Source organism: Microtus pennsylvanicus, chromosome 8, assembly GCF_037038515.1.
Source record: "Microtus pennsylvanicus isolate mMicPen1 chromosome 8, mMicPen1.hap1, whole genome shotgun sequence".
Taxonomy (NCBI): domain Eukaryota; kingdom Metazoa; phylum Chordata; class Mammalia; order Rodentia; family Cricetidae; genus Microtus; species Microtus pennsylvanicus.
The window spans coordinates 15,566,798-15,855,155 of NC_134586.1; the positions used below are offsets into that span (position 1 = coordinate 15,566,798).

The following is a 288,358-nucleotide window of genomic DNA, read 5'->3' on the forward strand; positions in this document are numbered from 1 at the left end:
AAATGCATGTACAGTAAGAGTAGGTTCTAACAAAAATGACCTTAACTTTGTATCAATATAAAAAACATCTTAATAAGTGTGCAAACACATATACCATCTGACAAAAATAACCTCAGATTTGTATCAGTATACCAAAATCCATACCAATGTAAAACATTTAAGACTAGTAGCTGTTATTTTGGTTTAAAAGTAGATTCAATAATCTGCATTTTTATTCTATCATTTCTATATCCCCTTTATGTTTTCACAACAAGATCCCTAAATCCAATATCCTTTATTCAGTTTTTTTTCCTGACTACTACCAATAACAATGTTGTAACAAACCCCTCTAAATGATGACAAACATTCCTAACCTACTGGGTGACCAAAAACACCCTGCCTTTTGGGAATGTGACTTCATGTTCTTAAAACTCCTTCTTGCTGTCTGGGGGTGACAGCATCTTTACAGGACCCTGAAAAAAAATGGGATATTTGTCAAGTCCTAGGAGAGCTAGCTGTATCATTTGTTGTCCCGTCTCTGTGTAATGGGAAAGTGCAGTTTTTTTTCTTTTGTCTCAATCTTGGCTAGAGTAGTTTGTGAGGCTGGACCATCTCAGCTAGCCACCTCGTAGTTCTAAGTCCATCATTGGGTGGTGTTTGTCAACTTAGTGGCATTATTACAATCTTGGTGGGATTGATGTGGGCCCCATTCTCCTTTTGGAGACTTCAAAGGTCACTGTTATGCATGGTTGTGGTTCAGTGCAGAAAACTTAAATATTTTAATCTTGCAGATCTCGAAGAGACTAAAAGGACCGTAATTTGCTATGTATATCCAGAGTACACAAACTTAATTCTTATTTTCCTGATAGAGATTCAAACTGAAATCATGTACAAGAAGATAGGTGAAACCTTTTTCTAGAAATAACTAGTACTCTATATGACCACTAATATTATGACAAAAAGTTTAAAATATACATATTGTTTTTTATACATTTTGAGATATTTATACCTTAAGAAATGTTTTAAAGAGTCAAAATATAACCAAAGAATTATGAGATTAGTGGCAATAGAATAGTCTCTTAATTTTGGTTTTTCTTCTGTCCCATATCAGGTGGCTCTTCTGACATGAGACAGAGATTTGGATTTTGTTTTAACAAGCATGCTTGGGCTTAAAGAAGGAAAGAACCATGCTCCAACTCCAGCGCCAGGTTTAATTTTTAATTGGACAGGGACTACAGAAAGACCATTTATATTATATGTCTGTAGAGAACAGCAGAAACAAACATTTGGGAAGATTTATGAAATTTTATTCTATTGGAAATGTGATATACCAATAGGCCAATTTACTTTTTTCTTGGAACTTTTTTTTTTTTGAACGATTCTTCCTTTTTCTTCAGATGTCTCATTTGTTCAGTGCTCTTCAGATTCCTTAGTTGGATGTCTTTATTCTCCTGGAAAGATAAAAACAAAGCCCTTCCGTAACCCTAATTTTAGAGAGTTTCCATTATGGTAAGTTATGTTTGATCAAATGAAAAACATATTTTAATCTTATAAGTTAGTTTAGGTTGAAATGTCGGTAATGCTGTTTGGTAAACTATCACTTCTTCTAATCAAGAAGTCTCTCTTGTTTAAATCTAATCTCCATCAATCTTGACGGTATCCATAACTTTTCTTCTCCTGTGGAAACAAAAGTAAAACCTCTTCCCTAACATAGCACATATTCTGTTTTGCATTCTGAAGTCAACACATGTTTAAATTACTCAGGCTGATTTATTTCAGCAGTTTTTTCTACTAGCCAATGCCTCTCCACAGCTGTCATTTCTTTCTCATTAGTATTTAGAAAACTTAAAGCTAATAAAGTGTTGCACAATCTTTCTTTATTACCCTTTTCTGTTTATTAAGAATATCTTTTGGAGTTCGGTTAGATCTTCCTATAACTTCTGGCCCCGTAGGATTTTGTGGTACACTTGTAATATGCTTTATGTTGTAATGTGCAAAAAAAAATTTTCATTTTACTAGAGACTTATGCTGGAGCATTGTCTGTCTTAATTTGTACAGGTATCCACATGATGGCCATAACTTCTAATAGATATGTAATTACAGTATCAGTCTTTTCAGAACTCAAAGCAGTTGCCCATTGAAATCCTGAAAATGGATCTACGGTATGGTATACATATTTTAATTTCTCAAACTCCTCAAAATGAAACACATCCATTTGCCAAATTTCATTTCTTTGGGTTATTTCCTGCAGGTAGTGAAGTTTGATTACACAAAGAACAAGTATGATATTTCCTTATAATTCCCTTGCCTTGTTGCCAAGTGATAGAAAAATCTTTTTTCAAACCCTTGTTATTAACATGGTGTTTCTTATGAAACTCTGAGGCTTCTAGTACATTTCTTACCAATAGTTGATCTATTTAATCATTGCTTTGTGCTGGAGGGCCTGGTAGACCTGAATGGGATCTGGTAAGTGTTATATATAAGGGATCATTTCTATTTATGATTATTTCTTGTAATTGAATAAACAAAGTCAATTCTGAATCATCACGAATAAAACAACTCTTTCTTCAAATTGAGTGTAAGTAACTATATTAAGAGGTTCTGGAAAATCTAATAATACTATGAGAATAGAATATAATTCTGACTTTTGAACAGATTATTTAGGGCTTTAAGCCACTTTATTTCAATTTCCCGACTTACAACTTGCCTTTTCTGATTTCTTTGTGTTAGTATAGAATGTAGGGGCTCTAGAAATTGGTGTTCCCTATACAACATGAGGAACAATCCAGTTAGTTCTCTTTTATAAACTGAATTCTCTTGCTTTTGGGATATTTGTTGCTAATCTCTCCCAAAAACATTACTGCAAGCTCTTTGCCAATGTTCATTTTTCTGCCTATAAAGAGGAAATTTCAGCATTAGTAAAAGGTACCACAATTATCACACAACACATCCTCATTATCAACAGGTTGTAAGCCAAACTCAGTTTACAAAGGTTTGCACTAAACAGGCAAAGTGACATAGCCCTGTCAACCTAACAGTTGGAAGCAGGAGCATCAGGAGTTCAAGGTCATAATTTAGCTTTATGAGGAGTTGGAGGCCATCCTTGGTTACATGAAACCCTGTCTCAAAAACCTCAAATGATTTTTTTTTTGAGACAAGGTTTCTCTGTAGCTTTGGTGCCTGTCCTGGAAATAGCTCTTTTTCTTTTCTTTTCTTTTCTTTTTTCTTTTTTGATTTTTCGAGATAGGGTTTCTCCGTAGTTTTTGGTTCCTGTCCTGGAACTAGCTCTTGTAGAACTCACAGAGATCCGCCTGCCTCTGCCTCCCGAGTGCTGGGATTAAAGGTGTGCACCACCACCGCCCAGCCTTGGAACTAGCTCTTATAGTCCCAGCACTTGGAAGGAAGAGGAGGAAGAGGCAGGTCAGTCTCTGAGCTTGAGCTCAGCCTGGTCTAAAGAGCGAATTCTAGGACAGTCAGGGCTACACAGAGAAACCCTGTCTCCAGAAACCAAATACCAAACATAACAAAAAAAAAAAAAACCCTCAAAAACCAAAACCAAAAACCACAAAAAAAATCCCCCAAACCGTCAAACGAATGAATGAATGAACGAACACATTGCTAAATAAATATATAACCCAATTCCTATGTACTGGTTATGCCTCATTTCTTGACATACCTTAAAAGCTCCAATAGGTTAGCAAGGTGGAGCTACTTTCAAATCCCCAGCATGCCACGTGCTCCTGTTAGTCTGTGCCTTTGCACCTGTTCTGTTTCTGCTTGGGATGCTTGGCCAGCTTGTTCAGCTGAGCAGACTCTTAAGTGACATTTCAGGCCAGGGTTCTGTTTTTTTCTCCTTTTTTGAACTACCTAGGCAGACTTAGGAGTTTCCACATTCAACAGGTATACCACTTTAACTCATTTGTGTCTACAAATCAGGTTGCTAGCTTGAGTGTGGGGACTGTTGCTTATTCTCATTGTTAAATCACCAAGACTTATGCCAGGGACCGTGTCTAACGTGCATGAAAATGACTGAGTGACAGATTAGTCCTATAAGAAGAATAGCATCCTTGGTACAGCTTACATTACAGAAGTTTACTTGGGTATCTTGAGAAAATCGGTAGTAAAAATACAATCTATTAAAGGAAAGGGAAGAAATATGCATGCATCTCTAGCCTCATATTTACTTTGTGTTATCATTTTTGGTCTTTTTTCAAATATGTGGTATGAGCGTGTGTACACATACGCACAAATGTATAGACTATATGTAGTTATATTTTACATAAGTGTAACTGAAGTTTTTACTTTCTTCCCCCAGTACACAAGACCGAAGCCTAGGGTCTTTTTTTTAAAAATTTATTTTATTTTATTTTGAGACAGGGTTTCTCTGTAGCTTTGGAGCCTGTCCTGGAACTTTCTCGGTAGACCAGGCTGGCCTTGAACTCACACACATTCACCTGTCTCTGCCTCTCGAGTGCTGGGATTAAAGGTGTGCACCACTGCCTGCCTAAGTCTACCACTAAGCCATACTCTTTTTCCTTCTCCACTTTAACCATTTTAAACTTAACTATATGTAAACTTTTTTTGTTGTTGTTTACAAAAGTGTGTGTGTGTGTGTGTGTGTGTGTGTGTGTGTGTGTGTACTGGAAAGTGTGAGGGCCAAGACATATATGTGGAGCTCAGAGGACAGTTTGAAGGAATTAGATCTCTCCTTCCACCACGTGGGTCCTAGGGATTGAGCTCAGGCTGTCAGGCTTGGCCCAGGTGCCTGGCCTACTGGGCCACCTCACCAGCATCCTTACAAATGTTTGCCAGAACTCGCGTACAACCCTCCAACCTGGGGGGTTCAGGTCCTGCTCCGGGGACTTGAGTGGCCTCAGATAAGTCCCCGAATTTCTCAAAGTCTCATTTTTCTCCTGTGTGCAAAGGAAAACAAGGTCCCATCTGATAACGGTGCCTGCAAGCCCTGGGTGAGCCCTTTTCCGGTTTGGCTGCAGATAAGGGCGTGTGATGGTTGGACACACCTGCTGATTCTTTTATGGTTAACTCTGGGAGCACCCAGCCGAGGTTGAAGCTGGTCAGGTGGTTGCAGAGGACACCTGGGCCATTACTTAGGGACACCCACTGCACACGTAGTGGTAGAAGTTGTTTTGAGGGTTTCGTTCTTTCTGAAGCAGAGAAACACTCATTCAATGCAACTTTAAAGCTCCAGACCAGCCCAGTCTTATTGCCTCTTTGCTGTTAGGTATCGATGCCCCTCTCTAAGTCCTTGTCATCTTAGTTTGCAAAAAAGTCTGTATTTCTGGAAAGGCACGAAAAATGTATGGAAAGGAAAAGAATTCTGTTTTCCTTTATTTTTTTTCTTGGTTTATATTCATTATACATAACGAGGGATACGATTCAAACATGTAATTTTCTTTCAACGTATTAACCCCTATGCGCACCCCTTTCTCCCCCCTTACTAGCTCTCTTCTTTTCCCCAGATAGTCATACGTTTCTTATCATGTATGTGTAAACCTATCTATCCATCCATCCATCATCGTCTATCTTGACACACACACACACACACACACACACACACACACACACACACACACACACACTCTAGATCCACATATGAGAGATACTCGTCTGAGTGTATAAAGCCGAAGACCCACAATCTTTGTCTTTTCAAGTTTGGTCTTTCTCGCATATATGTGACTACATATATATGTGTATGTAAAAAAGACTGCACACTGAGAGAAAACATACTTGTTTTTACTTAAATCTGATCTGGCTTATTTCACTTCATATGACGATTCTCAATTCAGCCTACTAGAAATCTTCGCGTTGGCTTCTGTACATGGTCCACCCGGTTCACCGCTCCCAGCGAGTGCAAGTCCAGCGTGTGCAAGCCGCACTCGCACTTTTTATGTCCCTATGCACCGCGCAGCCCGGGCACCGCAGCTCCACCTGGCTCCGCGACCGGGCGCACAAAGAGCGGCGCGGGCGGCGACGGGCCGGGACGCAGAAAGTAGTCCCGACCACGCCGGCCCCAGTGTCGGCCGACGTCGCCTCACGCCCTCCGCCGCCCGGGGAAAGAATCCCATTGGAATGCGCCCCGGGAAGGCCTTTCCCCGTCCGCCTGCCGGGGCTCGCGAGGCCCATCTGGAAGGGACACTCCGCGGGGAGTGGGCGCGCGCAGTGGCGGTGGCTCCCGGGCTCCGGCGGCCGCGCGCTGAGGAGGGGTCGGGCGCGCAGGGAGACGGCAGCGGCCCCGCGGCGAATCCCTGCGCCGCAGCGAGAGGAAGAGGCTGAATGAGGCGCCGCGCGGGGGACGTGGGGCGCCGCGGGAGGAGGCGGCGGCATGGGGGCAGGCGCTGGCGTCGCGCGAGCCCGGGCCGGAGCGGCGCGCTAGAGCCCTGACGTGCGCCCTTTTCTTTCTTCTTCTCGGTCTTCTCCCGGCCGCGGAAAGCATGAGCGTGCAGACCCGCCGCTGCGGCGGCCGCCCCGGCTCCTCGCTCGCGCGTCCCCTGGCCGCCGGTCGCCGGTGAGGGCCGCGAGCGCGCGCCGAGCGGGGAAGATGGGGGCCGTGCTGAGGAGCCTCCTGGCCTGCAGCTTCTGCGTGCTGCTGAGAGGTGAGGCGAGGCCGGGGCAAAGTTGCCGGGGTCGGGGAGAGGGGGAGGGGAGGTGGTGGGGACAGCGGTCGGGAAAGAGGCCTGGTGCCCGGGTGCCGCGCGAGAAAGGGGCCCGCGATCGGGGGCCGCGCCCGGCCACGGTGCACACCCCTGCCCGGCCCCGCGGAGCGCCCGGACAAAGCTGCGGGCCTCGGGGGTGACCCCGGCCCCCCGCACTCCGTCCAAATGACCGACTGTGCCTCGCTCTGCCTGCACTCCGGGCAGAAAGGGTCTTTTGTAGTTCGGCTTTCAGCACCATTGGTGTTGACCTCCTCCCTCGAAGCCCCCACCTTTCCCGTGTCTCTTAGGTGAACTTTTTTTTTCTTCTTCTTCAAACCTCACTATTTTTCCTCTCCCCTCCAGGCCTTGTTACAACTAATAATTGGCTTCCGTTTGGGATAGAATGATCCTGGGTGAGAGCACAGTTGGAAATTGACTCTAGGGTTATAGGTCGCGCTTTTCAGCATTGGCGACTCTTCTGAGCCCATAATAAAAACACAAACGTTGTCCTCGCAACCCCTGGCATTCAGGACTCGCCCCCTGTTTTCGGAGTGTGCAAGTGTACAGTTGGCACCAAGTAAGGAAGTCATCCTCGTGTGGCGAGGAGCCTATCCTGGGAACTAAATTATCATTTGCTGGGCACCCCTGGGAACTGCTTGGCACTTTAGTAAATAACAGAATGCCCCGGGTAATTTACTATGGGAATCGCTTAAATTGAGTGGCTCCGTGGTGTTTGGAATTGGACTGAGGAGCTGACACCTACGTCCTGGCTTTTTGCTGTGTGACAGTTTGCCAAGCGGAAAGCTTGTCGACGGTCTTCTCCAGTTGATGAGAGATTGGGCTGATGCTGTTGAGTGTGTGACCTGTGCAGGAATGTAGGTGGTGGTTGGCGCTGTGGCTTGCAGTTCTGCTTTTCTTAATTTCACTGTGCCAGTTAATGGGACCTCTCTGGAATTCTTAGTTATTAGCTTAACCAGCTAAACTTGTAAGTCCTCCAGAAGTAAGGAAGTCGACCAAGCAGAATAGTAACTAACAATCAATCTTACAAGCGGGACAGGTGTGTCATCTCCGTATATGTGTGGATTTGAGTAAGAGTAGTTGCCTTTAAAAAGAAGTAAAGTAAGCATTTTCTAAAAATAAGCATATCCCAAATTGTCTAGTCTTACTTGTAAACTCCGGAAAAGATAATTGCTGTTTAATTTCCATGGCAGAGGACTTCATATCATTACATACTCTAGAGATTTAATAAGTATGTGTTTATTTTGTTATAGTAAACTCTACTATGAAAGGAGATTTCGCTATAGCTGTGAGGAAGTTGTAATTGCGAATTTAATTGACAGGTTCCTAAGAGTTAAATGTAAGAGCCAGTGGATTGATTGGAGTTGTGAAAGCCCAAATCCATAACCTAGGCTGGATTTGGCTTCTGATAGTGTAGTTGCAGTTCTCAGCAGAGCATGGTGTGGTGCAAATGCTGTTTATTGTGATACCAGGTTTGAGTCTAGAGTAGATTCGTGACTTGGGTGTATTTGCGGTAAAGTTCAGAAGCATGATGCTATGTAACAAGTCCCAGAAGAAGTAACTGTCCAAAGTGGAGCTTCCTTTAAATGTAGCATAATAAGGCGATCTTTCTTCTGTTTAGCACTGATTGTGAGTACATATCATTTCAGTAAAACTGTCTTTTGATATAAAAGATTCTTGTTCCTAGTTTGAATTCTCTTTACTCCTTGATAATGTTAGCTTCTGTTATGACAGTTGCCCTGAGTTTTCCAGGAGCAAATTGTGATTTAATTCCTTGTAGTTCACAGAGCAGGTGGCGCTTCACACTGGGTGTGAGTCTGGGACTTTGGGCCATGAGGCCTTGTTTATCAGCAGTTGAGAATCATTTAGTACTGCCATGGTCGGGCAGCACCACTATCCCTGTTACCAGGTGATGAGGTTTATTGGAAAAACATTTGAAACTTGGGGATTTCAACCCAGAAGTCTTGAGTTTAAAGCCAGATCTTCATCTCCCAGCCTCCCAGGTTCTCCCAGCCTCAGTTTATCTATAAACCATGGGTAATGATACCTGTCTGTCTGATTTGCAGGGCTATTAGGTGTGTTTAATGAAGGAACATATAAAGTGCTTTCCAAATATTAATTAAAAAATGTTTTTAAGACAGGATTTTTCTGAGTTGCCCAGGCTGACCTCTAAATGCGACTATTCTCCTTCCCCAGCCTCCTGAAGCTCATAAGTGTGGTTTTGTGTGTGAAACTTTTTTGATTATGGATGTGTCCTCGATTGTTGGTGATTACAAATTTAATTTTCAGGAATGTTTAAAGTAGATGGTATTGTGGTCATTTGCAAGGAGCGGGGCCAGCTAGTTTCTCTGGGCAGGAGTGCCCAGAGTAGCTCCCCGTGGTAGCTGTGCATCAGGCAGACAGGGCTGTGCTCTGTTAGACTTCACAGCTTAGGTTAGGTCTAATCTACCTAGGTACCAATAGAAAAAAAAACAGTATCTCTGTTTCTAGATGAAATATTTTTGGAAAGAATTATAGTTCTATGCTGGGTGGTGGCGCACGCTTTTAATTCCAGCACTTGGGTTTAAGGCCAGTCTGGTCTACAGAGCGAGTTCTAGCACTAGATCCATAGCTACTGAGAAATGCTGTCTTGAAAAGGCAAACAAAAATTACAATTTCATAAAAGATTTATTTTTTTTAATTTTAAAAGATTATGTGTGTCTGTATTTATGAATGTAGAGGCCAGAAGCATGGATTCCCTGGAGCTAGAGTTACATGTGGTTGTGAGCCAGCACTGTGGATGCTGGGAATTGAACTCAGGTCCTCTTGAAGACAGTGTCAAGAATTACAGTACTTGAAGGCAAGCATGGAAGCATATGCCTGTAATTCCAGCTCATAAGGCCAGTCTAGACTACATAGTAAGTCAAACTTTATCAGTAACAACAACCATCACCCCCAATACACAAAATACAAACTTTGAAATGATGTCAAAATATGTACGTAGTAAATACATGCTTGGTTTTCTTTGAGGGGGCTTTTTAAACTTCTAATTATATTCTGTATAATATTTTTGGGGGAATTTTATACACATATACAATGTATTTTGGTTATATTCATCCCCCCACATTCCTTCACCTAGCTCCTCCCCCTAACTTTTCCTAAATCTGCCCTCACTCTAGAGTTCTTTCTCAAAATAACCCACCAAGTGCAATTTGTGTTGCCCTGTATACTCCTGAGTTTGGAGCCATTTACTGGAATGTAGTAAACCTAACGGGGGCCATACAACTGACTTTTCCTCTCCCAGAAGCCATCAGCTGTCCATAGCTCCTCAGGTAGCAGTGGGGCTCATGAGCCGCTCCCCACCTCCATGTTGGAATGCTGACAGACTTGATCTTGTGCGGGTCTTGTGCAGGTAACCCCAGCTGCTGTGAGTTCCTGAGTGCTGTGGTCCTGTCGTGTATAGACATTATTTTGCTCTGACCTCCATGACTTTTGGCTCTCTTAGGAGTTCCTGATCCTTGTGGTGAAGGGAGTGTGATGTAGATCTGCAGATGTCCCACTTGTGGCTGGCCTTGTTATGTGACAGCTCTTTGCTACCTGCCTTCCTACCCCTTCTCCCCCTTTGTGGACTGGTGAATGGGATCAGAGCAACCTAAAGTGTTTCTAATTTACATTCGTAGAAAATGGAGTCTTTCAAAATGGATTTTCCTTTAAATCAGGTATTACAAAGTTTTGGGGCCGTCAAATAGTCTTTGGCATGGGAATCAGGAGATCTAGGTCATAGTTCTAAGTTTGGTGTTCTGTGCTTGGGTTGGTCACTAAGTCTCCTTATACCTTATTGTCTTCATCAATGCAAGGGACCCTTTTGGAGATTTCTGCCCATTTAAGGGTTTTGAGAAGTCTTGAAGGTACAGGGGTCAGTTGTAGCTTTCCTTGCAGAGTAGCACTCAGACTTGACAGTGGTATGTTTTTTTTGTTTTGTTTTCCCTTTTTGAGACAGGTCTCCTTATAGACTAGCTGTTCCTGCCTCTGCCTCCTAGGTTCTGGCATTACAGGCATGTCCCACCATGCTTGACTCCTGACAGTGTATTTGTTATGTGCCTTCATGCTTGTGCACCTGTGTAGGGGCATGCGCTCCGTGTGTCCTCAATTGCTCTCCATCTTATATTTTGAAAAAGGTTCTTTCACTGGATGTGGGTTTCAGTGATTGGCTGATCTCAAGCCCCTGGGGTATTCCACTTCTGTCTTTACTTCCCCATGCTGAGGTTACAGATATTGCTGTGTGGGTTTTTACATGGGTGCTAGAAATATGAACTCAGGTCCTCCTGTTTGCATAGCAAGCATTTTGCCCACTGAACCATCTTTTTTTTTTTTAATGGTGAAAAAGTGTATATTTAGAATTAGCCGGCTGGGCTCAGTTTAGATGATTCCAATCTTGTTGGCAACATCCAGAGTATCATAATCAGGAGCCAACCGAACATATGCCTTCTTCTCTCTGTCGGGCCTTGTGAGGGTGTTGACTTTGGCTACATCGATGTCAGAGTTTCTTCACAGCCTGTTTGTCTGGTGCTTGTTGGTCTTGACTTCTCCAATGAACACAAGTGTGTTGTCTTCTATCTTCTTCATGGCTGACTCGGTGGTCAGGGGGAATTTGATGATGGCATAGTGGTCAAGCTTGTTCCTCCTGGGCGCGCTCTTCCGGGGGTATTTAGGCTGCCTTCGTAGCCGCAGGGTCTTGGGACGCCGAAAGGTGGGTGATGTGCGGATCTTCTTTTTGTGTCTGTGGACGCCTTTCAGCACTGCCTTCTTGGCTTTCAAAGCCTTCGCTTTAGCTTCGGCTTTGGGAGGGGCAGGAGCTTTCTTCTTCGCTTTTGGCGCCATCTTGACGAAAAGGCCTGAACCATCTTTTTAAAACATTTTTTTTTTTAAAAAAAAAAACATTTTAGGTAACTTTTGCTGTAAGAAACACACTGGAGAAGATAAGGTGATCTTTTGAGTTTTAGGCAGACTCAGGTGAATTGGTGATGTTGATGACAAGTTGGTTTTGTTTGATCTGGTGCTTTCGTCCTAGCTTACTTGTCCTAGGTTTGCTCATTTGGCTAGAGAATAATTTGTAAGCCTTTTAAGTTTCAGTTTACTGTTATCAGAAGTGCTAACAATGTTTACCCATCCATCTGTTTTTTAGGGATTTTTTTTTCTTTAATTAGAGCTGTTCCCATTTGCTAAGCTGACCTGTGTCCTTAACCACACTTTGACCATCAAAAAGCACTTATCTTTTTTCAGTATCAGGCAATTCTGTGAAGAGATACATTGATGGTAATTATTTTCTTAGAACAAAATTTGTCTGAATAATTTAGATGTATTGGAAAAACAAGTAAAAAATTTGGTACTAACTACTCTGGGAAACTGGTTTTCACTGTGGGAATTTTAGTGAAAGTTTATCTTTGGAGATGATTATAAAGAGACTCTGTTAGAAAGGTGGGTTTTTATCATCCTGTTTTCTGTCACTCTCTCTCTTCTGACAAGCAAGTTACATAGCCTGCTTTGCTTTCTGTTCAATCATAACCAGCACGATATTAGCGAGAAAAGGTTTGTGAAGGAGTACTGCCACTGGTAGGCGTTGACTAGGTGGCTGCTCCTGGTTAAGTCAGGCTTGGTGGCTGTAATCCCAACATTTACAAGGAAGTGGCAGGAAGATCAAGAGCTGAGCTTGAGGCCATCCCGTGCTACATGAAATCTTGTCTTAGAAAGTCCTATCAAAATGTATCCAACTTTAAACATTTAAATGCACACTATGCTTCAGTTACCACTTGCCTGTTGATAGTTTCAGGACTGTGTTTTTGAAAGTTTTAAATCTGTTACTGAAGCATTCTACTTCTGATGTTTGTGTCTTGCTTTATATGAAATAGGGTGATTGCTGGCTACTTTATATTTATTTTACATTATTGGCAGTCCCACTGTAGCCCAGGTTGGCCTTAAACTTGCTGCCCTTGTGCTGCCTCAGCCTCCCTTCATGCTGGGACTGCAAGGTGAACAGCCCCTCTCGGCTTTCTTTTCACCTTCTGTTTTCATGTGCAAATACGTCGTGTGTGTGTGTGTGTGTGTGTGTGTGTGTGTGTGTGTGTGTGTGTGTGTATAGGGGCGTGGGGGGGGAGGAGTGTTGGGGGGGGTGTTAGAAACCGGCATTTACCGTATTTTGAGGCAGGGTTTCTCACTGGTCTGGGACTTAATAGCAAGTGAGTCCCAGTGATTTGTTCATCCCTGCCTCCCTGTTTCTGGGTTACAGGCCCACTGCTTCTGGCTGTGGGTTTACTTTTATTTTTTAATAAAACATGGGTTATAGGGATTAAACTCAGGTCCTCTTGCTTGAAAGACATTTTAAAAATAGTACGTTATGGACTGGCCCATTCCCCTAGCCCCCTTTTACTTTCTGAAGGGTTATAGCTTTAACGCTGATTTAAGTGATGTTGACTATAAATAAGCTAAAGAGTGGAGAAGTCAAACTCAATTGATTGATACTTTTTCACCTAGTAAATGAGTTAAGTAAGATGGGTGTGGGTGGTACAGGCCTTTAATCTTTAATCTTTGGGAAGATCTCTGTGAGGAGTTCTGTGAGTTCAAGGCCAGTCTGGCCTACACAGTGAGCTCCAGGACAGCCAGGGCTGTTACATGGAGAAACCCTGTCTTGAAAAATTAAACAAAGAAAAAAGGAAAAAACAAAAGAGTTAAGTACAAGTAATAAATTTTATCAAAGTGATTAGAAGTATCCGGTTGGTGAGTTTTTTCCTGAAGACTGAGTAGATGCTATCTGTACTAAGTTCTTAAGCGTTCTTAGCCTTAGCATGTGTTCCTGTGTCTTCTGTAATAAGTTCCACTTTAATGACTCAAGCACTGCTCTTTAGGGATGACTGTGAAAGGCAAATACATAAAGAAGAATCAGTTTGCCCTTAACATGATTTATTTTGCTGGGTATGGCAGTGCAAGCCTTTAATTCCAGTTAGTTGAAGGCTATGACGGGAATATTGAAGTTTGGAGGCTCTAAATAAATAAAAAGTCTGTCTATTCATAAGTACAGAGAAAACGGTGTTGTTCGAAATTAGTACAGTTTTGTTTCTTACGGCGTGTTAGTTCTGGCAGTGATGATACTCAGGAAAGGGTCAAGCTGCTCAGGCATGAGATTAGAAAACAAGAAAAATTGCTTGGGTTCTTCTTGTTGAGTGATTGCACTTGGATGCAGTGGGTCTGTTGTCTATTTTCTGTTGTTTAGTTTGCTTAGAAGGGCCATGTATAAGTGCTTTGACCATTTGGAACTAATTTCAGGAGATTGGAGATGCAAGATGACGTTGAAGTATGTAAGTGACTAATTGATACCAGGTTCTTAGTGTGAAGAGAAAATGCAGAGGTCACCCTGATCATAGTTGCCATCCCCCCACAAGAAAAAAGGTCACTCAGATAATACAGTTTTTACCTTACCAAATACTTGACTAGGAGGTATTTTCTGCATTGGCCTTGGTTACTTTATCACTGTAAGACCCAGGTCACACGGTGTAGATTATTAGAGTAAGAATCTTTATTATTTATCGGCCAACTTTATTAGAAAGTGAAGATTAAGAATATTCCCATATTTTGGGAGGCAGAGGCAGGCGGATTTCTGTAAGTTTGAGGTCAACCTGGTCCACAGAGAGTTCCAGGACAGCCAGGGCTGCACAGAGAAACCCTGTCTCAAAAAACCCTGAAAGAAACTTGTATCTGTGCTTAAATACACAGATTTTTCCCTTCTTCTCTTTACTCCCTAAACAACAGTGTAACATGTTTTACAAAGTGCTTATGTGAGGCGCTATATTCTTGAGAGGATTAAAGAATTCAGGGTGGAATGTCTGTCTGTGTGTGTGTTAAATGTGCACACCATGCATGTGTGTTAAATGCTCATACTACACATTTTATATAAAATTTTTACATCTACAGGTTTTGGTAGGTGGCCTGAGTTAGGTGTGGGGTAGGAGGAAGAGTGGAAAGTGACTGTACTGTGCTCCTCTCTACCCCCATGTTAGGTGTGGAACCAGGGCCTGTGCATAAAGGCAAGCACGCTCCACTGAACTGCATTCAGTCCTTACTTTTTGGAGAGAGCTCAAATCTTGTGGTCCTTTTGCCTTTACCTCCTGAATGCTGGATTATTGATATGTTCTACCATTTCTGGCTCTGACTAGTCTTTTAAACCCATTTTTAAAAAGGCATAATTCACATAATGTAAAAATGTAAAAGTGTTCACATAGCATACAAATCTCCATTTTTAAGTGTCCAGTGGTTTTTAGTATATTGACAAAGTTGTAGATATCACTATGATCTTATTCCGGAACATTTTTAGTATTTGCCAGTAGTCTTCAAACCCCTTAGCAGTCCTTTGTATCTTCTCTGTCCCAGTCTCTGGTAATTGTGTATCCTCTGTGTCCTCTGTGGATTGCCCTTTATGAGACATTGTGTGGCTTTTTGTGTCTAGCCTCTTTCATTTTGCATAATTTTTGTAATATTTATCGTAAACATGAATCTGTATTTAGTCCCTCTTTATAGCTGACTAATTGCATTGTTTAAGATATGTGAAGTGAATATGGGCTTGATTGTTGGATTCTTTACCTTAAGTCATTTTTTAAAACTTTACCCTCCCCCATTTGTTTTGAGAAAGGGATTTACTGTGTAGTACAAGCTGGCCAGGAACTTGGAATCTTCCTGCTTCAGCTTCCTGAGTCCTGGGATTATATGCATGTGTCACTACACACAGCAGAAACCTCAACAACTGTTTGAGGTTACTGAATAGATTACAGAGTAGTATTTCTGTTGAGCTGCTGAGATTTACCTAGATGCTTACTAGCATTTCTTGTTTTTCTCTTTGACTTATAAATAGCTGTGTCTTAGATAAACCAGTTGTGTGTGTATGTACACGTGTGTGTACGTGTGTGTGTACACACGCATGTGGTGGCCAAAGGTTGATGCTGGGTATTTTCTTCAGATACCCGCCCTATGTATTGAGACTTGGAGCACATTAATTTGGCTAGATTTGCTGGCCATGAGCTTCAGGGATTGCTTGTCTCTCCTAGGTGTTTTTTAAACCTGAGTTCTGGGTATTGAACTTTGGGGTCTCATGCTTGCGCAGCAAGGCACTTTACTGTGTCATCCTCCTAACTCTTCCTTAATAAACTATTTTACTTTTGATACTCACATCTACCGAGTCCATATCTACTAAACTCATATTTAGAATAATAAGAAAAGACTTAGAATTCTGTGTTGTTTGATTTTACACCTTAGGTAGGTGGGCGGCTGACTTAAGGTTGCCTTGCTAGTGCTCTGCTCTGCAGCTGCACCTTCAGTGTTTCCACCTTTTAACCTAAGACAGGGTGTCACCATGAGCCCAGGGTGGTCTGTAATTGATAATTCTCCCATCTCAGCTGGGATTATGTGAGTGTACCACTGTGTTTATTATGGTTTTTGGAATGATCCTGAAAAATGATTTATTGATCTTTGAGACTGGGGCTTGGTATGTTGCCCAGGTTGGCCATGAACTCCTGGTCCCAAGTGATTTTTCTTCCTCATCTTTTTAAGTAGCTGGGCAAGCAAATGTCACCACACCCAGCTAATCACTTTTTATAAAAGATAAAATGATTTTGGAGTTTGCAAGTAGATGGTTTGTTACAGGATTGCAGATAAAAACCAGTCTGTACTTAGGTAGAAGAGAGGTTCATCTTAGCAAAAGCTCTTTCCTTAGCCCACCACCTAGTTCAGCACCAAATACAGGGACACTTGGTTTCTAGGGAAGGGCCAGAAAGCCAGCAGGAACTCCGTGGGAGTTGAGCCAAGTGGAGAGGGTAAGCAGATTGCATGATCAGAACGTCTAACTGGAAAATTATGTTTTTGTCTGCTCAGCTGATACTTGGAATGAGGGAGCAAGTTGTGCATCTGCTTTCTTAAACTTAGGGTGAGCCAAAGTTTAAGGGCTTGGAGGAACGAAGTCTGGCTGAAGTTTGGTCAAGCCTAGTCAGCAGGGACTGTGATGTGCATTTGTCAGATCCCTGTTGTCTAGAACAGAACTTGTCTCCCTTGGAGATGGAACAGAATGTGAGGTTGTGAGGCTAGCCTCTTTAGAGTTGGCCTGATTGCTCTCGTGGGTGTGACAAGAGTAGTACTTTGCCACACATCGAATGGGTCTTTTAATGACTTTGCACAGAATTTTGAAAGGACTTTCAGATTAGATTTTTTAAAAGCCTTTTGAGGCTAGAAATATAAGTATTAAAGAACTCACCATCAGGTTTCAATTCCGGATAAGATTTGGATTAATTCCTGTATTTCAGATGTTTTCCAAATACTCTGGGATTTTGGGGCTTGCCAGGAAGTCACCATCCTTTATGTACCTGTGAAACTGGGAACTCTATAAGCCAGAAAGCAGGGCAGGTTTCCAAGGAAGCTCTGAACATAGCCAGTACACTCTGCTACGTGGAGCTCCTTTAAAGTCTGTGATCCCATGAGACTGAAGCTTCAGCCCATCTGGTGCTTCCAGTTTGGAGACAGACTGAGTGAACTTAGGGAGTAACTGTATTCAGGAGGAACTTTGGAACTGAGGAGATAGGCAAGAAGAAAAGGTAACGCTTAGATTACAAAGGATTAGACTGTTACTAGCAATGGAGAATTTAAGAAAAGAGAGAGAGGTATTACTTACATCCAGGAAGTAGGGCATTAAAGCATCAGCAATATTTTAAACAAAACCCACAATCATCCTTTAACAGGTCATTCAGCTCTGTGTAATTAATTCTTGTTCTGCTGGGTCTGTGTGTTAGTTTCATGAACCCATCTATTTGTCTACCTGCTTTTTGGAAATCCTGACTCAGTCTTTTTGTGTCATCTAAAGAGATGCCATTGGACACCTGTGCACAAGAGTCACCTGGCACAGTGGCCTTTTTTTCAGTGTCAATTTTTTCTTTTGAAGATGAATATTTGCTGATTTGCAAGTGTGTCCCAGGAAGCATCAGAGTAAAATCACATGGTATGACTTTAACTCTAACGAGTGGTTGCAACAAAAATAATGCAGTTGTATTGTGTGTAGTGGTTTTTGAAGCATGCACACCAAATTGGGTCCATCCAAAAAAGTTTTATTTAAGATGCCTGTAAGCAGACTGATAAACTTTATTTTAAAAGGGGAGTGGCTAGTATATCCAATAAGTGAATATAGAAGAATATAACATTTCCAGAGAAAAGGCTAAAGATATAATCCGCAGACATAGTGTTCTCAAAATACCAAGCAAACATAGAGTATGTCAAGAGCAAATAAACATTATCAATTAAAAGACTTAGTAAGTTTGGAATGAACACTTCTTGTCCATACAGTAAAATATCTTAAGTTAATGATATGAGTTTTCAACTAAGAACCCTAGTCTACTTGGAAGTTACTGCATTCAAATTAAAGAAGTTAATTGCGACCAAGTTAACACTGAACCAAAAGTATAATAGGAATGGACTGCACTGTATTGTATTCTTGGAGACCAGAGCTCTGATAATAGAAACTCATCATTAATTTCTAGCAGTTTTATACTTGTGTACATCTTTTGAAATAATTCAGATAAATGTCTCCCCTATACTCCTATAATATATACTTCTATAACATAGGGAGGATAAACTTTCTTTTGATAGTGTCTACCAATAGAATTTTTAATGTTTGATCAGATAAACAAAATTATTGTTAACTTTGAACTTTTACATTTTAACAAAAAAAGATCTCGGGTCCTCTGAGAGTTTTAAAGGCAATACCTTCGACACTTCATTTAGGATTTGAGTTTGAAAGGGCAGAATGTTATTTGTTGTTAAGAGGACTGAATGTTTGGTAATATAGGTAGGATTATGGATCACATAGGAGGTGATACAATGGTAAAAAATAGTTATTAAATTAGGCTTTTGTTTGTTTTGTTTTTGTTTTTAAATAATCCAGAGCATAATAAAATCAACATTAAGCTGATAGGATAGAGAACCTATGCTTTCCAGAGGGATTATTGTAGTTATTTAGAAGGCAAAGCAAACCTTTTAGATCTGTTAATCTCATACCTTTAACTTAAGAATATTTATTAATTTTAATAGGGAACACCAAAATTTATTTTTATAAAGATTCCAAAGAAACTTGTATATAAACTTATTGGAGCCTAGCTAATTTTGACTTGAACAACATTTTTTTCTATGAATAAATTAAAAACTTTTATAGCCATTTAGATTTTGTTATTATGTCGTACATTTCATTTCATAACAATGATCATTTGACTTTAGCACAAAACTGTTGTCTTTTCCCTTCACAAAAACATAACCCTTTGTATCTTGCATACAAAGTTGTTCCTGTGTGTCATTTTGAATAGTCTCATTTACATATAAAATTATAGTTCATGTAATTGCAGCAACTGATGTTTTAAGAGAAAGCTACTTGGTAGATAATTGTGAAACTTGGACATCAGCTTTTCATAGTAGACGAATAGAACTTATGAATACACCTCTTTCACCTTTTTATAGCTGAATGTTTTTTGACAGCGCAACTCTCTCTCTCTCTCTCTCTCTCTCTCTCTCTCTCTCTCTCTCTCGTTATAACTCTTTTTTTAGTGGTGTTGAGAGTCAAACTTGGGGCCTTACACATGCTCACTGAGCTGTATCCTGGCCCAGTACAGCGTTTCAGTGTGGCAAATTGAGTGTGGTGGCACAGTCCTTTAATCCCATCACCTGGGAGGCAGAGGCAGGTAGATTTCTAAGTTCCAGGCCAGACTGGTCTACAGAGTTCTAGGACATCCAGAGTGACACGGAAAAACCTTGTCTCAAACAGACAAACAAGCAAATACACCCAACCCCCCTTACATATTTAGCTTTTCTGGTATAAAAGTAAGAGGCAAGAAACTACATAATTAAAAAATATGTTCAGTATTATAGTTTACTTAAAATAACCTTAGGTAATAAACATCCGTGAACTAATGTAGCACAACTCTGAAGTTTAATAGTACTAAAGATTTTGGACGCTATCTTTACGTTGGGTTAGTGTATGATGCATGCGTGCATATGTGAGCACATGCAGTGTGCACATTTGGAGGCCAGATGTCAAAACGTTGTTTTTTGAGACAGGGTTTTGCACCGAACTTGGAGCTCATTGATTTAGCCATGCTGCATTGCTAGAGTTCCAGGGATCCACCTGCTTCTGCCTCCAGCACTGGGATTAGGTTGTACTACAATTCCCCTGTGTTTGTATGGGCTCTGGAGATGAGCACTCAGGTCTCATGCTTGTACAGCAAGCTCTTCACCAACTGACCTTTTTCCTGGCCTACATTGGCTTGTTACAATATATAATTTTTGTTAAAGTAGAGTTTGTCAGATTAATGACTCCTTTCAACTAAATGCAAATGCAGGTATAATGTTTGTTGATTTGGTCAACTAAACTTTATAAAAGTTTAGCAAAATATATCTAAAGAAAATAAAGATTTATGCTAGTATATATATGATGAGTAGCTTAGAAGACATAGAATACATTAATTACCACTTGCAATGTTTTATTTTTCATCTCTTTCATGCTGGAAATTGAACCCAGAACCTTGTGGATATTGATGGGTATTGTGCTGAACCACATGCTTGTGTAAATTTTAGTAAACTAACAATATTTAATTCGTCTCTCGTTAGATGAACCAAATTCACTTTAACTTCCCCCTTTTGAGACTGTGTAATCTAGATTTCCTTAGATTTGATTTGGAATCTAGGCTGGCCTAGAAATTTTTCTGTTTTAGCTTCCTGAGTGCTGGGATTACAGGTGATTTAAAACATTTGGGTTAGTTTCTATAAAAAATACTTTTGAAAGGCACATTTTGGATATCTCAGGAATGATGGACTGATGGGAGATCAGCTGTCTTATTGGCTGTCTCCAAATCTCATCTGAGTGTATAAGAACCCGCTTCTAGCTCAATTTCTGACTTCTGCATGAATCCCTGGGGGAGGATGGGCAGCCTCAGGTTTATGCAGGCCTATGGTGTTTGGGAGTTTGGAGATGAGGGGGAAGAATCTGTTAACATACAGGTCATTGAGCTTAAGGAGCTTGGGGTATTGAAGAAAGGTACATGAAAGGATTTCAAGGAGGTTGAATGCAGAAGTAAGGAAGAGTGTGTTGGGGGGGGGGTGATGGAGGCCGTGCACCTAGGTGAGCCAGTAGGAGAAGATTGCAGGTTTTTAAGGACATTGAAGTTCTTCTCAATTATCTTTAGTAGAATTTTGCCATTTGTGAGGCATTGAGCTGGTTTGGTGTCTTGAGAGTACAGCATGTGGTCAGAGAAGAGGGAAGGCATCTGTTAAAGTTCCTTGTGAGGGTTTAAAGGGTCTAGAAAAGGGTGCTCCTTTGTGAAGAGCCAAGGAAATACCTTTGTGTTACCGCCTGTAGGAGGAAAGGGAAAGTGGAAGAAAGACCCTAGAATACTTCTGTTAGTGTCAGAGACCATAGGCAGAGGAACTGATTTCTTTGAAAGATCCGAAGCAGTTCCTTACGCTACTCCAGCAGTTAAGAGGTGTGGAAAGAACTAGTTTAAGAGGTTTTGCTCAGGATGCTGTCTCGGTTGTCGGGGTTAAGAGCATTTGTTGCTTTTGTAGAGGACCTAGTTTCAATTCCCGAAACCACACAACAGCTCATGTCCATCTGTGACACCAGTTCCAAGGGTCTGATGCCCTCTTCTGACCTCCTTGGGCACCAGGCATACACATGACATACAGTCTTGCATACAGACACATTTTAAAAAAAGTTGATCTCAGGAACACAGCCTAGCCACATCTCTAAACAGGAGAGACATTCAAATTATTCTCAGAGCACTGTCTTTGGGCTGGGGTTGTCACACACCCATAGATGAAGTTTTCTTCCCTTACAGGTGATGTCACCATCCAGATATTGAATGGAAGTAAATTTTAGGCAGGCCTAAGTAGAAAAATGCCTAACAAAAGGTCATGTTTTGATAGTAGGACCTTTAGGAATCTCACAAATATACGGAAAGACTCTTTAACAGGTAATGGTGACAGTGCTGTAGGGTTTTTGCTGGGGAGGTGTTTAGGTTAGTTGAGGTTAGCAGGTGTCAGAACTAGGTCAGTTTAGCAAATAACTTTTGGTGTGGTCTGCTGACTGCTGAATGATGATTAAGAGAGGATTTTCAGGGGCTAGGCTGTGGTCGGTGGTAAACCCTTACCTAGAATCTAGAATGTATAACGCTTTTGTTCTGTCCTCAAAATTGCAGAGAGAGAGAGAGAGAGAGAGAGAGAGAGAGAGAGAGAGAGAGAGAGAGAGAGAGAAGAAAGAAAGAAGGGTACAGAAGGGAAGGGGAGAGGAATCACATCTGTTGAAGCTGAGGGTGCTTAAGCCAAAGTTTAAGGGATGATAGAAGCCTGACTACATTTAAAGCCATTCCAGTGGGTAGCTTCATGGATGTTTATGACTCTTGGTTAGAACTTAAAGTTTTTTAGTAGATAAGTTTGTTTTTCTGGGCTGGGGATGTCTTCTAATGGCTTTTCACATGCTAGATAAGCACTCTACCCTAGAGCCTATTTACCTTGCAAGGTAGATTTTTCCCTCCCCTTCTTTCCCCTCCCTTCCATTCCCTTCCCCTTCCTTTCCCTTCCCTCCCCTATTCATTTATTTATCCATCTGTTTATTTATTTTGTGCGTGCACTTGTGAAATTCAGAGGAAACTTGGGAGGAATAAGTTTTCTTCTGCCACTATGGGGATTCTGGGAATTGAACTCAAGTCATCAGCCTTGTTGGCAGGCATCTTACCTGCTGAGCTAGCTTTCCAGTCTCTAAATGAAGTTTAGATTAGCTTTGAAATGTGGAAGATTGCTTTTTGTTTTTGTTTTTGGCAAGACTGGGGTCTAGCCATGACTTTGTTCATGCCATTTAAGTGCTCTGTCACTGAAATATATCCCTAGTCCTGGAAAATTGCCTTTAAATATTAGTAAACATATCTACCATATTACTGTGTGTAGTGAACTCAGCTAGGCACCAGGAATAAAGTACTTATAAGGCATATATATAGCTCTTATTTCCAAGGAGCTGAGATCCTAGTTGAGGTAGAAAATATACCTCAAAAAAGGTTAGTGTGGAGCTGGTGGGATTACTCACTGAGTAAAGGCACTTGTCCCCAAGCACGAAGACCTGCGTTTCATTTCCAGAACTTATGCAGTAGGAAGAGCTGACTTCTGAAACTTGTCATATGGCATTAAAGTAGTGATATGTGCATGCACACACAGACACACACACACACACACACACTCAAAAATAAAATAATAACAAAAAAGCTGGGTGTACTAGTATGTATCTATAGTCCAGCCCCCTCTCCCCCAAATGACCATGTTTAAACAAGCAAACAAAAGCTAATACTAAGTGATAAAAGACTGTGGGCTCTACATTGTGGAGATTCAAAGAGGAAAGATGTAGATAAGATTTGAATCTAGCCTTGAAGGATTTAGATTTGCTCACTGGGAGAGAGGCATGAGCGAGTGGGAAAGTGGGTACACTGGTGATGGATTATATGTGATGTGCTCCCAGTCTGTATGTTAAACTCTGTTTTTATGTGCAGAAGTGGTAAAAAATGAATTTGGAGTTCAGGGAGGAAGTTGAATAGTGGAAAACTGAGCTGTTGAGTCTTCATGTCTTATGCAAAGGGAATGAGAAAGCTTTTGAGTTGGGTGAAGCACAACCATATATTCCAATGTCGAGATCATTCATTGTTAGAGTAGTGTAGATGTGAGCTGATGAAGCCTAGGGCAACAGAGTGGTTCTAGAAATGAGAGGGCACATTTACAGAAATGGTAAAAAAGAGTTAATTACACGGTAATTGGCAGGGGAAAAAAGGAGGCATGCTCTTAGTAAGGTTAGGAGACCTGGGCTGGGGAGATGTCTCTATGTAAAAGTGCCTCTGTGCCAGTGTGAGCACCTGAGTGTGGATCCCAGGCACCTGTAAAGCCAGGTGTGCTGTGACCCCAGCACTGGGGCCAACCAGTCTGGGCTTAACGAGAGATCCTGTCTCAGAAAGACTTGTGATGTCCACCTTTGGTGTCCACGTGTCTGCATGCCTGGGCTTGCGCAGTCATCCACACTTGCACACACTGACCTGTACCATCCCCACCCCACAAAGAGTTGGAGCATCTTTGAAGAGTTTTATTTAGGGAAAAGTAATGAGTTTTAAGTCAATGATAGGAAGATTGCAGCCCCCCTCCCCCACCCAAGAAAGGCCGGGGGGGGGGGCTGGACAGAAGATGATGTTAAGTTAGGTTGAAGAGGATGGCTTAGAAAGTTGTGTAGAGTTTCGTGATGATCAGGAGAATCTGGGAAGTTGTTTCATTTTCTTATTTGGGGACTAGAGGTCTCGGAATACTATGTATAAGAAGTAGGAGAATTGAAACAGACAGAATAATAGGTAGTATGGTTTGGAGAGAACATTCTACTGGTAGGACTATAGCGATTGCTGTAGAGAAGTAAAGAATAAGAACCAAGAAAAGGTTGTTAGTTAGGTTTTATTTAAGCCTTGAAGATTGCAGGTTTAGTTGAGTAGACAGAGTGGATGGTGGTGTGAGGTGTAGTTAGGAGAGAGAAGTATTTTCTTGATAGTAAGCAAGGTTAGTGTTGGATACCTGAGCTTGCCACGGGCCTTTGAAGAGGTGGAGCAGCTGATGGAGCTAAGTTGCAGAAAGAGTGAACCTGAAATGTTGCTTGATCCCACAAAGGGAGGGCATTCTCCACCTTCTTCTGAGAACAGGGGAAATAGGTATGTAGCCCTAGCTGGCCTACAGATGCTTATGCAGATCAGGCTGGCCTTAAACTTTCAGAGATCCATCTACTTCCTGTGCTGGGATTGATGGTGTGTGTGTCACACCAGGGCCCAGATAACTTTTTGAGAAGTATAAGTAAGATGTTGAAGATGTGACCCCTGCTTATATCCTATAACCCAGGGAGAATTTTGACTGTTTGAGACCATTCTGGTTTACAGAGCAAGACCTTGTTTCCATCAAAGTGGGGGTGGGGGGATGTCTGGCATTTAATCCTTCTTCCTGAGACACTGTGTTTACACGTTGATTTGAGAATGAAATTAAGTGGACCTTGAGAGCTTGTTTGGAGATTCTAGCAGGGGAGTGCAGCTACTCCTGTACCTTTGACTGAAGACTGGTCCTTCTTTATTTTGTGAATAAAAGTATTTTGTGCACTCTTTGACCGAGTGCACAGTTTTGGGAGGGATGCACATGGAAGCAGTGAGCAAGGAAGGCAACACTCGCCTAGCCAGCCAGATCAGCCAAACCCACCCTGAAGATTAGTCGGGTAACAGATACCCTCACATCCATTGGAGGGTTAATGTGTGGGAATCTGTAGTGCAGAGGAGGTTCAGGAAGGAGTTTGGTAGGGATTTGATGAAGGAGAACAGATTCTTGAGCTCCTGCAAGTGTTTGCTAAAGAAATGTGACTGCTGTTTGAATTCTGTTTGAATGAAGTCAGGTAAACATTGTGGAGTGAGCACACGGTGTGTGTTGTGCATGCTGACAGGAAACGAGTGTGTGGAGTCTGTTGCATTTAGTAGATATAAACGGCATTACAGTTTTGTCTACTACTCAGCAGATATGGGTAGCGATGTTGTAGACCCTATTCATGCATCAGAAGAGTAACTGTACAGATGGACTTTTTGTTAATGTTCAGGTTAGTGTACAGTCCTTAGAAACCTGCAATCACAGGTAGAGCTGTTAACAGGTTAATGTCCAGTCCCCAGAATGCTCAACCATAACTAGCACTACAGAATTAAAACTATTAGTTGGCTTCTGTTCTCCTCCAACTCCAGTGACACCCATAAAACTCATGAGACTTTAAATTACCAGAAAAGTTCTTTAAATTTTTGTAGAGAAAACTGTTCAGTGGAAATATTAAAATTTGACAAGTCTCTTGTCACTTAATGCCATAAACACGTTTAGTGTATATTTCCTTCGTGAATGATAGAGCCATAAAGAAGGTATCTGTTAACTATTACATTGTTTTTACTCTTGAATTGTAAGGGTTAAGTGTCCTGGGAAATTTTTTTTTTTTAGTTTTCTGCAGCCTTTGGCATTGAACCCTTCACTAATAGGAATGTTTTTTTCTGATGTTTCTTTTTGGCTTATACTATAAAAAGCTGAATATAAAACTATTCAATAGTGACTATTGGGACTGGTTCATTAGTGTGATGTGTGCAAGTCTGCCATGAGTTCAGGGGAATCTAAAGTCTGTAGTAGTTGCACAGTAAGACGAAAGGACTCAGTTTATTTCTCAAGTGAAGTGGTTGCCCACAGATGTTTGACGGAGAACCCTGGGTTTCAGTATGGTTGGATCAGAAATTCATGTTATCTAACAGATGAATAGAACACTTGTTTGACCAGTGCGGTTCTAAACATGGGCTTAACCATTATATTTTTTTGTAGTTTTATGAGCCACTTATTTTTTCAAATTAGTTGTAATTTATAAAAGAGGGGTTACTTTTAGGGGTGGATAGTCAAGCTCAATTGATATTCTTGCACATGGACCCTGGTTCTGATTACTAATATTCACAGCCATCTGTAAGTCCAGTTCCAGGGGATATGCCACCCTTTTCTGGCCTCTGTGGACACCAGGCATGCATGTGGTGAACAGATGTGTAGGCAGAGAGTGCACACACACACACACACACACACACACACACACAGAGAGAAGCTTATTTTCAGATCATATAAATCTTTTCCTATTTACTGAAAACAAAACACTCATAAAATAAGAATAAATAGGTTTTTTTTAATTTGTTTTTTTTCGAGACAGGGTTTCTCTAACAGTTCTGGCTGTCCTGGAACTCAGCTTTGTAGACCAAGCTGGCTTTGAATTCACATAAATATACACCTGCCTCTGCTTTCTGAGTGTTGGTGTGAGCCACCCCTGCCCGGCCAATAAATACTTTTGAAAAGAAAATGGTTAGTGTCGATAGTTTTTGGGTTGGGCTTTGAACAGTTTTAGACCTTATGTAACTATGAAAGAATATCATGGATTTTGTGTTATATTATCATTCTTGTTGCCTTGTTTGTGGCCTTTGTTCTAGCTTCTAGATCATCACTTTCCTTTGCTGACACTACCCATATTTGTTCATTAAGTTTAAATGAACTAATGTTTATAAAGTGAAAAATTAGTATCGTATTAGCTGTATTTTACGTGCTCTGTGATCATATATGGCTGATGGTACTCATTGTGCAGTGATGACTTCCCATTAACACAGGAAGCTCTGTAGGACAGTGGCACTCAGTGTTTAATTGCTGCTTGATACTAGGAAAGTAAATCAGAAACTTGGGATATATATTTAATAGAAAAACCCCAGAATTTATACTATTACGGTCCTAGCAGCTCAACTTTATCAAAGTTAAATGTTATTTCTCTCTGATAGGGTTTATGTTTAATTGTGATATTAGATCTAGTTAGAGATTATTAATATTGAACAGCATAAAAAGCTATAGTATTAGGTTCTGCTAGGCTGCTTATTTAAGTTGTATTAAGATACTGATATTGTATGTCAATAGATGTTGCTTTTTTAAAGCGTAAAATATGGGAAGGTCTGATATGTACATACAGCTGTGAAGCTGTCTTCATAATCGAAATAAGTTTCCTTATACCCGTGTGGGAAATGCGGCTCAGTGCTGAGTGCTTGCCTGGCATATTCACGTTCTGGGCTCAGTTCCTAGCACTGCAGAAAAACAATGGGAACTTAAGTCTTGTTTCCTGTTCTTTTCCACAGCTCACCTCAAGAAGATCATCCTTTTGTCAGATTAGATTAGTTGACATTTTCTATATGATTTCGTAGATGAGCATCATGAAATAGTTTTCTTTTTACTTTAGCATCTTTCTCCATGTTTTACTTAGAAATTAATTCATTTTTCATGTATAAATGATTCATTACTTCTTAGAAATGGTGGTTGACTTTGATTTTTGGAGACAGCTTCTTTTAGCTCATATTGACCTAAAAATCCCTAGGTAGTCAAGGAAAACTGAGCTCTGATTTTTCTGTCTCTTCATTTCTAGTGCTGGGACAGCAAATATGTACTACTACTTCTTATTCTATTAATATATCACTGTTGTTGATTACATTTGGGGTGATTCTAATTTATGATATTACAAACAAATTTATTTGAACATTTATTTGTCAGTGTTTATATTGATATGTATTTATTTCTCCTTAGCAAATACTTAAGTGTGTAGTAGCTGGATCATATGGCCAGTTGTACATCTAGCCATTAATAAACTGTCAGCTGGGACTGAGGCAGTAGTTCATGGTGAAGTGCTTGCATGGCATACTGGAGGACCCTGGGTTTGATCACCAGCTCTGTAACCGGACAGCTAACCGAACACTTGCCAACTCTTTTCCTACTAGTAGAGCATGAGTGTTTTAGTTACTCTTTTTTAGTATGTGTAAGTTTTTAAATTGTGTCTGACAGACTCAATAAGAAAAGACACCTGGGTGGAACTTATTTCAATTCTCATTATGTTCTTTTTTAAAGTGCTAGAAAAACATTTTAAATGTGAAAAGATTTTAGCCAGTTCGCTATTGATTTACTTCCCATTTAAAGAAAAGTATGTTTTATTTATGTGTGTGGATGTGTGACTGTGTGAGTTTATGTGTACCACATGTGTAGCGTCTGTAGACCCAGTGGTTGTGAAACACTTGATGTGGGTGCTGGGAACGAAACCCAGGTCCTTTGCCAGAACAGCAGGCCTTCTACCTGCTGAACCACTCTCTAGCCTTTTTATTTCCCACTTTAATTTTGATAGTATTTGGTCACAGATGCTAATTTGAAACCCAATTCATAAGATTTGATATGTTTTCTTCTTTCTTGCTTATGTATTTTTCTTTTTGTTTCAGCGGCCCCTTTGTTGCTTTATGCAAACAGACGGGACTTGAGATTGGTTGATGCTACAAATGGCAAAGAGAATGCAACGATTGTAGTTGGAGGCTTGGAGGATGCAGCTGCGGTGGACTTTGTGTTTGGTCATGGCTTGATATACTGGAGTGATGTCAGCGAAGAAGCCATTAAGCGAACAGAATTTAACAAAACTGAGAGTGTACAGAATGTTGTCGTTTCTGGATTATTGTCCCCGGATGGGCTGGCATGTGATTGGCTTGGAGAAAAATTGTACTGGACAGATTCTGAAACTAATCGTATTGAAGTTTCTAATTTAGATGGATCTTTACGAAAAGTTTTATTTTGGCAAGAGTTGGATCAACCCAGAGCTATTGCCTTAGACCCTTCAAACGGGTAAGTGTCTGTGTAATGTACAGAAGGCTCCAGTTTCTTTGTCTAGTCTTCTCCATTGGTAAGCACTTCTCACTGCTAAAGGGTGGGGGAGCAGGAGAAATGGGACTCCTGGTTTTGTTTTCAAGTATACTTGACTATGGAAAGTTGGGTTTATTCTTAAATGACAATGTTTATCCACAGTTGGTGGGGGTGCAAATTAAGAGAACCTTTGTGAAAATCAGTTTGGAGATCCCTCAAAAAATTTAAAATAGAATTACTGTGTAACCTCATGATTTCATTCCTGGGCACATGTCCAGAGAACTATATACCCTAACATAGAGATATTTGCATGTCCATGGTTATTGCTGCTTTATTCACTACAGCAAAGTATTGGAATCAACCTCGTGTCAGTCAACAGATGAATGGATAATATTATGGACACTGTTCAGCTCTAAATAAAAGTAAAATTTAAAATTTCCAGGAGAAGATATAGTGGGGAGGGCCTTGGACCTTCCCCCAAAGCAATGTGCCTTACCCTCTCTGAGGATTGGAAGGGGTGGGGTGGGAGGGTATGTGGAGGGAATGGGAGGAGGGGAGGGAGTGGGAACTTGGATTGGTATGTATAATGGAAAAAGATAGTTTGTTTTCTTTCTTTTAATATACTTTAATATATACATACATACATACAACACAAACACACACAAAAATTTCCAGAATTGGCCCTGCCCATTGCTCATCACTGTAAGGGGATGAACTAGCCAGGGCAGTTCTGGAGAGCCCACCATAGTGGCAAAGACGGGGGAGCTGGCAGGCCAACAAACGCTGAAAGGACCCAGGCCCAGAACCAGAATTATATATTGTCCAACCCCAACATCCAGCCCATCTGTGACCTGCTGGAACATGGGGGTAGGGAGTTGGGTGAGGGTGGGGTCAGCCCTGTAGACCCAGGACTATAGGGCCTCCATGACACAGGGCACAACCTGTTGTCTAGGAAGAGTCCCAGTGAGGGCTCCTTGTCGATGGTGCAGCAGAGACCACAGGCCTCGAACCTGAACAGTGATTCTTTTCAATAAACACCTGCATGTAAATTTATGTGCATAAAGGGGTTTACTGAGCAACTCACTGTTACACTGTGGCTTCCATGATGAGATTTTTCCTATTTTTGTCCGTCCATCCTTCTTTTCTTCCTTCCTTCTCTTAAATCTTATTTTGTTTATTTTGGTGTGGAGAGGGAGATGGGTGGGACCGGGAGGAATGATGTGAATGACACAAAGAATAATAAAAAAAATTTCAGGAAAATGGATGGACTTAGAATGTAAAATATTCAATGAAGGCTCATAATTTCAGAAAGAAAAAAACCTAGATGTTTTCTAACATATGGGGAATCTACTCAAACACACACACACACACACACACACACACACACACACACACACACACACACACACTTATAAAGATACAGTATAACAGTAGGAAAGGGTAAATATTAGGGGATTAGGGAAGACTGTACATGATGGACATGAGATATGAAAAAGGCTGTAAAGCTAATTGTTTTTCTAGTTCTAATGCGGTTGTGGATTTTTTTTTTGTTTTTAATGGTGAATAAATCCATTAAGTGAATGTGTAAAATCTAATGTGAAGCTTATGGCTTCAGAATTGATATTAAAACTGTACAGAAGTTCACTGAGATGTATAGACTTTGAGCCTGCTTGGTTTTGGTGTGTGAGTTTTATTTGCATTTTTTTATAATAAAGCTTATAAAATTAAGAAATACAAAAAACAACAATATAGTTTTGTTTTTTACAGAAGATATAGAACAGCCATGTTTATAGTTCTTGTGGATTTTCTTTTTAAGGCATTAAGGGAGAAGGAAGACAGTATCTAATCACTTAAAATGAGATTTCAAAAAATAATCTTGATCATAGATTATCATATAACCAATTGTTTTGCAATAGTATCTTTTATATTAAGCTGTGAAATACTGCTTAATGTATCTGTGCTGAATAGAAAGAATAAATAATAACATTTCTACTTAGCTAAACATGCATTTCATGTACTTGCAGTGATGGTGTTACTTCTGTTTTTTTCCCCTGTGCTAGACAAACCCAAGGCCTCACTGAGGCAAGGCAAGTGCTCTCTTCTTGAGCTACATCCCTGGAGTTGCAAAGGGTTATTTCCTAAAGAGAAACATAGCTCAAAACTGAAAATTCCATTTCGCAGAACATGCACTCTGGGTCTGCACTGCTCTTCACGCACCATCTCAGTCCTGCTGTTCACTGTTGTACGTTTTATTCCGTGTGTTGTTGTGGCTGAGCGTAGGTACCTGTGTGAACATGAATCTGAAGTGAATGGACTAAGATTTTGTTAAAATCCCAAGATAACTTCTGAATACTTTGAGTATTTTAATGTGTTTCTTTGATTTTTTTTTAAAAATGATATTAGAATGCTTTAGATATCTTTGTAGATAGGAATAAATTTTTTTATAATAAAGTAGAAGTTGGAGTAATCAGATAAAAGTTTGTATGGATTTTTTTTTGATATCAGGCCTGATTCTCAGGCATAGAATAAAGGTAGTTCCATGTTGTAAACAAATGGAAAGTTTGTTTAACTGTAAAAGATGACAATACAATGAAATTTTAGGTTTGACTGTTCTCCATATATATATATATATATACATATATATATATGTATATATATATATTTGTATTATATATAAAATATATATGATCTATAATTAAGGTATCATGGGTCTGGGGTTGCTCAGAGATTCGCCATGACCACAAATAAGTTTTAATAAGAGACTTTCTATTTAGGTACAGCACCCAAACCTGGCACCATGTTTACATACCTGAGAGTGCTTCCAAGACGCAGCCCCTTACCATATCAGTCCAGGGCTTATAAAGACAAAACCCTAGAAGTTATAATTTTGGGGCTTGTGATTGTCTTTTTGATCAGAGTAAGCAAATTTGATTACAAAAGCAGAAATATCAGGCTTAGGACCTTTTGTTTTGTAAGAACAGCAAATTTTACAAGGTCAGTCAACTTAAGAACAGTCTTCAACATCCAGGAAAATAGGGAACTGGATTGGCAGGGTATTCAGTATCTGGGGACAAAAGCGAAGTAGGATGATAGGGGCACCGCCTGTATGAACTAGGGTTTACATGCTAGAGGCACTTTCTTTTTCTTTTTGGTCTCAAATGTAATAATGCTAACCATCACAAAGGAGCAACTGTGAAAGTGAGATGGCCCTTTAAAATGCACACATTAGGGTGTGCAAAAGTGGAAGGGAGGGCTGTGTTCAGGAGGTCAGTTCACCCAGCCACATGGATCAAGCTGGTGGGCGGGCTTGGTGCAAGTGCCATTAAGTGACACCATTACTCTAAGCTGGCTCCCTGGCTCTTAATGAAGCATCAGGAAGTGTGGATGTAGGAAAGGGTTGGGAATCAGAAGAGCTGTGTTTAAATGAATACAGTTTGTGTGTTGTTATTTTCGGGTGTAAAGCTAGCCAGGCGGCCGGGAGCCGGGCAGTGGGAACGCAGCCCGCAGCTCCTCACTACACTTTGTAGCTTTGGAACCTGTCCTGGAACTAGCTCTTGTGGACCAGGCAGGCCTCAAACTCACAGAGGCCTGCCTCTGCCTCTCCAGTGCTGGGATTAAAGGTGTGCACCACCACTGCCCGCCTAATTCATGGTGTTACAGCTTAAATACTATAATTCTGGTATCACCCTTGTTCATGTTCACATGGGGTTGTAATTGTGTGGTAATACACTATGCATACACACAAACACACATGCTCAGCTCTTAAACGATTACGAGCTAATGATTTAGTGAGTGGAAATTATTATTTTCATTTCATTCCTTAAAGCAAATGAGCTTTTCTCCTGCTATAATAGGCTTGCTATATTACTAAAAAGTACACTAGAGGTTTTTGTTATCTTGCCTTTTCTGCATTAAATGTGAGCATTTGCCAATGACTCAACTTATACATCATTGTAAGAATCAATAATAATGTACTTTGAAGGTAGAGATAGTTGTCATTTAGCTTCTAAATGTAATTTGGTGAAAATATACACATTCTTTTCCTTCAGCCCAAACACCTAGTGAAATTTTTTCATTATTTCTGATGTTTGTGGTTAATGGGGTGGGGGTGTAAGTTTACCTTTTCCTCTCCAACAGTTCTAAAAAGAAAAATCCCTTTACTTTTGGGAAATTACTTTGACTCACGTGGCTATTTAAAATGTAATTTATGGCTGATGAGATGGCTTATTGGTTAAAGGTACTTGTCACCAAACCTGATAACCTGAGTTTGAGTTCTAGGAGTCACACGGTACAAGGAGAACCAACTTCCACAAGCTGTCTCCTGACCCTACATATTTATGCACTCATTTACATGTACACACAATAGCAGTAAATATAATTAACATGCAATTGAGGCCAAATACAATTTAGCCAAATAGCATATATTTGATAATTAATATGATAGGGAAATATTTACAAATTATAGTTTAAACTTATGAATTAAAAATATATCATGGGGCTGGAGAGATGGCTCAGAGTTTAAGAGTATTGACTACTCTTGCAGAGGTTGTGAGTTCAATTCCCAGGAACCACGTGGTGGCTCACTACCATCTGTAATGAGATCTGGCTCCCTCTTCTGGCATGATAGCAGAACATGGTATACACTATAAACAAACAACAAAAGAGCCCCCCTGAAACACCCCCCAGAACAGGATTTAAAAAACCTTTTAGTATCTTTCTTTATCTTAGATATGTGTCATGGGTTGTGCTTTTAGTGCAAAAGTAGTCACAAGTTGAGTTTACCCCTTGTCAAACAGAAGAGTTGATTTCCAGATTTATATTCTGGGGAAATATAAAGTTTACTTTTCAGATAAAGTGCATGAAAATGGTTCTGAGGAAAAAAAAGTAGACTTTTTCAGAGTCCAGAATCCTGGGTTTCGAGATTCAAGAGTCAACTGTGCTCTCTGACATCACCATGTAAAAGGAAGGCAGTTGAATTACTGGTATTGTGGACACTGGGAACCAGTGCAGACATCTGTGTGCTTTGGGATGTATGCAGTTCTTTGTATTACCAGTTCACTTAGCCTAGACTGAAGGAAGATTTTTCTAAATTGGGCCTCTATTAGTCTGCCCCCCCCCCCCATTAATACTGACTGGTAGTGTAGAATTCAATTCAAGGAGTAAGAAAATATGTGTCTTATGAAAATGTTTCACAAAGCAATGTTGTCTTTTATTTTGGGTAGAGGATTCCTGTACCACCCCTGTTCAGTTCCTCATTCTCATTCCCACGTTGCTATACTGACCTTCATGATGCTGAGAACCTATGCTGAGAATTACTATGGTCAAGTCCCATAGTAATTCTAAGATCTTTTTTTCCCTTGATTTCAAAGCACTAAATATTACTTGCAAGTAAAATGTTAGTGATTCAGCTTGAATCTATCCCGTGTGTGGGGAGCAAACTTGTGACCCCAATGGCACAGATTTTAAAGATATATTTTTAATATTCACCGTTAATATTTATATATTAATAACACTAAACGGTCAGGAGGTGGAGGTAGGAGGAACAGGAATTAAAGGAATGCCTGGGCGACATAGCAAGTTTAAGGCCATACCTGAGCTACATTTAGAAAGGCATATTGTATCTTAAAAGGTCTGAGGGGCAGGGACAGAAAATAAGAGTGAATTAATGTATATACCTGATACTTAGAATTGTGGGGTTCTGCCCCTTTTTAAAACCTAAATGATTTTTTCATTTATGTATTTTAAAATTTATTCATTCTTTCACAATTTCATACCTGTCCATATCATACTTTTATTATATCTTCTCCACCGTGCTTTCTTTCCTCTGTATCCCTGTCTCTCAAGCTCATCCCACTTTCCTACACTGTTTTCCTCCTTAAGCTCACTGTGTAGCTCAGGCTTGAGAGCCGCAGAGTAGTTGAGAAGGCTCTGGGCTATCAATGCCAAGTTTAGAACTGTTCCACAGAACAGATCTTTTAAACAATGATCCAACTGTTCTTATTGTATATCTTACACTGGGCCTTGCTTTTTCAGAGCTGTTTTGACTTTAAACCTATTCAAGTCTCCTTACAGTTTCACTCTATATAAAATCAAAAGTACTTTAAAATGTAAAAGGAATTTTTTTATTTACAAAATGGAAAATGTAGCCAAGGGGTTTGTATTTATGGCTTCTGTTTTCTATTTTTTTAATTAAATTATTATTTATTTGGAAGTGAGTTAACATTTTTATTAGAATATATGTAAAATAAGGGGTTATTATGATATCCTTATACATGCATAACATTTTGAAATCTTCTTATTGCCTGTAAAACAACCCTTCCTTCTCCCCACTGCAACATACACACACACTGTTATCATCTACAAATTAAAAGTAGTATATTAGAAAAAATAGTCTAGTCAGGAAATACTATTATAAGTTGTGAGTGCTCAGCTCCTGGGATATGAATCCAGGCCCTTGGGGGACAGTGTGTGAGTATGTATAGATGTTCTCAAATATTAAAATAGAGCATTTTCCCCCTGAAAATATCATACCCCTCATCCAGTTTTTCCTTATATAAACTCCACAATTTTACCTTAAGTTAATGAATTTTAATTGTCTTTTTGTTTGTTGTCCTAGCTATGTAGCTCTGGCAGGCCTAGAACTCACTGTGAAGGCCAGTCTGGCCTCCAGCTCAGAGTTCTACTTGCCTCTGCCTCCCAGGTGAATTGTCTAATTTTTTTTTTCTTTCCTTTTTTCGCCCACATATATTAAGCTTACTTTTATTAAGGGAATATTGAAAGGAAACATTTGTGATACTAAATAACTTAATATAGCGTAATATTTTTTTGGAACTTTGTTTTTTAGTAAAAGCTTTCTTTGTAGTATGACCTTTTGTTTTTTGTTTGCTTTTTTTGCTGCCAGTTTGTCAAATTGAAACTGGGGCTCCTGGAGTGCTAGGTAGGCACTCTACTCCGAGCTGCATTCCCATCCCATAGCTTATGCTTTAAATTTGCATTTCTAGTACAAAGAAGGACATTTTCTGATGGTACAGAATAAGACATTTAATTCGGTTTGTTTGAGACAAGGTCTCTCATTCTGTGGTCCAGACTATCTTCAGCTTCATGGTCCTGCTGGGAATACAGGGACTCATACTGTAGCACACATTGTTCTCTCTTTTTTTAATATTATTATTTTTTTTGTTTATTTTTTTTAGTTGTTGCAAAAAAAGTTTCCCATTTCCCTCACCCTCCTCGCACACATCGCCCCCTCCCCCACTCCCCTCACCCTCCCCCCCCCACTCCATTTTCCCTCCCTCTCGAGAATGAAGAGCAGTCCAGATTCCCTGCCCTGCGGGAAGTCCAAGGTCCTCCCACTTCTATCCAGGACCAGGAAGGTGAGCATCCAAACAGGCTAGGCTCCCACAAAGCCAGTTCATGTATTAGGATTGAAACCTAGTGCCATTGTCCTTGGCTTCTCATCAACCTTCATTGTCTGCCACGTTCAGAAAGTCCAGTTTCATCCCATGCTTATTCAGTCCCAGTCCCGCTGGCCTTGGTGAGCTCCCAATAGATCAGTTCCACTGTCACAGTGAGTGGGTGCTCCCCTTGTGGTTCTGACTTCCTTGCTCATGTTCTCCCTCCTTCTGCTCCTCATTTGGATCTTAAGAGCTCAGTCCGGTGGTCCACTTTGGGTCTCTGTCTCTATCTCCATCCATCGCCAGATGAAGGTTCTAAGGTGATATGCAAGATATTCATCAGTATGGCTATAGGATAGGGTCATTTCAGGTTCCTTCTCCTCAGTTGCTCAAGGTACTAGCTGGGGACATCTCCCTGGACACCTGCGAGCCCCTCTAGAGTCAAGTGTCTTGCCAACCCTAAGATGGCTCCCTTAATTAGGCTATATATTTCTCTGCTCCTGTGTCCACCCTTCCTTTATCCCAGCCATCCCATTCCCCCAAGCTCCCCCCATTCTCCCCTTCTCACGTTTCTCACCCCATTTCCCCTTAGCCCCATGCCACCTCATCCCCAAGTTCCCAGGTTTTGCCCTGCAATCTTGTCTACTTCCCATATCCAGGCGGATGACTATATGTTTTTCTTTGGGTTTACCTTCTTATTTAGCTTTTCTAGGATCACAACTTATATGCTCAATGTCCTTTATTTATGGCTAGAAACCAATTATGAGTGAGTACATCCCATGTTCATCTTTTTGGGACTGGGATACCTCACTCAGGATGGTGTTTTCTATTTCCATCCATTTGCATGCAAAATTCGCGAAGTCATTGTTTTTTACCACTGAGTAGTACTCTAATATGTATATATTCCACACTTTCTTCATCCATTCTTCCATTGAAGGGCATCTAGGTTGTTTCCAGGTTCTGGCTATTACAAATAATGGTGCTATGAACATAGTTGAACAAATGCTTTTGTCATATGATAGGGCATCTCTTGGGTATATTCCCAAGAGTGGTATTACTGGATCTTGGGGTAGGTTGATCCCGAATTTCCTGAGAAATCGCCACACTGATTTCCAAAGTGGTTGCACAAGTTTGCATTCCCACCAGCAATGGATGAGTGTGCCCCTTCCTCCACAACCTCTCCAGCAAAGGCTATCATTGGTGTTTTTGATTTTAGCCATTCTAACAGGTGTAAGATGGTATCTCAAAGTTGTTTTAATTTGCATTTCCCTGATCACCAAGGAGGATGAGCATGACCTTAAGTGTCTTTTGGCCATTTGAATTTCTTCTGTTGAGAATTCTTTGTTCAGATCAGTGCCCCATTTTTTAATTGGGTTAATTAGCCTTTTAAAGTCTAGTTTCTTGAGTTCTCTATATATTTTGGAGATCAGACCTTTGTCTGTTGCGGGGTCGGTGAAGATCTTCTCCCAGTCAGTAGGTTGCCTTTTTGTCTTGGTGACAGTGTCCTTTGCTTTACAGAAGCTTCTCAGTTTCAGGAGGTCCCATTTATTCAAGGTTGTCCTTAATGTCTGTGCTGCTGGGGATATGTGTAGGAAGTGGTCTCCTGTGCCCATATGTTATAGAGTACTTCCCACTTTCTCTTCTATCGGGTTCAGTGTGTTCAGCCTGATATTGAGGTCTTTAATCCATTTGGACTTGATTTTTGTGCATGGCGATAGATATGGATCTGTTTTCATTCTTCTACAGGTTGACAACCAGTTCTGCCAGCACCATTTGTTGAAGATGCTATCTTTCTTCCATTGAATACTTTTAGCTCCTTTATCAAAAATCAGGTGTTCACAGGTTTGTGGGATAAAATCTGGGTCTTCTACTCGATTCCATTGATCGACTTCTCTGTTTTTATGCCAATACCAAGCTGTTTTCAATACCGAAGCTCTGCAATAGAGTTTGAAGTCAGGGATGGTAATGCCTCCAGAAGTTCCTTTATTGTATAAGATTGTTTTGGCTATCCTGGGTTTTTTGTTTTTCCATATAAAGTTGATTAATATCCTCTCAAGATCTGTGAAGAATTTCAATGGGATTTTAATGGGGATTGCATTGAATCTATAAATTGCCCTTGGTAGAATTGCCATTTTTACTATGTTGATCCTCCCAATCCAAGAGCAAGGGAGATCCTTCCATTTTCTGGTATCCTCCTCAATTTCTTTCTTCAAGGACTTAAAGTTCTTGTCAAAAAGATCCTTCACATCCTTAGTTAGAGTTACCCCAAGATATTTTATGCTATTTGTGGCTATCGTGAAAGGTGATGCTTCTCTGATTTCCCTCTCTGCTTCCTTATCCTTTGTGTATAGGAGGGCAACTGATTTTTTGGAATTGATCTTGTATCCTGCCACGCTACTAATGGTGTTTATCAGCTGTAGGAGTTCTTTGGTAGAGTTTTTGGGGTCGCCCATGTACACTATCATATCATCTGCAAATAAGGAAAGTTTAACTTCTTCCTTTCCAATTCGAATCCCTTTGATCCCTTTATGTTGTCTTATTGCTATTGCTAGAACTTCAAGCACTATATTGAAAAGGTATGGAGAGAGTGAAGAGCCTTGTCGTGTTCCTGATTTTAGTGGAATGGCTTTGAGTTTCTCTCCATTTAATTTGATGTTAGCTGTCGGCTTGCTATAAATGGCTTTTATTATAGTTAGGTATGACCCTTGTATCCCTACTCTCTCTAAGACCTTTATCATAAAGGGATGTTGAATTTTGTCAAATGCTTTTTCAGCATCTAATGAAATGATCATATTTTTTTTTCTTTCAGTTTATTTATATGATGGATTACATTGATAGATTTTCGTATGTTGAACCAGCCCTGCATCCCTGGGATGAAGTCTACTTGATCATAATGGATAATTTTTCTAATGTGTTCTTGGATTCGGTTTGCCAGTATTTTATTGAGGATTTTCGCATCTATGTTCATGAGTGAGATGGGCCTGTAATTCTCTTTCTTGGTTGAGTCTTTGTGTGGTTTTGGTATCAGGGTAACTGTAGCTTCATAAAAGGAATTTGGCAATGACTTTTCTGTTTCTATATTGTGAAATACATTAAGGAGTATAGGTCTTCTTGGAAGTTCTGGTAGAATTCCGCATTGAAACCATCTGGTCCTGGGCTTTTTTTGGTAGGGAGGTTTTTTATAACAACTTCTAATTCTTTGCGACTAACAGGTCTATTTAGATTGTTCACCTGGTCCTGGTCTAACTTTGGTATAGGGTACTTATCAAAAAAGGTGTCCATTTCTTTAACATTTTCCAATTTTGTGGCATATAGGCTTTTTTAGTAAGATCTAATGATTTTCTGAATTTCCTCTGTGTCTGTGGTTATGTTTCCCTTTTCATTTCTGATCTTGTTAATTTGTGTATTCTCTCTCCGCCGTTTGATTAGTTTGGATAGGGGTTTATCAATCTTGTTGATTTTCTCCAAGAACCAGCTTTTTGTTTCATTGATTCTTTGGATTGTTTTCTGTATTTCTATTTTGTTGATTTCAGCCCTTAGTTTGATTATTTCCAGTCTTCTACTTCTCCTAGGTGAGTCTGCTTCTTTTTTTTTCTAGAGCTTTCAGGTGGGCAGTTAAGTCTCCAATGTGTGCTTTCTCCGTTTTCTTTAAGTGGGCACTTAGTGCTATGAACTTTCCTCTTAGCACTGCTTTCATAGTGTCCCACAGGTTTGAGTATGTTGAGTCTTTATTTTCATTGAATTCAAGAAAGACTTTAATTTCTTTCTTTATTTCTTCCTTGATCCAGGTGTGGTTCAGTAGTTGACTGTTCATTTTCCATGAGTTCATAGGCTTTCTAGGGGTAGCATTGTTGTTGAATTCTAACTTTAATCCATGGTGATCTGATAAGACACAGGTGGTTACTAATATTTTTTTGTAACTGTGTAAGTTAGCTTTGTTACTGACTATGTGGTCAATTTTCGAGAAGGTTCCATGAGCTGCAGAGAAGAAGGTATATTCTTTCCTGTTTGGGTGGAATGATCTATAGATGTCTGTTAAGTCCATTTGATTAATTACCTCCCTTAATCCTCTTATTTCTCTGTTAGGTTTCTGTCTGATTGACCTGTCCTTTGGTGAGAGAGGAGCGTTGAAATCTCCTACTATTAGTGTGTGGGGTTTGATGACTGCCTTGAGTTTTAGTAATGTTTCTTTTACGTAAGTGGGTGCTTTTATATTAGGGGCATAGATATTCAGGATTGAGACTTTGTCCTGATGAATTGTTCCTGTTATGAGTAAAAAATGTCCCTCTCCATCTCTTTTGATTGATTTTAGTTTGAAGTCAACTTTGTTAGAAATTAGTATGGCCACACCTGCTTGTTTTTTAGGACCATTTGCTTGATAAACCTTTTCCCAGCCCTTTACTTTGAGTAGATGTCTGTCTTTGTGGTTGAGGTGTGTTTCTTGTAAACAGCAGAATGTTGGATCCTGTTTTTGTATCCAATCTCTTAGCCTGTGCCTCTTTATAGGTGAGTTGAGTCCATTGATATTAAGTGATATTAATGACCAGTGGTTGTTAACTCTGGTCATTTTTTCTTTTTTTTTTGGTAATATAGTTTGTGTGTTTCCCTTCTTCGAGTTGTGCTGGTGAAGGGTCATTAGATATCTGAGTTATTGTGGGCATTGTTGGATTACTTGGGTTGTGATTTTCCTTCTATTACTTTCTGTAAGGCTGGATTTGTGGCTACGTATTGTTTAAATTTGTTTTTATCCTGGAAAATTTTGTTTTCTCCATTTATAGTGAATGAAAGCTTGGCTGGGTATAGTAGTCTGGTCTTGCATCCATGGTCTCTTAGTCTCTGCAGTACATCTATCCAGGACCTTCTGGCTTTCATGGTTTCCATAGAGAAGTCAGGTGTAAGTCTGGTAGGTTTACCTTTATAAGTAACTTGGCCTTTTTCCTTTGCAGCTCTTAATATTCTTTCTTTATTCTGTATGTTTTGTGTTTTGATTATTATATGGCGAGGAGATTTTTTTCTTTTTTGGTCCAGTCTATTCGGTGTTCTGTATGCTTCTTGAACCTTCAAAGGTGTATCTTTCTTTAGGTTGGGAAAGTTTTCTTCTATAATTAAATATATTTTCTGGACCGTTGAGCTGTACTTCTCCTTCTTCTACCCCTATAATCCTTAGGTTTGGTCTTTTTATTGTGTCCCAGATTTCCTGAATGTTTTGTGATGAGAATTTGTTGGTTTTGCTGTTTTCTTTGATCAGTGTGTTTATTTTCTCTATGGTATCTTCAGTGTCTGACATTCTTTCTTCTATCTCTTGTAATCTGTTGGTAGTACTTGTCTCTGTAGTTCCTGTTCGTTTACCCAAATTTTCCATCTCCATCCTTCCCTCGGTTTGTGTTTTCTTCATTACTTCCATTTCATTCTTCAAGTCTTGAACCGCTTCCCTTACCTGTTTGATTGCTTTTTCTTGTTTCTCTTGGTTACACGTTGTTCTCTTAACTGTGACCATCCTTCTGCCTCAACCGCCTAAGTCCAAGCATTGTCATGCCTAGTTCTGTATTTAATTTTGGAGTTGGGAATTCCTATACTATATATGATAAATTCAAACCCTAAACCTACACAGTATTTGGTAAGTTTTTCATTTACCACATTTTCAGTGGGTTAAGCTTCTTTGCTTTCTCTGCTGGTGGACAAATTATTATTATTTTTTATTTGTTCCTAGAGTGCTCTGTGCAGAAATCCTAACACAGGCTTGTTTGTATCCTAAGATTTGTCTTCTTGTTATGTTTGCACTAACGTAGAAGCCCTTTAGATTCTGAGACCAGAGACCCTCTAGGGTTGGTGTTCACTCAGTCTTGCAAGTTCTTCCTTTTCATTCTGTTCTGTTGTCTCTGCAGATCACTCTTTCTTGATGCCCTAGCTCTTTGCTGACAGAAGTGTTTATATATTTTATTTTGTGTATCTGTACAAACCAAGTAAAAAGTTGTAGTTTTAGGTGTTTTGTAAAAGGGAGTTTTCCTGGTTAACTAGTTACCAAATTTCTAGGACTAGAAATTCTGACTATATTTTGTGTATTGGAAGGCAGCTGTGCTCATCACTAAACCACCAACTCACTGTTTGCATATTGCCTGCTAAGGTACTTGGACTTGATGCATTCTTATGAACAGTAAAAATATATAAAGCTTGAGTGTGTAGTTTGAGTTCTAACAAATGGAAGATGGATGTACCAGCAGTATCATTATAACAGATTACTCTATATATTTTAAGATTTTTTTACTAATATGTATGTTAATAGCTTTTATAGGTAGGGTTAGATAAGTAACTTAAGAGTTATGAAGTGAATTATAACTTAGTATAGATCTGGTTCACTTGTTTTTTATAGCACAATTTTGATGTTACCTTTTTGTGTAATTATATCTTGCAAAGGGCAAATATTGTCGCATCAGTTTAGATTTATTGCAACCAAAAATTTCTGAATATTTTTATTTTGGAAAGTTGGATTCAGATCAAATGTATATACCAAAGTAAGGATCTTAGCGTGTGTCTAATTTGTCAGTTTGACATATTTTTACTTTCTTGGTATAACAGTTTTTGATGTCTTAAAAACTGAATATGAGCCAGGCAGTGGTGGCACATGCCTTTAATCTCAGCACTTGGGAGACAGAGACAGGTGCATCTCCGTGAGTTCAAGGCCAGCCTGGTCTACAGAGCAAGTTCTAGGACAGCCAGGGCTACACAGAGAAACCCTGTTTTGAAAACCCAAAAACCTAAACAAAACTCAGTTTGTATTTACTCTAATCCCCTCTCAGTTGAAATGAAGTCTCTCTTCTGTCCTTTACTCCATTTAAATATCAGGCCAGACACAGCAATGAAATTATTTTCATGTGGACACTAATCAACAGCTTATAATAACCTGTTACTGGTTTTGTGATTATTGGGGGATAGCAGATGTGCATACTGTTTGACAGTAGGACTGTAACCACACACCCTTAATTTTTTCATATCAAATATGTTTACACTTTTAATTCAAAGCTAGAGTAGAAGCCATTGAGGCCAAAATAAATTAGGAGACAAGTAGGCTACATAACTCAAAAGAGTTAATAACTGCTGATGGAAAGAGATTTTTCCTGTACAAGACTGTGACCAGACTTCTAAGAAGCCTGGGAGATGATTTATAAAACCTACTGAGTGTTTCCCTAATCTTCCTTTTGAATGAGTTGGTAAAAATTACAGAGCATATTCTTTATTAATACTTTATTAGTACTTCTAGATAGCCATAGTCCCCAAAGAAGGCTCAGTGCAATAAAAGACGAACAAAGCCTACTCCTTAGTCCATTCTCACCAATTAGTTTCACTTCTGAGTTCAAAACAAGATAAGTGGCAGCCGAGGTAAGCTTTAGATGGCTGGGTGAGGGCGACATTTGATCTTGAGACTGTTTCTGTTCTCCCAAGAGTTTCTTCTGCACACTCAGGTCTTGTAGCTCTCAATGCTTTTCAACCCAGAAGCCCATCTCTAGAGGGCTCACATTCCTCACACTGCCTGTTTCCTTGTTTTCTATGGAATAAAAAAGAAAAAAAGAACAGGAAAAAAGATTTACCCCTTAAAAAAAATTATTATTATGAGTGCTATGTTTGCATCTATTTATGTGCACCATGTGGGTCTCTGGTCTGGGGGCTTCTGATTTCCTGGAACTTAAGTTTTTGAGCCACTATGTGGGTGTTGGGAATGGAACTCAGTTCTTCTGCAAGAGCAGTAAGTGCTCTTAGCATTTAGTTTATTTAGGAAGATTATACCATTTACACATTATTTGATTAATCTCAAAGCCTTTACCTTGGTATTAAAACACATTGAACAGAATTAAGATTGGAATAGAAAAATATATTATCAGTAATTTGAGTATTTCATTTAAGACAGTGGTTCTCAACCAGTGGGTTGTGACTCATAACAGTAACAAAATTACAGTTATAAAGTAGCAATGAAAATAATTTTATGGTTGGGGGTCACTACAACACATTAAAGGTCTCAGCATTAGGAAGGATGAGAACCATTGATTTAGGAAACACTGTAGAATTTGTCAGACTTCAGGAACAAGGGCTGAGGGGTTGGGGGAAGTGGAAGATCCTAGGCTCAGGTATTTTGTGTTCTTATCTATATTGCTGAATGCTTTTTAGCATGCAAGAGATTTGTGCTGATGAAAACCTCATAATCACAGACTGACTTTAATATTTTGTGGTATTTATTTATAGTATTGTTAAATATAAATGTAAAGCTCCTTCCTTTTTCATTATTCTTAGAAAAGTATTCTAGAATGTCTACATAGTTAGCATATGTGCCTGCTTTTTAATTAAACACTTGTTTTCACAAGCTGTTCTGAGAGGCACTGATAAAAAGGCTTGTGATGTGAAAATTCAAGGTCCCCCCCACCTTGGCAAAGTGTGGGCTTGCTGGAAATGAACACTTCTGAAGAAAATCTTGAGTGTTTTATCATTGTTTTACTTTGCTGTTGGCATGTAAGATTACCAAGATTGTCTGGGAGGATGATTTTAAATACTTTATTTTGGTGTTGAACTCTCATGTAATTTTGGGTTCATAAAGTAGTGTCACATATAGAGATTTAATTAGTGTTTTTCTGAATTGTTGATGAGCAAATTGCCAATTGCTTTATAGGTATCTGGAAATATTCCTTAGTGTTTTTTAGAGTTTCATATAATTTTTTTCAAATTATATACCTACTGTGCGGTTTCTGATAGATCATTGTGAGCAAAGATAACACTTTGGTTTTTTCCTGTTCTTGTAACAGTTTTTTACTCAGGTGAAGTTTGAGAGTTTCCTAAACACGGTGGCTCAAGGACCACACTTGAGTAAGAAGGGTTAGCGAGGGATAGCAGATGTTTTCTATCAAGGCACAAATAGTAAATAACGTACGGTTTGGCAGGCCACATACGGTTCTTGTTATAATGCCTTTCTTTTTTCTTTCTGGAGCTTGTTTTTCAACTCTTAAAATATGTAAGGATCATGTTAGCTTATAGAGCCATACAAAAACACAGTGTGGTCAGATTGCTGGTAATCACTTGTCTCTGAGAAAGGTGTATGCATTTAGTCGTTCCCAGAAACAAAAATTCTGAAAGAGTTCTCTTGACTTTTCAGCATTTTAGATGATCATGTGACTCGTGTGACTTCTTTGACCTAACTTATTGATAAGGTGAATCACTATTGCTGCTTTGAATGCTATTTTGTTTTCTGCAGATTTAAAAAAGTTTAATGGAGTCATAATTTATATACAGTAAAATTCACCCTTTAGTTCCAATATTATAAACAGCTGCATACAATTACATTCTGTCAAAGGTAGAGCCACACATTAAAGGTGTAAGCAGATTTTAATCAGTAATATATTGCAGTGGGAAAAAGATTAGCATGAACTGGACTTGTACAAGGATGTTCATCCTACAAAGAAACTAAGGGAGGAAGAGGAGACAAAGGGAAGAGGTCTAGTTTGGGAAAACTTGGCTTTATTTGTAAGCATATTATATATTAAACTACAGGGTGGAGAGGTGGGTCCGTGGTTGAGAACCTCTGCTGCTCATGCAGAGAATCAGAACTCCTTTTTCAGCATCCATGTTGGGTGACTCACTTACCTGTAACTCCAGTTCCAAGGGATCTGATATCTTCTGGACTCCTTGAACACTTGTGCCACCTGCACGTAGACACAGACACATAAATAAAAACAAACCTTAAAAGAACTCTACAAGTGGTTACTAGAACTAATAAGTGATTTGAGAAAGACCCCAGGTTGTAAGAGTGTATGCACCTGCTGCACAAATCTGCTTACCAGATTTTGACCCCTGGAGCTCATGTAAGGCTGAAGAGAGAAGCAGCTCAACAAAGTTGTCCTATGACCTACTCTGTGCACTTGTGCTGTGGCACATGTGCAGCCATCCCTCATGTATGCACACATACAGTAGCAAGGAACAATTGGAAATTAAAATGTTAAACTGCATAACTTACAATAAAACATGGAATGCTTAAGTGTAAAAGGAACTATGAAACCTGCAGCTCTCTGCTGGAAACTGCAGAGGAGGAACTTAAGACTTCAAAGACCTAAATAAACTAAGAAATAAACTGTAATGGTGGATTGGAAGATGCAGTATTTGATATGCTAATTCACCCATGCTGAGTAACACTTTCAGTCATAAACAGACACTCATCATAATTTAATTTAGAAATTGGCAAGCTATTCTAATACTGATTAAGAAAATCAGAGATTTGTTAGAAACAAATACTACTTGTTAGAAACAAAGAATAGTTTCATTGTTGCACAAAGGAACACAGGAGAAAGGGAAAAGTAGCTCAGCAAGGCAATTTTTACAAAAAGGAATTCCAAAACAGACTAGCTCTTGCCTTCTAGGAGAGAAAGTTCAGTTAGTTTTTGTTCTAACTTAGTTGATGACTGTGCTCCCACCCCCCTCCATTGCCTGAGGAAATCGCCTCACAGATGATGGAGTATAATGATAGGTCATTAGGGGTTAGTTTAATACTGTGTCCATTTAGCTGGATAATAATTGTAGATTTTCTTCTAGGGTCTATGATCTGTCTAGCCACAGCTTCTTGGGCTGATCATGGTACTAGGTGTGGATTTCATTTTGTGGAGTGGACTGTAAAACCTAGTAGAAAGTGGTCGGTTACTCCCCATAACTTGTGTGTCACTGTGCACCAGTCATCATGTCTTGTCAGGCACAAGTTGTTTATTGTGGCTTACAGGATTTATGCCTGGGTAAGAGGGATGGTTTGTTTCTCCTCTGGGAGCATTTGTAGTACCTTCCTACACTAGGAAAGCTAGCCAGTAGGGGTGACGTTTCCAGGTGAGTACCAGTTTGGTTTCTTCATGTTTTATCATTCAAGTATGTAGTGTCTTAAGCAATAGGGTCGTATCATCAAGTTCTGGAGGGTAGCCAGGAACTGGCAATAGCCTATAACGTTTGGAGGTCTTCAGGGACTTCACTGGTCAATAATTCCAGAAGTAATTAATTCCTGGAACTGGGTCTTTTTTGTGTTCGCCTTTTTTGTTTGTTGGTTGTTTTGTTTTTTGAGATAGGGTTTCTCTTTATCTTTGGAGCCTGTCCTGGAACTAGCTCTGTAGACCAGGCTGGTCTCGAACTCACAGAGATCCACCTACCTCTGTCTCCCGAGTACTGGGATTAAAGACGTGCCCTACCACTGCCTGGCCCATTTTTACTTTTCTAAGTGTTTGTTTAGATATATGTTAAGAACTTCTACAGTAATAGATTTCCATATAACTTTTAGAAGAAAAGTTTTTAGTGTTGTTTATCCTTCCCATTTTCCCTCTTCTTCCTTCCTCTCCCTCACCACTTATCCTTTCTTGATCATATGTCCCCTTTAAAATTTTACTTATTTATTTTTATGTATATGAATGCTTTGCCTTGGTGTCAGATTCCTGGGATTGACTTAGAGATGGTTGTGAGCTGCTATGGCTGTGCTGAGAATTGAACCCTGGTCCTCTGCAGAGCAGGCAGCTAGTGCTCAACCTGTGAGCCATCCTTCCAGTCCCTATAATTCCCTTCTTTTTAAACTTTTATGCAGTGTATTCTATTTCCCCTCTCTTGAGAACATGGGCCCTTAACTTCCTGACTGCTATGAATATTCCTAGTGAAACACATATCTAAACATTCAAACTTGCTTTTCCTTTTTTTTTTCTTTTTTAAGAATAGGGTCTCTATATAGTACAGGTTGTCCTCAAACTTATTCTCTGCTTGGGGTTACTGAGTGCTAGGATTATAGGTTGGTATTAGCATACCTACTTCAGTTTCTTTCTTGAGTAATGCAGTTTTGTTTAGGTTGTTAATGACTTGTAAGAATTGGTTTCAAAAGATTATTTTTAATTTTTTGTTTGTCGGGTGTTTTGCCTTCGAGTATGCAACACATGCTTGTGTCAGATGCCTGGTTTCTAGAGCCTGGTGCCCAGTGCCCTGGGACTGGAGCTACAGAGAGTTATGAGCCACCAGGTAAATGTTGGGGATTGAACCCAGGTCTTCTGGAAGGGCAGCCAAGTGCTCTTAGCTGGTAGGCCACCTCTCCAGGTCCAAGATTTAGTCTCTTCCTCTATTTGAAAAATCTTTTAAAAGAATATTTATTACACTAATCTTATACAATATATTGGGTGGATTAGCAAAATTAAATAATTATAAAAAATTAGGTACTAAAAGTCTTGAAAGGTTATTGGGGAAATTTGAGATCCATTTGTTTTAATCCCAAATATTTTTAGTTACATTTTAAGCAGTAATTGTGAAATTTTAAAATTCCCATTCTCAGATATTTTAAAGAAATAGAAAGTTGTTGTGTGGGGAAGGGTTTATTTTGTTTTTTGCTGCCATATATGGGCTTGGAGAGCTTTTGGGCCACCTGAGCTAATGTTTTGAGTCAACTGGTTAATGAGTGGAACACATTGACATCATGTATAAGAACCAAGCGTGATGACTAAACAGGTGTTGAGCAGACAGTCCACCTCACGTCTCTAAGTCCTGTCTGGATTTTATTTCGAGACAGTCTTGCTTGTAAATATATGTGTGCACCACCATATTTGTCTGTCGTCTGTCTGTCTCTGTGTACATGTGTGCACTTGTGCACCTGTGTCAGTTCTCACCTGTGTATTGAGACTGGGTCTCTTGTACACAGCTGCATGTACCTGGCCTCTCAAGCAGCTAGTGATTTTTCCTGTCTCTTCCTCCCATCTCTTGATAGGATGTGCTGGGATTACTATGTGTGCCCTGCTGCATCCTGCTTTTTATGTGGGATCTAAACCAAGGTGGTTACATGCAAGTGCTCTGCCCACTGAGTAGTCTCCAGCCCCTGTTTGAAACTTAATGGAATTTTATTCACCCTTAAAGGAAAATGAAGTTATGAAATTTGCAGGAAAATAAATGTATCTGGAAGTTATTTTGTGAGGAAACCCAGACTTAAAAGACAAGAACCGCATGTTCTCCTATATGGGGATTTTAGCTTTTAATGTATGTATGTGCATATATGTGGGTATGAATGTGGCTATAGGCCATGAAATAACAGGGAGAAAAGAGGTTTTGAGGAAGGTGGGGTAATGAAACATGTAACGTGGAGACAGTGGAGAACTACTAGGGACGTAAGGGTTCAAAGGGGGGACCAGGGGATTGGGGTAGGGGAAGAGGATCAACAAAAATGTAAACTATGCATGATAATGCCAAAATGAAGCATAGTTCATTGTACTCTAACAAACAGTGACAAAAATACATTGATTGCTGGGTCCACCTCAAACCAATTAAATCAGAGTATCTGGTGGGTTACTTATATAATTTCCTAAGCAACAAAACTTGGCTTGGATGTCTATATAGCTGTTCTGTGTAGTCAGTACTGTTCGCCGTGTGCTCATCACTGTTAGTGCGCTGATGTGAGATGACACATGCCCCTAAAACTACTGTAGACTCCCTTTTGAAATTGGCTTAAAGAAGGATTAATGAATGCAAGTGGCCTACAGCCTCTGGAATGAATTGCTTATGATGTTTTCTGCTGCTTCCTCCTCCTCTGCCTCTGCCACCACCTTTTCACACTTCATTTTTCTTTGGCTTTTTGCGGCAAGGTCTGTTTGGCCCTGGCTGATAAGGAATTTGCTATTTGTTCCAGGCTCACCGTTCTTGAGCTTCTACCCAAATTCTAGAGTTCCAGGTGCTTGCTGTCATAACCAGAAGTTGAGGTCGATCTGTCTGATTGGCAACACTGGGGCTTATGCACATGTTCTGATTGCAGGGGAGGACTGGAGAACAAATATCTGCGATTCTGTTTCTGCACCTTTTTTTTTTTTTTTTTTTTTTTTGATTTTCGAGACAGGGTTTCTCCGTAGCTTTTGGTTCCTGTCCTGAAACTAGCTCTTCTAGACCAGGCCGGCCTCTGCCTCCCGAGTGCTGGGATTAAAGGCGTGCGCCACCACCGCCTGGCCTGTTTCTGCATTTTTAAGATGGGGCCCTATCTTATAAAATGAAGGATTCTTTAAGTACACAGGGAAGTAGTTTAAATGCTGGGTACCCCCCACACCCCATTCTCCAGTACCAAGTTTCTGACAGCATTTTCTGAGTGGAAATGAATCCCAGTTTGTGGATATCTTTGCTACAGCTTCAATCTTGCTTGTGTTTCTCCCCTTTCTAATGTTGGACTAATGATTGAGATATGATTGATAATCAATATAAAAGGAGATGGTGCAAAATTTTACAGTGTATATAAATCAGGTCCTAGGAACGATCTACTTGGTCCCTTTGTTTTATTAAAATATTAAGGAAAAATCTGGCTTCTACTTTATGCAGATTACAAAATCAAAGCTTGGATACTTTAAAAAGGCTTTCCAAAGTTAGACTAGCAGCAGATCTACCACATGGATTAGGTCATGGATTACCACTGTTCATATGAGTTTAAGATAGGGACAGTTGGAAAGATTGTGAGAGCCAGAGATGGTGGATGACTTAAAGAAAACTTTTCTGGACACACCAAGGCAGTTACACATAGGAGCATGCACGGGTTGTGTTAGCATGCACAGAGGATACATGCTCCCCACCCCCCCAAAAGCTCATTTCAGACAGAAATATCAGTATCTTCTGTAAGCTTATGCCTCCTGTTTCTACAATAGCTGCCTCATGTATTCTGTTTTAAATTGTCATTATTTACTGTGGAGTGACTAGCATGGTAGAAGTTACTATTATAACTGCAAGTCTTGAATTATTAAGCGTGCTAGCTAGCATTTTATTCGTTTGTCCATCCATCCATCCATCCATCCATCCATCCATCCATCCATCCATCCATTTCTCTGTCTAATCTAGTTTTTAAAGACAGGGTTTCTCTGTGTAGCAGTCTTGGCTGTTGGAACTAGCTTTGTAGACCAGGATGGCCTCAAACACTGAGATCTGCCTACCTCTACTCTCCTAAGTGCTGGCATTAAAGGTGTGCACCCCCACCACTTGGCACTTGCTAGCATTTTAAATTAGAATGGGATAAGATTGCATATGCTAAAATACAGACATAAGAAGGTGTATGATGTCTTTTGGGAAGAATGTTTTACTCACTGTGTTTGGAGTAGAGGCAGGGCTGGTAGGACTCCTGCATTTTTAACTGAGTTATGCTTCAGTCTGTGAATGGTGCAAGAAGCCACCAGTGAGAGAGAAACATTTGTTACTCTTCTCAAGAGGATGTAAGGTAGGAAACATTAAAGGATGGATCTGGAAAGGCAGGCTTTGTATAAATGACTCTTTCTGTTGTTCAGCTACCATTGTTTCATTACTCTCTCATCATTTTTATTCTTCTGTATAGAATTGAGAGATACACATAAAATGCAAGTTCTGGGGACAGACCAATCAAATTCATTAATGGTTTCCTAATGCCTTAATGAGACAAGTTGGGGCTGGAGAGATGTCTCAGTGGGTAAAATGCTTGCCAGGCAAGCATAACCTGAGTTTGGATTCCCAGAAGCTAAACTGGTAGCCCAGCTGTAAGATACTGTGGAAGGCAGACACAGGAAGCTCCCAGGCTAACAAGCCTAGCCTAGCCTATGCAGCAATGAAAAAGAGATCCTACTTCAAATCACATGGACACCCCTCTTTCCACGTATTTTTTTTTTAATCAAATTTAAGCATCTGATTTCTCACATAAGAAATTTGACCACTCTGTGTCTTTATCTCAGCCCTCATGTTTTGTGCTACACTGATAATAGAATCTGTGCTCTGGAGTTTCTTATTACATATACTTGTGCCTTAAGGTGGTCCCTTTTCCTTGAATGTTTCTTCTTCCGAGGCTCAACTCAAGTGTCTTTATGTCTGGTGGGATTAACCATCTTTCTGAGATATATAAAGGCGAAGAGATGCAGAATAGCATTAAAATCTTTACTGATGTGTGGGTTTTGAATGGTGAACACTCAGATTGTAAATTAGCATGTCACACTAATGAAATCCTGCCACAACGCCCCCCCCCAATTTATTGTGAATTCTTGCTCACCTCTCTGCCAACTCATTCTTTAAATGCTACTTGTTTTGCTAAATCTTTCAGAAACTATTATATACTCAGCAGATTATTAAGAATCAGCATGTAGAGGAGGGCTGGGGAGATGTCTCAGTGGTTAAGAGCACATACCATTCTTGCAGAGGGGCCAAGTTTGGTTCCCAGCACCCATCATGTCACGTGGGTCACAGTTTCCTGTAATTCCAGCTCCTGGGGATTAGATGCCTCTGGCTGCCATGGGTACCTTCACAAACATGCACATGCCCACACACAGATGTATTCACACATACCCCTAAAAATAAGATCTTAAAAGAATCACTGTGTGGGAAGTCATGAACCTTTACAAAAGCAATACTTTTACTACTTCAAGAAATGAAAAAAAAAATCATTTTTTACCTTTTCTTATTCAGAAAAATATATAAAACTTAAATGTGTCAGAGGCAATAAATCTTAAACATTAATTAACAAATTTTATGTGTGTCAAATACTCAGGTTGATAAAGGAGCATTAATCACATTTGGGGAGGAAGTATTGCACTATTGGAGATAAACTGTGAGAATGCTGTTGTGTGGAGAGAAGTGGCCAGGTCGTGATAAAGACTCTGGTAGAGACTCAGCAGGTCAGAGCTAGATTATGCTAATACCCTGCCCTCTGCTCCTGAAGTGAGAAACCTGCTGAGTGCAAGGAGGGTCTTTGAGCTTTGTGAGCTAAGTCTGATTTTACTCCTCCTGTAGAGGAAGAACATGGGGGACCAAGAGGTAAATAATTTATTAAGGTTCCTGTAGGAAGTGGCCAAGATTATGTTCTCTGAGGCCTGTGCCTCACTGTCTCTCTTCTAAGTGCTTCACGATCAGAGGACTTGTAACTGAAGAGTAACAGAACAGAACACAAACCCAGCATGGCAGCTCAGGCTAGTAATCCCAGCATTTGGGGGGTGGAAACAAGAGAATTAGGTGTTCAAGGTCATCCTCAACTACAAAGTTAGATTGAGGCCTGCCTACATGAGTCAATCTCAAAGCAAAATAAAAGTAGACAGAAACAGCCTGGTGTAGTGGTACCTGCCTGCCTGTAATGTCAGCAGGAATTATAACATGAGTTTGAGTATAGTCTGTGCTGTAGTGAGTTCAAGACAAGCATAGTTATGCTTGAGACTATATCCATATCATTTAAACACTCTATAAAAATAAAATCAACCACAACTTAAGTATAAAAGTGAAAACACCTACAAGCAGCTTGATTTTAGGTATAGATTCCTGAGATAATTTTTACTGAAAATGCTGTCCATAGATGAAAACACTGGCAAAGTAGACAGACCAGGGAGCAGTGTAAAGAAAGTGAAATGAGTCATGTCAAGACGTACTGCTCTCTCCATTCCTTTTCACCCTCCTCAGTCTTTCTCCTCACTGCCACCAGTTTTCAGTTTCCCCCTGCTTTCCCTGAAACATAAAGCCAGCCATTTGATTCAGCTTAAAACTCTCCATGTTGCTCTTAGAATAAAAACCTTAAGGGAAACATGGCCTGCCTGTCTTCCTGTATAAAACTTTATCCGGTATGGTATGAGCTAGTCCTTCTCTTACTCAGTGTAGACAGTGTCCAATCATCACCCTTCATTTAGGAAGAATCTGCTTTCTTTTTATTTCTTTAAACACCAAGACTATAGCATGAACATTGGAGAATCAGATTTTTGTTTGAATTTCTTGTCTCCATTTGCTAGCTGTGCAACTGAGCAAAAGTTTCCTTTATATTATGAACCTCAGCAAAAACAATACTTTTACTACTTCAAGAAATGAAAAAAAATCATTTTTTTAACCTTTTCCTATTCAGAAAAATGTCCCTCAATTTGAGCCTATTTTTATACAGTTTCCTTGAGACTAGGCGTTCTGTGGGGACTGGCAGGAGTAGGATCTTACAGACAGTGCCTTGTTTTCAGTACCCCACAGTGAGAGGTTTATCATGTCAGTTCTGTCTCTATTGATGATGTTAACATAGCTTGTTTTTGGTATAATCATCCAGACTTTCTTTGTAGTTGCTATCTTCTCTTTGGTAATAAGTAATCTGTAGGATGTACAATGAGATAATGTAAATGTTCTTTTTTTATTTTTTTAAATTGTTTTTATTGAATTACATATTTTTCTCTCCCCTTCCCTTCTACCCTCTCTCATGATTTCCATGCCACCAAATATACTTAGGAGGTCTTGTCCTTTTCTTCCCTCCTCGCTAGATCCTTGTATGTCTCTTAGAGTCTTCTTTGTTGTCTAGGTTCTCTGGGATTGTGGATTGTGGCTGGTTTTTCTTTGCTTTATGTTTACAAGCCACTTATAAGTGAGTACATATTATATTTGTCTTTCTGGGTCTGGGTTACCTCACTCGATATGGTGTTTTCTAGGTCTATCCATTTGCCCACAGATTTCAAGATGTTATTATTTTTTTCTGCTGTGTAGTACTCCATTGTGTAAATGTACCACAGTTTCCTTATCCATTCCTCAGTTGAGGGACATATAGGTTGCTTCCAGGTTCTAACTATGACAAACAGTGCTGCTATGAACACAGTTGAGTACATGCTCTTGTGGTACGATTGAGCATCCTTTAGGTATATACCCAAAAGTAGTATTGCTGGGTCTTGAGGTAGGTCATTTCCTAATTTTCTGAGAAATCATCATACTGATATCCAAAGGAGCTGTACCAGTTTGTACTCCCACTAGCAATGGAGCAGTGTTCCCTTTACCCCACATCCTTTCCAGCATAAGTTGTCATCAGTGTTTTTGATCTTGGCCATTCTTACGGGTGTAAAATGGAATCTCAGAGTTGTTTTGATCTTAATTTTCTTTTTGCAAATAAACCCTGACCTCTGGTTTTGCACTCCTGGTGTTCTTTGTCTGTATCAGGCATATCTGTATATTGGTTTCAAGTAGTAGATTATTAAAATGTGGAAAAAAAATGTCGGATTTTCAGTTTGTTGTTTCTGAGAGAGCTTTATGCAATAGTAGTAATTAAAAATATTTTGTGGTTATGCATGTCATGGCTGTATTTTTTTCTTTTTAATGATTTTTAGGTTCATGTACTGGACAGACTGGGGAGAAGTGCCAAAAATAGAACGTGCTGGAATGGATGGTTCAAGTCGCTCTGTTATAATAAACACTGAAATTTACTGGCCAAACGGACTGACTCTGGATTATGAGGAGCGGAAGCTTTATTGGGCAGATGCAAAACTGAATTTTATCCATAAATCAAACCTGGATGGAACAAGTCGGTAAGATTGCCTTGTTTTAAATTTTAATTTTATGTATTTGACTGCGTGAGTGTATGTGCACATAAGGGTGTGCCTGATCTCTCAGAACTGGAGTCCCAGGCATTTGTGGGGCACCTCTTTATTCTATGCGTTCTGGGATCTGAACTCCATTTAATATGACTGCTCAGTAGGTGCTCTTACTGCTGACTCATCTCTAGCCTGCCATGCCTTTTTCTTTTTAAAATTTAATAAAGCTTTATTATATCAACCAAAGAGTGATAGAGGAAGACATCCAACATTGAGCTTTGGCCTCTAAACATATGCACACATGCACATGTATGTGCTGGCATGAATCAGCAGCATATACATGTGCACAAACATGCTCAGCTTCCTCACTCCCATGTAGTTATATTTCTTATGTGATATCAACATTTTCAGCATGTAGACTTAGTGAGGCTTTGTTTAAAAACAAAGTTCTGGTTGTCTGGGTGCACACCTTTCTGTGGGTGACATCGTAGCACTCAGAATGCAGAGGGATTGAATCTGAATTTGAGGCAACAGAGAGGTAACATGGCTTCACTGTCTATGCAGGGGTGAGCAGAGGTAACATGACTTCACTGTCCATGCAGGGGTGAGCAGAGGTAACATGGCTTCACTGTCTATGCAGGGGTGAGCAGAGGTAACATGGCTTCACTGTCTATGCAGGGGTGAGCAGAGGTAACATGGCTTCACTGTATGTGCAGGGGTGAGCAGAGGTAACATGACTTCACTGTATGTGCAGGGGTGAGCAGAGGTAACATGCCATCACTGTATGTGCAGGGGTGAGCAGAGGTAACATGGAATCACTGTATGTGCAGGGGTGAGTAGAGGTAACATGGCTTCACTGTATGTGCAGGGGTGAGCAGAGGTAACATGGAATCACTGTATGTGCAGGGGTGAGCAGAGGTAACATGGAATCACTGTATGTGCAGGGGTGAGCAGAGGTAACATGGAATCACTGTATGTGCAGGGGTGAGCAGAGGTAACATGGCTTCACTGTATGTGCAGGGGTGAGCAGAGGTAACATGACATCACTGTATGTGCAGGGGTGAGCAGAGGTAACATGGAATCACTGTATGTGCAGGGGTGAGCAGAGGTAACATGGCATCACTGTATGTGCAGGGGTGAGCAGAGGTAAAATGGCTTCACTGTATTGCAGGGATGAGCAGGGAGGTAACATGGTATCACTGTCTCTATGCAGGGGTGAGCAGAGGTAACATGGCTTCACTGTATTGCAGGGATGAGCAGGGAGGTAACATGGTATCATTGTCTCTATGCAGGGGTGAGCAGGGAGGTAACACGGTATATCATAGGATTTGAAAGTAGGGAAGCTCCAAAAGAACATCCTCTGAGGGACAGTAGGATGTGGCACATACTACGTTTGGCAGGTGGATTACTGAATTCAAGGCCAGCTTGGTCTATAGAACCGAGTTACAAGGACTATCAGGGCTAAACAGAGACCTTGCTCAAACTCCTCTATACCCCCAAAAATGATTGACAGGAAATATGGAACAATGGCTACTCCTTGAAATATCTGGCAAGTGTTGTGTGTCCGTGGGAAGGACAGGTGGAGTTAGGAATTTAACCCCAGTGAACTCTTTGAAAATGGTAAGACCAGAGTTCTTACTCAGGTTAGGGCACCACATTGAAAGGAAAGAAATTGCCTGGGAGAACTGTTTCACAGTTGTACAGAAAGGCACACTGGAACAGGGAGAGATGAAGGGAGGAGAGAAGAGTTTTCAAGAAGGGGACACCTAGTGGCTCTCAGAAGCTAAACTTTGAACATCATAGGAACAAGGGGGATGTGTTTTGTGAAGCTAAAACTACCTTAAATATTGCTTTCTTTTTCAAAGTTCAGAGAAAATATTTTGATAAAGGAGAATCAGAAAAGAATCAGATGAAGTGCCGTTTAAAGTTACTGCAAAGGAAGAAAGAATAAGGAACAGAATGCGCGCACGCACACACACACACACACACACAGCATTCCAGAAAACTTCAACACAGAAGAGAGGGCAAACCTTTGTTTAAATATGACCAAAAGTTAATGTGAAATCAATATAACATGTAAAGGAAAATGACACAAAAAAAGTTCTGAAATTAGATTACTAAAACTTAGAAAAATTTGTAAGTGGAAGAAAAATCATTTTAGGTAAAGGAAAAACAAACAACTGAAGAACAAAAAAAATCTACCTTAAATGATCAGTGATGTAAGAAAGTTTGATAGAAATTAAAAGGAGGAAAAATGTAATTTTATAGATCTTGATAGGACATCTAATAGAGACTTTCCAAGTGTCTCAATAACACTGAAAGACTTTCAGGAAGATGTTGAAAAAAATTGAAATAAAAGCAGAAAGAAATTTCTGTATCTGAAATGAACAATTCTTGAAGTGAAAAAATCACTAGGGAATTTAAAGGCAGCTGCCTTTAAATTTGAACAAAAACAACAAAACAAAACAGAAACAAAACAAACAGGAAACTTGAGGTGATAGGGCAAGGAACAGCATCAAGTGGAGGACTAGAAAAAACAAAACTGAGAGGGAATGGCGGTGTGGGAGCTCATTGGGTGGACTAGTGTGTTCAACGTCTAGATTCCAGAGGAAAAGAGGAGAAATCTCTGAAGAAACCATTGCTGGAAACCATCAGATCTGAAGAAAGACAGGAGTGCCAGTGTTTGAGAAGCTGTTGAACTTCATGCAAGAGGAACATAGCATGAGACAAATTATAAGCACATTTAGAAAAGCCAAAGATACATAATTTTAAAAGTAAAAAGAGAGGTGACTTGCTATGTACAAGGGAACTTGATTAGAGAATAGGCAGAATTCTTAAAGAAACAATGTTGACCAAAAGACAGTTGGCCAGTTTTCAAAGGGCCAAAAGAAAAAAAAAAGTAAACTTGGAATCCTATACCCATCAAAACTTCAAAAGTGAGTAAGAAAGTGAAACATTCCCAAATAAACAAAAGCTGGAAGGATCTTTCAATATAACAATTTTTCTTTGGGCAAACAAACCATTAGGGCACAGCAGACTGGGAAACCTGCTACACTGGTCCTCCTGAAGCTTGATGACTAGGATGTAGGAATGTTCTTTGTACTTGGCTTTTGCATGGACTTTCCATAGTGCTTTGTTCATTTTTCTTGTCTGAGCCATGTCTTCTCATTCTCTGTCTGCAGCCTCCTGAGCTCTTGCTAGTTTCTCATATTTATTTAACTTTTCCTGCTGAGGTCTCTGATTTAGTGTTACCTGGTTTCACCAGATTATTTTTTCCAGATCTTATTGGTTTATTTATTACCCTATTATGTCTTAACCTATTTTGAAAACAAAATCATCGATAATTGAGATTGCTTCTTGTATTGGTATATATTTACAAATTTATGTTATATATATATATACACACACGTATATAATACAGGATTGGAAAAATAACCTTTATATTTTTATGTTTCTAAATCTTTATAAAGAATGCATATTCCTTTTATAATCAGGAGAAAAATAATAACTGGGGAAAAAGAATTCAGGTATCAGAATTTGCTGTGGTTTTGGTTCCTTTGTGTGTTTCCTCTCATTTCTAATACTAACTTTCTTTCTGGCCAATCTATAATCTTTTGGGGCCCAGTTTTTAGCTTAGATTTTCCTCATGAGACCCAGTTAGATATTATTTTGGAATATTCTGTCAATCAAAAATTTATGTGGGGGAGGCACATGCCATGGTTGGCATTTAGACGTCAGAGGATAACTTAAGAGTCAATTCCTAGGTGGTGGTGGAACACGCCTTTATTCCCAGGTGGATCTCTGTGAGTTCAAGGCCAGCATGGTCTCTAAGAACCAGCTCCAGGACAGCTAGGGCTGTTACACGGAGAAATCCTGTCTCGAAAAACATACAAACAAAAACCAAGCAATAGTCAATTCCTTCTTACTACCAAGCGGGCCCTTCTCATCAGGACTTGGCAGCAAGTGCCCTTACCTGTTGAGCCATCATGATGGTCCCCATTCTGTCAGTTTTAATAATAGTTTATTCATTAGTTCTGTTACTGAATTCTTAATATAGATAAGATTTCATCATTGGACATATGATTTAATAATGTTTCTGTCATTACAGCTTGTGTCTCCATTTTCTTGATGGCATGTTTTGAAACAAATAGTAAAGTTTTTATTATAAGCAATTTATCAGTGCCTTTTCTTTTTGTGTTTTATTTTTGTTTTTCAAGACAGAGTTTCTGTGTGTATCTTTGGAACTCACTCTGTAGACCAGGCTGGCCTTGAACTCAAAGAGATCTACCTGTTTCTGCCCCCAAGTGCAGGGATTAAAGCACCTGGCCAATTGCTTTGCTCTTGTTAAATTGCTTTTGGTGCTCCTAGTAACCTTTGTCTGACAAGAAGTGATAAATATTTTCTTCTATCATAAATATTTTCTTCTATGAGAGAAACTCCCAAGAGTTTTATTATTATAATGCTTACGTTTAAATCAGATGTATGATCCATTTTGATTTGCTTGTGTAGGTTAGCTCTTGAATTCCTTTATAAAATATATCCCTGATAGTATTTTAAATGGATAACTTGAAAAGGAATTCAGTGTTATATATTTATGTATTATAGTATAAGTATTTTACTCATAGTGTTGGAGATTGAGTCCAGGGCCTCACTACACACTATGGGCTGGGGTTTTTAATCTAGGCCCTCATGCCTGCTGGGCAATGCAGTACCCCTGAACTGCATATCCTTTGCCCTTTAGCCTATTATTTGTTTTTAAAGAAATACATTAATTTTTAAAGAATGTTATTATTTATGTGTGTGGGGAGATCAGAGGACAACTTTTGGGAATCAGTTCTCCCCTTTTATTTTTATGTGAGCTGTGGGACCAAACTCAGGCTGCCAGGCTTGCCTAGGAAGGACCCTTACCCATTGAGCCATCTTGTCAGCCCTTCTTTATTTTTGTGGTGCTCAGTATTGAAACAAGAACCTTATACGTGTCAGGCAAATACATTTATTCCTAGTCATTATTTTTAGTAGCAAAATTAGAACAGTTATTTTTCATTACTTAGCATATAGAAGTACAAAATATTTTTGTTGATGAATCATTTAATTTTACAATCTTGTTGAATTCACTAGGTTTGGGGAGATTGGTTTTAAAAAAACTACATATTCTGTATACATAGTTATTTCATCTGGGTGGGGTGTTCTTTTGCTTGGCATATTAGCTACATCCTCTGATACAATGTAGAGTAGAGACATCTTTTGCTCCTCCAGGATAGGCATTTATTGCCAGATTAGCAGAATGTTAGGCCAGATTTTTTTTGTAAAGTGCTTTCTTCAGGTGAAGGAAGTTTTCTTTTATTCTTAGTTTATTGACTTCATTTGAAATCATGAATGATTATGGATCTTGCCTATTTATTTTATATCTATAGAAATGGTTGTGTTTTTTTTTAAAAAATAAGCATTGTAAATGGCTCTTTTAATTGTTAAACCAAGCTTGTATTTCTTGGATGAATTCACCTTAGTGATTTATAATTCTTTTTATATGTTCTGTTGAGGATTTTTATGTCCTTATTCATGAAGGATATTAGTATATATTTGTTTTTTTCTGGTATCTTTGTGATATTGTTACTTTAGAACCAGCCTCTAAGAATGAGTTGGGAAATGTCTTCTTTACCTTTATTTCTCCAAGAGTGTGTTACCAAATATTTCTGTCGTCTGCCCATCTATTTTTCTTATTTATTTGTTTGTTTGCTTGCTTGCTTAAGTGTCTGGTAGATTTAATCTGTGATGCTGTATGAGCCTGGCTATTTCTTAGGGATTCTGTGACTGGCTGAGTTTGTTTATGCATCTCTGTTGTCTTCCTCCATGAATTTTTATTAGTAATTGGTTTTTTTCTAAGAATGTTTCCATTTCCTGTAAGTTGACTAATTTGTTGGCACAAAGTTGTTTATAGTTGCTCCTTGTAATACATTTTTTGATTTTTTTTTAAAAAGTATGATGTTTTCCTTTCAGATATGATGTTCAGTTTTAGTTTATACCTTTGTTTTTTCTTTGCCAATATAGCTACAGGTTGCATTTTCATTAATCTTTCAAAGAATCAACTTTCTATGTTATATCTTCCCATGCTTCTTTTTGCCTTAGTGTACTCTTCCTATTCCAGTGTCTTCAGGCTGAGGCGGGTTGAAAGGACGTTAATTTGCCATCTATCTCCTAATTAAGGCATTTGTAGTCTATAAATTTACCTCCTTTGATGGATGCTCATAAATTTGTATGCATTGTACTTGTGTTTTATTTTAGCTCGGTATTTAACCAATCTTGTGATTTCTTCCTTAGCAAGTTTTTTTTTTTTTTGAGCTGGTTCTCATTCTGTATGATTGCCTACATAGGCCACAGATTTGTGGTAATATTTCTGCCTCAACCTCTGAAGTGTTAGGATTATAGCTATGAGCTGCCTGCTTCGTGACACAATGCTTATGTAGAAGAAAATGCGGAAGAATTTAGAAAATGAAAAATTGAGAAAAATTTAATTTCTCGGTTCTTTATCCATTTTTATTTCTTTTATAAAAGATTTATTTATGTGTGAGTGTTTTGCCTGAATGTGTATGTGCATTGTGTGTGCTTGGTGCCTATGGAAGTCAGAGAGGGCGATTGATCCCTAGGACTAGGATGGTTGTGAACCAACAAGGGGTTCTGGAAACTGAACCCAGGTCCTTTGTAAGAGCAGTAAGTGCTCTTAACTGGTGAGCCATCTCTTCTTTTTAGTTTCTTGATGAATTACAATTTGGACAGAAAAAAATACTTTGTATAGCTGTAGCATTTATTGATGGATGGGCCTGGAATACTGGGTTATAAACCTGTGTCACTTCACCAAGCAAAGGCATGCATTAGTATGGGTGCTTACATTTTAGTCGTGGAGAGTAAACACAGGCCCTTATGAGTGTTAGTGAGTGCTCTGTTTCTGAGCCATGTCCCCTGAGATTTAGTTTTTTAATGAGCTGGCATGTATAGTTGAAATGTAACAGTGGTAGAGAGAGCCCTTGCCTGCGTTTGCATGCCCTGAATTCAATTCCCAGGTCTACAAGAAAAATAAGGAAATGAAAGGAGAAAATTGATGATTTAGGTCAACTAGTCAGTATGATGTTCTAAATTATAAATTAGTTGCCTTCCTCTTATGCTCAGTTTTTAATTTTTAAAATAAAATATGTCTTGAATTTGCAATACTTTAAGTCAGGACTGGTTCATGTGTCTCAGATACTGTTTCCACAATCCCACAGTTGTCCTTGCCAGAGACCATGAAGTCACCCTATGAATGCAAAGTTGAACTGTTCTCTTCAGTAGCTTATGTATTCATGTCTGTCTCGCCTCCCTCCCCAAGGCTGAGTATTGGAAAACACAGTTTATGAAAATATCAAAGTATTTATTGCCTTAAATGTTTGTTTGACTGAAATCATAATTTATTCATTTTGTTGAGAGCACTTACTAATTGAACAGCTCTGACACTGCAAAGTGCTGTGTCTTGAGGGCTGGCTCTTTCTTTTTATGCAATATGTTTTGTTTGTGAAACTCTAGTTTTGTATTATGAACATATTGTGCCAATGGTTAGCTGTCTGAATTGAGAGGTTTAGTTATAGTAAAATAAAAACAAACAAAATAGCTTAGATAATAATTTTCTAGAGCTAGACTGAGTGCTGTCTGTCACTTTAGCATTGTTTGTATGTTTTCAGTTGTAGTTACTAAAATCATAATGTTGAAAAGCAGGCTCAAGCTCTTTGTTCTTACACATTAAGAGGGACAGACCTCTTGTTGTCTTAAATCTACTTCCTGGTGCCAACTGTTAACCCATGGGGTTTTCCTCGTTCTTATTTTTTTTTTCCTGCTGATGTTAATTACATGAAAGAATAGAAAATGTGAGTCTAGAGGTAGTTGCTGAGAAGGGAGACGGACAGCAACCTTAAAATTTGGGCTTCTCTGTCCTGTGATTTAGTTGGCCTACTGCCAAGCCAAGACTGACCATTCTGAATGTTTGGTTAGGGTTTTTGACAACTTGAAAACATATGTGAATTTTTTTCATAAATGGATTTAACCTACAGATATGTCTTCCTTAGTATGTGTATGTGTTGACTCTCTTTATTGCTGAGTGATGATGTCATAAAAGAAAATTTTAGAAGTTTGAGTTTTTCTTTTTGTGTTAATAGGCAGGCAGTGGTTAAAGGTTCCCTTCCACATCCTTTTGCCTTGACGTTATTTGAGGACACACTGTACTGGACTGACTGGAATACACATTCTATTTTGGCTTGCAACAAGTATACTGGCGAGGGTCTGCGTGAAATCCATTCTAACATCTTCTCTCCCATGGATATACATGCTTTCAGCCAACAGAGGCAGCCAAATGGTAAGTGATCTGGATTTTGAAATTCCAGGTTGGAAGAGCTCTGCAGCAGTCTGATGTCTGGCTTTAGTGAGGCCCTGGCGGGGAGGAGGGGCATATCCAAATGCAGTGGAGGACTGAAAGGGAAGAGCATACAAACAATTCAGGTTATTACACCAGTCCAAACCTTGTTGCGTGATACCTTTTACCACATAATGTCTTGTCTTTTATTTGGGGCTGGGATAATAGAAGTGGCAAACAGAAATGAACAAAAAATTAAGAATGCTAAGTTTATAAATAAATGCATTTCTTGTTCATATTTTTTTACTGTTCTGATGTGTTCATGTAAGTGTGCTAAAAAGAATACTGATTGAATAGGAAGCCTCTCTTAACTCAGCTAATGAATTCCAGCACCTAAGTGTGCTGAATAAACCACCTGCTTGAGCATTCATCTGCATTCCTCCTCTTCCTCTATGTGTTTCTCTTTCTAACTTTGCTTCTGGTTTTGGTTACCCTTTACAAAGACATGGGGCTGTGTCTGCTGACAGTGACCCCTTGTAGGAGAGGCATGGATTTGGATTTTATGAGAGAATGGTAAATGTTTGGGACTTGTCTGTAAATAAATGTCTGCTGTGTGTCTGAGTATATTTCAAATAGTTTTCCATAGCCAAGAAGGAAGAGTGCTTGGATTTTGAGTTGTTTGATACTATTCTTTCCAGTTAGGGGGATTTAATCAAATATTGAATGTGTTACATTGGAGTTTGATGACTGAGATCATAAAAGCATTTTAAAATAGATGTGTTAATCTATGTAAAAATAAAATGTTTATGTAGTCCTTTGTGAACTTTGTATTCTCATGATTAGTCCTCAGAAAGTCTCCAAACCTTGTTTTAAATGACATAGTTGATCCTTTGTTTTACTGGCTTGAGAATGTTAGTTATGTTTATGTCTTATGTTGTATTGCTCTCTGTCTTTTTCTTTCAAGGTCTTTCAGGATGCTCTCTATTCTATATTGATATTTCCATGAATGTTATTTGAATATATCCATTTCTACAGTGTTCATAGCTTCGCTTTTTTTGGGGGGGGGGGTCTCTGTCTCTTTCTTATTCTTGCTTTCTCTCTCTTTTTTGCAGTGCTACAGACTGACTCTAGGTTTTGTACATTCTAGACAACTACTCAGAACATTAAACTACAACTCAGACTGTTAAAAAATTAAAATAAGAATGGAAACAGGATCCCACATATCTTACACTGCCCTCCCCCCAGTCCCACTGTGACTGACCTTGAGCTCCAGTTCCCAGTGGGGGATTTGGGGTGTGTGTCATTGTGCCTGTCTTTCTGTGTTCCACGTTCCCTCCTTTAGTCTATTGAATTTGTCTTTTTCATCTTGTTCATTCCAAAGGATAGCTTTCCAAAATTCTAATTGTATTTCTTGGCTTTCATACCCTCTGCCACAGCATGTTCCCATTCTTGATGTTCTCCCAGTCTACAGAAATCTTAGCCTCTATTTAACAGTGTTCTCCTTACTGCTTCCCAGTGCCTGGTTTCTAAGTTTTTATTCTGAAGGCTTTTTACCACACCCAAAATGTTCAGAATGACCCCTCCTGTCCTTCAGGGTGCCTGCTGGGCCTCCTGCATTCTGTGAAGATTTTCCTCCCAGCTTTTTAAACACTTAGATTAATTCCTCATTGATTGTCCACCCTCTTTTAGTTGAAATGTGCAATATAATATTTAGCTTCCTTGTTTTCTTTCCATTTCCATAGTTTATTATTTTAACTCACTAATAAGTTTATAAGTTCCATTAGGGCAAGGACCTTCTGCTTTTCTTCTTAGTTACTTCTCTTTGGATTAAAAAAACCACTAAGTTTTTACTAATTAATTCCTTTCCTTACAGATGGTTGGTAGTCAAGCACCTGGAGGAAATTTGGTAGTCATTTTGGTTTATCACAGTTGCTCATGTTATGGTTGTTAACCTTTGTGTATCCAGAGTGAGTGAGGTCATCCCTAATCATTGGTATTAATCAGTGTGATTTATATTTGACAGCTACAAATCCATGTGGAATTGATAATGGTGGTTGTTCCCACTTGTGTTTGATGTCTCCAATCAAGCCTTTTTATCAGTGTGCTTGTCCAACTGGGGTCAAGCTTCTGGAGAATGGAAAAACCTGCAAAGATGGTAAGATCGTTATTCAAGTGAGAAAAAAAATCCTGAGAGCAGTTGGATTCTGTATGAACAACTTTGTATTTCTTTTGTAAACTCTAGCGTTGGCAGTGCTTTGGGAGACTAGTCACTCAGGTGGCTGCTAGCAGAGGTGGTTTATGTTTTGTGGCATCTTTTTATGTTATTTATTTAGTACTTAAGAAACATTGTGTTTTTGGAAAAAACAAATTGACAAACAGGTACTGTTTCTCTTGGCAAATTTCATAGCCACTGAAATCACAATCTCATAATACTTAGGTAACACCAGTAAATAAAAAAGAACTGAATGAAAATTATTAAACTTTTATTGATGAAGAATAAAATGGAATAGGTAAAGTTTTCTATTAAACTATTGAAAGATATTTTTGAGTGCTCTTTAATGACAAAGAAGTACCTTGAGAAAAAGTTCCTCATTGTACTATTAAAGTAACTTTATTTCTTTAACTCAGCCAGTCCTCTTGTCCTTTTCTTCTCACTCTTATTAATTCTCTATAGATAGAGGACATGTTGGAGAAGGGCTTAGGACATTGCAAGGGGCTTTTAGTTTGGGAGAACACCAGCACTTTTTGTCTTAATGAGGATGTTATTCTTCATTCTTACTCCTGGCAACAAGCAGAATCTGGTAAGAAAATTGTTATATGTGGAGCGGCTTCTTTATCTTCCTCGGAAAGCCTGGCGCCTTTCTTCCAGAGCATGTTAGAGAGCTCCTGGCAAGGAGGTCAGCGAGTCAGTGAGATGGAATTGAGTCAATTTAGTGGATGTTTATTATGAGTTGGCGTTGATAAATTATCCTCATAGTCAAAGGTGAAGCTGGCTGACTCTTGTCAGATGGTTTCCATGGTAAACAGTGATTCGGTTTCAACTTAAACAAAAGGGTTTTTGTAGCATTGCTTTTCTGTTTAAAAATGTACCTTGACGTCGAAAACGAGGATTTATTTCAGCAGTGGAAGTTTGTCTTCTCCTTCACAGTGGTGTACATGTACATGTTTAACCAGTTCTGAGTTCCAGGTGCATATTTAGCACCTAATAGTCTGAAGTTCTATATTGTTTTGATCACCTTGCTCAAATTAATAGTTCTGTGAATTCTTTGTAAGGTTTGATCTGTCTTTGTCAGTTAGCATGGGCAGTGAGTGTGCAGCATCGTTCCCGCTGTGCCTGCAGTTACTGTTTGTGTTTCATCCTCTCCGGTTTAGCATTCATGCATAGTCGGCCCTCCACTCAGACAGCTGATGCTGAAATTGGTCTCTTCTCTTCTTGCTTTTGCAGCTATGATTCCAAATTCATATTTAAATTTATATGCTAGTATTTCTTTACACACATTTTAGTTGGGATTTTTTTTTCTCCTTGCTCATTCAGTTGACAGTTTACATATTATTTTTATTAGTCCTTAGATGATTATTTTGCTGGTGTTTTACTTGAACATTAAAACAAACAAAAATATTAAGCTTAATATTTTTATTTTTAATTATGTTTTCATTGGATCCTATGTAAGAATTTCAGAAATTTGCCAGGTGGTGATGGCGCATGCACTCGGGAAGCAGAGGCAGGCCAATCGCTGAGTTCAAGGCCAGCCTGGTTTATAAGAGCTGGTTTCAGGACAGCCAGAACTATTACACAGAGAAACCCTGTCTTGAAAAACTTAAAAAAATTTTTTTTTATTTATAACTCTGTCTTTATTTTTTTTTAAAGATTTATTTATTTATTTATTATGTATACAACATTCTGCCTTGATGTATGCCCGCACGCCAGAGGAGGGCGCCAGATCTCAGTACAGATGGTTGTGAGCCACCATGTGGTTGCTGGGAATTGAACTCAGGACCTCTGGAAGAGCAGCCAGTGCTCTTAACCTCTGAGCCATCTCTCCAGCCCCCCTCTGTCTTTATTTTTAATGATATATTAGCTGATGATACTTACTGAATACTTTATGATTAGTACCTTCTGGAATATTATATTTATCCTTAATTTTTATATTTAGCTGAATCTAGGTTTACAGTGACTGTGTTTCTTCTCAGTTTGTTTCCCTACTTGAACCAGATTTTATTGGCTCAAATACTCTTAACCACTGTTGCACTTCTTAAGTTCCCTTCTCCACAGCTTCCCTTGTCCGCAGGGCTGTTGCATATTGCTCTGTGTTTCTTTAACAGAGAGACAGTTTACGTGCCGTAACATTCTTCTGTTTCAGAATTCAGTTTTTAACATTTTGTCCTAGTTTTTTTTTTATCATTGTGTGCACACATGTTACGAGCACACCTTTGCATGCCTATGTCTGTTCATGTGTACAGGTGTACACGGGCCAGAGAACAAATTCAAGTGTCACTTTCCAGGTGCCTCCCCCTTTTTTCCCTTTGGAGGTAGGTCTCTGGCATGGAATTTGGCAAGTGCCCTGTGAGACACAGGGATCTACCTATCTTTGCCTTTCCTCAGGAGTGCTCGTGCATTGCCACCATGGCTGGCTTTTGTCTGTGGGCTGAGGGGGTGAGACTTGGGTCTTTATGGTTATAAGGCAAGCAGTCCACACCCCTAACCCTTCTGGACCTCTAAAACATGCTTCTTGAAAAAAGGCTCTGGAGTCTACAAATTTCTTCCTCCGTTACTGCTTAGCTATGAGAAATGAAATGATGATTGATTACTTTTGCATACCTTTATCCAGGGGTTATCCAGTAAATCAGCAAGTGTGGATTGCAGCTTGATTTGGAGAGTTAGCCATTAAGGAGTTTGCACTGACTTCTGTTTCACAGTATCACGTTTTAGTTCTACTCTAGGGAGAGCAGAATAAACTCAGTTAATTCCAATTCCTGAGGACTTCTACGTGCTTTATATAGATTGGTTAAACTTTGCCTGTGACATTCAAATGATTGCTTGGTTTTACTTTGTTGTTTTAGGTGCCACTGAACTATTGCTCTTAGCCCGACGGACAGACTTGAGGCGCATTTCTTTGGATACACCAGATTTTACTGACATTGTCCTGCAGTTGGAAGACATCCGGCATGCCATCGCCATAGACTATGACCCTGTAGAAGGCTATATCTACTGGACTGATGATGAAGTGAGGGCCATCCGTCGTTCCTTCATAGATGGATCTGGTAGTCAGTTTGTGGTCACTGCCCAGATCGTCCATCCTGATGGTATTGCTGTTGACTGGGTTGCAAGAAACCTGTACTGGACAGACACTGGCACTGATCGGATAGAGGTGACAAGGCTCAATGGGACCATGAGGAAGATTCTGATTTCAGAGGACTTAGAGGAGCCCCGGGCTATTGTGCTAGATCCCATGGTTGGGTAAGGAGCACTTATATTAGTAATCCCTCTCCTCCCCTCCCCTCCCCTCCCCTCTCCTCCCCTCCTTCCACATTGAATTTAATGATGATAATGTAATATATGGAATGGGTTTCACTTTTAGTATTATACTTTCAGCTCATTTTTTATGTGCTTCTATAGGTACATGTATTGGACTGACTGGGGAGAAATCCCGAAAATCGAGCGAGCTGCTCTGGATGGTTCTGACCGAGTAGTTCTTGTTAACACTTCTCTTGGTTGGCCAAATGGCTTAGCTCTGGATTATGATGAAGGCACAATATACTGGGGAGATGCCAAAACAGACAAAATTGAGGTTTGTTTGTTTCTGTCATTTTAAAAAATAATTGAGACCATTGTTAAAATGGTTTCTGGGTGAGTAGAGTTTGATTCATAGTCTCTCAACAATCATCTGGGATTCCAGGATATTATTCCCAGAAGTTTTCTTCAGTTCACAGTTCTAGGGATAATGGATGTGTTCCACCTAATCCCAGCACCTCTGAGTTGTGTTGATATAGGAAATATGTGTTCCAGTGTTTCTGGTCTTAACAGCTTTTGTAAATGATTTTCTTTATTTTGGGTAAAGCAGCTACCTGAGTTTCCTAGAACCAGTTTCCATAAACCAAAATTATATAAGACCCATACAAGAAAACAATATCTATCTTATCTGTCTACCTACCTACCTATCTACCTGTATAGATATTGTGTGTGTGTGTGTGTGTGTGTATGTAACTTTTTGTTGTTTTTTGTTTGGAATTGGCAGTGGAATATTCAGTTTGTTACATAAAAACAAAAATTTTGTTTGTTTATTGAGATATGGTTTCACTGCATAGATCAGGCTAGTCTCAGACCCATGATTTCTTGTGTTAGCTTCCCAAGTGCTGGGATTGCAGGCATGTGCCAACCATAACACGTTAAAAGAAGTTTTAAATTGATTTGTGGACTGTATAGTAGAAATAGTTAACCAAATCCTGGGGGGAAAAAGATTTGCCAAGTGATAGAATAAAGTTTGTGGGAGATAGAATTATGGTGAAAATAATTAGTAATAAGTATTTTATCAGAATGTTTTGTAAATGGCACACCCTTGATACTGAGTGTGGATTGTGTGGATTAGGTTGTCCTTTTGGGGATTTGTGGCTTTTGTATAAGGAATGGCTTTGGCAAAAAAAAAATTTTATAGATAGCCCCTTGCACATACCTTACAGATATGGAGTTTGGACTGTGGGACAGTTATTTTAGAAAGGGGATTCTGAGGAGTGCCAGGGATACTCAGGGAATAATGAATTAAAGGGCCTTCCTTCCAGAATGGAAACTTGAAATTGAAGAAACCCATTAATACATCACCAGTCACAAATATTAGAAATTACATTTTTTCCCCTTACAGCTGGTTTCCATTAACAGAAAGTTTTGTATGGCCTAACTGTAATGTTTCTCCTTGGCTAGAGTTTCAGTGCTCCACCCCCCATCCCAGTCCAAATTAGTATTTGGATCTTCAGCAGCTGGAGGGGAGTGCTAGTATGCCAGAGGTGATAGATTCGTGTTTCAGACAGATTGCTAGCTTTGTTTGCTTGGCCGTCTATCACTCTCCCTACATGAAGATGTTAGGAAAACAGCTAAATGTTCATGGATCTTAGAGGAAGTCCTGAGATTTTACACAGGGGGAAAATGCTTGATTTATTATCACCTTTTAAAAGATTTTTCTATTTGGTTTTGTCTTTTTTAGTTTATTGTGATTGACATGGAAAGAAAGGTATTCTTACTGAGAATATGGTATTCTCTTTCCCACTTTCAGGTATATTATTTTAGACACATAAATTTAGTCAGAGTCACAAGTAGTTGAGGGGCCTTCAAATAGAGAAATGAAAATTTATTCATAAAGTGAGTACATCATAATTGATTAAATAGAATTTATTGTGTAGATGATGGAATTGTTTGTCCCTTTTCCTTCACTACTTCTTTGTCCCTATGGTATTATTTGTCCCCTTGCTTAACATGCACAAGGCTTTGGTTTTTAGCACAGAGATGCTAGTTGTTTGCCTTTCCCTCAAGAAGGGATGTGTGTCTGTCTGTCTGTCTGTCTGTGTAATCCATCCCCCCCACCCCCCCGACAGTGATAAATTTACTCTCAGGGAACTACAGAAAGGCTTCCTCTTTTTGCTCTGGAAATTTTGATGTGCTTTCACAAGTTAGATGTTGATGCTCTTGCCCTTTCTTTTCAGACACATCTAGAACACAACAGCTACTCCTATTTATTCTGCTGCCTTCTTCCTTCCTTTCCTTTTTGTTTTTTTTTTTTTTGATCTTGGCTGTGTTGCCCAAGCTTTGTTGTTTTGGGCTGCAGTGATAGTACTAGTACCTTAGCCTCAGAGGGTTGGGACTAAAGTGTGTCACTACATCTTCCTTCTTAATCCCCCTTAACCCCCCCTTTAATGTGTAAAGTTGTTGATGGATAGCAGACTGAGTTGTAAAAGCACAGCACTTCATCTTGTGTAATCTGAGGAGGAAAAGCATCCATTTTCTATCCTGAGACTAGCTGTCATTATGGAAGCCTATGCCCCCAGCATTTCCATCTCTGTACTTGGCAATAGGCAGATAATATTAAACTTGAAAAATTGAGGAAGGTGTGTAATTTTAAATTTAAGTGTTAGATTTTTGCTATATAGCAGAAGTTTCTGGGTGCTTTTCTGACCATAGTATGGATGATAAGATCCCTCTAATCCTTTTCTTTCAAGAAAACTTCCCAGCTTTGTCATACTGAGGGGTGGGGCTGCTCACTCCTGGGACTGTAAGGGAATATCAGACTATGGTAGCCCTGTTTGCTTCTGAAGACCAAATATTTCTGGTACACTTGAGAAGAAAAGATAGTTATCTGTTAAATCATTCTGTAGCACAATAATTTCTTGTGTTGTGAGTGGAGGACAAAGAAGTATTCAGAATGCGCAGGCCTTTGCTCCCTCAGTGGAGCTACTTCTCTTTCTGTTGAAGTGGCAGGTGCTGGTTGTGTTGAGTTGACTAAGAATTCAGAGAAATGAAGGAAAGCATGGAAACTCTAACTCAGACTAGATTCTTTCTTCCAGAGCTGTAGAAAGGTAGGCTAGATTTTCTTGTCACTTAGAATTGGCATCTATAGATAGAAGCAGGACACAATGTTGTTAATGATGTCATGACACTTAGAATTGGCGTCTATAGATAGAAGCAGGACACAATGTTGTTAATGATGTCATGACACTTAGAATTGGCGTCTACAGATACAGGCAGGACACAGTGTTGTTAATGATGTCATGACACTTAGAATTGCTGTCTACAGATAGAGGCAGGACACAATGTTGTTAATGATGTCACTTAAAGAAAACTGGCGCCATACTTCTTCCATATAAAGGTGTGTAGGTGAGGATAGTCTCCCTTAGCTCAGCAGCTGCTGTGGCTGTGTAGCTGTGGGTGGTGTTTAAAGGTGCAAGCTGGTGCTTGTCCTGCTGTTTCTGCAGTGCATGGGAATGCTGCCGTCATCTTGTGGGCAGACATTCGATAGCGTTTATGCTTTGTTCCTTAGGCTCCCAGTCTTTACTATAGTGTTTTATGGCTTCTTGTATTAGCAGAGAGAAGTTTCAGTTTTTCTGGTAAGGGAGATTTCAAAAATCTTTATTTCTCTTTTATAAGACCTTATAGTTATAGGAAAACGATTATATTTTTGACAACATTCATGTTTTTGGTCAGGTGTCACTGCCCCAAACATGATTTGTACCTAGCACCTGCAATACTGCTTACTAATAGCAAAGACCTGTCATTGATGCTTTAAAGCAATCCTTGCATAGTATAAAATTAAGAAAGTACTGTTATCCCCCACTCCTTTTTTTAGTCTGGCCTCAAACTCATTTTTCTGCCTTGGTCTCCTCCCATCCCTTGGGAGACTACGAGAGTACATCACCCTATTCAGTTATGTTGTGTGTTCTTGAGGATGCTTTCTTGTTGTATATTTATTTAATTAAAAAATTAAATTTTCATCATTCTTTTATCAAAATAATAATAATATAACTAAAATTTCTTCACAGTTTTTACTGAGCTTTTTATTTGTCCCCTCTGCTAGTTCTGAGCTTCTACTCAGAGTAACAGCACTTGGTAGTTACAGCTAAAACGATCTTGTCTTTTTGAACACATAGATTTGTTATAAATCTCTTACTGTAAGGTCCTTTACTTTGATAATACAGTAGAATCTGTAGGTTGTGTAGTCCAGATCTGATTATATGTGGCACTGTTTTAGGAGAGACAGGCGGAGATTATTAGAGCCTTCCGTACCAAGTAGTTTAGAATAAAGAGGTATTATTGTCTCTGTTGAAAACTTGGCAGTTGGTGAATGTTCTGTTTCATATTCTGAACCTGAAATTGCTGGGCTACATTTTCCTCTGATGACAACTTCCTCTGTTTTATCAATACCCTTATAAGGAAAATTCTTTTCCAAGTATTCAGATTTATTTTTAAAGGAATTTCTTTGTCTTGCATTTCTAGCCTACATAATGTGAAATTCTGTCAGAATACCCATAGTTCTGTTTATACTGCTTTTCTTTGTTGTTGATTTCTAAGATTAATAATTATAACAATATAATTATGTTTTATAAAGAGAAAGCTATTGATTTTATATGCCAAGTGTCAGCAAGTCCTTCCTTTTGAGTTTTTGCCAGTTTATAACTTCATTATTTAGAGCTCCTTAGAATTGATTATTCTTTCAGTTTGAGACATCTTTGAGATTAGTGTGTTTAAATTCCTGCATCTTTGCCTGTTTGTACTTCTTCACCACACGGTGTGTATGTTTGTGAACTTACGTTTTCCTTCATATCTTCCTGACATCTGATCACAGGAGGAGGATTGATAAACTCTGTCATTAGATTCTTCAAGCAATGTCCTTTAGGGGATATATAGGGATTTGTAAACTCCTATTGAATATTTGTTGATTTAACAGTTGAGGAAATGTTACTTAATGTGTTATAACCTACAGAAGCCAGAACATTTCGTCAACCACTCCGTTGTCTCATTGTGCACTCAGTCTGTACTCAATGGCACTCTCCTGAACTGTCACAGCAAACCTTGTATTCACAAAGTTAGCACTTTGGACAGTTTCACCTCTACAGTTTCAGAATAATCTAATGCAGCTTGGTGCACAGCGTTTTAGTAGCCTGTTGTTAGACCATTTTAAAAAAACGTTCTGCTGTCTTGATTTTTGTATTTTGTGTTTAATATAAAACCATTTAATAAGTATAGTGATGTTTTTTGTCTCATTCCTATTCTTTTTAAAGTAGTTTATTTCTGGATTGTGGGCATAGCTCAGTGGTATAGTACTTGACTAGTATGTACTAGACTCTGAGCCACTGGCCACTTTCAATTACCTAAATTATTTTATTCCTAGGGCTTTGGACTCCCAGGGGAAAAGGGTGCTGGTTTTATTATCATACTTTTTTTTTCTTTTTTAAAATACATATGAGTGCTCTGAATGCTGCATCCCAGAAAAGGCCATGTTTGTGAACCAACATGTGGTGGCTGGGAATCGAACTTTAGAAGAACAACAAGCACTCTTATATGCTGAACCATGTCTCCAGCCCCTAGGACCTCCAGAAGAACAGCCAGTGCTTTTAAACGTTGAGCCATTTCTCTAGCCCCTAACTTACTTTTTTACAAGACAGAGTGCCTTCATGTAGTGATGAGGCGAGCAGGCCTGCTTTTCGTCCTGCGCTGCTCCTGCATGGCTAGCTTTATACCCGAAATAACAACACGGAAACTGTATTCATTTAAACACTGCCTGGCCCATTAGTTTCAGCCTCTTATTGGCTAATTCTCACATCTTGCTTAACCCATTTCTAATAATCTGTGTAGCACCATGAGGTGGTGGCTTACCGGGAAAGATTCAGCCTGCATCCATCTTGGAAAGGAGAGCTATGGCGTCTGCCTCACTGCCTCCTTCCTCCCAGCATTCTGTTCTGTCTACTCTACCTATCTAAATCCTGCCCTATCAAAAAGCCAAGGCAGTTTCTTCATTAACCAATGAAAGTAACACATAGACAGATGACCCTCCTCCATCACCTTCAAGTTTACATCAGCGTTTTGCAGTGAAGACTCACAACCTCAAATCACTTTACAATACTGACCCTTATTGTCATCTTTTATCTTTATATTTAAGTGAGTGACCTTAGATAATTTACATGACCTTTAGTGTTTGTATTTTAGCCAATAAAACCCCTTGAACAAAATAACAGATAAGGTTTTTTTTTTTAGGTGTAATATTTCTGATGTTTACTGTCTTAACTGTCTCTTAGGTTAAGAAAGAGAATTTACTTTGCCTTGGGAATATTTCTAAAAGGAATTTGGAGGACAGATGGCATACACTTTAGGTTTTTATTTGCTGCATTTAATCACTGTTAACATAAAGAAGTTTGTTGGGCGCTTCAGCTCTTTAGTAACTCGGGTGTTCAGAAAGGATCTTCCAGGCTAAGCTGTCCACCTTCTCTCGGGGAGGTGTGACCAGAGGTCATTCTCTCCAGATAGTAGGCCAGGGACAGACTGAGGAAACGATTTCTTTCAAGTCTAACTTGGTGAGCCTGTGAGCTTAACCTGGGCTACTTACAGAAACATGGTTGGGGAGTCACCTATGGGAACATGGGTAGCTTATAGGCAACACCACCAAAGAAGAGTCTCTGCCAAAATGATTACCAACCACTTAACGTATTCTTGGGGTGGAATTGGGACGACTCATGTACCCCATTTCCTTGAGTGCCTTATTAACTCATGATTCCTTCCTTAATTGCCTAGTGAGAGCCCCCCATAGCCTAGCAAGCCCCTCCCACCCATGGAATGTTAATGAGGATCTCCTGTGGGTAATCATAGCTGCTCTGATTCATGACTGCAATGGCCATGTCATGCCCAGAGGAGAGAATTTTACAGCTCCTGTATATAGTCTGTTCCATTATTAACAAATAGTAGATTAAATGTTTGAAGCTGTTGTTTGTTGCTTGCCAAATACATTCATTCTTTTAAACTAATAGAGTCTGTGTAGGGGTTGAAGATTTTGTTTTTCTTTTTTTCGACATGGAAACCTACTGTAGTTTTAAAAGGTCATTGATATTTTGTTTTTACTGTCTTTACATGGATTGGAAAGGGTAGGTGAGAAAGTAATGGCAAAGGATCACTGCTTGGAAGCTTTTTGAGAACGAGTTTGCTGAAGACTGAGTAGTTAACAGATGTACGAGTTTTGACTTCTTACATCAACTTATAGTTATCAACTATTTAAAGATTTCATCTCTGTTCATTTTGAAAGTTCTCTGTGATGGGGAATAAAAAGGATTCTTCAGCTTGCCCCCTTCCCACTATTTTATTTTAAATGTGGTCTATAATACAAAAGTTTACACTTGCAGAGTGTGATAATGCAAACTTAAAGGGCTGGGAATGTAGCTCAAGGGTAGAACACTTACCCTGTGTGTGTCTCTGCTTCCAACCTCCAGGAGCACACCACCAGCATGTGCAAATCTGTCATTTATGTGTTAGATTAATTGTTGAACTAACACCGATAACTTGGCTTTGATACTCACTTGGTAAAGATCTGTATTACCACCTCTGTGTTTTAGCTACTGTGTTAGAGTTTTAAAAGTAAATCATTCTATGTTGTCTGGGTTACTTTTCTATTATGCTAATAACATACCATGAGCAAGGCAACTTATAGGAGGAAGGGGCCTTACAGTTGCAGAAATATTAGAGCCTATCACTGTCTTGAGGAGCAGGCAGACATGATGCTGGAGCAGCAACAGCTTCCAACTGTGGACCAAGTATTCAAATGTCCAGTAGGGGACATCTCATTCATGCCACCTCAAAAATTTCACTAGCTTCTAGGTAGTGAAATATGTGCTTCCTGGGTTTTCAGGGTTCTGCTTTTGAACCAAAGGAAGCTGCTTTTAGGTCTCAAAAAAATCAGCCATTACTTGTTTCTAAAAAATGTCCTTACACCAGAAATTTTGTTCTTTTTGTCCCAGTCTCCTCTCTGAAAATTCAGAAATATTAGTTGTTTTTTGTTCAGTTAGTCTTTTATTTGCTCAAGGAGAAGAATGGAACTCGCCCCCTACTCCTAGCATAGTTTTTGTTTTGTATGCTGTGCTCGACTGCCTCAGTTTTGAATAGTTTCAGACTTAAAATTTTCAAGACCGTGTTACATGATCCTAATGTAGTAATCACCACCAGGAGGTTAATCTAGTGGGGCTTTTGTAATATCTGTATTGAATTCTCCTGGAGGGAAGGACATGCTCCACTCCTACCATTTTAGCCAGCTTTTTACATGTGTGCACTCATAGATGCTGCAAGAGTCTTTTAAGACCGTTTCACTGTTTCATGAATTGTTCCCAGATTCTAGTTGACTTTTGGTCCCCTTTTACATGCCTCATTTTTTAAGTTGTAAAAGCATGGACAACAGACATTATCTTAACATTTTTTTAATTTTATTCATTTATTAAAAATTTCCACCTCCTCCCATCTCCCTCCCCCTTCCCTCACTTCCCCTCCCCCTTCTCCAGTCCAAAAAGCAGTCAGGATTCCCTGCCCTGTGGGAAGTCCAAGGTCCTCCCCCCCTCCATCCAGGTCTAGGAAGGTGAGCATCCAAACAGACTAGGCTCCCACAAAGCCAGTACATGCAGTAGGATCAAAATCTGGTGGTGACCCCCAACCATAACATTATCTTGTTGTTACTTGATAACTGTAATTTTGCTACTTGTTATGTATCATGATGTAAATATCTGATATGCAGGATATATAGACGACTTCCAATGGGGTGGCGACCCACAGGTTGGGAAGCATTGATTTAGAGCATAATTAAATGTGCAGTGTGGAACCTTGTAGCATCACTATTCTAGCTGTTCTGCTTGTCATGTGTTCCCTCAACATGTCTAGTCATGCGAAGTTACATAGGAGCAGTTTGGGCAGTTCCCTGGCAACATTCCAGGATTTCATGGGTAAGTCTGTCTTGACATTAATTAGCTGATGAAGCTGCTGAAAAACTGGACGTGATGTCTATAGGAAGTTTGCCATTACCTAGTCTTTGTGCACATTGTGTTATGGTTAGCCCACATTTATTGCCTGTTGTAGCCTATGTTCTCAGTGTGGTTAGCAGGATTTGGGAATGCCTCAGAATGTTATACCTCATACCACAGTGTGGTGGTAGACTGCCTCTAGTTCAGATTTGGAGTTAGATTTTAGAAATGACAGAAGTATAATTTCAATTTAGCTAATTAAACTGGTCTGAGGTAATGCAATAAAACACTCTTAAGAGCTGCCAGATATAATTAATGATGACTTAGTTTTTAAAGTATAAAAGTTATCTTTTGGAATCACCTAAATTTTTTTCATTTGTTCTGGATTCAGATACAAATGAGCTTTTACTGTGATTTGCTTTATTTTAAATGTGTAAAGGGCTTAAAATCATATGTAATAAATCTAATACTTCGTCCAAAGCTGTTGTTTTTTTGGCTATTAGAACTTGACAGTGTTTTCCCTGGAGACCAGCAGCTTGTCCCTCTGGCATGCTGCTTCTGCCCACCACAGGGGCAGCATGGCTGATCCGACATCATTGTTTCCTGATAGGAATGTCACCTCTGCAGAGGGAAATGGGTTAGAGTAGTCATCGGCCCTTACACAGAGAAATGGACCATTCTCTAGATTTTATTTCTTACAGTCAGGCTTGGTTTAAGCTGTTGATCTTTTAATCTCTTCAGAGGATTCTTTTAATTGCTCTCTGCATCATATTAACAACAGAAGCCATAAGCGCATTTATTCCTCACAGCAATTATCATTATTGTTATTATTCAGGAACCTTTGGACTTGTTCCTTATCTTCCTCTCTTCATTTTTCTCATAATAGAAAATTTCAGGCACAAGGAAAGCAGAATAAAGTTAGCGATGAACCAACCAGCTGTCCATACTTGGCTCATCCAGAATGTTGCACAGCTAAGGGAAGAGTTCTCTTTTAATGTTTCTCTACTGTTAAGACTATTTGGGATTAGAAGAAACAGAACAGTTAGGCCTTTTTTTTTTACTCTTACACATATCTGATAGCGTTTAGAAATGTAAACTTGTAAATGAGATTTAAGAAGAAATATTTGAAAGTGTATTTTTTTTTTTGTCAAACCCTCACTCCCAGATTGACTGGTAACAGGTACGGGAGAGGGCAGGGTCATAAATTTAAAATGGAGAAGACTGAATTCTTTGTATGCTTTATTGTCAGCTCATTGAAATTTGAATCCCACATGATCTAGTGTGTAGCCACTAGCCAGATATGTGGATATAGCATTTACAGTATGGCTTCTGAATTGACCTGTGCAAAATACAGAGTAAGAGACCTAGAATGGAAATAAAAATACCTTAAAACCTAATTAACAAGCTTAATATTTATTATATTGAGAGAAAACATTTGGCTATATCAGATTAAGTATATAATGTTTTTTTATTTACTTATTATGTATACAGTGTTCTGTCTGCATGTATGCCTGCAGGCCAGAAGACGGCACCAGACCTCATTACAGATGGTTGTGAGCCACCATGTGGTTGCTGGGAATTGAACTCAGGACCTTTGGAAGAGCAGGCAATGCTCTTAACCGCTGAGCCATCTCTCCAACCCTGTATATAGTGTTTTATCTGCTCATTTTTACTTTTTAAAATGTGGTTACCAGAAAGTTGGGAATCGGAAGATGAGCACGGTGGCATACATTTAAAATCACAGCAGTTTGAGGTAGAAAGATTTGAAGTTTGAGGCCAGGGGTGGGTGGGCTACATAGTGAGAGATTGTTCCAGAATATCAAATAAAAAATTAGAGAAGTTGAGATTGCCACTCAGTTGGCTCATGCTTGTGAATTGTTTTTCTTTTGGATAGCATTATTTTCTATCTGATTCTGTTGTTAAAAACTACAACAGATGAGAACAGGGAGACTTAAGGACTTAAGAGGGAAAATATGAACACAATTACGTTAAAATATTTAGCACATCTTAATTACCCTGACTAACTTGAAGTAAACATGACTTGTTATGTCTTGTGAGGTTCTTTCCTTTCCCTTACTTCCCCAAAATTCCTTTAGCCTTTCTTAAAATAAAAAGAACCTTTTCTTGTTCTTTGGCAATTTCATACATATGTACAGTGTATCTTGACCATATCCATGCCCAGCTTTCCCCTCTCAATCCCCTACACATATCTCAGCATGTTCTCCTCTACCTTATGTCCTCTTTTTAAAAATCCCATGAGTCCCTTAGTGCCGCCTGCTGGAGTGTTGATTGACCTTGTTGCCTTCATCTTGTACAAATAAGCATAGCTCTTAGCTTCCTAGAGTCAGAGGGGGGGGGGCGGTAGTTGGAAGGAGTGTTCCAGAGAACAAACCCATCAAAGCTAGCTGAGGCTATCCAGGAACTTGAATTTCTGACTGTTAGCCTCATAAAGATCTGAAGATTTTATTTATTATTACTGTTTCACCAGCTGTTGCTTTCTCAATATAACAAACAAATCCTCCCCCTTTTAAAGCATGTGATTTCTTGGCGTTTTTTACTCCTGAGACCTTTGCCGGTACTTAAAGCATATCTGACAGATCTGATCTGTTTTGTTGAGGATCCCTACACCAACATTTCTGATATCCATCAAACATCGAAGACTTGCATGGTGGTTTTGGTTGCTGGTTTTTGCCTGGCTTTGTGGGGGAATACTGGCTTTGTTATTGTTGTTGTTTTGGTTTCCTATTGTTGTTTTTGGGAGAAAAAAGTATGATCTGGCAATGAAGTAGAGATATCATGTGAAGTACATTGCTAAAGTTTCTAAATATAAAAAAGATGAAATAATTATAGTTTGCAGCTGGTCCCAAAGCATTTGGATAGGAGATTTTATTTTTAATTTTTATTGATCAGTGTCACAGAGATGGAACACATATTGGTAGCCATAATTCTGTATGTAAAATTAGGTAACTTTAGCATAGAGTGGACAGTGACTAAAAAGGGCTCCTAAAATATAGCTTTGCTACATTGTTCTCCTTAGTGGGCTTTCCAAGCATTGTTTCTGTAGTTGCTCTTCTCCTCGCACTTAGTGCCTGTGCAGTGAAGCCTGATGCTGTTTCTGAGTTCCTGTGTGAGTCTCTCTGTGTTAGCCAAAGCATCTCTGGAATCTATCAAATGAGAACACCAAGTTCATTCTTGACCATGTGACTTTAACACACGTTAATTCTTCTCTTCTAGAAATACCTATCTTTTGTCAAAATTCCAATATTTCAAGATGAATTCCAGCTACTGCTTGCTGAAGGTTTTCCCTCTTCTCACTGTTGTAATATGTGCGGTGGGCTGCTTCCCACCACCTGGCTAGCTTTACCCGAAATAATTACACGGAAACTGTGTTCTTTTAAACACCACTTGGCCCATTAGTTCCAGCCTCTTATTGGCTAGCTCTTACATATTGATCTAACCCATTTCTAATAATCTGTGTAGCCCACGAGGTGGCATACCAGGGAAGATCTTAAACTGCATCTGTCTGGAGTGGGAGAATCATGGTGACTCACTGACTCGGCTTCTTTCTCCCAGCATTCTGTTCTGTTCACTCCACCCACCTAAGGGTTGGCCTATCAAATGGGCCAAGGCAGTTTCTTTATTAATTAACCAATGAAAGCAACAGATTAGAAAGAAATCACTCCCACATCATTTCCCCTTTTTCTGTTTAAACAAAAAAGAAGGCCTTCATTTTAACATAGTAAAATTACATATAGCAAAACAGTTATCAAGCAAGAATTACAGTTAACAATATTTATATCTATTTTATCCTTTATCATAACTAAGGAAAACTATAACTATAATAACCATTCTTCGACTCCATCAAAGACTCCAGAAGGATATAATATTACCTAAGCAAACAAGAAGTCCAAAACTCTAGAAATGACAGAGACATCTCGCTGTCTGGACAGTCACCCAAAGTTCCTCTGTACCGTTGGGGCATCCATCTTCGGCCTTCAGGCCCATGGTATCCAGCAGACATTTTCATGAAGCAGGAAATTCCAAAGACATTTCAGTCACTTTCTGCTGTGTTCTGCAGAATGTCTCGCAGACTTTTTCATGAATCAGGAACCCCAAAAGACCATCTCACCTTTAGGCAAGTTCAGCTGTAGTAATAGGGAGCGGCGGCGGCGCTGCGTCCCCAACACCCCAGCCGCCTGCTCGGCTAGCTTTTGCCCGAAATAACAACACACAAACTGCATTCATTTAAACACTGCTTGGCTCATTTCTACCTAGCCTCTTCTAGGCTAACTCTCACACCTGGACTAGCCCATTTCTTATCATCTGTATAGCACCGGTCTTACCGGGAAGATTCTAGCCTAAGTCCATCCTGGGTCGGAGCTTCATAGCGTGCATCTTCCCTGGAGTGGGGAGCATGGCGTCTCTCTGAGGCGTCTGCTCCGGAGAGGAGAGCTGTCGAGTCTGACCTCACTTCCTCTTCCTCCCAGCATTTTGTTCTGTCTACTCCTCCCACCTATCTTCTAACCAATGAAATGGGCCAAGGAAGTTCCTTTATTAGCCAATGACCTTCCTCCATCATTCAGCAGTCCTTTCTCTGCGGGTTCTTTGTGTCCAGTTTATGCAACAGTCCAGGCAAGAGCAGTTTCTTGCCCAAATAGCTATCAAACTCCATAAGGATCCTCTTCGATGCCCATCTTCTCTTGAAGTAGATTGGTACTGCCAGGAGCAGATGTGTCTCATTGTCATGGAAAACCCTAAATTATTAAAATATTTAAAATGCCATATTCTGCAGTCTTTGAAAGATATGAAGAATGCCTTCTGAAATATATCTATGCAAATCTAGAATATCTAACTAACGTGACTACAAGCTTGATTATTGATGATTATCCATTAACAACCTATATATGTTACATTTTTAAATGAACTACACAATCACAATACCTTAATCAAGAGCAGAAATACATATACATGTAACAAAATTGACCTTAAATCCATACCAATGCAAATTATTTATATCTATATCATATCCCCCTTTAAGTGTAAAAGAACATTTATAAACAATATTTGGGAACATGGGCGCAGTTTTTTCTCTCCAAACTGCTTCATGCTGAATGGGGACGCTGTTAATCAGATCGTTTAGGGTGTAACCTGTGTGCCAGGTTCATCTCAGTCAGCAGTTGAGTGAAGTAATTTTTTGAGGGTGTTCACAGCAACCTTTCAGCAGGGCGTGGTCTATCATACCATATTGGGATAGAAGCAATCCATAGAGTCTCATCCTCTGTGGGGAAAAAAAAAGACTCTCTCCAAAGTATTATATCCTTAGACCCAAATTCTGTTTTTTTTTTTTTGTTTTTTTTTGTTTTTTTTTTGAGACAGGGTTTCTCTGTGGCTTTGGAGCCTGTCCTGGCTGAGGTCATACCCTCATGATATCTGTTCTGGTTCCACTTGGCAGCCCATATAATGAAATGTCTCTCTATACTTAGCTCCTTCACAGTCAAAAATTTTAAAGAAAACAGTGTACATAATCCAGACTCTCTGTGAATTTTCCATTTTTACGTGGCTTTATTTCTTTTAACCTATAACTATCTGTACTCTGTTTAAAGACTTTACCCTTTTAACTTTATTCTCTATATTTTTTTTTCTTCTCTCTCAAGCCTACGTACAGTCATCCAACACTGTGGTCTTTTATGTCTGAATCTGTTTTATTGTGAATCTGTAATTTTTTTTTATTATCCAGGATCATTTCTTAAAATGTTAAGCACTTCTTAAAAACCTAAGTTGCACCATGTACAGGTAATATGGTACCGCCTGTGTCTTGCCCAGTCGAAACCTTAACTGCGCTGTTATTATGGTAATTACGGTAGTTGGCAGAGCTGAGCTGCTCCTGCTTGGCCCATTAGCTTTAGCTTCTTATTGGCTAACTCTTATGTATTAATTTAACCCATTTCTATTAATCTGTGTATCACCACGTGGCTGTGGCTTACCCGCTAAAGTCCCAGCATCTGTCTCCAGCGGGGCTACATGGTGTCTTTCTCACTTCGCCCTTCTTTCTCCCATCATTCAGTTTAGTTTTCTCTGCTTAGCTCTCTTCTACCCTATCAGGCCAAGCCAGTTTCTTTATTAATCAATAAAAGCAACACATAGACAGAAAGACCTCCTACACCATCTCTCTATCCTTCAATAATTCATCACTCATTTTCTTAATTAAAAATTTTATTTTTATTTTGTGCATAGGGTAGCTGGTGTATGTGGGTATATATGGAGGCCAGGAGTCAGTCTCAGATGTCATTCTCAGGTTTATCTGCCATAGTTTTTGAGACAGGGACCCTTAGGAGCTCACTGAGTAGACTAGGCTACCCGGCAAGATAGCCCTAAGAATTGTCTTGTTCTACCTTCCCAGCACTAGGTTGGTGAGCCTGTGCCACCCTACTGAGCTTTTACCTGGTGTCTGGGCAGAGCAAGCAGGTCCTTGGGATTACGTCACTTTACTGACAGTCATCACCCCAGCCCTCAGCCATCTTGCATTTAAGCTGTTTCTTCAGTCAGTTGAACAACAGATGTGATACAGGGTTGTAGAGCTCAAAGAAAAGAATTGGTAGATCCTTTAATATTTTTGAAGTAAAAATATAAATTTTATTTTACAACATTCAGGACTAGTCATTTCATTTGTACTTTCAGACCGGCAAATTCATTTTAATAGAGTGGGTAACTTTGTAATTAGCAAATCAGTGTAATTTATTAAATGTATAAATTACAAGATAATTGATTTAAGATAGCAATAGAACTAGTCATAAAGTCAAACCAGACTTGTTTTAGTGTACCATAAGCTTATAAGAAAGTTTGATAAAAGCGAATATTTAGTTCTTTGTCGGATGCTCTCTGATGATATGATGGATTCATATATGTCTTTTAGATGAGATAGTAGTGTATTTTCCTGAAGACGTGAGTGGAAATCCTGCCATAGAAACTAACCCGAAAGCCAGGCATGCCAGCACACTTCTATAATTCTAGCACTTTGGAGGCTGAGGCAGGACGCTGGAGGCTTCCAGACCCTTTGGCTGTATTACAGGAGACTCTGACCAAACAGATGTACAAACACCCCAATCACAACTTAGACTAGAACTTACAGGTTCTCCCTCTCCGTCTGTGGGGTGTGTGTGGATGTGGGGTGGTAAGGTGTGTGTGGGGGGTGTATATGAGTACACATTTGGAAATCAGGTCAGTATCATCAGAGATGTCTTCCTCAGTCACTTTTGAGACAGTGTCTCTCATTGAGCTGGAGCCTCACTCATAGGTTAGGCTGGCCATAGAGCTCCCGGATCCTTCTGTCTCTGCCTCTCCAGCACTGGGATTATTAACCCGTTCCTGGCTTATTGTATGGGTGCTAGGGAACACCTCAGGTGTTTAAACTTGTCTGACAGGCGTTTTATTGACAGAGCCTCCTCTCTGGACCTAGCACTTAAAGACTTGTAAGTTGTGTGTGTGTGGTTTTTTTTTCTTATAAAGTTAGTAGAAGAAATTGGGTTGACTCAGGATCTTTGAAATCTATTAATCTTGAAAAATATGAAACCAGGGTGTGGAGGGGGGAGGAAGGAACCAGTGAAATAAACAGAAATGAAAAGCAACTTCACTATAAAAAGTAGAATCAGATTTTTCTGAATAAGCTTGGTGGAATTTCAGTGGTTAAGAATACTGAATATTAGTTAAAAAGAAATGTAAAGAGCAAAGGAACTGAGGAAAGCAAGAGAGGAGTTGGAGGCCATTTTTAGTAGTTCATCTGAGTTACAGTCTGGAATCCATTTCAACAAGGTAAAGTTAAGAATTAACAATAGGAGGAGGCCATTGCAGATCATAAGCAAATAATATGACAATAAAATAAGAACACCTGATTAACGGTGGATGTGCAGAATCATTTCATTTGTATACACTCTTCCTGAGATGTTCTGTTAAAACACAAGGGAAACTCCTGGGGGTGTTGGAGGAAATTCTTGAAATGTGTGATGGAACATAGGATGCATGAAACCCTGGATTCCAACTCCAACATGGGGTAGAACAAGAGTCAGATAATCTCCTTAATTAAGATAGGGACATAATGGGGCTGGATAGTTGGCTAGCAGTTAATTACATTTGCTCCTCCTCTAAAGGACCCAAGTTCGGTTCTGAGCACCCGCACCAGCAAGTTAATGCTCTGTAACTCCACCTCCAGGAGATCTGACACCTTTGTTCCCCTTGAGTACCTACACTAATGTGTACATGCCCACATGCAGACACAAACACCTACACATAATTAAAAATAATGAAAATAAATCTTAGCAAGATGAGGGCATAGTACAGAGTACTTACGTAGGACAGAGTTTTAAGTAAGGTCCCTTAAGGCACTTTTTCAGTTTAGACATCTAGTAAGGGAAAGATTCTTCACGTCAAAATTAAGAGTAGTAAAAGAATAGAGCCAAGAATTCTTTCTCTATCTCTGACTTTGGAAAGGGATTGCGTTTTGCCACGAATTTAAATTTTTAGGGATGGGGCACAGCCTTTGTGGTTTAAGTAGTAACACTGTAGGAGTGAGAGCAAGTGCGATGTGTAAATAAGCTTTCCTGTCTGTTCTTAGGGAATTGTCTTGAGAGCTCTGCACAGGTAATTTCTAGCAATCCTCACAATCCTATTTTAGTAGAATTATGGTCACAAAAAAGGTGTATTTGAGCTGGAAATGGTGCCGTGTCCCTGTCATCCCAGCACTAGAGGGCTTTGAAACAGGATCAGGATTTTGAAAAAGGAAAATCTTGATTGAGTTAGTGACCATTCTGGACCATATTGTGATATTCTATCTCAGAAAAAGAACACTAAAATAAATAAAATGTGAATTCTAACCCTTTGTGTATTACAAACTACTAAGAGCCTAGGTAAACTGTTAAGAGCTGGAGAGTGAAAAGGAAGACTTTTATAGATATGACGATAGAAGCCACAGTAGTTATTTCTTTTCCCTTTAATCACAGTTCTAGTCTTCCTACATGTGACTCCTTTATACCCTCTAGTCCTCTGATATAAGCAGTTTTTTTTTCTTTTTTAGTGAACAACACACATTTTGTAGTAGGAGAAACTAAGAGTTTAAAAATAAACACTTTTAAGCATTGAGGTGAAGAGTACACATTTTAAAAGCCAGGCATACAAACAGGGTAGTTTCTCTTGCGTTTCCTTCGTTGTGATAAAAGTGTTCATTTCATCATGTCCTCAGTTTAAAAGTCACTTCCATTTCCTGCAGTGTCTGCTAGAGCACACATCATGTGAGACACAGGAAGAAGTAGCTGGCTCCTTTACCTTCACATACCTTTTGATCTTATACCTAATGCAGAAAGGTGGCTCAGTACTTGAAAAGCACTTGTTGCTCTTGTAGAAAACCAGAGTTCAGTTCCTCACATTGGGCAGGTTCTGTTCTAGAGTATCCTACACCCTCTTCTGGTCTCCATGGTCACATGCATGCATGTGCTCAAACATACGTGCTCGCATACACACATAGACACAGACATCTGGAAAATAACACACAAATATGATCTAAGAATGATCTATTGAAAGAAAATGTAAATAATCCTAAAAGTTTAAACTTTTTTTTTTCAAATTAAATGTAACTTCAATAAGTGTTTTATGAGGGGCATGATAATGTTTAGGTTTTGATCTTCAAAAAATGTTGTTTACTGTTACATGCAATTGTCTAATAATCCCATTATATCTGATAGAGATAAGCATTAATTTCTTTCATTAGATATATATCAAATATTATTGAAAGTTGCAAGTGATAGTTCAAGGACACAGCAGAGTTTTGTTTGATCAATTTCCAAGTTCTAGACTTCTTTGATGGAAGTTCAGCAAATGTGTGTGAACTTTCAGAGAAGATAAAAAAGGCAGCATCTGGCTGCCCATGTAGACAGTTGCAGTGCTGAGTGACTTGGAATACCCTGCGCCTTTACTGTTCCTGTCTCAGATATCCTGTGTCAGCCTGAGTTGTTATGTAGTCCGAGGAGAACCTTGAATTTCTCATCCTCCTGTTTCCACCATGTCCCTCCCTCCCTCCCTCCTTCCTTCCTTCTTTCCTTCCTTCCTTCATAAGGACCTTAGGAGTGATTTACTGAGACAGCTTACTCTTTTATCAAACTTTTGCTGGTAGTTGTTATTTAAATAATAAACTTAGAAGCATTAACTTTCTTTACAAGTGATGTGACTTTAATGAATCTTAGTTTCCTTAGAAAAAAGCCAGACTCTGAAGGATGAAATAAAACATTGTAAAACAAAATAGTGTGTTATTTGCTTTATAATCTGAGAAAAATGTGGAGATATAAGTTAATGATAATTTATGTTTAATTTAGATAGTCATTCAATGCAAGAGTTTCATATAAATCTAAGCTTACCCAAAAAGTTTTAAGAGAAGAATAATAAGAAATTAGGAAAAGAGGCAAACATGAACTTAAGATGAGTGTTTGAAAATATTCTCATAGAATCACTGTGTGTTTTGTGATGCATTTTCTCAGCAGGAGCTTTCATTTTACACACATTCACAGGATAAGTACTGACCTAATCCTCCTTTCCACCATACACTGAAGGTCATGAATACCGATGGCACTGGGAGGCGAGTACTAGTGGAAGACAAAATCCCTCACATATTCGGGTTCACCCTGTTGGGCGACTATGTTTACTGGACTGACTGGCAGCGGCGGAGCATCGAAAGAGTACACAAACGAAGTGCAGAAAGGGAAGTCATCATAGACCAGCTGCCTGACCTCATGGGACTGAAGGCCACAAGTGTTCACAGAGTCATTGGTGAGTCATTCCAGAATCTCTTAGTAATGGAAACTGGATCTAGAAAAGATGAAGAGAGGCAGGCAGCAGCTTGTAAAGCATAGAGGTGAATTGTTGATGTTTGAAGTGATCATCTTTACTGTGTCTGCCTAGTCTTCTGACCTCACAGTGTGCTGTTATGTACCCACCCATAGGTTGTCATTGTGTTGGTTGTGTGAATGTGTGTGTTTTTCTGTGCCTTTTGTCACATACTTTTCTTTTAGGTTCCAACCCCTGTGCTGAGGCAAATGGAGGATGTAGCCATCTTTGCCTCTATAGGCCTCAGGGACTTCGATGTGCCTGTCCCATTGGCTTTGAGCTCATCAGTGACATGAAGACCTGCATTGTTCCCGAGGCTTTCCTTCTGTTTTCGCGGAGAGCAGATATCAGACGCATATCTTTGGAAACAAACAATAATAATGTGGCCATTCCTCTCACTGGTGTTAAAGAAGCTTCTGCTTTGGATTTTGATGTCACCGACAACAGAATTTACTGGACTGATATATCGCTGAAGGTGAGTGCTAATGCTGGGGCTGAACGGGAGAACTTGATGGCAGTGTCATTAATCAGAGTGACATGCAGCTGCAGCAGCTTACACCGGCTGACTGTGAACTGTAGCATCCGTCTGTTCTGTTTTTCCTAGAATTAATATGAGAAGCTTATTGAGCCTGGCTATGAAATCTGGAGGATAGTCTTTCTTCATTCTAGATTGTGGCTTTATTTCAGATAACTTTTGTATACTTGTAATTTGTAAAGAACATGAAATGTTGGAATGAAACAGTTGGTTTCTAATGGTATTTAAGAAAATCTAATTCAGTGAGGGGTGGGGGGAGTGACTAAACCTTGGCTTAGCTGGGTGAAGCACCGTCTTGCATGACTCTTGTATTAATGAGAATATCTGCAGATACACACCACTTATATAACACTTGGCCTAGACTTTGTCAGGAGCTAACATCTGTTATTAGCTTTTAAAACTCATAGGGTTCAAAACCTTAATGATGATACAGGAATTGGTTGTTTTATGAGCTTAGAGGTGGCAGAGATCTGAATTGACACTGACTTAGCATCCTCTCAGGTATCTTTAGAAAACTGACTACCAGTAAGCTTATAGCATTCTGGTCCCTTCTTGTTCTAGAAATTTCCTAAGAAAACTCATTTTGGGTCGATGACTCCATGGCTTAGGATGTGTGCTCTGTAAGCAGGATGGCCTGAGTTCAAATCCCTAGCCCCTGTATAAAAACCTGTGCGTGGCTTTGCGTGTCTGGAACCCCAGTGTTGATGAGTAGAGACTAGCAGATTCCCAGAGCTTGCTAGTCTAGCTCAAACAGTAAGCTTCTGGTTCAAACAGAGACCCTGTCTTAAAGGAATATAGTGAAAAGCAGTGGAAGAAGACCCCAGTGTTGTTCTGTGCCTGTGCATTCCATCGTACATAGAACACTAGATAAAAACAACCAGGTATCTCATTCATGCCTTAATAAAAGAAACAAAATTGATTCTTCACCATTTCAGAATTTTCCCCCAAAAGTGGCTATAATACAGTTGGATTTATTAAAAACTGTCACTTCTGCATCTTTGTAACACTAATTAAATCCAGATTTTTAGATACTGTTTTAACCTTAAGCCATGTGTCTTAGTTGGGTATTTGATTTTTGCAGACTATTAGCAGAGCCTTTATGAATGGCAGTGCACTGGAACATGTGGTAGAGTTTGGCTTAGATTATCCAGAAGGCATGGCAGTGGACTGGCTTGGGAAGAACTTGTACTGGGCAGACACAGGAACAAATCGCATCGAGGTATCAAAGCTGGACGGACAGCACCGGCAGGTTTTGGTGTGGAAAGACCTTGACAGTCCCCGAGCTCTGGCATTGGATCCTGCTGAAGGGTAAATAGCTTTATCACACAGTGGTTATGGACTATAGCTTTGATTTCTTAATGTTTATTAATAATCTAACAACTAAATGATAGGAAAGATTTATCTTAAAACCAGTTATTGCTGGGCACAGTGCCTCATGCCTGTAAGACTAGCAGCACCTGGCATGCTGAGGCAGAAACATTGCTGGAAGTTCAAGACTAGCCTCAGCTACATTGTGAGTTCTACACCAGCTTGGGCTATAGATTGTGACTCTCTCAAAAACAAGCAAACAAAAACCTAGGACATTCATATTTTGTTGCTTTGTAATAATTCATTGCTATAATTTACTCCATCATGACGACATTGAATGAAGAAAGTGAAATAGATTTCACAATAAAGTATTAACTGATCAATATTGATATCATCATTCTACATTTAGTTACTCTCTCCAGTTCCTCCAGTAAGTGGATTCCAGATCTCTTGGAAACACATCAAAACAGTGAGAAACAACTCATGCGGGTCCCCCACTCCCACTCTGTTTCTGCTTTCCACAGTTCTAGTTACCAGTGGTCTAGAATAGAAATACTGAATAAAACTTTCAAGACATGAGAAGATCATAAGTTTTAAATTGCTTTTATTATGCTATGTATTTTTGGTTTTTTATTAGTTGTTAATTTTTTGGAAACAAATTTATACATTAAACTTTGTATAAGTGGGTATAGAAATTAACATTGTTTATGTTACTGTAACAGGTTACTGTTGTAGTTTCAGATATATAGTATGGGGGATGTATTAGAATATATCCCTCACAGGTGGGGGTTTACTATGTATTTTTAGAAAGTACAGTTCATTTTATCTGTGTATGTCTGTGTGTGTCTGTATTTGTATAAATGTTGTTTGTAATTCAGCCCAAGTCCTTGCCCCTGAAAGTTGCATTTTAGGATACCCATTAATTTAAAGTGGGCCAGCTAGTATAATCTTTATTGTAAACTTAGAAAATCAATGACATTATGGCTAACACATTACATTTTTTCAGAGTTAGGTGGTCATTATTATTATAGGAATCAGCATGTTTTCATGTAGCAGTCAAGACATCTAAAAATTAAGAGAATTGAAACTTGTGGTATACAGAGAAGCTGTCCTTTATATTGCCTCCCAACTAGATAAACAAAGGCCTAATGGTGAACTTAATGTGGTATTTAAAATTTTTAAGTTGTTTGCATTCAGAAATACAGAAAGATATTTTTAGTGAAGTGAACCAGATTCTTAAACCAAACCATTAATCCTTTTCTTAAAACTAGTTTTATAAATGTTAATGCTGCAGCAAAGAAATGATTGACTTGTTTTCAGTTCCTACATCTGAGTGGAGCAGATTGATTGGGGGACTAAGGAGTGCTCTACATGACTTATACCTTTTGTGGAATGCGAGAAATATGTTAATTGGAAATGATTAAATACTTGAAAGAATCATAGCAATGACATTGTTTTATCCATTTTTTAAGTTACTCTATATTTTCTTCAAGTTTATTGTGTTACTATACATGAATATGACCTTTTTTCTCCAGAAAATCAAATATGAACTATTAAATTTTCATTGTTTTGAACCCAGATTTATGTATTGGACTGAATGGGGTGGAAAGCCCAAGATTGACAGAGCTGCTATGGATGGAAGTGAACGCACTACATTAGTTCCAAATGTGGGGCGAGCAAATGGTCTCACTATCGATTATGCTAAAAGGCGGCTCTACTGGACAGACCTGGACACTAACTTAATAGAGTCTTCAAATATGCTTGGTAAGTTCACGGTTTCTCCTTAGCTGCTGTATTTAAGTAGAAGGCAGTGGCTGCCACTTCATGTCAGGAGCTAGCTTCTTCTGCTGTTCTAGAATTGCAATAACAATTAATAATAATAGTCGCCTAGTGACCCGGATTTATGTTATTTGCTGTGCAAAGTGTCATTTCTGTTGGATCTGTACTGATACTTTGGAAGAGATACTCCTGAAGTGTGTGTGTGTGTGTGTGTGTGTGTGTGTGTGTGTGTGTGTGTGTGTAATTTATTTTCCCCCATCTTTTTGTGGGAGAATGAAATACGGAACTGTTAAGTTCGCATGTAGAGTAAATTAAATGAAAATCAAAATGGACCACAGGAATTGAAAAACGTTGATTTATAGCTGGGATATGATTTGAGGTAGGGAGGTCAAACTGTAGATTCATTTCAGAAGCCTGATCTGGTTTTAGAATTGCTTTTATGAATTGTCCTATTTTAAATTGCTTACAAATATAATGTTTCATGTGTTACCTTCCCCTCCCATCAGAAGACACTTGTTCCTCACATGCTTCATTTCTGTGGCTCTCCCTTGCCACTGACTTTCCCAAAACAGGACTCAACCGTGAAGTTATAGCAGATGATTTGCCTCATCCTTTTGGCTTAACTCAGTACCAAGATTACATCTACTGGACCGACTGGAGCCGACGCAGCATTGAACGAGCCAACAAAACCAGTGGCCAAAACCGCACCATCATCCAGGGCCATTTGGATTATGTGATGGACATCCTTGTCTTTCACTCCTCTCGGCAGGCAGGGTGGAATGAATGTGCCTCCAGCAACGGGCACTGCTCCCACCTCTGCTTGGCTGTACCAGTTGGAGGTTTTGTGTGTGGATGCCCTGCCCACTACTCCCTGAATGCTGACAACAGAACCTGTAGTGGTAAGCTATAGTATCTTCCAGAGGCAGCTAGAACTAGAAGAGAAAGCAGCATTTTGAGAATCGTCCAAAAGAGTAAAATGTTGGTAATTAAAAAGGAAGACTAATGGAAGACATACAAGTTTTGGTTTTTTTTTTACTTAAATTTTTAAAATTTACGTACTAACCTCAGTTCCCTCTCCCCTTCCCCCACTCCTCCCACTCCCCATTCTACTCCACCCCTCATTCAGTCCTCAGAGGGAGTAAGGCCTCCCCTGGGGAGTCAGTGAACTCTGGTATACCAAGTTGAGGCAGGACCAAGCTGAGCACCATAGAATTGACTCCAAAAAACCAGCTGATGCACCCAAGATATGTACTGATCCCACTGCCAAGCCCCCCCCCAATAGATCAAGCCACAAAACTGCCACCCACATTCAGAGGATTTAGTTCGGTCCCATGCAGGATTCCTAACTGTCAGGCCAGAGTCTTTGAGCACCTATTAGCTTGGGTCAGCTGTCTCTGGTTTTTCCAGTCATTATCTTGACCCTACCCCCTTGCTCACATGATCCCTCCTCTCTCTCTTCATCTAAGTTCCAGGAGCTCAGCCCTGTGCTTGGCTGTAGATCAATGTATGTATCTTCTTCCATCAGCTACTGGATACAGGTTCCATGATGAAGTCACTAATCTGCTTATAGGGGGAGGCCATTTCAGGCACCCTCACTGCTATTGCTAGGAGTCTTAACTGGGGTGATCCTTGTGGATTCCTGGGAATTTCCTTAGTACCTCGTCTCTCCCTAACTCCATAATGACTCCCTCTATCAAGATATATCTTTCATTGCTCCCCCCCTCTGTCCTTCCCCCAACTTGGCCATCTCGACCCTTTATATTCCCATCCCCCATCTCTTCTCTGCTACTCCCCCTCCCAGTTTACCCAGTAGATCCTAACTATTTCCCTTTCCTGGGCCCTCCACGTATGTCCTTCCATTTTACCTAGCTTCTCTGAGGTTGTGGACTGTAGCCTGGTTATCCTTTGCTTTATGTCTGTGATATCCACTTATGAGTGAGTACATACAGTGTTTGTCTTTCTGGGTCTGGGTTACCTCACTCAGGGTGGTTTATTCTAGTTCCATCCATTTGCCTGCAAATTTCAAGATGTTGTTTTTGTTTGTTTGTTGTTTTTTCCCACCGAGTAGTATTCCATTGTGTAGTAAATGTATCACATTTCTTTATCCTTTCTTCATTTGAGGGGCATCTAGGTTGTTTTCAGGTTCTGGCTATTACAAATAATGCTGCTATGAAATAGTTGGCATACAAAAGACATACAAGTTTTGTCACTTAATTCATGATAGAACTTAATTTCAAAGAAGTGTTGTCTTTTACTTTTGAGCGTTAAGTATTTAGTGAAAAATGTGTAGTGTGAGAGAAACACATGTGTTAATACATAATGCTTGTTTATCCATAAAGGAATACAAGTAGAACAAAGAGAATCCTAAAACATACTTCTTTGAAGTACATAAAACAGGACAAATATAAGCATTTTTATTGTCTATGAAGCCATACAGGAAATTCATATGAAGAAGTTTAACAGATGAGGATGGTTCCCATGCCAGCATAGTACATAGTCACTGTCTGATTCCAGATCTTCTCACCTGATGGTGATTATGGTTCAGAATTTGTAATGATAAGAGGGAGGGATGGCCCTATGTCTTAGTCAAAGTTCTATTTCTGTGAAGAGACACCATGACCATGGCAACTCTTATAAAGGAAGAACATTTAATTGGGGCAGCCTTACAGTTTCAGAGGTTGAATGCATTATCACCATGGTAGAAAGCATGGCACCACACATGCAGACATGGTGCTGGTGAGGTAGCCGAGAGTTCTACATCTAGACCCACTGGGTCCAGCTTGAGCATTTGAAACTGGAAAGCCCCCCTCTGAGTGACACAGTTTCTTCAACATGGCCACACCTACTTCACCAAGATTGCACCTCCTAATAGTGCTACTCTCTGGTGACCAAGCATTCAAATCTGTGAGCCTGTGGGGGACCATTTCTATTCATGCCAGCACAATATCTTTTTAAAAGTTAACAAAAAATTTCAACATTAAAAATGAATACACATGGTACTAACAACAAAGCATGTCACAATATTGTTGGCCACAGAAAACCTGGTATATGACTTAAGTATCTATGGAGACCCATATCTTGAAGGTTAGATAAGAAAATTAGTAAATGATTAAGAGATACATAGAGAAATTAGATCAGGCAGTCTTGGGAGCCAGGAGACTATTGGTTTGGAAGAAAGTAACAGCTTGGTGTGATTTTAGATATAATTAACTAGTGAAATTACTTTGTTGTTATCTGAAGAAATGTATCTGAATCATATAGGGAAGGATTTGATCTATTCTGAAGTAGACTTCAATTATGGAGAAAGAACATAGATTATAATTAAGAGATTATACTTTAGAGATTCCCACACATTGTTTTTTTCTTTATGCAAATCATTTTTAAGTTTCGGTTTAACTAAAGTTGCTGTGAGAATTCAATAAGATATATGACATCGGTGCATGAAAAGTGATGTAGCTCTGGGAAGACCTGGGCTGCTGGTACAGTGATGATGGGTGGTGATGGAGAGATGCTCATGGACTCTGGGTGTGCTTTGGAGTTAGACTAGATCTCGGAAGTGAGTGTGGTATAGAGAAGAAGAGAGATGCAGGAAAGCAAAGATGGTTTCCAAGTGTCAGAGGGAAGTGGTAAGGCTGAAGGCATGTGTTTCAGAGCTGCAGGTATTTACCTGAGGTTAACTGCAGGGAGAGCTGAATGCTGGGCCTAGCAGACTTGGGAAGAACTAGATAGCAAATTTTCGGCATGTAGGGCATGCATGTAGGCTCTGTTAACACCTTTTAGGTCTGTCCACTGTAGCATGACAGCAGCCAAAGACAGTATTACAGAAAGGGGCAGCAGACCAGGTTTGATCTGTGGGCCATAGTTTGAAATACCTTATAGAGAGAAAAGACGGGACGGGACCTGACAGCCAAAAGAACTGGTTTAGAAGGACAAGTTTGCAGAGAGTACTGAGAACTGGCATAGCCGGAGAACTAAGAAAAGCTGCAAGAGATAAGACTGTTTTAAACAAGAGTTGCTGACCTTGCTAAGAGGTTAGATGAGGTCTTAAAGATAGCATCCATCTTTTAAATAGTTTCTGTCTATTGTGGCCAAAGGTAGTCTTGCAGACCATGAAGAGAGTAAGCTCAGAGAAGGGATGGGGAAAGACAACTGGAGTCCACTGGACTTTACAGTGTACAAGAGCATAATTCCACAGCAGAGAATAGACATGAGGGATATGGCAAGACATCCTGAGATTAATGGGCATGTAACTGCACATGGCCTGTTGGTTGGTTGGTTGGTGAGTGAACACCATGGGGAATCAGGTTGAGTGCCCCTAATATCTGTTTGACTATCTGGTGCAGTCACTGTGTGTCAAGGCTTCTTGTGTGCTTTTTTTTTAAATGAATATTCTGTATTGTTGCATGGAGTTGTATTAGATTCCATGTATTATGAGGAACTTGATTCATAAGTTCTTGCTTTCAAAAATATTCCAACATTGTTTAATTTGCATCTTGAATGATTTTAAGAGCCAGTTAAGACCAGCTTGTCTCTGGTCTCAAATGTTCCAGTGCTCTCTATCTCATGCAGTATAAAACCCCTGACTGTTATAAGGCCTTCAAGGCTCAACATGAGCAATATCCCTCATTTCACAACAGCTTCTTTTAATCTCACTTCATAGCTGCGTCTTTATCCTACATACCCCAGTTCCTTCTCTAACCCCAGTTTCTACTAGTCTTTAATTTGCTTTCTCTGTAACAGACAAACTGGTCTCATTTCTGGGTTCAAATATTCAGATCAGTCCCATTTCATCTGCTTTGCATGTTCTTCACACCAATCTTTGCATGCCCACCCTTCATTTCTAAGTCTTTGCTTAATTAAGATGTGTGTAGCAAGACCCAGTCTGCAGCACTTACAAGGGAAAAAACTTCCACCAGGATCATTGCTGGAGTCCCACAGCTGCCTTTCCAATAGCACTTAGAACAGTTTGTGTATAATTTATACAATCGACTGTTTATATACTGTTACTTCCTTTGTTATACTTATTGTTTACTATGTATCCCACGACGCAGCAGCTTTGTTTCTGTTCTCTTCACTGAGGTATCTGAGGTGCTTCTGGTATATGGTAAACACTCAATATTACTGTTAAATAAATTAGTGAAGAAATAAGGCAGTTCTTAGAAGAAAGTTTGACCTTCCACTCGGTAGCTTTTGTGATCCTGAGAAAATGTTTAACTTTCCTGTTTGCTCACCTATAAAATGGTGGTGTAGGAATTGAATGGCATTCTGTGTGACATTTTGGAATATAGAAATTAAATGGCATTCTGTGTGATGTGATGTATTGGGATATGGAGATTAAATGATATTCTGTGTGACTGATGTGTTGATAATGTAGGGATTAAGTGACATTCTGTGTGACATGTGACATGCTGATAATATAGGCATTCTGTATGTGTGACATGTTGATAATATAGGGGTTAGATAGCATTCTATATGATGTGTTGGAGTATAGGGATTAAATTGCATTCTGTGTGATGTGTGGCATGTTGTTAAAATAGCAGTTAAATAGCATCCAGTATGATGTATGGTGTGTTGGAGTTTTTTTTAACAAATACATATTTCTTTTCTTTCCTTCCTCTAATTTTATTCTTTTACTTACAAAATCACAGCTACAGAATTGTCTTTTCAGTGTTTGTTTCTTTACATAATATTTTTATTCTTTAATGTGTATTAAACATACTCTACCTGCTGGGTCTTATTTTAACCAGTGGAAAATAATAACAATGAATTAAATAGACAGAAATGCCTGTTTTCACAAGGATTACATTTCCCTGGAACTGTTAAGGTGAACAATATCAGGGCTAGATGGTGTAAGTGTTATGCAGAAAAGGAAGAAATGTGATGGCTGAGATTGCACTGTTAATAGGGTTACCGGGAACTCCATACTAAAGTGATATTTAGTCAAGACTTGAAGGAAGTGAGGAAATGAGCTATCAGGATGTCCACATCTGACTCGATAGGTTACTCAGGAGGGCATTATGGTGAAAGAGTGGATACGGACATTGAGAGAGAAAACAAGAAGCTAGATTTTACAGACTTATCCTTGGTGCTGAAGTGGCCCTTTATATATCCCTTGTATAAATTGGGGAATGATGTTTCCTCTGGACAGATTGAGTCCCCCAGATGCATAATTTGGCTCATACAGTGAAGGTTGCATATCTGTCCTTACTCAGTGCTTTTGGTACCATGGATGACACACTCATATTTGGTAGCTTGGCCTCGAAGATTATCCTGTTCCTACCTAAAAGCAGCACCTTCCTTTAGCTTATTGGTGAATGCTGGATATCAGGAAACAGCTGAAAATGGCCTCTGGCTTACACTTCCAGCTTCTGCATGTTGTTTCATTGTGGGACTGCATACTAGGAAAGAGTAGGAGAACTCAGTGGCTTATTTTATTTTGAGAAAGGATGTCCTATGCTGGCTTAAAGCTCTTGAGCTTTTCATCCTCCTGCCTCAGCCTCTCACGTGCTCGGATTACAGGAATGTACCACTCTGCTTAGGTTTTGTTTGTTTGTTTGTTTGTTTTAATAACTTAATATAGGAGATGTGAGAGTGTGGGTGAGGATTAGAGGGTAGGTTTAGACTTTTAGAAATATTTCACCATTTATAATTGTTAATTTTTTAATTAAAACTTTTAATTACACTTCAGTTTAATTGTGTGTGTGTGCGTGTGCACACACTACACGCTTATCCCATGGCATCCATGTGGAGATCAGAAAACAACTTGAAGAACTTGACTCTCCCTTTACCATGTACATGTAGGTCCTAGACCTGGAACTTGAACCACAAAGTTTAGTGACAAGTGCCTCTGCCTTGCTGAGCCTTCTAAAGTGTGTTCTTAGAGTTGAACTCTACTGAAATTGTTCATGGTTGTTAGGTCCATGTGTGATAGAGATTTCTAGTAGACTGGGTACTTCCTGAGTCTTCTAAGCTGGGTGTGGACCTCTAGGTAATGAGGAGCTAACAGAGATGCAGTGTTTCAAGTGTCAGGTTTCTTTGTCAGTGCCAGTGAGTTCCAAGAATGTAAAGTAAGCCCCCAGCCTCAAGTAAGAGCCATGGAGATTGGGGGTCAGGCAAGGATTCAGGCATGGCCTCCTGTGTTTACATCCTTGAAAAGGGCATGTTTCTGCTGGGTTTAGGTAATAGCTGAGCACCAAGAAAATAAAGTATCATTATCAAATTTATGAATATAAACTATAAACACCCCTCCCCCACTGCTGTTTTTTCCCCCTGTGGTTTCCATTACCTGTAGTCAGCCTCCATCTGGAAATAATGTATGGAAAATTCCAGAAGTAATGCATAAGCTTTAAATTGCATGTGGTTCTGAATAGCACAGTGTAATTTATTTCAGTCCTACCCAGGATTTGAATCATTTCTTTATCTAGTGCTTCGACTCTGTATGTGCTCTCCTCCTGGTCGCTCTTAGCAGCCATCTCTGCTGTGATATCAGCTGTCACAGTATCCTGAATACTTGTATTCAGGTGATGGTAATTCTCCTTCGTACTTTTCCCAAAGTGAAAAGTAGTAAGAGTGGCATTTTTTTATTTTTTATTTTTTTTTGGGGATAGGGTTTCTCTGTAGCTTTTGGAACCTGTCCTGGAACTAACTCTTATAGACCAGGTTGGCCTCGAACTCCCAGAGATCTACCTGCCTCTGCCTCGCAAGTGCTGGGATTAAAGGCATGCACCACCACCGCCCGGCTAAAAGTGGCAATTATATTATGGCATATTATTATATTTTTTTCTTATTGCCCTGTTTGCCTGCATATATGCATGTCGATCACAGGTGTACCTGGTGCTCATGGGGATAGGAAAAGGGCATTGGATCCTCTGGAATTCAAGTTAGAGAAAGCTGTGAGCCACCATGTGGGTACTAGGTATTGAACCTGGTACTGCAGCAAGAGCAACAGTTGTAGGCAGATACTTCACTTTTATTTCCTGGATCACAACAATTGCTCTGAACCAGTGAACCATCTCTCCAGACCCTCAATTAAGTTTTATGATAGATGTATATGTATAGAGAAAAATACAGTACATAAAGGATCTGGTACTGATAAACTGTCTTTATCAATAATGGGGGTGGGCTGTATTTTAATTAGGATTTTAAAATGCTTTTAGGTTTTCCTGTTGTTGGTGATACACCCAAATGTCATGTTTGTTTGTTTTGAAGATAGGTTCTTATCATATAACTCAGGCTAGCCATGAAATCACTCAGTAGGCTCCTGCCTCTCTACTTCTCAGATGTTTTCCTGAATTGAAGATGACCACAAAATAATGAGAGGCTCATCCCTGGGAAAGGGAAGTGTTGTCTTGGTACACTTTCTAGTTTTATGAATTGAGTATTATCTTATCATGGAAATAGAACATTTTTTAGTGAAGCTATAAATAAATGCTTGCTGTTTTTTAAATTAATTAATTTTAAAAAACCACTACTTTCCTCATTTTACATACCAATCCCAGTTCCCTCCCCTTACTGTTTTTTTTTCTTTTTTTTAACTTTATTTTATATGTGTATGAATGTTTACGTGCGTGCGTGCGTGTGTGTGTGTGTGTTTTGTACCTGCCTGGTGCGCATGGAGGTCACAAAAGGATGTTAGTTCCCCTGGAATTGGGGTAACGGATACTTGTGATCTGCCTTGTGAGTTCTGGGAACTGAACTGGCATCCTTTACAAGAACAGCAGGCACTTTTAACCACTAAGCCATTTTTCCAGCTCCTGTTTTTTGTTCTTGGCTTATAGATGCCTTCTTACACTGTCCAGCCTCACATATGCAGTGACCCTTCTGACTTATTTTTTACAGCTCTCAGATTTGAGGCAAGAGCCACTACATCTGACCTTAATACTGTTTTCAATATTGTAGATGAATGTAAAAGTGTCTATCTTTTCTAACTGCATGTTGGGACTTGAACATAGGGCCTTGTGTAGGCTAGGCAAGTCTCCTCTCTTGAGCTGCATCCCACCTAAGCATTTATTGTTAGCTTTTTTGATCATTTTTATTTCCTTCCTCTGCAAATGAAATCTATAACTTCTTATGTCTTTATCAAATGATTCATTAAAAATAAGATCTGTTATTTCTGTAAGACAGGAAAATAGGCTGGATGATGCAAAAATCAATGCCCACAGAGTTCTAGCAACAAAATTTTAAAGTATTTCTCCAATTAACCATTTTAATTAATAAAAATGAGACACAAATCATTTATAGGTTTTATCTCTTTTCTGTAACTCTGGAAGTAAGCCATTTCCCGGCTAACGTTACCCTTATCTATTCAGATGCAACTGAGCATTGAACCTTTTTTTTATCAAATAAAGAGCTCTATTAAATGAAAGAATACATATTATTTACAATGGAGTCAAAGATCTAGTACGTATGTAAGGCATGAAGATCTAGTACTGTGTAACTGAAAAATAGTTAAGGGGCCAACTGGAAAGGAGTGAGCATTGCTAAAGAGACAGAGTGAGCACTGGATTCCAGAGGTAGGAGAACCCCGTCTGGGTGGGAGTGGACGAGCTCAAGGGAAGCTGCACAGAGGTGCCACAGGGAAATGGTCCTGGGGATGGGTGGGATTTAGAACTAAACCAATGCGAGAACTCTGGGCAATAAAACTAAAGAAAGCAATAAGAAATGCAGGGCCCCGTGAACAGGAAACAATTTGTAACTGGCTTTATAACCAGAGTACTGATTATTCTCACTCTGGAGGAAGTTTCAGTAGGTGTGCCAAAGGTGTCTCCACTCAGTGTTAATTTGTTGTTCTGCTGGAGATGCATGGAATAGGCTCATCAAACCTTGGGGTGGTGAAGACCAGAGTCACTGTATTTCAGACTTGCTCTTTCTCTTTTAAGCTCCTACTACCTTCCTGCTCTTCAGTCAGAAGAGTGCCATTAACCGCATGGTGATTGATGAACAGCAGAGTCCTGACATCATCCTTCCCATACACAGCCTTCGGAATGTCAGGGCCATTGATTATGACCCTTTGGACAAGCAGCTCTACTGGATTGACTCTCGACAAAACATGATCCGAAAGGCACAAGAAGACGGTGGTCAGGTAACTGAGACTTAATCTGGAGTCCATTTCTGACTAGAATTGCTCTAACCATCCACACTGCTTTATCTGTCTACAGGGGACATGGAAATCTAGGGATAGTACTTTTTTTACTATCCAAAATACCTGTATTCTACTTACATTATTATTATTTGATGATGGCATCAGGTTGGAAATTTTATCAGGAAAGTGAGGTCATTAATGACTTTTCCACCATTGGTCACGTCCATTCGTGCCATTTTTTTTTCTTCATTATCCCTTGTATGCAGAATAGTACATGTGTTAAAATCAAGTAGGCCTTTGTTCTGGTCCCAGCTCTATCACTCACTAGAAATCTTAGGAATGTTTTTGGTGAACAGAATGCAAGGCATAAAGCTCCTATGTGTTTAATGGTAGGGATTTTTATAGATAATAGTTATATCACTTACTATCTTTTATTTACCAGACTCATTGATTAAGAAACAGGATAATCTTAGTAAAATTAAAAATATCAACCATGTGTTGATATTTTTTATGATTTTATTTTTTTTATTTTCTATTTGGGGAGTTGGGGATAAGAATGACAAAACTACCAATCTTAACCGTGCCTATGTACCACCATGGATTTCAGTACTTTTAGTTGTAATTCCTTCTTCCTGGGGCCAGTAAGTATAAACTTAAGGTTACAATAGCTGTCTGTTGTATCCTTGTGGCAAAGATGTTAAATTGGATTTTGAATGTTAAAATTCAGGGGAAATATTACTCTATTTTGCTGTCTTACCTTACAGTAAAGAACAAGGAAGGTGGTAGATATAGGAGTGCTGAGGGATCATTTAACAATGAGGTCATACTTTATACTCCAGCTGTACCTTGTACTACCTAGGCCAGTACTAGTGACACATAACTGGTAGGGAGAATTATACAGCCAAAAATACAGCAAATAAATTAAGTAACTTTTAAAAACACTATACTAACTCAGAAACCTAGTAAATGAAATAAAATTTATTTGGACAAAATAGACAAATCTACTTTTGGTTGACTTTGTAAGAAAGAATTACTACTACTATTACTATTATTAATTTGTAGTCAGGCAGTAGTCCTAGCATGAAGCTTAAAAATGGAAGCTCCTGGCCTATAGAGTAAGACCCTGTGTCCAAATAGTTTCTAGGAGGGCTGCCCTAAATATGGACTTCAGGATAATAGAAACATTCTTGGTCTTCACCCAGTAGTTGGCAGTAGTAGGTTTTTCACATCTCAATACTGAAATATCTCTGGATATTCTCAGTGCCTGTGGATGCAGTGTTGCTTAGTTGAGAGCTACTGCTCTAGAGGTGTCTCCACATTGTGATTGGAGTCACAGGTGTTTATGGGGAAAAACTGTTACCCCCCTCTGGTCAAAACATTGTCAGGTTCCTGGACTATCTATGCTGTCTTCAGCATCTTCTGCTCCATAAAATAGCCCAAGGGGATATTTGAAATGTATGTTAACAGGCAGGTACATCACTCATAAAACCCTGTCTTTAAGAAATGTCCCCAAAGACCAGATACCCTTCTGAGGTGTGACCACACAAGTTAAGAGTTGTGTTCATGGCCTTGTAGTTGTCTGGTGTGGAATCTAATTTGTGTGTTTCTCTTTCTTTAGGGTTTTACTGTAGTTGTAAGCTCAGTTCCAAATCAGAACCTGGAAATACAGCCCTATGACCTCAGCATTGATATCTATAGCCGTTATATCTACTGGACCTGTGAAGCTACCAATGTCATTGATGTGACAAGATTAGATGGCCGATCAATTGGAGTGGTTCTAAAAGGCGAGCAAGACAGACCTCGAGCCATTGTGGTGAACCCCGAGAAAGGGTGCGTTACAGAAGCTGTAGGCAGAGACTCTCGCCTCTGATGCCTCTCTGTCCTCCCTGCTCCAGCTAACAACTCCACATAATGTTTCCCATGTGCTTGGCCCTGCATTTTCTTATGCTTTTTCTGATTTTACTGCCTAGAGTTCTTTAATTGGTTTAGTTCTAAATCCCACCCATACCCCAGGACCATTTTGTAACAAGAAGGAACCTGCTTGTTTGGGTTTCTGCTGTGCCCGGATTCCCCCAAAAGCCAGCAAGCCCCAAAGAAAATCACACAGAGATCCCTGTAAGTTATAAAGCTGATTGGCCCATTAGCTCAGTCTTCTTATTGGCTCTTGTAGCTTGTATTAACCCATTATTCTTATGTTAGCCATGTGGCTCAGTACCTTTTTCAGTGGGGTATGTCACATGTTGCTTCTTTGGTGTTCTGGGCAGGACTGGGGGGAATGGGCTTTCTCCTTTCCAGCATTCTCCTGTTCTCATCACCCCACCTATACTTCCTGCCTGGCCAACCAGCGTTTTATTAAAATACATGATTGGCAGAATACAGACAATTCTCCTGCACCACCTTTTCACTGCCACATCTTCTGTGTACTTAGCTTTTCTTGACCTCTTTCATACCCCAGCCAGATATGATCCTCCCACTTCTGGAATCTCAGGGTTCACTCTGTGTCTCTTTACTCATGTTTATTCCTTTCCAGTTACATAGTTATTACTAAACCTTCAGCTACGTTGTAAATAACTAATAAATATGTCTTTTATTTAATAGAATTTTGCATTTGATTAAAAAAATCCAGTGTTCAGTTGTATCTCAGTAGATGATAAAGGTATTAATAACAAGGAAATGGCTTATGTCTAGAGTTACAGAAAAGGGGTGAAACTTATAAATGATTTGTGTGTCTCACTAGTAATTAAAATGCTGAATTGGAGAAATGCTTTAAAATTTTATAACTAGATCTCTCTGGATATTGATTTTTCTTTTTTTAAATCTGTGAAATTTGACTCTGAAAACTTCTTAGTACCCTCAATTTGTCTTGATTCTTCAGTACTTTTTTTATTTTCTCCTATTACCTTCAGGTATATGTATTTTACCAATCTTCAGGAAAGATCTCCTAAAATTGAACGGGCTGCTTTGGATGGAACAGAACGGGAGGTCCTCTTTTTCAGTGGCTTAAGTAAACCAATTGCTTTGGCACTTGATAGCAGGCTGGGCAAGCTCTTCTGGGCTGATTCAGATCTTCGGCGAATTGAAAGCAGTGATCTCTCAGGTACCCCAAAACAGTTTCTGTATTTTGATTTGAGTTTTAAGATGATTTCACTACTGTGAATTTGTATTTTTCTTTTGTTATTTTTATGCATGATTATAATTTTATTCTTTATATTCTACATTATGTTAGTAGGGGAGATCTTTGATATTACTTCCCTCATTCTCTAAGTATTCAGCAGTTTTAGTGTTCTGAAAATTATGGATTTTTTTTTTCGTTTTTTACTAATTCTTCTGCTCTACTTTTACATTCTGTTCTCTCTGAACTCTAGCCTATGGTTGGTCTCTTTGCTCCTTTTTCCATGTCGTAAACTTTCAGAAACACTTTTCCATATGCAGACAGTGTTCTGAAGTGTGTTTCCTAATGTTTCTTCTTAAGTCTTCAGAGTATTCTCACTTTAGGAAAAACCTGATCACCCTTAACAAAGTCTTCACTTTAACCCTTTGCTTCTCTGTGGTCTTGTTTGTAATCATAGTCACCTCTTCTGTCATAATTCAGTGGTGTCTGGTTTATGTATGGCCTCATTAGAGACCAGGAAAATAAAACTGAAATAAATTATTTGTTTTGATCAGAGTGGTGAAAATATGTTAAGGTTTATTATGCCCAGCACTTGCCAGGATGGTAAAAATAACATACTCTCCTAAGGGTGGTAATGGAACTTAGAACCTTTGATTTGGCCATTTCTCTTCTGGATGATTGTCTCACAGAAATACTAAGAGTCACCACTGAGCATTATTTGTGATAGTCTTTCATGGAGAAAGTACATTGTAGCATGTCAGTATATGGACTGTCAATGCCACTCAAAGAAGTTGTGATTAACTGCTTATAATTTCAGCACTTGGAAACAGAAGTGGGAAGGTTCTTATTTTGAGACCTGTCTGGACTAATTTTAAGAACCTGTATCAAAAACAAAACAAAAGCCAACCAATCCCCACAGTGCTGCATGAACCTTCCTGTGGCCTAAAAGTAGTGGTGAAATTTCTATGCAATATAGACAATAAATAGCACACACACTTGTACTGATATATAGAGACAAGTGTGGATTCTCTCCAAGTAGTAAACCAGTCTAAAGAACCCATCAACATTGTATGAGAATTGTCTCTCTAGCACATGGTAGTGTTGGAGGTTTTTACAAGTCCAGTAGCTTAAAATGTACATCATATTAGCAATTCTTTACCTTATTTATTGAAATTGAACAAAACTTCTTTGCATTGATTGATAGTTTGCATTTCCCTGTTTCTTGCTGTCTCACCCGTTCTTTTAAAGAAAGCCTTGCTCTGTTGACCACACTGGCCAAAAACTTGAGCTGTCCCTTCCTGCTTGTGCCCCTGAACCCCAGAGATTGTGGTTATATACCACTGTACCCATCTTCCATTTCCACTCTGAATTTCTAAAAAAAATTTTGTGTATTCAAAATATGAATTCACTATTAAGGTGCATTTATGGTGACGGAGAATCTGCCTGTTAACCAACCTTGGCTTTGTTTAGTGGAGTTTTTGTCTGTAGTCATCTTGGACTTTGTTTACAGATTCATAGAGCCTCCGTTTGCTGATAAGACAAGAAACCTTGCAGTTTTGTCTACTTAGTCAGCATTATTGACTAGATAATCTGTCCTTTCCACTGTTTTGAGACATAAGTTAAAAAAAATAGGTTTTGCCTGAATGCATGTCTGTGTAGCACATGTGTACCTGGTACCTACGGAGGCCAAATGAGGTACTGGATACCCTGTGACTGGGGTTACAGATGAATGAGGTGCCATTTGGGTTCTAGGAATCATGTAGCTAAGTGCTAGAGCACTTGCCTAGCATAAGCAAGGCCTTGGGTTCAGTCCTCAGTGTTTCTCTCTCTCTCTCTCTCTCTCTCTCTCTCTCTCTCTCTCTCTCTCTCTCTCTCTCTCTCTCTCTCTCTCTCTCACACACACACACACACACACACACACACGGAATTCTTACACATCTCTGAGTTATATTGCATAAAACTTTTGATGTTGTAGATGGTCCTCCTTTTTCCTCAGAGGATATGTTCTGAGATCCTCTGAGAGCATGGATGACAACCAAGAATTACTGTGCATGCTTCAGTAATAGTACATCATCCAGAAGCTAATCTCCCTTTCTTTGTATCACTGTTCTTGGGCATCGAGTCCAGGATTTTATAGGATTAGTCCATAACCTGTGTGTCTGGCGGACTTTGTGTGTTCTGAGAAGCCAGGTAGAGTGAGAGTGGCGTTGTTTTTTGATGTCTCAGATGTTTTCAGAAAGCGGTAGATACGAACCACAGAACCCTGGCCTTACCTCCACTGCTTCACCCAGACAAGCATTGTTTTCATCTGCTTTATTGTGTTAGTTTTTCATAAAATGTAATTCAAAAATGGATTCTGCTAAAAACAAATTGAACCGGCTGTCCCAAGATCTTTGCTGCATTTCATAACAGGAAAATCCCTTGTGTTGGGGATTAATCCCTTGATGCACGTGTCTGGGTTAGCACCGTTTTCTGGTGCATTTAAGTCTTGTGGTGCAGCACTTGTATTTTCCATACCTTTAGGATCTACTTGGTATCCATTGGATAACTGTTGAAAGTGGGATTTGGCTACACAAATCATTGCTGTTGAATGTTTTCCTTTTCCAAGGTGCCAACAGGATAGTGCTAGAAGACTCTAATATCTTGCAGCCTGTGGGTCTGACCGTGTTTGAAAACTGGCTCTATTGGATTGATAAGCAGCAGCAAATGATTGAAAAAATTGACATGACTGGTCGAGAAGGAAGAACCAAGGTCCAGGCTCGAATCGCTCAGTTGAGTGACATTCATGCAGTAAAGGAGCTGAACCTTCACGAATACAGTAAGTGAGGTGGACAGCCAAAGAGCACTGTGTGTGTTGTAAGAACAAGACATGGTTCTGTGGCTTTTTGACATCATTTTTCTTCTTTATTGAACTTTCTAATAACATAAGCAGTATGATTTTGGTTTATCAAAATTATCATGGAGCAGGTGAAGTAGTATACTTCTGAAATCCTAGCACTCAAGGGGTGGAGGCAGGAAGATTGAGCGCTTAAAACCAGCTTGGACTATCTACCTAGACCTAGTGTCCATAAAACTAAGACCTGGGGTGTAGCTCAGTGGTAAAGCACTTGCTTAGTACCCACAGGCCCTGGGTTTGGTCTTCAGACAAGTAGATAAATGATAGCATTGTATATTTGAAAGACTGAGAACTATCTTTGTTGATACATATTCAAATCTACTTTGTAAATAGTTGACAATCTCAATATCAACACAGATTGATGTAGCACCTATATTATTGATAGAAAACAGATTATAATTGAGGGCTGTATTGCATAATGATAATGATATTGTAATAGCCAAGGTCAGGTTGTTTGTAACCCAAGCTAAATAGAAAATTCAGAGCAGTGACTTCATAAGTACAGGTTGTGAAGTAAATCTTGAAAAGTCGCCTACTGTCTTTCTGCTTCACCCAAGTGAGAGGAAATTAGATCTTTATCACACTGTCTTTGGCAGTTGAATAAGCAGGTAATTTTGTCTGTTTGAGTTCCATGTGACCATCAGGTTTTTCCTTCTACTGACTTTAATTTTCTACAAATTCTGTATTAAAATATGCTTTTAAAAGTGAAATAATTTTATCTGTTAGAAGTAAAAGTTCTCAGTTAAAATCTTTAGAAGTCTCAGTTTTAAAAATAAAACTATATAAGTGTCAACAATCACCCCTAGCAATTTTTCTAGTTCTATAAATTATTTTATTAATTATTATTTGGCTTTTTTGAAACCAGGTCTTGTTGTGTGGTTCTGGCTGGCCTGGAACTTGCTGTGTAAACAGTCCTGGACTTAACTTATGGGCTCCTCCTGCCTCTTCTTCCCAAGTACTGAAATATAGGTATACGGCATTAAGGTCAGCTAATCTTTTAGCTAAAAAGTTAACATAAGCCTATCATAGCTAAGTTTTATTCATTGTATTTCTTTCATAGTTTTATTCATCATATTATTTAGCTTTGTTGCTGTTTATGCTGAGGATTGAACCCAGGATGTCACTTATGCCAAGGACTCTTACATGGAGCATTTCTCCCAGCCCTTTATTATAATGTTTTAAGATGAAATATACATATCTACATAACATACTAGATGTTGTGCATACTTGTAATCTCAGTACTTTTAGAGGCTGAGATAAGAGGATCACTTGAACCTAAGAGTTTAAAACTAGCTCAGACAATAAAGACTCCTATCTTATTTCTCCTTTTCCATGCAGTGGTTATACATAGATTATTCTGTTATAGGTTATATAGGGATAGAGTGTGGAATTACACTATATAGAAATAAAATCAGGACTTATTTTATATTTAATATTGTTTGTGGTTCATAAGTCATTGATTTTGATAATTACATTATTTTCCAGGACAGCACCCTTGTGCCCAGGATAATGGTGGTTGTTCCCATATTTGCCTTGTAAAAGGAGATGGTACTACAAGATGCTCTTGCCCCATGCACCTAGTTCTGCTTCAGGATGAGCTGTCTTGTGGAGGTAAAGATGTTAAAATCTTTCTTGTGCAAGCCAAAATTCTACATCTTATCTAGCTATCTATGGCTAGGCAGTGAAATGGCTATTTTTCCTGACTTAATTGGCCTTTTGTACACTTGCCAGACTTGGCTTCTTTCCTCTCTGCTCCCCAGACTTGTCCCTACTACTACAGCCTCCAATGATCCATTTTAACAAACTCTATTCTGTGTGTTTGGATTTTATACATTCCACATACAAACGGAATTGTGTGATGTATACTGTTTTGTGCCTTCCTTTAACATACTTTCTCTAGGCTCGTTTCTTTGTAGCAGATGATAGGAGTTCCCTTTTTCTTTTTATAAGTCAAATAGTATTTTATTATATATGTGTTGGTGATATTTTCAGCCTATGAATTATATTTCCTAATAATACAGTAACTTCCCCACCAGAGTAAGATGAATTCACTCTGGTCTTCGCCCGTTGAATTCTAGATTTTTGTCGGTATAAGTGTCATTGTTTGGAGTGTGTCCAGTGCAAAGAATATTCTTTTGTTCAAACCCATCAGGATTTCCTGTTATTTTAAAAAAGAGCAAAAACAAAAATAAAAACTGACAATAAAAGAAAATTAAAAAGCCCTATGGTGTATATGTATGCATGTATGTTGGGTACATACATGCCTGTTAACATATGCTAGTACAGAAGACAGCTTCAGTGTTTCTCTTCATCTTCCACTTTGAGATAAAGTGTCTGTTTATCACTGCACTCCAGGCTGGCAGGCCTGTAAGCTACTGGGGATTCTCCTGCCTACTTTCTACCTTCCATAGGCAAACTGGGTTTACAGATACACACTACCACTTCCAGCCTCGTGTGGGTTCTCACCTCAGGTCCTCATGTTCACACCTCGTGTGCCCTCTCCTCAGTGTGTAGTCACTCGTGAAGCATAACAAATTGGTGTGCTCTTTTGTTAATTCACAGTGTGGCAGTGCTGGGTACCGTGATAATGTTCATACTTCTCATTAAGAAGTCCTCTTCCTGGAGATAATTCACAGTTAATTTTAATTGAAGAAAAACAATTGTGGCATGCTGTTACCTGCGAAAGTGCAATTTAAAAGAATCTAGTTTCTATTATTTGAAAAATTGTTAAATACAGCAGCTGAGTTAAAATTTTTTTAGTGCTGAGGATTGAACCTAGTAGTGTTCTACTGCTGAGCTTTATCTCCAGCCTAAGTTACTCACTTACTAAATATTATAATTATGAAACTGATATAAAAATGTATTTGGAGCCGGGCGGTAGTGGCGCATGCCTTTAATCCCAGCACTCGGGAGGCAGAGGCAGGCGGATCTCTGTGAGTTCGAGGCCAGCCTGGTCTGCAAGAGCTAGTTCCAGGACAGGAACCAAAAGCTACAGAGAAACCCTGTCTCCAAAATCCAAAAAAAAAAAAAATTGTATTTGGTGTAAGGGGAAAATGGGTTGTTATTTTGATTTGTTTGCTTGTTTCTTTGTAATACTGACTCACCACCAGCCCTTCAGTTAGTATCTTAAATGTTTCCCATTTTAAGGCCATGTATTAATAGATTGTGGAGCTGTTGAGTTGGAATCTTTGACATTTTTTGAAATAGAGTCTGACTTTGTTGTTGGCTAGTCTCCACTGCCAGGCTTAATTGGTTCTCCTGTTTCAGCCTCCTTAATGACTGGGACCACACAGTCTCTGCCACTGTACCTGGGATAAAAATCTTACTGCAGTGATGTTTTTTTTTTTCTAGGAGTGTAGTTGAGCAATACAGCACTTGCCAGTTCATGTGAGGCCTTGGGTTCTGTTCTGAGCATTGAAGTTTACTATTAGAAAGTGTTTTCTTCTTTAAAGACAGTTTTTAAAGAGATGCATATCTTTAAAGCAAGATTTAAAGAAAATATATATTCAGAATATAAAAATTAGTGATAAAACAGGATTACAAATAAATTTTATCTTTCTGACTTTTCAAAGATAGTCTCAATAGCAGTGGCAATGTATTCTGCTTACATTACAGAAACTCGAAGTTCAAGGTAGTGCATACAATTTGAGAACATGGAAGTGATTCTGATGCACACTTGACTATAATACCGAACCTCAGAATTTTTGTCACCAAAGATTTAGATACACACGAAAACATAATATTCCATGATGTTACTTCAAGAGGAGGCAGAGCTACTTTGTATGACTGAAAATCAGAATATCCTCTTCTGGAAGGAATTGACTGCTATAGGATGCTAGGGTGTTCCTCTTCAGAGACCTAATATGTACAGAAAACTTAAGCTCTAGAATTTGAAATAAAGGGAAGGAAAAAGGGAACATTGCTAGGCATGGAGTATGTGCTTGTAATTGCCTTGAAGAAGCTCTTACGAATCTGAGGCTAACTTGGACAATTCAGGGAGACATTATGTAAAAGGAAAAAGTTACTAGAAAATTAATAAATTAAGACAAAATCAAACCTTGCAGATTAATGTAGACATATTTAATATTGTTGAACTAGATACCATTGAATGGTTAAATTGGTAAAATTCTGTTTCTGTACAGAACACTAGACTTGCTTTAACAACAAATCCTGAGGAAATTTCTCACTGTGCTAACAGATAAACTGAACCATGATCTCATCTTCCAATAGATGTCTTTTAAAGGGACATAATTTTTTGCTGATAAAGTACATTTTCTATTTGTACGTAAAACAAATAGCAAGTTAGAAAAATATACAGCTGTGTTGTCACCTGACCCAAGATATGGAGTGTTGCTGTTAAGAAAGTACTCTTGGGAGATGGCGATCAGCCTGGGCAATGTGAGATCTCTTCTCAGAATAACAGCAACAGCAACAAAAACCAGTGGGAAAGAAAGGTCAGAGCAGTCACAGAAGAAAATGTGCACAGTGATACATGCCTGTGATCCAGCACTGGGCCACAGAATGAATTAGAATCTGAACTGGGCTTGTTAGTGGGAACTTGTCTCAGTTCTCCACTGCAGAGAAGAGAAGGGAAAGGAGGAGGCAGAGGGAGCGACAGAAAGAAAGGAAAGGAAAAGGAAGGCGCCTTTGTGTGCTTACCAGACAGTTCTCTAGTAAAAGTACCTGTTCTTCAGACTGTTGCTCCATACAGAGTTAGTTTCTTGAACATTATCAGTGGAATCATGGCATGTAATCTTTTGGGCTTTAGAGTCTCCTTACATAATATGTTTTTGAGATCCAATAATATATCAAATGTGTCAGCACTTTTTTGTTGCTGAGTCATAGTGGATTATGTAACACTGCAGTTACTCTCTTGTGAGGAACTGTTGATATTTAATTTTTAATAAAACTTCTGTGCATGTTGAGTTCTACACCAAATCTTGACAATCAGTAGTTTCTTGTAGGTTTGATTGTAACAATTTATATTTCTTTATTAAAATGTGTGTTGAGCTAAGAATATAGCTCAGTGATAGATGCTCATCTGGTATAAGCAAAATCCTTGAGTTCTACTCCCAGTACTACCAAAGATGTATATACGCACACACATACACACACACACACACACACACACACACACACACACGTATATACACACACATATGTTGTTTGTGTGATGGCATGTACCTGTGGTGCCAGTTTAAGCTACTTGGTTGGTTGTGATTTATTTGAGCTCAGAAGTTTAGTAGAAAAACATGAAACCTTGATTCTTAAAAAGAAAAGCAGGAGTGTGGGGGGTGCTCTGAGATGATGACTCAGTAGGTAAGAGCATTTGCGGCACAAACATGAAGATTTCCAACACCCATGTAAAAAGTAAAATATAATAAATAAGTAAAAAAATAATAAGCATGGCTGTGTGTACCTGTGACCCTAGTGTTGTGGCGAGGTAGGAGATCAGTGAGGCTTGCTGGCTACCAGTGTAGCTGCAGGCTTAGTGAGAGACTGTCATATGCAGAGAGCAATAGAGCAGGACTCTCAACATCCTCTTCTGACCAGTACCTGTATATGTAGCTGGAGGCTGCTTGTGTGTTTCCTGGCTACCCAGATGTGAATAATCACACAGAAACTATATTAATTTTAACACTGTTTGGCCAATAGCTTAGGTATATTTCTAGCTAACTCTTACATCTTAAATTAACTCATTCCTATTATTTTATATTTTTACCATGAGGCTCATGGTTTACCTGTAAGGCTCTGAGGTATCTACCTCCTTCGGTAGCTACATGGCTTTTCCCTGACTCCACCTACTCGTTCTCTGTATCTCTTCCAGCCTGACTATATTCTGCCCTGCTATATACTGAAGCAGCTTCTTTATCAACCAGTGGTAATAAAACATATTCATAGCATACAGAGGGAATCCCACATCATCTATATAAACATGGACATACACTTGTACCTACATGTGTACATACACACAACAAAAAGGAGATGGAAGGGGAGGTAATGGGGAGGAAAAGAAAAGAAGGCTGCATGTGGTAGATTGTGCCTGTAATCCCTGAATTTAGGAGGCTAAGCCAGGATTAATGTGAGTTTGAACAAGCTTGGACTACAAAATGAGACATTGCCTCAACCCCCACCCCCAACTTTGCTCTTCACCTGACGATGATTTTTATTGTTGTTATTATTGTTTGAGACAAGATCTCTTTATGTACCCCATCTGACTACTTGTAAACTTGAAATCTTCAGTCTCCCAGTTGCCAAAATTGTTTATGGACAGCACCATGCCCAGCAGTGCCCATCTAGTTATTTTCTGTAGATTTTATATGACATTTTATAGTTTCAGAACTTAGTCCTTTGTAAGTTAGAATTCCATTCAGAAGTTCCTAAAGGGGCTTGAGATGGTTTGGTACTTGCTGCTCTTTCAGAGAAGCCAGATTTGTTTTCTAGCCCCTATAGTAGTGCACTGACATCTGTAACCACAGGTCTGGCGTAGCTAATACCCTGGCTTCCATGGACTCCAGGAAACTGTACATACTTAGGTGCAGGCACCCACTCATACCTAGAAAATGATTTTGGCCTCTTTCATTGTGCAGTATCAGAAACTCACATTTGTTAGTGCTCACCCTCACAAGAAGAATCTGTGCGTGCTACTGAACTGTAGTTATTCCGTGTTACATCCAGATTTTCTAGAACTTGAATCTCTGATCCCAAGTTCCTGTTTTATGATTAGCTATAAAACCAGACATTGTTTTTATTTGGTTTGTTTGTTTGGTAATAGCCCATTCAGTTTTTTGTTAAATTCCTGCGAAACACCTGAGTGTGAGTACAGCTTCCCTATAGCTCATTTTTTTCAGATAAAAACGGTACTCCATTTTGATTTATGTTTACGTGTGAGCAGATGCTTGCCTATTAAAACCAGCCTAGTTAGATCCTGCTTAGATGTGCAGTGTGAACTTAACATATACCTCAGTTTTTCAACAATAATGAACTTGAGATTTGACTTTTTAACAATTAACATTTCACCATGAGCCCTTTTCATGTGCCTCCACAGTGCTGGGATCCCAGGGGTATGCTATCAAGACCATCAAAAGCACTCCTAAGAGAAACTGGCCTTTTTTGCTCATTAAAGTCGTGGTTTCTTGGCTGTGTGGCTTATGGGGACTCCTACTACTGTGGAACAACTGCCTTGAGTCTTCTAAGGTCCCTGCAGTTTACCCACAATTCCTTCTGTAGCATCAGTGCAGATGTGAAAAATGCAAATGCTACTTTAGAGTTATTACAAGCAGTTCTCACCTGTTTACTGCTCTGACTGGGACCTGGGGCAATGGAGCTGATAAATGAGGCAGACAAAAGTCTTATGCCGTGGCCAACTTTATTCAGAGATCAGACAATTTGTACTCCAAGGGTTAATAGGAATCGCATGGGTAAAGTGTCCAATCACAAGGACAAGGCCACAGACGACAGACAAGCCACATGTGGCCGAAACATTTTTCCACAGAGGCATTTAAACAAATAACAATAGCCAGTTCTAATGAACAATCTGAAGTAAACTCACTCCTATCCACTACACCGGGGAAGGGCACAAAAACACATTCCAAGAACAAACTGATGTTTTTGAGGAGACAGCTCACAAGACTCTTGTCTTGTTTTCTGGACGTTTTCTCACCAGTAGTTAGAGTTCCACTCAGTGGACCCAGTGAAAAGAAGTAATAGAGATCTTCAGGGGGTTGTGAGCAGGCTTAGAGCTTGGAAAAAATGTTCATTCTAGGCTAACTTTAAAATGCTTGGAAGTGAGTTCGAGACCAGCCTGGTCTACAAGAGCTAGTTCCAGGACAGGCTCCAAAGCCACAGAGAAACCCTGTCTCGAAAAACCAAAAAAAAAAAAAAAAAAAAAAACATTCTATTTAAAAAAAAAAAAAAAAAATGCTTGGAAGTTGGTAGTCATGATGATCACTCCTGGTGGTGTGTGAGGTCATTCCTGTTCGGACTGTAATTACAAGAAAATATGTCAGTGTTTTTATAGCTTATTGCCTCTGAATGACTGATTAGATGAGTGGACTACAAATCCTCTTCATTGTAAAATGCTCTGTTTATTTTTAATGAGCTCCACTTGGCTATACATATTTGTACCTATGCGTGACCACTGTTCTTGTCATTCTCTCCCCATGTTCATTTGAAGAACCTCCAACATGTTCTCCTCAGCAGTTCACTTGTTTCACTGGGGACATTGACTGTATCCCTGTGGCTTGGCGGTGTGATGGCTTTACTGAATGTGAAGACCACAGTGATGAACTCAATTGTCCTGTGTGCTCAGAGTCTCAGTTCCAGTGTGCCAGTGGGCAATGTATTGATGGCGCCCTTCGATGCAATGGTGATGCCAACTGCCAGGATAAGTCAGATGAGAAGAATTGTGAAGGTATCAAGAATTCCTTGATGCTTGCTTTATACTTTCTTTGCATCAAGTTATTTGAAAATTGTTTCTTCTCAGCAGATTTGGTTTTATATTTATGGCATGAACATTATACATGTTGCTAATTATTTGAACCATTTGATATATATAAGGTCCTGCAAATTAATGTGCTCATTTTGCTACTTTATTGAAATGCCCGGGTGGTGAATATCTTTTTTTACTTTTTGTGGCTGTGATAAAACATTATGACCAAGGGCATCTTTAAAGAATAAAGAGTTTATTTTGGCTTAAGCTTCCAGAGGGAGAGTCCATGAAGGCAGGGAAGCTGGGAGATCACTTTGTCTACTTCAAGAAACCAAGCAGAGGGAGCGAACTGGAAGTGGGTGAGAGTGTAAACTCAGAAAGTCCATCCCCAGTGATGTACTTCCTCCAGGAAAGCTGCAGCTCCCATAATCTCCCAAAACAGCTCCACCAACTAAGGACCAAGTGTTTAAATATGTGAACCTGTGATGGGGTACTGCTCATTCAAACCACCACAGTGGGCATTTTTATAAAGAAAAGAGGTCTATTTAGATCATAGTTCTCCAGTGTCAAGGGCATGTTATAGAATATTACTTTAATTACGTAAAGTTGAGTTACATTTGTTTATGTTGCAGGATATTACTTTAATTATGTAAAGGTTTGTTTGTGCTGCATTTGTTTAATGATGTAAAGATGTGTTGCTTTGCCTGCCTAAGGCACCTAATTGATCTGATATAAAACTGAACGACCAATAGCTAGGCAATAGAGGGGTAGGCGGGGCTGTTGGGCACAGAGAATAAGTAGGAGGAGGAATCTAGTCTCATGAGGGGGAGAGAGAGAGAGTCTCCCGGGGCCAGACATGGAATAGGGTATACAGAATGAAAGAAAGATAAAAGGCCCTGAGGCAAAACATAGATGAAGGGGAACAGGTAAAAGTTTAAAATTGCTAGCCAGAAGCAAGCCTAAACTAAGACTAAGCATCTATTGTTGGTAATAAGTCTCTGTGTCATGGTTTGGGGGCTGGTGGTCAGAGAAAGCCTGCTACCAGGGCATGTGATGGCTTTGGTTGGGCTCTGGTGAAAATCTCGTGGCAGGTGGCAGCACAGTAGTGGGAGCACTTGGGAGATTATACCCATGTCTCAAGAAGCCAGAGTGAGAGGAGGTGTCAAGGGTTTTTGTTCTTTTAAAAATGTGTGGGTAGGGGGCTGGAGAGATGGCTCAGCGGTTAAGAGCATTGCCTGCTCTTCCAACTGTCCTGAGTTCAATTCCCGGCAACCACATGGTGGCTTACAACCATCTGTAATGAGTTCTGGTGCCCTCTTCTGGCCTGCAGACATACACACAGACAGAACATTGTATCCATAATGAATAAGTAAATAAATATTTTAAAAAAATGTGTGGGTAGCTTGGTGGTGGTGGCGCACGCCTTTAATCCCAGCACTCGGGAGGCAGAGGCAGGCGAATCTCTGTGATTTTGAGGTCAGCCTAGTCTACAAGAGCTAATTCTAGGACAGGAACCAAAAAGCTACGGAGAAACCCTGTCTCGAAAAATCAAAAAAAAAAAAAAACAAAAAAATGTGTGGGTATTTTGCCTTCATGTTTGTCTGTGTACCTGTGACCCTAGTACTTGAGGAGGCCAGAAGAGGATGTCAGATCTTGGAGTTAGAATTATAGATGGTTATGAGCCTCCATAGCTGCCAGTGCTCTTTAACCATGGAGCCATCTCTCCAGCCCCAGGCTTGCTCATTTATAGCAACAGGTTTTCTTAAGAACTGACTCAGGGTACATGGAGAGCTCCCGAACACATTCTGTGTCTAAGCCTGATATGTTTTTAGAGTGTATTTAGAAGCATTTGAATCTTGATAGAATTTTTCTTTACACTGTGCTAAAAATAAAACTCTGCTTTTTTTTCTAGTGCTTTGTTTAATTGATCAGTTTCGCTGTGCCAATGGCCAGTGTGTCGGAAAGCACAAGAAATGTGACCACAACGTGGACTGCAGTGACAAATCTGATGAGCTGGACTGTTGTAAGTAGGAAGGGAGCTTGTAAATTGTTCTCAAGGGAGAATTTGAAAAATACCTTGTAGCACAAACTCTAACTGTTGTTAATAATAAAACCTTGGAGTCAGCTATTGGGGTGAAAGATGAGAGAAGCAGTGCAGCAGCCACGAGAGACCTTTCACCTCCATCAGTGCTCAGCCTGCAAGAGCAGCTCTGTCTCCGAGCCCTCAGACCGCATCTCCAGACGGCCCTGAGCTCCTCTCTTCACCCACGGCACTCCTGTCTCCACCTCGCTAGTGCTGGAATTAAAGAGGCGTGTGATCCCAAGTGCTTTTGACTGGATCAGTTCGTAGCCTAGGGTGGCCTTGAACTAGCAGATCTGTCTGCTGAGTCCTGAGATCAAAGGTGTGCCACCACTGCCTGGCCTCTCGATCTTCAGGCAATTCAATCTTCAGGCAAACTTTATTTGTTAAAACACAAACGAAATACCACTACATTACCCCCCCCCTTTTTGTATTTTACTTAAAATCCAGATTTCCATATGTAGAACACTTATACTAGTTATTTGTGCCAGAGATATTTTCTGTTTTGCTTTTAATAATTGTTTAAGGGCAGTAGTTTCTTTATGCAGAGAGATAGTAAAATACTAGGAAAAAACAAAAAACATTGCTCTGCCACAACTAAAGTCACAAAATTCTCAGATAATTTACATACATGGAAATTAATTGCTAACCCGAACTTCAGTCTGAACATTAGTTGTGTTTAACTGTTTTCTTGAAGTGTTTCTACCAGTTTCTCAGGCTCTAGAATTTAAATGCTTTCTTCTTCCTCCTTTCTTGCCTTCCTTTCTCCCTCATTGCCTCCGTGACTGCTTGCCTGCCTCTCTTCTTCCCTTGAGCTAGCCCCCCCCTCCCTCCACGAATGCCAAGCTGTAGCAACCACATAAGCACTAGCACAGAGGAGGAGGCAACCAACGTTTTAGGAATGAAAATGGAGTACATGAAGGAAGCTTCTTAGAAAAACGACATTTGAGATCGATGTTGATGAATGGAAGTGTGGTTTCTGCAGATAAGTAGAGAAGCTACATTCTGTTTAGAGCCAGGAAGGTGTAAAACCAATCAACTTTCTGGAACTGCTGTGAGTAAATAGGATTGCTGTGTTAGCTGTGTCTTGGGTGTGTCACCAGATACTCCACTCACAGTTCAGAATCACTGATATTTCTAAGAACAGGCTAGGGTGGGAACATGAAAGCCAAAGCTATAAAACGTGTTAGAGGTAATAGGATTGTGGGCAGGGACATCTATTAGGCTGTTTGTTTTCAAAGTTTTTTGGACCACATCAAAAGAAGTATAAAGGTGAGATGCATATGTAGAGAAACAGGTGTCCTGCGATGGCTTTTATGCACATGAAGTACACTACATCTTGATTTTTCTGTTTCCTTTATTTTAAATGCTGGTTATAACCCACTAAATTGTTTCTCCCATCTTCTAATAGTTGCAGTCTGTAATTGAAAATGCTCAGGAGGCTTTTGTGGTTCTGACTGAAGATGATCTAGATCAGGAGAAGCAGAAAGGCTGGGAAAGGAAGGCTGGGTTCCCATTATTGCAGAGACAGAAGGGTTGGCAACCACTTAGATACAGTTGGCAATTTTGAGTTGACCCACAGGTACCTCACAGTGTAACTGGGGTCATTAACCAGGATTTGCAGCAGGAACTAAACACTGAAGTACCATAACATTTGCGGTGTAGGAGAAATGCTTGGTTAATGCAGTGCTGGTTGCTGTCTCTGTTTTAAACTTAAATGGCTTTCACAGGCATACACTTTACAGCTTGCCAAGGCCATGCCAGTTTTTATTGTTCTTAATTGGTCTACCCCAGTTATTATCTGTTTTACCTCTGGATCTGGGAGAGGTGGTGATGATGGTGAGCTCAGTTTGGGATATCTTACATTAAAAGGTAATGATGGGCTGTCCCATTAATACTGTTAGGAAATTGGTTGAGTAGGTCTATGGCTCAGGAAGATATTTGGCACTCTTTAGATTATTGATGGTAATTAAAGCTATGATAATGGATGAAATCTCCTGAGAGTAGAGGAGGAAGTAAGTAAGTAGTAATAAATCAGGGAGGCATGCACAAATAACAGCAGGAATAAACAGAGCTAGTAAGTAGGGCGGAGCATGGCCATAACACTCATGATCCCAGCGCTAGGGAGTCAGGGGAGGGTCAAGACTTCAGCTATATAGCGGGATTGAAGCCAACCTGGACTAGGTGATACCCCGTATCCAAAAAATAAACCAATAGTAAAACTAGGAAAGTGGTATCTTCCATAGTGAGCAGAAACTGTTTAAAAGAAAGCGCAAGCCCAATCTGTTGACCATGCAGAGAGGTCTGTGAGATGAAGAGTCTCTTGAATATGGCAAATCGGAGAGCTCTTAGCCTTTGTGGGCCATTTCCCTGCAGTGGTGAGGGAGGAAGCCTGCCATTGGCAGTGTGTCCCGGAGACCAGCAGTGTGGGGTAGGAATGTCAAGAAAGGGTTATTCTTTCCTGAAGTTTGGCACTGGGGAGGAATATCAAGGCATAGAAGAGAAAACAGAAGTGATGGTAGCTGGCAAGGACTGAAGAGAGCATGCGCTTTAGATCCTACATGCTGAGTTTGGGGCTGATGGCCACAACAGGCAACTTAGTGCTGTCATTGATGAGTTTAGCTACATGGATGGGAGATTTAACAGAAAGCAGAAAGTGTTTTAAAGGGTCTTCATTATGAAATTATCTATGGGTGAACTAGTCAGAATGGAAGAATTCTCCCTTCTTAATAATAAAGTGGGCACTTCTTGCTCTTTCTTTTCATGTCTTCTGCTTCTTAAAGACTCAAGTAGCCAGGAATCCAGGAAGGTAGGTGTGCTGGGCAGGATCCTTCTCCAGTTCTCTGGCCTTGCTGAGTCCTCTTGTAGTCAAGTTAGAGACCTGTGTGTATGCTCTCAGGCAGCCAGGGCTCTGAGGACAGTGGAGGTTGGATCTAAGTGCTTAACTCGTCTGCAGTTCACAGACGGCTCCTCTAGACCTAAGTGGCACTAGTTCCAGCTGCCTTTGGCTTCTCCACTATTCCACAGAGAACATTTTGGTGACTTCTCGAGGCCTGTCTCTTCAGTGATACTTCTTGGTCTGTTGCTGTCATTTAACAGCAGCTTCTTTAAATTTATTTAAATTAATGATGCCATTTAATTCATATTTTTATGTGGTGTGATATATATTTATGTAAACTATATATAGTTTGATTTATCAACATTTTTATTTTTGCATTCTTTTATTACTATTTTGAATGTATAGTTGTTTTTCCATTAGATAACTAGTATTTTCCATTTTAGATCCAACTGAAGAGCCAGCACCACAGGCCACCAACACAGTCGGTTCAGTTATTGGAGTAATTGTCACCATATTTGTATCTGGAACCATATACTTTATCTGCCAAAGGATGCTGTGTCCTCGTATGAAGGGAGATGGGGAGACTATGACTAATGACTATGTGGTTCATGGCCCAGCTTCTGTGCCCCTTGGTTACGTTCCTCACCCAAGCTCTCTGTCGGGATCTCTTCCAGGTAAGTGAAGGCTAGTTTGTGAGAATTTGTTTTTGTCCAGTTTAAGATCTAAAAAAAATTACTGAATTTCCATTGTGGAAAAAGGACGTGCCTAGGATTAAAAACTAGATTACTTTGGGTTTAAGAACTTGTGAGAGTGAACTTTTTTTTTTTTAATTTCTACACTGTCTCTCTATACAGAAAGACTTAGGTATAACTTTGCCAGCTTCAGGCCTCTGACTGCGTTGTGGGGCTACACTATATTGAAAGCAAGTCAGCCAGTGCTTTGGTGAACACCTACAATTTAATTTCACCACTGGGGACCTGAGGCTATTGACTCTAAGAGTAAAGGAGTCCAAAGACAGATCAGTTTGCTTTCCACAAACAAGGATTTTGGAAATAGCTGGTTGACAAGGAAGGAATATACTCCCTCCACCTTCTCCTGATCTAATATGGTGACAGTGGTGTGAGGTTGGTTAAAACACTGAGTCTGTTGAGCAGTAAATCTTTTCCCAGTGTTTTGTGGTACCTTTGATGAAAAGAATCTTGCCTTTTAATGAATATGGAGGAGATGTCTGACCTCTGAAAATAGGAATTTACTGTGGTTGTGACTCTCAAGTAAACAGCTGCAATATTTCAGCTGGTGAATGGTGATACTCCCCTGTTGCCGTCCCTATTTCCAGTAAGTGGAAATGGAAACTTACTTGGACAAGTAGAACCTTCTCTTAGCATTAGTAGTCTGGAGTGTCTTTGTGCATCAGTTCCTGTCTTTAGAAGGCTTTGCTTTCTCTGGAGCTCATCTGTTGGTTTAATCTACCCTGGTCCACAGTCTTTATCCTCAGTCCTTTCCTTAAGTCTTCTGGGACAAACTCTCACTCTGCTGGGCCCTATTTCCTCTGACAGGCCTGGGTGGGAGCGGCTTGGCCTTATTCGAAGCCAGCTCTGAATGGGGCTTTCACTTCAACATTCGTTTCTCTTCTCATAAGCTCTTTACAGATATTATTAGGAAAAGAGGGCATAAATCATTTTAGTTGGGCTGCTTGTAACTTCCATGTTGATTAGTTATTTCATAGATCTTTGTAGATGTTACTCAGCTTTCATTTTCATCTCCTTCAGGAATGTCTCGAGGAAAATCAATGATCAGTTCCCTCAGTATCATGGGGGGGAGCAGTGGGCCTCCCTATGATCGAGCACACGTCACAGGAGCATCGTCAAGTAGTTCTTCCAGCACCAAAGGCACTTACTTCCCTGCAGTAAGTAGTCTGCTTTTGCTTTGTTTGTTTTTTACTGTTAAAATATATAGCATGTTAAATTAATTCATTTAAATATGGGTACTCAGTGATGGTAGTGTGAAAATAGTTGTTAATGTAGGGTTTAAGTACATAGGAGTCAGTGAGAATTTATACCACCACTGCCCTGTGCTTAAATCTTTTAAGTTTACTCTGTACTAATAAGCATAGTTGAAAACATTATAACAATTTCACTATGCAAATAAAAATTAAATCACTAAGGTACCAAACAGACTTTGGACTTTTCATTTGTAACCCACTAAAAGAAACATGTAGGTGGGGAGGTAGTTCAGTCTGTAAAATGCTTGTCTTGCATCCCCAACATCCCCAGCACTAAGATAAAAAGCTGGGCCTGGCTCATAATTCCAGAATTGCAGAGGTGGGGACAGGAGGATCCCTGGAGTGCACTGGCCAGCCCACCTAGACGGGTTAGTGCCCGCCAGGTTAATGAGAGCCTGCCTTAAAGGAGGTGGACAGCGTTCCTGAGAAGGACATTTATGGTTCCCTTTGGCCTTCAATTTGCATGCATGCATATATGCTCTTGTATCTACATGTATAAAAATAAAATTTAAGAGAAAGCACATTATAACTTAATAATTTTTCTACAGACATGGAAAAGTTGTGTTTAAAAGAATTAGAGTCTGTCAGTGCCAAACAAGCCAGTGATAGGGGTGACAGGTTTTGTTGGTTTTTGTTTTTCTTACCATTTGTTTGGGATAAAGAACTTGTGGCCTAGGAAAGGGGACCCACAGTCTTGAAGTGCTATTTAGGTAGTTGTTTTAAAAAGAATAATATGCTGATAGTATAATGGAAAAATGAAAAGATAGAAGATAGAAAAGACAGAAAGATGAAAAGATAGAAGATAAAGATTTTTTACATCTATATCTACGTAAAGTTATTGTTAGCTTAATATTTTAATTGTTTCCCTTTTAGATTTTGAACCCACCACCATCACCTGCTACAGAGCGATCTCATTATACCATGGAATTTGGTTATTCTTCCAACAGTCCCTCCACACATAGGTCCTACAGGTAAGGCATGCCTTCTTTTCCATATTCCATTTGTGAACGTACTAACCCTCAAATGAACAGACCATGATCACCAAAGAAAGATTAAGATTCTTGTCTTGGCAAGACTTGACATTATCCACCCCCAAATCCTTTCTTTTTTATTTTATATTTAAAAGAGAGTTACACAGCTGGCCTTTAGAGTAATGCAGTTAGGGACTGGGCAAGATAGGCCAGAGTTGTGAGAGCTCACAGGTAGCAGGAGTGTGGAGCATAGATAATTGAAAGAAATCAGAAGCAGTTTGGCCTACTGTAAACCTGGAATAAAAGATTTTCCATGTAGTTACATGAAATAAACAAGTCTCTGGTGTAGGAGGTCCTTCTGTCTATGTGTTGCTTTTATTGGTTAATGAATAAAGAAACTGCTTTGGATCTATAGCAAGGCAGAACTTAGGTAGGCAGAGAAAACTAAACTAAATGCTGGGAGGAAGAAGGCAAAGTCAGAAGCCATGGAGTCACCAGAGTCAGACATGCCAAAACTATCCGGTAAGCCACAGCCACGTGGCAATGTACAAATTAATGGAGATGGGTTGTGAAACATGAGGTCCAGCTCGTTTGTTGGGGGTTTCTGTCCTGCCAGATTCCCACAGCTGTTTAGCTCCAAAGAAAATCACACAGAGATCCCTGTAAGTTATAAAGCTGATTGGCCCATTAGGCCAGGCTACTTATTAGCTCTTGTAGCTTATATTAACCCATTATTCTGATCTATTTTTGCCATATGGCTCGGTACCTTTTTCAGCTGGCAGGTCATATCCTGCTTCCCAGAATACTCCTGTTCTCTTTGCATCATTTCTGCTTCCTGTCTGGTTTTCCCGCCTATACTTCCTGCCTGGCCAATCAGTGTTTCTTTAAAATATGATTGACAGAATATAAACAATTCTTTTGCACAATTCTCCATAGTTCATTTTTTGGGAATGTGGGCGTAGTATTCCAGGCTACTTCCAGCTGGTTGGGGATGCTGATAATCTTATGGGGACCTAAAGAAAATTTAGAGTTATGATCGCCTGAGCTAACGGGCCAATCAGTTTTATAACTTATGGAGATCTCTGTGTGATTTTCTTTGGGGCTTGCTGGCTATGGGATACCGGGCAGGACAGAAACCCCAACAAGCAGGCCCTGATCATGTTACAGGGTTAAATTAAGATCTAAGAGTTAGCCAATAAAAAGCTAGAGCTAATGGGCCAAACAGTGTTTTAAATAATATAGTTTCTGTGTGATTATTTTGGGTCTAAGCTAGCTGGGCAGCCGGGAACCAACAAGCAACCCTTCTTACTATAAGTCTCACTAAAGTGAATAAAGCATGTTTGTAAGTAGCAGCAGGAAGTGACCTCTGCTAACTGCGAGTGTATTGAGGAGGTCTGTTACTGTCATGTGCGCATCGCTGTTCATCTGTGTTCTGTCTGAAATGGCCCTGTCTGTGGTCCTCGTGCCCTTACCATTTGGATGGTGTTTCCTTTCGGTTGGTTTGGCCTGGGAGGACTTTGCAGTGATGGAAATAGAATGGAAACTGCCTGCAAAAATCGCTTAAGACTGAGACAGGGTTGCCTCCAACATGATTGTTTCTATGAATTATTCTAAGATTTCTTTTTATACCACAGTTTTGTTCTAAAATGCCAAAACAAAAACCGTCCTGAAAATTGAAAAACAAAACCAGAAACTAAAATGTCATTTAAAAAACTTACTTAATTCAGCTTGAAGAACATTAGGCAAAGTATATGACCGCTTTAAATCATTTCACGTCTAAAGTAGACTAAAATCTGTCAGACTTCTTTATCAATTGCCGTGATTTTGCTTAAGCTGAGATTTAACAGAATTTTGTTGATCAACTTTCTTTTTTTCCTTCTTCCTTTTCTTTATGAGACTAGAAGTTTTTAGCCTTTTCAGTTTTAATCCAGAAACTCTCCCAGGCTTTGGCTTCTGTTTGGACAGAAAGATGAAACAAAAAAGCAGAAGTGCTGTGATGTCCTGTTAGCAGTGATGGTGAAAGTCCCAGGAACCTGCTCAGTGGGGCCTCTGGGCAAGGCTGAGTGGCAGCAGAAGGCATGGGTGCCTGTCAGTTGTTTTGCCCCATTTTCTGCAGTCACTTTATTTTAGAGACAGTTAATGCATGGATCTTTAGGATAAGTATGAAATAAGAGAATCATGGCCATACGTAGAATAAATTGTAGGAAGTCATCCACAGACAAGCCAGTGTTTAGGTCAGCTCTCACCTCCATGAGTGTGCTTCTCTTCAGGTCGCTTTTCTTAGATATCCAGGTTACAGACTTACTAACTGGAGATTATTTTAAAGGGTATATAAACAAGTAGACAGTTGAATGGCCCTCTGGGCGTTTAAAGTTTGATACTCAGTTGAAACTGCATGTAGGGCTATATACCTGACCACATAGAAGTCAGATACCACAACTCCAAGTTAGAATAGTTTCCCTTTGCACATGGCAATCGTACCAGGGTGGATGTGGCTGGAGTTCAGCCTGGATTGTGCAGTAGTTTACTTTTAAAAGAAACAAGGTCTTCAGACATCATTAACTTACCTGACAGGCAAATTATGAAATGACCAAAGAGTGTTGAGTGAGAGTAGACTATAGAAGACCCATTTCCACATGCTCTGAAGCTTCTGGGACTGCTGAGATCTGTGAGTGTGAGGCGTGTAACAGGTCGGCCAAGGCTGGAGTTGAACAATAAACTGCTTGTTCTGTGTGAGCAAGGCCCTGGGTTCAGTCCCCAGCACCTGAGTGTGTCAATAGTAAAACTCTTGAGTTGGTTTGTTTTTATTCTATTTTTGAATATGATACTGGGGGTCAAACCCAGGGCCTTGTGTACAGCACGTGCATTTTAGTCTGCCTCAAGGGAGAAGAGCACATTTGGAGCTTGATTGAGTTCTCTGCTCTCCAACTCTATCCATGTTTTCGTCAATGTGCCATTGCTTCTTCATGTGTGCCGATTAAAAGCAGTGGCTTTCTGGTTGTGGTGGTCCTAGGGATTGAACCCATGGCCTCCCTGCACATGCCAGGCAAGGACTACCCACCCATACAGATTTTAACTGCAACAGCTCATAGCTTTCAAACTGGATTTATATCTCTTTGACTTCTGATACAGAATATTCTTCCATAAAACTAACTGTGCTTCTATTTTCTTCACATACTAGCTACAGGCCTTACAGCTACCGGCACTTTGCACCGCCCACTACACCCTGCAGCACTGATGTCTGTGACAGTGACTATGCTCCTAGCCGGAGAATGACCTCAGTGGCAACAGCCAAGGGCTACACCAGTGACTTGAACTATGACTCAGAGCCTGTGCCCCCACCACCCACACCCCGCAGCCAATACTTGTCAGCAGAAGAGAACTATGAGAGCTGCCCTCCTTCTCCGTATACCGAGAGGAGCTACTCGCATCACCTCTACCCACCGCCACCCTCCCCCTGCACAGACTCCTCCTGAGGAGGGGCCCTCCTCCTCTGACTGCCTCCGCCGGGAAATGTAAATACACATCTGGTTGAGATCTGGAGGGGGGGAGGGAGCTATAAAGCAGAGTGAGGCAGACCCTGTACAGTTAACATTATAAAGTGGGTGGGGTACTGGAGATATTTGTACAGAAGAAAAGGATATTTATATATTTTCTTAAAAGAGCAGATTTGCTGCTTGTGCCATAAAAGTTTGTATAAAATATAAATTTGTACTAAAAGTTTTATTTTTGCAAACTAAATACACAAAGCATGCCTTAAACCCAGTGAAATGACTGAGCACAAAGGAAACAGGGATAGCAGAGGCATCACTGACTGGGAGTGTCTGGGTTTCAATGATACCAAAAACTAAAGGAGGAGGAGAAAGTAATTCCATCTCAGAGTGGCAAACTTGGAAGCAGCCAAAATCGCCTTCAGACTAACTAACATTTTTGAGGGTCAACAAGTTAAGAAACCATGAAGGAAGGAAATTATAGTACTAATTTTGGACAAAGGGCTTTGTTTTCTCTAGGAATCCAACAGTTTCCTTAAGAAAAATAGATGCTTGTACAATCCATTTGAGTGTTGCTGTTGTAGGAGATGAGGTGTCTGCTGCAGGATGCTGTGGAGCTGGTGAGAGCCCTGCTGCTGGCCCAGTTCTTGGTAACACTAGCTGCTTTCACCTTGCTGCCTCCCCAGCAGCTTGTAGGCCATTCTGCCAAGAGCCATGATTTAGTCAAGCTTTTTAATCTGAGGAATTGACTAAATGGAATTTACTCAACAAGGGATTGATTCCAGTATATCTACTATCACCATTTGACTGAGCTTTTAAGTTGTAGGCTGTTTTTACATAATCAAAAGTTAGCCATATTATTGGTCTTCCATGATTGTTTTAATGTTCATTAAAGTGTCTTTTTACAACACTTATAGACAAAGCTTAAAAAATCACGAATATGTTATATTCTTGTAAATTAGTTTTGTATCCTTGCAGCATACAATATCACAGTGTGAAATCATTTAATGTATGTTTTTTGAGTAAAACATTTAAATGTGCTCTGGTTAGAAACAGTCTATTTAAAAAGAAGGGTTTTTTGTTTTGTTTTGTTTGTGTTGTTAGGTTTCCCTATATTAACTGTGTGGTGTTTTCACTTTCTGTGGACCAGCTTTCCTGAGCGACGTCTCCCGCATATCTCTGTTAGTGTGGTGGGAGGCACCTTCTTGGCAGGCACTGTGAATGTTTTCACACGGTCCGCAGTCTCTTCTTACCTGTGTTTCTGTGTTCTCTCTTGTCCCAATCTGGACTAAGATAATTTCACAAATGTAACAGTGTGGGTTAAATGAGAAGACTCACTGTGAACTTCTCAGCTGCAGGAACTTGAGTGGTGGAGACTAATGGAAGTCTCTTCTGAAACATGCCTGAGCTGCCGTCATGGTGGTCCTGAGCTGCTACCTCTGTCGCTGTCAGGGCTGTCCAGACACGAGTGTCCTGCTTTTTTGTTGTCTAGCGCTCCTCTGCTACAGTTGAGCTGTTTTTAACCTAGTGTGCTTTTACCTAAGCAGCTGTTGATTACTTATTGAATATATTTTTAAATTATATATTGATATGAGGCTTCTGGATTTTAGAGCCTAAGTGAAAACAATAGGAAGAAATGATTCCAGAATTTTGGCAGAGTTTAATTAACTTTTAAAAAACACAGGTACGTTTTTAAAGAGAAAACCAAATCTTTCAAGATAATGCTTATATTGGGGACAGCTTAGTCAGAATCAGGGGCACTTATCTTGTGTATAAGTAAATGGCAATCCATGCATGTCTTGAATTTCAGTCAGATAAGCATTAATTCTTCCTGTTACTGAAACGAAGTGCTCGGCGTCTAAGACAGAATGGGTCTTGAAATCACCTTCTGTGACGCGCGGGGCACTTGACGCTTGAGTGAAGATGGGAAGGTCATCCAAGACTGGGTGTCAGTTAGAATTTGAGAATTCTATGTTTACATTTTAATGTGCATCTTTATCTGGTGGGCTTCCCATGTAGAGACTTGCACTATAGTGAGCTAAGAAGGATGCTGCCTTGTTTCATCTCAGTCCAGGTGCTTGTGCTGCGATGGCAATGGCCTCTTCTTGCAAAATACAAATTTGTGTGCCAATTTGTTGAAATGATTTGAAGGCAGTTCAGGTTAATCTCAGTATCCTCTTTCTGGGGCAGCTGAGTTGTAGTGAGTACTTCTGAGAGTATTTTTTAGTGAGATGGTTGTTCAATTTGAGAAAGATAAGGATACTCAAGTTACATGGACAGTTAAGTTTAAGTAAACTATGTCGTAATTATTGAACAAAAAAATAAGGAAAAATAACCTTGTGAGAACACAAATTGGGGAAAAGGGAAAGTTTTAAATTAGGATATATCTAGATTATTTAAGAGGAAACATGAATACAATTTGATTAGATTCCATAGTTTCTTGGCTATTTGTTTTGAGCTTGTATCTTAAAGTATGCTTATTTACTGAGAGAACATTTTGTATACTGCAGCAAGCTTTTCTGCACTGCAATCTTCTATAACTAGGACTCAGACACAATTCCTCTGGGGTCCTAGTCTCCTAACCAAGGCCTAAGTAGTTCTCATGTAGGTCAGGTAAATGGGCACAGTCACAGAAAAGGCTTAAACTAGAGTTGGTGGGTAGAATATTACTGGTATTGTTCTTTTTTAAAAAAAATTTTACAATGCTTTCGTCAGTGCACACTAAGTTGTAAAACTAGCATCTACCTTAGGTGACAGTTGTCTAGGGGAAGCGTCTGTTGTCCCTCTGTAAAGGCCCATGAGTGACTGTCAGTTCATAGCTGTGCTTACTTATCAGGTGGTGTGATCAGGGTGGCTTTCCGCAAGTAAGCCTGCTTCTCTGTAAGCTTCAGAAACAAAAGTCGTCTTCTGTTCACCCCTGAAAATGCCCTGCTTTTAGTGACTGTGCCATGCTAATGTGTAGCCCTTGTGACTACAGAAAATTAACAAACTTACTTAGAATTGGATTGTAGAAAGGAATGTGGATATCGGTTGATTGGCAATATTTAAGAATTCACAAATGAAAGCCTTGCACAATTATGGGTGTGCACTAAGTCCTAAACACGTTTGTCATCAAGCATTAGTTAAAATGTCAGAATTCCTTTTAATTTCCTGGGGTTTCCTCATCCCAGACCTAAAGCAGGCCATGGGAAGAGATGTGATTTTAGGACATTGGGACGGCACTGCTTTATAATAGTGTCAAGATTTGGCTTTTGAAATCCTCAGGTTTTAAAGTCATGGACTTTGGGCCTCAAATACAAAATTACATATTAGTGGCTTAAGTGGTTCGCATTGTGGATCCTTATTCTCAGGATCTTTCTCTGGCTGCACGGCTCATTGAATTCAGCGTACACCTGAGGAGAGGGGAGGCGGATGCGCTGGTTTATCTCAGTGACTTAGAATCAAGTTACCGGCTCTGTCCTCACCTCAATGAAAGGGAGCTTTACCGTTGGTTCACAGGCCTTTATAGACCATTCTTTATTTTATCCCTAGGGAATTTTTAGAATTACAGATTGATTGCACTCAGAAGCAGAGTATGGGCCCAACATAACACTAATCATTGGATTCTCCATCATCACTTAGCGTTTGTCCAAAGTCAACACCAAAGAGATAGAGAACATGCTTTTGCTTAACTGTCCATTTGGGCTTTGTTTGTTTATCCACTTCATATAGGAAAGTTGAGGGGTGGTATAGCTATAGATCCGTGTGGATATGTATCTATATCAGTGCCTAAATAGAGCACTTAGAGGAAGTTAGGCAAGGAGAGTGATTCCATCCGAGTCTGGTGAGGGGAGGCCAGAGAAAGAGGATACGAGAGGCCGAACTGGACTGGCCTCGTTGCAAGTGAAGGATCTGGTGCTGCTTTCGGGTGTTTGTCCCTTAGGAGTCTAAACTTTTTCTTAAGCTTTAATCTTTGTCATTGTCTTAAGTCAGCTGGTGTTTCTTGTACATCGACTTTGGTACGATGGTGCTTTGCAAGGATGTATTTATATTATAATGGCCAACATTTGGTCAGCCCTTGTCCACTTACTCACCCCCTTTTGTAAAATAAGTGCTTTAATTATAAATTGTATAAAGGTACCTTGTATAAACTCCCTTTTGATTATTACAATAAGCTGAATTGTAACAAATGAAATGTTGATTTTTATAATAAAACCATGGAAAAATCATTGAAAAAGTGGAACTATCATTTATTTACTCCAAGAAATAATGAAAATGGTTATGCTTTGTGTGAAGAACTGAAGACTGTTGGCTAATTCAGGGCTGAACTGTGTGCCTAGAACTCTGGAGACCTCCAGGCTCTTCTGCACTGCCGTGTTCTCGCTGATTATGAATGACACCCTAAAGTGGTGTTGCTTTTCCTGGTGTGGAGCCTAGTGTGATGTTGCCTGAGAGATTTGTGGAGCTAAACCAATGAGGATGCCCGTACCAGGTCCCACTGAGTCTCACTTTGCTGTGAATGGAGAGGGGCAGGTTAAGTGGAAGCCACGTTCTAACATAAGGCCACGTCAGATGCTCTTGATCTTGAGAGGAGTCTTATCATCTCCACTTGTCCGTGATGAGGAAGGAGAAAAGGCCAGCCACATAGGTCACAGTGTTTCCAGTAAAAGGGAGGAAAGAGCCACAGCTTCCCTTGAACTTGATGTGGTCTCAAGAATGGTGAAAAATCATGTGTATCTTGGTCCTCCTTTGCCAAATCATTTATACAGTTCTCTTAATTTGAATTCATTTCCTTGGAGCTTGTGTAGTTCCTGTCAATGTAACTCAGGATGAATTGTAGCTAGTGCTCTCTCTGTTATTTACACCACTATGCAATCTACACATTGGAATCATTCTGGAAAGTTTTCTCGAGATTTGCTCTTTCAAATTCAGATAGAGTCAAAGCAGAAAATTGATCTTCCCCATACAAAGGCTAAAATGAAGGATAATTTTATTAAAATCTGGCCAGCATTGACTGTGTACCAGGCACTATGCCGAGTTGTCCCGTTACCACATACAAAAGAAATCAACTAGTTGATGAATAAACTTCATAGGAAATGTCTTTTGGAGGATGGAATTCTCCACTGTAAAATTTCAATTAAAAAGGTCAACAGGTTGTCAGTGTAGGGAAGGGTGAGACTGGGACCTAGTTCTGCTGTTGTATCATGATGGGTTGTCTTATTTTTCTATTGCTGTGCTAAGACACTGAGATCAAGGTAACTTTGAGAAGACTTTTTTGGGGGGCCCCCAGTTACAGAGGGTGAGTCCATGGTCGTCATGGTGGGTAGCACGGCATCTACAGGTAGGCGTGGTGCTGGAGCCGTAACAGCCTACAGCTGGATCCACAAGCACAAGACACTGGGAATGGCTCAGAGTTTTGAAGTCTCATAGCCTGCTTCCAGTGACACATGTCCCCCAAGACCGCCCCTAATCCTTTCCAAACAGTTTCATCAACTGGGGACCGGGTATTCAAATATCAGCCTAGGGGAGTCATTCTCACTCAAACTATCACCGTTGTTAAGCTGTGTCTGGACACGTTTGTTTTTATAGATTTTCTTCACACTGGGGAGAGTGGTTGTTCTTAGTAGACCAGGCTGACTTTTAATGCAGAGGTTCACCTGCATCTGCCTCCTGGATGCTGGGTAAAGTGTACATCATCAAGCCTGTACCCGCATGCCTGGCTCCTAAGATGCCTTAGTCTGCTTCCCATAAATGTTTCCATTCAGTTTATAACTTTCTGGTTTTGCTGTTTTTTATTCTTTGAAAATGAATCATACAAAAGTATGCTTAATTTTTAGATATTCTGGGCATTTTCCAGTGTTTTTGTTATTTTAAAATTCAGTTCCATAAAGGTCAGATTTAATCCTTTTAAACTTTTTGAGACTTGTTTTATGGGCCAGACTGATGGCAGTGGGAGGTCTTGAAGAGCGTGTGTACTGTGCTGTGGGCCTAGCTCTAAAAGTCAGTGGGATCCCTCATGTCTCCTGTATCGTGATGGGATTTCTATCTACTGTTACCGAAAAAAAGCAGCAGTCTCTAAGCTCCCCTCTGGCTCTACGTGTTTCATCTTTTCTGATAGTTTCTGCCTACACATGACAAAATAGTTAAATTCTCATAACTTTTCACCCTTCAGCATCATGCAATGCTTTTCTGCCCCTGAATTTTTTGACTTGAAAGTCTACTTGTCTGAGAGTAATATCGTAGCTTCCTTGTTAGTCCTGTAAGATTTCCTGTCCTTTCGCTTTCCACCTCTTTTGTGTATAGATTAAAAAATTAAAGATAAATAGCCATTTTTATGGCTCAGGAGGTGAAGGCACACTTGCTTTGAAGTCTAAAGACCAGAGTTTGACCAACGTGGAGAGAACCAACTCCCCTGACATACTCATTAAATAAGTGAAAATTTTAGCCACACATGTTTCAATAGGGGCTTTATTCTTTGATTTTTGTATGTTTGTTTTGAGACAGGGTCTCACTGTGTAGCCTAGGCTGCCTTGGAGCTCACTGTGTAGACCAGGCTGGCCTCAAACTCAGAAATCTGCCTGCCTCAGCCCAAGTGCTGGGACTTGTTTGTTTTGCTTTTTCAAGACAGGGTTTCTCTTCATAGCCCTGGCTGTCCTGGAACTTGCTCTGTAGAGTCTATTCTTAACTACTTGTTTCTTCCCTTTAGTGGAAATTTTTGGCCATATCTAAAGCAGATGTCATTGTGACTGCCTACCATCTCTCCTTCCTAAGCTCTCCTCACCTCTGAGACGGAGCTTCACTTTGTAATTCAGGTTATAGCTTCCTACATAGTCCAGGCTGCTCTGGAACTCAAATCTTTCTGCTTTCACTTCCTGCGTGTGGCTACAAGTATGTTGCATAATGTCCAGCCTTTAGTCCGGTGGTTCTCAACCTTCCTAATGCTGTGACCCTTTAACATGGTTCCTCGTGTTGTAGTTACCCCCAACCATAAAATTATTTTTCTTGCTGCTTAATAACTAATTTTTCTTCAGTTGTCAATAGTAATGTCAATGTGGCTTGCAGGATATCTGTGTCCATGTGTCTGTCCTTTCTTCATTCCCTCATTGCCCCAATTAGGTCAGTCCCTGACTGAAGCCATGCAGAACTCAACACTGCGCGAGCCTGAGGACCAGAGTTTGGGTCCTCAGAACCCATAAACACTGGGTGGACCTGGTGACTCCCCTGTAATTCCAGTGCTCACATCAGAGTTACCTGAGCCACGGGTTTAGCTGGGAGACCCTGTCCCTGTGAATGACAACCTCAGGCCTCCACACACATGTATGCACTTGCCTGTGCATCCACACATGCAAATACACATACACACCACACATTTGTAAAAATAAAAAAGTCTGTTCAGAGTCTAGCAAGATGGTTGAGCCTGCCCAAGCATGACAATCTGGGTTGAGAACTGACTCCTGAAATGTCCTGTCACCGCCACATACATGCTGGGACACTCACCTGCACTCATACCCACACCTAATATAATAAAAACTTTAAAGTTCTCTGTTCAAGTCTTCACCCCACTATAGATGGATGGCTCATGCCTCTGTGGTTGGCCCCATACCCATGGGTATCACTAATTGGATTCAGGGGGTTAATAATAATTAACATACACACATACATATATATATGTATGTATTATGTATGTACACACACACACACACACACACACACACATATATATATATATATATCATCACTGTATAGTCAAAGATGCCCTTGAATGTATGGTCCTGCCTCAGCATCCTACCACACGCAGCTTATACCTTCTGTTTTGTTTAAATTCAGATCTACCTGCCTTTGCCTCCCGAGTGCTGAGATTTAAGGTGTGCACCACTATGCCTTGCCTCACATTTCTTGATGTGTTGAAAATATCTTAATTTGCATGTTTATATGACGTGTGTGTGCATTCGTGTATGCATATGCATTTGTGTGTGAATTCAGATGTGCGTGTGTCATAGTGTGCATGTGGAGGTCAGACAACCTTTGGTGGTGTTCTTCATGCTCCACATTGTTGTGAGATCGGATCTCTTGGTTGTTTTCCATTGCCTGCGTCAGGCTAGCTGGTCTGCAGATGTCTGGAAACCGTTGACTGTCTTCTATCTCTCGGTAGGAGAACCGGGATTACAGATGCTCATGCTACATGTCAGGATTTTATGTGGGTTCTAGGGATTTGAACCCTGGTCCTCATGCTTGTATTGCCAAGTGCTTTTACCCAGTAACCCTTCTCTCCAGCCCAAACATTCAAATTTTATCAACATTTAAATAACTCCCTTTGCCTTTGTAACCTTCCTGTGCTTGTGTACTTTTGTGTGCATGTACATATGTGTGTGGAGACCAGATAATGAAGTAGTATCTTCCTTAGTCAATAACTTTGGCAGGGTCTCTTCCTGGACCTGGAACTTACTGACACAGCCTCATCGGCTGGTTCCTAAACCCTGCCCTTCTTCTCCAGCCCTGGGATGACTGGTATGTACCACCACACCTGTCTACCACACGGGCAATGGGGCATTGTGCAGCAAACATTTCACGGAGCAGAAATCTGAGTGTTTGGCCTATTTCTAAAATTGGCATTCCTCCTGCCTCCTTGAATTCTCTGGAGAACGCTCCTTTCAGTAGTTCGAAGGCTCTGTGAAGCCTTGGGAGATTTTCCCATGTGTACACACTGATCTGTCCTCATCTGTAGACTCTGGACTGTCTGCAGCTTGGGGTGCTACTCCCCTCCCTACCTTTGCTGTCCACTGAAGCCACATCACCCTTGCTGAGCTCCTGCTCAGACAGACTGCTGGGCTCTGGGCGTTCCCGTCTCAGTACAGCCAGAGACTGCTTTCCATGCAGTCGTGGGCTCATGTTGCCTCTCATCTGTCAGCATTACCCGCTGCTGCGTCTTAGAAATCCTTCTTTCATTTAGTCTGCAATAAAATGAAGACTCAGGCAGGAGATGAGATCTAGTTACTGTCCCATCATCCTGACTAGAAGCTGCCTATGATTTTGGAATCACTCGGAGAATTTGTTATGACTCCGTGTATCTCGGGCCACACGCCAGTCGTACTGATTTACAAGCTGTGGCAGAGGCTGGGGTACGGTCTGCAAGCATGTGCCAAGAAGTTGCCTGGTGTCAGATGTGCAAAGTCAAACGACACAAGAGAGTTCCCGTGCTGCTGAGAAAGGCTGCGTGTGCCCAGTTCATAGGGTGCAGCGCACTAAATCCATTGTCTACAGAAAGAGTGCTTTGGATCCCTCTCGAGGAAAGACATCCAGATACAACCCCAGGGCAGCCAACAGAGAGTCCGTAAATGACGCACGGGGGAAGGGGGGAAGGCGGGGGTGGAATAAAGGAGTAAATTTGGATCCAGAGAACCCTGGGGAAAGGAGGCTGGCAGGCAAGCACATTCCAAGGAGAGAGGACGTTGTTCAGGATCCGAGGTGTGGGAATGCAGGACACATTTGGGAAATTGTGAATAGTTAGGAATGGCTAGACAAAAGACAGAGAACAGGGAGAGGTCTTCAGTGTCTCCATCTTAGATGCATAGGAGGAAATAGAGGAAGTCATTCTATGCGCTACACAGGTTAGTGACATTTTTTTTAACAGATGGGGCCCTTTCCCCCTTGATCTATCCATTCATTTTAAGTCAGACTACATTCAAGGTACCATAATCCAAAAATATGCAAGATCCTGTAATTACATTATTTTTTGAGACAGGATCTTACTATGTAGACCAGATTAGCTTGGAACTTGCAATCCTCCTGCCTCAGCCTCTCTCAAGTGTTAGAAACTCAGATGTGTACTACCATGCCTGCCCACGTGGTTATTTTTTTTCCAGTCATATCAATAACAAAAGGGCAATGGGTAACTGAGAATGGGGCTCTTTCAGCTGCACTGTGGGCCGCTCACAGTAGGAAACAGCATCCAGTTAACACTAATTAGCTCCCAGGCACCATCCTGAGGTCTTTGTGTAGGTTGACACACTTGGTCATCAAGGATATAATACACTACTGTGATAACTTATGTTTATTTTAGCAGAAAACACTTTTGGGTGGGTGCAGGGGGAGTGTTGAGACAAGGTCTTGAACTCGTTTTGTTTGTCTGGTTGGTCCCAAACGTGTGATCCTCCCACCTCAAGCTGGGGTTGCAGGCAGCTGTCTCCAGGTCCAGTTGACATGACACTCCTTTAACAGCCATCTTTCAATGCATTTATTTTATTAGTTGCCAACCATTATGCTACCTCCAGGAATACTAAAATCCTAGAGCCCACGCTGGGGGGATGGCCCTGTGGGTAAAGTGTTAGCCGCCAAAGTGTGAGGACCTGGGCTTGAATTCACAGCACAGACCTAAGCAACTGGATGTCTCAGTGCACATCTCTGGTGGTGAGATAGGAGGTGGAGACAGGAGACTCCCCGGAAGCTCACGAGCCATCTAGCCTGCAGTCTGATGCAGTGCACAAGAGGCCGTGCTTCAAACAAAGTGGAAGACGAGGACCAACACCCAAGGTTGCCCCTTGACCCCCATACGCATGCTGTGGCACGTGTGTGCTCCACTCTCAATCCCAGAAACCTGGTGGAGCGGAGGTGTGTCGCATGAAGAAATCTGCAGGCCATCACAGATTTTGTCGCAGGTTTTGAGGAAATGGGTCAGCTAATAGGGAACTCGAGTTTCTTCTCTAACGTGAACAGAGACATGTTCCTATAGTAAGCTTGAGACGATGCCATTAACAGACTTTCCCAAATGTCGTTTGAGAACAAACAGTACCAGAGACTAAAAAAGTAAGCACATGCGGTGTTTATCGTTTCTCCTCAACAGACATGGCCAAATGGACCACTTTCTCTGTAACCAAATGGGACGGTTTCCATTCTGAACATGTACAGGTATAGCGATCACTTATCTTTATGGACTCCCTCATGGGGACACAGCTCAAATAACCTCAACGCAAAGTCCATGCTACTGAGTCCTAAGAGCTAGAAAGAACAAGGCCTCTCCCGATGCCTCTTGACTCAAAGGGAAGGATGGTTCTAGAAAATTTGGCCTCCATCTGCTGCGTACATTTTAATTTTCTCCTGAAGTCTATGCCGAGAGAGGTGGGCACAGGACCGCCGTTGGACAAGGAACATTCCAGATGACAGATCTTTGGATGTTTCAGTCGACTTCTTCATGTGATATCCCAAGTATTTTTTCCTAGGGGAGGAAGGGAAAGAAAAGCCTTAAAATTCAAAGTTTGATTCACTGCTGAAGTAAAAACACAGGCTAGAGAAATGGACTGGAGTAGGGGAAGTTGTGGAACGGCGGCTGGCATCCTTGGGGTGCCTGCAGGGAGACCAACAGTGAAGGCCTTCTGTTACTCATCCGGGTCTAACAGGCTGACCTCTGAAATGTGCAAAGAGTTTGAGACCCCTTTTAAGATCCCCAAAAGGAAGGCAGGGTTGACGCCGATGGAGGCCGCAGTGACTGTGTGAACACACTCCTCACGCAGCAAGGACGAAGCTTGCTTAGTTTGTGCTGTGATTTGAGTATGAAGGGTCTCTCCTACAGACTCTTATGCTGAACACTTAATCCCAGCTGGTGACCCTCTTTTGGAAGGTTGTGGAACTTTTAAAGGGGTGGGACATTGCTAGAGGAAGTGGATCGCTGAAGGTGGACCTTGCCCTTTTGATAGCCTGGCCCTTCTTCCTGTCTGCTTTCTGTTTCCTGTTCATCCAAGATGTGAGGTGAGGAGTTCCACTCTCCCACATCATGGAGCTGCCTTCTGCTCCATGACTACCACTCCTTCAAATTGTGCGGCAAGATAACCCAGCCTCCCTTAGGTCACTTTCTCCCAGCACTGAGAAAAGTAATTAACACAGCAGGGTTTGGAGATGGAGGTGACCCTTCTGTGCCTGACCCTGTCACTACTGAACAAGTATTGGCTCAGCATGCTTGATGTATGTAAAGTAACAGGAACTGTGAGACAGACAGGAGGCACACGCATACCGGCCCAGGCTAACTGTAGCTGCACCAGAATGGTGAGCCGCAAGCTCAGGAAACCTTCAGTATGGAGACAAGAGCCCAGAGCTACCTTCCTCCCTCTCCTGGATTCTCCTCCTTTCTCTACTCCTTCCTCCTCCTCTCCCTTCTTTCGTTATGAGACAGGGTCTCACTCTGTAGCCTAGGCTAGCCTCGATCTCACAGCTATCCTCCTGTCTCAGCCTCCTGAAAGCTAGGATTATATGTGTATCACCAGGTCTAGCTCAAACTTCCCTAGGTGGCATCAATTCGTGTTTGTTCGTAAATATCCCTTCATCCATGGCTCTTAGCTTCCCAGTGCTTTCCTGGCCCTTTGGCAAACTCAGTTCTCTCACTTCATTTCCTCTGCTGTCTCCTGACTGACACTCTCCAGATTAAACCCAGCGAAGGCCAAGAGTTGAGATGAGGGTTTATCACAACCGGGATAGGCAAATTTGGACAGAGAGTACAGTGGTTAGGGCTGCGGATGTTTTGTGTGTGGCAGACTGCTTGCCTGGCGTGCATGAAGCCTGTGGGTTTGATCCCCAGAACAGGAGGAAATAAGGAAGGAAGTACCTAAATCCCAGCACTTAGGAGGTAGAGGCGGGAAGTTTAGGAAATTAAGGACAGCCTGAGCTGCAGGAGACTCTGACTCAAAAGCAAAAGCAAAAATACACGCCTTTAATCCCAGCACTCGGGAGGCAGAGGCAGGCGGATCTCTGTGAGTTCGAGACCAGCCTGGTCTACAAGAGCTAGTTCCAGGACAGGCTCCAAAACCACAGAGAAACCCTGTCTTGAAAAACAAAAAAACAAAAAAAAAAAAAAAGAAAAAAGAAAAGAAAAGAAAGGAAGAGATTAAAAACCAAGCCAAAAAAAAAACCAAACAAACAAACAAACAAAAAAAAAACCCCAAGTACTGGGAGAGACACCTGAGCATGTAGCATATTTGCGTTAGCATGTGATGCCCTGGGACAATCCCGAGGGACACAGCACACACACACACACACACACACACACACACACACACACACACCCTTCAGCAATTGCATCAGTTTCTAATCTCAGAAACCTCCCTCCAAATTCCTCCTGAAGGACTGTCTATTTCCTCTGACGGAACCTGATTTTCTCTCGAGCAAGCAGCCAAGTTACATAAAATGTTTGCACTTGCTTTTCCTTCTTTTTTTTATCTGATTACTGGAATTAGAACTGTTTTCTTTTTAATATTTACTGAAATAGAATTTTACCACAAAATTCTTCCTACTAAAGTGCATAAGGGTTATATAACCCTTACCCCGAACCCTAGGACCCCTTTGTCACTCCAAAAAGAAAGTCTGTCCCTACCAGTGGTCAGCCCTAGTCCCTCACCAAACTCCTTTCTGCCTCCATGAATTTGCTTATTTTGGACACTTTATAAATAAAACCATTTAACAAGAGGTATTCTTGTCTGGCTTCTTAGCATAATGCCGTTTTCAATTTTATTTTTTGATCACATATATGCAAGTGTGTCTGTGAGTGTGGGCACATATGTGTGGGTGTCCACGGAGGCCAGAAGAGGGCACTGGAACCCTGGAGTTATAGGCAGTCGTGATGCTGGGAATTGAACTTGGATCCTCTGAGGGCAGCAAATGTTCTTAGCCACTGAGCCGTCTCCCCAGCCTTGCATAACGTTTTCTAAGGTTCATATATGTTAGTGCTTTTTTATTTTTACGGTTCTGTCATATTCCATTGCATGGTCTGTGCTTCATTTTGCTGATCAGTGTTCATTAGCTGATGGATGCTGCAGTTGATTCTGTTTCCGAACTCCGCCATGAATATTTATGGACATAGTTCGGGTGAAAATGGTCTCCATTTTTGAGGGGTAGAGATGGTAGCTCTATTTTATCTCTATTTGTTTGTTTGTTTATTTTGTGGTGCTGGGGATTGAACCCATTGCCTTCACCGTGGCTCAGTATACACTCTACCGCTGGGCTATACCACCCTGCTGCTGACAATGCTAATTAACATTTTGCTCACATTTGTGAGCACTGCCAGATGGTTCTCCAGGGCTGCATGGTTCCGTAATTCAACCAGCAATGTAAAGAGGGAGGTTCCAGCTCCCAGTCTCACAGAGTCTTTGCCATAAGCATCCCATTGGGTAGAGTTCTTCAGCTTTTTGACTTACGTCTCTCCACCATTGAAACGGACATGCCCAGTGTCTTTTCTTTATATAGCCTCCCCGGAGAAACAGTGTACAAATCTATCGCCCACTAAAAAAAATTAAATATCTTGTCTTTTTTATTGTGAAATTGTTAAGAGTTTATTACATCTTCTGGATGGAAATCATTTAATTGAATACATGACTGGAAAAAAGTTCCGCCATTCTGTGTGCCTCTCCCCTCCATAACTTATGTTTTTTTATAAGCTTGTTCAATTTGAGTTTTGCTCTCTTTCCTTCCTTCCTTCCTTCTCTCCCTCTTTCTCTTTCTCCTTTATTCTAATCTCTTATTTTCCTCTCCATCCCCTGTCTTTGTTTCTGCCATCCTTCTCTTCCTCTCACCCCGCCCACACACACACTGGGGATTGAACCCAGGGTCTGTACATGCCAAGCACGCACTGTACTGAGCTACATCTCTGGGCATTCCTTTTCTCACCCCTTGCCCCCTCACAGTGGTCAGGAAAGGAGGGCAGCAGAGGAACTCCATGGGATCTTGAGGGGAAGAAGGGGGAACTGAGACGCAGTTGAGAGCTCTAGCCTCCTGCTAACCGTTAGTTCTTCCCCACCGGTGGCCGTGCATGTGCGACACAGAAAGGAGCAGAGACTGAGCTAAGTGGGAGGCCACTGAGGACAGTGCAGGCTTTTCAGCTCTGTGGGGAATGCATGCCACACTTTCTTGTGAGACCTAGGAGACCAGCCTGTGAGAAAGACTCAGGGACACTCTGGCCGTACTTAGAGTTGACACAAGTGTCCAGCTGGCCCTGGAACGCTCTTGTGGACAGAAGCCCACGGATAGTGAGAGAGCATCCGTCCTCCTAAGACTAACCTTGACCAGTCAGGAAAGTTCAAAGTTGGCATGATGTCAATCTTGAACAATTTGGGGGATGGGGAGTCTCAGAGAACACAGATCAAAGCTGGAGGAAGGGCTGGGACACAGAGGGGAGGCAGCTGATGTGATTAATTCACCTCACCAAAAATAGATGCAAGTTCAGTGGCCTGTTTTTCAGTTTGTGTCCCAATTTCCCAGTTGAGGTCTAAGCAGCAATGACAGAATGAGCCTGAATCCCTGTGTGAAGATCAGCCTACATCCTGTCGGCATCAAGGAGAGAGAGCAAGTGCCCCTGCCCTCATCTGACCGGCAGAATTTGTGGAAGAAGAAATGGCATCCACTGAAACATTTTTCTCACCAGCTCCTGCTTCCTCTGACCCTTTGCCCCCTCCCCCGACATACCCTCTGGGAGTTCAGTAAATATTTGTGGATGAAGATGACCATTGCTAAAAATATGTTCCGATTGGTGGGACTTGTCTCTTGCCACTTGAGTATCCTAAATCCATGAGAACTGATTCCCAGATGTCTCCCCTCTGTCTTACTAAAGTTTTATCGCCCATCCCTTATCAGAGAAGATGTGTGTGTGTGTATGTGTTTTCTATGTGTGTGTGTGAATGTGGTGTGTGTGTGTGTACACATGCATGCATGCATGACTGTGTGTGCTGTATGCCTGTGGGGGGTATGCACACACAAATGTGAGTATGTGTGGTATGTATGTGTGTGTGCGCATGTGGTGTGTATATGTGTGTAAGTTGGTGTGTGTTTGGTGTGTATGGTGCTTATGTGTGTGGTATGTGAGGGTGTGTGCAATGTAGTGTGTGTGTGTGTGCATGCAGGCACATGTGTGTGTGCCGTGGGGTGTGTGAGTGTGTGTGTGTGTGTTTGTGTGTGTTAAGGTCTCACTATGTAATTCAGGCTTGTCCCAAACTCACAGGCTCCCTGCCTGGGCCTCCGAAGTGCAGGCATGCACCACAGCACTCTGTGACCACAGCACGCTGTTGAGAGGATTCGTTTTCTTAACGGGGTACACTTACCCAGCCACCATTCTGCTGCACCCAGGGGGAGAAGTACTCTTTTAGGTACTTGGTGCCAAAGCCCAGCATCCTATTCATTGGGTGGTTGTCGATGGCTGTGAGCTTGGCAATGGCGTCTATTGCAAGGGCGGCTTTGAAGCCTTGTGCTTTGACTTCTGATTCTCCTCTGGTGTCTACATCCCTCAGGAACAGGTCTGTGATAGTCTTGAACACGGAGTAGGACAGCCCATCCTGGAAGCTGCTCATCAAAGCCTTGTCTTTCTTCATCTGTGTATGAGAGGAAAAACAATTAGGGGGCACGTGGAAGGCCACTCCTGTAATCAGAAGCACCAGTAAGAAGCCCCTGGAATGTGGTGTCAATCATGGCACAGCACCCTACAGAGTCAAGGGGAGTACCTGCTCTATCAGACCCTGGACTGCAGTGTCAATCATGACATGGCATCCTACAGAGTAAAGTGGAGTCAGGTGCGTGCTCCACGGATTCCTTTTATTGGTACAAATAAGGACAAAACTTAAGGAAAATCTTATTCGACACTCAAGTACTTCCCAAACACCAAGGATGGAAAGGAGTCATGAGTGACTCAGACCCAGGTGCTTACCCATGGGCCCACAGTCTAGTGGAGATGGCTAATAGTGTTCTGTGCTTTTCAAGAGGCAGGGTTATGGATGGGATCTGAACCCTAGTGATGTCTTAGGTGTTCACTCTGGGGGACACTACCCATTTTTCACATCTATTTATTTCATCTCTAAACTAGCATAATGACAGTACAGCGTTGGACATAAAGGAGGAGTTCTGGGGGCACAGTGGGGACAGGGAAGACTCCCCCCATGTATTTGCTTATTAAAATAAATAATAAAGAAAGAGAGAGGGGGGCTGGTGAAATGGTTCAGTGGGAACTTGCTGCCAAGCCTACGTTTGACTCCCAGCATCCTTGGTGGAAGGAGAACACAGGCTCCTGCCCATCCCTGACCTCAGTGGTATTCCATGACACATGCACATGGACATCCCACTCACATGCAATAAATAAATACATGTAAAAATATCCACAGATTCCTTTTCCATTATTCTACCCAAGTGATTTCACCTCCCACCTCTTCCTCGAAACTGAATCTCTGTGGACTTGCTGCCTGAGCTCTGTATGCACGATGCTATAAGCGTCCTGCTTGTTCGGAGGCCGCTCTGCCCCTGCCAGTGTTCCCAAAGCGCACACAATCTACTCTCTTCTCTTTGGCCCAACATCCCTGGTTTTCACTCTGCACCTTCCCTAGGCCTTTCATCCCTTTTGGGCACCATTTTCTTCTGCTTTTCCCTTCTACAGAAGCCCACACACCTCGGCTCTGGACCCGACTTTCTCTCAACAGGTCCTGACCACAAAAGAATCCACAAATCAGATCCCAATGGACAGACCCCAGAGATAGGTGGCAGACTATGAGCACTAAAGAAAATGCCTTCTAACGCCAGTATGGGCTTGTTCTTCAGTGTCACACAAGGACCGTCATCTCACTTTGTAAGGAGAAGGGCGGGTCTCCACTACTCCACTACGGGTTCCCGGGTTCCTACACTTCCCTAGCCTGCCTCTCTGGGTGAGTGGCTAAGACAGATTTAAGCAGCCACAGTCCAGCAACTGTAAAGGCATTTCAGAGAGGATTGCAGCCTTTGAGTAACTATCAGACGCATAGCCAGGCTGCTGGGCAAGTGCAACCATCCAGACTCCCCTGAGGTTCAGTTAGATGAGAAGGAGGTCGATAAACCTATGCAGCAAATGTTCGTTTTTCCGATGTCTTTTCTTACAATAACACAGTTGCGTTCTAGTTTCCAGAAATTCCGAGGAGGCTCCAGAAGATTTACTTCTGTTTTCCAAAGCGATTCATTTTTGAGATGCTGCCAGCGTGGAGAGGCAGACTCCAAGGGAAATAAAACTTAGGACTAAGTGGAAGCCAGGACTCCGGAGAGGACGGGGGTCAGAGCCTGGTGCACAGTTCCATTGTCCTGCCCTAGTGCGTGGGCGCAGACAGGAACCACGTTAGCTCAAGGGACTCCATACCTCTCTTCCCAGCTGATCCCCTGAGTATTTCAGCAGCTCAACAATTTTGTTTATTACTTGATCCTCTCCGTCTGTTGGGGGAGAGGGAAATTCCAGTTATTTCTTTCAAGACAGGCACAAAAATAATAAACGTGTCCTTCCAGTGGCAACGCTTGTGGCTTGGTTATGGATGGAGAAAGGAGCAAGCATTCAAATCCTCAGTTGATAAATCTCACCATTCAAGACTCCTCCAGTCCCATCCTTGTCTTTTTGCTCAGTGCCTCCTTCCCCTCCCAATTCTCACTGAGAAACTTACGACTTATTTACTGCATGAACACTGGTGAAGACATCAGTTCCACTAGACATAATCCTGTCCATGAAGAGACTTAAGAGACGATTCCCTCTTATTATTTTTTTTAATTTTTATTTATTTTGCCACAAAGTAATAGTTACATACAGCCTACCCATACTACACTTGCTGGGGGTCAAAGCCAGAGCCTCATGGTTTCTAGGCAAATGCTCCACCACTGGGCCACACAGCCACTCCTTTTTCTTGTTTTCAGGCTATTTCTCAGCAGATGGTATGTTTGTTAAATATAAATTCCGTGTGTGCGTGTGTGTGTGTGTAAGCCCATGTGCACATGGGGACCAAGTGTCAATACCGGATGTCTTCCTTGATCAGTTTTTGAGACAGGAGCTCTTATTGAACACCAGCTCAGCTGGCCTGACTGCCAGACAGACAGTCCCAGAGATTCCCTTTTCTGTGTCCTCCTTGAGCCCATGACGCAGGCACATGCCACAGTGCACAGCTCTGTACGGGAGCTGGGGATCTGAACTCAGGCTCTGAGCACAGAGAACCCCTTACCAGCTGAGCCAACTTCCCAGCCCCATAAATCCCACGTCTGATCATATTTCTACCTTTGTCAGAAGCATGGGGCCAAACTTACAGCCCAAATGTGAAGTGACATTTTCCTGGCCTGCATGTGGGGACCAATCTCATTCTTTAGCCCTTTTTATTTTCCTATGTATTTTTTTTTTACATCTTTTTAAAACTTGGTTGATTTTTATGTGATTGAAGTTTATACCCTGTATTCCATGTCTTGACAATAAGGTGGGGTACATGGGAACGAAATGAACGAATTCCTGAGTTCTCCAGGATGAAACGGCAGTTGGACAAAGCCAGGCTATCGTTGGCCTGGGCTAGGATGGCTTTTCTCACAACTTGCCACTTAGTAAACATAACGGTGAAAGTGATCACCACTGCAGAACAGAATCCAAACAGAGAAATGTCAGTTACCGAGGGAATCGAGTTTCTGACTTACAGCCCAGTCTCCAAAGCGATGTGGGACCCACATGTTTATCTTGGCTAGCGGCGAGGGAGGCCGGGGGGAATTAATGGAGCAAAGCCCAGGAAGGTGTCGGAAGGAGGGGAGCGGGGAGAGTGGCTAACCTGGGACTCACAATGCCTGGGAGCACACAGGCATAAATCTCCACAGCCCTGGGTGCAGTCTCTGCTTCCATCTCTCCTGGAAAGATGCTGTGCTGGAATCCTGGATTCCTCCTGCATGCAGGGGTGGGGTGCAGGGGAGGGGAGGGGGGCGCCTTGGCTTTGGCTGTCTGAGGATATCACTTTCCACCTCCCAGGCACACTTGGGAGGGCCACAAAGCCCTAGCGCTTTCTTTCTGGCATGGACGGCTCCTCGCTCAGAGCCCTGTGGCAGTGTTCAGTTTCAGATGTGGAGCAGACAGTGGACAAAGCCCCAGCCCTGTTTGGGGATCTGAGACACTGATGCCTCTGTGGGCTTTTGCGTTGTCCTTCACGATGCTACGGGCCCACGAGCCACTTGGTCATCGTCCTTTACCCTCTACTAGAGGTTGGGGAGAAAGGGTTGAGAGGAAGGTCAATGATGAAGGAAGGCAAAACCTTCTCCCTTCTGTTCTCCTCTCTTGGCCCAGGGTTCCCACACAACTTCTAGAACCCTGTAGTGGTCCCAGCCACTAATACTGTGTGGCAGTGACTGAGCTTAATCTGGTCCCTAATGCTCACTTTTTCAACACCTCCTGAGCCAGACCTGGTGTTGCTAGATCAAATAGCAATCGTTCCCCACAGGCTCATGTTTTGAATGCTGGTCCTTAACTGTTGGTACTGTTTGGGAGGCTGTGGAGATTTCAGGAGGTAGCATCTAACCAGAAGCGGTAGGACACTGAAGGTATATCATGACTGGCCTCATCTTGCTTTCTTTGCCCCCTGGTTGACTGCAGAATGAACAACTGCCCCCTGTACCCTGCCCAAATGCATGTGGTTAAGCAACCATGGATGGAACCTTCTGAAATCGTAAGCCAAAATAAATATTTTCTCTGATCCATTGCTTCTGCTAGGCAGTTTTCTCACGATGGCAAGAAAAATAACTACCGCCCTGCGTGTGTGACAGCCTGGGTGTTTCCCACGAGGCCTGGGTTGGGTGATATTCTGACTCTATGCACAACCACTATAACACGACTCGACCTGACATCTCCTCTTCTCCCTCCACAGGAGACGTTTCTTCTGACTTAGCAGTGAGCTGACGCGTTGGTTCCACAGGCTCATGGCATCTCTGCGCCCTGGGCTGATGCCTTCAGCTAGAGCTCATGGTCTCCATCATGTTGCCGCAAAGCGGGCTGAGATTCCCAGTGCACAGAGGCCTGAGCTGCGTACATACACGCTTGCCCATATACTTGTATCCGGCACGGGCTCAACCCCACACATGCAACAAGGAAGGCTTACCTTTCTTTGAATCGCAAGTTCTAGATTGAGCACCTTCAAATCGAAAGAACAGGCGCTCTGGGGCACTCTCTTTGAACTTGAAGCTGCCTCTCTGGTTGTGGTAATCTTCTGGTGGCGGCCAGGAGTACACGATTTCAGCCACTCGGTTAGCGATACAAGCAACTTTGGGGTCTACAGCTGAAAGAAGAAAGAACAGCTCAGAGGGTATCCCCAGAACTAGGGCTGCTGTGTGGACTGCCCCATTGCTTGGGATGAAGAGGTCAGCCTAGCATGAGAGAACTATGCCCAGGAGTTCGTGTTTGAGGTGGGACATTTGTCAGAAGGGACTAGCAATTCTCCAATGGGGCTGGGATGAGGGGGCAGCATACAGCTACACTTCCACACCCCCATCTTTTCCCCTTGCCAGAGAGCACCAAGGGGATGGCTCACTACTTGACAGAATGCTCATGCTGCTTTTATTTTTATTCTTTTAGATTTATGTTTGGGGACACCCTTCACACCTCGGAGAGGTAGCCTCTCAGGCCACAGGAGAGTGTTCAATAACTTGATAATCCTTGCTCTTGTGACCACAAATTTCCCCTTTGTGTATAATAGAAAGCATTCAAGTTACGCTTACAGGTAAACAAGGTTGCATAGATGCAGCCAGATGTGGTGCTCCACATCTGTAACCTCTGCTCTTAGGATGCCAGGGCTGCAGGATCATGGGTTCAAGACCAGCCTGGGCTACAAAGTCAGACTTGATCTCAGAACAAGTGCACGAAGTAGAACTCATCCTTAATGACTTTGTCATCCGGGAAGTGACATAGTGTGCGTTTCCGCTCGGGGCAGGGTGGTTGACACTGCACAGACTCCCTGGCTGTTATTGCTAATCAGACACGAATCAGCTTGTGTCTGCTTGAGGGAAGCATGATGAACCAGGTAGGACACGGTTGACTTGACAGGAAGCCTGTCACTGGTTTTCCACCGGTCACTCCAGCATAGGAACTTGAGGCAGCTGTGTTTGGTACCGAATGAAGCAGCTAAGACAAATCACACTGTGCTTGGAGAAGACTGTCCATTCTTGAGACTCAGTGACGGGGAATAGGTCAAGCAGTTGGGGTCAGTCTAGGCTACAGAGTGGGGTCCTGTCTCAAATAAGTAAATAAGTACGCAAATATAAACATAGAGTGAGATGAATAATCTAGAAAGCCACCTGTGTCTTTCTCTTTTCTTCCCGCTTAGATTGGTGATGCGATGTCTAAACATGCATAAAACTATGCTCTCTGGTAAGTACAAAATATTATATGGCTATTCAGCCTCAGATACAGTTTGGCTGATAAACCCACTCTCTGTTTTAGCTTTATCTTTTGTTCTTAATCTCACCTGAAAGCTGTTTTTTGTTTTTTTTCTTCACCTATTCCCCTTTAAGAAGGAAGAGAGTAATATGAGCAGTTTCTTTAGACAGTGTAGGGGGAAAGCCAAGTGATACTTCTGCTGTGTCATTTCCTCCAGGAAATGGGGATGAAGATGGCAGAAACTTCCCGTTTCCCTGTGCAGACCACACTGACCCACAAAGTCAGGTCCCTGGGGCCTCCAGGCTCCCAGCGCCAATTGCTGCTGCCTGTGTTGGGAAGGATGCGGCAGGAGGGGAAGACAATGAGCAGCCCTTCTCTCTTGGCATGGCTGCAGCCTCAGCCACCCTGGCTTTCAGGGAGCAGATGCTTCGATTGGCTCAGAGAGTTAAACAGAGCTGGGATGAGAGATGGTCTCTGTGTGGTCCAGGCTGTTTCTCCTTCAGCAATGCCCCACCAGAAATTCTCGCTGCCCCTTGAGTTCTACACATCCTCTGGGTCCTGGGTCCTCATGGCTAAGATCAAGTTCCCTTGGTCACAGAGTGGTATGAGCCTTCCTCAAACAGCGGAACCTACTCCAAAAACTTAGGAGGCTAGCAGCACTCTAAAACTGAGCTGTTACTGCCATCTGTTGACTAACTATGGACAGGCCTGGCAGGAAGGGGTACCGCAGAGATGGGAGTGGGTAGGAAGATGGATGGGCTGAGATCTGTGGTGGAGGTAAACCCTCAGTGATAGTGTCTTGTTTTTTCTTAGCAAGGGAAAACTACATCAGTTTTTTTTAAAAAATCAATTTTATTTTTATTTTATATACATTGGTGTATTAGTGTATCAGATGCCTTGGAACTGGAATTACAGACAGCTGTGAGCTGCCATGTGCGTGCTGGGAATTCAACTCCAGTCCTCTGGCAGAGGAGTCAGGGCTCTTAACCACGGAGCCATTTCTCCAGCCCCTTTGCCCATTTTTTTAAGGGTGGTTCACATCTTTTTTTCTTTTCAGAAAGCCTTTCTTTTTAAAAAGATTTAATTTATGTGTTTTCTGTATATTGGTGTTTTTGTCTGCATGTACATCAATACACCAGAAGAGGGCATCAGATCCTATGGGACTATGTAACTTCTGTGAGCCACCACGTGGGGACCAGAAGAGGGCATCAGATCCTATGGGACTATATAACTTCTGTGAGCCACCACGTGGGGACTAGAAATGGAATTTAGGATCTCCGGAAGGGCAGCCAGTGCTCTTAACCTTTGAGCCACCTCTCTAGCCTGGTGGTTTACGTTTTGTTTTTATTTTTCAAGACAGTGTTGCAGTAAGCTGGCTTCCAACTTGCTATGTAGCCCAGGATGGCCTGGAACTGGCCATTCTTTCCCTCCTGAGACCTGATGACAACAGGTATGAGCACCACACCCAATTGAAAAGCTATTTGCTTCTGTCTATTTGCCTGCCCTCTCTCCTTCCTTCCTTCCCTCCCTCCCTCCCTCCCTTCCTCCCTCCCTCCCTCCTTCCTTTCTCATCCTTGTTCTTCCTTTCAGGCCCACGTCCTCTCTCCTCTCTCTCTTCTCTCTCTTCCCCTTCTTTTCCCTTCTCTTTCTCCCTCTTTCATTTGGTTGTGTTTGTTTGTTTTCTGAGATAGGGTCTCATGTAGCCCAGACTGGCCTCCAACTCACTATATAGCCAAGGCTGGCCATGAACTTCTGAAACTCCTGCCTCCATTTCCTGAATGCTGGAATCACTGAATCTTCTACTTGATCTTTCCATCAACCATAAGTAGGGAAAGGTGTGATCTCCCTGATATACAGGTATAAACACAATTCCCACATGTTATCCCCTGATATACAGGTATAAACACAATTCCCAGCTGTGATCTACCCGATATACAGGTGTAAACACAGTTCCCAGGTGTGATCTATCTGATACACAGGTGTAAACACAACTCCCACATGTTATCCCCCTGATACACAGGTGTGAACACAGTCCCCAGGTGTGATCTACCCGATATACAGGTGTGAACACAGTCCCCAGGTGTGATCTACCCGATATACAGGTGTAAACACAGTTCCCAGCTGTGATCTATCTGATACACAGGTGTAAACACAACTCCCACATGTTATCCCCCTGATACACAGGTGTGAACACAGTCCCCAGGTGTGATCTACCCGATATACAGGTGTGAACACAATTCCCAGCTGTGATCTATCTGATACACAGGTGTAAACACAACTCCCACATGTTATCCCCCTGATACACAGGTGTGAACACAGTCCCCAGGTGTGATCTACCCGATATACAGGTGTAAACACAGTTCCCAGCTGTGATCTATCTGATACACAGGTGTAAACACAACTCCCACATGTTATCCCCCTGATACACAGGTGTGAACACAGTCCCCAGGTGTGATCTACCCGATATACAGGTGTGAACACAATTCCCAGGTGTGATCTACCTGATATACATGTGTAGCCACAGTTCCCAGGTGTGATCTACCCGATATACAGGTGTGAACACAATTCCCAGGTGAGATCTACCAGATAGACAGGTGCGAACACAGTGATCTACCCAATATACAGGTGTGAACAGAGTTCCCAGGTGTGATATACCTGATAAACAGGTGTGGACACAGTTCCCAGAGGGTCAGCTGGCCTAAGAGAAGGTGCCTGGCTAAGGTGCCTCCCTTTGTGCTCCCCTCTTGAAGCCAGCGTATTTATGGTCACTGAGCCAGAAAAAACACTGCAGCCACCATTCACTCCCACTTTCTTCCTGTCTTGGGACAAGTGGGTAGTTATGATGGAGATCAATGACATGGAAATCCCAGGCCTATCTTCAGTAGGTCGGAAGAGGCTGTCCACTCAGCACGCGCGTGGGAGGAGATGGGCATGAGAGAGAGCCCTCCATGAGCCTACCTTCACTCTCCAGGCGCTGCTCCACACTGGAAAGAGACCTAGCCCAGTGCTGGCCGCGGAAGCCGCTCTGATGCTCTACTGCGAAGGGGCCCTGAACACCCTGAGTACGGACCTCCTTTGGAGAGCTCGGTGGGCCTTCCTCCTTATCCGCCGCTCTGAAGAATGTTCTCCAAGAAGATTTCTTCTTGCCAAGGCTTATGTGCTTTTCACTGGAGGGGGAGCCTCTGCAAGGCACTGAGACCTGTGTCCATGAATCAGGTGACCAAGTCAACAGTGCTTTCTGGGACAAACTTCTTGTTCTGGAGAGCTTGGGTGAGAAGGCAGCTGGGGGGCTTCTGAAGACATGGTGTCTGGCGTAGAAGGCCAGGAGTTTGAACTCGAGGCTGTTTGGGTCGTCATCCTCCAGGGGGATGTCTTCCAGGTCACACTCACTGGAGCTGCACATGTCAGGTCTGGAACGACAAAGGGCACGTGGTGTTTGTTCTCCGTGTAGGGGAGTTTACCTTGCAGGTTCAGAGAAAGCATGGGGAAGAACCAAAAAAAAAAACATCCTTTGGTTCTGATCCCACATTGCTAGAACAACCAGGAGTAACCAGTGTCAGAAAAGCCACCACGTTACTGGGAAAGAAGAGTCAAAGCACAGATAGCTCCAGGTGACAGTGGGATAAGAGCTCTAATAAGGTGAAGTCAGCTGGGTATGTGGAAGCAGGGACAGGCCAGCTTCAACCGGAGGAGCAAGTGAAGGCAATAGAAAGACAGAAGGGTTGGACTGGGTATGTAGATACATTCAACTTTGAAACCGTGTGGGCAGAGAACAGACTGGTGGGTACATGTTTGAAGCATCTGATGGCCAGAGCTTGTACCATGTAGCCCAGGCTGGCCCCAAGCTCACTAAGTATGAATCTTTCAGAGAAAATAAGTAAACAGGCAGCTGTGGCCAGACTTTGGTGGCCTTAGACCACCAGGCTGAGGGGTGTCTGCTTCTTCTATGGATCCTTTCAAAGGAGCTCAAGGCTGTGGGGGGAGAGGGGAAAGATTATTCTTATGGGAGGGGGCAACTCAGGAGGTAGAAATAAATATGCGCCGTCAGTTTTCCCCTTTCTCCCTTGTGAGGTACCTTCTGCCTCCGCTTGCCTGGTTTGTTTCCTGTGATTGGCTCTCTAGTTACGCTGTCGCCGGGTAAGAGCTCCCGTATTTATCTATTTCACAAAATTGAAAGACACCAGTGGACGTAGTGGAGAGCTTGCCCGTGTTCAGGTGGGAGAGGACATGATCGCATACATGATTTAGAAAGAACACCCCAAGCCTAGAAATGGGTGGGAGTGGCTCAATCACCCCGATTTCCACCCAGGTAACAGAGAGAACCACCTCTGCTCCCTTTCACCCACCGAGGCTGTCATAGAGTTACCCCCTCTGGGTCCGGCTAGCAGATCTTTGCCTTGGCCTCACTGTACGCTAAGGACTACGTTTCCCTTTTCATCCCAGCTGCCAGAAAGACCGATCCTCCACTTCTCATCTCATTCAAAGTTCAGCCAAGGGTGCATCATCCATCAGATCATGTTTCGTGTCTGATGGTCTCCAGTTCAAATCTTGCCCACGCCAATAATGAGTTTTGAGCCCTAGGGAAGACTGCATTATGTCTCTGACCCTGAACTTTCTGTAGATAGACTAGAAATTATTACAGCCATTAAGGGGGGCAGGTATTGTGAGTGTAGAAGACAATGCATGGGATGTCTTGACTCAAAGGTGATAACAATGGGGCTGGTGAGATGGCTCAGTAAGTCAAGTGCTTGATGCACAAGGCTCACAACCTTAGCTTGATCCCAGAAACCACATGGTGGGGAGAGAACTTCCTCCATACGGTGGTCCTCTGACCTCCACTTATGCCCTGTGGCATGTGTAGCGCATACACATGATACACATCCAACAATAATAAATAATATATGTGTAAGTATAAACATATGGATATATGCAGGTCTATAAAGTGGTGGCTAGGCCAAGACTGGTGGCTCGTGCTCAACACTCAGGATTCTGAGGCAAAAAGATTATAAATGCAGCTACTATTCTATTTTCTACTGTCATGTGCACATCAAACAATGACAAGGACATGTTTTGAAAGCGTGACATTATGGAAACAATGTGTACTGGTAAAAGCCGACGGTTACCACATCACTTGGTGATATAATCTCAAGGGATGACCCTTCTCTCTTGTATTAGGCCATTGCTGACAAGAACATCATTGTGTGGTGCAGGACCATGTAACTTTCCCTGCCTCTGTCCTTGGTGGGGCTCTTGGCCATGTTTCCTTCTCTCACTGGTCCTGTTGGGTTTTTACCCTGGTAGCTGAGGATGCTGTGATCATAAACAAACAATAGTGATCTTAATGGAATCTGCTGGCACGTCCCGTCATTTCTTTCCACCAGATCCAAAGGAATGGGATAGTATTGCAGACAGAGATTAAAGCAGTGGGACGTGGTACAGACAGGATAGCACCTGCAGACAGGGGCTGAAAAGGCAGGACATGATACATGCAGGGAGAGCATCTGCAGATAGGGACCAAAGAGGCAGGATGTGGTACAGACAGATTGGACTCTGTTGTGGGGCTCATAGTCATGGTCTGACAGCTTCAAACTCACACCGTTGGGCAACTCAGTTTCTTTCCTTGTTTTCCATATAGACCGAGGATCAAGGGTCAAAGACACAGCTCAGTGACAATACGCTCGCCTAACATGCACAAGGCCATGCGTTCTCAGCACAGTAAGAAAACAACAAACAAGTAAACCAACCTCCTCTTGTCAAGACTGAGAATGTTCTTGCACTCCCCTACCTTGGCTTTGATGTTTGAAGGAGGGCTAGGGCTCCAGTACCTCCCCAGGCAGTGCTTCCTGTTCCTGAGGTACTATCCCTGCTTTATTTAGAAGAGGCACCACTGGCTCCTCTGAGGAGCAGCTTCATGGCCAGGCCCAGACCCTAGCTAGGCAAGTTCAGTGGAACGCAGCTGGGAACTGCAGGATGGGGGCCAAGAGTCAGGTGAAGATTGAGGAACAGAAGTGGCTTTCCCGGGGGGGGGGCGGGGCTATGGGCAGACTTGGGAAACCCAACACTGGCTAAACACCTCCTTCCAACACAAAGTGATCAAGCACTCAGGGAGAGCAGCACACAAGGGGACCCTAGCCAGCATCCTTCCTCCCCTTCTGTTCTTCACATTCAGGGCCAATTCCTATGCATTGGTATTCTGTCTTTCCTTAACTGCTCCAATTGCACACACTCAGGATGCCTGAGGTCTAGGGCTCTGTCAGGAGCCGCATGACTGTCTGGAGGACATGATTCTTGCCACTAGCTCCTCCACTCACCCATCCCTTCTCTACTCCCCCTACCACATCAGATACTCTGTTCTCTTTACCATCGTATCTCACTTGGCCCCAGAGGGAGATCTCCTCCTCTCCTTCTGGTTATCCCTCAACCCAGGTCCCATCCAGTAGCCAAATGATCTCTGAAGACTGTACATTTTAGAGCCTGCCCACCATGGCTTAGTCACAAAAGCACCAGCTCTACAAGCCTAACTATATGAGTTTGATTCCCCAGACCCCACATGGAAATCCCGGAGTGGCATTCATCCGTATGTGGTGACAAAATGAGAGAGAGAGATTGGAGAATCACCTGAAACGTGGCGGTCTTGGCTAGGGTTACCGTTGCTGTGGTAAGACAGCATAACCAAAGCAAACTGAGGAGGAAAGGGTTCATTCAGCTCACGCTTTCACATCACAGCTCATCATCAAAGGAAGTCAGGACAGAAACCCAAACTGGGTAGGAAACTGGAGGCAGGAGCTGATGCAGAAGCCAGGAAAGAGCGTGGCTTCCGGGCGTCCTCCTCAGGGCTGCTCAGCCTGCTTTCTCATAGACTCCAGGACCACCAGCTAAGGGGATGGCACCACCCACAGCGGGCTGTGCTCTCCCTCATCCATCATTCATTAAGAAAATGCCCTACAGCTTACCTACAGCCCAATCTTGTGGAGGCATTTTCTTAATTGAAGATCCCTCCTCTTTGATGACCCTAGCTTGTGTCAAGTTGACATAAAAAATGAGCCTGTACAATGTCTCCTGGGTCAAACAGCCCGGAATAGGCATCATGGAAGAAAGTATATGAGAGCCTGCCTCAAAACAAGGTGAAAGGGGAAAACTTCCCAAGGTCATTTTCTGACCTCCACACTTTCACTGCAGTGGCTTGTGTATCCCAGTCCCACCCCCAGAGGATGACTTAAGACCTGAATCATACCAATCATATCAATATCATATCCTGGACTCAATGGCGATTGCCCATCGCTAAATCTAAAATGAGCATTTTGTGCCATTATTTGTGATTAACAAAACAAACAAACAAACAAAAACCCAACCCAACAACTCTTATGTGATGAAAAAAAATCAGATCTTACAGAGATGGCTCGGCTCTTAAAAGCACTTACTGCTTTTGCAGAGGACCTGGGTTCAGGGTCTAGCACTCACATGCTGGTTCCCAACCATCTGCAATTCTAGTTCCGGGGATCTGATGCCCTCTAGTGGCCCCACTGGCTCCTGTTTATATGTGGTGCACATAAACTCATATGCTCACAACATACACAAAAGAAAATATATAAGAAGATTGTAATCTAAGTCTCTAGCTCCAACACCAGTTTCACAGGGAGTACAGAAGGCTGAAGCCCAATGTTCGTGAGGAAGTAATGATCTAAATTCAGAATGTGGTCCGTGCTGCAAGGTAAACGCAGATGAATTTGTGGCACAAGCCTATAATCCCACCTACACAGGAGGATGAGGCAGGAGAATTGCAAACTTGAGGCCAAGCAGCGCTACATAGGAAGACTCTGTTTCAAAAAGAAAGAATGAGGCAATGGGCTATTTTTCTTACCGTACGGAGCTCACACGCACACAATTATTGCAGACTAAAAGACACTTAAATGCATCCCTCGGATGCAATGAGTGGCCCTCAGGTCTGGACTCAAGCCCATTTGTCTTACAAAGATGCTGCTGATGGGGGACAATGGGGACGGTCTGACTATGAGGAGCGCTTCTCACGGCATTGAGCCAAATCTCTATGAGTTTGTGCTGTGCCTGCAAATACGACAAGAACGTTTACAGTGTAAGAATATGACAGCTAATCTCCACTGTCACCTGACTGGATTGAGAATCTCCTCGGGGACACACTTCTGGGAGCGTCTGTGAGGGCCTTTCTCGAGAAGTTTAACTGAGGGAGACCGTTTTGAATGTGGGTGGCACTATCCCATGAGCTGGGGTCCTGGACCAAGGAGAAAGGGAAGAAGAGAGCGTGCTGACACCAGCAGTCACCTCTGTCTCTGCTTCCTGACAAGAGACGCCTTGTGACCAGCCACCGGAAACTCCTGCCACCCCGACAACAGCCACTCGCCAGGCCTTCCCTAAGTGTGAGCCCAAATAAAGTTGTTTCTGTCAAGTATCTTGTCCCAGCAACAAGAAGAGTGACCGATAGATACGAAGGGTGGAGCTTTGCCTAGCGTTCCCAGCACCTGGAATAGAGTCCAACAGCGTGCAGGTACTGAACAAACATGAAGAGTGAATGAATTAATGAATGAATGCATGAATGAATGAAAAGACTGACAGATTAAACACGAGGCAGCTGGCGGAATATGAATTTGGGCAGTTTGTTTGATAAATTACAAATAAATGTTGCTATAACTATGCCCGCAAATATTACAAATGGAACTAAAATGCAACTTGCTTATCTGAAGTTCAAATGCAAGTGGGCGTCTTGCATTTGCTAAATCTGACAACGCCGTGAGTAAAAGACGCTGCCGAGAAGTCCTCAGACCTAGTGGATAAAGCACTGGGATTGAAACCAAGGCAAGCGGAAGAGTCGGCCCAGAAGTACGGCCACAGTGGGGTTTTCAGTTGCAGTGGGTGAGTCTGCGCCTCTGGTGAGACTGAGTCCAGACTTATCTGGGGAGGGTTTTGGAGTCTCCCTTTTAAATTAGGCAGTTTGGATCAGGTGTGGTTGGGCACCCAGTTAATCCCATTCTGAGACAGTGTGTGTATATATGATCAAAATACCCTGCATAAAGACATGACATTCTCAAAGAATAGACAAAATGAAGGATTTTAACGTTTGAAAGGTACGGGTTTTCCTCCACACCGAACCTTAAGGAAGAGTTAGTTACCGCAAAGCTGAAAACTTGGTCTTAGCTTAAAGCAGTGAGAGAATGTTTCATGTTTGACGATATCAGTTCTCAATGATCTCAGTGACCTTTCTACTTATTGAAGGCACCTCAACTTCTTCAGAGGCCTTATGCTAATTTGGGGATTGAGGGACACACCCTGTTTCTTACCCTGCAGGTATAGCTTTTTCCTGGTTATGGCCCACACTCTCAAAGGCAAATACAGCAGCTTGACGGCCTCTTTTCCCTCCCTGAGGGTGTCCTTGAGAGCATCCTCTGTTAGAACTCTTTTGGAAGCACCTGACTGCAGCCCCCCTCCATCCCCCTGGGCCCTGTGGACTCTAGTCTGTGTTGTGCGGATGAGATTTCACTTCCCTCCTGAGGCAGGTGGGTGAGCACTCAGAGGAAGTACCAGGGAAATTTCACTGTTCCTTGAGAGGCCTCCACAGTCTCGTGCCTGGCTTCAGCTGCAGCTGGAGCCTCATTTGGTTTGCCTCACCTCTGTTTGGCTTGAGGGTGAGAACCTGGGAGAACCCACAGGCCTGAGTGAGACTCCACACTAGCACACTCCTCTCAGGGAGGTCTCTAGACTCAGCCACAGGCTCCATTGTGCCTCATCACCCCGAGCTGCACCTTCAGCATCCTGGGCCCCTTTGCTGGGTGGACTTTGTTCCTGCCTTTCTCCAGACCCCTGTGTGTCTCCGGTCTTTCTGCCCTCTCTGTCATCTCCAGGGATAAGACATAGTTTTCAGTTCTGAAGGTAAGATGAAGAATGAGATGAAATGTTTTAATTTCTTACCACACAAGCTAAACCCAGGATGAAAGCCTGCCTGGGAAAGTGGGGCAGAGAACTCAGGGAGAAGAGAGGTTTCCTTGGGAAGTCTGCTGGGACTAGGCTGAGCACGCAGGTTCCTGTAGAGTGCTCAAGTCTCCAGGCTCAGTGGCAGGGGGTCCCATCCTGCACCCCAAAACCCTGCTCCCAGGTGGGTTCACTATTTCTGCAGGCTCTGACCTGCTATCACCCCATCGCACACCTTGTATTTACATCGAAAGAGGAGAGTAAGTTATAAAGACCACAGTCATGAACTCTTCACCATCCAAACCCCTCTGTAGAGAGAGAAATAAAAACAGAATCCTTCTGCTGGGTGTGGTGGCTCACACCGCCAATCCCAGCACTGTGGAGGCAGAGGCAGGCAGATCTCTGAGCTTGAGGCCAGCCTGGTCTACATAGAAAGTTCCAGGACAAGCAAGACTACAGAGAGAGAGAGAGAGAGAGAGAGAGAGAGAGAGAGAGAGAGAGAGAGAGAGAGAGAGAGAGAGAGAGAGAGAGAGAGCACGCCTTTGTAATCTATCCTGCCTTTTTCTGGAAACCCCAGTCAACTAACTAACTTGGAATGAAACGCTTTGCATTCCAAGTCTAACAGAAGAACATTCGTGACAGGGGCCCAAAGTTCTGAATTAGATGGCTTCTTTTGGCCAATGCAGCCTGGCTATGAGCACCAGAGGGAGTAGAGACAGAAACTGGTGTCCCGTGCTTTAGTTACCTGGTCTGCTGGCTGTCAGCCGCTTTCCTCTGGCTTCAGGTCAGGTGTCAGGTAGCTATTTGTACACCTGTGTGTCTCTCTCTCTCTCTGAACACGCAATGACAGGAAACTCTCTTCTCCTGGCTTCTCACGACACAGCTCAGTGACTGGGAGCTCCCTGGGACAGGATCCTCTGGTTTGGGACCAAGACTGAGGAAAAGAAGCCACTTCCTCATTAGGCTCCGCCTCCTGCTCTTTAACTGAAGAAGAGGCTGCCCTTTGCTCAAGTAATTTGACTCGAAAAGCACTGAGATAGCCTTTACTAATCACGTTCTCAGCCCTGGGGAGCAAATAGGAGGACCTGGCTTGATGGTTTTTCTGCTTTGCATTTTATCAGTTAGCCGGTGTGGGCTGGCCAGCTAATCTGCTGCAGGCACACACTGAACCTTTCAAAGGACAGCCAGTGTTTCTATGTTTCTATTTCTTGTAAACGATGCACTGTTAACACAGGAGCCTTTTTATACTAGCATCTGCAATATGTTGCCACTGGCCTTTCTCTTGGGCACCCCCCTCCCCAGTCCCCGTTGTTCCTCTGGGTAGTTTTACTTCTACTTTCCTGTCACATACATCGTCAGGGTTGAAAGTGATCCACTGTGTAGACAGGCTACATTTCTTCTGTTGTTGCACGCCTAGGCTGGTTGCATCACTACCGACTGTGAGCAGGCTACACAAATCACTGGGCAAGTGACTAGCATGTGTTGACTGAGTCCTTTAGGCAAACCAGGAGTGTCCCCTGGTTTGTCTAGTTTAGCTTTTTGAGGAGCCACCATGCTGACTCCCATAATGGCTGATTTAGCTAGTCTAACCTTCCGATGAATAGGGCACGAGAATTCCCTTTGTCCACACACTAGCCAGCATTTGTTAGTTGTTTTCTTTAAAAAAAAAACGTGGAGGGGGATTCTGGTTATTTTTACTTTACATGGATGTTATATGTTTTCTTAATAATTGTCTTTCTGGCTAGAGTAAGACAGAATTTAGTTTAGTTTGTATTTCGCTGATGGCTAGTCAGGTTGAACTTTTTTTCATATGTTTACTGGTCATTTTTATTTACTCTTTTGAAAATTATTGATTTGGTTAGTCCACTTATTGTGATATATAGTTTCTTGTTGAGAATATATATGTATATATGTGCATGTATACACACATAAATGTGTGACACACACATATATTCTAGATATTAATCCTCTGTTTTGCTGACAACGATTTTTCTCATGCTGTCTGTTCAAGTAACCGTTTCCTTTGCTGTAGAGAAGCTTTGTCATTCCACGAGGTCCTGTGTGTCACTTGTTGGCATTATTTTCTCAGTGAATGAAGTTATTCAGAAAGGCCTTGCCCAAGCCTTCAGATGTTTCTCCTGCTTTTTCTTCTGAAAGTTTCATGACTCACTCACGTTAGGGATTTGGATTCGTTGGGAGTTGAGTTTGCAGCGAGAGATAAGGATCCAGTTTCACTCTTCCACCCTGGATAAGCCAGTTTCCCCAGCGCTGTCCGTTGAAGACGCTCTCTTCCCTCCTTTCTGAAAAAGCAGACGGCTGTAGCTGTGTGAATTTCTATCTGCATTCCCTACTCTGTTTTTGTTACTCTGTCTCTGCAGTATAACTGAAGTCAGGTATGCTGAGGCCCCCAGAATCCTTTGAGCTCGGAGTTTCCTTAGCAGTCTCTATGTCTTTATGCCTCCATGTGCATTTTAAGATTTTTTTTTCTATTTGTGAAAATGACACTGGAATTTTGGTGGGGAATATATTAAATGTGAAGATTTTTATGATAACAAAGCCACTCTCACGGTATTTATTCTTCTAGTCCGCAAGGATGGGAGCAGTTCTATCTTCTAGTGTCTTTTTAAATCTCGTTCTTGAATGTTTTAAAGTTTTAATTGTTGGGGTTCTTCTCCTTCTTGGTTAGGATTATTTTAATATTTTTTGGTTTTGAAGCAATTTTAATGGAATTGCTTTTTATGACTTCTTTCTCAGCATTTATATTGGTAAATAAGGCCACTGATTTATGAATGATAATTTTGTATGCTGTTGCTTTACTGAAAATGTTTATATGTTCTGAAAGTTTCGTGAGGTAGTCTCTATGGTCTCGTGTATAGAATCTTATCTGCAAATAAGGACACTTTGACTTCTTGCTTTCCTATTTGTGTTGTTTATATTTCCTTCTCTTGTCTTATTGCTGAGTCTTCAAGCACAATGTTAAGCAAGAGGAGAAAGTGGGCATCTGTGCTCATTCCTGACTTTGGTAGAACACTTCGAACTTTTTCCCATTGAGTGTAAAGTTGGCTATAGATTTGACATATAAAGCCTTAATTGTGTTGAGATGGAGCTTTTATCATGAAGGGACATTGGGTTTTGCCAAACACTCTTTCTATATCTATTGAGAATGTCATGTGATTTCTGTTCTTGAGTCCATGTTTGTGGTGGATTACATCTATTGACTTGCGTATGTTGAGTCATCCCTGCCTCTCTGGAATGAAACCAACCGGATCACATGGACAATCCTTTTTACCATTTTTTTTCCTTTACTCTCATTTGCAAGTATTTTACTGAGATTTTTTACATCTACGTTTAACAGGGAGATTGGTCTATAATTTTCTTTTGTTTTTATTGTTGTTGTGTCTTTGTGTGGTTTGGTGTAAGGGTTGTCAAGTCCAAAAGAACCTGGGCAAAGAACTGTCTGTGGTGCCTATCAGCATACTAAAGCACGTGCTGGCTCCCAGGTTCATTCAGAACCTGCGGCTCTGCTCGGCTCTTTTCACCCTGCCCCTATTCTAGACTTCTCCAGCTCACTGGTTTCCTTCACCCAGCTTCTCATTCCCAAATACCCTGTCGTTATGGCCACTGCTCTTCTTTGTCTGCCTCTTCTGTCCTCTCTCTTGGTCTACTTCACCCGCATTCTCTTTCTCCTCTTCTCTCACTTTGCCCGTCTGCTGGCCATTTTCAGACTACTACTTTCTCTCCCTGCTCTGTATAACTTCCAGCTGCCTCATGGTACTCTCCCTCGTATGTACAATAAAAGCCTACTCATCCGCCATACCTTGGAGTGGTCCTGTCCTCCGTTTACACAAGGACAATAAAGGCGTCATAAAAAGAGTTTGATAGCGCCCTTTTCTCCCCCACGTCATGCACTCGCTTGAGAGCTTGGCCTGAGTCCTTTAAAGTTCTGCTCAAACTCAGCCGGGAATCCATCTGGACTTTTTTCTTTTTAAAAAAAGAGGTTTTTGTTTTGTTTTGTTTTTAAATTTTATTACTGCCTCAATCTCATAGCTTACTATAAAATCTGTTTAAATTGTTTATCTCATCTTTGTTTAATTTTGGTATGCCATATGAGTTTAGAAATTCATCCGCATCTTTTAGATTCTGCAGTTTAGTTTTTAAATTATGTTCTCCCAATGAGTTTCTGCACTTCCTTAGGATCTGCTGTGATCTTTTCCTTTTCCTTTGAGATTCTCTCTTCTCTCTCTCTCTCTCTCTCTCTCTCTCTCTCTCTCTTTCTCTTTTCTCTCTCTCTCTCTCTCTCTCTCTCTCTCTCTCTCTCTCTCCCTCTCTCCCCCCCCTCTGTCATTTGATTAGTTTGACTAGGAGTTTGTCAATCTTGTTTATCTTTTTAAAGAGCTAACTCTTTGTTTCGTTGATTCTTTACATCAGTTTTTTGTTGTTAGTAGTTCCATAATTTCTGTTTTGATCTTAACTATTTCTTCCCATTTACTTATTTTGGATTTAACTTCTTCTTTTTTCTAAGGCCCTACTATATATTGTTAAGTTATTTGAAACCCCTGTTGGAGGGTTGTTTTGTCTTTTAGTGTAAGTACTTATACAGAGATTCGAGCATGTTGTCTTTTCATCTTCAATTATATGAACCTTTTTATTTTACTCTTGAGTTATTTGATGACCCATTCGTCATTCAGTAGTACCATTGTTTAATTTTCACGTATTTGTAAATGTTCTATGGTCTCTCTTGCTGTTGATTTCAAGTTTTATTTCATTGTTGTCATTTAAGAAATTGTTTCCTTTTTCTCATGTTTGTTAAGACTTGTCTTGTGCTCTAACATATGGCCTAGTTTAGAAAAAGTTCCATGGATGCTGGGAGCAAGGTGTGTTCTGTGGTATTTGGATGGAATGGGCTCGAAACGTCTGTATATGATGTAGTTGAACTCCTGCTTCTTGTTTAGTATCTGTCAGTATGACTTGTCTACTGGTACGGTCTGTTCAGTGACATAGAACTTAACCTAGAGTTACCCATTATTGTTGTGTGGGGATTCATGTGTATCTTTACATATATTAGGATTTGTTTTATGAAACTGGGTGCACTCATGGTTAGTGCATGTATATTTAAAATTGAATTCCTAAAGAAAAAAGGAAAAAGAGAAGAAGAAAAAAAGATAAAATTGAATTCCTTCTTGCTGGATGATATGTTTCTGCTGACAAAAAAGCCCAAATCAGACCAGATTAAAAACAAAAAATGCAGGTTTATTGTGCATGGCTCCTGGGTGGGTGCACTGTTCCCAAAGAACGGGGCCAGAGAAGCCTCACCCAGGCTAAGGCAGTGAGGATTTATAGACCTTAGGTGAGGTGTGATGGCGCACCAACCAGGAGCTGGAGCTGTGCCCAATGGTCAAAAGCTAGATTCCTGGGTGGATTCTTGGATGCCCTTCCTTTGTTCAAATTTTTCTCAGCAAGGTATGTAACAGGAAGGGGGCCTGCTTGTTCATCCCGGCTGCCCACCTAGCTTAGCCCCGAAATAACCACACGGAAATTGTATTAATTAAATCACTGCTTGGCCCATTAGCTCTAACTTATTCCTGGCTAACTCTTACATATTAATTTAACCCATCTCCATTAATCTGTGTATCACCACAAGGTCGTGGCCTACCAGTCAAATTCCAGCATGTCTATCTCCGGCGGTGGGTCCATGGCTTCTCTCTGACTCTGCTTTCTTCCTCCCAGAATTCAGTTCCATCTTCCCTGCCTACCTAAGTTCTGCCCTATCAGGCCAAGGCAGTTTCTTTATTCATTAACGAATACAAGCAACACATAGAAAGAAGGACCTCTTACACCAAAGGTAGGGTTGGGGGAAGCAGGGCATATGGGATTTCCCAACTTGTGCAAGGGGAAGAAGGGGTTTCAGCAGAACATTGGGTTGTATCTCTATTCAGCATCTAGTGATTTTTTTCTCTCTGACTAATTTATTATATTACTGTGTGTTTGTGCAAGGAATGGTGTGCACATGTCACAGTGCACACATGGAGGTCAGAGAACACCTCTCTCAGGAGTGGCTTCTCTCTTTCCCTTCCTTCCTTCCTTCCTTCCTTCCTTCCTTCCTTCCTTCCTTCCTTCCTTCCTTCCTTCCTTCCTTCCCTCCTTTCTGCCTTTGTTTTTTGTTTTGTTTTGTTTCGGAGGTGAGGTCTCTTATTTTTTTATGACACTCTGGAAAATGCCAGTAACTCTGTCTCTGACATCATGCACTGTAGGAGTAATGGGATTACAGATATAACATTAGGCTTTTTATGAGTTCCAAAAATTTGGGATTATATGTCAAGTGCTTTGACAAACTTAGATGGCCCCTCTTTGGGCTAATTTTGATTCGGGTTCTATCCTGTTAGACATCATTACAGCAAAACCTACTTTCTTCCTTGCTCTGTGTCTTAAAATGCCTTTTCCCTCTTTTCACCTGAGGTTGACTGTCTTTAGAGGTGAGGTGCATTTCTTTGAGGCAACAAATGGATCCCATTTTCAAATCTATTATTCTGTGCCTTTTGGTTAGTGGGGCTGCGACCATTAGGATTCAGAGTTATTACTAAAAGGTGTGGATTCTTATCATTTCATTGGCTCTGCAGTGTTTGGTGTTTTCATACTCCTCATTTGCTTAACTGCTGTCCTGGTTCGTTCTTTCCAGTAGCCACATGAATATACCTTCCGCAGAAGGTTGAGTAACTCCTGTAGATTACGCTCAGCCATGAATTTCCTTAGTCTGTTTTTTATCATTTTTCCTCCTTTAATTATGATAGATAGTCTTGCTGGGTTGCAGCTGCTATCTACCAGAGCTTAAACACAATATGCTAAGGTCTCCTGACTTTTAAAGTTGATGTTGAGAAATCTGACATCATTCTAATGAAACTACCTTTGTATGTTACTTGGTTTTTCTCTCTTCATACTTCAATATACTTTCTTTTTCTGTATATTTAGTGTTTTTGCTGTAATTTATCATGGAAAGATTCTTTTATCATCTTGTCTATTTGTTTTTTTTAATACCTCATATCCAGATAGGCATCTTTTTAAATCACAATTTTAATGTCAATATTTTCTATTCCTTTAGCATGAAATTCTTTCTTCTATGCTTATGACTCATAGATTTTTGCCTTTTCAAAGTATTCTATGGATCTCAACTGCTCTGTTCATATTTTACTAGTTTTTCTTTGCCTTTGACGGGAACATCCCAACTTTTCCTCCTCATCTTCCAGCCTTGATATTCGGACTTCCCTTTAGTTCTTCCTATTGGTGCATCTTTCCACAGAAATTTGTTTGACTTATTGCATGTTTTCTTTCTTGTGTTCTTTTCGATTATTTCTAAACCTTTATTAACTCCTACCTCAACATACTGACCTGACTTTCTTATTCCATTTAGATGTTTGTGTTTTTGTATTGAGATTTATATGAAGTCATTGGTCTAATTACTTTTTCTTTCAAAATCACTGTTATTATTTCAGGGGAAGTGTTTGACAAATCCAATAGGGTTGAGGTGTCGTTTTCATTAGCAGGTAGCTTTTCATGCATCAGATCACATGCTCATTAACTCTGGATGGCCCTTTGGGAGTCCAGATATGAATGCTGGTTGAAGCCCTGGTCCGTCTTTCCCAATGTCAGGCTTACTGCTCAGAACCTGTGTCAGTGTTTTTTCCCTTTAGACTCTGTCTCCAACCAGTTTTCTATTTTGCTGAATATTGTACAATTCTGATAAAAAAATTTCCCCTCATAGTCTAGAGGAAATATGCTGGCCAAGCTTCAGCGCACAGTCCCGTGACACTTCAGGATTCTCAGAGAGTGTGGTTCTTAGGAGGCGGTAAGCCAGCAGAAAAGATGCTGGCTCATCAGGGGTCTTTAGACAGGGTGACTTCACTGCTGCTGGCCAAGTGCTAGGGAGAGCAGCTTTTCCCAGGATGCCTTCTCTCTCTGCAGCTCTTGTTTGCACCATCTATCTGCCTCTTTCCCCTTCTCTCTTTCTTCCCTGCCCTTCTCTAAAACGTTACTGGGATGAGCACATGGTGATGGTTTTCTGGGATGGTGTGAGGGGGAGATGAACAGAATTCCAGGCTGTCTCACCCTGTAACTCGGTTTGCTTTCTCTCCCAGGACCTGCCAAACCCCAGTACAGATTCTGGGCTCCCCACAACCCTCTGTCTGCTTTATAAAGTTTTCTGTATTTTTAATAATTTATTTTATTTGCACTGATGGTTTGCCTGCACGTCTGTGTGAGGATGTCAGATCTTCGAGTTACAGACAGTTGTTAGCTGCCATGAGTTCAGTGCTGGGAACTGAACTCAGGTCCTTTGGAAGAACAGTCAGTGTTCTTAACCGCTGAACCATCTCTCCAGCCCAACCCCCACCCCCAGTTTTCTATTTTGCTGGCTGTGAGGCTGGTGCTGTTCATCCATCACCTACTTCATCTGGTAGCTGTTACTCGCCCTTCCTCAGCTAACCCTCTGGAGCTTCTAGCAGATCCAGCCTGTGTGTCGCCTGCCGTCGCCACATATGGAATCTTCAGCATGCAGAGGGGAGGTGTTTCCCAGAGGAGGTGACAGGCTTAGAGGAGTTGCCTGACATCCAAACCTTGGTCCTTCTGGCTTCACGCCAGGTACAAATCTCTCCTGTGGTCCCCAAACCCCATGCTCAGGTGGGCCGGTAGAAAAACTTGTGTGATTTTAACTCCAGTCTGGTAAAAGTCACAAAATGTAAATTTAGACACAGCATGCCTCTACTCTGTGCACAAAATTCCCCGTGTTTATGAAATAAGAAATAGTTAAATACAGTTTTAGTCTCTATCCAGATACTTAACTCATGTAGACATTTGTATTTGTTCTTATGGTCTGAAACCCGGAGTGTGGCCGGTGGAAGTACGCACTGAAGGAACTGGAAATGGGGGAGGGGTTAAGACCATTTTCATAAAACAGGGGGAAGAACTGGTCATTTATCTCTTAAGGTCACAGACCCAGGAGAGGCGAATAGATGGCGTGGCCGTGGGAAGTTCCAATTCTTGGTGTCCCAAAGTAAACTGTTACCAACAAACCAATGTGATATTCAGGAGTTTGGTCAACTGAGAGACTATTAAAAAAAAATAGGAATTGGTTTTCTTCTTTAAAAAAAGAACAACAACTTAAAATTTTTGTGGAAGGTGAGGTACTGAATGATTCTTTGAAAAATTCAAGAATAACAATGTGTGCAAGCCAGAACACAGCACAATCCCAGCTGTCACTAGAGGTCACCTGGGAAACAGCATGACCCTGGCTACCAGAACTGTTAAGAAGGGCGGATATAGGAGCAGGGAAGAAGATATCTACATTAAGGGAGCCATTTTAGGGTTGGCAAGAGACTTGGCTCTAGAGGGGTTCCCAGGTGTCCACGGGGATGTCCCCAGCTGGGTTCTTGGGCAGCAGAGGAGAGGGTGCCTGTACTGTCCTTGCTCCATTATCACACTGATGATTATCTCGAATATCACCATAGAATCCTCATCTGGTCACGGATGGAGATAAAGACAGAGTCCCTCATCAGAGCAATGGACTGAGCTCTCAAGGTCCAGTTGAAGGTCAGAAGGAGGGAGAAGATGAGCAACGAAGTCTGGACTGCGAGGGGTTGGTCCACCCACTGACACACTGTGCCTGTTCTAATGGGAGCTCATCAAATCCAACTGAACCAGGACTGAATGAGCATGCGATCAAATTGGACTCTCTGAATGTGGCTGACAATGGGGGCTGACTGAAAAGCCATTGATAAAGGCAATGGGACTTGTTTCTACTGCACGTACTGGCTTTGGGGGGGGGGGGGATGCAAAAGCTAGTCTAGGATGCATTCTAGTCTATTTGGATGCAGCGGGGAGGGGGAGGGCCTTGGACTTCCCACAGGGCAGGGTTCCCTGCCCTCTATTAAGGAGGGAGGGGGAAGGAGGAGGGTGAGTGTGGGAGTGGGAGGGGAATTGGAGGAGGGGAAGAAGTATAAATTTTTGAATGGAAAAAAAAATAAAAAATTGAAAAAAAAAGAGTCCCCAGTGGGCACCTATTATCCCAGCACTTTGGAGGTCAAGGCCACAGGACTAGGAGGTGGGAGGTCGTCCTCTGTTAGCGTCAGGTTGGAGACTACCAGTTACCTGAGGCTTTGTCACAGAGGAAAGCACCAAACACCAAAAACCAACCGAACAAACGAACCCTCCCTAGCAAAAGATGTTGGAAAGGAAGCTAAGCGACCAGGAAATGCACTCACCAAAGGACAGAGTCTGCCCACATCATGCGAGTTCCTCCCGGGCTTAATAAGCTGGCACGGCACAGTGCCAGACTCAACGTATCTTATATATCAACAACCTGATACGAAAACTGCTTTTCTCCCAAAACGAAACATGAAGTTCTAAAAGTATATATACTGCTGTAGAACACGTGTAAAACATAAAAAAGTAATATAATAAAATAAAGATGCTGCTGGGCAGTGGTGGCACACGCCTTTAATCCCGCCCAGAGGCAGAGGCAGGCGGGTCTCTGTGAGTTCAAGGCCAGCCTGGTCTACACAGAGTGAGTTCTAGGAAGTCAGAGCTGTTGTACAGAGAAACCCAGTATCTAAACAAAAATAAATAAAGATGATTACGTCTTTCCCTCCCTCCCTCTCTCCCTCCCTCCCTCCCTCCCTCCCTCCCTCCCTCCCTCCCTCCCTCCCTCCCTCCCTCCCTCCCTTTGTTCCTTCCTTTGTTCCTTACTTTCTTTCCGTAGCAAATATTGTTAAAATGTGTTGGTTTCATTCTTCCTGTCAGCTTGGTAACTAGCTCCATCTTTTTACACGGCTGACCCTGGAGGGGCTCAGAAGCTGCCATCTCACAGCGCATGGCTCTGACACAGGTCATTTTGAGTTGAAAACCAGCAGATACAGGGCAGACCCTTGGCCCTGCCTACTCTGTGAGGGAGGGCAGGAAGGTTCTCCCAGAAGCCCAGTCTAGATTGTCAATAGCCTGAAGACAGCACCAGACCCCTCTAAACTGTACCTTTCCTGCCTCTCCGCTGTCCTTGAAAGCCTAGAACTTTTTCTTGCTACCTCCCTGATACCAAACTGATAGGTTTCATTTTTGTTGCTAAGAAGAGATGTAAGTCCTGGATTCTTGTCGGTTTATCTTGTTTTCCTTTCCTTTTCTTCTTCATTTTAGTTTTTTTGAATTAGGGCCTTGCTGTGTAGCTCAGGCTGGCTTTGGACTTGTGATCTTCTTGCTTCCCTTGCCGAGTGTGCACCCCCAAATCTGGCTCAGGCACAGTCTGCTCATCACCCAGTTCTCCTGCAGTCTGTGTGTGCTGCCTGTTTCAGAAAACGTGTTTTTCTCAGAGTAGTTAAATGCTTTTGTTTGTTTAGTTGGTTGTTTTTTTGTTTGTTTGTTTCGAGACAGGGTTTCTCTGTGTCGCCCTGACCGGGAACTTGCTCTGTAGACCAGGCTGGCCTTGAACACACAGAGATCTGGTGCTAGGGTTAAAGGCATACGCCACCACAGGACTTAGTTAAATGCCTTTTAATTTCCAAGAACCCAGAGGGAGAATGTGGGAGCAATGAAAACCTTTTTCCTTCCCTATGTCTGTCAGGAAATCCAACATTGTGTTTGGGTGGAGACAGAACACTGGAAGGCTGTGCCCAGAGGCAAGACCCAGAGTAAGACACCTGCTGCTTCCATCCTGTGCAGGGCTCTCCCGATGCAGAGGCCAGAGAGAATTGTGGGGGAGTTAGCTTCCCAGCTTCATTTGAGGACTCTCTGATCAAGAGCGTCTCATGCTTGACGCCAATATCACGTTCTGCTTCAGGAAGAAGCCATGAGGGCAAAGGTTGGTCTACACTTGAATTTGACTGGTGGCTACTCTAGTAGAGGCAACGAGACACTTGGAGCAAATGAACATTCATCTTGTCAAATGTATGATGATTAAAGGAGAATTCGGAGCCTAGTCGGTCATCAGCTTTAAAAATGATCATGAGCATGGTTTCTGTCTCAGGCTGCAGAGGGGTGTAATTATAATAGCTAGCGTTTAATGGAGTCCCTGCCAAATTTAACTCAGCTATGTAGTGAGTGTTTACAGTTATACCCATTTTACAGATAAAGGGACCGAGGCACAGAATTGCTCAAGGAGACACACCTGTATGTTGCAAACCTGGGGCTGGAGGGAGCTCAGATAATCTGTATTTAGAGTCCATTATACCCTGACCATCTCTGCAGTCACAACTTAGCCATGTCTTCTTTTCTGGACCTGGGATCATTGCCACTTGGTTCTGGAGTAGGAAAATAATGCAGGGTTGGAGGCAGAAGCAGGTGGTGGGCTGACGATGACGATCTCCTTCCGGCGGTGGGTGAGAGTTTAGAAACCGGCTGGTTTTCGCGAGGCTTCCCCTTGCGTGGTCTAGGTTGGTCCACATGACAATCCTACAGTTACTATGTGGAGAAGTGGAGTAGTGTAAATATAATGCCTCCTGTGAAAATGAGAACCGGTTCCTGCCAACGCAACCCTTTCTCGTCCTGCAGAGACCAGCCGGCCTTTCCAGTTTTTCCTGTTTGTAGATCCGCCTTGGCATTCCTTATCTGATTACAAATACCTAGCGTTTGAAGTTCTCCTTTGAACGGGATTGGATATTTTAGGGGTTTGTTAAATGAATTGTAGAAAGCATTTGACATAAGCACGTTTTAATGTTATTGGTTAAGCCAAATGCATTCATTTTTAAAAGCAGTCTCTCCTCATTACTCCGCCGTTCTCCCTCATACTTCAGCGGGCTTTATCTTCTCCCCTGACTGATAGTCCCTTTTGCACTTCCGTGCCTTTTTGTCCTCCTGAGTTTAATTAGGGCTTCCTGTGTGAGCGTGGCTACGGGGTCATTTACTAAGGCGTGGGCAACTTACCACTGAAGAAATGGCACCTTCACCCCCAGCAACTGTTAACTGCCAATAGCTGCGTGGTGGGGGCGGGGGGGGGGGCGGGGGGGGGGGCGGATGCCTCAGGTGGAATGCTGAAGGGCCCAATCGGACTGAGTTCTTTACCTTATAATTGTCTATTACTAATTTTTATTATTAGTTAAATCGTTTAAATTCTTTGGCTGTCACTCTAGTTTCTTCTTGGACTGTACACTTGATTGACTGAGACACATCTGGATACACTGGAGACATTTCTGTCAGTCTTGGACTGTACACTTGATTGAGACACATCTGGACACAGTGGAGACATTTCTGCCAGTCATGCTGCTTCTGACCGACACGAAGGATATGAGGGTAACCTACCGTTTGAATCTGGTGTCCCCCACCGGTTGACATGTGTCTGAATCTTTGTTCTCAGGAGGTGAAGCTGTTTGGGGGAGGTTAAAGAATTGGTGGCTGCTATTGGGCTTGGGTCTGTATTTCCTACAGGCCTGCAGAGATGTGGACAAGCCCTACCTGACAAGCTGGGGCAGTGATCCTCCATTCTACAAAAGGGCAGGCTGAGCAAACTATGGGGGGGGGGGCAGTGTTTCTCCTCCACTTTCTCAAGTCTCTATTTCATTTCCTGCCTCCAGAATCCTTCCTTGACTTCCCTCGGTGGTAAGCCAAATTAACCCTTCCTTCCCCAGTTTGCTTTTGGTCATGGTGACTGTACCATGGAAAATACACTAGACACTCACCATTGAGGAGTGTTGGAGGGAGTGTTCACAGTCTTGGGGAGTTGGTAGTCCAGAAATCTCCCACTTTTGTGAGTGCCCTGCAAAAAACCTGGGTTTTTAGGTGGGTAGTTACATGGACAATGAGTTCCATGTGTTCCCAAAGAGTCTACATGAGGGCCCAGGCTGGAGCTCAGTGGTAGAGTGCCCGTCTAACATGCCTGAGGCACCGAGTTCAATCCTGGCATAACCCAAACAAGGAAAGTCTAAAGAGTTGGTGAAGGACATTTGAATCACAAAATTCGGGGTCAAAGGTCTCAGGACATGCATGGGAGTGAGTTGGAGAATTACAGGGCAGATGCAGAACTTCTTGGGAGGCCTCTTATTGCTACCTGGAGTGTGCATTGATGGAATGAGGAACCTGGCCCTTCCTGCTTATTTCTAGCTATGTGTCTGAGTAAGTTACTTAATGCCTCTTGGCCTCCAACATCCTGTGAAAAAGGCCTCATCTCTGTGACCGTGAGTAACCAGCATGTGTACAGCAGGAAGGAAGAAGTTCCCCTTTGTCCTTCGATCTGTTTGACGCTTCTTTTATGATTGATGTAGGTAGCAGAGATATGAAGAGGGGGTCAGGGAGGAATATGGATAGAGTTTCAGGCTGTGGAGTGGGATGATCACTTTAGAGGTGAACCTGGGGTCTGGCATTTCCTAATTTGGGATTCTTTCTGTCTCTGTCTCTAACTCTCTGTGTGTCTCTGTCTCTGACTCTCTCTCTGTCTCTCTCACCCCTCCTTACCTCCATCTCACTGAGCCTGAGACTTGTTGCTTCAGCTAGACTGGTTATCCAGCAAGCCTTAGAGAGCTGCCTGTCTCTGTCTGGGGTTACAGATGTGTGCCACCACACCTGCCTTTTTCTGGGAATCCAAAGTGAAGTTCTCGTTTCCAAAAGAGTGGTGACAGGTCACCGGAGGTGGCCCACTGGCTAAAGGTTCTTGTAACCAAGCCTGACAACCTCAGTTTGATCCCTGAGATCCACATGGAGGAAGGAAAGAACCAACTCCAAGTTGTCCTTTGACCTCTACACAGGTGTTGCTGTGATGTGAGCTCACACAGAGTAAATAAATCTAATTTTTAAATTAAACAAAAGGAAATGATATTGGCATGCCACACTTGCAAAACTGCCTTCTGCCCTGCTTTTATACGTTTGCAGAATTCTGTTAACTCCAGCGCCTTGTGCATGTGAGGCAAGCATTTTACCAGCAAGTTACAGCTCTGGCTTGGCTCTTATTTTATTCAACCTGAGTCTTTCTATGGAGCCCTGGCTAGCCTGGGGCTTGTCAGGAAGTGCAGGCTACTCCAGAACTCGCTGAGATCCTGGTGCCTCTGCTTCTGGGATCACACCCACGTGCCAAAATGCCTGGTGCCCAGACTGACTCTTGTGCTTCTTAATTGAAGAAATGAAGGAAATAACCGGACTGCCTGCATTCATATCTCAGCTCTGTCTTTAGACCAGCTCTATGAACCAGCATGAGTGGTTTATTCTCTGCGCTGCCAATAACTAATTTGGGTGGAATTGAAAACTAAGTTGATTGCAGTTAGACCAAGAGTGCAGAACTTCTCTGAGCTATGTGATTGTAGTCGAGGACACAAATTTCTCTTCTTTCTTTTTTGTTATTTTATAAATAAATACATTATTATTATTTTACTCTCTCTCTCTCTTCCTTCCTTCCTTTCATTCTTTTTTTTTCAGTTTCTTTTTTTAATTATTTATTTATTATGTATACAATATTCTGTCTGCGTGTATGCCTGTATGCCAGAAGAGGGCACCAGACCTCATTACAGACGGTTGTGAGCCACCATGTGGTTGCTGGGAATTGAACTCAGGACCTCTGGAAGAGCAGACAATGCTCTTAACCACTGAGCCCTCTTCTGTGTGACTACCCTGGTTGTCCTGGAACTCACTCTTTAGACCATGAACTCACAGAGATCCGCCTGCCTCTGCTTCTCAAGTGCGGGGATTAAAGGTGTGCGTGGCTACCACTCGAGGGAAACAAATTCCTTAGTCTTTACCAGACAAAGAATACTGTCTGAAAACTGCTAGAACCCAGCCCCTCCCAGTGCTGGGAGTCCTGCTGTCTTCTGGAAAGGTTTAGGGCTCTGGATGACCCCCTGTGGCTACAGATTGACCCCACCAACCAATTATTTGTAAATTAACCCATGGCCAAACTCATAGAACCCAGCCTAAACTCACTCCTAATTTATGTAATTAACAGAGCCAACAGAAAATTACCTAAAAAGTTACTCATTTCACTGTTCCCCTCACCTTTCTCTTAAAAAAAAAAGCAAGAGCACAGCCCAGGAAAACTGATCTGAGTTCCATTCCCCGGGATCCAGACTTGTGATGCATAATAACATCATCCCAGCCCTAGGGAATCAGAAACAAGAGGATCCTAGATACTTGCTGTCTAGCCAGTCCAGCTGAGTCAGCCCGCTCCAGGGGCAGTGAGAGATCCCGCTTCAAAAAACAACGGGGTTGCTGTTGAGATGGCTCAGGAGGAAGGGCACTTGCTGCACAAGTCTGAGGACCTGAGTTCAGTGCCGGGGCCCATAGAAGGTGGAAGGAGAGAAATGCCTGCACTCGCTGTGCTCTCTCCTCCACTCATGCTCCTCCCAAGTGTGCATCCACAGGAGCAGTTTCTTAAAAGTTTAGAAGCGAATAAAAGGGGAGCAATTAAGGAAGATAGCAACATTGACTTCCGGTCCCTCTCCACCTATGTGTCTATGTGCTGCATCAGGTTCACGGGGAGAGTGTGACTCGGTGATTCCCCCTCGGTAGCTCCATTGCCTCTGTCCAAACCCTCCTTCCCATGACCAGCGTCACACGAGACATATATATTGTACACCTGTGCTCATCCCACACACTTCACGGTAGCCAGGACGTATGAACTATGTTAACTGTGCATCTGTAGCTGGATGGAGAGAGGAATTGGGACACACACAGCATGGGTCTCAAAGGGGGAGAATTCCGTGAACTGCAAAGGCGTGGATGAGTCCGGTGTGCACTGTGTTAAGTGAGCAAAGCCAGACAGGGAGAGAAATGCTACCCAGCCTGCCTCCCACACACTTGGAGCTGAGTAGTGCTAGACACAGGCTGGGGAAGGGACCCTTGGTTAAAGGCACAACGGTTCAGTTTGAGAGTGATTACTGAACAGACTGGTGGCCCACTGCAATGAATAACTCATTATGTTTCCAAACAGGTAACATTGTAGATTTTAAGTATTTTTACTATACAAAATAAAGTATGGGAGGTGAGGAACTTGTTAATTAGCCTGATTTAATCAATTTACATTGCAAACCTATGTCAAAGCATTACATTGGTGTAAGATGATGTTGCACGTCTATAATCCCAGCACTAAGAGCAGAGGCAGGAGGGTCACAAGTTCAAGGTCAGCCTGGGCTGACCTTGTCTCAAAACGCTGAAAAGAAAGCCTCTGCGCTGTATCACAGCAATACATATAATTATTACTTGTCGATGGAAAAGCACAAAAAACTGAAGCTGGGCCTCATGGCACCGGCCTGAACTCGGGAGGCTAAAAGTTCAAGACTAGCTTGAGCTTCTGCGTGATTTCAAAGCTAAGAAGTAAGATTCTCTTTAAATTTAAAGCCCAGTGAGAGAGCCCTTGCCCAACACCTATCAGGCCTTGGTACTGAAAAACAAAACAGAAAAACAGGGGGAAGGGAGCAAGCATAAATACGCTACCGCAACCTACACTCTTTCTATGAAGGCCCCGCCTCTCTCGTCACAACTTCCGGTAACATCTTTCCAACTCAACCTTAATTCTCACCTCCTTCAGAAGTGTTGGCAGGTCCTTCAAGGTACGTTGGTTCACTCTTCCACACACCGTCCCATAGCAGGTTTGGAATGCATCTTTAGTACTTACTGGCCTTCTGTGTATTAGATTCCACCCACCGGGCCTCTACCTTCACCCTGTTTGCCTGCAGAGCAAGGAGACATGACTCAGCTCAGGGTTCCTCTCAGCAGTGCGCTGTTGCCCTCACAGGCTGTCATGAAATGAGTGCTCAGTGTGTTAAGGTTCAGTCAAAAGAGAGCATTGGGAAAACGACTTTCCTGGATGAAGAGCCAGAGTTAGGTTCAGAGATGCAGAGGGCAGAACGAGGGCCAGGTTTGATCTGTGTGGTGAGAACGCCTCACAATGACAGCCATTTAATGAGTGGGACTCTTCTTAAACAGTGAGAGGCATGATGACTATCAGCAGGAGCTAATGGAGAGAAGCCAGGACACACCCTTGAGACTTCCTGTTCACGAGCTGGATTTCAACATCATGAAAGATTCTGGTGACATTTCAGGGCTTTACCTATGGTCACAGTCATGGCAGACGAACGCACTGGCTGGAATGTCAACCCAGTGAGACTGAGAAGGGACCTGTCTTGTCTAGGTGGACCTGGGTCTCCAGTGCACAGAGACTGCTCCATGAAACCCAAGTCCCCTTCCCTTGGCCTCTATGTCATGCATTGTCCCTTCCCTCCGCATCCTTCCCTGCTCATCACTTCTTGGTGAGCCCTGAAAGGTGGCTTCATATTGAACTTCACGCTATGTCTTAGTTACTTCTCTGTTGCTGTGATGAGACACTGTGATCAAGGCACCTTATAAAAGGAAGAGTTTACTTGGGTGCACAGCTTCAGAGGGTTGGAGTCCATGACCATCATGGCAGAAGCATGACAGCAGCCCAGGCAGACGTGGTACTGGAGCAGTAGCTAAGAGCTCACGTCTTGAGACACAATCACAAGGTACAGAGAGAGGGATTATTGAAAATGGCTTGGGCATTTGGAACCTCAGAGCTTGATTAAATGGTTCTGTAGACATAGGGGCCCACTCTTAAATTTCTGGCTAAAACGCTTTGATTTTATCCACCCCTTTGGCATCATCTCTCTTAGGAGCTGGTGTTTCTTTGTTTTGAAGCTCTTTCAAAGGCTCCCTCCAGCCTCTGCAAACTAGGGATGACTGCTCCTGCTGGGCATCCTACCTCAGGTCCACAGGGTTACTTCTCTTTACGACATTCCTTTCCTCCCACCCTTGGCCTGAGTGTCTTGACTGACCCTCTTGAGGAATTTTCCTGAGGATTTTGCTCAGCGAGGCTGGTGGTTTCTCTACTGTCTATCAGCTTGACAGATGTACTCTTGTCTCTTTTAGCTGAAAGTCCTAGAAACCACCAAGTTTAGAGTAGGTTCAATTCTAAGACCATGTTATACGTGGCTTGTTTAGAACTCACATTTTCCCCTCGCACCGATGTCCTTCATGATGGTTAGTTTTGCTAGGCTGGGCCAGGAGAGGCCATTTAACTTGTAGGATTAAACTAAAGTGTAAAACCATAGAATCTAAGGGCTGTAACAGGTAGAATACAGTGTTTCCATGGGAAAATATTTTCTGGGTTCTATGTTAGAATGCTGCTATTATTTCTTCAAATGTCTGCAGGGAGTCCGAGCACTCTCCTACCCCCACTTACATTTAAAAAGCACTACAGTATTTTTTGAGGGACTACTGTATGCCAGGCAGTGATTAGTCATTGTGTTTTGTGTTGTTTCTGTCATCAATACAGTGAGCTGGGAACTGTTGTCCCCTGTGCCAGATAGGGCTGTCAAGGCTGCTCTTTGTGATTTGAATGTCATAGGGATAATGCCATAGGAATGGCCTAAGGAAGGCCTGCCTGCTCCACAAGCTGAAATCCATACCTGGGGTGGTTACAGGGGCCAGGAACCGGTGGCTAGAGGTTGTAGGCCCTAGGAAAGAACCTATTATTATTACTCTCTTAAATAGACATAGTATTAAACCGACTCCTAGAGATTCATTGTTATACCTGTAGATTAGTGTGCCAGCAACCCTCATCAGGGAAGATTCTTTTTGCAGTAGATGGTGATTAATACAGAGATTCACAATGGTCAAGATGCAGAGAATAAGGAATTTCTGTTAACATTTCATTTAGTAGATTCTCTGTTCCTATTGATTATCAACATCTCATCTCCATTGTTTAGTTTGCAGATTCTGTTCTTAAGGTTGATTCCTTCACTGTACCCCAGAGTTCTTGGATGTTATGGTCATGCTCACTTATCCACTATTTTTCTTTATTTGTATTTGAAAATGATACACCCAGCCTTGTTCTTCATCCCCATCCTTCACCCTCCTGCTTTGCCCGCTCTGTAGCCGGTGATGATTTTTATGCCCTCTGTCTTATTCACTGGACTTTTCGTTTCCAACTTTCCCATTTTTTACAGAATTTGAATGTTTTTTTATTTGATTCCTCTTCCATTTTGCTGGCCTTTCCCATCCACACTGGTGATTTTTTTCATCCATTTTGGCAACTTTCTCTTCTATGTTACCAGTTTTCCTCTACATGTCCTGTACTGGCTTCCTCATTCATCCGTGTGTGTAAACGGTGTCCTTTTTGAGGCCATTCATCGCGTTTGTTGGTAGGCTTTTGCAGTATTTTCCTTAGCTTCTTCCCTGTTGCTATGTGAGAGTGCTTTGGCAAAAGCATAAGGAAAATGCTTATTTTAGCTCACAGCTCGAGACGCCCATCATAGAATGAGAACCAAGGCAATGGGCGCTTGGAGCAGCTTGTCTTATTGCACCTATGATCAGGAAATAGATAGGAATGAATGCCTGCATGCCTGGGCTCTCTTCGCTTTCCATTTTATGAAGTCCAGTGCTTGTCCTGTCCACAATTAAGAAGGATCTTTGCATTCTAATTGATGTAATAAAAAAAGAGTAGGCTGTGGTCACCATTGTGATGAGTCACTTTCAAATTGAACCGTTGTGCCTTTAACCAAGTGTCCCTTTCCCCCAACCCCTGTCTGACACTACTCAACTCCAAGTCTGTGGGAGGCAGGCTGGGTGGCATTTCTCTCCCTGTGCTGGCTTTGTTCACTTAGCACAATGCACACCGAAAAGTTTTTGTGGCCCGATAAACCTGTCTGCCAATACAATAATCTGAATCAGACCAAATCCAACCAGATTAGAAAAAGCCCAGGTTTAATGGATCCCAGCACTCTCAGGTAGCCTTCCAGGCCCTCAGAGAGGAGATGGAGAAGGAAGACCTGGGAAACCACATGTTTGGTCTCTGAGTTGCTGTTTAAATACCCTGTGGGAGTGGTCCTGAGTATCTCTGAGGAGGGGTCACCATTTGGCTGACTTTCTTGGAGGTGGAGTCTGGACTAAGGCAACTCCCAAGGGAGGGTGCTTGGGATGGAACTTTCTACCCAAACATCCCAGATTTTTTTAGATATATGGATGCCAGAGGCTGAGGTGAAGCCTTAACCCAAACATTCCAGACTCTTTGGGTATAGGGGCTCCGGCTCAAATCTGGCTACTTCTTGCAGGCAAGGGGCAACGTGTGAGATGGGCGAGTGGGGAGTTGGTGGGTTCACACTTAGCAGGGGATGCGGCTGGAGAGGCATCCAGTTAACTGACATCCTGGAGACCTCAGGCATCTATCTGTTCCTTGAGGGAGATGAGAAGGCTGGTGGCTAGGAGAAAAAAATGGATTGTTATTATCGGCCCTATGAATGAATGGGGCTAGCCGTGGGGAGGGTCATTACCCACCAGAAAGAATGGGACAGAGAAGTGACCTGGTTGTACAGGAGAGGCACGGGTGAATAAGTGAGAGGAGAGCAGATATGCCCTTTAAAACCAGATTTTAGTTGCTGGGTAGGTGCCCATTTGAGCCTGGAGAGGTGGTACCAATTGTGAAGTTCCAGGAGCTGGTACAGGTGCTGGCGTTGTCTGGAGGGCCCTCTGTAAGTTGGTCTTGGGCCAGACAGCAGGATTGACCTGTAAAATATGTTTGAAAATGGATGGGGTTAAAATAGACTTTGGAGACAGTTTTCACCAGCCCAGATAAAGGAAACTGGAAACGCTAAACCTCTGAAGATACACCTGAAACCTGTTAATCCTGGACTATGAAGCCCGGGAAAGAGACGCCTTGTCTGTCTGTATTTTTAACAGGAAACGTAAATGAAGTAATGAGCTACCAGTACCTTAAGTCATCCAATGCCATTAGACCTATCTGAGAGGGATAAATGAGCAGAAATGAGACAGTTTTTAGCTACACAGGCAATCCCGAGTCTCTCCATAGTCTTTGGCGAACACCAGTCTTAGAAGCAGTACTTGCCTTTAGGCGCTGAGTCCAGGAGGCCTGGAGATTTTCCTGTGGGAGTAGGGTTCAGTCTACCTGTCTTGGCAGGACAAGATGATAGATTCCCCCAGTGTAGTATCCAGGAAGCTGATGAGGTGGAAGGCAGCTTTTTGCTGTGTGGGTGGTTTTGCCATACCCAAAGGCAAGCCTCCAGGTGGAAGATCTTTTGTAACCACGCATCTTCTTGGAGGAGCTATAGGATGCTGCAGGAGCTGGCACGGTTCTGTCATAAGAAACTCTTTTGTTAAATATCATACTCTCAGATCTATAAAGGCACTTGAGAATCAGGGTAACATTACCTGTCAGGTATATCTAAATTAGACATAAGTTAAATTTAGACATATAGTTTACCCAGTTAGTTATAGCTTACCAGTGCCAGTAGAGGCAAGAAGATTAGAAGGAATATTTTAGTAAGCCAAAGTATATCAGAGGCAGAATGTCTCCTTGGTAGGACCAGTACACGTAGGTACTCTTACCAAAGATGGCAGCTATCCACATGTTTGTATTTTTCCAGAGCTTTTGTAACCTGGAATTACCAGTTTCACAGATTTTAAAACAAGCACACATACATACATGCATACATAAGACTAGCATACGGTGGCCACATTACTTACACATATAAATTAATGGACAGACGAACAAAACATTTTTAGGAACCTGTGCCAGCTGACCAACTGAAAAATCCTGGTATAGGCTGCAGAAGCCAGGCAAGCAGACAGGTGGTCCCATCAAGGGCCATATTAGCAGATGCTGTAAGGAAGAACAGAAATACAAGGACAGAACCCTATGCAGCTTTAGAGTGGAAGGACAGGGGGATCGGATCCATTATAGGGAGAATCCCATCGTGAGACAAACAGCAAACTGCTAGAGAAGTGGGGAGGGGAGCTGGGGATGGGGAGAAGGAATGGGAGTATCCAGAAACCCTGGGCACATGGGGAGCTTGGGGGCTTGTTTACATTCTGGCAAAAATTTTAGGCATTAATGGATGTAAGGTGTTGGATAACCCCAACTTAAAAGGATTTTGTAAAAGGCAGGCCAAGGGTGTTTGGAGATCAGGCCTCAAATTGTAATTACCCATTTTGCAAGTCTATGCGGAACCCAAAACCTAATGCAATGCATCCACTGTGGTAGATTTTTGGGTCAAAAAAAAAAATAGAGGGGTTTGAGGAATTCCTTGAAAGGATGTCTCCTGATGAAGGAACCCCACAGAGACAAGGCAGGTCCTTGTCCAGGTCAGGTGGGGACCTGCCACAGCCACATCTTTCACAGGACAAGCCCCAAAGTTGCATGAGGCCCTGGGCTTCTAAGGCAGTGACTTGGAACGCAGAACTTACCCAGACAAAGCTGATCTTAGCCTGACAGAGAGCAGGTGTGGGGGAAAAGGGTATTTCTTACCATGTGGCCCTGGACTGATGAGAAAAACAATCCCCTGGGTGGAACCTCCAGATGAAGAGATTTTGCAGCCCGATAACATCTCTGCCAATGCAATAATCTGAATCAGACCAAATCAAACCAGATTAGAAAAGGCCCAGGTTTAATGGATGCCAGCACTCCTGGGTGGCCTTCCAGGCCCTCAGAGAGGAGGTGGGGAAGCAAGACTGGGAAACCACGTTTGTTCTCTGGGTTGCTGTTTAAATACCCTGTGGGAGTGGTCCTGAATATCTCTAAGGAGGGGCCACCGTTTGGCTGGCTTTCTTGAAGGTGGAGTTTGGACTGAGGCAACTCCCAGCGGAGGGTGCTTGGGATGAAATTTTCTACCCAAACATTCCAAACTCTTTGAATGTCAGTGGCTGGGGCGATGCTTTCAACCAAATACACACCAGATTCATTCACACTATCACAAGTCACAGGATTTCTCCCCTTTTGAGACCCATGCTGTATGTGTATTACAATTCCTCTGTCCATTCAACCATGGATTCACAGTTAAACGATTCATACATCCTGGCTACTGTGAAATGTGTGGATGAGCATAAGATTATAGTATGTATGTCTCGTGTGAAGCTGGTCATAGGAAGGAGTATTTGGGCAGAGGCAGTGGAGCTACCAAGGGGGATCATTCACTCTCTCCCCATGACCCCAGATGTGGCATGGATCACCTTCCCAATGTCTTTGTGCCTGTGACAATCTTCTAAGACTGGTGGTGGCAGTATTCCTCACAGACATACAGAGGCTAACCTCAGTCTAGACACTCCTTCACAGGTATATAGAAGCCAATCTTAGTCTAGACAATCTGTTATAGACATACAGAGGCTAACCTCAGTCTAGACACTCCTTCACAGGTATACAGAGACCAATCTTAGTCTAGACAATCTGTTATAGACATACAGAGGCTAACCTCAGTCTAGACACTCCTTCACAGGTATACAGAGGCCAATCTTAGTTTAGACAATCCCTCACAGACATACAGAGGCTAACCTCAGTCTAGACACTCCTTCACAGGTATACAGAGGCCAATCTTAGTTTAGACAATCCCTCATAGACATAAAGAGGCTAACCTCAGTCTAGACACTCCTTCACAGGTATACAGAGGCCAATCTTAGTTTAGACAATCCCTCATAGACATAAAGAGGCTAACCTCAGTCTAGACACTCCTTCACAGGTATACAGAGGCCAATCTTAGTTTAGACAATCCCTCATAGACATAAAGAGGCTAACCTCAGTCTAGACACTCCTTCACAGGTATACAGAGGCCAATCTTAGTTTAGACAATCCCTCATAGACATAAAGAGGCTAACCTCAGTCTAGACACTCCTTCACAGGTATACAGAGGCCAATCTTAGTTTAGACAATCCCTCATAGACATAAAGAGGCTAACCTCAGTCTAGACACTCCTTCACAGGTATACAGAGGCCAATCTTAGTTTAGACAATCCCTCATAGACATAAAGAGGCTAACCTCAGTCTAGACACTCCTTCACAGGTATACAGAGGCCAATCTTAGTTTAGACAATCCCTCATAGACATAAAGAGGCTAACCTCAGTCTAGACACTCCTTCACAGGTATACAGAGGCCAATCTTAGTTTAGACAATCCCTCATAGACATAAAGAGGCTAACCTCAGTCTAGACACTCCTTCACAGGTATACAGAGGCCAATCTTAGTTTAGACAATCCCTCATAGACATAAAGAGGCTAACCTCAGTCTAGACACTCCTTCACAGGTATATAGAAGCTAATCTTAGTCTAGACAATCCCTCACAGACATACAGAGGCTAACCTCAGTCTAGACAATCCTTCACAGATATACAGAGACCAATCTTAGTCTAGACAATTCTGTTATAGACATACAGAGGGCAACCTTAGTCTAGACAATCTCTCACAGATATACAGAGACCAACCTCAGTCTAGATAATCCCTCACAGGATCACAGAGGCCAACCTCAGTCTAGACAATCTCTCGCAGATATACAGAGGCCAACTTTAGTCTAGACAATCCCTTACAAGACACATAGAGGCCAACCTTAGTCTAGACAATCCCTCACAGACATACAGAGGCCAATCTTAGTCTAGACAATCCCTCACAGACATATAGAAACCAACCTTAGTCTATAATCCCTCACAGAGGCAAATTTCAATCTACACAATCCCTCACTAGAGGGCCACCTTAGTCTAGACAATCTCTCACAGATATATTAGAGGCTAATATTAGTCTAGATAATCCTTTATAGACATATGAGAAACTAACCTTAGTCTAGATAATTCTTCAGGTCCTGCTCCCAAGTGAGTCTAGATTCTTTTAAGCTGACAGTACTAATCATTACATTCCCCAGACAGTTTACCTACTTCAGCATTCTTGAATCTATAGTTGTTACAGTCATTGAAAGGATCGCGTTGCCTTATGTTTTTATGTTTCTGTGTTGTGGTGTGAACATCTATTGATTTGGACATCTCTCCCAGTTTTATTTTTAGTCATCAGGCCACCGTTGAGGGATGAATTCCTAGTACCACTCAGAGAGGAGAAGACAGAGAGAAACCCTGTCTCAAAGAAAATTAGAAGACAGGAGAATGAAAAACGAAAGCATAATAGCTTTAAAAATACAACAAAGTCAAAATATTATTACAGTAGATCAGAGATTTTTGTTTTTGTTTTAAGTAAAACATGGGGGATTCCCAAAGAAAATAAATAAGTAAAATTACTCAGTAGTGAAAAAATATGTAAGCAAAATTAGACAAGTGTATGAAGGATTGTGGTGGTTTGAATGAGAATAGCCCCAGAGGCTCATAGATTTGAATACCTGGTCCCTAGTTGGTAGAACTGTTCAGGAAGGATTAGGAGGTGTGGCCTTGTTGGAGGAGGTGTGTCACTGGGAGTGGACTTTGCAGCTTCAAAAGCCCATGTCATTCCAGGTTAGCTCTCTGATGTGGGAGTGATTTCTTATTAATAAAGAAACTGCCTAGGCCCATTTGATAGGCCAACCCTTAGGTGGGTGGAGTAAACAGAACAGGATGCTGGGAGAAAGAAGCTGAGTCAGTGGGTCGCCATGATTCTCCCACTCCAGACAGACACAGGTTAAGATCTTTCCTGGTAAGCCACCTCATGGGCTACCAGATTATTAGAAATGGGCTAGTCCAGGTGTGAGAGTTAGCCGAGAAAAGGCTAGAACTAATGGGCCAGGCAGTGTTTAAAAGAATACAGTTTCCGTGTAATTATTTTGGGGTAAAGCTAGCCGGGTGGCAGAACGCAGCCCGCCGCTCATCACTACAGAGCAGCGCCCAACGTGGGGCAATCTCGCCCCCGCCCTAGAATGGGGGGCGCAAGCTTGCCTTTGCAAACAAGATTAGCTACTGGAACTCAGGAAGCACGCTTCTAAGCGCTTAGCCAGCTAGCTAACACAGCACGCTCCTGGGTGCCCCTTTTTAGTTCGTGACTCGGGCCCCAGTGCCGAGTCTGAGATACACTCGGCCACACATGCCCATTCCACCCCACCTGCCTCTGCCTCCCAAGTGCTGGGATTAAAGGCGTGTGCCACCACTGCCCGGCCTCTGGCTTGTTTTTCAAATCAGATGAGAGTTCTCAGATACTGCTCTAGCACCACGCTTGCCTGCCTACCACATGCTCCCCACAATCACGGTCATGGACTCATCCTCTGGAATTGTAAGTCCCCAAAAGACTTTTTCTTCTATAAATTGCCTTGGTCATGGTGTCTCATCACAGCAATAGAAAAGTATCTAAGACGGGGGATGGGGGGAGGAGTTAAACACAAAGGCTTAAAACATCCTGCAGTAAGAATAGAACTAACCACGTAGCAAGATGAAACAAGGGGAATTCCAAAGGCAGAAGAGAAAGGAGGAAGGCAATGGAGTGTTGGGAGAGTTTCCTATAAGTTCTTGAACATTGGTGGCTTCCAGTCATATCCAGGGGACAGGGCCAGTAGAACATGTGGGTTCCAGCCTTTTCTAAGGCTTATGCTATTGATGGATAGTCCTGTATTAGTTGTCTGCTGTCCCCAGAGATGCTCTCATTTTAGTGGCTTCTCTTTGCATCAGGGTATTCTGCTGGCCACACTTAGCTTTGTAGCCTGTGGGCTTGGCAGGGTCCCTCACCCTCCTAATATCTCCTAGCTTGTATGCCCTAGGGTAGCTAATGTTCTTGCTGGGGAATGTCTCTCCAGAGGTCTGTTAGTGGGGGAAGTGACCACAGCACCATCTACCAAGCTTCAATCACCCTGCAGGAAAGATGCAGCTGAGGACATCACACTATCCACAGGGGCTTTGGAATCTCAGACTCTACAGCAGAGGACCACAGGGCAGACATACAGCTCTGGAAGCCAATACACCTGCTGACATCAGGCTCCAGGGCATCAAACTCTAGAGTTACTCTCAATAGGTGAGGTTGGTCTCCAGGAACCCAAGATGGCATTCTGTCTTTCCCTGTATGCCTCACTGACTGGCCTCTACCTGAAGTTTTAGGCTTGTATGATGTGGGATGTCCTTCTGTATATGTGTTGACTTTATTGGTTGCTGAATAAAGCTGTTTTGGTCAGTGGTTTAGCAGAGTTAAAGCTAGGTAGAAAATATGAACAGAGATAGATAGAAAGAAAGAAAGAAAGATAGATAGATAGATAGATAGATAGATAGATAGATAGATAGATAGATAGATAGATAGAGTAGGCAGTCAAAATGATGCCTTGTAGCTGCCAAAGGAGTAGCATGCTGTACCATTAAGTCACACCCTTGTGGAAATATACAGATTAATAGAAATGGATTAATTTAATAGAGCTAGCCAATAAGAAGCCTAAGACATTGGCCAATCAGTCTTGTAATTGATAAAGTTTCTGTCTGATTATTTGGGTCTGGATGACTGGAAAACAAAAGCACAGTCTGTCTACACTTGCAGGTGTCAGATGAGAGCTCTCCGCTACTACTCCAGGTCAAAGCTTAAATTTTAGGTGCCTGGCTCCCCTGTTTTCCACAACTTTCTTCCCTGCCCTCCTGAGCCTGTGACAGGTGGAATTCAGACTTCCCGACTGTAGCTTCACTTTAAGCAACAGAGTCCATCTTAAGATGGTACCTCTCTACCCATGACCCATCTTGCTATTGAAATCACTGTCTTGGTGAGGCCATGCCTGGACTTGATTTTTGTGAGGGCTGTGGGCTTGTCCTGGGGTTGGGCTTGTCTTCGGGTTGGGGGGCGGGAGGTGGACTTGTCCAGGGTGTGGGTCTCCCTGTTTCTTTTCTCCAGGGTGACCTGTCTTGGCTTTGGATAAGGTTGCAGCTTTCTCTTCCCCTTGGTGGGGAGCTGAGCAGCAGGGATCCTTTGACTTCTATGCGTCACCGTTCAGTTTCTCCACACTTTCCTGCTGCTCCAACACGCCCCCTTTGTGGATTTCCCAAACTCTTGTCTTTCTTGAGAATGAGGTCTAATTCCTTTTTTGATTTGTATTTCTTTCATTACAAGTGAATTTCATGTTTAAAGGCCTTTGTAAAAAAATGCTTTTGTTTTTCCTCTCTGAATGTCCTCAAAAGTCTCTTGCCCTCTCATTTTTTCTTTTATTGAAAATAGAATTTCTTTTTCATACAATATATCATATTATGGTTTCTTCTCTCCACTCCTTCTTAAATCTCCTCCCCTCTGTGTGGTGATATTTCATTTGTATTTTAATAAATAAAGCTTGCCTGAAGTTCAGAGAGTAAAATAGCTACCCTGGCCAGCCTTACAGCGCAGGCAGCAGTGACACACACCTTTAATCCCAGTAGCCGCACTAATTGCCATAGAAACCGGGCGGTACACGCCTTTAATCCCAGCACTAGAGAGGAGTATAAAATGGGAGGAGACAGCTTGCAGACAGAGTCTCATTCTGAGATTCCTGGAGGCAGGATCACCATTTTGAACTGAGGTAGAGGTAAGAGCCAGAGGCTGGCTGTGTTGCTTTTCTGACCTTCAGGTTGAACCCCAATTTCTATCTCTGGGTTTTTATTAATCGTGCTACACCTCCAGGCCCACTCTCCTTCTCTCTCATTAGAAAACAGACAGGCCCCCAAGGGATGATAATAAAATAAAACAAAATAGAGTAAGATAAAACAGAAAGAAACACATCGGAACAGGACAAAACAATCGGAAGGAAAAGAGCCCAAGAAAATGCACAGGAACCAGACGACACAGCAACCCACTTGTTCCTACTCCTGGGTACCCTAAAAACACTAAACTGAAGCCACAATATTTACACAAAGGACTTGTACGGAAAAAAAAACAAGAGAGAAAAAATAAAAACAAAGAGGCTAAAATTTAAAAGAAAGAAAGAAGGAGCTCTGGCATAAGGTTATGAGATGAGGAACCTCCCGAGATGCAGCAGCCCTCAGCTTCTCTGAGTCCTCACTTCTGGCCACACAGCCTCCCTGGTGGAGAAACGAATTCTCATCTGTATATGTGCATGGATTCTGTGTTTCAAAGCCCCACCTTCTTTGTGTACTCCATTCTTTCTGCCTCCTCTCCCCAGGAGCTCTCCAGCCCCAAGTGTTCCAAGGCTCTCACTTTCCACACATTGTTGGGTCTCCATATTTGTTCCTATTTGCGGCAGGAGAAAACCTCTTTGATGATGGCTGAGCAAGGCACTGATCTGCTTCCTTGGCTGGCTTAAGGACTATTTCCTTTGCTGTGTGTGTGTGTGTGTGTGTGTGTGTGTGTGTGTGTGTGTATCTGTGTGTGCATGTGTCTGTGTCTGCCTGTGTGTGTGTGTGCGCGCGCGCGCGCTGTGGCTCAAGGCCAGTTTTAGTGGCCGACTTAATTGCTCTTCACTTTGTTTCTGAGGCAGTGTCTCTCCCTGAAGAGTGAGCTCTTAGATTTGGCTGGACTGGCTGTCCAGTGAGTCCCCAGGGCCTTGTTTATGCTTCCCTGGCCTGGGATAACAGCTGCACAGCCCTGCTTTGCCATTTACACAAGTTCTGGAGATCAACCCAACGCCATCTTGCTTGTGTGGCAAGCCCTTCAGTGACCAAAGCATCTCCCAAGCTCTTTTCTCTGTCTTCTTAGTCTGATGTTTCTCTTTTGCTGAAACACACAGAGGCAGCTTCCAACCTACCATCTTATATGGAGCTCTGCATTTTTCTTCTTTTTTAAATTAATTTTTTAGTTAACATACAAAATAATGGGCTTCACTGTGACTTTACCCACACAGCGCTCTTTGACGCCCATGTTAACTCTCTATTTTGTGCTTTCTGTCTTTTTTGCCGTCCTCTCTGGGGTTACTTGAATGATTTCCCACCTTGATCAATCTGTGTTTATGAATTTATCTTCTTACAGCTTTTAGTGGTAGTCTAGGTTGTGCATGCATATCTCGCTGTATCTATGTATTTCCTACTGGAGTCTTCCGGAGTCATTATTTGCCAGCTTGGGTGATGTATAGAGAGCTTTCCCCCCTTTACATCCCTTTAGCTCCCCCTGTTTATAGTATAATTATTAAATAATTCCTTTACACACTTTGAGAATGACACCAGACAGCATCACAAATCTGCCCTCACAATCAAACATAGTTGAGGAACTCAAGCAAAGTGGTGCCTCTACCCCACTCACCCAGATCTTTGCTCCCCATATACCTCTTTTTTTTCTTTTTGTGGTGATAATGAGCATTTTAGTTACATGGCAGCAGATACATTAAGTATGAGGAATTAAAAAATCAATATGTTATCATCAAAACACAAGCCATATGTAGACAGTTTCATTATTTGAAACAGTTTGTAAACCATTAAGCCAGTAACCATATTTGATTTCCCATTACCAAAATATATTCTTTTTTTTGATATTTTTTGAGCTCTATATTTTTCTCTGCTCCCCTCCCTGCCTGTCCTCCTCTTCAACCCTCCCCCAAGGTCCCCATGCTCCCAATTTACTCAGGAGATCTTGTCTTTTTCTACTTTCTATTTCCCATGTAGATTAGATCTATATAAGTCTCTCGTAGTGCCCATAAACCTCTTTTCTTCCTTCATAATCTTCCATGACTCTGTGTCACTTCCTCCCCTGTGGAGACGTTTGGCCATTCAGGAAGGGCTGTTTTTTCTGGACATAGGACTCTGACATTTTAAATCTGGTTGAAACTCACAAGTTCTCGTTTTAGAGATGGATATTGACAGGCAACATGTTTTAAAACAGAATTTATGAGGAAGATAAAGTGGGGTTAACAAGCCTGGGATACCAAGGTCCAGAAAGTAACTTGCCCAAGATCACACAGTGACTTTGACGTGTTAGCACCTGCATAAGATTAGCACTAGACTAGATCATCAGGAAGACTGCCAGCCAGCATCAGTGTGCCCCTCTGGGTACCGCAGCGGCTCACTAGGATGAGTGTCAAGGATAGTCACCTATGCATAGGCACCTCAGGACTCGTGGTGAGGGAGGGGGCAACCCAGGACTCATGGGGAGGGAGGGGGCACCACAGGCCATGATTTGCAGACCAGTAAGTCCTTTCCTGCTGCTGTTTGTCAATTAGAGAAATGTGGTTTTAGAAAAATATCAAATACTTGTTAATTTAGAAAAAAAATCCGTGGCTTGCTTACATGTTTGTGCTTTGTGCTTGTGAAATGACAGGAGATTTTTCAGTTGCGACATCAAAGTGGCCGAGTCCTCAGGAGACAGCGGACCACACGGGAGAAGGGATCGATCTAGTTGTGGTGTTCAACTGTGGTCGCCAGGTGGCGCTGCACACACGCCATCAAGACAATTATTCTAGTCTGGGGATTTTTTAATTTACCAAAACAAGGGCTTGGAAGCGGGGGGGGGGGGGGGGGGGGATTAGGGGGGTGTCACCGTGCCGGTGGATGATGCCACAGGTTCTGAACTTCAGTGCAGAAAAATAGAGCTGGAAGGAGATGGGAAACCTCCCAAAGAACTGATGCTATCTCATTTTGTGGCAGGCTAATCCTAGTGAGTGGAGACTGGGGAGTCCCACCCTAGAAAGTCTTCCGACATTCCAGGCCCGAACTTCTCCAGGGTCGGAGGTCACTTGTGTGGGCCCTGTTTCCACCTGACTAATCTGGTCTAGGGAGAAAGGCAATTTCCATTTCTACCCTGGAAGCTTATTTCCTTCAGGGTTTCTTTTATTTGTTTTTTGTTTGTTTGTTTGTTTTTCCTTCCAGAGACTATCTGGAGCTTTCGAAGGAGGGGTTAGACAAGGCCGTGACCCAGTAGTGCCTTTGGGGAAGACCCTGGGACGCCTAGTCTTCTGCACCCCTCCAAAGGAAACTTGCGTGGGCCCATCCATGCCTCTCCCCACATCCTGAATCTTCTGGTCGATTTGGCAAATTTGTTCTGAAGAGGCGAGAATCCAAACCCCATGCTTCCATCCACAGAGCCGGTCCTTGGTACCACAAGAAACAACTGAGTATTGGCTGTCTGCCACTCTGATTGCAGGCCAGGGACCACTGTACTCCGGTGACCACCGGTGATGGGATGCGGGCGGCTGCTGTGGTTGCCAGCCCTGAGTATGCATTAGTGGCTGGGCCGACTCCCGCAGCTTCTGATGCAGAGGCTATTGGCCTGGAGACCACACTCTGATGATCAGTGTACTAAAGGCGGTGCGCTGGTGGGGAAAATCTGCACCGGAGAAAAGCTGACAGGAGCAGTTTGGCAGGACTTTGTGCGTATGTGTGTGTGTGTGTGTGTGTGTGTGTGTGTGTGTGTGTGTTCATTGGAGGATCGCAGGTCACTTGGAAGTGCCTGTCTGCTGCAGATTCTGTAAAGCGTTCTTTCTAGACCAGCGAGTCTGGCCTTAGCATTACAGTGGAATGAATACGTGCTGACTCTGGCTTCCCGGAGAGCCTGGTCTAATGGTTTCAGCATTGGAAGCCTTAAAAGGCCCCTTGCTGTGTGCACCTGAAATCACAGCCCTCAAGAGATGGAGGTAGCAGGATGGTGAGTATAAGCCCAGCCCGGACTATACTGTGAGACTCTGTCACAAACAAACAAGGCTGTTAGGTGGTGATTCTGGGTTGAACAATCGCAGTTCCAACTGCTGCTGTTCTTCATTTATGGTTTATTTATTTCGAGACAAGCTCTTACGTAGCCCAGGTCTCAAATTCATTATGTAGCTGGGATGACTTTTGATCCTCCTGCCTCCACCTTGAGTGCTGGGCTCACAGCTGTGCACCACCGTGTCCTGTTTAGGGGCTGTTGGGGATCAAACCCAAGGCTCTGTGGATGCCTGTCAAACATTCTACCAGCTCCAGCCCCAGACCCCTTTCTCACATCTATTGTATCTGTAATCTATCTGTGAGCCCCTATTTATCCTTCAAGATCTAGTTCAAATATTTCCTCACTGGGAATGTGCCTCCCTCTCACTCCTGACAACTGATTGCTGCTCTTTTCCTATATCTAGAAGCACACTGGATGCGCAGAGTTACCGTCTCTGCATCGAGGTATTGTGGCTACACGCTGGAAGCGCTGACTTACCATCTCTACATCACGGGATTGCGGCTACCCGCTGGACGCACTAAGTTAACATCTCTACGTCACGGGATTGTGGCGACACGCTGGACACTCTGAGTTACCATCTCTGTGTCACAGGATTGCTCGATCATGCACCAAATAAACTTCTATCCTTTGTAAATTATCTGGCCTCAAGTATTTTATTATAAAAATAGAAAACAGGTGGAGACAATATCTTTACTGGAATGCGGGAATAACTCGATCTTACTCTCTATAACCCTTGCACACAATAGATGTTTCAGAAGTGTTGGGCTGGGGTAAGTGTTTACACACCCATTCTCAAACATTTCCCATAAATGCCATTCATATACAAGACACACTCCCATGGTTCCCATCTCCGATGTCATAGCTGCGTCTCTCATGACCCATGGTGATTCTGCACCACTCTCCAGTGTATGGCTTTGGAATGGTGGGGCACATTTTCCTGGGGAAATCAAAACCTGTGTGGGAAGGAGACAGGACAGATAGCTCCCACCTGCCTCCTGGAGTCTACGGTGTCTGTTCTCAGGTAGAGAGTTGTGAGTTGTGGATTTACAATTGCCTAGGCCGTGTGGTAGGCACTTTCTCTGTGCAACAGCCCAAGATGTCCTGAAACTAGCTCTGTAGACCAGGCTGGCCTCGAACTAACAGAGATCCACCTGCCTCAGCCTCCCAAGTGCTGGGAATAAAGGTGTGTGTTGTTACTGCCCGGCCGGTAGGTGCTTTTAAAATTATTTTCAGATTGCTTGCAGTAATCTTACCATCTAGTTAACGTGTCCTCATGTTGTGGGTAACCGTAGCAGGATAAGCGGTTTGCTTAGAATCACATGGAGCAAAAGCTACGGTACGTTCTCATTGTTTGCTGTGTCTCTTTCCCCAGTTTGGTCTTAGTAATGTTTTTACATTTTATTTTACTTTATGTGCATGTGTGTCTTGCTTGCATGTATGTCTGTGTACCATGGACATGTCTGGTGCCCACAGAGGTCAGAAGAGGGTGTTGGATTTCTTGGGACTGGAGTTACAAACGGTTGTTAGCTGTCATGTGGGTGTTGGGATTCAAACTCTGATCCTCTAGAAAAGCAGCCAGTGTTTCTAACTGCCGAGCCATTGCTCCAGTGCCAGCCTTAGTGGTTTTAATATCGACACAGAGCCTGGAGTCAGAAGGCAAATGCTGAGCTGACCAGCATCGCTCATGGTCACTTCTCTCTGTCATTTACTACAAAGACTGGAGTATGTTCAGACAAGACGATGCTGTATCTCCATCCCTGGGCCCCTGGCAAATATCACAGACAGCCCTGTTTAATTATCTTTTGTCTATTACCTGCTGAAAACCTCTGCAAATCCTGATTTTACAGTTGCTTAATCCCCACATCACGGGCAGAGGCACACTTTGTACTACTTGTCTAATATTGTGTTAAATTCAACTGGTATTCGGTTATGTATTCTATAATTTCCATGTGGTTCATCCTGCTATTTGGTTGTTTATACTATAATTTCTATGTGCCTCTTTTTTAGAGTAGATTGCCCACCTACTCATTGCTCACGTCGGCACTTTTTCCTTTACATTTCTTATGGTCACCGTAAGGTCTTTGTCTGCTAATTCACTCAGTGTCCTCTCCTTGTCCATTCGTTTGAGACAGGTTGGCCCGAATGACCCTGAACCTGCTACACCGCTATATCTGACCACGTCCTCCCAGACTCTTTCTATTCACTGTTTTCTTTCTAAGTTGTTAGGTGCCCAGTAATTTTTTTCATAATGTGCTAAACCTCATGGGTTTTATTGTCTTTTTTAAAAAGAGTACTGCATTTTTCTTGGTAAGCAGTCAATCTATTGGTAGATCAGCTGGGTGTGAGAAAGTCTCGGATTTTGGCTCTGCTTTGGTGAGCTCATCACAGCCCTCTCTAAGGACAGAGTGAGCATGTCTAAAGGTGATACCCCCTGGATCTCTGCTGAGTCCTAGAGAGCCATAGAGTTCTCTCTGCTGTGGCTACTGAGAACATTAATGTCTCTCCGCACTCAGTGACTAGGGAATCCCAGCTCGTAGCGTCTTTTCTCTCCTGGCCCCGTGAAGTTTTACCTGCATGTGTGCTATTTGGTGTGCAGCTGGAGACACAGGTGTTTCCCCGTGCAGATGCCTGCTCTGTGCAGCTCTGTCCTTTCTAGCAGTGCTCTATAGCATCAATCCTCAGAGCAACATCTACATTTGGTCTCCTTTCTCCCAACCACAGTGTGGGCTTCGCCTCCCCGTGCGGGGATTAGAGAATCGAGGAAGACATGGCCTTCAAGAGCCTTCTTCTTTGGAAGGCGGCATCTCCATCCATCCGTAGGGACCACCCAAACAGCTGTGCCATGCGTAGGTGGCTTGTTTTACTGCTGATGTCAGAGGAGTGAGCCTGAGGTCCCTTACTCTGTTATGGTGACAATCAGATGATTTCTTGTCATAGACAGACATATGTCTACTTTATATTTGAGGCAAATGAGGCACGGAATACATCATAACCTGTTGGGAAGACACTCAGAATAGAACTCTTCTCTATTCCACTCCCATCCAAAGAAAGCATTCATTAACTTTGTGTGTGTGTGTGTGTGTGTGTGTGTGTGTGTGTGTGTGGTAATGGTACTGAGGACAGAGCCTAGGACATCCCACATGCCAGGGAGTGTTTTACCAGTGGACACTATATTCCTAGTCTACTCCATATAGCCCATCCCATGTCACCTTTAAAGCTTTCTTTTTGAGACAAGATGTTGCTAAGTTGCCTAGGCTTGGCTTGAACTTGCTCTGTATCCTGCCCAGGCATGGCTCAAGCTGGTGCTCTCCCTACCTCAGCCTTTCCAGTAACTGGAATTACTGGCCTGAATGAACATACCTGGTGGGAATATTCATAAATGTCTCATTTGCCTCCCTGTCTCCAATTCTACCACATCCATGCTGTCCCTCTCTTCATAGCCTCAGACGGTCTTTGGATTTCATGGCTGCTCTGTCGTATCGGGCAAGATCTCTAGGCCCAGAGTCCACCCTACCCTTTCTGCTTCTGTTTTTGTCCAAATCTCTAGTGAGGCTCTGGGTTTACTTTTGCATTTTCTCAGCATCCGGCCGTGGGCTTGTCACACGCTTGCTAATAGGACCACAGGAGGAACTAGTACCATTTCGTATATCTGTCACCGTCCTCCCCACAGCCATCCTGAGCAGGTGCTCATGGGGCCGGAGGAGGAGCTGAAGCCTGCAGGTATCAGCAGGGGATCCAGCAGCCTGGAGCTCTTCTCTGCACACAGCCTGGACATGCTTGTCTCCTGGTATGGGCTGTTGGCTGATAATTCATGCGTCCTTTATTATTCTTGGCATGCTGGAGCCATTCCACTAACATTCTTCTTCTCCATTTCTCCTGGAAACAACTTCCGAAAAGTCCCTTTATTATCCATTCAACCACGCCAATATAAATCTATCCACTCCTCTCATTTAATTTTAGCATTGCTCCTTTTTCCCCCTGTACATTTCTAGCAAGCTCTAGAATTCTGCATCCAATTTCTTTATGTTTTTTTTTCTTCAGCAAAAACTTTAAAAATGAGCCGGGCAGTGGTGGCGCACGCCTTTAATCCCAGCACTCAGGAGGCAGAGGCAGGCGGATCTCTGTGAGTTCGAGACCAGCCTGGTCTACAGAGCTAGTTCCAGGACAGGCTCCAAAGCCACAGAGAAACCCTGTCTCGAAAAAAACCAAAAAAAAAAAACTTTAAAAATGTATCATCATTGTGCTTATGTGCATGCACATACCATGGTGGGCACATGAAATTCAGACCATACCTTTGTGGGGCCTCTTCTCCCCTTCCATCTTTATGTGGTGTTGTATGACACATGAATCCTGGGGAGAACGATGGTCTAATGTAACATGAAGGCCTGCTTTGTTGGGGTTTCTGTCCTGTCCAGTTACCACAGCCAGTAAATCCCCAAAGAAATTACACAGAGGTCTATATTAATGATAAAACTGATTGGCCCAATAGCTCAGGCTTCTTATTAACTCTTATAACTTACATTAACCCATTATTCTTATCTATGTCAGCCACATGGCTCGGTACCTTTTTCAGCAGGGTAGGTCACATCTTGCTTCTTCTGTGACCTCTGTCAGGGAGGGTCAGAGGTCAGTCCATCAGCTCTCCCTTTTTGTTTCAACCTCTCCCTGTTTGATCAAGAATCCACTCCCTGCTTTCTACCCCTGCAAGCTTACCATCTTTGTGCGGTAGCTTTTGGCTACTATCTTCAAAAACAAGAGTGGGGGCATCATTCCTAGTCTGTGTCATAATTGCTGTCCTTTTCTATGTATAAACAGTGTCAGCACATTTTGGTAGCTCCTATGGGCTTGTGTGCCAACAAACACCGTTAGCCCTGTGCTCTTGCGATCTGGGTTCACTGGGTGGTTGGGTCATTTTCTTCCATCTTCTGTTTATTATCTTCCTCAAGAACCTGGAAATCTTCCTCTTCCTCCTCTCCCCACTCCCTTCTTGAATCTTGAGGAGAATGAGACATGTTTTTATACATGCTTTTGTTTTCCAGACTCCTTGCAGAGGTTGTGCAGGGTTTTCCTCTTCTTTCCTCCCTTTCTCTTCTTCCTTCTTTCAAATTATAATTTTATTTATTTGTTTTGTTTGCACGTGTGTTTACATGTGGGCGCATGTGCCATGGTGTGTGAGTGGAGCCCAGAGCACAACTTGTGTGATTTGATTTTCTCCCTCCACCATGTGGGTTCTGAGAATCAGACTCACATTGTCAAGCTCAGTGGCAAATGCTCTTATTCACTGAGTCATCTTCCCCAACCCTTTGTTGTCATCATCATCACCATCATCATTTTTAGTAGCAGCAAGATACAAAGTTTCTCTTATTTTTTCTTTTAAAAGTATATTTTATTAATTATTATTCTTGAGACCTTTTTAAAATATATTTTGATTATATTCATCCCTCAGTCTTCCCTCTAACTCCTTTCCAGATCCATCCTCTACCTCCTTACTCACTCCCAACTTCATGTACTTTAAAAAATTGCACACGAGTCCAATTTATGCTGTCCATATATACCCATGAGGGTGGTGCCATCCCCTGAAGTGTGGTGGGGACCTACTAAGAGCCACAGTATCATAAAAAGTGATCAGCTCAGTAAAGATGCTTGCTATACTCCCCATTCCACGTAGTAACTGTTTGTTACTTTTCTCTTGCTGTGTGTGGTAAAACTCTGGGACCCAAAGTGTTCCAGAGAAAGTCCATGATGGCCAGGAAGACATGTTAAAATGGCAGGGGAAGAAAGCTCACCGATCACATCTTTATCCACACACAGGAAGCAGAGAACATGAATAGGAAGTGGGGTATGCTATAAAACCCACCCTCAGTAACATACTTCCTCTATCAAGGCTACATCTCTTAAAAGTCCCATAACATTCCCAAACAGTGTGACTAACTGGGGACAGAATGTTCAAGTACAGGAGCCTGTAGGGGACAGTTTTCATTCATATCACTGCAATGCTAATTGATTTCTTTTCTTTTTGTTGTGCAGAGAATGGTAGCTTTTAAGGCAAACTTCAAGGATATAATCCTAGTGGCTACTATTCCAGCATGTGGGAGGATGCATCTACATCTTCTCTCTAGCAGATGCTGTTGAACGTTTAGACATCCCCCCATCTTCTGAGCCTCACCTTTTGCAGGTCTTTGTATAGACTTCAAAAAGTGTAGAAAAATACCTTAGGCTTTTCTGCTAACTGTTCAGTTTCACTACCTCCCAGGAAATTCCACAACTGTCAACCATCATTGTTTCTACCAAGATGGTTAGTATCACACCAAGTTAATTAACTGAATCCTAATATCTTTATGAACAAGGCCCTTAGATCTGGCCTGTCACGGGGAGTCACCAGAAAGTTCCTATGCTATCTTGACCCCCTTTTCAGGTGGATAGATTTTTCTGATGGTCTGAACTTATTTCACATTTTAGGGTGATCTGCCTCTCTGTGCTTTATTTTCATCCATAACAAACTGAAACAAGGGTCTCCCATGGAGCTCAAGCTATAGAGAACCCCACACAGCTCCACATGTGATATGGGAGTGTCATATATCAATCTGTTGATTTCATTGGTTAAACAATAAAGAAACTGCTTGGCCCTCATAGGTTAAAACATAGGTGGGTGGAGTAAACAGAACAGAATGCTGGGAGAAAGAAGCTGAGTCAGGGAGTTGCCATGATTCTCCCACTCCAGGCAGATGCAGGTTAAGATCATTCCTGGTAAGCCAGCTCGTGGGCTACACAGATTATAAGAAATGGGCTAGTCCAGGTGTGAGAGTTAGCCGAGAAAAGGCTAGATATAATGGGCCAAGCGGTGTTTAAAAGAATACAGTTTCCATGTAATTATTTTGGGGCATAAGCTAGAGCTAGCCATGTGGGTGGCTGGGTGCTGGGGACGCAGCTCCGCCGCTCATACTACTACACACATGGTATCACTCCTAGTATTGGGAAAGCTTTGGAGAAGCTCTGACTATGTATGGTTCCCTACAGCGTCTGGATAAAGGCTGGAAATCCGACATGATCAGCTGGGGGACCTCACCCTGTTCAGGGTCTATGAGATTGTAATTGTATTCATCTGGTTTTCTGATCAATAGAACTGATGGTTATTGGTGTAGACTGCCACATTTCAAGATCCAATGGGCCCAGTGTAAGTCTGCCTCGCAGATCTTGGTTGTGTCTCCTAAGAGCACCTTTGGCTGGTTTCTGAGGCTCTGGCTTCAAGACAATGGGTGCTGTACAAACATCCTCAAAGATTCTTATCAGATTGTTTGGGAAGGGCCCTGGTCATGCCATTGCCTCTAGAGTCACGTGGACGTGGATTCCTGGTCTGGTTCTTCTGCTTTCTAGAAGGATCTATGAAGTCTCTGAGTCTAATATGTAAACACAAACATACCAATGCCTATTTCAATGGAAGATTCTCAGAAATTATGGGTCATTTTGTAAGGTATTATTGTAACAAAATGCTTTGTGAGTGATAGTCATTTGTTTCTTTTTCTCTTTCTTCCTCTTGCCTTTACCTCCTTTTGTGTGTGTGTGAGAGCAGGGCATGGGTGGACTCAGGTCATACAATAGGCAAGGCACAGTATAAAAATAATGAAAAACCTCAGGACAGGTGAACCCCAGCCCCCAAGACAGTAAAGGTGACATAAGACAAACAGAGAGAGATGGAGATAGATAGACAGACAGACAGATATATAAAGAGGGAAAAATCCATATGTTGGGAGAGGGTTCCCATTTTGGGAAGGATAGGTGCCAGGAATGGTTTTGTTGTAGGAGATGGAGTGGAAGTACTGTTCAGTTTTCTTTGGTTGACGTATTCTATTTTGGAAGGGCCTGGATAGTATTAAGATAATTCTGTGTGCAAAAATGCTCAATCATACCACAAGGACATGTGCTCAACTATGTTCATAGCAGCATTTGTAATAGCCAGAACCTGGAAACAACCTAGATACTCCTCAACCAAAGGATGGACAAAGAAAATGTGGTACATTTACACAATAAAGTACTACACAGTGCTAAAAAATAATGACATCTTGAGATTTGCAGGCAAATGGATCAGTCTAGAAAAAACCCAGACCCAGAAAGACACATATAGTATGCATTCACCCATAAGTGGCTTTTGGACATAAAGCAAAGAAAAAACACCATACAGGCCACAACCCCAGAGAAACTAGACAACAAAGAGGACCCCATAAATGTACATAGGAAGGTGAAAAAGACAAGATATCCTGAGTAAATTGGGAGTGTGGGGGTCATGGAAGAGTGTAGAAGGGGAGAGAGGAGGAAAGGAGTGATGTGGAGAAAAACGTATAGCTCAACAAAAACAATTTTAAAAAAGAAAAAAAGAACTAGTTAGAAACAAGCCTAAACTAAGGCCAAGCTTTTCTAATTAAAAAATGCTGTGTGCTATGCTCCAAAGGTCCAGGATGTGGAATTAGGGACAGAGAGGGCATGAGAAGGGACCCTGCACTACTCGCTGATTTTGCTTAGGAAGCTCTGTCTCCTGCCCCATGTTGAACACAGTTGGTCACCAGGGACCGGCCTGGAAGGAGTCTGAAGGTTGAACTGGTAAACCAAAGGTGTGTGAAGGTTGACTATAAAGCTGCATTATAGCTGGAGCAAAGTTGAAATTCTAGCTGCAGCCTCACTCTGGAATGGCGTGCGGTAATGGAACATCAGGGAATGAGCGTCGTGTGATAGGGTTATCTCCTACCATGTCATCCAGGACATATTTTCCAACTTCTCCGAGCTCTAGGCTCCTAACACTCCTAAAACCTAACACCCATACTTCTATCGTATGCTCTTTGTAATCATTTAAATTCCAGGTAAATCCAAATTATTCCGTAGAATCTTGTTATTATTTTAAACCCCAGTGTCTTTGTGTTATAGATGAGGAATGTGGCTTCCAGGAGTGACAAATCAGTGATTCAGGAAGTAGTGGAATCCAGGGTTTCTGTCTCCCCAAAAAGGGAGGCAGGGAGTTGTGTGTGTGTGTGTGTGTGTGTGAGGGGGTGGTGGTGGAATTGTCTCAGCCAGGTGAGCATGCTCTGAAAAGGAAGGGGACACCAGCGCTGGCAAGGAGAGCGAGGCTCAGAATGGAGTCTTTCATGAATTACTGCTTGGCTCTATTCCCAGAATGCCCGCTAAGGTAAAACTGCCCAAGGGAAGAGGCCCTGGTTGATCCATAAATCCTTAGCTACTCTCCCAAGAAATGAGCAGGGTTGGACAATGGGGACATCTAAGGAACCGGAGGCATGAGGTTCTCCTTTCACACAGGAGCAGGTAGGTCACTAGGAAGGATGAGCAGGGAGCAAGGGCTGCGGAAGCCGGAGAGGGGCAGCAAGATCCCATCTTTACTCACCTTGTTATGAAAATTGGTTTTTGAAATCTGGAAAGGACAGAAATGGAGCAAGAGTCAGATGAATACGAGCTTTTGGAGACCATCTGCTTGAGCATGACGTGAGACTAAGTTTTGACCACGAGGCATTATGGGATGAGTTTCCACCCAAGTTTTCCATGTAAATAAGGAATTCTGACTTCCAGAGAGGGCCAGGTCCTCCATGCACATGAGGGGTTCAAACTCAAGCTTGCTGATGATCTGTTCCTCCTAACCAGTGGATATCTGAACACAGAGAGAGGCAGCTTGTCATTTAGCTCTGAAAACCAGGGCGGGGCAGGCGCTCAGGAGGCTGGCCCTCACTGCTTCTGTGTGAGTCGGGTATGTCGGTCACTGCTGCAGGTTACTTCCTGGACTCTGTGAGCCCTGGGTCCCCATTCACAGCCTTATTTTGCTTTATGAAACAGACACGATCCCTATGGGATCCATTCCCCACACCTGGTAGTTCTGGCTCCCTGGTGAGGGGGGATGGGGGTACGGGGGTGGGGGCAGAACACAGCAGTACCGCTGCCTGCCAGGGGAGAGTCCTTGACACCAGCCACTCTCCTCTTTAGTAGAGGGCAAAGGCAGGGCACTTCTGTGCAGGACTGGCTAGGGGTGGTTGCTGCTTTAGAACTTTTAGTAAGGCTTTCTCTGGAAAGATGACAGAAACCGGGGAGTTCTCAGGAAGAAGAGGAGGGGGATTTAGCAGTTTAATACTTCACAGTTTACTTATTAATTTTGATTATTCGTAAGTTTGAGGGCTTTGCAGTTTATTCTATGTGTGTGTATGGGTTTGTGTACATACATGTGCACATGTGTATGTGTGCATGTGTGTGGAAGTCAGAGGTCGGTAAATGCCTATGTCAATTACTTTAACTTTTCGCTCACCCTATAAGTGAATACATCTTCTTTATTGTGCTCATAGAAAACATTTCGCTATATAGAACCGACTGGGAAAGTGACCGTGTCGAAACAGCTACAAGGAGCAAAGTGGAGCACAGGTCATGATGAGTGGTCACAGAGCCCTTGAGGAGGCATAGGCGGTGCTGCTGGAACTGGAACGATCAGACTCTTGAGTCTTGACCTATGTGTCACACCGTTCCACTAACAGGTTACCCCTCCGAATCTCAAGCAGCTTCTACTGCTGACTGAGCCCTGCACTTCAAAATCGGGACTCATGTTTGAGACACCCGGCCTTTCTCATCTAACCTAGAGCTATCAGTTCTGCATGGCCAGCCGGGCCTAGGATCCCTGTCTCTACCTTCTCAACACTGCTGTTGCAAGGCTACACCGTCAAACGCAGCTTTTGATGTGGGTTATGGGTGTCCAAACCCAGATCCTCGTGTTTGTGCAGTGTGAGCTTTCTGTTCTAAGTTCTCCCCCAGGCCCCGCCCCTGCAGCTTCTAGCCCTTGTCCTACCCTGTATTTCTCCTGCTGTGTGTGTTCTTCGAGCCTCTCATGTAGAGGATCCCTTCTTCTTCCTTCTGTCTTCTAGTCTCCCTCAACAGTGAGGTGCAGCTTTACCAGGGTTCGTGGTACATTGTGGTGCTTGGCCATCCTGCTATGGGTTCTACTCTCTTTGGGGTGCAGAGGGTTCAGGGCTGTAGTGTACCAGAGTTGGGTCATCTAGAACTGCATCTGATTTAGTTTTTGTGAGCCAGTGATGTTCAGCTGGCAGCCTGAAGTCAACTGAGACTGGAGTGTTTATATACTGGAGTCTTCAGGGTTAGAGACAGCTACTCAATAAACTTTCTCCAACACATTACCAGCTAATGAAATAAGGACTCATACCAGTCCTTGGAGCGTCTTCTCTTCAAGCTCCCAGAGGTGCCCAGTGCTTCCAACCATACATCTAGGGGTCCAATGCCCTCGTTTAAAGCATCTACTTCTGTGGGTATTGGCTACCCTGGGAAAGAGTGACAGGGGGAGCCAGTGTAAAAAAATAAGATTTATTTTTATTTTGTGTATATGGGTATTTTGCTTGCATGTATGTCTATACACCATGTGCACACAGTTCCTATGGTGGTCAGAAGAGGGCATTGGATTCTCTGGAACTGGAGTTAGAGACAGTTGTGAGCTGCCACGAAGGTGCTGGGAATTGAACCTGAGTCTTCTGAAAGAGCAGCCAATGCTGTGAACTGCTGAGCCGTCTCTCCAGACCCAAAGGGCTCCTCTCTTCGCGAAAGTGTTTTTCTTTTTCATGTGTATGTGGTGTGTGTGTGTGTATGTATGTTCAGGTATGTGCAGTGTATGCATGCATGTCACTTTCCTGCTTGAACACTTTGATTCTCAGTTTTATTGACTTTTTTTTAGCAAGGGGTGAGCCCAAGGTTTGGCCCAGTAGCCCCAGTACGGAGTGATTCTCTGGGATAGGATAGTGACCAGGTTCCTTCTGCCTCAAATCCTGGCAACTCTCTGCCTCCTGTCACCCAGGTGTGACTGGAGGGAACTGGTCTGCGGCAGAGCAGCCACCTTCTTTGATGCCTGCAGGGACAATTGCACTGCTTGGAGCTCTCTTTCCCTTCCTTGTCTTTGGATGGCAACCATCTAAAACCTAGATGTCAAGTTGTCACTAATGTCCCAACTGACATATCTGGTCTTGGCAGATCCCGTGTATTTGACTCTGGCTGAACTAGTTTGACCTTTCCATGATGGAACCCTGGAAGCACTGGGTACAGGTTTTACTTTTTTCTTTCTTCTAGAATCTCCTCTCCCCATGGCTTCTACCTTCTCATTAAACCACATAACAACATAGCAAAACAAGTATTTTAAAGGCCAGCCAGCCAGCGACAAAAATCAACCAAACCTCCCTGTCAAAGAGGGAACCCCAAACAACATCCTCACCCACACCTCGGAGAAAGCTAACCTGCTGCTTTCCAGAAAGTGATGGAAACACGCTATTCAGAAAGCACACGGCACATGAGTCATCGGCCCACTCACTCCTTCATCTGTATGAAAATAGACCCGTCATCTGCTTCCACGTCCAGTTTCCTGCCCATTATCCTCTGCTGGCACCAGAGGTAATTACTCCAAGGGACTGTGGCTGGCTGGCAGCAGGCGGTGCCAACCCAATGGGGTGCCAGGCCTGTCGGTGCCCAGCTATTCCAAGATAGAGGAGGGCAAAGAGCTGGGCTGAGCTTTGGAAAGAGGGGTCAATGACTGACGCCTCCGAGATCAGCCTAGGCAGAGTCTAGACAGGTGATTGCCCTGCCCGAGGTCATCCCACGGGCAGATTTAGAGATGGCAAGGGATGGAGTATGTCACCCCCAAAAGTGCCAAGCTGCCTTTGCAGTGCAGACACTTTGATACTGAGACATTGCAGTGGGGACGTGACATAGTATCTGTAGAGGGAAGAACACAACAGCAGAGCCTTAGTGTGTGGACTCTAACCCAACAAGGAGTCATCAGCTGCTGCCTTGCTTCAGAGGAGAGTTCTCACATCCTAGGAGGAGATTGGATTAGACAAATAGAAACTGGCACACTCTGACTCATGGGCTAAATCTAGCTCATTGCCTGTTTTCGTATCAGTAGTCATGTTTTAAAACAATTAAAACAAGAACCGTGTTTCTATGGCCTGGAGAAGTTATGTGAAATTCAAAGTTTGGTAACAATAAATAAACTTCTATTAGAGAATGAGCTTATAACTTGTCTTAGATAGTTTCAAATGTCAACTTGACATAGCCTAGAGTCACCCAGAGAGGATTTGATGTCGGGGACCAGCATTGAGAAAAATACTACTCACCAGGGTAGGGGCATGGGGATTTAGAAATATTAGCAAAGAATACAAAGACGTGAGAATAAGACAGAAAAACATAGAACAGTACTGGGAGGTAGTTCCAGTGAATACTGAAATTGTCCACATTTAATTTCCAATTGCTTAAAATGCCCCTGACCCCATGAGTTAGGAGTAAGATAAAAAAAAATTGCATTACCGTGATACAAGGAAATGAACAGACCAGTTGAAGGTTGTAGGTTACAACCACAGTTAAACATTCTGTTGCTAGAATAAAACAAGTCACACTCACACCCTAGACCAAAACATTCTGTTGGCAAATTCCTGGGTGGAATCCAATGTTATCTCCTTAAGGGCACTGTAGCCTTAGTTGGAGCCTTAGACTTTTGCCTGAGGTAGAAACATATGTACTTCTCTATTCCTGAAGAACAAGGTCTGGCTATTAGCCACACCTGTTGACAATAACTTTGAGAGAGCAGAACTCTCTGATTTAAATCTAGGTGGGACCTTTGTTTGAGGTAGAAACACAATAACCTTGAAGGAATAGAGGTGAGTTCCAACTCTCTGACCTTTGGTCGGCATGGAAACAGGCTCACATTTTTGGGCCTCCACAACTTGCCTAGACCAGATTGGCCTGTGAGAGTTTCTGTAGGAAAATGTCTAGATTGCTTTAGTTGATGCAGGGGGAGCCAGATCATTATGAGTAGCACCATACCCTCAGTCAGTGGTCCAAAGCGTGTAAGAAAGCTAGCTGGGCATGAGCCTGCAAGAGCGCCAACAAGGAGCATTCCCCCACAGTTTCTGCTTCATGTTCCTGCCCTGATTTCCCTCAATGAGGGACTGAAATGAAATTTTCCTCCCCTCAGCTGCTTTTGGTGAGATTGTCGTATTGCAGCAACAGAGATCAAACTCCGACATATGTTCTTTCCCAGTCGTCTGTGGGGGCTTCGTTGAATGACAGGGACAGTGGTGGTGTGTGCCTAGGTGTTCGATGCCCTGGCAAAGTCCTTGCAGCCATCCCATTATAGCCACGGGTCCACATTTCTGCTGCTCTTCCAGCATCTTTTCTTTTTGTGAATTCTCCACCTGTTTCTCAGAGCATCTTTCTACCTGTGGTTGTCCTGGATGGGTCAGAGCATCTTCCTGTCCATGGTTGTCCTGCATGGATCTGGGAAAAGCGGCAGTCAGACTCCCAAGGAAAGTCTTAAAAACCTAGGGTTGAATAAAAGCAGAAGGGTGGGGCAGGTTGGGAGGAAGGTAGATCTAGACAAGGAATGGAATCCATCAATCTAGTGTGGTTTTGGCTTTGGTGACTGTCTGGTATAGTCATGGCATTGGAAAAGCACTTGGGGTTAGAAATTAAGACACCTGGGTTTGTCTACCGTTCTTTTACTTGTTTCCCCAGCCAATGCTTAGTTAGTGAGATGACTCCATGCACCAGGAATACACCTGTTAAAAACAGACCCCAGAACTCTATGGAGAGATAGTAAAATACATAATCCACTTCCAGGAGAAATAACAACAGTGAGAGGTGCCCTGTCTGCCTAGTCCTGAGCACAGGAGTGCCTTTTCAAAGTTCCTTCCAGGGCTATGGCCAGGGCTCAGATCACCTCTCAGTAACCTCACCTCATAGAGAACCCTAAGATGCTTGCTAAAGCTCCAGGTCGAGATGCTTCCACAACTTTGCTCTACCATGGCTACAATCCCTTAAGGGCCCCAAGTTGTCCTCAAAAGCATGAGGACCTGGGCATGGAGCCCCAGGCCCATGTAAAGGCTTGCTGAGGCATGGGTGGTGTAATCCACTGCGGAGGCAGAGACATAGGGTCTTTGGGGCTTACTGAATAGCCAGTCTAACCAATTGGTGAGCTCCAAGGTCAGTGGCAAACCTCATCTAAACAGTAAGGTGGGGAGCAATAGAGGAAGGCATTCGACTTTGACCTCTAGACCTCTAGCCTCCACATGAGCAAATGTGTGTATATACACCACACTCAAAGGCACAGATCCACATGAACACATACATATACTGTATAGACATTACACTACACACACAGACACATATACACAGAGAGACACAGAGAAACAGAGGCACACACACACAAAGACAGAGATACACAGACACACACAGAGACACTCAGAGAGATAGGGACAGACATACAGACAGAGAGACACAGAGAGACACAGAGAGGGATAGATACATACACACACATCCAGAGAAAAAGAGAGAGAGAGAGAGAGAGAGAGAGAGAGAGAGAGAGAGAGAGAGATGTCTTTTACATCCCAAGCTTCAGTGTGAAGTTCTAATTGACGAACATGTTCTAGTGTTTAAAAAAAGCTTGAGATTAGAGTCTTCTGGCTCAGGAATTGGACGGAAGGGGCTGTTAGTGTGACAACCAGACCATCCCTGCCATGCTAGCATACCACACTGCAGCCACTTCACTGTTTACATCCCTAAGTGTGAATTTAGGCTTCTTGTTTGAGATCATCAGCCTCATAGGCTGAGATAATTTGGGAACACTAATTCTAGCATTCTAGAGCACTTAGCGTAGGTCTTACTTCCACACTTGCTGTCCCATACGCCAATCATCCCTGGGTAATGTACCCCAAAGGCACACTGAAGTGTGTTTTACTTTCATCTCCTGGGCATCCATCTCTCAAGCCAATCAAGATGATGGGCAAGATGCAGACTTCACCCCGTAGTTCTCGGCTCCGGGTTATTCTCTAAGTTAGCCTGACTGGAAACATTACCATCGCTTCTTTTTTCTTTTTTTATAGTTGTGAGAACCAAACTCAGGGCCTCGCATTGACGTTGTATGTAATCCTAGCACTTAGGGGGCTGAGGCAGGGGAATTTCTATGAGTTTAAGCCCAGCCCAGGTTGTAGAGTGAGACCCTCAGTCTTTCCCTCTTCACTAAAGTCCAGGGGCGCTCCACCATTGCACGACACCTCCAGCCTAGCCTTTGAATTTTATTTGTTCAAATGACTACAGAATACTATAGCATCCACCCAACATTTTCCCATTCAATTTCATTACTCATTTTTAGTATTTACTGCATGGCTTTATCTCTAAAGGTCTGGGATTGACTCTGGGAAAGCAGGAGAATAAATACACTTGGAGTTCAGTGCTAGATGGAAAAAAGAAATAAGAACGGAAATCATATCAATAAGATGAGGGATGGAGGGCAGAGTGAACCAGGAGGCATGGCAGAGAGGGCTCAGCTTTGCCTGAAATGTCCTGGTCTGTTCTGAGCCGCTCTAACAGGCAGGCATCCATGTGACATGTCCAACATTGTGTGAAATCTGGCATGGTACCTATGGCCTCCTTCTGTCCCCTGTGCCCAACAAATACTCATTGGATTTGTTTTAAAGCAAGTCAGGGAGTGGAGGGTGGAGTCTGGGCAGAAAGGAGGCTTTGGGGGTAGAGGCGGTTGAGGGATGATGCAAACCTAAGCCAGGCAGAAGCAGTGAGAGCAGACAGAGGACAGGAGAGCCAGGATTGGTCAGGAGGCAGTACTGAGGCAGGGGTGGAGGCCAGTGTGCAGCTCTCTCTGCTTTTTTAGGTAACTGGGGGCTGGGAATGCTGGTCTGAGGTTATAAGGAGGGAAACCATGAGCTTCAGCCTTAGAGGTCTTGGAGAGATGCAGTGGGAAGTCTTTCCTTCCCAGTTCTGACTTTGTTTCAAATTTCCTGATAGCTACTGACTCAGAGATGACTTCTAGGTGAGGGCCAGGATGAGTGAGGGCAGTGGTGAGCTTCACCCTCCAGGATGTCTACACCGTATCTCAGGCTCTTCACTCTGGCCCGGCTGGTCTCCTCTATACCCACGGCCACAGTTTTGGCATAGGATGCCCATGCGTCTTTGCGCACTACTGTGTCTGTGGCTAATGCATTGCAGTTTTCCTGGGGATTGCTTTGTTCTAAAGACAAACCGTAGTTAATCAATATAATCCTCATCATTTCCTGGCAAACCAGAGTTGTTAATCACCCGGCCAAAGTGCTCGGTGCTTGGTATCCACAGAACATTCTAGAGACCTGAGATTGTTGATCTCCATTGTTAGCTTGATTGAGAAACATCCAGGAGATTATTAAAGTGTGGCTCAGGGTGCCCTGAAAGTGTTTCCAAAGAGGCTTAACTAAGGAGAAAAGTCATCCCCGAATGTGGACAGCACTCTCCTGTAGGTTAGCTGCTGATGGAATTACTGCTGGCCAGCTAGCACAGGCATTCCCCCCCCCCCTTTCCTCTGCAGGGCTTGGGAAGTTCCACCATGCCATCCTACGGTGGGTGCCTGCCCACCACTGAGGACTGAAACCTTAGAAACCATGAGCCAAAGAAATCCCCTCTGTCCCTAGTAAGGTGTGTTCTCCTAGCAACAAGGAAATGACTAGCCCGTTGGAAGAAACACAATTGTATCAGAACACAGTTCCTAAGTTGATGTGCAACTGAGAAGTGTTTGGGAACTTCACGGCAGAAGGAAGGAGCCCACGATGGGCTCCTTTGGTCCCAGGAAGGTCACCCCAGGGCAGTGGGGCATAACAGCAATGGCCTCGGCAGTGTGGTAGCTTCGGCGGGTTCCGCCACCTCTTCTGAAGTTGAGCCAGGATCCCCCGCTTCACACTGAGTGTGAAGGAAATGAATGAAGAACACGCAGTCTGGGCTCCAGCCCTCAGACCACAGCTAGTCCTAAACAGAAGTTCCCGGGGAACACATCCCGCCCCCCTTCCTGTCACTGCAGGGCACGCTACAGGAAGCTAAGGACAGTGTTTCAGGGAAGGCTGCCTTTTCTCTTAAAAAACCACAGAACATTGAAACCAAGTGATTGTGAGCATCCTGAAAGCGAGTCCGACGGAGGAGGCGCGTGGGTGGTTCGTGTTCCCGCGACTTGGGCTTCCCCTACACAGACCCCTCTACCCACTCACTGTGAGGAAGAGATGCACGATTGTTAGGGCGCACCTCTCCTTGTCTCCTGTAGGAAGCACAAGAAGGCCTTTGGCCAATCTAGTCCCAAGTGTTACTCTACAGCCATATGTGACAACCCCTTCACTGCTCTCCTCCAAAGGTTACACGGTTCCCACAGGGTGCAAGAAAGGGTTATTGAAAAACAGCAGGTCTTTTTTTATTTTTTTTCCTTAACTTCAGCACTTCTGGTAAATCTCTGATCCAGCATCTAGTGGTTAACCACTGATACAGGAAGTGACATTTAACGTTTTTATCACTCAGCCAGAAATGGAAGAACAAGGCGAGTCTGTGTTTAGGGAAGATGGATGGCTGCCCACCACCTTCGCCTTAAAGACACATCACCTCTTTTTGCGCTTGCGGGACCGATGGGCAGTGGGTTTCCCTCCAGCCTGCTCACTTCCCTGTTGGGGTAAAGCCCAAGTGTCAAGAGGATGTCCACAGCCTTGCTGCTTGGGGTGGGAACACACCCTTGCTGGCTGTTGACAGGGGCGAAGCGGATAGTGCCTGGTTCCCCTTTCTCAGGAGCCGTTGCATGTGGGGACAGGCAGGAAGGAAACGAGTCGGGATGCCTGTGTCCCAGGCTCATCAGACCACAGACTCAGCCTGGGGAGCCCGAGTGCACAAGGCCACCTGGCCAGCTGAGACTTGGAATAAAATCCTGTTGGTCATGACGAGTAGGGCAGGCACCTGAGGCCTTGTCAACAACCGCTCCCTCTGCCGTCCCCATTCCCGGCCCCCCTCCCCCTAACCCCCCCAGACTCCCCCCCAAGGTGATCTTAAAGCGAATGTTGGATACTGCGAGCCACGGTGGGGGCCAGTGCATTCTGTTTCACTACGTCCTTTCCTCCATCACTGGCGTCCCTATTTTTTGTTGCATATTAGGAATGAGGGGTCTGCAGAGTAACTTCCAGTTAGATCCCCGGTAACAAGAATGGCCGCAGTGATAATAAGCACCCCGAGTTCCTCAGCCTAAGTGTCCAGCCTAAGCATCTGGAGCTGGTCAGTACCTCAGCCAGGATGCCACACCAGTTGAGCCTGAAGTACCAAGCCCTGCTCTGGAGGTAAGAAATGCGACTGCAGGAATCACCTCCTGGCCCTGTCTTGCCCCACACATGGGGTGGGGGCGGATAAGGATCCTGAGAAGCTTATGTGGGAACCCTGAGGGAGGGTGTGGGCACATTGGACACTGCACTGTTGGCAAAGACCCCTGTCCTCATCAGCACTCATCAGGGTGCTGGATTCTCTGAGAAATTCCCCCTTCTTCAGGCAGGAAACGGCATGATACAATTACGAAAGCAAAACAAAACAAAAGGCGTTGGGTTGCAAAACTGTCTTTTTTTCTTCTTGCCCTCTGTATGTGACCACGTGGATTCTTGGCCCTGTCAACACTAGGAGGCAGTGATACCGTGGGCCTGCTCTGTCACTGAAGTGGGTAGATGTCATAGGGTCAGCAAGTCCCCTGTGAGGCCGGCTGTTCCTGTGGGCCTATTGTCATCTGTTGCTTTCTGCTCTGCCTTGTTCTCGGCAAGGTTTGGGGTGACGAGCTACTCAAGAGGTCTTGGAGCCTCCGTTTGTCTATCCACACAGTCACTTTGAAGAGCTCAGGAGAGCTAAAGATCTCTGCGAAGAAAGCGTGTCCTTCTGAAGTTGTACTTCTCTCTGCAGTGGTATATTGTTTGTATTTTAATAAATAAATCTTGCCTGAAAACCAGAAAAGCAAAGCAGCCAAGCCCACTAGAGAAGTTTTACCTCTACCACGACTGGGCAATCTCAAACTAAACAGACTAAATCTCTCTCTCTTCCCATTTTATATTCCCTCTAGTGCTGGGATTAAAGGCGTGACTCCCTAGTACTGGGATTAAAGGTGTGAGACACCACCACCTGGTTTTGTTTCCATATTGATCTTGTGTAGCCCAGAGTGGCCTTGAACTCACAGAGATCCACCTGCCTCTGTCTCCCAAATCCTGGGATTAAAGGTGTGTGTCACTGTTACCTGACCTCTAGTGGCTTTAGCTTTGCCTCTGGTCTTCAGGCAGGATTTATTTATTAATAACAAATACTATACCACTCTACCTCTCCATGAGGGGAAAGCATAAGTAACTTCAAAGTGTTTCTGAAATGTCAGAACTGCACTTGGGTGTCGCATGCCCTGGACTGTATGCACAGTGGGAGGTAGTTGAAGAGTCAAGAATAAGATTCTGGGCTTCCTCAGGGCAAGCTGCTTCTCAGGCCCGTGTCTTCTCCACACCCTCCCTACAGAGATTTTACCCTACAGACCAAAGTGAAACAAGCAACAAAGCAAACTGAGCTGTTTCCTGTGACAAAAGATGCAAAACCACTCTGCATCGAATCTGCAGTCTTCTCAAGGGTGCCCATGCGTGTCTGCCCAGTGCTAGGAACTTCGAAAACACTCACGCCTGGATCCGCCTTAGAAATCAGCACTAGCATTTGCATGTGTGTATGCGTGTGTGTTCGTGTGTGTGTATGTGCTTGTATGCCTGTGTGTGTACCTATGCCTGAGTATGTGTGTGTTTGTGTGTGTATGCATGTATGTGTTTGTGTATGTATGCACATGTGTGCGTGTTCATGTGTGTGTGTATACCCATGTCTCTGTGTGTGCATAGGCCAGAGGAGACATTTTTACATTATCCCTTGAAACAGGCTCTCCCACTGAACCTGGGGCTCCCCACATTCAGCTAGGCTGGTGTCCAGTGGACCCAGTGATACACCCGTCTCCCTCCCCTGCAGTATTGGGCTTGATGCAGCCATGCTCAACTCTTTTGTGGGTGCCAAGGATCAGATCTTGGGTCCTCAAGCTTGTGCAGCCAAAGTGCTCTTACCCCAGCATTTCACAAAGGCCTTAAACACTTCGGTGTACAGTGTGTGTAGAGAACTTCCTATTTAAACAAAGAGAAGATAAGTTTAAAAAAAAAACAGAGCACACTACTATGTAGAAAATTATATGCTCTGATTTTTGTAATTACAGGTTGCTATGGAAGCAGAGGTAGAACCACTTAGCCCAGCCCAGGAGGAGCTGGCACAGGAGGAAACATCTCAGATGAGATTCCAAGATCAGGAGTTAACCAGGTAGACCAGTGTTGAAGGAGCGGAGGTAGAGGAGTGAAATTAGGAAGGATGTGAGACTGAGACGGGGTGGGTAGGAATGAGGACTTGCTTTGCTGTTTCTGGAACTGGTGTCGGGAGCCAATTTCCTCCTAAAATCATTACAGGAACCATCACCCTGGGGAGTCTGCAGAGAACCTCACACCCTTAATTGTGTTAGGAATGGTTCTATTGACAGAGCCTACCCCACACCCAAATTGGCTGTTAATGAGAGCTATCTGTTAGCGGAACCCACCCCACATTCCAAACTATCTAGAGAACTAGGTGTGTCATCTCCTAGTTGTGACTTCTTGGCCTACAGTGACCTGACCGAAGATAACCTCCTGCCTACGTGACCAACTCGGACCAAGTGACCAACGTGAACCACGCAGCAAGAGCCCAGGCCCCTGTGCCCATCCCCCAACTCTTTACTCTATATAAGTAGTCCCCCATCTCTAATAAACGGAGGCTCTGACAAACTTCGCATGGCCTTCTTCCTGTCTCCTAGCCCATATCTTACAGGTAGTGCCTCTCCGGGACCCTGGAATAACTGAACTGCTAGGTGGGTTACTAACCCTAGACTAAGTAACCCGCCAAGGCAATCGACAAACTGGGTTAGCAGCTGTGACCCATCTATGAGAAGTAGGAAGGATGGTGAGGGAAAGAACAAGGATAACCAGGTTTGTCCCTGGCAGTGGTGGCTGCCGATGCTGACCTCTGGGCTTGCTCACACGGGACACTCTCTGTGGAACTAAACAGGCTTGCTTATGGGAGGTTCACACAAGTCCTAGAAGCTGTTTAGACCTGAGAGCTTCTGCAGGCAGCATGTTCTGTGGAGTCTGTCTAAGCATCCCGTGGGCAGCACGGTCCTCCTGGGAGCACTGTGGGGGGATGGATCCCTCAGGACAATGGTGAGGGTAGGTGCTGCATTCTTTGCAACTTGCCAGCCTGTTCTGATTCCAGGGCTGCTTCCCACTCAAGAAGCTCATTTCCCCAGCTCTGCCCACCCAGACCAAGCCCAGAATCCCAGAGGTAAACTGATAGAAAATTGCCACTCACTGGGATCTGTTACTGCATGCCATTTTCTCATTTAAGTAAAGCCCTATCTATCTATACTCATGATCTATACTCATGTAAGAAACCCTCGAGTCAGACTCCTAAAATAATAATAATCAATACCTCTCTCACTCTTGTTAATTTCCCCCTCCTTCATCCTTCTTCCTCTTCCCTCTTTCCTCATCCTCGTCTTCTTCCTCTCTTTCCCCCGCCTTCCTACCATGAACAGGAGTCTCTTTAAAGAGCCTAAGTGGGATCTGAACTCATGATTTTCTTGCCTTAGCATTCTGAGTGTCGTGATTACAGGCGTGTGTCGTCTTACCCAGATTCCCTTACGTTCTTATTAATAAACTTAGGTTCTGGTGGAGTCCTTATCGACACCCATGTGTGTCATCCGCGCCTAGGGACTTCCCCCATCTGGAGTGCCACTCATTTTCCTAATCACATACAGTTATGTGTCTCCACTCTCACAGTCTGCTGAGGCTGACTTTAAACGCTGTAGTTCTTCTCCCCCTGTCCCCGTCACCCCTCACTGCTTCCGTCTTCTCGTATTCCTCTGTCGTTACTTGGTTGCCTTTTGGAGGTTTCATTTCTGCCTTCTTTGGCATAGTGTTATTCCACAAAAATTTGGAGAAATTGTGAAAAGCTGTCAGATTTGGATTTTATTACTTTACTCTTGTTCATTTATTTATGATTTTTCTGCAGTAGGGGGATTAGATCTGGATCCTCACATCCTTAGCAAGTGCTCTACCATTGATCCCCAATCTTCATCTGAACTATTAGGGCTGTGTGATGGATTGTTTGCTGGATTTAGAATCACTGAGGGGAGGAATGTCTGGGTATGTTTATGAGCATCTTTATGGGGAGATTTATAGAAAGGGAGAAGATAGCTCTGGGTGTGGGCAGTGCCACCCCATAGGTGAGGTCCTGCAGCAAAGTCAAGAGAAGTGGGCATCAGCACCCATGACTCCTTCAAACCTAGGAAACACTTTCTTAATTGACCTTTGTTACTTATCTTGTCATTGCATAGGTAAAATAATTAATACAGGCTGCTAAGTGTTAAATAGCATGAGAGAAAATATACTGTAAACCATAAATAAATAAATGTTAAGTAATGGCTGCAGAACACTTGTTTGAATGGCATGTAGAAACCAAGGTTGGAGTGTAATGAAATTCTATCTCTAAGCTCTCCTAGAAGCCCAGCATCTACTGCTGATCCTTCATAATTTATATTCTAAACAGATGAACTACTGGGGGTTCATATGGGATATGTGCAAGTTAGTATTTGCCTCCAGGCTTCTTTTGTTATTTATAAACTATATTTTTCCTGTCTACCAAATAAACTCTCTCTGCCCCTACCCTCATCATTTCTTTTTGGAATTTTCCCATTGAACACATTCACATTGAGTACCTCATTATAGTCTTTCCTTCCTTCTTTCCTTCCTTCCTTCCTTCCTTCCTTCCTTCCTTCCTTCCTTCCTTCCTTCCCTCCCCTCCCTCCCTCCCTCCCTCCCTCCCTCCCTCCCTCCCTCCTTCCTTCCTTCCTTCCTTCCTTCCTTCCTTCCTTCCTTCCTTCATTCCTTCCTTCCTTCCCTCACCCTGTGTTTATTGAGTTCGAGCATAAGAATGCTTGTCATCCAACAATGAGCAAAACAGAGAGTTCATACCCTCACGAGTGTAGCTCAAGATTAAGTATGGCACGTATGGGGCGAAACACATTAAAGTGGTCATATAAATAATAGTAATATGAATAATAATAAAATATTACTTGTGTGGAGTGAGATACCAGCTCAGAAGTTCTTTGTACAACAGGGATCTGAACAAGGTTGGAGGTCTGTGGTACGTGGGTGGTAGGAAGAGTTCCTTGAGGAGATACTGTCTTTACACATGTGATTAAAAAGGGTTAATGGGATGAGGGATGGGGATGAGGAGGTTCAGAAAAGATGACAGATGTCATGGGAGTTTGGGTAATGGATTTGTGAAACCCACAGAAACCAGTGGGCTTTGATGGCAGAGGAAACTGGTAGATACTGAGGCTAGGGTTAATAAATGTGGGCTTTGAAGTGTATGTTAAAGATCCCATTTTATTTTATGTGGGTGTCTTGCCTACACGAATGTATGTGCACTATATGTACATGCAGGGCCTAGGATGGCCAGAAGTGGGTGGTGGATCTCTTGGAATTGGAAGACAATTTGCACTGCCATATGCATGCTGGGAATTGAACTTGGGACCTCTGGAAGAACTGCCAGTGTTCTTAGCTGCTGAGTCATCTCTCCAACCCCATGCTAAAAATATTGTAATCAAAATGTAGAATGATATCAGATTTGTATGAGGTAGGTTAATAAAACCAAGGACCCATCCACTCTATCCTTCATCACTGAGAGAGCTTGACCTGTAAGAGATTAAAAAACTAGTGTGACTGTTACAATCGTTTACGAAGTGCTGGAACTTCTGCGAAAGTAGACAGATGTAGGATATTTTTCTGTGTGAGGAGTCAAAGAAAGCTTCAAGAAAGCAGCATTTGTGCTAGGCATTAAAAAGTGGTGTGGGAGCTGAGGGCGAAATTCTGGCCCTGCATTTCCTAGCATGCCGCAGTCCTGAGTTGGGTCCCCAGCACTATGGATACCCAGTGTACACACATGCACCTCGACATAGATAGAGGCTGCTCATAAGAGGTGAGAGAGAGGGGGTGGCGCACATGTTGGAAAGGAGGCATTCCTTATCTGCTGTAGATCCACGAGCAAGCAACACGCACTGCACGGATATTACCCACGAGCAAGCATCACGCACTGCACGGATATTACCCACGAGCAAGCATCACACACTACACGGATATTACCCACGAGCAAGCATCACGCACTGCACGGATATTACCCACGAGCAAGCATCACGCACTGCACGGATATTACCCACGAGCAAGCATCACACACTACACGGATATTACCCACGAGCAAGCATCACATACTGCATGGATATTACCCACGAGCAAGCATCACGCACTGGGATTACAGGCATGTGCCACCACTGCCTGGCCTGTATGGCTGACTAGTGTGGCTGCTTTGCACTGATCTGCAAACAAATTTTATTTATTAAAATATAAATGAAATATCACTACATGTTTAACAAAGAAACAAAGGGTCTTTTATTAGCTAGGGGACCTTTCCAAATAAATAGCACCCTTGAAATTAGTGTGTGCTGTTTGTGAAGTTAGTGTCAGAACTTCTCAAGTGTGTGAGCCTTGCCAGCCCGCTGTGGTTTCGCCAGGTGAGGATGGACAGCCCTGTATTCCTCTGCTGACTTATGCCATGCCAGCGGAGTATTTATGTTTGAAAGAAAAAACAAAACAAAACAAAACAACGAAAACCGCAATAGTTCAAAAGAACTTCATGAACTAGGTTTGATCCAGCTGCTGTCTTTAGCAAGTTCAGGGGGAGTTCATGGAGAAGCTAGTGGAGACAATAGCGCTGCAATCTCAGCGTGCTCTGCATTTTCATGGGGCTTCCGACTCAGAAGTGAGTGAACACTAGTGACTTTCACGGAGGAAAACCACCTATGATCCCTCGTCATCCTTCTCTGGGTATGTCCTAGCCCCTGTCTTAAGACCATGTGAGATTGGGTCTTGATGGCTTGTTGAGCTGGAATTTGACAAGTCGGGGGACCTCTTTAAGTAAAATCATGCAAAATTTGGTGTGAATGTTCAGAACGAAAACATGATATTATTCTTTGTTTTCACTCCATACTCAAGTTCCTGTCTTATTCTTTCAGCTGATTGCATTTATGCCCTCATTTTCTTGACATTTTATGAGTTTTATTATATTTTCATTGATGGCACTATTTTATGTTAAATCAGCAAACAAATGTATTATTTGTGTGTGCATGTATGTGCATGTGTGTGCATGTATGTGCATGTACACGTAGGTATAGAGGCCTGAGGCCTACATTGGATATCTTCATCAATTTCTTTCAATTTACTTCTTTTTCTCAACTCTTTTTTTTTTTTTTTTGGCTTTTTGAGACAGGGTTTCTCTGTGTAGCTTTGGAGCCTGTCCTGGAACTAGCTCTGTAGATCAGGCTGGCCTCGAACTCACAGAGATCCACCTGCCTCTGCCTCCTGAGTGCTGGGATTAAAAGCGTGCCCGGCTCCACTTTACTTTTAAGACAGGTCTCCCACTGAACCTGGAGCCCATGAATTTGGACTAGGTGGGCTGAGCAGATAGCTTCCGAAATCCACCTGCCTCCATCTCCCCAGATGTGGGATTTCAAACGTGTGCTGTCACAGTTGGCTTTCAAATATGGGTGCTGGGGATCTAAATTAAGGTCCTCATGCTTACATGAAAACCGCTTTTTCATCTGTGATATATTCCAACCCCTCTACCTCATGTATTCTCAAGACTACTTCTCAAGCAGAGTATCAAATAATCTTGGAGTTTCTAGGAATTTATTACTTGTCAGCCCTTCTATGTTCTATATGACTTTAGCTACTTAAGTTTTGTTCTTTGAATTCATTCATTGAAAGAATCTCCCACTCCCCGCCCTCGTGTGTGTCTGTGTGTGTGTCTGTGTGTGTGTGTCTGTGCACACATGTGTGTGTCTGTGTGTGTATGTGTCTGTGCACACATGTGTGTGTCTGTGTGTGTATGTGTCTGTGCGCACATGTGCTGTGGCCTGTGTGTGAAGGTCAGAGGACAACTTTCTACAGTTCATTTTCTTTTACATGGGTTCCAGGTTTGAGCTACAAGCACCTTTATCATAAATTTACTCTTTAACTGATATCAAAAACAAAGCTGTAGGACGGGAGAGGTAGCTCATCTGTTAAAAGCACTTCCCTAAGGACCTCAGTTCAGTTCCCAGCACCCTCTAGGTGGATCACAACCACCCTTAACTTCAGTTCCAGGGGATCTGACACCTTCTTGGAGCTGTTCTCACTTTCGCAGACTCACCCCAAAATGTGCATGGTTAAAAGTTAACACTAAATTAAACACACACACACGCTCAAATTATGATATTCATTAGGTTTACATTTGATACCTTTATACATGCATAATATATAAACTAGGTTATACCTGTTCCCTCAAGAACACCATTTCTGTGATGACCACAGTCCAACTCTTCTCTTCCAGGTGATGGAAGTGTACAGTATGGTGCTCTCATTATGCTGTCATCACAGTTCACTGTTTTCTGTTGCTATAGCCTCCCTGCTGTGTGACAGCACACCTTGCTACTAACTGGGGCTTAGTTACAATGTTGATGGCCCTAAACTGACTTAGCAATCCACTGGTCAGCTTTTCTCCATTGGGTGTGTTTCTCCTTTTTCTCTCTTGAGACAGAGTCTTGCTATGTAGCCCTGGCTGGTCTAGAACTCGACAGCCTCCTGCCTCTGCATGCTGGGATTAGAGCTGTGCACCATGCTTGCTTGACTGGTTGTGCTTTCATAGAACAGCAGTGTTGGGGTGATTCAGTTTTTTATCTAGGTTGGCTAATTAAAAAGTCATCTTTTAGCTCCACAGCCTGTGCATGGCACTGGAAGGGAAACACTTCTTGTCAGACTGGACAAGCCCCTATCAAGTCTTTTATGTATCCAAGCTGTAAGATTTCAGGGCACTGGTGATTTTCCTGTGAATTTCTACTTTAATTATTCCTTGAATTAATATCATTCATGTCCTCATTTTCATGCTATTTTACGAATTTTATGTTCTCTTCATTGATGTCACGATTCAGTGCCAGGTCATCAAGACATTGAATCTCTTATGATGTATCTTATGATTCACTTATTAATTGTACTATCAAATAATCCAACAACCTATCATTGTGCCAAAGTGAACAATATCCCTTCTCTTTCCCTTGATGAATTACTAATTGCCTTTGACATAATCACATTATTATTATTATTATTATTATTATTATTATTATTATTATTATTATTTGTTTTGTCTGTGTTCCTAGGGATCTGACCTGGGGCATTGCACATGCTAATGTACTCTGCCACTGAGTGGCACCCCAGCTGTATCCTGGGCTTCTTGGTGTTAAGGTGCCTATTGATTTTATTACTCCTTTCCATTGTTTTTAGTGTGCATCTCATCAATGTGATTTTTGTATTTGTGATTTTTTTTTGAGATGATCTCTTGCTGTGTATCCTAGGCTGGCCTTGAATTTGTAATCCTGCAGCCTCAGCTTCCTGGATGCTGAGATTTCAGATATGCACTCCCTCTCCCAGCTCATGGCTCTTTAATAGTTAAAATGTAAAACTTTTGTCAGAGGCTATGATTTCTCATTTGTCTTATCAAGACATGCTAACACATCTTTGGATGTTGGAGGGAGCTAGGAAATAGTTGGACGAAAACCTTAATTTAGCCAGTGCTTCGGACCAGAGAAACCTTGTCAGTGTTGAGGTGTGGTGGGCAGATCAAGCAAGGACAGGTGGAGTCAGATGAGTGTCGTAGGCCCCAGGGAGGTGATGACAATTCACTAGGGCTGGAGTTGCTACAACCTCATTGACGATAGAGTGACAGAGGAGAAACCAAGAGGAAGTTGACCAGACCTGAGTAGGCTCAAGGTGGAGTCTCCTTAGAAACAGTGATCAACACTGTCATCTTTCCTATGTAGCTTTTGACATTTCTATCAAGAGCTAGATGAGTGTAGCTGTGTGGGTTTACTTCTGGTCCCTCAGTTCTAGGCCATGGGTAAATATGTCTGTTTTCCTACTAGTACCACACTATCTTTGCATCTGTGGCTCTGTAGCAAAGTTTGAGGTCAGGAATACCTTGGTATTGGTGTTTTGCTTAGGGTTGCTATTTGGTGTCTTTATGTAAATTCTACTATAGAGATATTTGAACACACATGTTTGTTGCTGCATTATTCACAATAGCTAAGAATGGAACGAACCTAGAGGACCACTAAGAGACGATTTAAAACAATGGTATGTATTTACAATGAAATATTATTCAGGTATAAAGAAGTGAATCATGGCATTTACAGAAGAGTGGATGGGCCCGGAAAATATTATGCTAACTCAGACAAACAGTGAATCTTTTTTTTATATGTAGATCAAATACACACACTTGTGTGTGTTGTGTGTGTGTGTAGATTGTGAAACTAGAAAAGAGACCATCTGTGGTTCTTATTTGCCCACGGTTAGGTCTCAGCGGCTGTTTATTGTCCATCTACCATTTCGTTTTTGAAAACTTCCTGTTCAGTTCATTAGCCCATTTATTGATTGGATTGCTTGAATTGCTTGGTGTTTGGTTTTCTGAACTCTTCACATAGTCCAGATGCTGACCCCTATCAGATATACAGCTAGCAAAATCTTTGACCCCACTCTCTAGTCTGTCCCTCCACTCTGTTGATTGTTTCCTCTGCTCTGCGGAAGCTTTCGTTTCCTGAGCTCTCATTTCTCACTTGCCACTGCTATCTGTTAACTAAGCTGCTGATTTTGTTGTTGTACCTGAAATAGTAAAAGTCCTGGTCACAGCATATAGGAAGTATGTAAGATGCAAAAGGTTTTTAAACCTGTATTTAATTTGGTATTCCTTATGGTTTGGGGCCTCTTGGGATGTACTCCCCCATGATCACAGGGTAGTCATGGGACACACATTGTACCAGTCTGGGAGAATATCTTGCTCGGGCATGAATGTACGATGATAGCTTTTCTATCTTTTGTTCGCACCCTTCAATAATTCTGTAGTTTTAAATTGGCTCATGTAGAGTGGCCAAGTTAATTAAAACCTACAGGAGGATTAGGGAGGATAAACCCTTGAACAATAGCAAGCCATTGTCACTATGGGGTCCATAAGGGAGTCTCTCCACAACTGGAAACAACAAGCCTTCCCCCAATCTTCAAGGGTGGAGCCGTGTTTCATGATTACTATTAATTAGAATAAAACTAAAATGACAGCAGCTCATTGACTTCTCAACAGGCTAGAAGTCTGCAACAGAAGACCTAAGGAGACTGCCAAGAGCCCCTCCCCGGGTGAGATGTAATAACATCCTCAGGCATGAGCACAGTAAGCACAGTGCTAGGAGCTGAAAATGGAGAAAGCGAGCAAGGAACAGCCCTCTTCGACCTGCGGTGTTTGTCATTTCAACTCTTAGCCAGGATACTCTAGTGCCTGTGATAAAAACAATCCTTCCCCCAAATAGCTTAAGCAGAAGGAATTTAATATGTATGAGATAATCCTGGCAGGAGGGGCCATTTGTCTCAAGGTTGTCACCATTAACCTCCTTCTGTCTACCTGTCCCATGATGACTCGATCCTGGCTCCGTGCTCAGGGCCTCTCCCTGGTCATAGTGATTGCACAGCTCCAGGCTGATAGAACATTATTTCCGGACTAGATTAGCATTTAAGCAAAAGGAGATCCACCCTCACTAGTATGGAGTGTGGGCAAACATCCTCTAATTTACTGAGAGAGTCCATGGAACGAAGGTATAGGACAGCTTGGCCACTGTGACGGCTCTTCTTGCTGTCATTCAATGTTGACATGCCTGGGAAGAAGGGACCTCAGTTAAAGAATTGCCTTTATCAGAACTGCAGCCATGTCTGCAGAGATACTTTCTTGATTGTTAATTGATATAGAAAGACCCAGCCCACTGTGGGCAGTGTTACCCCTGGGTAGATGGGCCTGGGCTATATAAAAAAGTAGCTGGACTTGAGCCAGCAAGCAAGTTGGTGAGCAGCCTTCTTCTGTGGTCTCTGTTTCAGTTCCTGCCTCTGGGTTCCTGCCTTGGGTTTGTGCCTTGGCTGCCCTTAATGATGGACTGTAGCCTGTAAGGCAGATGAACCCTTTCCTCCCCAAGTTGCTTTTGGGCAATGTTTATCATAGCAACAGAAAGCAAAATAGAACATTCACCATCTTCTTATTTTGTCATTGTTTCTATCTGAGACAGGGTCCCAGGTATCCGGGGCTGACTAGCCTCAAATGACCTTGGTTTCTGATCCTCTTTTCTCTTCCTCCCGAGGGCTGGGATCCCAGCTATAGGTAGACTTTTATACCCTCTAACCTCTAATGAGAGCGAAACTCGGGGCACGTGCATGATAGGTGAACTCTGCCAACTGAGCGTTCTCTGTGTTCTCGGGCTGGAACACTTGTCTCCTCTTGCCTTTGGAGATCAGAGTTTTTAGCCCCTAAGACTTCTCAGTCTGGAATTTACATAAGCAACCTCCTCTCTTTGGCCTCAGATTGAATTACACCACTGGCTTTTCTGGTTCTACAGCTTTCAGACAGCAGGTGGTGGGATGTGTCAGCTTCGTAATTGCATGAGCTGATGCCCATGATCAATCTCTGTCTTTCATGCACACACACACACACATACGCGCGCGCGCGCGCACACACACACACACACACACACACACACACACACACTCAGGCACACACACACACATTATTGTTAGATGATATCTTCTACCATATTATCACACAGCAAGAAAGCTCTCACGGATGTGGTCCTCTTACCTGGGACTCTCAACCTCCAGAATCACAAGCCAAATTAACTTCTTTGTTCAGAACTTGCCCTGTGTGTGCTCTTCCTTTATACCATCAGAAAACTAAGACACCATTTTATAGTGGCATTTCAATTGTATTTTAATAAATAAAGACTGCCTGAAGATATGAGAGTAAAACAGCCCCACTGGTCAGCCTTACAGACCAGGTAATGGTAACACACATCTTTAATCCCAGGCAAGTTGCCATAGAAACCAGGTGGTGCATGCCTTTAATCCCAGACTAGTTGCCATAGAAACCAGGCAGTGCATGCCTTTAATCCCAGCCTTAGAGAGGAATATAAAACAGGAGGAGACAGCTCTCAGACACAGACTCATTCTGAGGTTTCCTGGAGACAGGATCTCCATTTTCCGACTGAGGTCGAGGTAAGAGTCAGCGGCTGGCTGCTCTGCTTTTCAGATATTCAGAACACCAGTTCCTCTCTCCATTTTTTTTTTCGTACTTCACCATTCCTGCAGGATCTTTCTGGTTCTTCTCACTCTAATTCCATTCTCTTTGTTTACCTAAACTACTACTGTAGCTCGGTTGGTCCAAACAACTGTAGAAATGATAGAAACGAAAAGCCGCGCTGTCTCCTGGCTTTCCCTGAGATGCCCGCAGCTGCAACATGCCTCTGCTAGGGCAGCAGCCTGTTGGTGAGGCTGGCCTCACAGCTGTCACAAGGGGAAACTTGGCTATTAGGACCCAATTAAGAGATAATTAATCAAAAGGAGCTCTGGTTGAAGCCTGCCCAGGACTCATGTGAAAAAAAGTCTTCAATAATTGTTGAAACTCTTCCAGAACTATGACACCCTGAAGATGAATAATGATGTTATATTCATTCCTTTCCTGGGAATAGGGGGACAAAAACCACTTTTTCCTGAATTTTAGAAATTACCAAATCAAATGGCCTAAAGTTTTCTTATTATCCCACAGAAGTGTGAACTCGGCGAGACCCCTGGTTGATGGTCATCAGCACATATATGTGGCTCCCGTGCCTTCATCAGGGACTGGAAGGAAAGAGGAGATTGAGAGGTCTGCTGGTTTGGGGATGGGCACATGATAAAACTGGGGACATCTGACGAGCCATCAAGTGTCCACAGGGAGGCAAGGATCCCTTGGATGCTACATACTGCTGTGTTCCTGAGAGTTCAGTGTGTTCCTGAACCTTTAGGCCTCCTCATGCAAGGTTCAACAGCACACGCAAAGCTGCCTCTAGAAAGCTTGCTCCAGAGGAGAGGAGCAGGAGGTTGGAATCACCTGGCTGTCAATCAAACTTTGGAAAACACTAAGCACTCCTTTCCTATGGGTGTATTCTGAATGTATCCCCGATAGGAAAGTGGGCCCAGGGAACACGGGCCTAGAACTAGTGACTTTTGGGCTTATAGGTACAGTTTACATGCAGCTGTCATTGTCTCCTTCATATCTATTGTAGACGGCTGTTTAGGGTGTGGATTAGTCAGAGAGAAAGAGATAGGTAGGGAGGTAGGTAGGTAGATAGATAGATAGATAGATAGATGATAGGTAGGTAGATGGATAGATAGATGATAGATAGATAGATAGATAGATAGATAGATAGATGATAGAGATAGGTAGGTAAGCAGATAGATAGATAGATAGATAGATAGATAGATAGATAGATAGATAGATAGATAGATAGATAATAGAGATAGGTAGGTATATAGATAAATCGATAGATGATAGATAGATAGATAGATAGATAGATAGATAGATAGATAGATAGATAGATAGAAATAGGTAGGTAGGTAGGTAGGTAGATAGATAGATAGATAGATAGATAGATAGATAGATGTAACCTTGATAGCAGCCTTACGTCATTTGAAGATTTGAGGTTAGCATTTTCATGACCCAGTTACTCCTTAGATGCCCCATTTCTCTACACTTGTACACTAACGATCAAGCTTCAAACTTAGTCAAATATGATGATGGACACTCATAATCCCAGCACTGGGGAGGCTGACACAGGAGGATTGAGCATTTGAGGTTAGCCTGGATTGCAAAGTAAGTTCCAGGCTAGCCCAGGCTGTATAGGGAGAACTTGTATGGTAGTTTAAATAGATATGCCCCCCCATAGATACATGCATTTAGTGTTTGGCCCATGGGGAGTGGTGCTGTTAGGAGGTATGGCCTCGTTGGAGTAGGTGTGGCCTAGTTGGAAATGCGTCACTGTGTGGGCAAGCTTGGAGGTTTCATATGCTCCAGCTATGCCTAGTGTGGTATATAGTCTCCTGAAGCCTGCAGCTCCTTCTCCTGCACCATGCCTTGCCTGCATGCTGCCATGCTTCTTGCCATGATGATAATGGACTAAACCTATGAAACTGTAAACCAGTCCCAACTAAATGTTTTCCTTTATAAAAGTTACAGTGGTCATGGTGTCTCTTCACAGCAATAGAAACCTTACCTAAGACAGCTTGTCTCAGAAACAAAAAGAGTGTCAAGCCTGAATTTTGGAGGCAACAATCAAGTCAAAGTAATTGAACCTCAAGGCCATCATCTTTATTCACTTTTGGGGACAGTCCCTCATTCTTGCCAAGTCTGAACTACAAAGCAGTCTTCTTGTCCCCAGATAAAGAGCTATGGGCAATTAGTGACTGTTGAGAGGGAGAGTCAGTCTGCTCCAGGGACCAGTCCCTGAGAGGTGATCCAGTCCCAAGCAGTCATCCCTACACATATATACATATAAACTAAATGAACTCATCAGGTTGTATTTATAAATTTATATGTATATATGTAACAATAATAATAATAAAAGAATAAGGCCAGAAATTAGAGAAGTGCAGAAGATATGGTAAGAGTTAGAGGGAGAAGAATGGGAATGGGAAGGATGTAAATGTAACACTAATTTATGAGAAATAAATAATAAAAGTATACATATTATTTAGAGATAAATAAAATATCATATATTAAAAATCCTTCTTAGAATTTTTGGGTAAAATAATGGCATGGCATGATTTAGACAGCCGTGCTCTGTCTGGATAGGCTAGGGAGGAGGTCAGCATGTTGTAACACTTAAAGAAATGAAAATGTAAAAATATTTATTTACCAAAAACTCAGGCTATCTGAAGTAATTTATTGGCCATAAATTATCTGAACAAAGGATGAAGTCATCCAGTCCCCCAGAAGACCACACTTCAAGTCTGCTGATTCAGAGAGAAAAGAATACACGGGGAATGAATGTCTGTAGTTTAAAAAGACCTTATGAAATCACATTTCTACATTATCAGTATGGAGGCTGGGAGACACTCCTTGGCAGAGAGCACCTGCTGAGTTTGGTTCCCAGTACCCAGGTGGGTGTCTCACGGCTTCCTATAACTCCAGCTTTGGGGAAATCCAATACTCTCTTCTGACCTCAAGAACACCTGTTGTCACACAACATTAAAAACAATAAGAAAAAGTCTCGAAAATTAGCAAAATACATGAAAGAGGAAGGAAAAAAAATCAAGCATCTGTCTTAGTTAGGTTTCTATTTCTGTGAAGAGACACCATGATCATGGCAACTCTTAGGTCTCGCCTACAGTTTCAGAGGTTTAGTTCATTATCACCATGGCAGAGAGCATGGCAGCAGGCAGGCAGATGTGGTGCTGGAGGAACAGCTGAGAGTCCTACATCTTGCAAACAACTGAAAGTCACACTGAGGGGCACTTGAGCAAAAGAAACCTCAAAGCCTGCACCCACAGTGACACACTTCCTCCAACAAGGCCACACCTTCTAATAGTGACAATCCTGTGGGGAAGGCATTTTCTTTCAGATCAATGCAGCCCTTTCCTCATTATTTCCACCTCTCTGCTCTTGTCTTTTCAGGGGACCCATGATAATCGTGCATTTTGTCTCTTTGTACCTTTCCCCAAGCTATCTAGAACATTTTATTTGATTTATGAAAACAGAATTGGGATCACACTAAATGTGTTGGTGTAAATGAGAATATCCCGCATTGGCCCAGGTGTCTGAGGGTCCGTAGGCTTGCTCCACTTCCACCTGACCCTTCTGCTTCTTGTTTGCAGCTGAAGATGGGACGTCTTGCTCTCTGCTCCTGCTGTCAGCCTCCCTGTCATGATGGACTCTTGTGCCCTGGAAACATAGTTCAAAAAAATCATCCTTTTTCCTTGTGTTCAGTGGTTCCCAACCCTCTTAATGCTGCAAGCCTTTAATATAGTTCTTCATGTTGTGGTGACCCCTCAACCATAAAATGATTTTTGTTGCTACTTCACAACTGTAATCTTGCTACTGTTAAGAATCATAATGTAAATAACTGATATGTGACCCCTAAGAAGCCATGACCCTCAGGTTCAGAACCATTACCTAAGTTAATTTTGTTTTAGGTTGTGGTGTGTTACCGCAACAGAAAAGTAACCAGTAAGCTATGCATCGGTCTTTGCAACTTGTTTTCTGATGTAACGACTTGCTATGGCTATGCCTTTAGATAAAATAGGTGTTTACTTTTTGAATAGCTTCATAGGGTCATATGATATAATTTACTTAATCTTTACATGGGCAATTTTTGAACATCTTCAGGTTTTTAGCTACTAAAATTAATAAATTTTATAAGCTGTCACTCACAACCAGAACATCTGTTTCTAGAGAACAAATTCCTGGGGTTGGTCACTAAGTCAAAGTTGTTGTGACTCTGGTCAGCCCACTTTTCAAAACAGAGTTTGGCAACACCTATCCCTGTGAACACTGGGGAGTGCTGGCTTTTCATCCTTACCAGAACAACAGGTTGTTTGCTCAGTTAAGCCGCGCAGCCCAGGGTGTCCTTGAACTCACATCCCCGTTTTTTGTCTCCTTTTGCTTTTAGAACACCTCACTGCAGCCCAGGGTGGCCTTGAACTCACATCCTTGTGCCACACCCTTCCAAATACTGAGATCACAGGCACTGGCTACCACACCATTCTAAATAGGTATATATTATACATTCTTAGGTAGAGTCTCACTGTGTAGCCCAAGCTGGCCTGGAACTTACTATGTAGACTAGGTTAGTCTCAAACTTGTAGAGATCTGCCTGCCTCTGCCTTCCAAGGCTTAAAGTCATATGTTAACACAGCTGGCCCAGATTTTTAATTAGAAAAAAAAATGTCTTTTTTCTTTGCCAATATGAAGGGGTGAGAAAAATACCCCTTTGAGTCTGCCTTGGGATTTTTTTTTTCATAGGTCATTTGAATTTCTCTCAAATGATTTCTTTTTCTGTTTTATTGAGTGGGATTATCAGTCATTATGTATTATGAATGTATTTCCTAGCTATTATCTGCATTTTCCTTTATCATTCTCTCTCATAAAAAGATATTTAAAATTATGCATTGAGTTTATATACTTTAGACATTTCCAAATTACTCAAGTAATATTGTTTTCAACTGAAATTTATGAAATATAATAAACACAAAGAAGAAAATAAAATGGCTCAGTGGTTAAGAGCACTGGCTGCTCTCGCAGAGGTCCTGAGTTCAATTCCCAGCAACCACATGGTGGCTCACAACCATCTGTAATAATATCTGGTGCTCTTTTCTGGCGTGCAGGCACACATGGAGACAGAATTTTGTATACATAATAAAAATAAATAAAATAAAATAAAAAAACATTTAGAAAAGGAAAAGAAAAACCACTCATGGCCATACCATTTGTGGTGGTTTGAAAGAAAATGCCTCCCAAAGGGAATGGCACCATTAGGTCATGTGGCCTTGTTGGAGTAGGCAGCCCTGTTGAAGGAAGTGTGTCACTGTGGAGCTGGGCTTTGAGGTCTCGTTTATGCTCAAGCCATGTCCACTGAGACAGACTACTTCCTGTTGCCTGCGCAAGACATAGAACTCTCAGCTGCCTCTCCAGCACCACGTCTGCCTACACCCTGTCATGACAATTATGGACTAAACCTCTGAGCTGTAAGCAAGCCCCAATTAAACGCTTTTCTTTCTAAGAGCCACTGTGGTCATGGTGTCTCTTCACAGCAATAGAAGCCCTAACTGAGACACCACTCCTAGACAAACACCATAAGTGAAGGTTTTATACTGGGGGATCTCCATCTCCTATCTTCCACACATACTTCATTTCTTGCTTTAAAAAATCCCCACTGGAGGACAGAACTCTGAAATACTGATGAGGAAATAAAGGGAAACCCGAAGGTGGCTTCTCTTTATAGAGTCATCAGACTTTTCAAAAGATACTGCAGATGGAGGAACTGTAGGTAGTGCTGGCCAGGAGGGAGCTTCTAGTTCATATTGCAGTGATTCTAAAAGGCCATTTCCCCCTCATATTCATGAGGAAGCCCCCTGCCTTGGATTGAACCCGGACCTTCATGCACTCTCTGGCTGAGGTGTATCTCTTAGGAAGTTTCTTACAGCCTATGGTGTCTCATAAGCACTGTTGAACAGATAGCAATCAGGTTGTGCTCTGTGTTATCCACACTTAAGTGAACTCCTGCCAAGACTTTTCTGTGTCTACACCTCACTTGGGCTATGCTCACTGTTAGTAATACAGGCACTAGATTTAGCTGTGCTTTTTCTGAAAGGTCAAACTGTGTTAATTTTATTTGAAATCAGGAGGCAGAAGCAGATGGACCTCTGTGAGTTCAAGGCCAGCCTCCTGTTAATACCAATTTCCAGACCAGCAGAGAAGAAAGAAGGAATCTGCCATTGATGGAGCTAAGAGAAGGTAGTCAAAATTTTAACAAACGTTCAGCCATGTTGGAGCCAACATGACAGATGAGAATGTCTAGGGGCTTAACCACAAAGCCAGTGTGTTGTAAAAGGAAGAGCGTCCCGCAGCCCAAGAGGAGTGCAGGCCCTTTGTTCCGTCCCACCCAGCTAGATTACACCCCAAATAATTACACAGAAATCTGTATTCATTTAAACACTGCCTGGCCCATTAGCTCTAGCCTCTTATTGGCTAACTCTCACATCTTGACTAACCCATTTCTATTAAATCTGTGTATCACCACATGACTGTGGCTTACTGGGAGAGATTCAGCATGTCTGACCTGGCGGCTGGCTTCATGGCAGCTCACTCTGACTCTGCTTTCTTCCTCCCAGCATTTTGTTCTGTCTATTCTGCCCACCTAATTTTCTGCCCTATCAAAAGGCCAAGGCAGTCTCTTTATTCAACCAATGAAAGCAACACATAGACAGAAGACCCTCCCACACCACCAGTGGGTATCTAAGCAAGGTCCCCTCAGGCCTTCACTGAGACCTGAGACTGGTCAGGGAAAGCTGGGGTCAAAGCAAGAGACTGAAGAGAAATCCACACCCTGCTCTGCCTCCTGCCCAGCAAGACTCTTCCAGGTGACATGCAATAGTGTGGTATTTCTACCATGACACACGTGTATATCCTAGAATCCATGGGCTGTCCTGCTTTCTCTGAGACTAGGGTTTGAGTCATTAGGTAATTTTTAAATTAACCATTCTATCTCAACTCTTTAATATGGGAGAAGATAGTGCTTTCCTCTTCTTTGTTGGCATATTCGTTTCTATTTTTAGATATTTTGCTGAATAGAAAGTCAGCTCTCAGAAACTACTTCCAGTGAAACTACTGTTTGGGACACACCTTAGGCTTAGCAATAGTTTAGACACAGTAACAATTTATTTATCAGCCTGGGTGTGGTCCATATCTTTAATCCCAGCATTTAGGAGGCAGAGGCAGTTGGATCTCTATGACTTCATGGCAGCCAGGTGTTCCTAGCAAGTTCCAGACCAGCCAAGATTATAAAGCAAGACCTGTCTCGAAAACAATGGGGCATTCCTGCAATCCTAGCTCCGAGGAACAGAGACTGGCAGATCCCAAGAGCTTGCTGGCCCACCAGTCTCAGTAACTAGTGAGTTCCAGGTTCAGTGAGAGACCCTGCTTTTTAGAGATAAGGCATTGAGCGACCAAGAAGACATTTTAAGTTGACTTCTGACCTCCACGTGTGTACTAGTACACACGTGCCTGCCTGTACATATGCCCACATACACAAACGGGCACTCATGTAACACACACACACACACCATGTCATTAAGGAACAGTGGATAAAAACGGAAAATAGCTCGTCTAGAAGAAAGAATTGATGGTGACCCAGTTTTTATAGATCTGATGGTTTATCTTGTGAAGAATCTAGATGGACCAGAAGGAGACTCTGACCAGTAGATGAAATTCCCAGGAAGAATAACCTATGTTGAACACACAGAGGGCAATTCTACTAGTAAGAGGTATCTTAGAAGTGACCGAGAATGCATTTCTGTCAGAGACAGGACAATCAGCAGGGAAGGGTGATGCTCCTCTGAGGAAAACAGATATGAATCAGATAATCACAATCAGTAAATGCATATTCTGAAGTGCAACCAGCGTGCCTTAGAGCCCTGGCTGTGTGGAAAGCCAGGGACAGACAGAGGCTTAGTGTCCATGTGGGGTCAAAGAGATGGCTTTTGGCCCCTTCTGTTTCCTGACTAAAGGTGTGTTTTGTGTAACGAGGCAGTGGGGAGAACAGAAGAGACCTATGTGTGAGGGAAGGCTGGGCTTCATCTTGTGGGGTTTCCGAAGTGAACCTGTAGGATTCTACAGTAAGCTGCCGTGAAAGCTCCCGGTTGTGCCCATCTCTTCTGGTCAGGGGACACTGACTGAGCGCACACATGCTCAGCCACTCGAGATCTGAAGACTTGACATCAGTTTGGAAGTAAAGTCTTTCTAATTTGCTAATTTTCTGGAAAAAAAATTCTGAAAAGTTTGCCCAGTGAAGACTTTTTAAAAAGAAAACTCTCGTTTGCCCAAGAAAATAACCAGGAAAGAAATCAGAAAAAAACTCTTTTTTCAGATCTCCCAATGTCTAAATATATCAATATACAAAACATGGTAATTTTATGAGTGAAACAAGATATACATAATGTATTTTTTGTTCCTAAACTAACAGCATGACTTGATATCTATAAAGGGCACTAAAAATAAGTTTGCATGTATTTCAATCCCTTGCCCCTGAGCTTTTTTGAAGAAAAAAAATTTATTTTGTTCTTGCATGTCCTAAAATTTCTGAAGAATATATGTATCTAATCTGTTCCTTTGTTCTTGCTGCTGCACAACGTGCATTCCATTCCTATGAAGTTTACAAGCGTGAAAGAATCTGTTCTTTCAGCTCCAATGGTCAGGAAGGATTGACCCTGTCTAATGCCTCAAGGTGGCCTGCTTCATCTCTCCGTGGCTTTACTTTCGCTAGGGCCTGCCAAGTACATAGGCCTGCAGCAAGGCTGTCAAAGGACCACAGAACCAAACAGGTAGAAAGCAATTTGTCATTACGACATCCCCAGGGCACTCAGGAAAAAAGCAGTGGCAAGTGGGCCAGCTTGGAGTCTGGACAGAGTTGTTAGAGGCCAGGAGTCTTAGGCACTGCCACCGACTCCAGGCTGCAATGAGGGGGGTTGCCACCTTCTCTGAGCCTCTCATTGCCGGTGAAGAGTGTAGACACTGGATAAAATCTCCATGTTCGTGCAGTAGGATCAAAAACCCATTGCCATTGTTCTTGAGTTCTCAGTAGTCCTCATTGTCCGCTATGTTCAGCGAGTCCGGTTTTATCCCATGCTTTTTCAGACCCCGGGCAGCTGGCCTTGGTGAGTTCCCGATAGAGCATCCCCATTGTCTCAGTGTGAGGGTGAACCCCTCGCGGTCCTGAGTTCCTTGCTCATGCTCTCTCTCCATCTGTTCCTGATTTTGACCTTGAGATTTCAGTCCGGTGCTCCAATGTGGGTCTCTGTCTCTGTCTCCTTTCATCGCTAGGCAGTTTGGATGCTCACCTTACTAGACCTGGATGGAGGTGGGTGGTCCTTGGACTTCCCACAGGGCAGGGAACCCTGATTGCTCTTTGGGCTGACCAGGGAGGGGGACTTGATCAGGGGAGGGGGAGGGAAATGGGAGGCGGTGGCGGGGAGGAGGCAGAAATCTTTAATAAATAAATTTAAAAAAAAGAAAGTAATAAACAGTTAAAAACAAAAACAAGAAAAACCCTCTATGTTTCTCAGAGGCAATAGCATTCTAGAAATGTACTATGTTAACCTTACATTTTAAGAAGGACTTGAAGGGAGAGTTCAGCCTTTTCTTTTCTGGATGTGGCCGAAGTCTTTGGGATAAGCATGTACTTGGTTGGGCAATCCTGGTTCCCTGCGGGAAGGCTTGATGCAGAAACATATGCTCTTTCAGTGCCAAAATGACTCTGTGGCAAAGCAGCAGTGATGCCAACACCTGCTTAAGGCTGTGTCACCTTGCTGTGTCTTGTGGAGGAGAACTGGAGAAGGAATGGTACCTTGGTTTCTGGTGCAGTGGTGTTGGCTTCTCGCCTTCCAAACCTTCCTTTGAACACTGGCTTCCTCAGTAATGAGCTGGCTGGAGACTGGCTTTGAGCTGTGCCTGACCGGTCTGACGAAGCCGGGCCTCCATCTCCTGCTGTGGTGATTGAGATGGGCTGAGGAGCTGGGTGACATTTCTGTCCTAGTGGTACAAGAGTCCGCAGGGTTCCTTTGCCTTCCAGAAGGGACTCTAAGGGCAGGATTGCCAAGGGACCACCAGGGCTCCTGGCCTAGCTTTATCTCTAGCCTAGTTGGCAGACCAAAGAGGCTGAGATAAACATCTGAATTTAGGAGTTCTAATGCTGATTCAAAACCACCCCAAATCTATCCAACTTGAGTAGATTGCAGTCGGCACACACTCTCTTTTGAGAATGACTCATCTCCTCCCAGCCACTAGGTTTCCTTCCTGGCTACCCACATTCTATCACCAAATGAGTGGCTCTATTTACTGTCAACAGGGCACTGCTCAGATTTCTTAGATGTGAAAATGAAAAGGAATGTTTTCGTTTCTGTGTGATGTGACGTGAGCTATTGTGCACGGAGAAAGTAATTCTGAAAAATTGGAAATAACCTAAACTTCCATCTGCGGGCATTGGTTTAAGCATTTATGGTAATTCATAAATGAAATACAAGGCATAATTTAAAACGATATAGTTGTATCTTAGCTGAGAAGAAGAATCTCTCAGCTATCAAGAGTGACATGTAATAAATGGTCCTAAACTTGCACAAATAGTGTGTGTGTGTGTGTGTGAGCACGTGCGTGCTACAAACATTTAAAAGTCAAGCCAGGTGTGGCTTTAATCCCAGCACTCAGGAGGCAGAGGCAGGCAGATCTCTGTGAGTTCGAGGCCAGCCTGGTCTGAATAGAGAGCTCCAGGACAGCCAGGGATCTGTAGAGAGACTCCACCTCAAAACAACAGCAAAATGAACTCTGTGGGAGAGAACTCACTAAGCGTTTGTAGTTTACAATGAGAATGAAGATCATGGATGTTCAAGCTGCCTGCCCCCAGAGCCTTAATGTTCACTCTTGTTTGGACAGTGTCAACTTTGATTTCCAATGCTCTGTAATTGTACAAGAAAAATGAGACTGAATGATACCGGTACAAAAATAGACATGTGGACCAATGGGACATGATAGAAGCCCCAGAGATAAATTCACACAACTATGGAAACCTAATTTATTTTATTTTATTAAAATTAAAATATATTTATATAATTGTCCCCCTTCCCTTTCCTCCTCCAGCCTCTCCTATACTCCTGCACTCACTCTTAAATTCTTTGCCTGTTTTTTATTGTTGCACACACAGACACACCTAAATACATAAATACAACCTGCTGAATCCATTTAATGATACATATAATTTCCTGGATGACCACTTGATACTGGATAATCAATTGGGGGCTCATCCTTTGGAAAGCATACATTTTCTGCTCTCAGTATTCCTTAGTTGCCTGTAGTTCTTTATCAAGGGATAGGGCTCTTGAGATTCTCCCCCTCCATGTTAGCAGATCTATTGGGATTGCATTTGTTCAGGTCTTGTTGTTGGGCACCCGGATTGTTGGGATATCATTGGTGACGCTTTTCTGTCATTTCTAGGAGACAACCTCACAGTAGACTGCCAGGTCCTCCGGTTCTTAGAACCTTCCTGGTGCCTCTTCTGTTGTTCCCTGAGCCTTAGGTGCAGAAGTTGTACTGCAGATTTACCAGTTGGAACTGGGCACCTCTTGATCTCTTTTTCTCTCTGTTTTAACCAGCTGTGTTTTTCTGTAAAGTTCTCTGCTTGTTGCAAAGAGAAGTTTCTCTGATGAGGTGTGAGGACTACACCTATCTGGAGATATAAGGACAGTTAGAGTGTAGTTAAGAATTACGCTAGTTTAATAAAATGGCGATAGCAAATGCTTCTCTGATTCTTCCATGACCTCACTCATCTCAGGCAGCTGGCTAGGTTTCCAGGACCAGGCATAATTTTCTTCCCCTTGAGAGGACCTTAAATCCAGTCAGAGAATTGTTGGTTACCTCAAGATACAAGATCCACTATGGTAACCTTGGTGTATACTGTGCTGTATTGACTGTGGTTGGTGGTCAAAGACATCACAGCTGTATAGCGCTGTTGCTTGCTTCCCTCCCTTGGAAGCCTAGGTAGCATCATCTGCCTTAGTAGAAAGGAGGCTGGTCCTCAGGGACAAGGCTTTCAGGTCAGTTCCTGCTTGGAATCTCTGGGCCCCCTAGGACATTCCGTGACAAAGCTGTGGGTCCTATAGGACACCCAGTCTGTGACAAAGAATAAGAAATATAGACTGGGGGCAATCATGTTTAAAAAATGGTGCTGGAAAAACTTGATCTACAGAAAATGAAATTAGATCTGTCTCCTACCCTACGTAACAATCAACTCAAACTGGCTCAGAACCCTGAAACTGCTAAAGGAAAACATCACAGGGAACAGTTTAGTATAGTGGCCTACCCCAGACATTTCTGAACAGAATCCAACAGCACAGGAATTAGCCGCAGGGATTGACAAACGAGATCATGTGACATTTTAAAAATTTCTGCATAACAAAAGAAACCATCAGCAGAACACACAGATGGCCCTCAGAAAGGGAGAGATATCTTTGCTAGCTGTACGTCAGACAAGAGGCTAATATCTAGAGATCACAAAGAACTGCAAAAATCAAACATTTAAACCCCCAAATTGCCCATCAGTACTAGGTAAGTACTGGTAAATAGCTAAGGTACTGAGTTCTCAAAAGAAAAAGTACAAACAGCCATTAATTACCTTAGTCACCAGAGAAACCCAGAGTCAAACTAGCCTTGGAGTGTCTTTTACCCTGGCTAGATTGGCTATCATCAAGGAAACAAATTACAAATGCTGGAGACAACGTGGGGGAAGAGGAACCCGTATTCATTTTCAGTAGGAGTGCAAACTGGTGTGGCTACTGTGGAAATCAGCGTGGGGGCTTCCCAGCAAACTCAAACCAGGACTAACGTATTACACAGCTGTACCACTCCCGGGTATATCGCAGAGACTGTATCCTACTACAGAGACCTGCACGTCCATCCGTGTTTATTGATGATGTTTCCACAAAGCAGGGACACGCATCCAGCCCAGGTGTCCATCAACAGATGAACAACAAAAGTGTGGTTCATACACACAATGATGTTTTATTTAGTCCTAAAGAAAAAGGAAAATCTGAAAGTTGCGTGAAAAATGAAGAAAATTGGAGCATATCATAACTCGGACTCAGAAGGATAAACGAACACTGCCTGCTTCCCTTTATATGTAGATACAAGCCTCTAAGTGTTAACTGTCTATTTAGGAGGAAGAATGTGTGTGTGGTGGGGGGAAGGGATGTGGCAGGAAACTAGAAAGAGTACCATAAGATAGGAAAAATTGGCAGGAAGACCAATAGAACACATGAGATACTAAAAGGGAAGGTTACAGGGTGGGGAGGGAGCTGAAGTTGATTGAGTATGTACTGACATTTTTCTTGTCATTATTTTATTTACATAGCATTTACAGTTTATTAGATACTATAAATAGAAAAAAACAGGGGCTGAGATGTGGCTCAGTGGGAGAGTGTCTGCTTAGTGTGCACAAGGCTCTGAGTTCTGTTCCCCATATTGTGAAGCAAATAAGCAAACCCATACAAAGAAACCATGTTGTGAGCAAGACCTGATAAACGGGCCTGAGAGGCTGAAGCAGGAGGATTGTGAGTTTGAAGCCAGCCTGGATTACACAATGAGAGACCAAATGTCTGAAGAGTAGCTAAGATTTGAGTAAAATTATAAAGACAGATGAGTTTCTACTCTTATGACTGCCTTTTCTTTCTATGCTAAGCCTCTGTGATAATAAAACAGGAAAAACGTGAAGCTTTAGGGCGTCCTTTGTTTGTCACGCTATGGCTACAGTTATTTGAACTTCATTCCCAGGTCAAATTGCTAAATGCATTGCTCCTTCCTCTCCCGCTTTGCTCTAACTTCTTTGCATTCAGGTTTCCTTTCTGTTGTTGTCCCAGTTGTTGCTGTGCTGTGACACAAACCCACGGTCACGCGTGTGCTACGTGAGCACCCTATCACTGGACTACACCCTTGGTCTTTACACTCGCGTCATCTGATGGTGTCCCTTAGCGAGAGCCTGGTAATGGAGGTGGGTCTTGTATCTTATCTGTTGCTTTCATTGGTTAACTAATAAAGAAAACTGCTTGGCCTGATAGGACAGAAAATTAGGTAGGCAGAGTAGACAGAACAGAATGCTGGGAGAAAGAAGCCGAGTCAGGCAGTCACCATGATTCTCCCACCCGACACAGCTGCAGGTTAAGATCTTCCCTGGTAAGCCACCTCGTGGGCTACACAGATTATTAGAAATGGGTTAGGTCAATATATAAGAGCTAGCCAGTAAGAGGCTGGAACTAATGGGCCAGGCAGTGTTTAAAAGAATACAGTTTCCGTGTAATTATTTTGGGTATAAAGCTAGCCATGCGGGAGCCAGGTAGGGACGCAGCCCCGCCGCTCCTTCAACAGCCTGGCATGTGTCAGTTTAGCCAGCGCCTTCGGAAAGAAATGTCGTTCCTTTTTCTGCTCAGTGAACAACAGTCTTCACCCACGGGTGAGTATTGTGAGCATCACTGGGGAAACCAGAGAAGAGAGGCAGTGGAGGAGGCCTGGCCTCTGTGTGGAGATGGAATGGATGCTGTGCCCCAGTTTTTCCCAGAGTTCTAAGAGTTACTCAGCCTGTGCATGCTGTGGCCTCATGGCAGATTGAGTCTGCTTCCTGCCATTCAGGGTTTGGTCAAAGAGGGTATCAGTGGGTGTGGCACGGCAGAGGCTCGAAAGAGCTCATGCATTCCAGCTTCGCTTTTTTTGTATCTCAGTCACAGATCATGAGCATGTCTTCCAGATGGTTGTCATTCACACAGCCACGGTCCAGAGTGAACATGCAAGCCTGTAGCTCAGCCGCAGGCAGGAGCTGAGCAGAAACCGGCACCTAGCGGAGCAGAGAGACAGCTGGGATCAGCTGCCGTCAGCCAGGTGGAAGAAGTCCGTGTTTTCAGTCACCACGTTCCTACCCCCACATCCAGCTTTAAAATTAATCTTAACCAATACATATGAGCATTAAAGTTATATATATTAATGGGGTACCCTGTGAAGCTAAACCCATGTATCTCCTCAGGCTTACAATTTCCTCTTTCTTATTAATACTTAGTCATATGTAATAATGGATGCCATTGTGACTTTCCCATATACGTTTGTCATTGTACTCTATTCCTAGCTGCCCGCCCCTCCACTGTCCTCTCCCATCCCTCCTTGTTTTCTCGCCTTTTTTTCTTCCTTGTCCCACACAGTCCCCTTCTGCTTTCATGTTTTTCTCTCTCTCATACACACACACACACACATACACACACATAAACACACACACACATACACACACACACATAAACACACACACATACACACACATAAACACACATCACACACACATACACACTACACACACACACACATCTACATTCCACATATTTTGCCTTTCCCCCATTACTGTCTCTTGTTTCCCCCTCTCCTCCCTTTAGGCCCTTCCCTTCCCCTTCATAGCCCCTCTTCCACTTTTGTCTCACATACACATTTAAAGCTAGACTCTACATGAGAAAATGCATGCAGTGTTTGTCTTTCTGATTCTGGCTCATTTTGCTTAATATTATAATCTCTGATTCCATCTGTTTTTCCTGAAAATGATATAGTTTTATTCTTTATAGCCAAATAAAACTCTATTGTGTACATACACCACACTTTCTCTTATCCATTCATGTGTTGGTGGGCTTCTAGGTTGCTTCTGTATCTCCGTATCTTGGCAATAAATGTGAATGTGTAGGTATCTCCGTGATTTGCTGGCTTCGAATCCTTTGGGTAGACACACGGGAGTGGCATAGCTGGATTTATGGTGAATCTATTTTTAGTTTTTTGGGGAGCCACCATATTGATTTACATGGTAGCTTCACCCCCTTACACTCCCACCAACAGTGCAGAAGGGCTCCCCTTTCCCATACCCTCTCCAGCGTCTGTTGCTGTTTGTTGTCTTGACAACAGCCTTTCTGACTGGTGTGAGATGGAATTTCAGGGTGGCTTTCATCTGAATTTTTCTGAGCATTTTTCAAATACTTAGTAAGCCCCTAAGTCTCGAAGTGGCTTTATTATGCAACATTATCAAGCACAAATACACTGGACTAAGCCTGCTAAGCAGAACTTCAAGGGCCCTTGGGGTCTAGGATGGGGTTGCTGGCCGTTGGGTATGAGAAGACTAAACATCATGTTCATAACCTGGGAAGGTAAAGGATTTGATTGATTGACCAACCTGATCCTTGGGAACTATATATATATATATATATAGTTATATATATATAACATATACATATATATATATCACAAATACATCTTTTTTCATCTGCTTATACATGGGTGCCAGCATCATTTGAATCCCGAGTTAAGGATGACATTGTTGACACTGTAGCTCCGGGTTCTGAGTAATTCTGACTAGGGGATGAGTCACTCCGAATGGCAGAGAGACCGGCAGGTCCACACTACCCCTGACTGGTTTTCTGTCTAACCCTCCCTGTCTTTTCAAAATTCTTTCCTCCTAGTTCAGCTTTGCTGTGAGTGTGGAACCCAGCAGGCTGGTGTGCAAGATGGAAGTCACGGAGGAGAATAGCAGCAGGAGACACGGTGGTGGTAGCAAGGATATCCGGCACATTTTGCTTTTTTGTCCAAAGAATTCTGCCACCTGGGGAGGGCTTTGAAGCTGGGGCTCTCCCTTGTCTTGGTTCACCTCACTCTGTGCTTGGCAAGAAGTTAGGTCTTTACTTGTGTATCCATTGTTGACGCTCCCAGTGTCGCTGGATGGGTAACACCTTGGAGAAACTCAGACACAGTGCATTTTAAGCAAAGTATGTCTCATGGCATCTTCCCCATGACAATGGGGACTGGAACATGTTAAAGCAGACCTAAAAAGCATCAGGGCTGGAACTGGAGACTGTGACCCCGCATCCTCCACCGCCCAGATCTTAATTGTAACCACAGGGTTCCTCTTTTTCTTATCTTTCCCACAAAGCTCTCACTAACAGTGGATTTACATTGGGACTAATTATTTAAATCTCTGAACTTTAAAAATCATATAGTGTCCATGTAGGTGTTTTATAAAATATGGAAAATATTTAGATTAGAGAATAAAACCACCAGTGATCCCACAACAGAGGTTAATCAGTGTTTCTGTGTCACATGACCTCACAGAGAGTTTGATGTTTAACACACAGGTCATTTCACTTAAGCTTTGCTGAAACTGAGCTGAGTGTAGCTCAGCGCACACACCAAGCCCTGGGCTCACACCTATTGAAATTACCTGGCGTGAGTGGGAAGGAAGCACACAACACGCAACAAACCTGCTTAGTTTATCACAGCAGACGTTGAAGTCAGTGTGCAGAAAGAGGGCTAAAGGTGGCCCGTCCAGCTTTTAAAGGCTACCTAGCGCATGCGCACAGGGGGATGACGTCATATGCAGATGGCGGCACTTGTGCATACATGCAAGGGCTCACGTAGCTGCGTCATATGTAGGTGATGCAACCATGCCGTATGTGGGTCACACAGGGCGTTTTTCTGTCCTGGGGAGACTAGTTTTTTTTTTGCCTGAGGGCTTGGTCGCACACGCGTGGCCCTAGAGCCCAGAAGTGCCAGGCATGCTGGTTTGGCTTAAATCATAACACCTGTAATCTCAGCACTCAGGAGCTGGAAGCAGATCAAGAGGTTCAGGGTTATCCTTGGCAGCATCGAGAGTCCAAGGCCAGCCTGGGTTACACGAGAGTCTGTCTAAAAAGAACAACAACAACAAAAAATCACAAATCAGTTTTCTTTGTCATTTCATATTCTTTGAAACAACTCAGATTGCTGAAAAAGAACTACCATGAGCTATTTAACTTCTCGACTTCTGTTGAGTACTCCTCTTCAAGTTTTTCTGTCACAGATAATGCTGTAAGACTCTTTCCCAAGAATTCCCTCTTTGAAAGGGAATTGGAGTTATTGTTAAGAGCCCTCTTTATATTGTGTAGACAGATAAAAATACCATATATTTTATTAACATATAAGTTAATATGACATTTTTGATCAGGTCTGTGAAGATCATTAAACAGTTTCACACTATAAATTATGTTTATGAAAATTTTGAACATGACCAAAAAGCAATCTTTGCTTAAAATTTCTTCCTATTTCTTTTTCCAGACAGGTTCTTACTGTGTTTCCTGGGATGGACTGCAACTCACTATGTAGCTCGGGTTGCTCTCAGATTTGTGACTCTCCTGCCTCAGTCTTGAGTGCTGGGGTTATAACTGTGTGTCACCATGCTGAAATGTAGACTTTGAAGAACAATTGCCTATCCTGAGAAAATGGTTAAGTAAATTACACACACACACACACACACACACACACACACACAGAGAGAGAGAGAGAGAGAGAGAGAGAGAGAGAGAGAGAGAGGGACAGAGAGAGAGAGACACAGAGAGAGAGAGAGACACAGAGAGAGAGAGAGAGAATTTGTTTTTGTTTTTCTAGAGAGGGTTTCTCTGGTTTTGGAGCCTGTCCTGGAACTAGCTCTTGTAGACTAGGCTGGCCTCGAACTCACAGAGATCCACCAGTCTCAGCCTCCCGAGTGCTGGGATTAAAGAGGTACACCACCACTGCCCGGTGAGAGAAAGAGAACTTGTCCCTTATTTTGAATTAATGTTATGAGAATTTTAAATAATGGAAAACATTGAATGTAGGAACAAGATGCCATATACAGACAGAACACTGTACATAGAATATGGCGGGACATATACGGAGAGTGTGCTTAGGAAAACTCTACCAAGAGGCAGAACTTACCATACCATGATGATTACGATAAGAGACGTCCCTTCTCTCTGGGGTCGTTGATACTACATTCAGTTGGTCGTTTTTATAAGTGAGGAAAAAGCTGTTGTACTTTCCACTGACTTATCAGAAGTGAGGTCACTTCCAGGGAAGGGGAGCAAGGCTGGCTTCCTGGACTCCACTTCCTTCCCAGCAGGAAGCCTGCTGAGGGTGGTGCAGCCAAGCTCCAGTGCCCTGAAGCCTTCAGATCAGTTCTAACACCTGACTGTTTTGCTCCTTCTAGCAAAGTTTGACCTTAGGCTTGGTTTCTGAGCATTTTTACCTTGTTCTATTTTTCTAGTTTTCAGACATTCTGAAGTTTTTCCCAGAGTGAATGAATGAAAGCCCAAATTGAGTCCTTCTTTTCCAACCTTTCTCTTTGAGTCTCTGATTCCAGATATTATGCTTTTTTAGCCATATTTACATAGCCTCCATAGATCCCGGTTGGGGGGTGTAACTCACACGGCATCCGAGTCACCCATTTAAAACGCGGATTCCTGGCTGGCGATGTGGCTTAGTGGTGGGGAGCTTGCCCGGCATGTGGAAGTTCAAGCTCTAGTTTGGCAAAACCGAAACAGTAACAGACATGTAGACTCCACAGGCTTTAGATGTGACTCATCATGACGATCACTTCTGGAACACGTTCTCCATCCCGCAAAGGAGCCCTGACGCCATTAACGGCCGTTTGCACTCCACACAAAGGAGCCTACCAAGCAACTTCTTGTCTCTGTATTTACCTATTCTGGACGTCATACAAATTGAATAGTATTTTTGTTGTTGTTTTCATGGTTCATGTCTCTAAATTAACATACTAACTTTAAAGATCTTCCTTATAGCGTGTTTATCAGTATTTTAGTTCATTTTAAGACCAAGTGGTATTCTATCGTGATTTACCAATAACATTGATCTTTTCATTATTTGATGGATACTTGGGTTGCTCCCATTGTAACTATTTCTGCTAGCAGCATTGTGCAAGGAGTTTTATTTGTGGATATATGTTTTTCATATATGTTTTAGTTCATTGAGGGATCTCTGGACTGTTTTCAAACTGGCTAACCATTTTCCACCCCACCAGTCATGCATGAAGGCTCTTATTTCTCCACATTCCCCAACACTTACTATGGATATGGTTTATATTTCTGATTATCTTCTTCTAATAGATATGAAATGCCATCTAATTGTGGTCTTAATTTACATTTTTTTTCTGATGACAAATGATAATGAACCCTTTTTCATGAGTTTACTGCCATTTTTAAACCTTCTTTGGAGACAGTTTTTCAGATTTTTTGCCAATATTTTAATTAATTGGATTATCTTATTGTTGAATTGCAAGGATTCTTTAGGTATTCAAGAGTTAAGTCTCTTATGGCATATAATTTGCACTGCTTTCTCCTACTCCGTGAGTTATCTATTTCTTGATATGGTATCCATGGAAGCACAAACATTTTTAATTTTAGATTGGGCCCAACAACATTCCATCATGGAGAGAGGAGGGGTGCATGTGGTCCCATCTTTCCCTGAGGATCTACAGACGATTAATGGTTTCTGGGGAGGAAAGACATGTTCTCTTCAATGTTGTGGCCACTGGTAAGTTGTATGTGATCCTCTAAATTGCTCCTAAATTGATTCTCTAGGTTGCTAATGTGAGTAACTCTAAAAAAAACCTCATAACACACATGTGCATATACATGCACACACACACATGAGTGCACACACACATACATGCACATACACACAGACACACATTCATGGAGGAGAAGGGGGCTAGCTTGGAAGATGAAGGGGTCATCAGGAGTGGAAGGGGTACCTAAGAGGTTAATGGGATGAATATGACCACAATATCTTATAGACGTGTGTGCAAATGGCATTATGAAACCCATCATTGTATGTCATTAGTTTATGCTACTAAGAGCTTTAAAAATAAAGTTTCAGATTTTGTGAGGATCAAGTTGTCTGTGTTTTTCTTTTTGTCATTTTCTTGCCTTAGATATCATTTATTTAATTTAATTTTCTTATTGTATATGCACATGGGTAGGTGAGCGCATATGCGGAGGCCAGAGGAGAACCCTGGGAGTCCTGCTTCATTATTCCCCACCTGTTTCTTTGAGGCAGGATCTCTCATTGAACCTGGAGCTAGATCAGCAGTAGTAAGCAATGGTCCTCCTGTCTCTGCCACCTATAGGGCATCTGACGTTGTACCCCTGGCCATGCCTGGCTTTTTATGTGGCTTCTGGGGATTTGAACTCAGGTCCTCTTACTTACCCAGCAAGCTGTCTTTTCAGCCCCCTGTTGGTGCCATTTTCTCTTAGGCTTTGGTTAACCCAAGGTGGGAGAATGACGTCAATATTTTCTTCTAAAGGTTTTCTAGGTTGTGCTTTTATGTTAGGCTTCCCATCTATGGAGTCAGTTTTTCTTATATGGTGTGAGCATCAAGCAACTGAGTTCCGCCCTGCTCCCCAAATTCGTCTGTTGAAGCCGCAGTCAGCCCAGAGTGGCTGTATCTGGACATGGGAAGTCAGGGGGGTGAGGCTCTAACAAGTGAGATAAGAGAAAGTGGTCTTTTCCTTTCCGTGCCCTTTCCACATGAGAACGTGGGAGGGGAACTCGCATCAGAATCTACCTTCCTGGTCCCTGATTCCAGACTCCCAGTCTTTGGAACCACAAGAAAGTAAATGTCAATTGTTTAAGCCATCCCCCACCCCCGCGGTGTTTTGTGGGAGCCATCCAATCAACTGACACAGAGTCCAGCTCCCTTCCTTTGCATGTTGCATGGGCTGGCAGCATTTCTATGTTGCATGTACCGGTACCGTTTGCTGAAAGTCCTCTTCTTATCCACTGAAATGTCTTGGCTCTCATCGTCGTTAAAAACTAGCTCAGAACTGAGAACAGACTCCGTCCAAGTCATCTGTGAACAGAGAAGTAACCGTGAAATAAATAACTCTGCTCCCAGCTCATCAGCAGATCGGAACATTCTAGAAGTTTGATGGTAGCTTCGTCCATGCTGTCCATACTGGGCATGAACCATTGACTCTCCCATTCTTTGCTGGTACTGGTGGTACCGCAATAACTTTGCCTTCGTTTCTATTGGCAGGATAATGGAGGGTTGCGGGGCACACAAGAGCTTAGCACGTGGGGAAGGGAGTCCTATTGTCAAGAATTCAGCCTGGCACCAGTGTGAGGTGGGAAGAGAGGGAGGATTGAGAGAGCACATGTGTAGAGGTGAATGCATGCCAGTACCAATCCTAGCTCTAAACCTATGGATCTGCACAGAAATCTAAACCCCAACTAAGAAACAAAGGTTTGTCTATGCAGGTCCTTCTCCTCACAGCCCATGGCCAGCTTCAATTTCTGCTTCAAACCAGCACTGAAAAAGAGAGGGAAGGGTTGCAGAGGCAACAACAAAAGCCCCTTTGCTCTCTGAAGCCCACACAATGGGTTCATTGACCTAAAAGCAGTTAGTTCAGCTTGCTCTACCTAACTGCTGGGAAGAAAACAAAACCTCCTAGGAAAACATGGCTTGTGGCAAAAGGTGTGACTCCTCCAAAAGGCTTTTCTTTGTGTCTGTGGACAGTCCTCTACAGAGCTTGGGTTGTCCAGTGAGCAGGGTGTAGAGCTCAGAGTCGGGCCTGGCAAAGCTGTTGATGCAGCCCATGGCTTGCAATGACCCAGAAATGTTGTCAAAGCACCCACGGAAGTAAGGAGTGATGTGTCTGTGTGGTGACACCCTTGTCTCTCTACCCTTCAGGTTCCAGAGAAGCCACTGGGAATGCCCAGAGGCAGGGAAGGGAAAGCGTCCCTTCAGTTCCTTTGGACTGGATAAAAGGGTAGGAGCCAGACATGCGGATATTAGAAATATTGTACCTGTCTCTGGGTATCCCAATGAGAGGGCAGCCCCAACGTGGACCTTCTATTCACATGTTCAAAGCGTATTAAAAATTTTCACACCCCCACCGCAGTGTCTGAGTGACATAGACATTTCGCAGGTGTTCAGGTGTGATCCGAACCAGCATCGTCAAGAAGGCATTCTCAGGAACTGATGGAAGCAGTCTGGATAGTGTCGGTTCCCTAGCCATGGTGGGGGGAGCAGGAGTACAATGATGATGTAGTCCATTGAATAATTATGTAGACATTTACCTGTCTATACCTTAGCACTGAGCTAAAGCTGGGTAAACATCAATGAATACGTGTTGTGGAATATTTAACTGTATAAAGATGTGTTGCATTTGTTTATGCTGTGGAATATTGCTTTAATTGTGTAAAGGTGTGTTACTTTTTTCCCCCCAAGACAGATTTTCTCTGTGGAACAGCCCTGGCCTTCCCAGAACTCTCTTTGTAGATCAGGCCGGCATCAAGCTCACAGAGATCCGTTGCCTCTGCCTCCCCAGTGCTGGGGTTAAAGGCGTGCGCCACCACCACTACCTGACAGTGTGTTACATTTGCTTCCACTGCATTTGTTTAATTATGAAAAGATATGTTTCTCTTGCATCTTGCCTCCCTAATGTAGCTGATTGATCTAATAAAAAGTTCAACAATCAACAGCTAGGCAAGAGAGGGATGGGCAGGGCTGTCAGGTAGAGAAAAATAAATAAGAGGAAAAATCTAGGCGAGAGAGAGAGAGAGAGAGAGAGAGAGAGAGAGAGAGAGAGCCTGAGTCACCTAGGAAGCCGCCAGCCAGCAGCAACAGAGTTGGAAATACAGGAAGAAAGGTAAAAAACTAACAAACAAACAAAAAACCCAAGGCAAAATATAGATAAAGGGAAACACGTAAATTTAAGTTAAAGAAAGAAAAAGCTAGCCAGGAACGAGCCTAAGCTAGGCTGAGCATTTATAACTAAGAATTAAGTTTCCATGTCATGATTTGGGAGCTGGTTGACGGTCAAAAGAAGTCTGATACAAATGTGAACTTAGTGGAAGGTTTACTAAGCACCTACTGTGTGCCAGTGACACACATTTTTTCACTCCCTACAACCACCTGAGGGCCAATGTCCAAGGTCCTATTCTTCATGTTAGCTTTTCAACTCAAGTTTCCTGTTGTGCTTTCTTCTTTTAAATTTAATTTTATGTGCATTGGTGTTTTGTGTGTATTCATGTCTGTGAGAGAGTGTCAGATCCTCTGGAACGGTAGTCACAGACAGATGCGAACTGTCATGTGGGTGGTGGGAATTGAACCTGGTCCTCTAGAAGAACAGCCAGTGCTCTTAACTGCTGAGCCATCTCTCCAGCCCCTGTACTTTATTTCTATTCCAGGAAGTGATAAAATTAGTGAAGATACATGCGATTAACTTTATGAATTGTTTCGCAGTCAGCGTGGTATCAAGACTAGGAAGTCTGGGACCAGGAGGGTAGTAGAGTGGTATTTAACTCTTGCTTCTGAGCCTTGTGAGCTCTGTGACCTTGATCAAGATAGTCAGCCTCTCTGTGTCCTACAAAGGTTTGTGATAATGATGATAGCCATTTTATTTGGTTGCTACAAGTTATAAATTAGTTAATGTGTTATGCTAGTTGCGGGTTTTTTGGGGGGGGTCAACTTGACACAAGACAAAGTCTTCCAAGAGGAGGTAACCTCAATTTTAAAAAGGCCCCCATAAGATGGGTCTGTAGGTAAGCCAGTAGGGCATTTTCTTAATTAGTGATCGATGGGGAGGGCCCAGTCCATTGTAGGTAGTGCTATTCTTGGCATGGCGATCCTGAGTCCCATAAGAGAGTAGGTTGAGCAAACCATGAGGAGCAAGACAGTCGGCAGCATCCCTCCATGGCCTCTGCATCAGCTTTTGCCTGCTCCAGCTCCTGTCCTGACTTTCCCCAATAATGAACAGTGATGTGGAATGGAAGCCAAATAAACCCCTTCTTCCTCAAGTTGCTTTGGTTATGGTGTTCATCCCAACAGTGGTGACCCCAACTAAGACACTTGGGTAGGTGGTCCTGGGTTCTATAAGAAAGCAGGCTGCCCAAGCCATGGGGATCAAAGCAGTAAGCAGCATCCCTCCACACCTCTGCTTCAGTCCCCGTCTTCAGTTCCTTTCCTGACTTCCCTCAGTGATGAAGCCTGACCTGAGAGTTGTAAGCTGAATAAACTCTTTTCCTCTCCAAGTTGCTTTTGGTCATGATGTGATATCACAGCAACAGAAATCTAATATGCACGTGCAAAGAACTTAAGAAGGTTCTACCGTGTGCTGGAAAATACCGACAGTGGATATGTCAACATCAAGTGGTGTCATCAAGGTGCTTTGGGTGTCTTGCTTCTCAGATGCTTGGGCATGACACTATGGCTAGAGAGATCTATGGGCAGTATGCCTTGACTAAAGTCCTGTCGTGAGCTCCTGCAAAGCCTTAGTCTGTACTGCTGTGCTCTGGGCTCTGACCCTCTTACAGCATCCCCACCGCCCTCTCCCCTTCCCCTCTATGGGTACCACTGTTCCTGCCAATTCATGTGACACAGGGGTTATGTCCCCGTCCTCTTGTTGCTTCTCTCTTTTTCCATTTTATTTGCTTTTCTTGAGCAAAATTTCCCCCAAAGATAAAGTGCGTCTCAGCAGGGTGCTTGGAACAGGAGTCTAGAAGCTTCCTTTTTCCTTTTGTTTGTTGGTAAGAGGTTCCTGTTTGTCTTGAAGGCTGAGTTGGCCTGGCCTCCAGGAGTTCTGGGAGGAAGCAACTCTGCAGGGGGCTTCCCCAAGACTTTATCAGAGACACCTTATCAGGAACATCATGGAGCCAAGGCTGAGATGCTAAGTTTGCTCTCATCCTGAATTCCCAGTTTTGCATTTTTTCAGTTTACAACACTAGACTGGTATTGGCGCCACCATCAGCCTTGAATTCACAAGCAAAGACACAGGCTGCTCCTGGACTCACGTCTGGCTTCTCTGTAGTCCCTGCTCTATGGTAGACACATTCTATATTAAGGGTGCTAAATGTGGGGGTGGCTTCAAGGAGGCTGGTTCTGAAGTGGGCCAAGAGTTCCTTGTTAAGCAGCCAAACCACAGGCGGTAATGTTTGAAGTTGTACCAAGTATCTGGTCAAAGCAGAGATGGTAAGATTTAAAAAAGAAAAAAAAAAACCTGCCTTAGAAAGTGGGAATTGGCAGACGATATGTTTATTCCATGCTGGCATCTAAGAGGATGCTGGCCTGGAAGGAGTGATGACGGGAACAAAGGACCAGCTAGCAGGAAGCCTGACACGGTTAGCAGGGTGACCAAATAGAGGGGAAGAAATGGCAGGGCTAGGGCCTGGGTTTGCTTGCCTGTGAAGAGGCTGCTCAACTTGGCCCATGGAGGGTTAGACTTGGTAACACACTAAGAACAAGCAGACTTACTCAAGAAAGACCACGCTGGGCTGTAAAGCCTAGTGAGCAGGTGCCTGAGCAAAACAGAGTTGGATTCTCCGCTCAAAAATGTTTTTGCTGTGTTCTTTGGCAAATTGAATAATCTGTGTACTGGTTTCTCTTTTGAGACAGAATCTTGTTATGTAACCTTGGGCTGGATCTTACTATGTAGACCAGGCTAGCCTCAAACACACGAAAGTTCAAATGCCTCTGCCTCCTGAGTGTTAGGATTAGAGGTGTGTACCACATGCCGTGCTTGGGTTTCTTCACTTTTGAAATGAGCTAATAATAAGTATGGGTTGTTCGGATTGATGTATTATTGAGATGATGTGTCTCTGGTGTCTCATAGAAGTTCTGATAAAGACTAAGTCAGTCAGTGACTAGTGACATTAGTCACACGACATTTCCAGGGAACTGCTTTGAATGAGCCCTTAGCTTAGAAGTGTTACGGTTTAAATAAGATGCTGTGGCTCCCTGAAATGTTGCAGGTCCCCAGTGGCGGCAGTGGGCAGTGGGCCGTGAGATCACACTGCAGGTCCCCAAGCAGTGGAAGGCAGCCGGGTCCCAGCCAGGGAACTCCCGAGTGGTCAGTAGGTCATGAAGGCCAGTGGGTCCCAGGCAGGAAGCTGCATGGCGGGTGAGAGACTGAGATGGATAGGCACACCATGCAGAGTGAGGTTGGATATTTATTTAGTGGGTTATGGAAGGAGGACAAGGAAAGAAAGAGAAAGAGAGGAGGGGCAGGGCAGGGCAGCAGCTACCTCTTTGGAAGAGAGATGGAAAGGAAGAGGCTTGGGCTTCTGGCAGGAAGGAAGATCTGCATGCCTAAGCAGTGGAGGAGGGAGTGGGCAGGGCTTGTCTCTTAAAGGGACAGGACAGACCATTACAAGAAGAGGACAGGATTGGGCTAACAAAGCCTGGAGTGGGCTTGCTTGACCTTTTCCATCATTAGCTTGTGACTTAGGCAAATAACACAGTGTCTTCAGGCTTCAGTTTTCCCATCTGTAAACAGGAAAGTGATACTTTCATTTGGATATGTTTTAATGACCAGAGGAAAAAGGGCTGTTGCTCGGTCGGTAGAGAGCTTGCCTGGTAGACACAAAACCTGGGGTTGGAAGGATGAAAGGAAGGAGGGAAGGAAAAGAGCCTGCCGTTGGAGAGAAAAGTACAGTAACCATTAATGGGTAGATACTGGGGACTCAACTATAGTGGGAGATGTGAGGCCCCTGGGAAGCTAATTAAACAGGGCCTAAGAAGCAGGGTCAGTGGAGCCAAGCTGTTGTTTTCCTGTCTGGGTCCTCCCTGGTGACATCACAGTCATGAGTGTGAGAAGGACGGGAGTCTGCGTAGGCAGAGGCAGCCAAGTGAGATTCAGAGAACCCGGTGTAAGGAAGGACTGTTGTTTTTATCCAGATAGGGTTTTCTGGCTTATTTTTTCAGCAAAAATCACGTCTCAGAATCAAATCATGGTGACAGAGAGGAACCCCTCTCCTGAGGTGTAAGTTCTTCCTATCCAGTGCTCCCAGGCTGGGATGGGACTCCCAGGCACTACATCAGGCTCCTGTATTGCCACCAACACAGCCATCTCTGCTTAGAATATTCAACTCCAGCCCCATCTGGGGCCTGCAATCGTATTTTAAGGTTTCTTAGCTTCTGTGATGCTAGTGGTATGTTATAGCCTGGTTCAATTTTAAACCCAGCTCCGATTTAAAGTTGTTTTTCCTGTCTGGGAATGTCACAAAGGCATGACCTGGAATTTACTTTCTCATATGCCGTTTGTGGTTTATAAGAAAGGAAGGGCTCGACAAAGATTTGGTGAACAACAGAGGAGACAGGCAGGGAAGAGGAAGGACAGGAACCCTGAGAGAAGCAACAAAGGAGGGAGGGAAGGAGAAGAGAGAGAAGAGAGTGTGTCTTTTTCTCTGCCTTTTTCTTCTGAGATATGATTTTACATAGCTGAGGATGGCTTTGAACTCACTTGTGCAGCCTAGGCTGCCCTTGAACTACTTAGTGGTCTTCCTGCCAAGGGCTAGGATTACAAGCATGCAAGATGGTATCTGGTAAGCATGATTCCTGACTATTGCTTTAGCAATATTTCATTCCTTGCCTTTGAAGGACTGACTAAAGAGACAGCGCTCTTTCATCTGAAGGGATTGTTCTCCGGAGAAGAAGGTTGAGGGTGGCCTGTAACAGACAGTGGGGGCAGCTCCCCACCGAGTGCTAGTGTAATAGACTGGAGGAGAATCAGATGGAGTTTAGGGGAAGGGATTTGGATATTTGCGCTCTGTCACCTACTGGTCCCCTTACCCCAACCTGTCCCTTGTCCCCAGAGGAAGTGGCTGCCTCCTTTAAGACAAGAGGCACTTCGCATGAAGTAATGGAAAATTCTAGATGCTCCTATGTGGGGTAAGCATTCAACTATCAACCCGAGCATCTTTTGCTTTGTTTATTGTGAGTAAAATCCAGTTGGTGGGTGAGACTCTCAAGTGCTGAGACCCAAATCTCGGAGCTTTGACCTCTCTTGGTTTAAGTGGCACCAAAGACAGCAGTTTGTCCCCTAGCACCAGGAACTCTGACCATGCAAGTTTCACGTGGGAACGTAGCTCCGTGGTTGTCATGCCCCAGGCCTATCTGGCTCTGTGGGTTTGGATCCAGATAAACTTGCTGATATTTCATTCTCAACGTTGAACCCAGGGCTGACTGCAATAGTCAAATTCTTTTTTTTTTTTTATGTGATTGGTTTTAGAATTGCCTAGATGATCATGGCACAGTTCTCAGGTGTCTATCAAGGCATTTCCAGGGAAGTAATTGAAACATGAAGGCACACTCCGAACGTGGGTGACATTGTTACCTTTATTGGGGACACAGATGAAGCGATGAGGTTAGAAAGGAGAGAACCAGAGAGTGCTGGCATTTCCTCGTCTCTGTTTCATGGGCCCGAAAGCTGTTCTGCTCTGCCGTGCTTTTGGTTTTGTCTTAGTTAGGATGCTATTTCTGTGATGAAACACCATGCTCAAAGCAGCTTGGGGAGGAAAGGGTTTGTTTGGTTTATACTTTCACACTGTAGTCATCATGGAAGGAAATCAGGGCAGGGTCGGAACCTGGAGGCAGGAGCTGATGCAGAGGCCAGGGAGGGGTGCTGCTTACTGGCTTGCTCCCCCAGGTTTGCTCAGCTTTTTTTTTTTCTTATAGAAGTGCGGCCCACAGCCCAGGGATGGTACCAGCCACAATGGGCTGAGTCCTCCCAACATAAATCACTAATTTAAAAAATGTCCTACAGGCCTGCCTATTGTCAGATCTTGAGGTGTTTTCTCAATTGAGTCCTCCTCCTGTCCAGTGGCTCCAGCTTATGTTAGGTTGACATAAACCAGCCAGAACATCTTTCATGGTGAACTAGTTTTATTTATTTATTTATTTATTTATTTATTTATTTATTTATTTATTTATTTGTAGCGGCGTAAACGAATGCAGACAGATTGTAAAAATATATATAGTTTTAATGTAGAAATAGACTTACAGAACCACCGTTCCAGCGGAGACCAGGAAAGCAGAAGCGACAGCTCGGAGCATGCTCGCCAAATTTATAGGCAGACATTAGCCCGAGGCGAACACGCCCCCTAAGGGGCGGGACTTATCCCTACATTTATTTTTATCACAGTGATGAGAAAAGTGACTAACACAAGCCCAAGAAATTGGTACCAAAGAATGGAGGGTTTTTTTCCCCTGGGTCTAAATCTGACTGTGGTTTTAAGCTTTTGGAACTGTTTCATGGGAAGAATTTTGTGAACCCAGATACAAAAAGCTTACAATGCTGTAAATAGAACTTACTGGGTGATAATGGTAGGAGGGCAGAAGACCAGAACACCCCCAAACAGAGAAGGGGTTTCAGATGAGAGCCAGGACCCCACTGATACCTGCATGAGAAGCTAGTTGTACCATTTCCTGACAAGGAATTCATCTCCATTTTTTCATGAAACTTGGTTGTCCCTGAGCTGACAGATTAACTTGTTGCAGGAAGTTTCAAGACATTGTAGTAGCTAGGCTATGGCATGTTTTTTGGACACTGTTAGCTAGATTTACAATAACAAAAATCAGACCTAAAAGACTTGAAAACCATGCAAGGCAGGGTTATGGAGGCTTATACCTAGACTTCAAAGGAAGGCCTGGGAGACTGGGTCAAGATCTCTTCAGTCAGCCTACCAGAGAGCAGTGCGTGAAGCTGTAAGGTTGAAACCTCAGGCACAATAGAAACACAAGGGTGTTGATGGTGCCAGAACGTGGAAAATGTGGGTATTTCAGACAATGAAGTTTGCCAGATTAGGAGGGAGACCGTGTGGGCTCCAGCTAGCAGTAGAGGGGGGGCTGCCAAAGCTCTTTGATGCATACATTATGACACCACATATTTTGAATGCTGGACAGGGAGCTACAGCATGTTCGGCCTGCTTGGTTTGGGTCTTTCTTTAGCCACATTCTTCTTTCCTATGATCTCAATCCTTTCTTTTGTGATAGAAATCGTCATGATGTGCCCTTAGCTGGTATGGCTTTCTTTTTGACTTTACAGTGGCTCACACACAGTTCTGAAGAGACTTTAGACTTGGACTTCGGACAACACTGGCATTATTAAGCCTTGAGGACACTTGGAGTTGTGCTAAATGTATTTGGGATGAGACAGCCATGGGCCTCCTGGGACCAGAAGTGAGATGTTATAGCTTGACTATGACATGGCTCCCACAGTCTTGTGCTTTGAATGCTTGGCCCCCAACTGACTGACGTCACTACTTTGGGAGGTGGTGGAAACACTAGTAGGTTACCTTGCCGGAGGAAGCAGGTCACTGAATGTGGGTCTTTGAAAGGTTCTTGTCCCTAGCTCTTCCCTGTGCCCCTCTCTGCCTTGCGGCCACCATGACAGGAGCACTCTGCTCTGCCAAGCTCTCTCCACTATGACAGCCCGACGCTTCTGACACCATGACCCCAATAACTCCATTCTCCTTCAGGTTGTTCCTGCTGTGTTGTTCTAGTAGCGGTGATGATAAGAGTGACTTTCACAAGCTGCCGTGATGACACCACCCCGGGTGGCTTACAATTAGATGTTTTATTCCTCGCAGCTCTGGAGACATCAAGTTGCAAGTGGATTGTTTTGTGTAACTGGAGGTTTCTCTCCCACCCACTAGTTGCCGAGTTACCACTCAGAGGCTTTTATTAATTACAAACTCTTTGGCCTATAGTTCAGGCTGATTGTTAACTAGCTCCTACAACTTAAATTAACCCACTTTTATCAATGTATAATTTACCATGAGGCTCATGGCCCATTACCACATTATCTGCTCATGCTCAGTAGCCGGCTGGCATCTCCCAGACTCCACCCTTTTCTTCCCTGTGTTTTCATTTTGATTTTCCCACCTAGTACCATTCTTCCCTGCTATAGGCCAATGCAGTTTCCTTTTTAACCAATGGGAGGAATACATATTCACAGTGTACAGAAGTATTATCTCACATCAGTCTTGGTTTTCAGAGGGCCGCCTGCTTGTCAGAGTCTCAAATCCCCTCTCCTTGGAGGTATATGGAGGGAGAATATGTACTCTGGTGTCTCTTTCCTTCATGTAAGGAGCCAGTCTTAGCGGTATCAATTCCACCATTGTGACTTTGTTGGCTTTTCATCATCTCCATGAAGGCGTTGTCTCTGCACACTGTCTGGGTTAGGAACTTCAGCATATGAATTAGGAGACAGTTCAATTCCCAGTTCCTTGCTTCGTCTTCTTTATAAGAGGAGGAGGAGCTAATTTGGTGACTGAGACCCTAACACACTCAGTGGCCTATGTTTTGGGGGGACATGTTGCAAAGATGGGAGTCCTTGGGCTTCACCATGTGACTCCCCATCTCCTCCAGAGAAGTTCCACAGGCTAAGATTACATTCTGCCATGCTCCAGAGCAAGAGGCTGCTGCAGCTAGCCTCCATTCAGAGGGTCCTTCCAGCTCTGCAGCTGCTGTGTGGACAGTGCTTATTGCAAATCTGCCTAGCTGTCAGCACTCCGAAAAGGTGAGAACATCCTCATTTTGGTCCAAATCGTGCTGTCCAATCAAATGTTGGAGGAGGCTGCTTGTTGGTACCCAGCTGCCTAGCTAGCTTAGACCTGAAATAATCACACAGAAACTGTATTAATTAAATCCCTGCTTGGCCCATTAGCTCAAGCTTCTTACTGGCTAACTCTTATATTAATTTAACCCATTTCTATTAATCTGTTTATCACCATGTGGGTGTGGTTTACCAGGTAAAGTTCCCAGTGTCTGTCTCCGGTGGCTCCATGCTTTCTCTCTGACTCTGCCCTTCTTCCTCCTAGCATTCAACTTCGTTTTTCCTGCCTAGCTAAGTTCTGCCCTGCTATAGGTCCAAAGCAGTTTCTTTATTCATTAATGTAATCACAGCACACAGAGGGAAATCCCACATCAGTCAAATGTCATGAGAAAGCCCAGTTCAGTCTGTGTCTGTCTTTGCAGCACCCCACCCCCACTGTATGTGTGAGTGGAACTAAATGTTCAGCAAGTAGGCATATGTTGCGGGATCCAGCAAATGCTCAAGGGCACCACTATCACCTGAGTGTGTGCAGAGGGCCCAGGGTTGGCCCTGGGTGTTTTCATCAATTGCTAGCTACCTAATGTTTTGGTCTTTTCTGAACCAAGACAGATTCAGCTACACAGACTGCTCAGCAAACCCCAGGAACCCTCCTGTCTCTGTTCCCCAGGGCTGAGATTATAGGTGGGTCCTGCCACACCTGGCTTGTTACATGAATGTAAGTGCTTTAATGACTGAGCTATCCCCTCCAGCACCAAGTCCAGGTCCCTGGAGTGTGAGCTACTCAAATCTCGTATTCAAATTATATATATATATTTAAAGTTAGCATCCATGCAGAGGATATTTAGATGGACAAGTTTGAGAAACGCTACTCTATTGAACAGAGCTACAAAGAACACAAATTTACCTTTGGAGTTCTCAAGCAATGGGTTTCATTATGACATTTCACACACACACACATGCACACATATACACACACGTATACACACCACACATACACACATTCATTATAGTTAGTTCTTCCTCATCTCCTTCCCCTTGACTCTTGCATTTTAATTTGCACTTTGCATCCTTCTGTCTCTCTACTCTGCTCATGTTATTTTCTCTAACCCACTTTTTAATCTTCTAACTTTTTTCTAATTCATCTATAGCAATTTATTTATTTTGATTTTACTAAGGATCTAACCACACATCTTAGTCTGGCTTTGATATCATCCTCTTGTCTTCACATTCTGAGCGCTGGGTGATAGGTATGTGTGCCCACACCTGACTATAATCATCCTTTAACACAGGGAGGGGGCTATATTCTGGTCAGAGTCTGAATGTTACTCAGTTGAGGAAGACACGAGTTATTTAAATCAGAAGAAACGGCTTTTGGGCACAGTGGAGGAGGGCTGATGAACCTTGACCTGATGTCTGCATGGCACAGAAGTTTCACACATTCTAGAACTTCAGCTCACTGAAGCTGTGGGGGAGACAGAGAGGGTGGTGGTGAATGTTCATTGAACCCCTCCACATGTCGGGTGGAAGGCTGGGAGCTTCTCCTACTTTTTCTTTCCATAATTCCCATGAGACCTCTAAAAACCTTGTCTCATTTTATAGCTGAGGCCCCTGAGGTCCAGTTGTGCCACATGGTAGAGTCCCACTAGGCTACTGGGAGAACTAAGCAAACAAACAAAGCCCCAAAGCAAGGTTGGACTATACATCCGAGAGTCCTGCTGAAGTCTGCCTCACTCCCTAGGCCACGTTCACACTGCCAGGCTTAAGAAAAGAACATTCTTACAATTAGAATTGGCCAGGGATGGAATGGCAACGACTACCATGTGGTCTCTTCTCTGTTCTGAGCCGGATCCAGCAGAGGCTGGGTGACCATCTGTTGGAAGAACTGCAGGAGCGAGATCGATTTAGACAAACTTCAGTGTCTCTTTCCAACAGTAAGAGCTCATGATACTCGACGGGCTGCCCTGTGGGAAAAGTGTTCAATAGAGGTGCATTTCTCAGACTTTTCTATCATGTCAAGGACAAACGGGCAGATACTCTGGGGAGTTTCAAGAGAGAACTGGCAGTGACTGCCTGAAGCAAAACTTTGGGCAAAAATCCGACAAGAAATCGTTTGAACTTTCTATTACACTCTCAAACATGCTTCTTTGTTTAATAAAAATATTTTAAATTAGAAATTTTTTTTATTTTTGAGATTTATTTACTTTTGTGTTACATGCATGGATGTCTTATCTGCATATCTATCTGTACACACATGTGTGCAGTAACCTCAGAGATCAGAAGAGGGTGTTGGATTGCCTGGAACCTGAGTTATAGGTGGCTGTGAGCTGTCTGTGGCTACTAGGAATTGAACGCAGGTCCTCCGTAAAAGCAGCCAAATCTCATAGCCAATGAGCCATTTCTTTAGCCCCTAAAAAGTATTTTTTAAAACTCTAAGTGTTCGATACAATATTTAAATTCCCTCTACCTAAGAAATCTTTGTTTTAGTTCAGTTCATCAGAAAAGCATTCTGTATCTATTTATGAACTAAAATATCCCCAGTATATCATCATGAGTCCCTGGGAGCGTGTTACCACTCAATGAGAGGTTAAAATACTAGGGATAAATCCAGTGGGGGAAGGTAGGCCAGCAGTCCCTCGTTTGCCAGAAGGGTCTGTCTATGAGCTCCGGTGGTCAGGGGTGGGGTGTCATCCTAAATGGAAGAAAGTGCCACTAATGAACATATTCCAGGAAGAAATGGGCCACAGGTCTGGAGATGGCAGCTGAGAATTCTGCTTTGGGTTCTGTGGTGAGAGCAAATCTATGTCCATGATTAAAAGAATAAACAAATCTTCAGGCTCTCCATGCCTGAAGACGACCCAGTGATTTGCATAGGAACTTACCAGAGTACAATGGACAGCCTGGTCCTCCTGTATACTCACCCAGTTCTTAGATACCCCATATTATCTTCAGCCGTACTTCCCATATGAAGAACTAGAGGCACAAGAAGATTGGTTTAATGGACTAATGCACCAAAGCTGCCAAGAACAAACCTGGGTTTTGAATGGAGACCATCGATCGGGCCAGGACTGTTATTCTGATGCTCTGCTTGCTCACTGTGCCTTCCCCACCTCACAATGCTTTCTCGGTTCCTTGTTCAAACCTGGAAGGGTGTACAGATAGAAGAGGATGCCCTGGTGGTAGGATTAGAGCCGCTGACTGCTTCTCTGCAGCCCTGTAAGCTTTGTAGGGCCACTCACCTTCTTTATTTTCCTTTGAGTTTTCTTTTATTTCTTTGTTTTTGTAACTTATCAACTCATTGCTTCTTTTTTTAAAGATTTATTTATATATTTATTCTGTATACAACATACTGCCTCCATGTATGCCCGCACGCCAGAAGAGGGCATCAGATCTCATTACAGATGGTTGTAAGCCACCATGTGGTTGCTGGGAATTGAACTCGGGACCTCTGGAAGAGCAGCCAGTGCTCTTAACCTCTGAGCCATCTCTCCAGTCCCAACTCATTGCTTCTTATTCTTCCATGGAGACTGTTGTTTTCGGCAAGCCTTTAAATCAACTCAAGGGAATGGTGCCGTATCTCTGTTGCTGGTGGGACTGAGCTACGAGAAAACAAAGCAGAAGAAGCTAAGTACTCACAAGTGCCTCCCCAAGCAAGGAAGGTGCTAGGAAGTCTCCCCATATTTAGCTTCATGGACCCACATGCGGTCATGACCCACAGTCTAAGGAGCTTTGCGTCTGGACTGTAGAGGGAGTTAGCCTTCCACTAGGTTGGGGAATGTCTCCTAAGGAGTGTTCTTCATGTCTCCCGGCGTTAATGTCAGTAGAATCTAAAGAATCTCTTACTCACTGCCCACTTACAGCTTCCAAAGATAGGGACAGACCCTGTCTGGTGGATATTTACTTTGTAGCTGGAATGGCCACATGATGTGGTAAATTGACATGAGGCCATGGTTTCAGCTGTCACTTCTGAACCCCTTCTCTGTGATGATGACTATACTTCAAGGTCTCCCCGGGAAGCTCTGTCCCAGTGCCTGCTAAACACCTCATAGAAAACATAAAGGCAGTAGGTATGGGCTAGGGACGTTCCTTAATAGGGAGTCATCATGGCCACTGAGAACTTTATCTTCTCATAGTTCAGGATGGGCAGGGTGAATGCCATCTCTTTCCAAGATGCTTTAAGCTGCATCTTTTTAAAAAGCAGATAGCCTGAGGCAGTTTGAGCACCTGAGGAGTCTCGCTCTTCTCTTTATTTTATCCCTGAAGACGTCTTCCTCCACATGAGGGTCAAGTGCATGCAGGCTTGGTGTTTTCAAGTATCCTAGGTAGCTTGAGTGTGCTGGGGGTCTTATTCAGTTTGCATCGTATTCTCTTTGCAGTCAGAGAGAGAAGGCAGCTACCTTGTCTTCTGTGCCCTTGGACATTTTCCCAAGTGGCCGAACCAGACAGGAACAGCTCAGAAAGCAACACACTCATGTCATGACCATGACTTGGGGACCTTTTGCATGTGTCATATGCAGTTAAATGAAGCATTTTCTTCCTTCACGGAGCTCGCAGTGTGGCTGAGAAGTATATCTCATATGCAATATGTGGTAGCGCCACGAGCCACATGCAGAGCCAAAGGAGGCTTCATCAAGTCCTGAAGCAGGGACCGGACCTGTTGAGTAGGACAAGAAGTCATAGACATTCCAGGAAATGAGAGCAGAGAAAAGGAAGACAAAGCGGCTCTGAAGAGCTTCTCCTTCAAAGACTGGGACGGTTTCATGTGACCAGTGTGAAGGTGAATTTCTGGGGGGCAGATATGTGAGATGAGAAGAATCCAGTGGAACCGTCTATGAAGGTGGCTCCTTAACTGCCTCAGAGAGGTGCGAAAGGGGGCTGTGAGGAGGCCAGACTCTGACAGAGGTCAACTGAGGGAAGCGGAACAGGTTAGAAATGAGGACTGAGAAATTCATGAATAATCAACAGCAACACTGAAGACTTTCTATGTGCCCACGGACGTGCACTTAACACCCAGCACCCAGAATCTTTCAAGGGAGATGGGCGCATAACTATTTTTTATTTTACAATTAAGAAAAAGAGAGACCAGGACTAATTTATGGAGATAAAATAAACATAGTTAGTTCAAAGCTACACAGTTGGTACCAAGAGAGCCAAGGTTCAAAACATGGCTGTCTCATACCAGGGAGAACTAACTCAAGACGCAAGCAGACGGCTTAGATGAGAGCCAGCGTGCTTGTCCTGGTTCTCTGCTCTCAATGAAACAGCATCCACATTAAATCATCCTCTTTCCCAAAGAGTTTCATGGGAAATGTTCCCCTTGCTGGTAACTTCATTATTTACCTGTCTCCACGGCCCTCACTACATTTGCATAGTTCTTGGAGGTTTTTTCGTGAGGCAGTTGTATGGAAAGCACAATGCAAAAATAAAAATTAGCCTGTGAAATGCTCCGACAGCATAAGCACTGCGATTTGCGGTTTCCTCATGCAACTGAAGTGACCCCGGTCCTGGAGCTGGGGGAGGATCTTCCCAGAGGGCTGTGTAGTGTCCATTTCCTGAACAGAACACTAGCGATTTTCAGGCTCATTGATACTTTAGTATCTACTGAAGACAAAGCCATGGAATAAAACAAAAGAAACTTTGAAAGGGAATGCCTTAAGATACATGTGTTTACAGAATTGGTCATTGTTGCAGTCTGCCTTTTCAGTGCCTGAGCAGGGTGGGGAGATAAGGCCTTGGTTAACAGATGGCTGGACAATAAAAGTGCCCTTGGGGGCTGGGGAGATGGCTTTGCTGTGCAGGTGAGAATGGACGTTTGGATACCTAGCACTGGCTTAAAGGCTGGATGCTTATGACAGTCCACTGGAAATCCCAGCATCCTTAGAAGGCAGACGGGACCCCTGAAACAAGCTGGCTAGCTAGACTCGTCTTATCAATGAGTTCCAGGTACAACTGAGAGACTCTGCCTCAAAGAATGAGATGCAGACTGATTGAAGAAACTTCCCAATATTGGCTCTGGTCCTCCACATACCCATAAACACATATATGTTCACACACATGTGAACATACATACACATATGCATGCATACCACAAGCATAGAGAGACACAAGCACAGTGTTCTTGTATTTGTTATTTTTGCATTGCTGTGGCCAGATAGATACCCGACAGAACAGGTCAGGGAGGTGGGCTTATTTGGGTTCATGGGTTCAGAGCAATTTCCGTTCCCTGCAGCAGGGAAAGACCAGCCATGGGGATAATTCCATTTTCATTACAGGGAACATGAAGGGACGCTGTCTACAAGGCAACTGACCAGGAAGCAGAGAGAGCTAGACAGGAGCCAGGGGGACGCATAACCTTCAAGGTCAGTTCCTAATGGCCTGCTTCCACTTGTCAGGGTCCCTCTACCTAAAGGCTCCACAGCCTTCAAAATATGGCTACCAGCCGGGCATGAAAGCACGGGCCTGAGGGGGCACTGCAAGGTCCACCATGGCTTGTCCTCTCAGGGTGAGGGTTCTGAGAGGGGTACACCGGCTTGTGAAGGGGTACACCACTCCTTCACAAGCCCTGTCTCTCCCCAGTGAGGATCTGAACATTCACACATGGACCCACGCATGCGAAGCACAGCTCCCTCCCCTCAAAGGGAACAACACAGTTTATTCTGAGCCACATATGAGAGGCTGTGTTCCGGGAGCAAGGATTCAGGCTGTCCCAAACGGCATGCTCCAACATCAAGCAGTCACACAAAATTCTTTTGGTTACAAAACAAAGTAAGTCAGGGCGTTTACCAAGTGCGTTGGAGGAGGTGCCAAGTTGGGGGTTGCTTAATGAATGGATTTAGATGTCAGATGCCATTTGATGCCTTTCTTAGCTTTTGGGTTGGTGGAAGTCAGAAGGCTGTTAAGAATCCATTGTTAACAGTTTTACCTGTTAGTTAAAAGGATCTTGGGTCAGACATGGGATGGAAAACGGCTACTAAGGGGACTAAAGAGAGCCCAAGATCATTTGTTTCTGGATCTGCAACATTCTAACTCTCCACAATTTGAAACTTAACCATTTCCTCTTCTGAGTGCTAGGATTACAGTGTGTGCCGCTACCCCTGGCATATAGCAGATATTTTAAAGAGGGCTTCATAAGACTGATACCATTAGCTTCAGGCCAGTGGTTACTGCTGGAGCAGAGGGAAGTCAATGCGATCAGGGAGCATCCGTGTGGCCAAATGCTTTTTTTTTTTTTAACCAAAACCAGACTAAACCACCACCACCACCAGCAAAACCTACCAAAAACCAACAAAGGAGCACAAAAACAAAAAAATTGACTGAATAAAATATTAATAGTTTAACATATTTAGATGGTGAATACACAGATTTTCTTACAACGTAAAATAGGCCAGCACAAAAATGTCTACCAACAAAACCCACCAAAAAGGAATCCTCTCCTACCTGGGAGATCGAATATGAGTTGGGATTTCTCAAGGCCTTTTCTTTGGTTTGTTTTACAGCCCTTCCCTGTGACAATGACATTCATTTGTTGTAAATGGAAATGCTTTTTTGTTCAACATGTGTTCTGATCCTAACAACCCTCTTTCCACCACAGGGGAGTGAGCTCCCTGGTACACGGCAGTGGCTGTTAGAGGTGACATTGTGATGGTGGCTTCTCTGAGTGGAGCATAGCTGGACCTTGCCTAGAGACCTAGGTGGACCCGCATGAACCCATCTCTGGAAAACTTGTGGGGTTTGCTCTTTTCCTACTGAGTGGTAAGAAGCACTGCTCTCCTGACGCTCCCAGTGGCCCTGCACACGGCAGTGATGGACCAGGGAGGGTAGATCAGAGGAGCGGGGATCTCAGTGCACTGGAGAAAGCCTTGGTGAAGTGTTTGCTTTGCCAGCATTAAGACCCTAGTTCAAACTCCAGGAGTCACCCCATTTCCCCCAAAAATCATGCTTGAAATCCCAGAGCATAGGAGGCAGAGACAGGCCGACATTGGTAAGAGACTGCTTGTTCATTTCTCAGTCGCCCAGGCTCCCAAAATAACTACACAGAAACTGTACTTAAATCACTACTTGGTCTATTAGCTCTAGCTTCTTGTTGGCTAGCTTTTACCTATTAATTTAACCCATTTCTATCATTTTATATTTTACTACAAGGCTCGTGGCCTACTGGCAAAGTTCCAGCATGTCTGTCTCTGGCAGTGGCTCCATGGCTTCTCCCTGATTCCACCCTTCTTTCTCACAGCATTCAGTTTAGTTTTCCCTGCCTAGCTCTGTTCCACCCTATCACAGGCTTAAGACAAGTTTTTTTGTCTTGTTTTATTTTTTAACCAATGGTATTCACAGCATACAGAGGGGAATCCCACATCACTTGAATGCACTGGCAAGGGTCAGTCAGGACCCTCTTCTGCCTTCACAGCTACCCCCTTCCCACCTCCCTACAGATACAGTGGGAAGGATTAGCATGAATCTGCTGGGTACCATTGTAACAATATGGTTCCCCTGTTCTGAATGTAATGAATTGGCTGCAAATATTCTTGAACTCCTGGAGAAGGCCACACTGTCGCTGAGATGTTACTGGAAGCCTGCCCCCTGGATATCTGCACAGACTGCCTACAGCTCCCTTTCAACAACCTCAGGTGACCAAGAAGGAAGGCAGAAGTCACAGTGGGGAAGGTGTTTGCACAACACCCTCAGCTTGACCTTTGGCATTCTCCTGTGTCTTTCTAACTGAGGATTTCGAGCAGGGCAAATAAATCTGACCCATCATTTGTGACCTGGCCGTTGGAAGAAATGAGACGGTAGCCCAGCTCTTCATGTCATCTGCAGCTTGGCAGCCAGCTGCCAGCAGCCAGGCACACAGTGCTGGCCCAGGGCCACATGGAAATCAGAGTGCTCGTCTGGGGATTGCTTAGGATAGAGCCCTCTGGAAGGTCACCAGCCAGATGTCCAGGCACGCTCAGATGGCTACACAGCTGCTGCTTTGTCATCTTGTGATATGGAGCCTGTGGCAGAGGGTTGGAGCCCAGAAGTCTGGGCACAGCCTTTTGACCTAGTGTGTAGATTATAGATCGGTGGTTCTCAACCTTCTCCATGTTGTGACTCTTTAACACAGTTCCTCATGTTGTGGTGATTCCCCCTCCCTGGCCACCACCACATTATTTTCATTGCTACTTCAAAACTGTGATTTTGTTACTGTTATGAATTGTATTGTATTGTAAATATCCAATGCTACCCCTATGGGAGTCCCGACCCACAGGTTGAGAACCACAGATGTAGACAGAACCACGGTGAGGAGTGCAGCTCTCCTGCACAGATTCAAAGAAATTGAATGCTTCAGACTCACCAATAACTGCTTTAGAGATATCTTCCTTTATTTTCTTTAAAAGACATCTAAAACTTTATTTTAAGTCTATGGGTAGGTTTTATCTGCATGTATGTAGGTGTGCAGTGCTAAGGTGCCCAGAGGATGGCCTGAAGCTGCAGGTCCAGGCAGTTGTGAGCCGCCATGTGGGTGCTGGGAATTGAACCCAGGTCCTCCGGAGGAGCAGCCCATGTTCCTCATCCCTGAGTCCTCTCTCCAGCCCTCTCCCCTCATTTTCCTGACTCTTTGTTCATTGAAATTGCACGTGTGACCAGCACATGCTGCTTGTATCTAGGCCCCAAGAAAGACAAAGAGAATGAGACGGCCTGGAAAGATGTCTAGCGCTCACTTCTCTCTACGGTTCCTCACCTTAGAAAAGGGATGTGTAAGCCAGGTGGTGGTGCCATCCCAGGACTCAGGAAGCAGAGGCAAGTGGATCTCTGAGTTCAAGGCCAGGCCCCTGTCTTGAGATACCTCCCCCCAAAAGATGTGTATAATAACCCTTCCTATAAGGGAGAGGCTTGGGGTACTCATATACAGTGCTTCGCAGGCATAAGGGGGAGTCTGGAGGTATGCGAGAAGGTATACAGGTATAAGAGAAGGGCTTAGAGAACTCACATTCATGGGCCTTCACATATTGCTGACCATCTTAACCAGAATTTGGTCAGCTGGGATCCACAAGAAACAAACAAACAAAACTGAATACTGCCATTTTTTCCAAGGCTCTTTTGGGAAAGCCCTTAGTTGAGCTTCTCTCCTAAAAATATTCATGTTCCTATAAACTGAGTTGTGGAAGGACTGACTGAGGATCCCAGGCTTAGAGGTGGCAGGGCTAGATCTAATCTCAGCTCCAAATTCCAAATCCCCTTCTGTCGTTTCCATGAGGACCTCCCTGGAGTTTCTGAAGCTCTCTGGTAGAGACTGCTTGAGTGGTAGCCACATGTGTGGCCTGGCTTCAGCCAAGTGGCCTCACCATTTAGAGCTAGTGAGTAGCCTGCAAATCCTACAGCGCTGGACACGCGGCATGGGGTACTCCAGTTACAGATGCTCCCAGGAGCAGGCCTGCCCTCCCCTCCTTACCCCAGCTTGCCAACACCTTAAACACACCCGACAAATATCCCCGGACTCATTTGTCACAGTCTCATTTCTTTAAGTAAACGACAGGGAGGGCTGTGGTCAGCGTCGCTTCCATCAGGTGGATGCTTTAATAACTTTTATGTAGAGATGAGCAAGTTTGACACCTTGGCTCTCTACATTAGCCTTGAGACTTTAGGCTAATTGCTTCAGTATTTCTGAGCTCACTTCCATTCTGTTAGGACAGAAAACACACCCCTGTAATGTGAGTTCAAAGGTGTCTTGGGTGCTCGGTATGCGGTTGCTATTTTGTCTCATGGAATCCTGGCAAGGTGGAACATGCTGTAATCCCAGCACTTGGGAGGTGAGGTTGTTTCCACTGCCTTAGTTACTCTGCTTTTGCTGTGAGGAGATGCCCTGACCAAGGCGACTTACCAGAGTGTTTAATTCGGAGCTTCAGAGGGCAAGTCCGTGACCATCTTTGTAGAGAGCAAGGCAGCAGGAAGGGAGGCATGGTGTTAGGGAAGGGACTGAGAACTCACACCTCATCCCCAAGGAGGAGGCAGACAGAGCTACTGGGAATGGGATGGGCTTTTTGAAACCTCAAAGGCCATCCGAAAATGACATACCTCTTTAAACAAGGCCACACCTTCTAATCCCTCTCAAACTGTTTCACCAACTGGGGACCACCTAATCAAATGTATGAACCTATGGAGGCTGTTCTCAATCAAACAACCACACTCAGCTACATAGGGGGTTCAAGGTCAGATGGGTTATATGAACTAAAAAGAAAAAAAAACAATTAAAATAGTGGAGTGTAGAAGGCTGCTTTCTTCATAGCAAAAGATCAAGCTACCTTCGTGTCCCAGGTTTATGGTCCTCCTATATGTGTGTGCATGTGTGTGTGTGTGGGGAGGTGGGGTGGTTCAGGACATTCTTTATAGTTATCTCTTGGGTATGTCCATGTTCTATAACATGTACCAGACATCCATAATTGTTTTCTACCATGTGAGTGTTTATTGTTGACGTGTGGATGCCAAAGGTGCTAAAATAAGGGCCATCTAGTGTCTCCTTTTAAATTTCCTTCCTGTTGACAAAGCGGAGAAACGTAACTGCTATTTAACAACATAAGGGACTTTTGTTAACCTTGAACGATGGGTCTCAGCTGAACTTCATAAAATTCTGTTGTTGATTTTATATGGTTTGACTCCAAATCCACAAATTTCCTGTACCGTAATTTACTCAAGGGTTTGGGTTAATGCGTCTTTAATTCTAATGTTGCTGCTACCACTGCTTGCTGTTGTCTTGGGTCTTTACCAACATCTGCTTTAGTCCTCCACACCACGCGACAAATAAGTAGCATTGACTCCATTTACAGAGGCAGCAGAGGAAATACAAGGAGGGTTACCCAGGTCACCGTCAGAGAGTAACAGAACCATTGAACTAGGGTGCTCCGACTTCCATGTTCAGCACTTTTGCCTCTTATTTCCAAGTTGTCTTTCTGTCATTGTCAAAGTCATTGTCATCCATGACATCAGAACATCTGCATTCTTTTCTTTTTCCTTTCTTGTTGTTTTGTTTTAAAGCAGGGTCTCACTGTGTGGCTCTGGCTGGTCTGAAACTGGCTATATAGACCAGGCTGGCCCCAAACCCTGAGATCTACCTGCCTCTCAAGTGTGAGGATGAAAGTTGTGTGTTATACCCAGCAGTTTGTTTTTGAGACAGGGTTTCCTATATGCTTAGCCTCAAACTCCATGTTCAGGATGACCTTGAACTCTTGATCCTCGCGCCTCCACCTCCCAAATGCTGGGATTACAGGCATGCACCACCACTCTTTGTTTCTGAGGTACTACAGCTCCTACCCAGGGTAGGCACTCCACCAGTGGACATCCCCATCCGCATTCTTTTCCTTTGCTGGTACTCAAACCTGGGACTTCACACAGGCCACGCAGATGCTCTGTCTATGGGCTGCACTCCAGAGCAGTCTATCTGGAGAGCTGTGATATTACTTACTCGCTTGCTTCCTGGCTTGTACTCCTTATTTGAAGCCATTTGCACAGCTAAGACTGATCCAGGATGATTTACTATATTTTCTCCTGAAAAGGAAACAACTTGGGTGTTTGAGTCTTTACTTACAAGTTTCCCAGGTTTTGTCCAGACATTTTGACTCTACTAAGTGTTTCGGTTTTTTGTTTTGTTTTGTTTTGTTTTCCCCACAACCCAGAAGGTGCTCTTTGGTAACCTACACATTTTTTCCCTCACAGTTTGATGGCCATCCAGGTAGAGTGCTTATTGCTTCAAGTATAATTTAAAATAAACAAAACAAAACAAAAAAACCTTGACAATTCATCAGCACAGTTGCTGTTAGACAAATGCCCAATCACTATCCCCCCATATCTGAATAGCCTTCTTTGGATCAGGGACAAGCAGGCCATCCAGAGCTGGTAGGAGGGTGGGAGTGAGGTGAGAGTGAAGAGTTTTATGTTTTGCTTCCAGCCAGGATAGGAACAAGGAAAGTCAGCCTCCAGTTCCCCTTCCTCCAAGTCTAACTCTGAATCTGGAGCTGCGAAATCTGGAGTTAAAGAGACTTGGTGTTCCAGCAGTGAGACCCATATCTGCAGCTGTGTGCACCCTACAGCTGTGTGCACCTCGTAGTTGTGTGCACCTTACATCTGTGTGCACCTTGCAGCTGTGTGCGCCCTGCAGCTGTGTGCACCCTACAGCTATGTGCCCCCTGCAGCTGTGTGCACCCTGCAGCTGTGGGCACCCTGCAGCTGTGGGCACCCTGCAGCTGTGTGCAGCCTGTAGCTGTGTGCACCTTGAAGCTGTGTGCACCTTGCAGCTGTGTGCACCCTGCAGCTGTGGGCACCCTGCAGCTGTGTGCACCTCGGAGCTGTGTGCACCCTGCAGCTGTGTGCACCCTGCAGCTGTGCGCACCCTGCAGCTGTGGGCACCCTGCAGCTGTGTGCACCTCGGAGCTGTGTGCACCCTGCAGCTGTGTGCACCCTGTAGCTGTGGGCACCCTGCAGCTGTGTGCACCCTGCAGCTGTGGGCACCCTGCAGCTGTGTGCACCCTGCAGCTGTGTGCACCTCGGAGCTGTGTGCACCCTGCAGCTGTGGGCACCCTGCAGCTGTGGGCACCCTGCAGCTGTGTGCACCCTGCAGCTGTGTGCACCCTGCAGCTGTGGACACCCTGCAGCTGTGTGCACCCTGCAGCTGTGGGCACCCTGCGGCTTTGTGCACTCTGCAGCTGTGTGCACCCTGCGGCTGTGTGCACCTCGGAGCTGTGTGCACCTCGTAGTTGTGTGCACCCTGCAGCTGTGGGCACCCTGCAGCTGTGTGCACCCTGCAGCTGTGGGCACCCTGAAGCTGTGTGCGTCCTGTAGCTGTGTGCGTCCTGTAGCTGTGTGCAGCCTGTAACTGTAGTTCACCAGGCAGAGGCTTCCTGAGCTAACAGTTGCATCAGGCTTTTGTCATTGAGGATGCAGAGACTGACTTTTGCTCACATCTCCTTTGGGGCTAAGTTTCCTTCCCAACTGCTGTGGTGGCCTCTGTGCTCTGAGTCCTGTAGATCATCAGCAGAGCAGAAACTGCCTGGGAGGAAACTGCACAGGCCCTGTCCTTCCTGGTTCCTTCACCTTTCCAGACCTCAGTGCTGGGCAAGCCTCCTCTCTGCTCACTGAAGTGGCTCTGCGCTGTCTGGACCTTGTGCAGTTGGGCTTTTTCTGGGTTGCATCAATTTCTAGCTTTATTTCTTCAGTTTTTTTTCCTCCTAATATTTATGAGTGGCTGTTACCAGTAGAAAGGTTTCCTGTGTCCCTTCAAATAATATCTGGCTCTCTGTACATTCCAAGAGGATTCCCACTGCCCCGTTGCACCACAATCTTGAAGCCTTTGAGAACTTGCTCCTGAGCGTGTGTATTGTGCCCCAAGCCTTGGTCCGCAGGGGAAGCCACTCCTTCCCCTTCTGCAGACCCCAGACTTCTAATCAGATCATCTCCTTCCTGCTCCCTTCCTCTCTCTAACCCAGAGCTCCAAGAACAGGGGTTTCATCTCTGTCTTCACCTTTTGCTTTTGTTTTGCCCTTCATTAACCCTGCTGCCACCTGACTCACCCATCTCACCCCACTGTGTCTGCAGAGCCCTTCTGTCTCAGTGCCCAGCCTGCTCACCTGTGCAAGCTTCTCTGTCATCCCTGGTCCTCCTGGCCACTACCTTTCCTCCTGAGGTAACACTGTGAGTTACATTCAGGCAACATTTTCTGTAGTACATTCTCCATAGGGCTACTGCTGGGCCATATCATCATTGTCACCATCACCACCACCATCATCATCACTACCACCACCACCACCACCACCATCATCATTATCACCATCACCATCATCATCATCATTATCACCATCATCACCACCACCACCACCATCATCACCACCACCACCACCATCATCATCACTACCACCACCACCACCACCACCATCATCATTATCACCATCACCATCATCATCATCATTATCACCATCATCACCATCACCATCATCATCATCACCACCATCATCATCATCATTATCACCATCACCATCACCATCATCATTATCATCATCACCACCACCACCACCACCACCATCATCATCATCATCATCATCACTACCACCACCACCACCATCACCACCATCATCACCATCATCATCATCACCATCACCATCATCATTATTATCATCATCACCATCATTACTATTATTGTTATTATTATGTTTTTAGTCAGGTTGCAAAGTAGTAGGTTTCCATCGCATCACTTCTGTCATCATCTACTCTCTCAGAATAAAGCTGAAGTTTCTCTACTACCCTTCATGATTACCCTCTGGTCCACATACTCTGTCACTTACTTCCTTCTCTATTCCCCCATGGTAAAACCCGAGCCATCTCCAGGACTGCTTTCACAGGCTCTAACTAGACATTTGATGTCTTGCTTCTATTACTTTCATATCTATTCCACATGCTAAAATGTCCAATCTCTAGCTTACTCTAACCCTTTTTCATAGTATTTATTTTCCTCACTTTATATGAATATAAACCACTGTGGGACAATGGTCTTAAATTGTTTTAATAAAATGCTGATTGGCCGGTTGACAGGCAGGAAGTAGAGGTGGGGAGACCAGGCAGGAAGTAGAAGCAGGGCGATGAGAATGGGAGAATTCTGGGAAAAGGAAAGGTCAGTTTGCAGTTGTCATCCAGACAGAGAGGAAGCAAATGAGAATGCTTCACTAATAACACAGTCAGGCAGTTAACACAGACAAGAATTGTGGGCTAATGTAAGTTATGAGTTAATAAGAAGTCTAAGCTAACAGGCCAATAAGTTTATAATTAATGTACACCTCTGTGTGTTTCTTTGGGACTGAACAGTTGGCAGAAACCTCTGCCAACACCCTCCACCCACCCAAACACACACAGCTACTGAAGTACTGTGGGTGGAATAGTGTCCCAGAAGTCAGACAAAACTGGGCGCATTCTTGTTGGTATGGCCAGAGACTCTCGTCCCAATTCATATATTAAAGCTCTAATCCCCATTTAATGGGACTTAGAGATAAGACCTTCAGGAGGTAGCTATGAATGATGAAGTCACGGGAGCTCTTGGATGGGATCTGTGTCCCTCTAAGAGAGGCCACTGTGCTGGGAGGACACAGTGAGAAGATGGTCTCTGGCAAGCCACAGAAAGCCCTCCACAGTACTGGAATGCTCTATGTCTGTTGAATTTTTATCATCTTCTAGTTTGTTTGTTATTCACTCTTTATTGGCAATAATTTTTATTATTTTTTTACTTATGCTTTCTACATCTTTGTCAGAAAGAAGAAAATATAAATTCTTATATCATATTTTCCTGCCATTCTTACATAAAAGCTAACACACTTGGGATTCCTTTGTATTTGCTCTACCCATGTAATAACACACCCTAGAATTTATGTAACATTGATTTATAGAGAGGTTTCATATTTCATGTCTGCATAATATTCTGTTGTATATATTCTTAATTCAGACAGACCCCTTTGAAGAAGTTTGTGAAGTGCTTCTGGTTTTAGAGCAAAGAGGTTTGCAGTTGAGAACCCTATACATACATCTTGCTTTGTAGTGGAAAATCCTGAGTGTGTTCTTGTTAGTCAATGCATAAAGGTTTGCATGGCTTGATTGGGCTCAAGTTCTCTATGTATACCTGTACCATTCCATACACCAGCCAGCAAAATCAGTCTATTTTCTCACAGCCTCATCAATAAGAAGTAAAACTTTTTGCTGTCATCCTAGGCACCTGTGGGTTTAGTATGAGTTTCTCTGATTTAGTAATATCGAGCAGACATCCATTTGATAAGTCACACCTTGGTTTCTTGAAGAGATGATGGCAAAAGCCTCCTGACTAGGTTGCCTAACATTTTTTTTTTCTTTTAATATTCCTAAAATACACCAGAGAATTCTTTCTAAGAAAGACCTTACTATGCACACTTGGTGAAGCCATCCAGACATGGCATTGCTCTACAAAGAAAACAAAATAACACATTGTCATCAAGTCTCTGCTTTGGCTCTAATTTCTCATCTCTGCATGATGGTTTGGATGAGAATGGCTCCTATGGGCTCCTGTGTTTGAATGCCTAGTCACAAGGGTTGGGCTGTTTGAAGACTCAGAGGTGTGACCTTATTGGAATACCTCTCTGCCTCAGGATCAGGATGTAAAGCTCTCAGCTACTATGCCTGTCTGCTTCTCAATATGATGATCATGGACCAACCCTCTCAAATTATACGCAAGTTCCCAATCAAATGCTTTCGGTTATAAGCTGCCTTGGCCATGGTGTCTCCTCACAGCAATAGAATAGTAACTAAGAGCTTCCTGTTATATTCTCTCCAAATGTGTCCTCAAGTCTTTATGTTGGCCATTTTGTCTTCTTGGAATTGCCTTATTTTTTTTTAACCAGAAAAATTCCTACTTATTCTTCAAAACCTAGTTCTAATATCATCTGCTTAACAAAGTCATTCTCCACTGCCATCATAGTACAAAGCATCCTTCTGGGTTCCTACAGGACTTTGCAGCTCTGACCCCCACAACAGTAGTCACTAGCTACACTGTATTTATCTTAAAAGAGCTTGTCAGCTGGGTGGTAGTGGCACATTTCTTTAATTCCAGCACTCGGGAGGCAGAGGCAGGTGGATCTCTGTGAGTTTGAGACCAAATTGGTCTAAAAAAAAAAACTAGTTCCAGGACAGCTAGGGCTGTTACACAGAGAAAACTGTCTCAAAAAACAAACAAACAAAAACAAAACAAAGCAAAACAAAAAAAAACTGTTGTCATTCTTCTTTGAACCCAGGGCTAATTTTACAAATCTGCCCCAGATTTCAAGAGTTGTGCATTTTTACATGGTGGCTAAAAAAAAATTCAAATCTGTTTAATGTACAGATGAATGACAAGTGAAATTTCACCCTTCTTAGTTTTTGCTCATATACAGTGTAGTATTTTCTCTTTCTTCTGGGCTTTATCCTTCAAAGATGCTGAAATACAGATTTAGCAGCTTGGTGGGTAGGTGCAACCATGTCGACGAGTTTCATAACTGACCACCATCCACTCGCATTTTGGGCCACACATCCTGCAGCAAGTGGCAGGTCACCCAGCTGTTGAATCTCAGTGGGGTCATTTGTGGCTCCTTCTCAAGCAGGACCTAAGCTCTTGCTCTGTCGTGAGAGCATTCCTTTAGTAAGAATCATTCTTTCCAAAGACAGATCCAACGGTGTTGACAATGGATTGGACATCATGACAATGGATTGGATGGAAAATGAGGGTGACAGAGACTAGATTTCAAGGTGAGAAAGTAGGTATCTCTACTTGCTTTGTCACCATCATTCTTCTGACTGACCCCTTCTGATGAGGACTGTCGGGCAGGTGTGACGACAATATACAAGGAACACTAGGGAGGACAGCAGCGGCTACTCCCCACCACTGTCTGACTTCTTGCCCCTGTGCATCACTATAGTTTCCCTGGTTACAACAACTATGAAACAACCATACTACTGATTGATTTGGGCTGGAGAGATGGCTTGGGGGTTAAAAACACTTACTGCTATAGCAGAGGATTTAAATTCCCTGAAACAGTGCCAAGTGGCTCACAACCACCTATAACAGCTCCAACAAACAGCTCCAGGACATCCCATGCTCAATTCTGGTGGCACATATGCCCCTCACACACATACAAACATAATTTAAATTAAAAGTACAAATAAAATAATTTGAATCAAATGGATGTTACTTTAACACCACTTGGCAAAGCCCATCAAGATAGGGTTTGGCTTATTATCTGAGGAACATTTGGGGCTATAACTTTTTTAAAAAATATTTATTTATTTATTATGTATCCAATATTCTGTCTGTGGGTATGCCTGAAGGTCAGAAGAGGCACCAGACCCCATTACAGATGGTCGTGAGCCACCATGTGGTTGCTGGGAATTGAAGTCAGGACCTTTGGAAGAGCAGGCAATGCTCTTAATCTCTGAGCCATCTCTCCAGCCCCGGGGCTATAACTTTTAAGTAGTATAATTTCCTCAAGATTGTTTGTGTGTGTGTTCCTGTTCTGTCTTCCCTGCACTATGAGTAGATGGACCGTTGTACCTGCCCATCAGGGAGAAGTGTTAGCAGCCTGCAGTGTTGCTGATGTCGTATCCCACATTATGGAGCCACTGTTGTCATACATCTCTAATCTTCAACCAACTCTGTTGTGCTTGCTCCAAAGAACAAGCTGGAAAACTGCCCAGAAAGATACAGACAATATTTGCATATTCCATTTAGGACGGAATTCACTCAAACAGGTACGGAGCCAGATCCTAGAGACAGTAGTATGGGTTCCTTGTCTTCAAAATAAAGACAATGATGAGATCAAGCAGTGTAAACAATGGCCAGCCTCATGAAGGATGCATGATTTAGAGAACAAGAGGGACTTAGTTCTGCTGGGTTGGCTGGAGAAAGTGTTCATGAGGAGATGGTTTCTATATTGAGACCTGTAGGCAGGAAGGGGCCAGCCCAAAGAAAAGCAGGCAAAGGCCTTGTGTGGATTAGCATGGGTAGAGCCTGAAGCAGCAGAGAGCTTGACTTTTTAAATCTTTATTTTGGGACAGTAAAGAAGAAAGATAATGAAACTGGAGCTCCATGAAGAGGGAAGAGACTGAAACAAGCAAGAACTGGCCAAGGAGAAGGCAAGGGTCAGGTCTGACTGAGGAGCACGCTGGTTAGTTTTAGTCAATGCAACACAAGCTTATCTGGACATATCTGGAATGAGGGAACTTAAGTGAGAAAATACTTTCATCAGATTATCCCATGGGCAAGTATTTGGTTCATGATGTGGGAGGGCTCAGTCTACTGAGGACAGTGCTATCCTTGAGCAGGTGATGTAAAAATTCCAGTTGAACAAAACATGGGAAGCAAGTCATTAGGCAGCATTCCTCCATGGAGAGGATGGGTGATGGGTAAATGTGCTAGGCGTCTGGGGAGATGACTCAGTTAGTAAGGTGCTTGCAGTGTAAACATGAGGACCTGAGTACCACCTCCAGCTCCCATGTAAAAAGTCAAGCATGGTGGTACATGCTTATGATTCCAGTGCTGGGGAGGCAGAGATAGGAGGATTCCATGGGGGCTTACTGGGAAGGCAGCCTAAAAATTAAAAATGGTAAAAGCCCCAGGTCCCAGTGAGAAATTCAAAAATTAAGGTGGCTAGGTCCCAAGGAATGGCACCTGAGGTTGAATAATGACTTCCATGTGCATATGTGCACACACCTGTGAACACACACACACCTCTTAATCAACAGATAAATAAATAAAAAATGTACTATATGTCTGGTTGATGGGTCTTCATGATAAACCAGACTTAAAGAATGGGAATGAGAGCAGAAGGAGGCCAATCCTCATTTATCCAGTCTTAACAGATAAGTGGGCAACGACACTCATGTGTGTAGGTGGACTTTTCTGTTCTACCAGTCAACTGTTTCCCACCAGCCAGCTCCCAAATAACCACACAGTGCTCAGCTGATAGCTTAGGCTTGTTAATTACTAGCTCTTACAACTTAAATTAACCCATATGTCTTATCTACGCTATACCATGTGGCAGTACTTTTTTCAGCACAGCTTGTTCATCTCCTCCTTCCTCTGTGTCTCACTGGTGACTCTGTCTTTCTTCCTCCCAGTGTTCCCTCAGTCTGGCTCTTTGTCCTAACCTGTAGTGTGAGGAGCGGCAGGCTGCTTCCCGCCACCTGGCTAGCTTTACCCGAAATAATTACACAGAAACTGTATTCTTTTAAATACTGCTTGGCCCATTAGCTCTAGCCTCTTACTGGCTAACTCTCACATCTTAATTAACCCATATTTAGTAATCTGTGTAGCACCACGAGGTAGCTTACCAGGAAAGATCTTAACCTGCATCCATCTTGGAGAGGAGAGCTATGGCGACTGCCTGACTCGGCTTCTTTCTCCCAGCATTCTGTTCTGTCTACTTCACCTACCTAATTTTCTGTCCTATTAAAGGGCCAAGGCAGTTTCTTTATTTAACCAATGAAATCAGCACAAAACAGAAGACTCTCCCACATCACTAACCTCTTCCTGACTAGCTATTGGCCCATTTACTCTTTACTAAAACAATGATAGTAATATATATTCACAGTGTACAAACACATTATTCCATACCATGTGTGTTTGTTTTTCTTTTTTTCTTTTCTTTCTTGTGGCATGGTCTTACTTTGTAGCTCTGGCTTTCCTAGAACTTGCTCTGTAGACCAGGCTGCCCTTGAATTCTTAGAATCAGGCTTCCATTATTGACTGTGAAACAAAAGCTCTTCATGTACCCTCCAAGTCTTCATACCTAGATTGGAATGCTGAGGCACCCGGTGCTGCGGTGGACTGAGCAACTATAGGATTCTTGACATCTCTAGTATGAGACAGTGTCTGTAGGACTGTTCTAACTGTGGGGGCATCCAGAGCCAAGAATAGAGTGACTACTGCATTCTTGGCTCTCAGGTGGGTGTGATTCTCTCTCTCTCTCTCTCTCTCTCTCTCTCTCTCTCTCTCTCTCTCTCTCTCTCCATATATATAATATGAAGGTTATTTCTAAGGGAACACTTAGCTTTTCCAGAAAAGAGAAGCTCTTATCTTGAGTACTGACTCTATAGTCAGAATGAGGTGGCAGGTTTGAGGATGGTGATAACAAAGATAGGTGATTAATAATGGAGAATTGAGGGGATGCCTCAGTAGCAAAGTGCTTACTGTGCAAGTATGAGGACAAGAGCTCAATTCCTAGCAACTATGTAAAAAGTTGAGCATGGTAGTGTGTGTGCGGTACAGGGAAGGAAGATGGTGGGATTGCTTCCTACTTTAGTGTGCATGGATTTTTCTATGAATTGCCCCATTTTCAGTTCTAAATCCTATCCTCACCCCTCGCTATGCCTGATTCTCAGAGCTGAGGTTCTCAAGTTTCTATTTTGCTAAAGGTCAACCTCTAAATCTCTTGTTCAGTTCTGGGAAGGGTTATAGCCTCTTGAAGCTTGAGAATAGATGGACAGGAAGAAACAAGAATTTAAGTCAAGAAGAGATGTGAAGTATGTTCATGGCATTAAGTTGGGCCTAATGAAGTCTTGTTTGAAGACCTAAGCCTGAGGTCTCTAGCACTGGAGGAACATGGAAACACAGGCCATCATTCTGGGGATGGAGGAGGAGAGCCTCTTAGTCCTGAGGAGCTCAAGCAGAGACTGAGGGTTGGAAAGAAGAAATTGCAAGAGAGGGAGCATGCTATGGGACAATGCTCTTGTACATTGTAAATATCTGTCACTTATATTAGTTTAATAAAATGCTAATTGGCCAGTAGCCAGGCAGGAAGTATAGGTGGGGCAACCAGACTAAGAATTCTGGGAGGAGGAAAAGCAGAGAATCAGTCACCAGCTAGAGGATAATGAGAATTCTGCATTGAGAAAAGGTACCAAGCCACATGATTAAACATAGACAAGGATTATGGGTTAAGTTATAAGAGCTAGTTAATAATAAGCCTGAGTTCATAGGCCAAACAGTTTATAATTAAAATAAACCTCTGTGTGTTTCTTTGAAACTGAATGGATGTAGGACCAGGTGGGACAGAAACTTCCATCAACAGGAGTATCCTGTCTCTGAGGTGAAGGAAAGAAAAAGCTACTCCACTTAGAAAAAATCTTGTTAACTGGGCCTCTAGTGTCTATTAATGAAAAAGTGCATGAAGAAAATGTGTCATGGACATAAAACAGGATATTTACCCTTCCAATGGAAGGAAATCCTGGCACATGGCCTTGAAAATATTACACAATGTGAGAGCCCACTCACAAAATGACAAACACCAGGTGATTCGGTTATATGAAACACCAAACCATACCAAGTTGGAGATCGAAAACTGGAACCATGGTATCCACAGGACAGGAGGACCAGGTTGGAACAGAGGAGGGCTGTTGTTTAATGTGCAGATTTTTGATTTGAGAAAATGAGGGATGTTCTGGAGAGGAATGGTAAGAGTAGTTCTCCAATAATACGGATGATTTGGGGGGCATTGAATTAGCTGAGATGGTTAGTTTCACCTTATGTAGGTTTTGAACCACAATAGAAAGATGGAATTAGGAAGTATCAGGTGATGCTGACATCAGCGATGTCATAAAACAGCGATACAGAAAAACCTAACCAAAGCTGGTGTCTAGGAAAATCCAGAAGAACCATGTCAGCATGTTTTATTGTCTGGTCCTGTACTCACCCAGCCTTCCCTGATGCTTTCATGCCATTTTTACCAAGGTGAGTATGATATGGGAGAAAGAAAGGGGTGGAAATTAAAGAAGTGGGCACTGGGGCGATGGCTCAGTGTGTAAAGTGCCTGCTGCACAAGCATGAGGACCTAAATTTGGGTCCAAGCATCTATATAAAAATTGGACGTGGTAATGTGTGTCTATAACCCCAGAAACACAGGCAGATCCATCCCAGGGACTCCCTGGCCAGCCGTTCTAACCAAAATAGTGTGCTCTATGTTCAGTCAGAGACCTCACCTTCAAAAAATGAAGTAGAGAGTGGCAGAGGGAGTTACCCGTTGTTGATTGATTCCTATGCTTTTACACGGGGGGGGGGGGGGGGGCAAAGAGAGACAGAGACAGAGAGACAGAGACAGAACGAAAACTTCCATAGAAGGCGTGGCAGTCAGATATTAGGACAAAAGCAGGGCAGCTGCTGTCTGTCTTGGGCTTGCTTTCAAGCAGAAGACAATGATGCAGATGTTGGCCTCATAGTGATATGCCACACAGCTGTAAGACATCCAGACAGCAAGCTGAAGCAGCATTTCTCTGTGTCTGCAGAGCCCGACTCTGGAGTGAATAGCTGTAAATGTACAGAGTGAACCTTCATTTGTGCAGGCATGGAGACTCATCCCGCTTCCTGCAGTTGTGTCATTGTAGAACGGAGCCCATGAGAAATATACAGATGTGTTTCTAAACTCAAACTGCTGCAAGTTTACAAGGACGCACGAGAAACAGGGTTTTATTTTACTGTACAGAAGAGAATCCTGAAAGACCCATAGTTTGTCTAAAACACTTAATTGTATCAGGGAGTACTTGGCTTATTTTGCTAAATTAGGAAATAGAGATAAATAAAAAGAGGAAAATGATACTCCCTGGAGTCGACCACTGGTATTGAATAGATGGACTGCTAGGACGGTAGAGTAGAGGGGAAATAGAGTATGAAGTAGAAGCCGAGGCTCACGGCTTGTTGGGACATTGCTTTTGGAGTCCTGAGTTACCACATAAGTGGTCTGATATTCTGACGCCTCCAGGCTCTGAGAAGTCCAGGGTCACTTGAAGGCACGCTAAATGCCAGCTGAATCATCACATCTCGGGGGCAGAATTTTCAGGCTCTAGACAGCTGAGTCACACACTGCTGCTCACCTCCTCCTTGCTGGGGTTCCAGACACCAGCATCTAGGAAGAAGAGTGTTGCATTCTTTCCAAAGGATTTGCTTTTTGTGTTGTAGTGATAAGTCAGAGATAGGAAGTTGTTGAGGGATATTTGAGCACACTGTGAACACTGAATTTGCATTTGCATAAATTAAATAAATCTGTCTAATCTCCCATTCTATCTAGTAGTACACCATTCAAGTAGTCAATTGCATAGCAGAACCACTTAAGGGGCTATGCCTCTGTACCCCACAAGCAGTGGACTCTGTGTCTGGGACTTTTCTCAGCTTTCTTGGACCTTATGTAGGGATATGCAGACCAGGCCTCCACATTGGACACCAGTTGTAGTCAAACTTTCTTTTGGAAAGCCCCAAAATAATAACACAGAGACTTATTATTAATTATGAAAGCTTGGCCTTTGCTTAGGCTTGTACCGCTAACTCTTATAACTTAAATTAGCCCATTTATACTAATCTACATTCTGTCATGTGACTCATTACCTCTCCTCTATACTGTACATTCAACTCCTCCATCTCTCAATGGTTAACCCTCCTCTTCTTCCCAAAGTTCCTATCTCTGCTCAGAAGTCCCATCTAACCTCTCCTGCTATTGGCCATTCATCCCTTTATTAAGCCAATCAGGTACTTAGGCAAGAAAGGTTAAACAGTGACACATGTTTACACAGTTTGCTCAAATACCAAATGTTGTTTTGCCGTCATTACAGAGACTTTACTTTAATCTGCTGCTATTTCATCCAATAATTGTGGTTTTGTGGTCACTGACCTGCTTCTCTGGCAGTAACCTGGCCACTCAGGCCCCAACCTGGTCGGAATTCCATTCCTGGAGGACCAACTCTATCACTGCCTCCAACTATAACTTTTAATTGAATCTCTATAATTCTATTTATCAATAAGACTTGGGAGTCGGAGACTGGGGTGAAACCCTGCTAACTCAGAGAGGTTGAGTAACAGCTATATGACTTTCTTTGCCGGTATCTCTGAAAGAAACTAACTGTCCTTCTATTCTGCCAAAACAAAACAACAAAAATCCATACTACTCAAAGTCCCTCCCTACTACTTCCTGTGCATCTCTCCATCATCTTCCTGACTCCCCGAGACTCTCTGTGATTACTTCCTGTCAACTCTTTCTCTCTCTTTCTTAAGTTTTAAAATGCCAGTTTCTACTTCCTAAAGGGAGCTTATAACGGACTCGGAACAAACTGCAGTTGGAAACTGAAAAATGAGCGAGTGTCTGGGCATACTGACAGAGAGATGTTAGGGAGCGACCCCAGAGGATTAGGGATAGGATTACAGATTCTCCGTCCTCCAATGCAGAACTGGCTCTTCAGGGAGCTTGAAGGATGTTACAGTGTGGTCTAATTACCTCTCCCAGCAACTCCGGCCCATCACTGTCAGTCCAAAGGAAGCTCTGGTTTGGGGCTGTTAAAAGTGGGAGCTGGAACAATGAGAGACCTGTTCTAGCATTCCCCAGACACCACATAATGGAAATTCAGATCTTCTCTGAATTCTTTCTCCAGGTGAGGTGACATTGGCTACGATTCTTCTTGCCTTCCTATTTGAATCAGCTTCGATTTCCCCCTTGTGTGAGAGCAAGTGAATCCCACATTCTTCTATGCCACAATTGACAATACCTGCTTTGTGGATTCAGCTGTCCCTCCAGTGCCTATTCCTGGGGAAGGGTGAAAGCGATAAGCTGGAAACCGGACCCACAGAGCTGGGCTTGGCTGCAAACCAATGACCCCAAAGCAAACAGGCCTTATCAACTTTCGTTAGATCAATTCTAGTCCCTGAACTATGCAATTTTCCCAAGTTACAGTTCTTCTCACGTCCCTAGACACAGGCACAAGCTACAGTTCTTCTCATGTCTCTAGACGTGGGTACAAGCTACAGTCCTTCTCACGTCTCTAGACGCGGGTACAAGCTACAGTCTTTCTGACATCCCTAGACCCCAACACAAGCTACAGTCCTTCTCATGTCTCTAGACGCGGGCACAAGCTACAGTCTTTCTCATGTCTCTAGGCGCGGGCACAAGCTACAGTCCTTCTCACGTCTCTAGGCGCGGGCACAAGCTACAGTCCTTCTCACGTCTCTAGACGCGGGTACAAGCTACAGTCCTTCTCACGTCTCTAGACGCGGGTACAAGCTACAGTCCTTCTCACGTCTCTAGACGCGGGTACAAGCTACAGTCCTTCTCACGTCTCTAGACGCGGGTACAAGCTACAGTCTTTCTCACGTCTCTAGACGCGGGTACAAGCTACAGTCTTTCTGACATCCCTAGACCCCAACACAAGCTACAGTCCTTCTCACGTCTCTAGACGTGGGTACAAGCTACAGTCTTTCTCATGTCTCTAGACGCGGGCACAACCTACAGTCTTTCTGACATAGATCCCAACACAAACTACAGTCTTTCTCACGTCTCTAGGCGCAGGCACAAGCTACAGTCTTTCTCATGTCTCTAGACGTGGGCACAAGCTACAGTCCTTCTCACGTCTCTAGACGCGGGTACAAGCTACAGTCCTTCTCATGTCTCTAGGCGCGGGCACAAGCTACAGTCTTTCTGACATCCCTAGATCCCAACACAAACTACAGTCTTTCTCACGTCTCTAGACGCGGGCACAAGCTACAGTCCTTCTCATGTCTCTAGACGTGGGCACAAGCTACAGTCCTTCCCACATCCCTAGATGCCAACATATACTGAAAAAGTGAACTGTAGGTGACCGGGTTGGAGCTTGAGAAGGTGTCAATGACAGATTCACACCTTCGTGGTTGTTGGTAGTGACAACTCTCAAACAGTCTTAAAAGCTCTGAAATAGTTTCAGTTGCTTCCATTGTGAGGGCAAAGGGAGAGAGGCAGAAAGGAAGAGGAAAATGCCCAGAAATGGAAGAAGAACGGTAAGCAATATAGTTGGTTTCACAAGGTTGTTGCTGTTGTCTTTGTTCACCTCAGGACAGTCCCTCACATCCTGAGGAAAGGACTGGAGCATCTGTGGGTGAGAAATTCAGGGAGTGAGGAGCCTGCCTGACTCCATTTTGAAGACAGGGGCCATTATGCTGTACTGTTAAAAATAAGTTTCCATTTACTGTAAGAGCTGAGTTGCTGTTTGGACTGTTTCCTGGAGCCTGACCTATGCCAACCCATGACTTTGACTTGTCTTTGAGAAGACCTTTACCCTTCCTGACCCTTCTCTTTTGTTGTTGTTGGGTTTTTTTTTTATTGTTTTTATTGAGCAATATTTTTTCTTCACTTCCCTCCCTTTCTCTCCCCTCCCCTTCAACCCTTTCCCATGGTCCCAACGCTCCCAGTTTACTCAGGAGATCTTGTCTTTTTCTGCTTCCCATGGAGATTAGATCCATGTATGTCTCTCTTAGGGTCCTTATTGTTGTCTAGGTTTTCTAGGATTGTGAATTGTAGGTTGGTTTTTTTTTTTTTGCTTTATGTCTAAAAGACACTTATGAGTGAGCGCATATGATATTTGTCCTTCTGGGTCTGGGTTACCTCACTCAATATGATGTTTTCTAGATCCATCCATTTACCTGCAAATTTCAAGATGTCATTATTTTTTTCTGCTATGTAGTACTCCATTGTGTAAATATACCACAGTTTCCTTATCCATTCTTCAGTAGAGGGGCATTTAGGTTGTTTCCAGGTTCTGGCTATGACAAACAATGCTGCTATGAATGTAGTTGAGCACACTGCCTTGTGGTACAATTGAGCATCCTTTAGGTATATACCCAAAAGCAGTATTGCTGGATCTTGAGGTAGGTTGTTTCTCAATTTTCTGAGAAATCGCCATACTGATATCCAAAGGGGCTGTACCAGTTTGCACTTCCACCAGCAATGGAGGAGTGTTCCCTTTACCTCACATCCTCTCCAGCATAAGTTGTCATTGGTGTTTTTGATTTTACAGCTGTAAAACTGATGTTCACTTACCAGCAGCTAGTGAGGTTTCTTCCCTGTCTTTTCATACCTTGACAGCTTGCTGTAACTGTTTGAGTGGTTAAGCAGATAGCTACATATTTAGATTTTTATTTGATGGCTCAGATTTTGTTCCCACTCAAGACAACAATAAGTTGCCCATCCTTCAGTGATTCTTCTGTTCTACAACCTCCTCTTTCTCGTCCATGTCTTCTGCCATATCTTTCTCCTTCACACACCACCATCTGAGAAGCAATAGAAGTCTCCAAGGGAGTCTCCTGCGATCAATTTTAAGACCTGTTCCTTCTTTGCTTAGGCTGGTTCCTGAGAGCAACTTAGTGTCTCTTCTATTCATCCCACCAGGTGAGGATAAGACCACTATCACAATTTGAGCCAAATTTGAAGCGAGCTTGGTTTTGTTGGGGGTGTACCAGAGAGCTGGCCAGTGACTGCCTCCTAGGTCGGGTTAAAGAGAACAGCCTCAAGTCCATTTCTTGGACAGGCAAACTATAGTGACAACAGAAAGACCAGTAGCTGCCAGGGCTCGGGAAAGAGGGCGATGAGAAGGTGGAACGTAAAAGATTTCGGGGGGGGGGGGGGCGGGCTGGAGAGATGGCTCAGAGGTTAAGATGCCTGCTCTTCCAAAGGTCCTGAGTTCAATTCCCAGCAACCACATAGTGGCTCACAACCATCTATAATGGGGTCTGGTGCCCTCTTCTGGCCTGCAGGCATACACACAGACAGAATATTGTATACATAATAAATAAATAAACGAATAAATAAATAAATATTAAAAAAAGATTTCTGAGGCAGTGAAACTCTCCCGTGGGATTCGACCTTGGTGGATATGTGCCCCTGTAAGGGTCAACAGCTACAGATGTGAACCTCAGAAGGAATGTTATGGAGCTGGTGCCACTGTGGTGGAGGACTCTGGAAACAGGGCTATGTGTGCTAGAGATAGCCGGTGGGGAGTGTGTGTGTGTGTGTGTTTGTGTGTGTGTGTGTACAGAAAAATCTCAGCTCCTTTCTCTCAATTTTGCTATAACCTAGAACTATTCTAAACATAAGGTCACTAACTCTACTCTTCTAACTCACTTGGGAATTAGGATAGTAATTCTGCTTCCCAGAACTTTTATAAACCCATCCTATCACCAATGTGCACAAAAAATGATTTATTTGTTCATTCAGCACAACCTTGAATTCTAAAGCATATTCCGAAGGCAGTATGAGTCGGACAATTTTAGAGATTTAAAAAAATCAGCAGTCCTGGAACCTATTCACCGGCTTTGTTTTTTAATTAAAAAATGCAGTTGGGGCTGGAGAGCTAGCTTGAGGAAAAGAGCATTGGCTGTTCTTGCAGAGGACTGGGGTTTCATTCCCAGCCACACATGACAGCTTATAGCCGTCTGTGACTCCAGTTCCAGGGAATTCAACACCCTCTTCTTGCCTCCTCAGGCACTGAACACACATGGTGCACTTACATACACACATAAAATAAAAAAAATCTTTAAACATTTGAATAGGCTAGGCAGTGGTGGCACAAACCTTTAATC

General features: G+C 42.7%; 2 protein-coding genes across 2 annotated transcripts; one reads left to right on the top strand and one right to left on the bottom strand.

The window, feature by feature from the left end:
* Window positions 1-6,412: 6,412 nt before the first annotated feature.
* On the top strand, window positions 6,413-131,551 carry Lrp6 (LDL receptor related protein 6). Its single transcript, XM_075982513.1, has 23 exons — window positions 6,413-6,593; window positions 28,547-28,940; window positions 55,417-55,614; window positions 63,801-63,997; window positions 66,018-66,149; window positions 69,056-69,452; window positions 69,612-69,783; window positions 89,056-89,272; window positions 89,515-89,804; window positions 90,946-91,172; window positions 92,752-92,936; window positions 93,524-93,850; window positions 102,830-103,032; window positions 104,651-104,862; window positions 105,939-106,129; window positions 108,753-108,962; window positions 110,526-110,651; window positions 117,217-117,453; window positions 119,384-119,494; window positions 122,834-123,064; window positions 124,160-124,296; window positions 125,266-125,363; window positions 128,545-131,551. Exons 1-23 carry the CDS (start codon window positions 6,539-6,541, stop codon window positions 128,837-128,839), a joined length of 4,842 nt encoding a protein of 1,613 aa, XP_075838628.1. The 5' UTR covers window positions 6,413-6,538; the 3' UTR covers window positions 128,840-131,551.
* Window positions 131,552-139,637: 8,086 nt separating this feature from the next.
* Bcl2l14 (BCL2 like 14) lies at window positions 139,638-161,838 on the bottom strand. Its single transcript, XM_075982514.1, has 6 exons — window positions 161,653-161,838; window positions 153,927-154,378; window positions 149,695-149,871; window positions 146,952-147,022; window positions 144,907-145,173; window positions 139,638-140,045 (listed from the first exon to the last, which is right to left on the bottom strand). Exons 2-6 carry the CDS (start codon window positions 154,369-154,371, stop codon window positions 140,007-140,009), a joined length of 999 nt encoding a protein of 332 aa, XP_075838629.1. The 5' UTR covers window positions 154,372-154,378; window positions 161,653-161,838; the 3' UTR covers window positions 139,638-140,006.
* Between the last annotated feature and the right edge of the window lie 126,520 nt (window positions 161,839-288,358).

Bases quoted from the DNA above. Each gene is read 5' to 3' on its own strand.
- Bcl2l14 (XM_075982514.1), bottom strand. From the start codon at position 154,371: ATGTGCAGCTCCAGTGAGTGTGACCTGGAAGACATCCCCCTGGAGGAT. The intron at 147,023-149,694 runs GTAAGCCTTCCT...CTCCCCCAACAG, and splicing joins AACTTGCGATTCAAAGAAAG to ACGGAGAGGATCAAGTAATA. The intron at 140,046-144,906 runs GTAAGTGTACCC...TTCCTCCCCTAG, and splicing joins TGCAGCAGAATGGTGGCTGG to GAAAAAATACTTGGGATATC.
- Lrp6 (XM_075982513.1), top strand. From the start codon at position 6,539: ATGGGGGCCGTGCTGAGGAGCCTCCTGGCCTGCAGCTTCTGCGTGCTG. The intron at 89,805-90,945 runs GTGAGTGCTAAT...TGATTTTTGCAG, and splicing joins GGACTGATATATCGCTGAAG to ACTATTAGCAGAGCCTTTAT. The intron at 106,130-108,752 runs GTACCCCAAAAC...TCCTTTTCCAAG, and splicing joins TGAAAGCAGTGATCTCTCAG to GTGCCAACAGGATAGTGCTA.